The sequence below is a fragment of the Triturus cristatus genome, chromosome 12, assembly GCF_964204655.1.
Source record: "Triturus cristatus chromosome 12, aTriCri1.1, whole genome shotgun sequence".
Lineage (NCBI taxonomy): Eukaryota > Metazoa > Chordata > Amphibia > Caudata > Salamandridae > Triturus > Triturus cristatus.
This window is the reverse complement of record NC_140595.1, coordinates 255,582,591-255,862,189: the sequence shown is the minus strand read 5'-3', so window position 1 is coordinate 255,862,189 and position 279,599 is coordinate 255,582,591.

The following is a 279,599-nucleotide window of genomic DNA, read 5'->3' as shown; positions in this document are numbered from 1 at the left end:
GGCCAGAGTAAGAGTTAAGACCTTAACCAATAGGCCAGAATAAGAGTTAAGACCTTAACCTGTAGGCCATAGTACGAGTCTAAGACCTTAGCTGTTAGGCCAGAGTAAGAGTTAAGACCTTAGCTATTATGCCAGAGAAAGAGTTAAGACCTTAACCAGTAGGCCAGAGTAAGAGTTAAGACCTTAACCATTAGGCCAGATTACGAGTCTAAGACCTTAGCTATTAGGCCAGAGTAAGAGTTAAGACCTTAGCTATTATGCCAGAGAAAGAGTTAAAACCTTAACCAGTAGGCCAGAGTAAGAGTTAAGACCTTAACCATTAGGCCAGAGTACGAGTCTAAGACCTTAGCTATTAGGCCAGAGTAAGAGTTAGGACCTTAACCATTAGGCCATAGTTCGAGTCTAAGACCTTAGCTATTATGCCAGAGTAAGAGTTAAGACCTTAGCTATTAGGCCAGAGTAAGAGTTAAGACCTTAACCAGTAGGCCAGAATAAGAGTTAAGACCTTAACCTGTAGGCCTTAGTTCGAGTCTAAGACCTTAGCTATTATGCCAGAGTAAGAGTTAAGACCTTAGCTATTAGGCCAGAGTAAGAGTTAAGTTCTCAGTTATTAGGCCAGAGTAAGAGTTAAGACCTTAACCAGTAGGCCAGAGTAAGAGTAAAGACCTTAACAAGTAGCCCAGAGTACGAGTCTAAGACCTTAGCTATTAGGCCAGAGTAAGAGTTAAGACCTTAGCTATTAGGCCAGAGTAAGTGTTAAGACCTTAACCATTAGGCCAGAGTACGAGTCTAAGACCTTAGCTATTAGGCCAGAGTAAGAGTTAAGTTCTCAGTTATTAGGCCAGAGTAAGAGTTAAGACCTTAACCAATAGGCCAGAATAAGAGTTAAGACCTTAACCTGTAGGCCATAGTACGAGTCTAAGACCTTAGCTGTTAGGCCAGAGTAAGAGTTAAGACCTTAGCTATTATGCCAGAGAAAGAGTTAAGACCTTAACCAGTAGGCCAGAGTAAGAGTTAAGACCTTAACCATTAGGCCAGATTACGAGTCTAAGACCTTAGCTATTAGGCCAGAGTAAGAGTTAAGACCTTAGCTATTATGCCAGAGAAAGAGTTAAAACCTTAACCAGTAGGCCAGAGAAAGAGTTAAGACCTTAACCATTAGGCCAGAGTACGAGTCTAAGACCTTAGCTATTAGGCCAGAGTAAGAGTTAGGACCTTAACCATTAGGCCATAGTTCGAGTCTAAGACCTTAGCTATTATGCCAGAGTAAGAGTTAAGACCTTAGCTATTAGGCCAGAGTAAGAGTTAAGACCTTAACCAGTAGGCCAGAATAAGAGTTAAGACCTTAACCTGTAGGCCTTAGTTCGAGTCTAAGACCTTAGCTATTATGCCAGAGTAAGAGTTAAGACCTTAGCTATTAGGCCAGAGTAAGAGTTAAGACCTTAGCTATTAGGCGAGAGTAAGAGTTAAGACCTCAACCATTAGGCCAGAGTACGAGTCTAAGACCTTAGCTATTAGGCCAGAGTAAGAGTTAAGACCTTAGCTATTAGGCCAGAGTAAGAGTTAAGACCTTAGCTATTAGGCCAGAGTAAGCGTTAAGACCTTAACCAGTAGGCCAGAGTAAGAGTTCAGACCTTAACCTTTAGGCCAGAGTAAGAGTTAAGTCCTTAGTTATTAGGCCAGAGTACGAGTCTAAGACCTTAACCATTAGGCCAAAGTAAGTGTTACGACCTTAACCAGTAGGCCAGAGTAAGAGTAAAGACCTTAACAAGTAGCCCAGAGTACGAGTCTAAGACCTTAGCTATTAGGCCAGAGTAAGAGTTAAGACCTTAGCTATTAGGCGAGAGTAAGAGTTAAGACCTCAACCATTAGGCCAGAGTACGAGTCTAAGACCTTAGCTATTAGGCCAGAGACCTTAACCATTAGGCCAGAGTATGAGTCTAAGACCTTAGCTATTAGGCCAGGGTAAGAGTTAAGACCTTAACCTGTAGGCCATAGTTCGGGTGTAAGACCTTAGCTATTATGCCAGAGTAAGAGTTAAGACCTTAGCTATTAGGCCAGAGTAAGAGTTAAGACCTTAACCATTAGGCCAGAGTACGAGTCTAAGACCTTAGCTATTAGGCAAGAGTAAGAGTTAAGTCCTTAGCTATTAGGCCAGAGTAAGAGTTAAGGCCTTAACCATTAGGCCAGAGTACGAGTCTAAGACCTTAGCTATTAGGCCAGAGTAAGAGTTAAGACCTTAGCTATTAGGCCAGAGTAAGAGTTAAGACCTTAACCAGTAGGCCAGAGTAAGAGTTAAGACCTTAACCTTTACGCGAGAGTACGAGTCTAAGACCTTAGCTATTAGGCCAGAGTAAGAGTTAAGACCTTAAACAGTAGGCCAGAGTACGAGTCTAAGACCTTAGCTATTAGGCCAGAGTAAGAGTTAAGACCTTAGCTATTAGGCCAGAGTAAGTGTTAAGACCTTAACCATTAGGCCAGAGTACGAGTCTAAGACCTTAGCTATTAGGCCAGAGTAAGAGTTAAGTTCTCAGTTATTAGGCCAGAGTAAGAGTTAAGACCTTAACCAATAGGCCAGAATAAGAGTTAAGACCTTAACCTGTAGGCCATAGTACGAGTCTAAGACCTTAGCTGTTAGGCCAGAGTAAGAGTTAAGACCTTAGCTATTATGCCAGAGAAAGAGTTAAGACCTTAACCAGTAGGCCAGAGTAAGAGTTAAGACCTTAACCATTAGGCCAGATTACGAGTCTAAGACCTTAGCTATTAGGCCAGAGTAAGAGTTAAGACCTTAGCTATTATGCCAGAGAAAGAGTTAAAACCTTAACCAGTAGGCCAGAGTAAGAGTTAAGACCTTAACCATTAGGCCAGAGTACGAGTCTAAGACCTTAGCTATTAGGCCAGAGTAAGAGTTAGGACCTTAACCATTAGGCCATAGTTCGAGTCTAAGACCTTAGCTATTATGCCAGAGTAAGAGTTAAGACCTTAGCTATTAGGCCAGAGTAAGAGTTAAGACCTTAACCAGTAGGCCAGAATAAGAGTTAAGACCTTAACCTGTAGGCCTTAGTTCGAGTCTAAGACCTTAGCTATTATGCCAGAGTAAGAGTTAAGACCTTAGCTATTAGGCCAGAGTAAGAGTTAAGTTCTCAGTTATTAGGCCAGAGTAAGAGTTAAGACCTTAACCAGTAGGCCAGAGTAAGAGTAAAGACCTTAACAAGTAGCCCAGAGTACGAGTCTAAGACCTTAGCTATTAGGCCAGAGTAAGAGTTAAGACCTTAGCTATTAGGCCAGAGTAAGTGTTAAGACCTTAACCATTAGGCCAGAGTACGAGTCTAAGACCTTAGCTATTAGGCCAGAGTAAGAGTTAAGTTCTCAGTTATTAGGCCAGAGTAAGAGTTAAGACCTTAACCAATAGGCCAGAATAAGAGTTAAGACCTTAACCTGTAGGCCATAGTACGAGTCTAAGACCTTAGCTGTTAGGCCAGAGTAAGAGTTAAGACCTTAGCTATTATGCCAGAGAAAGAGTTAAGACCTTAACCAGTAGGCCAGAGTAAGAGTTAAGACCTTAACCATTAGGCCAGATTACGAGTCTAAGACCTTAGCTATTAGGCCAGAGTAAGAGTTAAGACCTTAGCTATTATGCCAGAGAAAGAGTTAAAACCTTAACCAGTAGGCCAGAGAAAGAGTTAAGACCTTAACCATTAGGCCAGAGTACGAGTCTAAGACCTTAGCTATTAGGCCAGAGTAAGAGTTAGGACCTTAACCATTAGGCCATAGTTCGAGTCTAAGACCTTAGCTATTATGCCAGAGTAAGAGTTAAGACCTTAGCTATTAGGCCAGAGTAAGAGTTAAGACCTTAACCAGTAGGCCAGAATAAGAGTTAAGACCTTAACCTGTAGGCCTTAGTTCGAGTCTAAGACCTTAGCTATTATGCCAGAGTAAGAGTTAAGACCTTAGCTATTAGGCCAGAGTAAGAGTTAAGACCTTAGCTATTAGGCGAGAGTAAGAGTTAAGACCTCAACCATTAGGCCAGAGTACGAGTCTAAGACCTTAGCTATTAGGCCAGAGTAAGAGTTAAGACCTTAGCTATTAGGCCAGAGTAAGAGTTAAGACCTTAGCTATTAGGCCAGAGTAAGCGTTAAGACCTTAACCAGTAGGCCAGAGTAAGAGTTCAGACCTTAACCTTTAGGCCAGAGTAAGAGTTAAGTCCTTAGTTATTAGGCCAGAGTACGAGTCTAAGACCTTAACCATTAGGCCAAAGTAAGTGTTACGACCTTAACCAGTAGGCCAGAGTAAGAGTAAAGACCTTAACAAGTAGCCCAGAGTACGAGTCTAAGACCTTAGCTATTAGGCCAGAGTAAGAGTTAAGACCTTAGCTATTAGGCGAGAGTAAGAGTTAAGACCTCAACCATTAGGCCAGAGTACGAGTCTAAGACCTTAGCTATTAGGCCAGAGACCTTAACCATTAGGCCAGAGTATGAGTCTAAGACCTTAGCTATTAGGCCAGGGTAAGAGTTAAGACCTTAACCTGTAGGCCATAGTTCGGGTGTAAGACCTTAGCTATTATGCCAGAGTAAGAGTTAAGACCTTAGCTATTAGGCCAGAGTAAGAGTTAAGACCTTAACCATTAGGCCAGAGTACGAGTCTAAGACCTTAGCTATTAGGCAAGAGTAAGAGTTAAGTCCTTAGTTATTAGGCCAGAGTAAGAGTTAAGACCTTAACCAGTAGGCCAGAATAAGAGTTAAGACCTTAACCTGTAGGCCAGAGTACGAGTCTAATACCTTAGCTATTAGGCCAGAGTAAGAGTTAAGACCTTAGCTATTAGGCAGAGTAAGAGTTAAGACCTTAACCAGTAGGCCAGAGTAAGAGTTAAGACCTTAGCTATTAGGCCAGAGTAAGACTTAAGACCTTAACCAGTAGGCCAGAATATGAGTCTCAGACCTTAGCTATTAGGCCAGAGTAAGAGTTAAGACCTTAGCTATTAGGCCAGAGTAAGAGTTAAGACCTTAACCAGTAGGCCAGAGTAAGAGTTAAGACCTTAACCATTAGGCCAGAGTACGAGTTAAGACCTTAACCATTAGGCCAGAGTAAGAGTTAAGACCTTAACCTGTAGGCCATAGTATGAGTCTAAGACCTTAGCTATTAGGCCAGAGTAAGAGTTAAGACCTTAACCAGTAGGCCAGAGTAAGAGCTAAGACCTTAACCTGTAAGCCAGAGTACGGGTCTAAGACCTTAGCTATTAGGCCAGAGTAAGAGTTAAGACCTTAGATATTCGACCAGAGTAAGAGTTAAGACCTTAACCAGTAGGCCAGAGTACGAGTCTAAGACCTTAGCTATTAGGCCAGAGTAAGAGTTAAGACCTTAACCGGTAGGCCAGAGTAAGAGTTAAGACCTTAACCAGTAGGCCAGAGTAAGAGTTAAGACCTTAGCTCTTAGGCCAGAGTACGAGTCTAAGACCTTAGCTATTAGGCCAGAGTAAGAGTTAAGACCTTAACCATTAGGCCAGAGTACGAGTCTAAGACCTTAGCTATTAGGCCAGAGAAAGAGTTAAGACCTTAACCAGTAGGCCAGAGTGAGAGTTAAGACCTTAACCATTAGGCCAGAGTACGAGTCTAAGACCTTAGCTATTAGGCCAGAGTAAGAGTTAAGACCTTAGCTATTAGGCCAGAGTAAGAGTTAAGACCTTAACCATTAGGCCAGAGTACGAGTCTAAGACCTTAGCTATTAGGCCAGAGTAAGAGTTAAGTCCTTAGTTATTAGGCCAGAGTAAGACTTAAGACCTTAACCAGTAGGCCAGAATAAGAGTTAAGACCTTAACCTGTAGGCCATAGTACGAGTCTAAGACCTTAGCTATTAGGCCAGAGTAAGAGTTAAGACCTTAGCTATTATGCCAGAGAAAGAGTTAAGACCTTAACCAGTAGGCCAGAGTAAGAGTTAAGACCTTAACCATTAGGCCAGAGTACGAGTCTAAGACCTTAGCTATTAGGCCAGGGTAAGAGTTAAGACCTTAACCTGTAGGCCATAGTTCGGGTGTAAGACCTTAGCTATTATGCCAGAGTAAGAGTTAAGACCTTAGCTATTAGGCCAGAGTAAGAGTTAAGACCTTAACCATTAGGCCAGAGTACGAGTCTAAGACCTTAGCCATTAGGCCAGAGTAAGAGTTAAGTCCTTAGTTATTAGGCCAGAGTAAGAGTTAAGACCTTAACCAGTAGGCCAGAATAAGAGTTAAGACCTTAACCTGTAGGCCAGAGTACGAGTCTAATACCTTAGCTATTAGGCCAGAGTAAGAGTTAAGACCTTAGCTATTAGGCAGAGTAAGAATTAAGACCTTAACCAGTAGGCCAGAGTAAGAGTTAAGACCTTAGCTATTAGGCCAGAGTAAGACTTAAGACCTTAACCAGTAGGCCAGAGTACGAGTCTCAGACCTTAGCTATTAGGCCAGAGTAAGAGTTAAGACCTTAGCTATTAGGCCAGAGTAAGAGTTAAGGCCTTAACCAGTAGGCCAGAGTAAGAGTTAAGACCTTAACCATTAGGCCAGAGTACGAGTTAAGACCTTAACCATTAGGCCAGAGTAAGAGTTAAGACCTTAACCTGTAGGCCATAGTATGAGTCTAAGACCTTAGCTATTGGGCCAGAGTAAGAGTTAAGACCTTAACCAGTAGGCCAGAGTAAGAGCTAAGACCTTAACCTGTAAGCCAGAGTACGGGTCTAAGACCTTAGCTATTAGGCCAGAGTAAGAGTTAAGACCTTAGATATTCGACCAGAGTAAGAGTTAAGACCTTAACCAGTAGGCCAGAGTACAAGTCTAAGACCTTAGCTATTAGGCCAGAGTAAGAGTTAAGACCTTAACCAGTAGGCCAGAGTACGAGTCTAAGACCTTAGCTATTAGGCCAGAGTAAGAGTTAAGACCTTAACCGGTAGGCCAGAGTAAGAGTTAAGACCTCAACCAGTAGGCCAGAGTAAGAGTTAAGACCTTAGCTCTTAGGCCAGAGTACGAGTCTAAGACCTTAGCTATTAGGCCAGAGTAAGAGTTAAGACCTTAACCATTAGGCCAGAGTACGAGTCTAAGACCTTAGCTATTAGGCCAGAGAAAGAGTTAAGACCTTAACCAGTAGGCCAGAGTAAGAGTTAAGACCTTAAACATTAGGCCAGAGTACGAGTCTAAGACCTTAGCTATTCGGCCAGAGTAAGAGTTAAGACCTTAGCTATTATGCCAGAGAAAGAGTTAAGACCTTAACCAGTAGGCCAGAGTAAGAGTTAAGACCTTAACCATTAGGCCAGAGTAGGAGTCTAAGACCTTAGCTATTATGCCAGAGTAAGAGTTAAGACCTTAGCTATTAGGCCAGAGTTAGAGTTAAGACCTTAACCAGTAGGCCAGAATAAGAGTTAAGACCTTAACCTGTAGGCCATAGTTCGAGTCTAAGACCTTAGCTATTATGCCAGAGTAAGAGTTAAGACCTTAGCTATTAGGCCAGAGTAAGAGTTAAGACCTTAACCAGTAGGCCAGAGTAAGATTTAAGACCTTAACCAGTAGGCCATAGTACGAGTCTAAGACCTTAGCTATGAGGCCAGAGTAAGAGTTAAGACCTTATCCAGTAGGCCAGAGTAAGAGTTAAGACCTTAACCAGTAGGCCAGAGTAAGAGTTAAGACCTTATCAATTAGGCCAGAGTACGAGTCTAAGACCTTAGCTATTAGGCCAGAGTAAGAGTTAAGACCTTAACCATTAGGCCAAAGTAAGTGTTACGACCTTAACCAGTAGGCCAGAGTAAGAGTAAAGACCTTAACAAGTAGCCCAGAGTACGAGTCTAAGACCTTAGCTATTAGGCCAGAGTAAGAGTTAAGACCTTAGCTATTAGGCGAGAGTAAGAGTTAAGACCGCAACCATTAGGCCAGAGTACGAGTCTAAGACCTTAGCTATTAGGCCAGAGTAAGAGTTAAGACCTTAGATATTAGGCCAGAGTAAGAGTTAAGACCTCAACCAGTAGGCCAGAATAAGAGTTAAGACCTTAACCTGTAGGCCATAGTACGAGTCTAAGACCTTAGCTATTAGGCCAGAGTAAGAGTTAAGACCTTAACCAGTAGGCCAGAGTAAGAGTTCAGACCTTAACCTTTAGGCCAGAGTACGAGTCTAAGACCTTAGCTATTAGGCCAGAGTAAGAGTTAAGACCTTAGCTATTAGGCCAGAGTAAGAGTTAAGACCTTAACCATTAGGCCAGAGTACGAGTCTAAGACCTTAGCTATTAGGCCAGAGTAAGAGTTAAGTCCTTAGTTATTAGGCCAGAGTAAGAGTTAAGACCTCAACCAGTAGGCCAGAATAAGAGTTAAGACCTTAACCTGTAGGCCATAGTACGAGTCTAAGACCTTAGCTATTAGGCCAGAGTAAGAGTTAAGACCTTAACTATTATGCCAGAGAAAGAGTTAAGACCTTAACCAGTAGGCCAGAGTAAGAGTTAAGACCTTAGCTATTAGGCCAGAGTACGAGTTAAGACCTTAACCATTAGGCCAAACTAAGTGTTACGACCTTAACCAGTAGGCCAGAGTAAGAGTAAAGACCTTAACAAGTAGCCCAGAGTACGAGTCTAAGACCTTAGCTATTAGGCCAGAGTAAGAGTTAAGACCTTAGCTATTAGGCGAGAGTAAGAGTTAAGACCTCAACCATTAGGCCAGAGTACGAGTCTAAGACCTTAGCTATTAGGCCAGAGTAAGAGTTAAGACCTTAGCTATTAGGCCAGAGTAAGAGTTAAGACCTTAGCTTTTAGGCCAGAGTAAGCGTTAAGACCTTAACCAGTAGGCCAGAGTAAGAGTTCAGACCTTAACCTTTAGGCCAGAGTACGAGTCTAAGACCTTAGCTATTAGGCCAGAGTAAGAGTTAAGACCTTAACCATTAGGCCAGAGTACAAGTCTAATACCTTAGCTATTAGGCCAGAGTAAGAGTTAAGTCCTTAGTTATTAGGCCAGAGTAAGAGTTAAGACCTTAACCAGTAGGCCAGAATAAGAGTTAAGACCTTAACCTGTAGGCCATATTACGAGTCTAAGACCTTAGCTATTAGGCCAGAGTAAGAGTTAAGACCTTAGCTATTATGCCAGAGAAAGAGTTAAGACCTTAACCAGTAGGCCAGAGTAAGAGTTAAGACCTTAACCATTAGGCCAGAGTACGAGTCTAAGACCTTAGCTATTAGGCCAGGGTAAGAGTTAAGACCTTAACCTGTAGGCCATAGTTCGTGTGTAAGACCTTAGCTATTATGCCAGAGTAAGAGTTAAGACCTTAGCTATTAGGCCAGAGTAAGAGTTAAGACCTTAACCATTAGGCCAGAGTACGAGTCTAAGACCTTAGCTATTAGGCCAGAGTAAGATTTAAGTCCTTAGTTATTAGGCCAGAGTAAGAGTTAAGACCTTAACCAGTAGGCCAGAATAAGAGTTAAGAACTTAACCTGTAGGCCATAGTATGAGTCTAAGACCTTTGCTATTAGGCAAGAATAAGAGTTAAGATCTTAACCAGTAGGCCAGAGTAAGAGCTAGGACCTTAACCTGTAAGCCAGAGTACGGGTCTAAGACCTTAGCTATTAGGCCAGAGTAAGAGTTAAGACCTTAGATATTAGACCAGAGTAAGAGTTAAGACCTTAACCAGTAGGCCAGAGTACAAGTCTAAGACCAAAGCTATTAGGCCAGAGTAAGAGTTAAGACCTTAACCAGTAGGCCAGAGTACGAGTCTAAGACCTTAGCTATTAGGCCAGAGTAAGAGTTAAGACCTTAGCTATTAGGCCAGAGTAAGAGTTAAGACCTTAACCATTAGGCCAGAGTACGAGTCTAAGACCTTAGCTATTAGGCCAGAGTAAGAGTTAAGACCTTAGCTATTAGGCCTGAGTAAGAGTTAAGACCTTAACCAGTAGGCCAGAGTAAGAGTTAAGACCTTAACCTTTACGCGAGAGTACGAGTCTAAGACCTTAGCTATTAGGCCAGAGTAAGAGTTAAGACCTTAAACAGTAGGCCAGAGTACGAGTCTAAGACCTTAGCTATTAGGCCAGAGTAAGAGTTAAGACCTTAGCTATTAGGCCAGAGTAAGTGTTAAGACCTTAACCATTAGGCCAGAGTACGAGTCTAAGACCTTAGCTATTAGGCCAGAGTAAGAGTTAAGTTCTCAGTTATTAGGCCAGAGTAAGAGTTAAGACCTTAACCAATAGGCCAGAATAAGAGTTAAGACCTTAACCTGTAGGCCATAGTACGAGTCTAAGACCTTAGCTGTTAGGCCAGAGTAAGAGTTAAGACCTTAGCTATTATGCCAGAGAAAGAGTTAAGACCTTAACCAGTAGGCCAGAGTAAGAGTTAAGACCTTAACCATTAGGCCAGATTACGAGTCTAAGACCTTAGCTATTAGGCCAGAGTAAGAGTTAAGACCTTAGCTATTATGCCAGAGAAAGAGTTAAAACCTTAACCAGTAGGCCAGAGTAAGAGTTAAGACCTTAACCATTAGGCCAGAGTACGAGTCTAAGACCTTAGCTATTAGGCCAGAGTAAGAGTTAGGACCTTAACCATTAGGCCATAGTTCGAGTCTAAGACCTTAGCTATTATGCCAGAGTAAGAGTTAAGACCTTAGCTATTAGGCCAGAGTAAGAGTTAAGACCTTAACCAGTAGGCCAGAATAAGAGTTAAGACCTTAACCTGTAGGCCTTAGTTCGAGTCTAAGACCTTAGCTATTATGCCAGAGTAAGAGTTAAGACCTTAGCTATTAGGCCAGAGTAAGAGTTAAGTTCTCAGTTATTAGGCCAGAGTAAGAGTTAAGACCTTAACCAGTAGGCCAGAGTAAGAGTAAAGACCTTAACAAGTAGCCCAGAGTACGAGTCTAAGACCTTAGCTATTAGGCCAGAGTAAGAGTTAAGACCTTAGCTATTAGGCCAGAGTAAGTGTTAAGACCTTAACCATTAGGCCAGAGTACGAGTCTAAGACCTTAGCTATTAGGCCAGAGTAAGAGTTAAGTTCTCAGTTATTAGGCCAGAGTAAGAGTTAAGACCTTAACCAATAGGCCAGAATAAGAGTTAAGACCTTAACCTGTAGGCCATAGTACGAGTCTAAGACCTTAGCTGTTAGGCCAGAGTAAGAGTTAAGACCTTAGCTATTATGCCAGAGAAAGAGTTAAGACCTTAACCAGTAGGCCAGAGTAAGAGTTAAGACCTTAACCATTAGGCCAGATTACGAGTCTAAGACCTTAGCTATTAGGCCAGAGTAAGAGTTAAGACCTTAGCTATTATGCCAGAGAAAGAGTTAAAACCTTAACCAGTAGGCCAGAGAAAGAGTTAAGACCTTAACCATTAGGCCAGAGTACGAGTCTAAGACCTTAGCTATTAGGCCAGAGTAAGAGTTAGGACCTTAACCATTAGGCCATAGTTCGAGTCTAAGACCTTAGCTATTATGCCAGAGTAAGAGTTAAGACCTTAGCTATTAGGCCAGAGTAAGAGTTAAGACCTTAACCAGTAGGCCAGAATAAGAGTTAAGACCTTAACCTGTAGGCCTTAGTTCGAGTCTAAGACCTTAGCTATTATGCCAGAGTAAGAGTTAAGACCTTAGCTATTAGGCCAGAGTAAGAGTTAAGTTCTCAGTTATTAGGCCAGAGTAAGAGTTAAGACCTTAACCAGTAGGCCAGAGTAAGAGTAAAGACCTTAACAAGTAGCCCAGAGTACGAGTCTAAGACCTTAGCTATTAGGCCAGAGTAAGAGTTAAGACCTTAGCTATTAGGCGAGAGTAAGAGTTAAGACCTCAACCATTAGGCCAGAGTACGAGTCTAAGACCTTAGCTATTAGGCCAGAGTAAGAGTTAAGACCTTAGCTATTAGGCCAGAGTAAGAGTTAAGACCTTAGCTATTAGGCCAGAGTAAGCGTTAAGACCTTAACCAGTAGGCCAGAGTAAGAGTTCAGACCTTAACCTTTAGGCCAGAGTAAGAGTTAAGTCCTTAGTTATTAGGCCAGAGTAAGAGTTAAGACCTTAACCAGTAGGCCAGAATAAGAGTTAAGACCTTAACCTGTAGGCCATAGTACGAGTCTAAGACCTTAGCTATTAGGCCAGAGTAAGAGTTAAGACCTTAGCTATTATGCCAGAGAAAGAGTTATGACCTTAACCAGTAGGCCAGAGTAAGAGTTAAGACCTTAACCATTAGGCCAGAGTACGAGTCTAAGACCTTAGCTATTAGGCCAGGGTAAGAGTTAAGACCTTAACCTGTAGGCCATAGTTCGGGTGTAAGACCTTAGCTATTATGCCAGAGTAAGAGTTAAGACCTTAGCTATTAGGCCAGATTAAGAGTTACGACCTTAACCATTAGGCCAGAGTACAAGTCTAAGACCTTAGCTATTAGGCCAGAGTAAGAGTTAAGTAAGAGTTAAGTCCTTAGTTATTAGGCCAGAGTAAGAGTTAAGACCTTAACCAGTAGGCCAGAATAAGAGTTAAGACCTTAACCTGTAGGCCATAGTACGAGTCTAAGACCTTAGCTATTAGGCCAGAGTAAGAGTTAAGACCTTAGCTATTAGGGCAGAGTAAGAGTTAAGACCTTAACCTGTATGCCAGAGTATGAGTTAAGACCTTAACCATTAGGCCAGAGTACGAGTCTAATACCTTAGCTATTAGGCCAGAGTAAGACTTAAGACCTTAGCTATTAGGCAGAGTAAGAGTTAAGACCTTAACCAGTAGGCCAGAGTAAGAGTTAAGACCTTAGCTATTAGGCCAGAGTAAGACTTAAGACCTTAACCAGTAGGCCAGAGTACGAGTCTCAGACCTTAGCTATTAGGCCAGAGTAAGAGTTAAGACCTTAGCTATTAGGCCAGAGTAAGAGTTAAGACCTTAACCAGTAGGCCAGAGTAAGAGTTAAGACCTTAACCATTAGGCCAGAGTACGAGTTAAGACCTTAACCATTAGGCCAGAGTAAGAGTTAAGACCTTAACCTGTAGGCCATAGTATGAGTCTAAGACCTTAGCTATTAGGCCAGAGTAAGAGTTAAGACCTTAACCAGTAGGCCAGAGTAAGAGCTAAGACCTTAACCTGTAAGCCAGAGTACGGGTCTAAGACCTTAGCTATTAGGCCAGAGTAAGAGTTAAGACCTTAGATATTCGACCAGAGTAAGAGTTAAGACCGTAACCAGTAGGCCAGAGTACAAGTCTAAGACCTTAGCTATTAGGCCAGAGTAAGAGTTAAGACCTTAACCAGTAGGCCAGAGTACGAGTCTAAGACCTTAGCTATTAGGCCAGAGTAAGAGTTAAGACCTTAACCGGCAGGCCAGAGTAAGAGTTAAGACCTTAGCTCTTAGGCCAGAGTACGAGTCTAAGACCCTAGCTATTAGGCCAGAGTAAGAGTTAAGACCTTAACCATTAGGCCAGAGTATGAGTCTAAGACCTTAGCTATTAGGCCAGAGTAAGAGCTAAGACCTTAACCTGTAAGCCAGAGTACGGGTCTAAGACCTTAGCTATTAGGCCAGAGTAAGAGTTAAGACCTTAGCTATTAGGCCAGAGTAAGAGTTAAGACCTTAACCATTAGGCCAGAGTACGAGTCTAAGACCTTAGCTATTAGGCCAGAGTAAGAGTTAAGACCTTAGCTATTATGCCAGAGAAAGAGTTAAGACCTTAACCAGTAGGCCAGAGTAAGAGTTAAGACCTTAACCATTAGGCCAGTGTAGGAGTCTAAGACCTTAGCTATTAGGCCAGAGTAAGAGTTAAGACCTTAACCATTAGGCCATAGTTTGAGTCTAAGACCTTAGCTATTATGCCAGAGTAAGAGTTAAGACCTTAGCTAATAGGCCAGAGTAAGAGTTAAGACCTTAACCAGTAGGCCATAGTTCGAGTCTAAGACCTTAGCTATTATGCCAGAATAAGAGTTAAGACCTTAGTTATTAGGCCAGAGTAAGAGTTAAGACCTTAACCAGTAGGCCAGAGTACGAGTCTAAGACCTTAGCTATTAGGCCAGAGTAAGAATTAAGACCTTAACCAGTAGGCCAGAGTAAGATTTAAGACCTTAACCAGTAGGCCATAGTACGAGTCTAAGACCTTAGCTATTAGGCCAGAGTAAGAGTTAAGACCTTATCCAGTAGGCCAGAGTAAGAGTTAAGACCTTAACCAGTAGGCCAGAGTAAGAGTTAAGACCTTAGCTATTAGGCCAGAGTACGAGTCTAAGACCTTAGCTATTAGGCCAGAGTAAGAGTTAAGACCTTAACCATTAGGCCAAAGTAAGTGTTACGACCTTAACCAGTAGGCCAGAGTAAGAGTAAAGACCTTAACAAGTAGCCCAGAGTACGAGTCTAAGACCTTAGCTATTAGGCCAGAGTAAGAGTTAAGACCTTAGCTATTAGGCGAGAGTAAGAGTTAAGACCTCAACCATTAGGCCAGAGTACGAGTCTAAGACCTTAGTTATTAGGCCAGAGTAAGAGTTTAGACCTTATCTATTAGGCCAGAGTAAGAGTTAAGACCTTAGCTATTAGGCCAGAGTAAGAGTTAAGACCTTAACCAGTAGGCCAGAGTAAGAGTTCAGACCTTAACCTTTAGGCCAGAGTACGAGTCTAAGACCTTAGCTATTAGGCCAGAGTAAGAGTTAAGACCTTAGCTATTAGGCCAGAGTAAGAGTTAAGACCTTAACCATTAGGCCAGAGTACGAGTCTAAGACCTTAGCTATTAGGCCAGAGTAAGAGCTAAGTCCTTAGTTATTAGGCCAGAGTAAGAGTTAAGACCTTAACCAGTAGGCCAGAATAAGAGTTAAGACCTTAACCTGTAGGCCATAGTACTAGTCTAAGACCTTAGCTATTAGGCCAGAGTAAGAGTTAAGACCTTAGCTATTATGCCAGAGAAAGAGTTAAGACCTTAACCAGTAGGCCAGAGTAAGAGTTAAGACCTTAACCATTAGGCCAGAGTACGAGTCTAAGACCTTAGCTATTAGGCCAGGGTAAGAGTTAAGACCTTAACCTGTAGGCCATAGTTCGGGTGTAAGACCTTACCTATTATGCCAGAGTAAGAGTTAAGACCTTAGCTATTAGGCCAGAGTAAGAGTTAAGACCTTAACCATTAGGCCAGAGTACGAGTCTAAGACCTTAGCTATTAGGCCAGAGTAAGAGTTAAGTCCTTAGTTATTAGGCCAGAGTAAGAGTTAAGACCTTAACCAGTAGGCCAGAATAAGAGTTAAGACCTTAACCTGTAGGCCATAGTACGAGTCTAAGACCTTAGCTATTAGGCCAGAGTAAGACCTTAGCTATTAGGGCAGAGTAAGAGTTAAGACCTTAACCTGTATGCCAGAGTATGAGTTAAGAACTTAACCATTAGGCCAGAGTACGAGTCTAATACCTTAGCTATTAAGCCAGAGTAAGAGTTAAGACCTTAGCTATTAGGCAGAGTAAGAGTTAAGACCTTAACCAGTAGGCCAGAGTAAGAGTTAAGAACTTAGCTATTAGGCCAGAATAAGACTTAAGACCTTAACCAGTAGGCCAGAGTACGGGTCTCAGACCTTAGCTATTAGGCCAGAGTAAGAGTTAAGACCTTAGCTATTAGGCCAGAGTAAGAGTTAAGACCTTAACCAGTAGGCCAGAGTAAGAGTTAAGACCTTAACCATTAGGCCAGAGTACGAGTTAAGACCTTAACCATTAGGCCAGAGTAAGAGTTAAGATCTTAACCTGTAGGCCATAGTATGAGTCTAAGACCTTAGCTATTAGGCCAGAGTAAGAGTTAAGACCTTAACCAGTAGGCCAGAGTAAGAGCTAAGACCTTAACCTGTAAGCCAGAGTACGGGTCTAAGACCTTAGCTATTAGGCCAGAGTAAGAGTTAAGACCTTAGATATTAGACCAGAGTAAGAGTTAAGACCTTAACCAGTAGGCCATAGCACGAGTCTAAGACCTTAGCTATTAGGCCAGAGCAAGAGTTAAGACCTTATCCAGTAGGCCAGAGTAAGAGTTAATACCTTAGCTATTAGGCCAGAGTACGAGTCTAAGACCTTAGCTATTAGGCCAGAGTAAGAGTTAAGACCTTAACCATTAGGCCAGAGTACGAGTATAAGACCTTAGCTATTAGCCAGAGTAAGAGTTAAGACCTTAGCTATTAGCCCAGAGTAAGTGTTACGACCTTAACCAGTAGTCCAGAGTAAGAGTAAAGACCTTAACCAGTAGCCCAGAGTACGAGTCTAAGACCTTAGCTATTAGGCCAGAGTAAGAGTTAAGACCTTAGCTATTAGGCCAGAGTAAGAGTTAAGACCTCAACCATTAGGCCAGAGTACGAGTCTAAGACCTTAGCTATTAGGCCAGAGTCAGAGTTAAGACCTTAGATATTAGACCAGAGTAAGAGTTAAGACCTTAGCTATTAGGCCAGAGTAAGAGTTAAGACCTTAACCAGTAGGCCAGAGTACGAGACTAAGACCTTAGCTATTAGGCCAGAGTAAGAGTTAAGACCTTAGCTATTAGGCCAGAGTAAGAGTTAAGACCTTAACCATTAGGCCAGAGTACGAGTCTAAGACCTTAGCTATTAGACCAGAATAAGAGTTAAGACCTTAACCGGTAGGCCAGAGTAAGAGTTAAGACCTTAACCAGTAGGCCAGAGTAAGAGTTAAGACCTTAGCTCTTAGGCCAGAGTACGAGTCTAAGACCTTAGCTATTAGGCCAGAGTAAGAGTTAAGACCTTAACCATTAGGCCAGAGTACGAGTCTAAGACCTTAGCTATTAGGCCAGAGAAAGAGTTAAGACCTTAACCAGTAGGCCAGAGTAAGAGTTAAGACCTTAACCATTAGGCCAGAGTACGAGTCTAAGACCTTAGCTATTAGGCCAGAGCAAGAGTTAAGACCTTATCCAGTAGGCCAGAGTAAGAGTTAAGACCTTAGCTATTATGCCAGAGAAAGAGTTAAGACCTTAACCAGTAGGCCAGAGTAAGAGTTAAGACCTTAACCATTAGGCCAGAGTAGGAGTCTAAGACCTTAGCTATTAGGCCAGAGTAAGAGTTAAGACCTTAACCATTAGGCCATAATTTGAGTCTAAGACCTTAGCTATTATGCCAGAGTAAGAGTTAAGACCTTAGCTATTAGGCCAGAGTAAGAGTTAAGACCTTAACCAGTAGGCCAGAATAAGAGTTAAGACCTTAACCAGTAGGCCATAGTTCGAGTCTAAGACCTTAGCTATTATGCCAGAGTAAGAGTTAAGACCTTAGCTATTAGGCCAGAGTAAGAGTTAAGACCTTAACCAGTAGGCCAGAGTACGAGTCTAAGACCTTAGCTATTAGGCCAGAGTAAGAGTTAAGACCTTAACCAGTAGGCCAGAGTAAGATTTAAGACCTTAACCAGTAGGCCATAGTACGAGTCTAAGACCTTAGCTATTAGGCCAGAGTAAGAGTTAAGACCTTATCCAGTAGGCCAGAGTAAGAGTTAAGACCTTAACCAGTAGGCCAGAGTAAGAGTTAAGACCTTAGCTATTAGGCCAGAGTACGAGTCTAAGACCTTAGCTATTAGGCCAGAGTAAGAGTTAAGACCTTAACCATTAGGCCAAAGTAAGTGTTACGACCTTAACCAGTAGGCCAGAGTAAGAGTAAAGACCTTAACAAGTAGCCCAGAGTACGAGTCTAAGACCTTAGCTATTAGGCCAGAGTAAGAGTTAAGACCTTAACTATTAGGCGAGAGAAAGAGTTAAGACCTCAACCATTAGGCCAGAGTACGAGTCTAAGACCTTAGCTATTAGGCCAGAGTAAGAGTTAAGACCTTAGCTATTAGGCCAGAGTAAGAGTTAAGACCTTAACCAGTAGGCCAGAGTAAGAGTTCAGACCTTAACCTTTAGGCCAGAGTACGAGTCTAAGACCTTAGCTATTAGGCCAGAGTAAGAGTTAAGACCTTAGCTATTAGGCCAGAGTAAGAGTTAAGACCTTAACCATTAGGCCAGAGTACGAGTCTAAGACCTTAGCTATTAGGCCAGAGTAAGAGTTAAGTCCTTAGTTATTAGGCCAGAGTAAGAGTTAAGACCTTAACCAGTAGGCCAGAATAAGAGTTAAGACCTTAACCTGTAGGCCATAGTACGAGTCTAAGACCTTAGCTATTAGGCCAGAGTAAGAGTTAAGACCTTAGCTATTATGCCAGAGAAAGAGTTAAGACCTTAACCAGTAGGCCAGAGTAAGAGTTAAGACCTTAACCATTAGGCCAGAGTACGAGTCTAAGACCTTAGCTATTAGGCCAGGGTAAGAGTTAAGACCTTAACCTGTAGGCCATAGTTTGGGTGTAAGACCTTACCTATTATGCCAGAGTAAGAGTTAAGACCTTAGCTATTAGGCTAGAGTAAGAGTTAAGACCTTAACCATTAGGCCAGAGTACGAGTCTAAGACCTTAGCTATTAGGCCAGAGTAAGAGTTAAGTCCTTAGTTATTAGGCCAGAGTAAGAGTTAAGACCTTAACCAGTAGGCCAGAATAAGATTTAAGACCTTAACCTGTAGGCCATAGTACGAGTCTAAGACCTTAGCTATTAGGCCAGAGTAAGAGTTAAGACCTTAGCTATTAGGGCAGAGTAAGAGTTAAGACCTTAACCTGTATGCCAGAGTATGAGTTAAGACCTTAACCATTAGGCCAGAGTACGAGTCTAATACCTTAGCTATTAGGCCAGAGTAAGAGTTAAGACCTTAGCTATTAGGCAGAGTAAGAGTTAAGACCTTAACCAGTAGGCCAGAGTAAGAGTTAAGACCTTAGCTATTAGGCCAGAGTAAGACCTAAGACCTTAACCAGTAGGCCAGAGTACGAGTCTCAGACCTTAGCTATTAGGCCAGAGTAAGAGTTAAGACCTTAGCTATTAGGCCAGAGTAAGAGTTAAGACCTTAACCAGTAGGCCAGAGTAAGAGTTAAGACCTTAACCATTAGGCCAGAGTACGAGTTAAGACCTTAACCATTAGGCCAGAGTGAGAGTTAAGATCTTAACCTGTAGGCCATAGTATGAGTCTAAGACCTTAGCTATTAGGCCAGAGTAAGAGTTAAGACCTTAACCAGTAGGCCAGAGTAAGAGCTAAGACCTTAACCTGTAAGCCAGAGTACGGGTCTAAGACCTTAGCTATTAGGCCAGAGTAAGAGTTAAGACCTTAGATATTAGACCAGAGTAAGAGTTAAGACCTTAACCAGTAGGCCATAGCACGAGTCTAAGACCTTAGCTATTAGGCCAGAGCAAGAGTTAAGACCTTATCCAGTAGGCCAGAGTAAGAGTTAAGACCTTAGCTATTAGGCCAGAGTACGAGTCTAAGACCTTAGCTATTAGGCCAGAGTAAGAGTTAAGACCTTAACCATTAGGCCAGAGTACGAGTATAAGACCTTAGCTATTAGCCAGAGTAAGAGTTAAGACCTTAGCTATTAGCCCAGAGTAAGTGTTATGACCTTAACCAGTAGGCCAGAGTAAGAGTAAAGACCTTAACCAGTAGCCCAGAGTACGAGTCTAAGACCTTAGCTATTAGGCCAGAGTAAGAGTTAAGACCTTAGCTATTAGGCCAGAGTAAGAGTTAAGACCTCAACCATTTGGCCAGAGTACGAGTCTAAGACCTTAGCTATTAGGCCAGAGTCAGAGTTAAGACCTTAGATATTAGACCAGAGTAAGAGTTAAGACCTTAGGTATTAGGCCAGAGTAAGAGTTAAGACCTTAACCAGTAGGCCAGAGTACGAGACTAAGACCTTAGCTATTAGGCCAGAGTAAGAGTTAAGACCTTAGCTATTAGGCCAGAGTAAGAGTTAAGACCTTAACCATTAGGCCAGAGTACGAGTCTAAGACCTTAGCTATTAGGCCAGAATAAGAGTTAAGACCTTAACCGGTAGGCCAGAGTAAGAGTTAAGACCTTAACCAGTAGGCCAGAGTAAGAGTTAAGACCTTAGCTCTTAGGCCAGAGTACGAGTCTAAGACCTTAGCTATTAGGCCAGAGTAAGAGTTAAGACCTTAACCATTAGGCCAGAGTACGAGTCTAAGACCTTAGCTATTAGGCCAGAGAAAGAGTTAAGACCTTAACCAGTAGGCCAGAGTAAGAGTTAAGACCTTAACCATTAGGCCAGAGTACGAGTCTAAGACCTTAGCTATTAGGCCAGAGCAACAGTTAAGACCTTATCCAGTAGGCCAGAGTAAGAGTTAAGACCTTAGCTATTATGCCAGAGAAAGAGTTAAGACCTTAACCAGTAGGCCAGAGTAAGAGTTAAGACCTTAACCATTAGGCCAGAGTAGGAGTCTAAGACCTTAGCTATTAGGCCAGAGTAAGAGTTAAGACCTTAACCATTAGGCCATAGTTTGAGTCTAAGACCTTAGCTATTATGCCAGAGTAAGAGTTAAGACCTTAGCTATTAGGCCAGAGTAAGAGTTAAGACCTTAACCAGTAGGCCAGAATAAGAGTTAAGACCTTAACCAGTAGGCCATAGTTCGAGTCTAAGACCTTAGCTATTATGCCAGAGTAAGAGTTAAGACCTTAGCTATTAGGCCAGAGTAAGAGTTAAGACCTTAACCAGTAGGCCAGAGTACGAGTCTAAGACCTTAGCTATTAGGCCAGAGTAAGAGTTAAGACCTTAACCAGTAGGCCAGAGTAAGATTTAAGACCTTAACCAGTAGGCCATAGTACGAGTCTAAGACCTTAGCTATTAGGCCAGAGTAAGAGTTAAGACCTTATCCAGTAGGCCAGAGTAAGAGTTAAGACCTTAACCAGTAGGCCAGAGTAAGAGTAAAGACCTTAACAAGTAGCCCAGAGTACGAGTCTAAGACCTTAGCTATTAGGCCAGAGTAAGAGTTAAGACCTTAACCATTAGGCCAAAGTAAGTGTTACGACCTTAACCAGTAGGCCAGAGTAAGAGTAAAGACCTTAACAAGTAGCCCAGAGTACGAGTCTAAGACCTTAGCTATTAGGGCAGAGTAAGAGTTAAGACCTTAGCTATTAGGGCAGAGTAAGAGTTAAGACCTTAACCTGTATGCCAGAGTATGAGTTAAGACCTTAACCATTAGGCCAGAGTACGAGTCTAATACCTTAGCTATTAGGCCAGAGTAAGAGTTAAGACCTTAGCTATTAGGCAGAGTAAGAGTTAAGACCTTAACCAGTAGGCCAGAGTAAGAGTTAAGACCTTAGCTATTAGGCCAGAGTAAGACTTAAGACCTTAACCAGTAGGCCAGAGTACGAGTCTCAGACCTTAGCTATTAGGCCAGAGTAAGAGTTAAGACCTTAGCTATTAGGCCAGAGTAAGAGTTAAGACCTTAACCAGTAGGCCAGAGTAAGAGTTAAGACCTTAACCATTAGGCCAGAGTACGAGTTAAGACCTTAACCATTAGGCCAGAGTAAGAGTTAAGATCTTAACCTGTAGGCCATAGTATGAGTCTAAGACCTTAGCTATTAGGCCAGAGTAAGAGTTAAGACCTTAACCAGTAGGCCAGAGTAAGAGCTAAGACCTTAACCTGTAAGCCAGAGTACGGGTCTAAGACCTTAGCTATTAGGCCAGAGTAAGAGTTAAGACCTTAGATATTAGACCAGAGTAAGAGTTAAGACCTTAACCAGTAGGCCATAGCACGAGTCTAAGACCTTAGCTATTAGGCCAGAGCAAGAGTTAAGACCTTATCCAGTAGGCCAGAGTAAGAGTTAAGACCTTAGCTATTAGGCCAGAGTACGAGTCTAAGACCTTAGCTATTAGGCCAGAGTAAGAGTTAAGACCTTAACCATTAGGCCAGAGTACGAGTATAAGACCTTAGCTATTAGCCAGAGTAAGAGTTAAGACCTTAGCTATTAGCCCAGAGTAAGTGTTACGACCTTAACCAGTAGGCCAGAGTAAGAGTAAAGACCTTAACCAGTAGCCCAGAGTACGAGTCTAAGACCTTAGCTATTAGGCCAGAGTAAGAGTTAAGACCTTAGCTATTAGGCCAGAGTAAGAGTTAAGACCTCAACCATTAGGCCAGAGTACGAGTCTAAGACCTTAGCTATTAGGCCAGAGTCAGAGTTAAGACCTTAGATATTAGACCAGAGTAAGAGTTAAGACCTTAGGTATTAGGCCAGAGTAAGAGTTAAGACCTTAACCAGTAGGCCAGAGTACGAGACTAAGACCTTAGCTATTAGGCCAGAGTAAGAGTTAAGACCTTAGCTATTAGGCCAGAGTAAGAGTTAAGACCTTAACCATTAGGCCAGAGTACGAGTCTAAGACCTTAGCTATTAGGCCAGAATAAGAGTTAAGACCTTAACCGGTAGGCCAGAGTAAGAGTTAAGACCTTAACCAGTAGGCCAGAGTAAGAGTTAAGACCTTAGCTCTTAGGCCAGAGTACGAGTCTAAGACCTTAGCTATTAGGCCAGAGTAAGAGTTAAGACCTTAACCATTAGGCCAGAGTACGAGTCTAAGACCTTAGCTATTAGGCCAGAGAAAGATTTAAGACCTTAACCAGTAGGCCAGAGTAAGAGTTAAGACCTTAACCATTAGGCCAGAGTACGAGTCTAAGACCTTAGCTATTAGGCCAGAGCAAGAGTTAAGACCTTATCCAGTAGGCCAGAGTAAGAGTTAAGACCTTAGCTATTATGCCAGAGAAAGAGTTAAGAACTTAACCAGTAGGCCAGAGTAAGAGTTAAGACCTTAACCATTAGGCCAGAGTAGGAGTCTAAAACCTTAGCTATTAGTCCAGAGTAAGAGTTAAGACCTTAACCATTAGGCCATAGTTTGAGTCTAAGACCTTAGCTATTATGCCAGAGTAAGAGTTAAGACCTTAGCTATTAGGCCAGAGTAAGAGTTAAGACCTTAACCAGTAGGCCAGAATAAGAGTTAAGACCTTAACCAGTAGGCCATAGTTCGGGTCTAAGACCTTAGCTATGATGCCAGAGTAAGAGTTAAGACCTTAGCTATTAGGCCAGAGTAAGAGTTAAGACCTTAACCAGTAGGCCAGAGTACGAGTCTAAGACCTTAGCTATTAGGCCAGAGTAAGAGTTAAGACCTTAACCAGTAGGCCAGAGTAAGATTTAAGACCTTAACCAGTAGGCCATAGTACGAGTCTAAGACCTTAGCTATTAGGCCAGAGTAAGAGTTAAGACCTTATCCAGTAGGCCAGAGTAAGAGTTAAGACCTTAACCAGTAGGCCAGAGTAAGTGTTAAGACCTTAGCTATTAGGCCAGAGTACGAGTCTAAGACCTTAGCTATTAGGCCAGAGTAAGAGTTAAGACCTTAACCATTAGGCCAAAGTAAGTGTTACGACCTTAACCAGTAGGCCAGAGTAAGAGTAAAGACCTTAACAAGTAGCCCAGAGTACGAGTCTAAGACCTTAGCTATTAGGCCAGAGTAAGAGTTAAGACCTTAGCTATTAGGCGAGAGAAAGAGTTAAGACCTCAACCATTAGGCCAGAGTACGAGTCTAAGACCTTAGCTATTAGGCCAGAGTAAGAGTTAAGACCTTAGCTATTAGGCCAGAGTAAGAGTTAAGACCTTAGCTATTAGGCCAGAGTAAGAGTTAAGACCTTAACCAGTAGGCCAGAGTAAGAGTTCAGACCTTAACCTTTAGGCCAGAGTACGAGTCTAAGACCTTAGCTATTAGGCCAGAGTAAGAGTTAAGACCTTAGCTATTAGGCCAGAGTAAGAGTTAAGACCTTAACCATTAGGCCAGAGTACGAGTCTAAGACCTTAGCTATTAGGCCAGAGTAAGAGTTAAGTCCTTAGTTATTAGGCCAGAGTAAGAGTTAAGACCTTAACCAGTAGGCCAGAATAAGAGTTAAGACCTTAACCTGTAGGCCATAGTACGAGTCTAAGACCTTAGCTATTAGGCCAGAGTAAGAGTTAAGACCTTAGCTATTATGCCAGAGAAAGAGTTAAGACCTTAACCAGTAGGCCAGAGTAAGAGTTAAGACCTTAACCATTAGGCCAGAGTACGAGTCTAAGACCTTAGCTATTAGGCCAGGGTAAGAGTTAAGACCTTAACCTGTAGGCCATAGTTCGGGTGTAAGACCTTAGCTATTATGCCAGAGTAAGAGTTAAGACCTTAGCTATTAGGCCAGAGTAAGAGTTAAGACCCTAACCATTAGGCCAGAGTACGAGTCTAAGACCTTAGCTATTAGGCCAGAGTAAGAGTTAAGTCCTTAGTTATTAGGCCAGAGTAAGAGTTAAGACCTTAACCAGTAAGCCAGAATAAGAGTTAAGACCTTAACCTGTAGGCCAGAGTACGAGTCTAATACCTTAGCTATTAGGCCAGAGTAAGAGTTAAGACCTTAGCTATTAGGCAGAGTAAGAGTTAAGACCTTAACCAGTAGGCCAGAGTAAGAGTTAAGACCTTAGCTATAAGGCCAGAGTAAGACTTAAGACCTTAACCAGTAGGCCAGAGTACGAGTCTCAGACCTTAGCTATTAGGCCAGAGTAAGAGTTAAGACCTTAGCTATTAGGCCAGAGTAAGAGTTAAGACCTTAACCAGTAGGCCAGAGTAAGAGTTAAGACCTTAACCATTAGGCCAGAGTACGAGTTAAGACCTTAACCAGTAGGCCAGAGTAAGAGCTAAGACCTTAACCTGTAAGCCAGAGTACGGGTCTAAGACCTTAGCTATTAGGCCAGAGTAAGAGTTAAGACCTTAGATATTCGACCAGAGTAAGAGTTAAGACCTTAACCAGTAGGCCAGAGTACAAGTCGAAGACCTTAGCTATTAGGCCAGAGTAAGAGTTAAGACCTTAACCAGTAGGCCAGAGTACGAGTCTAAGACCTTAGCTATTAGGCCAGAGTAAGACTTAAGACCTTAACCGGTAGGCCAGAGTAAGAGTTAAGACCTTAACCAGTAGGCCAGAGTAAGAGTTAAGACCTTAGCTCTTAGGCCAGAGTACGAGTCTAAGACCTTAGCTATTAGGCCAGAGTAAGAGTTAAGACCTTAACCATTAGGCCAGAGTACGAGTCTAAGACCTTAGCTATTAGGCCAGAGAAAGAGTTAGGACCTTAACCAGTGGGCCAGAGTAAGAGTTAAGACCTTAACCATTAGGCCAGAGTACGAGTCTAAGACCTTAGCTATTAGGCCAGAGTAAGAGTTAAGACCTTAGCTATTAGGCCAGAGTAAGAGTTAAGACCTTAACCATTAGGCCAGAGTACCAGTCTAAGACCTTAGCTATTAGGCCAGAGTAAGAGTTAAGTCCTTAGTTATTAGGCCAGAGTAAGAGTTAAGACCTTAACCAGTAGGCCAGAATAAGAGTTAAGACCTTAACCTGTAGGCCATAGTATGAGTCTAAGACCTTAGCTATTAGGCCAGAGTAAGAGTTAAGACCGTAGCTATTATGCCAGAGAAAGAGTTAAGACCTTAACCAGTAGGCCAGAGTAAGAGTTAAGACCTTAACCATTAAGCCAGAGTACGAGTCTAAGACCTTAGCTATTAGGCCAGGGTAAGAGTTAAGACCTTAACCTGTAGGCCATAGTTCGGGTGTAAGACCTTAGCTATTATGCCAGAGTAAGAGTTAAGACCTTAGCTATTAGGCCAGAGTAAGAGTTAAGGCCTTAACCATTAGGCCAGAGTATGAGTCTAAGACCTTAGCTATTAGGCCAGAGTGAGAGTTAAGTCCTTAGTTATTAGGCCAGAGTAAGAGTTAAGACCTTAACCAGTAGGCCAGAATAAGAGTTAAGACCTTAACCTGTAGGCCAGAGTACGAGTCTAATACCTTAGCTATTAGGCCAGAGTAAGAGTTAAGACCTTAGCTATTAGGCAGAGTAAGAGTTAAGACCTTAACCAGTAGGCCAGAGTAAGAGTTAAGACCTTAGGTATTAGGCCAGAGTAAGACTTAAGACCTTAACCAGTAGGCCAGAGTACGAGTCTCAGACCTTAGCTATTAGGCCAGAGTAAGAGTTAAGACCTTAGCTATTAGGCCAGAGTAAGAGTTAAGACCTTAACCAGTAGGCCAGAGTAAGAGTTAAGACCTTAACCATTAGGCCAGAGTACGAGTTAAGACCTTAACCATTAGGCCAGAGTAAGAGTTAAGACCTTAACCTGTAGGCCATAGTATGAGTCTAAGACCTTAGCTATTAGGCCATAGTAAGAGTTAAGACCTTAGATATTCGACGAGAGTAAGAGTTAAGACCTTAACCAGTAGGCCAGAGTACAAGTCTAAGACCTTAGCTATTAGGCCAGAGTAAGAGTTAAGACCTTAACCAGTAGGCCAGAGTACGAGTCTAAGACCTTAGCTATTAGGCCAGAGTAAGAGTTAAGACCTTAACCGGTAGGCCAGAGTAAGTGTTAAGACCTTAACCAGTAGGCCAGAGTAAGAGTTAAGACCTTAGCTCTTAGGCCAGAGTACGAGTCTAAGACCTTAGCTATTAGGCCAGAGTAAGAGTTAAGACCTTAGATATTCGACGAGAGTAAGAGTTAAGACCTTAACCAGTAGGCCAGAGTACAAGTCTAAGACCTTAGCTATTAGGCCAGAGTAAGAGTTAAGACCTTAACCAGTAGGCCAGAGTACGAGTCTAAGACCTTAGCTATTAGGCCAGAGTAAGAGTTAAGACCTTAACCGGTAGGCCAGAGTAAGTGTTAAGACCTTAACCAGTAGGCCAGAGTAAGAGTTAAGACCTTAGCTCTTAGGCCAGAGTACGAGTCTAAGACCTTAGCTATTAGGCCAGAGTAAGAGTTAAGACCTTAACCATTAGGCCAGAGTACGAGTCTAAGACCTTAGCTATTAGGCCAGAGAAAGAGATAAGACCTTAACCAGTAGGCCAGAGTAAGAGTTAAGACCTTAACCATTAGGCCAGAGTACGAGTCTAAGACCTTAGCAATTAGGCCAGAGTAAGAGTTAAGACCTTAGCTATTATGCCAGAGAAAGAGTTAAGACCTTAACCAGTAGGCCAGAGTAAGAGTTAAGACCTTAACCATTAGGCCAGAGTAGGAGTCTAAGACCTTAGCTATTAGGCCAGAGTAAGAGTTAAGACCTTAGCTATTAGGCCAGAGTAAGAGTTAAGACCTTAACCAGTAGGCCAGAGTAAGAGTTAAGACCTTAACCATTAGGCCAGAGTACGAGTTAAGACCTTAACCAGTAGGCAAGAATAAGAGTTAAGACCTTAACCTGTAGGCCATAGTTCGAGTCTAAGACCTTAGCTATTATGCCAGAGTAAGAGTTAAGACCTTAGTTATTAGGCCAGAGTAAGAGTTAAGACCTTAACCGAGTCTAAGACCTTAGCTATTAGGCCAGAGTAAGAGTTAAGACCTTAACCAGTAGGCCAGAGTAAGATTTAAGACCTTAACCAGTAGGCCATAGTACGAGTCTAAGACCTTAGCTATTAGGCCAGAGTAAGAGTTAAGACCTTATCCAGTAGGCCAGAACAAAGAGTTAAGACCTTAACCAGTAGGCCAGAGTAAGAGTTAAGACCTTAGCTATTAGGCCAGAGTACGAGTCTAAGACCTTAGCTATTAGGCCAGAGTAAGAGTTAAGACCTTAACCATTAGGCCAAAGTAAGTGTTACGACCTTAACCAGTAGGCCAGAGTAAGAGTAAAGACCTTAACAAGTAGCCCAGAGTACGAGTCTAAGACCTTAGCTATTAGGCCAGAGTAAGAGTTAAGACCTTAGCTATTAGGCGAGAGTAAGAGTTAAGACCTCAACCATTAGGCCAGAGTACGAGTCTAAGACCTTAGCTATTAGGCCAGAGACCTTAACCATTAGGCCAGAGTATGAGTCTAAGACCTTAGCTATTAGGCCAGGGTAAGAGTTAAGACCTTAACCTGTAGGCCATAGTTCGGGTGTAAGACCTTAGCTATTATGCCAGAGTGAGAGTTAAGACCTTAGCTATTAGGCCAGAGTAAGAGTTAAGACCTTAACCATTAGGCCAGAGTACGAGTCTAAGACCTTAGCTATTAGGCAAGAGTAAGAGTTAAGTCCTTAGTTATTAGGCCAGAGTAAGAGTTAAGACCTTAACCAGTAGGCCAGAATAAGAGTTAAGACCTTAACCTGTAGGCCAGAGTACGAGTCTAATACCTTAGCTATTAGGCCAGAGTAAGAGTTAAGACCTTAGCTATTAAGGAGTAAGAGTTAAGACCTTAACCAGTAGGCCAGAGTAAGAGTTAAGACCTTAGCTATTAGGCCAGAGTAAGACTTAAGACCTTAACCAGTAGGCCAGAGTATGAGTCTCAGACCTTAGCTATTAGGCCAGAGTAAGAGTTAAGACCTTAGCTATTAGGCCAGAGTAAGAGTTAAGACCTTAACCAGTAGGCCAGAGTAAGAGTTAAGACCTTAACCATTAGGCCAGAGTACGAGTTAAGACCTTAACCATTAGGCCAGAGTAAGAGTTAAGACCTTAACCTGTAGGCCATAGTATGAGTCTAAGACCTTAGCTATTAGGCCAGAGTAAGAGTTAAGACCTTAACCAGTAGGCCAGAGTAAGAGCTAAGACCTTAACCTGTAAGCCAGAGTACGGGTCTAAGACCTTAGCTATTAGGCCAGAGTAAGAGTTAAGACCTTAGATATTCGACCAGAGTAAGAGTTAAGACCTTAACCAGTAGGCCAGAGTACGAGTCTAAGACCTTAGCTATTAGGCCAGAGTAAGAGTTAAGACCTTAACCGGTAGGCCAGAGTAAGAGTTAAGACCTTAACCAGTAGGCCAGAGTAAGAGTTAAGACCTTAGCTCTTAGGCCAGAGTACGAGTCTAAGACCTTAGCTATTAGGCCAGAGTAAGAGTTAAGACCTTAACCATTAGGCCAGAGTACGAGTCTAAGACCTTAGCTATTAGGCCAGAGAAAGAGTTAAGACCTTAACCAGTAGGCCAGAGTGAGAGTTAAGACCTTCACCATTAGGCCAGAGAACGAGTCTAAGACCTTAGCTATTAGGCCAGAGTAAGAGTTAAGACCTTAGCTATTAGGCCAGAGTAAGAGTTAAGACCTTAACCATTAGGCCAGAGTACGAGTCTAAGACCTTAGCTATTAGGCCAGAGTAAGAGTTAAGTCCTTAGTTATTAGGCCAGAGTAAGACTTAAGACCTTAACCAGTAGGCCAGAATAAGAGTTAAGACCTTAACCTGTAGGCCATAGTACGAGTCTAAGACCTTAGCTATTAGGCCAGAGTAAGAGTTAAGACCTTAGCTATTATGCCAGAGAAAGAGTTAAGACCTTAACCAGTAGGCCAGAGTAAGAGTTAAGACCTTAACCATTAGGCCAGAGTACGAGTCTAAGACCGTAGCTATTAGGCCAGGGTAAGAGTTAAGACCTTAACCTGTAGGCCATAGTTCGGGTGTAAGACCTTAGCTATTATGCCAGAGTAAGAGTTAAGACCTTAGCTATTAGGCCAGAGTAAGAGTTAAGACCTTAACCATTAGGCCAGAGTACGAGTCTAAGACCTTAGCCATTAGGCCAGAGTAAGAGTTAAGTCCTTAGTTATTAGGCCAGAGTAAGAGTTAAGACCTTAACCAGTAGGCCAGAATAAGAGTTAAGACCTTAACCTGTAGGCCAGAGTACGAGTCTAATGCCTTAGCTATTAGGCCAGAGTAAGAGTTAAGACCTTAGCTATTAGGCAGAGTAAGAATTAAGACCTTAACCAGTAGGCCAGAGTAAGAGTTAAGACCTTAGCTATTAGGCCAGAGTAAGACTTAAGACCTTAACCAGTAGGCCAGAGTACGAGTCTCAGACCTTAGCTATTAGGCCAGAGTAAGAGTTAAGACCTTAGCTATTAGGCCAGAGTAAGAGTTAAGGCCTTAACCAGTAGGCCAGAGTAAGAGTTAAGACCTTAACCATTAGGCCAGAGTACGAGTTAAGACCTTAACCATTAGGCCAGAGTAAGAGTTAAGACCTTAACCTGTAGGCCATAGTATGAGTCTAAGACCTTAGCTATTGGGCCAGAGTAAGAGTTAAGACCTTAACCAGTAGGCCAGAGTAAGAGCTAAGACCTTAACCTGTAAGCCAGAGTACGGGTCTAAGACCTTAGCTATTAGGCCAGAGTAAGAGTTAAGACCTTAGATATTCGACCAGAGTAAGAGTTAAGACCTTAACCAGTAGGCCAGAGTACAAGTCTAAGACCTTAGCTATTAGGCCAGAGTAAGAGTTAAGACCTTAACCAGTAGGCCAGAGTACGAGTCTAAGACCTTAGCTATTAGGCCAGAGTAAGAGTTAAGACCTTAACCGGTAGGCCAGAGTAAGAGTTAAGACCTCAACCAGTAGGCCAGAGTAAGAGTTAAGACCTTAGCTCTTAGGCCAGAGTACGAGTCTAAGACCTTAGCTATTAGGCCAGAGTAAGAGTTAAGACCTTAACCATTAGGCCAGAGTACGAGTCTAAGACCTTAGCTATTAGGCCAGAGAAAGAGTTAAGACCTTAACCAGTAGGCCAGAGTAAGAGTTAAGACCTTAAACATTAGGCCAGAGTACGAGTCTAAGACCTTAGCTATTAGGCCAGAGTAAGAGTTAAGACCTTAACTATTATGCCAGAGAAAGAGTTAAGACCTTAACCAGTAGGCCAGAGTAAGAGTTAAGACCTTAACCATTAGGCCAGAGTAGGAGTCTAAGACCTTAGCTATTATGCCAGAGTAAGAGTTAAGACCTTAGCTATTAGGCCAGAGTTAGAGTTAAGACCTTAACCAGTAGGCCAGAATAAGAGTTAAGACCTTAACCTGTAGGCCATAGTTCGAGTCTAAGACCTTAGCTATTATGCCAGAGTAAGAGTTAAGACCTTAGCTATTAGGCCAGAGTAAGAGTTAAGACCTTAACCAGTAGGCCAGAGTAAGATTTAAGACCTTAACCAGTAGGCCATAGTACGAGTCTAAGACCTTAGCTATGAGGCCAGAGTAAGAGTTAAGACCTTATCCAGTAGGCCAGAGTAAGAGTTAAGACCTTAACCAGTAGGCCAGAGTAAGAGTTAAGACCTTATCAATTAGGCCAGAGTACGAGTCTAAGACCTTAGCTATTAGGCCAGAGTAAGAGTTAAGACCTTAACCATTAGGCCAAAGTAAGTGTTACGACCTTAACCAGTAGGCCAGAGTAAGAGTAAAGACCTTAACAAGTAGCCCAGAGTACGAGTCTAAGACCTTAGCTATTAGGCCAGAGTAAGAGTTAAGACCTTAGCTATTAGGCGAGAGTAAGAGTTAAGACCTCAACCATTAGGCCAGAGTACGAGTCTAAGACCTTAGCTATTAGGCCAGAGTAAGAGTTAAGACCTTAGCTATTAGGCCAGAGTAAGAGTTAAGACCTTAGCTATTAGGCCAGAGTAAGAGTTAAGACCTTAACCAGTAGGCCAGAGTAAGAGTTCAGACCTTAACCTTTAGGCCAGAGTACGAGTCTAAGACCTTAGCTATTAGGCCAGAGTAAGAGTTAAGACCTTAGCTATTAGGCCAGAGTAAGAGTTAAGACCTTAACCATTAGGCCAGAGTACGAGTCTAAGACCTTAGCTATTAGGCCAGAGTAAGAGTTAAGTCCTTAGTTATTAGGCCAGAGTAAGAGTTAAGACCTCAACCAGTAGGCCAGAATAAGAGTTAAGACCTTAACCTGTAGGCCATAGTACGAGTCTAAGACCTTAGCTATTAGGCCAGAGTAAGAGTTAAGACCTTAACTATTATGCCAGAGAAAGAGTTAAGACCTTAACCAGTAGGCCAGAGTAAGAGTTAAGACCTTAGCTATTAGGCCAGAGTACGAGTTAAGACCTTAACCATTAGGCCAAACTAAGTGTTACGACCTTAACCAGTAGGCCAGAGTAAGAGTAAAGACCTTAACAAGTAGCCCAGAGTACGAGTCTAAGACCTTAGCTATTAGGCCAGAGTAAGAGTTAAGACCTTAGCTATTAGGCGAGAGTAAGAGTTAAGACCTCAACCATTAGGCCAGAGTACGAGTCTAAGACCTTAGCTATTAGGCCAGAGTAAGAGTTAAGACCTTAGCTATTAGGCCAGAGTAAGAGTTAAGACCTTAGCTTTTAGGCCAGAGTAAGCGTTAAGACCTTAACCAGTAGGCCAGAGTAAGAGTTCAGACCTTAACCTTTAGGCCAGAGTACGAGTCTAAGACCTTAGCTATTAGGCCAGAGTAAGAGTTAAGACCTTAACCATTAGGCCAGAGTACAAGTCTAATACCTTAGCTATTAGGCCAGAGTAAGAGTTAAGTCCTTAGTTATTAGGCCAGAGTAAGAGTTAAGACCTTAACCAGTAGGCCAGAATAAGAGTTAAGACCTTAACCTGTAGGCCATATTACGAGTCTAAGACCTTAGCTATTAGGCCAGAGTAAGAGTTAAGACCTTAGCTATTATGCCAGAGAAAGAGTTAAGACCTTAACCAGTAGGCCAGAGTAAGAGTTAAGACCTTAACCATTAGGCCAGAGTAGGAGTCTAAGACCTTAGCTATTATGCCAGAGTAAGAGTTAAGACCTTAGCTATTAGGCCAGAGTTAGAGTTAAGACCTTAACCAGTAGGCCAGAATAAGAGTTAAGACCTTAGCTATTAGGCCAGAGTAAGAGTTAAGACCTTAACCATTAGGCCAGAGTACGAGTCTAAGACCTTAGCTATTAGGCCAGAGTAAGATTTAAGTCCTTAGTTATTAGGCCAGAGTAAGAGTTAAGACCTTAACCAGTAGGCCAGAATAAGAGTTAAGAACTTAACCTGTAGGCCATAGTATGAGTCTAAGACCTTAGCTATTAGGCAAGAATAAGAGTTAAGATCTTAACCAGTAGGCCAGAGTAAGAGCTAAGACCTTAACCTGTAAGCCAGAGTACGGGTCTAAGACCTTAGCTATTAGGCCAGAGTAAGAGTTAAGACCTTAGATATTAGACCAGAGTAAGAGTTAAGACCTTAACCAGTAGGCCAGAGTACAAGTCTAAGACCATAGCTATTAGGCCAGAGTAAGAGTTAAGACCTTAACCAGTAGGCCAGAGTACGAGTCTAAGACCTTAGCTATTAGGCCAGAGTAAGAGTTAAGACCTTAGCTATTAGGCCAGAGTAAGAGTTAAGACCTTAACCATTAGGCCAGAGTAAGAGTTAAGACCTTAGCTATTAGGCCAGAGTAAGTGTTAAGACCTTAACCATTAGGCCAGAGTACGAGTCTAAGACCTTAGCTATTAGGCCAGAGTAAGAGTTAAGTTCTCAGTTATTAGGCCAGAGTAAGAGTTAAGACCTTAACCAATAGGCCAGAATAAGAGTTAAGACCTTAACCTGTAGGCCATAGTACGAGTCTAAGACCTTAGCTGTTAGGCCAGAGTGAGAGTTAAGACCTTAGCTATTATGCCAGAGAAAGAGTTAAGACCTTAACCAGTAGGCCAGAGTAAGAGTTAAGACCTTAACCATTAGGCCAGATTACGAGTCTAAGACCTTAGCTATTAGGCCAGAGTAAGAGTTAAGACCTTAGCTATTATGCCAGAGAAAGAGTTAAAACCTTAACCAGTAGGCCAGAGTAAGAGTTAAGACCTTAACCATTAGGCCAGAGTACGAGTCTAAGACCTTAGCTATTAGGCCAGAGTAAGAGTTAGGACCTTAACCATTAGGCCATAGTTCGAGTCTAAGACCTTAGCTATTATGCCAGAGTAAGAGTTAAGACCTTAGCTATTAGGCCAGAGTAAGAGTTAAGACCTTAACCAGTAGGCCAGAATAAGAGTTAAGACCTTAACCTGTAGGCCTTAGTTCGAGTCTAAGACCTTAGCTATTATGCCAGAGTAAGAGTTAAGACCTTAGCTATTAGGCCAGAGTAAGAGTTAAGTTCTCAGTTATTAGGCCAGAGTAAGAGTTAAGACCTTAACCAGTAGGCCAGAGTAAGAGTAAAGACCTTAACAAGTAGCCCAGAGTACGAGTCTAAGACCTTAGCTATTAGGCCAGAGTAAGAGTTAAGACCTTAGCTATTAGGCCAGAGTAAGTGTTAAGACCTTAACCATTAGGCCAGAGTACGAGTCTAAGACCTTAGCTATTAGGCCAGAGTAAGAGTTAAGTTCTCAGTTATTAGGCCAGAGTAAGAGTTAAGACCTTAACCAATAGGCCAGAATAAGAGTTAAGACCTTAACCTGTAGGCCATAGTACGAGTCTAAGACCTTAGCTGTTAGGCCAGAGTAAGAGTTAAGACCTTAGCTATTATGCCAGAGAAAGAGTTAAGACCTTAACCAGTAGGCCAGAGTAAGAGTTAAGACCTTAACCATTAGGCCAGATTACGAGTCTAAGACCTTAGCTATTAGGCCAGAGTAAGAGTTAAGACCTTAGCTATTATGCCAGAGAAAGAGTTAAAACCTTAACCAGTAGGCCAGAGTAAGAGTTAAGACCTTAACCATTAGGCCAGAGTACGAGTCTAAGACCTTAGCTATTAGGCCAGAGTAAGAGTTAGGACCTTAACCATTAGGCCATAGTTCGAGTCTAAGACCTTAGCTATTATGCCAGAGTAAGAGTTAAGACCTTAGCTATTAGGCCAGAGTAAGAGTTAAGACCTTAACCAGTAGGCCAGAATAAGAGTTAAGACCTTAACCTGTAGGCCTTAGTTCGAGTCTAAGACCTTAGCTATTATGCCAGAGTAAGAGTTAAGACCTTAGCTATTAGGCCAGAGTAAGAGTTAAGTTCTCAGTTATTAGGCCAGAGTAAGCGTTAAGACCTTAACCAGTAGGCCAGAGTAAGAGTTCAGACCTTAACCTTTAGGCCAGAGTAAGAGTTAAGTCCTTAGTTATTAGGCCAGAGTACGAGTCTAAGACCTTAACCATTAGGCCAAAGTAAGTGTTACGACCTTAACCAGTAGGCCAGAGTAAGAGTAAAGACCTTAACAAGTAGCCCAGAGTACGAGTCTAAGACCTTAGCTATTAGGCCAGAGTAAGAGTTAAGACCTTAGCTATTAGGCGAGAGTAAGAGTTAAGACCTCAACCATTAGGCCAGAGTACGAGTCTAAGACCTTAGCTATTAGGCCAGAGACCTTAACCATTAGGCCAGAGTATGAGTCTAAGACCTTAGCTATTAGGCCAGGGTAAGAGTTAAGACCTTAACCTGTAGGCCATAGTTCGGGTGTAAGACCTTAGCTATTATGCCAGAGTAAGAGTTAAGACCTTAGCTATTAGGCCAGAGTAAGAGTTAAGACCTTAACCATTAGGCCAGAGTACGAGTCTAAGACCTTAGCTATTAGGCAAGAGTAAGAGTTAAGTCCTTAGTTATTAGGCCAGAGTAAGAGTTAAGACCTTAACCAGTAGGCCAGAATAAGAGTTAAGACCTTAACCTGTAGGCCAGAGTACGAGTCTAATACCTTAGCTATTAGGCCAGAGTAAGAGTTAAGACCTTAGCTATTAGGCAGAGTAAGAGTTAAGACCTTAACCAGTAGGCCAGAGTAAGAGTTAAGACCTTAGCTATTAGGCCAGAGTAAGACTTAAGACCTTAACCAGTAGGCCAGAGTATGAGTCTCAGACCTTAGCTATTAGGCCAGAGTAAGAGTTAAGACCTTAGCTATTAGGCCAGAGTAAGAGTTAAGACCTTAACCAGTAGGCCAGAGTAAGAGTTAAGACCTTAACCATTAGGCCAGAGTACGAGTTAAGACCTTAACCATTAGGCCAGAGTAAGAGTTAAGACCTTAACCTGTAGGCCATAGTATGAGTCTAAGACCTTAGCTATTAGGCCAGAGTAAGAGTTAAGACCTTAACCAGTAGGCCAGAGTAAGAGCTAAGACCTTAACCTGTAAGCCAGAGTACGGGTCTAAGACCTTAGCTATTAGGCCAGAGTAAGAGTTAAGACCTTAGATATTCGACCAGAGTAAGAGTTAAGACCTTAACCAGTAGGCCAGAGTACGAGTCTAAGACCTTAGCTATTAGGCCAGAGTAAGAGTTAAGACCTTAACCGGTAGGCCAGAGTAAGAGTTAAGACCTTAACCAGTAGGCCAGAGTAAGAGTTAAGACCTTAGCTCTTAGGCCAGAGTACGAGTCTAAGACCTTAGCTATTAGGCCAGAGTAAGAGTTAAGACCTTAACCATTAGGCCAGAGTACGAGTCTAAGACCTTAGCTATTAGGCCAGAGAAAGAGTTAAGACCTTAACCAGTAGGCCAGAGTGAGAGTTAAGACCTTAACCATTAGGCCAGAGTACGAGTCTAAGACCTTAGCTATTAGGCCAGAGTAAGAGTTAAGACCTTAGCTATTAGGCCAGAGTAAGAGTTAAGACCTTAACCATTAGGCCAGAGTACGAGTCTAAGACCTTAGCTATTAGGCCAGAGTAAGAGTTAAGTCCTTAGTTATTAGGCCAGAGTAAGACTTAAGACCTTAACCAGTAGGCCAGAATAAGAGTTAAGACCTTAACCTGTAGGCCATAGTACGAGTCTAAGACCTTAGCTATTAGGCCAGAGTAAGAGTTAAGACCTTAGCTATTATGCCAGAGAAAGAGTTAAGACCTTAACCAGTAGGCCAGAGTAAGAGTTAAGACCTTAACCATTAGGCCAGAGTACGAGTCTAAGACCTTAGCTATTAGGCCAGGGTAAGAGTTAAGACCTTAACCTGTAGGCCATAGTTCGGGTGTAAGACCTTAGCTATTATGCCAGAGTAAGAGTTAAGACCTTAGCTATTAGGCCAGAGTAAGAGTTAAGACCTTAACCATTAGGCCAGAGTACGAGTCTAAGACCTTAGCCATTAGGCCAGAGTAAGAGTTAAGTCCTTAGTTATTAGGCCAGAGTAAGAGTTAAGACCTTAACCAGTAGGCCAGAATAAGAGTTAAGACCTTAACCTGTAGGCCAGAGTACGAGTCTAATACCTTAGCTATTAGGCCAGAGTAAGAGTTAAGACCTTAGCTATTAGGCAGAGTAAGAATTAAGACCTTAACCAGTAGGCCAGAGTAAGAGTTAAGACCTTAGCTATTAGGCCAGAGTAAGACTTAAGACCTTAACCAGTAGGCCAGAGTACGAGTCTCAGACCTTAGCTATTAGGCCAGAGTAAGAGTTAAGACCTTAGCTATTAGGCCAGAGTAAGAGTTAAGGCCTTAACCAGTAGGCCAGAGTAAGAGTTAAGACCTTAACCATTAGGCCAGAGTACGAGTTAAGACCTTAACCATTAGGCCAGAGTAAGAGTTAAGACCTTAACCTGTAGGCCATAGTATGAGTCTAAGACCTTAGCTATTGGGCCAGAGTAAGTGTTAAGACCTTAACCAGTAGGCCAGAGTAAGAGCTAAGACCTTAACCTGTAAGCCAGAGTACGGGTCTAAGACCTTAGCTATTAGGCCAGAGTAAGAGTTAAGACCTTAGATATTCGACCAGAGTAGGAGTTAAGACCTTAACCAGTAGGCCAGAGTACAAGTCTAAGACCTTAGCTATTAGGCCAGAGTAAGAGTTAAGACCTTAACCAGTAGGCCAGAGTACGAGTCTAAGACCTTAGCTATTAGGCCAGAGTAAGAGTTAAGACCTTAACCGGTAGGCCAGAGTAAGAGTTAAGACCTCAACCAGTAGGCCAGAGTAAGAGTTAAGACCTTAGCTCTTAGGCCAGAGTACGAGTCTAAGACCTTAGCTATTAGGCCAGAGTAAGAGTTAAGACCTTAACCATTAGGCCAGAGTACGAGTCTAAGACCTTAGCTATTAGGCCAGAGAAAGAGTTAAGACCTTAACCAGTAGGCCAGAGTAAGAGTTAAGACCTTAAACATTAGGCCAGAGTACGAGTCTAAGACCTTAGCTATTAGGCCAGAGTAAGAGTTAAGACCTTAGCTATTATGCCAGAGAAAGAGTTAAGACCTTAACCAGTAGGCCAGAGTAAGAGTTAAGACCTTAACCATTAGGCCAGAGTAGGAGTCTAAGACCTTAGCTATTATGCCAGAGTAAGAGTTAAGACCTTAGCTATTAGGCCAGAGTTAGAGTTAAGACCTTAACCAGTAGGCCAGAATAAGAGTTAAGACCTTAACCTGTAGGCCATAGTTCGAGTCTAAGACCTTAGCTATTATGCCAGAGTAAGAGTTAAGACCTTAGCTATTAGGCCAGAGTAAGAGTTAAGACCTTAACCAGTAGGCCAGAGTAAGATTTAAGACCTTAACCAGTAGGCCATAGTACGAGTCTAAGACCTTAGCTATGAGGCCAGAGTAAGAGTTAAGACCTTATCCAGTAGGCCAGAGTAAGAGTTAAGACCTTAACCAGTAGGCCAGAGTAAGAGTTAAGACCTTATCAATTAGGCCAGAGTACGAGTCTAAGACCTTAGCTATTAGGCCAGAGTAAGAGTTAAGACCTTAACCATTAGGCCAAAGTAAGTGTTACGACCTTAACCAGTAGGCCAGAGTAAGAGTAAAGACCTTAACAAGTAGCCCAGAGTACGAGTCTAAGACCTTAGCTATTAGGCCAGAGTAAGAGTTAAGACCTTAGCTATTAGGCGAGAGTAAGAGTTAAGACCTCAACCATTAGGCCAGAGTACGAGTCTAAGACCTTAGCTATTAGGCCAGAGTAAGAGTTAAGACCTTAGCTATTAGGCCAGAGTAAGAGTTAAGACCTTAGCTATTAGGCCAGAGTAAGAGTTAAGACCTTAACCAGTAGGCCAGAGTAAGAGTTCAGACCTTAACCTTTAGGCCAGAGTACGAGTCTAAGACCTTAGCTATTAGGCCAGAGTAAGAGTTAAGACCTTAGCTATTAGGCCAGAGTAAGAGTTAAGACCTTAACCATTAGGCCAGAGTACGAGTCTAAGACCTTAGCTATTAGGCCAGAGTAAGAGTTAAGTCCTTAGTTATTAGGCCAGAGTAAGAGTTAAGACCTCAACCAGTAGGCCAGAATAAGAGTTAAGACCTTAACCTGTAGGCCATAGTACGAGTCTAAGACCTTAGCTATTAGGCCAGAGTAAGAGTTAAGAACTTAACTATTATGCCAGAGAAAGAGTTAAGACCTTAACCAGTAGGCCAGAGTAAGAGTTAAGACCTTAGCTATTAGGCCAGAGTACGAGTTAAGACCTTAACCATTAGGCCAAACTAAGTGTTACGACCTTAACCAGTAGGCCAGAGTAAGAGTAAAGACCTTAACAAGTAGCCCAGAGTACGAGTCTAAGACCTTAGCTATTAGGCCAGAGTAAGAGTTAAGACCTTAGCTATTAGGCGAGAGTAAGAGTTAAGACCTCAACCATTAGGCCAGAGTACGAGTCTAAGACCTTAGCTATTAGGCCAGAGTAAGAGTTAAGACCTTAGCTATTAGGCCAGAGTAAGAGTTAAGACCTTAGCTTTTAGGCCAGAGTAAGCGTTAAGACCTTAACCAGTAGGCCAGAGTAAGAGTTCAGACCTTAACCTTTAGGCCAGAGTACGAGTCTAAGACCTTAGCTATTAGGCCAGAGTAAGAGTTAAGACCTTAACCATTAGGCCAGAGTACAAGTCTAATACCTTAGCTATTAGGCCAGAGTAAGAGTTAAGTCCTTAGTTATTAGGCCAGAGTAAGAGTTAAGACCTTAACCAGTAGGCCAGAATAAGAGTTAAGACCTTAACCTGTAGGCCATATTACGAGTCTAAGACCTTAGCTATTAGGCCAGAGTAAGAGTTAAGACCTTAGCTATTATGCCAGAGAAAGAGTTAAGACCTTAACCAGTAGGCCAGAGTAAGAGTTAAGACCTTAACCATTAGGCCAGAGTACGAGTCTAAGACCTTAGCTATTAGGCTAGGGTAAGAGTTAAGACCTTAACCTGTAGGCCATAGTTCGTGTGTAAGACCTTAGCTATTATGCCAGAGTAAGAGTTAAGACCTTAGCTATTAGGCCAGAGTAAGAGTTAAGACCTTAACCATTAGGCCAGAGTACGAGTCTAAGACCTTAGCTATTAGGCCAGAGTAAGATTTAAGTCCTTAGTTATTAGGCCAGAGTAAGAGTTAAGACCTTAACCAGTAGGCCAGAATAAGAGTTAAGAACTTAACCTGTAGGCCATAGTATGAGTCTAAGACCTTTGCTATTAGGCAAGAATAAGAGTTAAGATCTTAACCAGTAGGCCAGAGTAAGAGCTAGGACCTTAACTTGTAAGCCAGAGTACGGGTCTAAGACCTTAGCTATTAGGCCAGAGTAAGAGTTAAGACCTTAGATATTAGACCAGAGTAAGAGTTAAGACCTTAACCAGTAGGCCAGAGTACAAGTCTAAGACCAAAGCTATTAGGCCAGAGTAAGAGTTAAGACCTTAACCAGTAGGCCAGAGTACGAGTCTAAGACCTTAGCTATTAGGCCAGAGTAAGAGTTAAGACCTTAGCTATTAGGCCAGAGTAAGAGTTAAGACCTTAACCATTAGGCCAGAGTACGAGTCTAAGACCTTAGCTATTAGGCCAGAGTAAGAGTTAAGACCTTAACCAGTAGGCCAGAGTAAGAGTTAAGACCTTAACCTTTACGCGAGAGTACGAGTCTAAGACCTTAGCTATTAGGCCAGAGTAAGAGTTAAGACCTTAAACAGTAGGCCAGAGTACGAGTCTAAGACCTTAGCTATTAGGCCAGAGTAAGAGTTAAGACCTTAGCTATTAGGCCAGAGTAAGTGTTAAGACCTTAACCATTAGGCCAGAGTACGAGTCTAAGACCTTAGCTATTAGGCCAGAGTAAGAGTTAAGTTCTCAGTTATTAGGCCAGAGTAAGAGTTAAGACCTTAACCAATAGGCCAGAATAAGAGTTAAGACCTTAACCTGTAGGCCATAGTACGAGTCTAAGACCTTAGCTGTTAGGCCAGAGTAAGAGTTAAGACCTTAGCTATTATGCCAGAGAAAGAGTTAAGACCTTAACCAGTAGGCCAGAGTAAGAGTTAAGACCTTAACCATTAGGCCAGATTACGAGTCTAAGACCTTAGCTATTAGGCCAGAGTAAGAGTTAAGACCTTAGCTATTATGCCAGAGAAAGAGTTAAAACCTTAACCAGTAGGCCAGAGTAAGAGTTAAGACCTTAACCATTAGGCCAGAGTACGAGTCTAAGACCTTAGCTATTAGGCCAGAGTAAGAGTTAGGACCTTAACCATTAGGCCATAGTTCGAGTCTAAGACCTTAGCTATTATGCCAGAGTAAGAGTTAAGACCTTAGCTATTAGGCCAGAGTAAGAGTTAAGACCTTAACCAGTAGGCCAGAATAAGAGTTAAGACCTTAACCTGTAGGCCTTAGTTCGAGTCTAAGACCTTAGCTATTATGCCAGAGTAAGAGTTAAGACCTTAGCTATTAGGCCAGAGTAAGAGTTAAGTTCTCAGTTATTAGGCCAGAGTAAGAGTTAAGACCTTAACCAGTAGGCCAGAGTAAGAGTAAAGACCTTAACAAGTAGCCCAGAGTACGAGTCTAAGACCTTAGCTATTAGGCCAGAGTAAGAGTTAAGACCTTAGCTATTAGGCCAGAGTAAGTGTTAAGACCTTAACCATTAGGCCAGAGTACGAGTCTAAGACCTTAGCTATTAGGCCAGAGTAAGAGTTAAGTTCTCAGTTATTAGGCCAGAGTAAGAGTTAAGACCTTAACCAATAGGCCAGAATAAGAGTTAAGACCTTAACCTGTAGGCCATAGTACGAGTCTAAGACCTTAGCTGTTAGGCCAGAGTAAGAGTTAAGACCTTAGCTATTATGCCAGAGAAAGAGTTAAGACCTTAACCAGTAGGCCAGAGTAAGAGTTAAGACCTTAACCATTAGGCCAGATTACGAGTCTAAGACCTTAGCTATTAGGCCAGAGTAAGAGTTAAGACCTTAGCTATTATGCCAGAGAAAGAGTTAAAACCTTAACCAGTAGGCCAGAGAAAGAGTTAAGACCTTAACCATTAGGCCAGAGTACGAGTCTAAGACCTTAGCAATTAGGCCAGAGTAAGAGTTAGGACCTTAACCATTAGGCCATAGTTCGAGTCTAAGACCTTAGCTATTATGCCAGAGTAAGAGTTAAGACCTTAGCTATTAGGCCAGAGTAAGAGTTAAGACCTTAACCAGTAGGCCAGAATAAGAGTTAAGACCTTAACCTGTAGGCCTTAGTTCGAGTCTAAGACCTTAGCTATTATGCCAGAGTAAGAGTTAAGACCTTAGCTATTAGGCCAGAGTAAGAGTTAAGACCTTAGCTATTAGGCGAGAGTAAGAGTTAAGACCTCAACCATTAGGCCAGAGTACGAGTCTAAGACCTTAGCTATTAGGCCAGAGTAAGAGTTAAGACCTTAGCTATTAGGCCAGAGTAAGAGTTAAGACCTTAGCTATTAGGCCAGAGTAAGCGTTAAGACCTTAACCAGTAGGCCAGAGTAAGAGTTCAGACCTTAACCTTTAGGCCAGAGTAAGAGTTAAGTCCTTAGTTATTAGGCCAGAGTACGAGTCTAAGACCTTAACCATTAGGCCAAAGTAAGTGTTACGACCTTAACCAGTAGGCCAGAGTAAGAGTAAAGACCTTAACAAGTAGCCCAGAGTACGAGTCTAAGACCTTAGCTATTAGGCCAGAGTAAGAGTTAAGACCTTAGCTATTAGGCGAGAGTACAAGTCTAAGACCTTAGCTATTAGGCCAGAGTAAGAGTTAAGACCTTAACCAGTAGGCCAGAGTAAGAGTTAAGACCTTAACCATTAGGCCAGAGTACGAGTTAAGACCTTAACCATTAGGCCAGAGTAAGAGTTAAGACCTTAACCTGTAGGCCATAGTATGAGTCTAAGACCTTAGCTATTAGGCCAGAGTAAGAGTTAAGACCTTAACCAGTAGGCCAGAGTAAGAGCTAAGACCTTAACCTGTAAGCCAGAGTACGGGTCTAAGACCTTAGCTATTAGGCCAGAGTAAGAGTTAAGACCTTAGATATTCGACCAGAGTAAGAGTTAAGACCTTAACCAGTAGGCCAGAGTACGAGTCTAAGACCTTAGCTATTAGGCCAGAGTAAGAGTTAAGACCTTAACCGGTAGGCCAGAGTAAGAGTTAAGACCTTAACCAGTAGGCCAGAGTAAGAGTTAAGACCTTAGCTCTTAGGCCAGAGTACGAGTCTAAGACCTTAGCTATTAGGCCAGAGTAAGAGTTAAGACCTTAACCATTAGGCCAGAGTACGAGTCTAAGACCTTAGCTATTAGGCCAGAGAAAGAGTTAAGACCTTAACCAGTAGGCCAGAGTGAGAGTTAAGACCTTCACCATTAGGCCAGAGTACGAGTCTAAGACCTTAGCTATTAGGCCAGAGTAAGAGTTAAGACCTTAGCTATTAGGCCAGAGTAAGAGTTAAGACCTTAACCATTAGGCCAGAGTACGAGTCTAAGACCTTAGCTATTAGGCCAGAGTAAGAGTTAAGTCCTTAGTTATTAGGCCAGAGTAAGACTTAAGACCTTAACCAGTAGGCCAGAATAAGAGTTAAGACCTTAACCTGTAGGCCATAGTACGAGTCTAAGACCTTAGCTATTAGGCCAGAGTAAGAGTTAAGACCTTAGCTATTATGCCAGAGAAAGAGTTAAGACCTTAACCAGTAGGCCAGAGTAAGAGTTAAGACCTTAACCATTAGGCCAGAGTACGAGTCTAAGACCTTAGCTATTAGGCCAGGGTAAGAGTTAAGACCTTAACCTGTAGGCCATAGTTCGGGTGTAAGACCTTAGCTATTATGCCAGAGTAAGAGTTAAGACCTTAGCTATTAGGCCAGAGTAAGAGTTAAGACCTTAACCATTAGGCCAGAGTACGAGTCTAAGACCTTAGCCATTAGGCCAGAGTAAGAGTTAAGTCCTTAGTTATTAGGCCAGAGTAAGAGTTAAGACCTTAACCAGTAGGCCAGAATAAGAGTTAAGACCTTAACCTGTAGGCCAGAGTACGAGTCTAATGCCTTAGCTATTAGGCCAGAGTAAGAGTTAAGACCTTAGCTATTAGGCAGAGTAAGAATTAAGACCTTAACCAGTAGGCCAGAGTAAGAGTTAAGACCTTAGCTATTAGGCCAGAGTAAGACTTAAGACCTTAACCAGTAGGCCAGAGTACGAGTCTCAGACCTTAGCTATTAGGCCAGAGTAAGAGTTAAGACCTTAGCTATTAGGCCAGAGTAAGAGTTAAGGCCTTAACCAGTAGGCCAGAGTAAGAGTTAAGACCTTAACCATTAGGCCAGAGTACGAGTTAAGACCTTAACCATTAGGCCAGAGTAAGAGTTAAGACCTTAACCTGTAGGCCATAGTATGAGTCTAAGACCTTAGCTATTGGGCCAGAGTAAGAGTTAAGACCTTAACCAGTAGGCCAGAGTAAGAGCTAAGACCTTAACCTGTAAGCCAGAGTACGGGTCTAAGACCTTAGCTATTAGGCCAGAGTAAGAGTTAAGACCTTAGATATTCGACCAGAGTAAGAGTTAAGACCTTAACCAGTAGGCCAGAGTACAAGTCTAAGACCTTAGCTATTAGGCCAGAGTAAGAGTTAAGACCTTAACCAGTAGGCCAGAGTACGAGTCTAAGACCTTAGCTATTAGGCCAGAGTAAGAGTTAAGACCTTAACCGGTAGGCCAGAGTAAGAGTTAAGACCTCAACCAGTAGGCCAGAGTAAGAGTTAAGACCTTAGCTCTTAGGCCAGAGTACGAGTCTAAGACCTTAGCTATTAGGCCAGAGTAAGAGTTAAGACCTTAACCATTAGGCCAGAGTACGAGTCTAAGACCTTAGCTATTAGGCCAGAGAAAGAGTTAAGACCTTAACCAGTAGGCCAGAGTAAGAGTTAAGACCTTAAACATTAGGCCAGAGTACGAGTCTAAGACCTTAGCTATTAGGCCAGAGTAAGAGTTAAGACCTTAGCTATTATGCCAGAGAAAGAGTTAAGACCTTAACCAGTAGGCCAGAGTAAGAGTTAAGACCTTAACCATTAGGCCAGAGTAGGAGTCTAAGACCTTAGCTATTATGCCAGAGTAAGAGTTAAGACCTTAGCTATTAGGCCAGAGTTAGAGTTAAGACCTTAACCAGTAGGCCAGAATAAGAGTTAAGACCTTAACCTGTAGGCCATAGTTCGAGTCTAAGACCTTAGCTATTATGCCAGAGTAAGAGTTAAGACCTTAGCTATTAGGCCAGAGTAAGAGTTAAGACCTTAACCAGTAGGCCAGAGTAAGATTTAAGACCTTAACCAGTAGGCCATAGTACGAGTCTAAGACCTTAGCTATGAGGCCAGAGTAAGAGTTAAGACCTTATCCAGTAGGCCAGAGTAAGAGTTAAGACCTTAACCAGTAGGCCAGAGTAAGAGTTAAGACCTTATCAATTAGGCCAGAGTACGAGTCTAAGACCTTAGCTATTAGGCCAGAGTAAGAGTTAAGACCTTAACCATTAGGCCAAAGTAAGTGTTACGACCTTAACCAGTAGGCCAGAGTAAGAGTAAAGACCTTAACAAGTAGCCCAGAGTACGAGTCTAAGACCTTAGCTATTAGGCCAGAGTAAGAGTTAAGACCTTAGCTATTAGGCGAGAGTAAGAGTTAAGACCTCAACCATTAGGCCAGAGTACGAGTCTAAGACCTTAGCTATTAGGCCAGAGTAAGAGTTAAGACCTTAGCTATTAGGCCAGAGTAAGAGTTAAGACCTTAGCTATTAGGCCAGAGTAAGAGTTAAGACCTTAACCAGTAGGCCAGAGTAAGAGTTCAGACCTTAACCTTTAGGCCAGAGTACGAGTCTAAGACCTTAGCTATTAGGCCAGAGTAAGAGTTAAGACCTTAGCTATTAGGCCAGAGTAAGAGTTAAGACCTTAACCATTAGGCCAGAGTACGAGTCTAAGACCTTAGCTATTAGGCCAGAGTAAGAGTTAAGTCCTTAGTTATTAGGCCAGAGTAAGAGTTAAGACCTCAACCAGTAGGCCAGAATAAGAGTTAAGACCTTAACCTGTAGGCCATAGTACGAGTCTAAGACCTTAGCTATTAGGCCAGAGTAAGAGTTAAGACCTTAACTATTATGCCAGAGAAAGAGTTAAGACCTTAACCAGTAGGCCAGAGTAAGAGTTAAGACCTTAGCTATTAGGCCAGAGTACGAGTTAAGACCTTAACCATTAGGCCAAACTAAGTGTTACGACCTTAACCAGTAGGCCAGAGTAAGAGTAAAGACCTTAACAAGTAGCCCAGAGTACGAGTCTAAGACCTTAGCTATTAGGCCAGAGTAAGAGTTAAGACCTTAGCTATTAGGCGAGAGTAAGAGTTAAGACCTCAACCATTAGGCCAGAGTACGAGTCTAAGACCTTAGCTATTAGGCCAGAGTAAGAGTTAAGACCTTAGCTATTAGGCCAGAGTAAGAGTTAAGACCTTAGCTTTTAGGCCAGAGTAAGCGTTAAGACCTTAACCAGTAGGCCAGAGTAAGAGTTCAGACCTTAACCTTTAGGCCAGAGTACGAGTCTAAGACCTTAGCTATTAGGCCAGAGTAAGAGTTAAGACCTTAACCATTAGGCCAGAGTACAAGTCTAATACCTTAGCTATTAGGCCAGAGTAAGAGTTAAGTCCTTAGTTATTAGGCCAGAGTAAGAGTTAAGACCTTAACCAGTAGGCCAGAATAAGAGTTAAGACCTTAACCTGTAGGCCATATTACGAGTCTAAGACCTTAGCTATTAGGCCAGAGTAAGAGTTAAGACCTTAGCTATTATGCCAGAGAAAGAGTTAAGACCTTAACCAGTAGGCCAGAGTAAGAGTTAAGACCTTAACCATTAGGCCAGAGTACGAGTCTAAGACCTTAGCTATTAGGCCAGGGTAAGAGTTAAGACCTTAACCTGTAGGCCATAGTTCGTGTGTAAGACCTTAGCTATTATGCCAGAGTAAGAGTTAAGACCTTAGCTATTAGGCCAGAGTAAGAGTTAAGACCTTAACCATTAGGCCAGAGTACGAGTCTAAGACCTTAGCTATTAGGCCAGAGTAAGATTTAAGTCCTTAGTTATTAGGCCAGAGTAAGAGTTAAGACCTTAACCAGTAGGCCAGAATAAGAGTTAAGAACTTAACCTGTAGGCCATAGTATGAGTCTAAGACCTTAGCTATTAGGCAAGAATAAGAGTTAAGATCTTAACCAGTAGGCCAGAGTAAGAGCTAAGACCTTAACCTGTAAGCCAGAGTACGGGTCTAAGACCTTAGCTATTAGGCCAGAGTAAGAGTTAAGACCTTAGATATTAGACCAGAGTAAGAGTTAAGACCTTAACCAGTAGGCCAGAGTACAAGTCTAAGACCATAGCTATTAGGCCAGAGTAAGAGTTAAGACCTTAACCAGTAGGCCAGAGTACGAGTCTAAGACCTTAGCTATTAGGCCAGAGTAAGAGTTAAGACCTTAGCTATTAGGCCAGAGTAAGAGTTAAGACCTTAACCATTAGGCCAGAGTACGAGTCTAAGACCTTAGCTATTAGGCCAGAGTAAGAGTTAAGACCTTAGCTATTAGGCCAGAGTAAGAGTTAAGACCTTAACCAGTAGGCCAGAGTAAGAGTTAAGACCTTAACCTTTACGCGAGAGTACGAGTCTAAGACCTTAGCTATTAGGCCAGAGTAAGAGTTAAGACCTTAAACAGTAGGCCAGAGTACGAGTCTAAGACCTTAGCTATTAGGCCAGAGTAAGAGTTAAGACCTTAGCTATTAGGCCAGAGTAAGTGTTAAGACCTTAACCATTAGGCCAGAGTACGAGTCTAAGACCTTAGCTATTAGGCCAGAGTAAGAGTTAAGTTCTCAGTTATTAGGCCAGAGTAAGAGTTAAGACCTTAACCAATAGGCCAGAATAAGAGTTAAGACCTTAACCTGTAGGCCATAGTACGAGTCTAAGACCTTAGCTGTTAGGCCAGAGTAAGAGTTAAGACCTTAGCTATTATGCCAGAGAAAGAGTTAAGACCTTAACCAGTAGGCCAGAGTAAGAGTTAAGACCTTAACCATTAGGCCAGATTACGAGTCTAAGACCTTAGCTATTAGGCCAGAGTAAGAGTTAAGACCTTAGCTATTATGCCAGAGAAAGAGTTAAAACCTTAACCAGTAGGCCAGAGTAAGAGTTAAGACCTTAACCATTAGGCCAGAGTACGAGTCTAAGACCTTAGCTATTAGGCCAGAGTAAGAGTTAGGACCTTAACCATTAGGCCATAGTTCGAGTCTAAGACCTTAGCTATTATGCCAGAGTAAGAGTTAAGACCTTAGCTATTAGGCCAGAGTAAGAGTTAAGACCTTAACCAGTAGGCCAGAATAAGAGTTAAGACCTTAACCTGTAGGCCTTAGTTCGAGTCTAAGACCTTAGCTATTATGCCAGAGTAAGAGTTAAGACCTTAGCTATTAGGCCAGAGTAAGAGTTAAGTTCTCAGTTATTAGGCCAGAGTAAGAGTTAAGACCTTAACCAGTAGGCCAGAGTAAGAGTAAAGACCTTAACAAGTAGCCCAGAGTACGAGTCTAAGACCTTAGCTATTAGGCCAGAGTAAGAGTTAAGACCTTAGCTATTAGGCCAGAGTAAGTGTTAAGACCTTAACCATTAGGCCAGAGTACGAGTCTAAGACCTTAGCTATTAGGCCAGAGTGAGAGTTAAGTTCTCAGTTATTAGGCCAGAGTAAGAGTTAAGACCTTAACCAATAGGCCAGAATAAGAGTTAAGACCTTAACCTGTAGGCCATAGTACGAGTCTAAGACCTTAGCTGTTAGGCCAGAGTAAGAGTTAAGACCTTAGCTATTATGCCAGAGAAAGAGTTAAGACCTTAACCAGTAGGCCAGAGTAAGAGTTAAGACCTTAACCATTAGGCCAGATTACGAGTCTAAGACCTTAGCTATTAGGCCAGAGTAAGAGTTAAGACCTTAGCTATTATGCCAGAGAAAGAGTTAAAACCTTAACCAGTAGGCCAGAGAAAGAGTTAAGACCTTAACCATTAGGCCAGAGTACGAGTCTAAGACCTTAGCAATTAGGCCAGAGTAAGAGTTAGGACCTTAACCATTAGGCCATAGTTCGAGTCTAAGACCTTAGCTATTATGCCAGAGTAAGAGTTAAGACCTTAGCTATTAGGCCAGAGTAAGAGTTAAGACCTTAACCAGTAGGCCAGAATAAGAGTTAAGACCTTAACCTGTAGGCCTTAGTTCGAGTCTAAGACCTTAGCTATTATGCCAGAGTAAGAGTTAAGACCTTAGCTATTAGGCCAGAGTAAGAGTTAAGACCTTAGCTATTAGGCGAGAGTAAGAGTTAAGACCTCAACCATTAGGCCAGAGTACGAGTCTAAGACCTTAGCTATTAGGCCAGAGTAAGAGTTAAGACCTTAGCTATTAGGCCAGAGTAAGAGTTAAGACCTTAGCTATTAGGCCAGAGTAAGCGTTAAGACCTTAACCAGTAGGCCAGAGTAAGAGTTCAGACCTTAACCTTTAGGCCAGAGTAAGAGTTAAGTCCTTAGTTATTAGGCCAGAGTACGAGTCTAAGACCTTAACCATTAGGCCAAAGTAAGTGTTACGACCTTAACCAGTAGGCCAGAGTAAGAGTAAAGACCTTAACAAGTAGCCCAGAGTACGAGTCTAAGACCTTAGCTATTAGGCCAGAGTAAGAGTTAAGACCTTAGCTATTAGGCGAGAGTAAGAGTTAAGACCTCAACCATTAGGCCAGAGTACGAGTCTAAGACCTTAGCTATTAGGCCAGAGACCTTAACCATTAGGCCAGAGTATGAGTCTAAGACCTTAGCTATTAGGCCAGGGTAAGAGTTAAGACCTTAACCTGTAGGCCATAGTTCGGGTGTAAGACCTTAGCTATTATGCCAGAGTAAGAGTTAAGACCTTAGCTATTAGGCCAGAGTAAGAGTTAAGACCTTAACCATTAGGCCAGAGTACGAGTCTAAGACCTTAGCTATTAGGCAAGAGTAAGAGTTAAGTCCTTAGTTATTAGGCCAGAGTAAGAGTTAAGACCTTAACCAGTAGGCCAGAATAAGAGTTAAGACCTTAACCTGTAGGCCAGAGTACGAGTCTAATACCTTAGCTATTAGGCCAGAGTAAGAGTTAAGACCTTAGCTATTAGGCAGAGTAAGAGTTAAGACCTTAACCAGTAGGCCAGAATAAGAGTTAAGACCTTAACCTGTAGGCCAGAGTACGAGTCTAATACCTTAGCTATTAGGCCAGAGTAAGAGTTAAGACCTTAGCTATTAGGCAGAGTAAGAGTTAAGACCTTAACCAGTAGGCCAGAGTAAGAGTTAAGACCTTAGCTATTAGGCCAGAGTAAGACTTAAGACCTTAACCAGTAGGCCAGAATATGAGTCTCAGACCTTAGCTATTAGGCCAGAGTAAGAGTTAAGACCTTAGCTATTAGGCCAGAGTAAGAGTTAAGACCTTAACCAGTAGGCCAGAGTAAGAGTTAAGACCTTAACCATTAGGCCAGAGTACGAGTTAAGACCTTAACCATTAGGCCAGAGTAAGAGTTAAGACCTTAACCTGTAGGCCATAGTATGAGTCTAAGACCTTAGCTATTAGGCCAGAGTAAGAGTTAAGACCTTAACCAGTAGGCCAGAGTAAGAGCTAAGACCTTAACCTGTAAGCCAGAGTACGGGTCTAAGACCTTAGCTATTAGGCCAGAGTAAGAGTTAAGACCTTAGATATTCGACCAGAGTAAGAGTTAAGACCTTAACCAGTAGGCCAGAGTACGAGTCTAAGACCTTAGCTATTAGGCCAGAGTAAGAGTTAAGACCTTAACCGGTAGGCCAGAGTAAGAGTTAAGACCTTAACCAGTAGGCCAGAGTAAGAGTTAAGACCTTAGCTCTTAGGCCAGAGTACGAGTCTAAGACCTTAGCTATTAGGCCAGAGTAAGAGTTAAGACCTTAACCATTAGGCCAGAGTACGAGTCTAAGACCTTAGCTATTAGGCCAGAGAAAGAGTTAAGACCTTAACCAGTAGGCCAGAGTGAGAGTTAAGACCTTAACCATTAGGCCAGAGTACGAGTCTAAGACCTTAGCTATTAGGCCAGAGTAAGAGTTAAGACCTTAGCTATTAGGCCAGAGTAAGAGTTAAGACCTTAACCATTAGGCCAGAGTACGAGTCTAAGACCTTAGCTATTAGGCCAGAGTAAGAGTTAAGTCCTTAGTTATTAGGCCAGAGTAAGACTTAAGACCTTAACCAGTAGGCCAGAATAAGAGTTAAGACCTTAACCTGTAGGCCATAGTACGAGTCTAAGACCTTAGCTATTAGGCCAGAGTAAGAGTTAAGACCTTAGCTATTATGCCAGAGAAAGAGTTAAGACCTTAACCAGTAGGCCAGAGTAAGAGTTAAGACCTTAACCATTAGGCCAGAGTACGAGTCTAAGACCTTAGCTATTAGGCCAGGGTAAGAGTTAAGACCTTAACCTGTAGGCCATAGTTCGGGTGTAAGACCTTAGCTATTATGCCAGAGTAAGAGTTAAGACCTTAGCTATTAGGCCAGAGTAAGAGTTAAGACCTTAACCATTAGGCCAGAGTACGAGTCTAAGACCTTAGCCATTAGGCCAGAGTAAGAGTTAAGTCCTTAGTTATTAGGCCAGAGTAAGAGTTAAGACCTTAACCAGTAGGCCAGAATAAGAGTTAAGACCTTAACCTGTAGGCCAGAGTACGAGTCTAATACCTTAGCTATTAGGCCAGAGTAAGAGTTAAGACCTTAGCTATTAGGCAGAGTAAGAATTAAGACCTTAACCAGTAGGCCAGAGTAAGAGTTAAGACCTTAGCTATTAGGCCAGAGTAAGACTTAAGACCTTAACCAGTAGGCCAGAGTACGAGTCTCAGACCTTAGCTATTAGGCCAGAGTAAGAGTTAAGACCTTAGCTATTAGGCCAGAGTAAGAGTTAAGGCCTTAACCAGTAGGCCAGAGTAAGAGTTAAGACCTTAACCATTAGGCCAGAGTACGAGTTAAGACCTTAACCATTAGGCCAGAGTAAGAGTTAAGACCTTAACCTGTAGGCCATAGTATGAGTCTAAGACCTTAGCTATTGGGCCAGAGTAAGAGTTAAGACCTTAACCAGTAGGCCAGAGTAAGAGCTAAGACCTTAACCTGTAAGCCAGAGTACGGGTCTAAGACCTTAGCTATTAGGCCAGAGTAAGAGTTAAGACCTTAGATATTCGACCAGAGTAAGAGTTAAGACCTTAACCAGTAGGCCAGAGTACAAGTCTAAGACCTTAGCTATTAGGCCAGAGTAAGAGTTAAGACCTTAACCAGTAGGCCAGAGTACGAGTCTAAGACCTTAGCTATTAGGCCAGAGTAAGAGTTAAGACCTTAACCGGTAGGCCAGAGTAAGAGTTAAGACCTCAACCAGTAGGCCAGAGTAAGAGTTAAGACCTTAGCTCTTAGGCCAGAGTACGAGTCTAAGACCTTAGCTATTAGGCCAGAGTAAGAGTTAAGACCTTAACCATTAGGCCAGAGTACGAGTCTAAGACCTTAGCTATTAGGCCAGAGAAAGAGTTAAGACCTTAACCAGTAGGCCAGAGTAAGAGTTAAGACCTTAAACATTAGGCCAGAGTACGAGTCTAAGACCTTAGCTATTATGCCAGAGTAAGAGTTAAGACCTTAGCTATTAGGCCAGAGTAAGAGTTAAGACCTTAACCAGTAGGCCAGAGTAAGATTTAAGACCTTAACCAGTAGGCCATAGTACGAGTCTAAGACCTTAGCTATGAGGCCAGAGTAAGAGTTAAGACCTTATCCAGTAGGCCAGAGTAAGAGTTAAGACCTTAACCAGTAGGCCAGAGTAAGAGTTAAGACCTTATCAATTAGGCCAGAGTACGAGTCTAAGACCTTAGCTATTAGGCCAGAGTAAGAGTTAAGACCTTAACCATTAGGCCAAAGTAAGTGTTACGACCTTAACCAGTAGGCCAGAGTAAGAGTAAAGACCTTAACAAGTAGCCCAGAGTACGAGTCTAAGACCTTAGCTATTAGGCCAGAGTAAGAGTTAAGACCTTAGCTATTAGGCGAGAGTAAGAGTTAAGACCTCAACCATTAGGCCAGAGTACGAGTCTAAGACCTTAGCTATTAGGCCAGAGTAAGAGTTAAGACCTTAGCTATTAGGCCAGAGTAAGAGTTAAGACCTTAGCTATTAGGCCAGAGTAAGAGTTAAGACCTTAACCAGTAGGCCAGAGTAAGAGTTCAGACCTTAACCTTTAGGCCAGAGTACGAGTCTAAGACCTTAGCTATTAGGCCAGAGTAAGAGTTAAGACCTTAGCTATTAGGCCAGAGTAAGAGTTAAGACCTTAACCATTAGGCCAGAGTACGAGTCTAAGACCTTAGCTATTAGGCCAGAGTAAGAGTTAAGTCCTTAGTTATTAGGCCAGAGTAAGAGTTAAGACCTCAACCAGTAGGCCAGAATAAGAGTTAAGACCTTAACCTGTAGGCCATAGTACGAGTCTAAGACCTTAGCTATTAGGCCAGAGTAAGAGTTAAGACCTTAACTATTATGCCAGAGAAAGAGTTAAGACCTTAACCAGTAGGCCAGAGTAAGAGTTAAGACCTTAGCTATTAGGCCAGAGTACGAGTTAAGACCTTAACCATTAGGCCAAACTAAGTGTTACGACCTTAACCAGTAGGCCAGAGTAAGAGTAAAGACCTTAACAAGTAGCCCAGAGTACGAGTCTAAGACCTTAGCTATTAGGCCAGAGTAAGAGTTAAGACCTTAGCTATTAGGCGAGAGTAAGAGTTAAGACCTCAACCATTAGGCCAGAATACGAGTCTAAGACCTTAGCTATTAGGCCAGAGTAAGAGTTAAGACCTTAGCTATTAGGCCAGAGTAAGAGTTAAGACCTTAGCTTTTAGGCCAGAGTAAGCGTTAAGACCTTAACCAGTAGGCCAGAGTAAGAGTTCAGACCTTAACCTTTAGGCCAGAGTACGAGTCTAAGACCTTAGCTATTAGGCCAGAGTAAGAGTTAAGACCTTAACCATTAGGCCAGAGTACAAGTCTAATACCTTAGCTATTAGGCCAGAGTAAGAGTTAAGTCCTTAGTTATTAGGCCAGAGTAAGAGTTAAGACCTTAACCAGTAGGCCAGAATAAGAGTTAAGACCTTAACCTGTAGGCCATATTACGAGTCTAAGACCTTAGCTATTAGGCCAGAGTAAGAGTTAAGACCTTAGCTATTATGCCAGAGAAAGAGTTAAGACCTTAACCAGTAGGCCAGAGTAAGAGTTAAGACCTTAACCATTAGGCCAGAGTACGAGTCTAAGACCTTAGCTATTAGGCCAGGGTAAGAGTTAAGACCTTAACCTGTAGGCCATAGTTCGTGTGTAAGACCTTAGCTATTATGCCAGAGTAAGAGTTAAGACCTTAGCTATTAGGCCAGAGTAAGAGTTAAGACCTTAACCATTAGGCCAGAGTACGAGTCTAAGACCTTAGCTATTAGGCCAGAGTAAGATTTAAGTCCTTAGTTATTAGGCCAGAGTAAGAGTTAAGACCTTAACCAGTAGGCCAGAATAAGAGTTAAGAACTTAACCTGTAGGCCATAGTATGAGTCTAAGACCTTTGCTATTAGGCAAGAATAAGAGTTAAGATCTTAACCAGTAGGCCAGAGTAAGAGCTAGGACCTTAACCTGTAAGCCAGAGTACGGGTCTAAGACCTTAGCTATTAGGCCAGAGTAAGAGTTAAGACCTTAGATATTAGACCAGAGTAAGAGTTAAGACCTTAACCAGTAGGCCAGAGTACAAGTCTAAGACCAAAGCTATTAGGCCAGAGTAAGAGTTAAGACCTTAACCAGTAGGCCAGAGTACGAGTCTAAGACCTTAGCTATTAGGCCAGAGTAAGAGTTAAGACCTTAGCTATTAGGCCAGAGTAAGAGTTAAGACCTTAACCATTAGGCCAGAGTACGAGTCTAAGACCTTAGCTATTAGGCCAGAGTAAGAGTTAAGACCTTAGCTATTAGGCCTGAGTAAGAGTTAAGACCTTAACCAGTAGGCCAGAGTAAGAGTTAAGACCTTAACCTTTACGCGAGAGTACGAGTCTAAGACCTTAGCTATTAGGCCAGAGTAAGAGTTAAGACCTTAAACAGTAGGCCAGAGTACGAGTCTAAGACCTTAGCTATTAGGCCAGAGTAAGAGTTAAGACCTTAGCTATTAGGCCAGAGTAAGTGTTAAGACCTTAACCATTAGGCCAGAGTACGAGTCTAAGACCTTAGCTATTAGGCCAGAGTAAGAGTTAAGTTCTCAGTTATTAGGCCAGAGTAAGAGTTAAGACCTTAACCAATAGGCCAGAATAAGAGTTAAGACCTTAACCTGTAGGCCATAGTACGAGTCTAAGACCTTAGCTGTTAGGCCAGAGTAAGAGTTAAGACCTTAGCTATTATGCCAGAGAAAGAGTTAAGACCTTAACCAGTAGGCCAGAGTAAGAGTTAAGACCTTAACCATTAGGCCAGATTACGAGTCTAAGACCTTAGCTATTAGGCCAGAGTAAGAGTTAAGACCTTAGCTATTATGCCAGAGAAAGAGTTAAAACCTTAACCAGTAGGCCAGAGTAAGAGTTAAGACCTTAACCATTAGGCCAGAGTACGAGTCTAAGACCTTAGCTATTAGGCCAGAGTAAGAGTTAGGACCTTAACCATTAGGCCATAGTTCGAGTCTAAGACCTTAGCTATTATGCCAGAGTAAGAGTTAAGACCTTAGCTATTAGGCCAGAGTAAGAGTTAAGACCTTAACCAGTAGGCCAGAATAAGAGTTAAGACCTTAACCTGTAGGCCTTAGTTCGAGTCTAAGACCTTAGCTATTATGCCAGAGTAAGAGTTAAGACCTTAGCTATTAGGCCAGAGTAAGAGTTAAGTTCTCAGTTATTAGGCCAGAGTAAGAGTTAAGACCTTAACCAGTAGGCCAGAGTAAGAGTAAAGACCTTAACAAGTAGCCCAGAGTACGAGTCTAAGACCTTAGCTATTAGGCCAGAGTAAGAGTTAAGACCTTAGCTATTAGGCCAGAGTAAGTGTTAAGACCTTAACCATTAGGCCAGAGTACGAGTCTAAGACCTTAGCTATTAGGCCAGAGTAAGAGTTAAGTTCTCAGTTATTAGGCCAGAGTAAGAGTTAAGACCTTAACCAATAGGCCAGAATAAGAGTTAAGACCTTAACCTGTAGGCCATAGTACGAGTCTAAGACCTTAGCTGTTAGGCCAGAGTAAGAGTTAAGACCTTAGCTATTATGCCAGAGAAAGAGTTAAGACCTTAACCAGTAGGCCAGAGTAAGAGTTAAGACCTTAACCATTAGGCCAGATTACGAGTCTAAGACCTTAGCTATTAGGCCAGAGTAAGAGTTAAGACCTTAGCTATTATGCCAGAGAAAGAGTTAAAACCTTAACCAGTAGGCCAGAGAAAGAGTTAAGACCTTAACCATTAGGCCAGAGTACGAGTCTAAGACCTTAGCTATTAGGCCAGAGTAAGAGTTAGGACCTTAACCATTAGGCCATAGTTCGAGTCTAAGACCTTAGCTATTATGCCAGAGTAAGAGTTAAGACCTTAGCTATTAGGCCAGAGTAAGAGTTAAGACCTTAACCAGTAGGCCAGAATAAGAGTTAAGACCTTAACCTGTAGGCCTTAGTTCGAGTCTAAGACCTTAGCTATTATGCCAGAGTAAGAGTTAAGACCTTAGCTATTAGGCCAGAGTAAGAGTTAAGTTCTCAGTTATTAGGCCAGAGTAAGAGTTAAGACCTTAACCAGTAGGCCAGAGTAAGAGTAAAGACCTTAACAAGTAGCCCAGAGTACGAGTCTAAGACCTTAGCTATTAGGCCAGAGTAAGAGTTAAGACCTTAGCTATTAGGCGAGAGTAAGAGTTAAGACCTCAACCATTAGGCCAGAGTACGAGTCTAAGACCTTAGCTATTAGGCCAGAGTAAGAGTTAAGACCTTAGCTATTAGGCCAGAGTAAGAGTTAAGACCTTAGCTATTAGGCCAGAGTAAGCGTTAAGACCTTAACCAGTAGGCCAGAGTAAGAGTTCAGACCTTAACCTTTAGGCCAGAGTAAGAGTTAAGTCCTTAGTTATTAGGCCAGAGTAAGAGTTAAGACCTTAACCAGTAGGCCAGAATAAGAGTTAAGACCTTAACCTGTAGGCCATAGTACGAGTCTAAGACCTTAGCTATTAGGCCAGAGTAAGAGTTAAGACCTTAGCTATTATGCCAGAGAAAGAGTTATGACCTTAACCAGTAGGCCAGAGTAAGAGTTAAGACCTTAACCATTAGGCCAGAGTACGAGTCTAAGACCTTAGCTATTAGGCCAGGGTAAGAGTTAAGACCTTAACCTGTAGGCCATAGTTCGGGTGTAAGACCTTAGCTATTATGCCAGAGTAAGAGTTAAGACCTTAGCTATTAGGCCAGATTAAGAGTTACGACCTTAACCATTAGGCCAGAGTACAAGTCTAAGACCTTAGCTATTAGGCCAGAGTAAGAGTTAAGTAAGAGTTAAGTCCTTAGTTATTAGGCCAGAGTAAGAGTTAAGACCTTAACCAGTAGGCCAGAATAAGAGTTAAGACCTTAACCTGTAGGCCATAGTACGAGTCTAAGACCTTAGCTATTAGGCCAGAGTAAGAGTTAAGACCTTAGCTATTAGGGCAGAGTAAGAGTTAAGACCTTAACCTGTATGCCAGAGTATGAGTTAAGACCTTAACCATTAGGCCAGAGTACGAGTCTAATACCTTAGCTATTAGGCCAGAGTAAGACTTAAGACCTTAGCTATTAGGCAGAGTAAGAGTTAAGACCTTAACCAGTAGGCCAGAGTAAGAGTTAAGACCTTAGCTATTAGGCCAGAGTAAGACTTAAGACCTTAACCAGTAGGCCAGAGTACGAGTCAAAGACCTTAGCTATTAGGCCAGAGTAAGAGTTAAGACCTTAGCTATTAGGCCAGAGTAAGAGTTAAGACCTTAACCAGTAGGCCAGAGTAAGAGTTAAGACCTTAACCATTAGGCCAGAGTACGAGTTAAGACCTTAACCATTAGGCCAGAGTAAGAGTTAAGACCTTAACCTGTAGGCCATAGTATGAGTCTAAGACCTTAGCTATTAGGCCAGAGTAAGAGTTAAGACCTTAACCAGTAGGCCAGAGTAAGAGCTAAGACCTTAACCTGTAAGCCAGAGTACGGGTCTAAGACCTTAGCTATTAGGCCAGAGTAAGAGTTAAGACCTTAGATATTCGACCAGAGTAAGAGTTAAGACCGTAACCAGTAGGCCAGAGTACAAGTCTAAGACCTTAGCTATTAGGCCAGAGTAAGAGTTAAGACCTTAACCAGTAGGCCAGAGTACGAGTCTAAGACCTTAGCTATTAGGCCAGAGTAAGAGTTAAGACCTTAACCGGCAGGCCAGAGTAAGAGTTAAGACCTTAGCTCTTAGGCCAGAGTACGAGTCTAAGACCTTAGCTATTAGGCCAGAGTAAGAGTTAAGACCTTAACCATTAGGCCAGAGTATGAGTCTAAGACCTTAGCTATTAGGCCAGAGTAAGAGCTAAGACCTTAACCTGTAAGCCAGAGTACGGGTCTAAGACCTTAGCTATTAGGCCAGAGTAAGAGTTAAGACCTTAGCTATTAGGCCAGAGTAAGAGTTAAGACCTTAACCATTAGGCCAGAGTACGAGTCTAAGACCTTAGCTATTAGGCCAGAGTAAGAGTTAAGACCTTAGCTATTATGCCAGAGAAAGAGTTAAGACCTTAACCAGTAGGCCAGAGTAAGAGTTAAGACCTTAACCATTAGGCCAGTGTAGGAGTCTAAGACCTTAGCTATTAGGCCAGAGTAAGAGTTAAGACCTTAACCATTAGGCCATAGTTTGAGTCTAAGACCTTAGCTATTATGCCAGAGTAAGAGTTAAGACCTTAGCTAATAGGCCAGAGTAAGAGTTAAGACCTTAACCAGTAGGCCATAGTTCGAGTCTAAGACCTTAGCTATTATGCCAGAATAAGAGTTAAGACCTTAGTTATTAGGCCAGAGTAAGAGTTAAGACCTTAACCAGTAGGCCAGAGTACGAGTCTAAGACCTTAGCTATTAGGCCAGAGTAAGAATTAAGACCTTAACCAGTAGGCCAGAGTAAGATTTAAGACCTTAACCAGTAGGCCATAGTACGAGTCTAAGACCTTAGCTATTAGGCCAGAGTAAGAGTTAAGACCTTATCCAGTAGGCCAGAGTAAGAGTTAAGACCTTAACCAGTAGGCCAGAGTAAGAGTTAAGACCTTAGCTATTAGGCCAGAGTACGAGTCTAAGACCTTAGCTATTAGGCCAGAGTAAGAGTTAAGACCTTAACCATTAGGCCAAAGTAAGTGTTACGACCTTAACCAGTAGGCCAGAGTAAGAGTAAAGACCTTAACAAGTAGCCCAGAGTACGAGTCTAAGACCTTAGCTATTAGGCCAGAGTAAGAGTTAAGACCTTAGCTATTAGGCGAGAGTAAGAGTTAAGACCTCAACCATTAGGCCAGAGTACGAGTCTAAGACCTTAGTTATTAGGCCAGAGTAAGAGTTTAGACCTTAGCTATTAGGCCAGAGTAAGAGTTAAGACCTTAGCTATTAGGCCAGAGTAAGAGTTAAGACCTTAACCAGTAGGCCAGAGTAAGAGTTCAGACCTTAACCTTTAGGCCAGAGTACGAGTCTAAGACCTTAGCTATTAGGCCAGAGTAAGAGTTAAGACCTTAGCTATTAGGCCAGAGTAAGAGTTAAGACCTTAACCATTAGGCCAGAGTACGAGTCTAAGACCTTAGCTATTAGGCCAGAGTAAGAGCTAAGTCCTTAGTTATTAGGCCAGAGTAAGAGTTAAGACCTTAACCAGTAGGCCAGAATAAGAGTTAAGACCTTAACCTGTAGGCCATAGTACTAGTCTAAGACCTTAGCTATTAGGCCAGAGTAAGAGTTAAGACCTTAGCTATTATGCCAGAGAAAGAGTTAAGACCTTAACCAGTAGGCCAGAGTAAGAGTTAAGACCTTAACCATTAGGCCAGAGTACGAGTCTAAGACCTTAGCTATTAGGCCAGGGTAAGAGTTAAGACCTTAACCTGTAGGCCATAGTTCGGGTGTAAGACCTTACCTATTATGCCAGAGTAAGAGTTAAGACCTTAGCTATTAGGCCAGAGTAAGAGTTAAGACCTTAACCATTAGGCCAGAGTACGAGTCTAAGACCTTAGCTATTAGGCCAGAGTAAGAGTTAAGTCCTTAGTTATTAGGCCAGAGTAAGAGTTAAGACCTTAACCAGTAGGCCAGAATAAGAGTTAAGACCTTAACCTGTAGGCCATAGTACGAGTCTAAGACCTTAGCTATTAGGCCAGAGTAAGACCTTAGCTATTAGGGCAGAGTAAGAGTTAAGACCTTAACCTGTATGCCAGAGTATGAGTTAAGAACTTAACCATTAGGCCAGAGTACGAGTCTAATACCTTAGCTATTAAGCCAGAGTAAGAGTTAAGACCTTAGCTATTAGGCAGATTAAGAGTTAAGACCTTAACCAGTAGGCCAGAGTAAGAGTTAAGAACTTAGCTATTAGGCCAGAATAAGACTTAAGACCTTAACCAGTAGGCCAGAGTACGGGTCTCAGACCTTAGCTATTAGGCCAGAGTAAGAGTTAAGACCTTAGCTATTAGGCCAGAGTAAGAGTTAAGACCTTAACCAGTAGGCCAGAGTAAGAGTTAAGACCTTAACCATTAGGCCAGAGTACGAGTTAAGACCTTAACCATTAGGCCAGAGTAAGAGTTAAGATCTTAACCTGTAGGCCATAGTATGAGTCTAAGACCTTAGCTATTAGGCCAGAGTAAGAGTTAAGACCTTAACCAGTAGGCCAGAGTAAGAGCTAAGACCTTAACCTGTAAGCCAGAGTACGGGTCTAAGACCTTAGCTATTAGGCCAGAGTAAGAGTTAAGACCTTAGATATTAGACCAGAGTAAGAGTTAAGACCTTAACCAGTAGGCCATAGCACGAGTCTAAGACCTTAGCTATTAGGCCAGAGCAAGAGTTAAGACCTTATCCAGTAGGCCAGAGTAAGAGTTAATACCTTAGCTATTAGGCCAGAGTACGAGTCTAAGACCTTAGCTATTAGGCCAGAGTAAGAGTTAAGACCTTAACCATTAGGCCAGAGTACGAGTATAAGACCTTAGCTATTAGCCAGAGTAAGAGTTAAGACCTTAGCTATTAGCCCAGAGTAAGTGTTACGACCTTAACCAGTAGTCCAGAGTAAGAGTAAAGACCTTAACCAGTAGCCCAGAGTACGAGTCTAAGACCTTAGCTATTAGGCCAGAGTAAGAGTTAAGACCTTAGCTATTAGGCCAGAGTAAGAGTTAAGACCTCAACCATTAGGCCAGAGTACGAGTCTAAGACCTTAGCTATTAGGCCAGAGTCAGAGTTAAGACCTTAGATATTAGACCAGAGTAAGAGTTAAGACCTTAGCTATTAGGCCAGAGTAAGAGTTAAGACCTTAACCAGTAGGCCAGAGTACGAGACTAAGACCTTAGCTATTAGGCCAGAGTAAGAGTTAAGACCTTAGCTATTAGGCCAGAGTAAGAGTTAAGACCTTAACCATTAGGCCAGAGTACGAGTCTAAGACCTTAGCTATTAGACCAGAATAAGAGTTAAGACCTTAACCGGTAGGCCAGAGTAAGAGTTAAGACCTTAACCAGTAGGCCAGAGTAAGAGTTAAGACCTTAGCTCTTAGGCCAGAGTACGAGTCTAAGACCTTAGCTATTAGGCCAGAGTAAGAGTTAAGACCTTAACCATTAGGCCAGAGTACGAGTCTAAGACCTTAGCTATTAGGCCAGAGAAAGAGTTAAGACCTTAACCAGTAGGCCAGAGTAAGAGTTAAGACCTTAACCATTAGGCCAGAGTACGAGTCTAAGACCTTAGCTATTAGGCCAGAGCAAGAGTTAAGACCTTATCCAGTAGGCCAGAGTAAGAGTTAAGACCTTAGCTATTATGCCAGAGAAAGAGTTAAGACCTTAACCAGTAGGCCAGAGTAAGAGTTAAGACCTTAACCATTAGGCCAGAGTAGGAGTCTAAGACCTTAGCTATTAGGCCAGAGTAAGAGTTAAGACCTTAACCATTAGGCCATAGTTTGAGTCTAAGACCTTAGCTATTATGCCAGAGTAAGAGTTAAGACCTTAGCTATTAGGCCAGAGTAAGAGTTAAGACCTTAACCAGTAGGCCAGAATAAGAGTTAAGACCTTAACCAGTAGGCCATAGTTCGAGTCTAAGACCTTAGCTATTATGCCAGAGTAAGAGTTAAGACCTTAGCTATTAGGCCAGAGTAAGAGTTAAGACCTTAACCAGTAGGCCAGAGTACGAGTCTAAGACCTTAGCTATTAGGCCAGAGTAAGAGTTAAGACCTTAACCAGTAGGCCAGAGTAAGATTTAAGACCTTAACCAGTAGGCCATAGTACGAGTCTAAGACCTTAGCTATTAGGCCAGAGTAAGAGTTAAGACCTTATCCAGTAGGCCAGAGTAAGAGTTAAGACCTTAACCAGTAGGCCAGAGTAAGAGTTAAGACCTTAGCTATTAGGCCAGAGTACGAGTCTAAGACCGTAGCTATTAGGCCAGAGTAAGAGTTAAGACCTTAACCATTAGGCCAAAGTAAGTGTTACGACCTTAACCAGTAGGCCAGAGTAAGAGTAAAGACCTTAACAAGTAGCCCAGAGTACGAGTCTAAGACCTTAGCTATTAGGCCAGAGTAAGAGTTAAGACCTTAACTATTAGGCGAGAGAAAGAGTTAAGACCTCAACCATTAGGCCAGAGTACGAGTCTAAGACCTTAGCTATTAGGCCAGAGTAAGAGTTAAGACCTTAGCTATTAGGCCAGAGTAAGAGTTAAGACCTTAACCAGTAGGCCAGAGTAAGAGTTCAGACCTTAACCTTTAGGCCAGAGTACGAGTCTAAGACCTTAGCTATTAGGCCAGAGTAAGAGTTAAGACCTTAGCTATTAGGCCAGAGTAAGAGTTAAGACCTTAACCATTAGGCCAGAGTACGAGTCTAAGACCTTAGCTATTAGGCCAGAGTAAGAGTTAAGTCCTTAGTTATTAGGCCAGAGTAAGAGTTAAGACCTTAACCAGTAGGCCAGAATAAGAGTTAAGACCTTAACCTGTAGGCCATAGTACGAGTCTAAGACCTTAGCTATTAGGCCAGAGTAAGAGTTAAGACCTTAGCTATTATGCCAGAGAAAGAGTTAAGACCTTAACCAGTAGGCCAGAGTAAGAGTTAAGACCTTAACCATTAGGCCAGAGTACGAGTCTAAGACCTTAGCTATTAGGCCAGGGTAAGAGTTAAGACCTTAACCTGTAGGCCATAGTTTGGGTGTAAGACCTTACCTATTATGCCAGAGTAAGAGTTAAGACCTTAGCTATTAGGCCAGAGTAAGAGTTAAGACCTTAACCATTAGGCCAGAGTACGAGTCTAAGACCTTAGCTATTAGGCCAGAGTAAGAGTTAAGTCCTTAGTTATTAGGCCAGAGTAAGAGTTAAGACCTTAACCAGTAGGCCAGAATAAGATTTAAGACCTTAACCTGTAGGCCATAGTACGAGTCTAAGACCTTAGCTATTAGGCCAGAGTAAGAGTTAAGACCTTAGCTATTAGGGCAGAGTAAGAGTTAAGACCTTAACCTGTATGCCAGAGTATGAGTTAAGACCTTAACCATTAGGCCAGAGTACGAGTCTAATACCTTAGCTATTAGGCCAGAGTAAGAGTTAAGACCTTAGCTATTAGGCAGAGTAAGAGTTAAGACCTTAACCAGTAGGCCAGAGTAAGAGTTAAGACCTTAGCTATTAGGCCAGAGTAAGACCTAAGACCTTAACCAGTAGGCCAGAGTACGAGTCTCAGACCTTAGCTATTAGGCCAGAGTAAGAGTTAAGACCTTAGCTATTAGGCCAGAGTAAGAGTTAAGACCTTAACCAGTAGGCCAGAGTAAGAGTTAAGACCTTAACCATTAGGCCAGAGTACGAGTTAAGACCTTAACCATTAGGCCAGAGTAAGAGTTAAGATCTTAACCTGTAGGCCATAGTATGAGTCTAAGACCTTAGCTATTAGGCCAGAGTAAGAGTTAAGACCTTAACCAGTAGGCCAGAGTAAGAGCTAAGACCTTAACCTGTAAGCCAGAGTACGGGTCTAAGACCTTAGCTATTAGGCCAGAGTAAGAGTTAAGACCTTAGATATTAGACCAGAGTAAGAGTTAAGACCTTAACCAGTAGGCCATAGCACGAGTCTAAGACCTTAGCTATTAGGCCAGAGCAAGAGTTAAGACCTTATCCAGTAGGCCAGAGTAAGAGTTAAGACCTTAGCTATTAGGCCAGAGTACGAGTCTAAGACCTTAGCTATTAGGCCAGAGTAAGAGTTAAGACCTTAACCATTAGGCCAGAGTACGAGTATAAGCCCTTAGCTATTAGCCAGAGTAAGAGTTAAGACCTTAGCTATTAGCCCAGAGTAAGTGTTATGACCTTAACCAGTAGGCCAGAGTAAGAGTAAAGACCTTAACCAGTAGCCCAGAGTACGAGTCTAAGACCTTAGCTATTAGGCCAGAGTAAGAGTTAAGACCTTAGCTATTAGGCCAGAGTAAGAGTTAAGACCTCAACCATTTGGCCAGAGTACGAGTCTAAGACCTTAGCTATTAGGCCAGAGTCAGAGTTAAGACCTTAGATATTAGACCAGAGTAAGAGTTAAGACCTTAGGTATTAGGCCAGAGTAAGAGTTAAGACCTTAACCAGTAGGCCAGAGTACGAGACTAAGACCTTAGCTATTAGGCCAGAGTAAGAGTTAAGACCTTAGCTATTAGGCCAGAGTAAGAGTTAAGACCTTAACCATTAGGCCAGAGTACGAGTCTAAGACCTTAGCTATTAGGCCAGAATAAGAGTTAAGACCTTAACCGGTAGGCCAGAGTAAGAGTTAAGACCTTAACCAGTAGGCCAGAGTAAGAGTTAAGACCTTAGCTCTTAGGCCAGAGTACGAGTCTAAGACCTTAGCTATTAGGCCAGAGTAAGAGTTAAGACCTTAACCATTAGGCCAGAGTACGAGTCTAAGACCTTAGCTATTAGGCCAGAGAAAGAGTTAAGACCTTAACCAGTAGGCCAGAGTAAGAGTTAAGACCTTAATCATTAGGCCAGAGTACGAGTCTAAGACCTTAGCTATTAGGCCAGAGCAACAGTTAAGACCTTATCCAGTAGGCCAGAGTAAGAGTTAAGACCTTAGCTATTATGCCAGAGAAAGAGTTAAGACCTTAACCAGTAGGCCAGAGTAAGAGTTAAGACCTTAACCATTAGGCCAGAGTAGGAGTCTAAGACCTTAGCTATTAGGCCAGAGTAAGAGTTAAGACCTTAACCATTAGGCCATAGTTTGAGTCTAAGACCTTAGCTATTATGCCAGAGTAAGAGTTAAGACCTTAGCTATTAGGCCAGAGTAAGAGTTAAGACCTTAACCAGTAGGCCAGAATAAGAGTTAAGACCTTAACCAGTAGGCCATAGTTCGAGTCTAAGACCTTAGCTATTATGCCAGAGTAAGAGTTAAGACCTTAGCTATTAGGCCAGAGTAAGAGTTAAGACCTTAACCAGTAGGCCAGAGTACGAGTCTAAGACCTTAGCTATTAGGCCAGAGTAAGAGTTAAGACCTTAACCAGTAGGCCAGAGTAAGATTTAAGACCTTAACCAGTAGGCCATAGTACGAGTCTAAGACCTTAGCTATTAGGCCAGAGTAAGAGTTAAGACCTTATCCAGTAGGCCAGAGTAAGAGTTAAGACCTTAACCAGTAGGCCAGAGTAAGTGTTAAGACCTTAGCTATTAGGCCAGAGTACGAGTCTAAGACCTTAGCTATTAGGCCAGAGTAAGAGTTAAGACCTTAACCATTAGGCCAAAGTAAGTGTTACGACCTTAACCAGTAGGCCAGAGTAAGAGTAAAGACCTTAACAAGTAGCCCAGAGTACGAGTCTAAGACCTTAGCTATTAGGGCAGAGTAAGAGTTAAGACCTTAGCTATTAGGGCAGAGTAAGAGTTAAGACCTTAACCTGTATGCCAGAGTATGAGTTAAGACCTTAACCATTAGGCCAGAGTACGAGTCTAATACCTTAGCTATTAGGCCAGAGTAAGAGTTAAGACCTTAGCTATTAGGCAGAGTAAGAGTTAAGACCTTAACCAGTAGGCCAGAGTAAGAGTTAAGACCTTAGCTATTAGGCCAGAGTAAGACTTAAGACCTTAACCAGTAGGCCAGAGTACGAGTCTCAGACCTTAGCTATTAGGCCAGAGTAAGAGTTAAGACCTTAGCTATTAGGCCAGAGTAAGAGTTAAGACCTTAACCAGTAGGCCAGAGTAAGAGTTAAGACCTTAACCATTAGGCCAGAGTACGAGTTAAGACCTTAACCATTAGGCCAGAGTAAGAGTTAAGATCTTAACCTGTAGGCCATAGTATGAGTCTAAGACCTTAGCTATTAGGCCAGAGTAAGAGTTAAGACCTTAACCAGTAGGCCAGAGTAAGAGCTAAGACCTTAACCTGTAAGCCAGAGTACGGGTCTAAGACCTTAGCTATTAGGCCAGAGTAAGAGTTAAGACCTTAGATATTAGACCAGAGTAAGAGTTAAGACCTTAACCAGTAGGCCATAGCACGAGTCTAAGACCTTAGCTATTAGGCCAGAGCAAGAGTTAAGACCTTATCCAGTAGGCCAGAGTAAGAGTTAAGACCTTAGCTATTAGGCCAGAGTACGAGTCTAAGACCTTAGCTATTAGGCCAGAGTAAGAGTTAAGACCTTAACCATTAGGCCAGAGTACGAGTATAAGACCTTAGCTATTAGCCAGAGTAAGAGTTAAGACCTTAGCTATTAGCCCAGAGTAAGTGTTACGACCTTAACCAGTAGGCCAGAGTAAGAGTAAAGACCTTAACCAGTAGCCCAGAGTACGAGTCTAAGACCTTAGCTATTAGGCCAGAGTAAGAGTTAAGACCTTAGCTATTAGGCCAGAGTAAGAGTTAAGACCTCAACCATTAGGCCAGAGTACGAGTCTAAGACCTTAGCTATTAGGCCAGAGTCAGAGTTAAGACCTTAGATATTAGACCAGAGTAAGAGTTAAGACCTTAGGTATTAGGCCAGAGTAAGAGTTAAGACCTTAACCAGTAGGCCAGAGTACGAGACTAAGACCTTAGCTATTAGGCCAGAGTAAGAGTTAAGACCTTAGCTATTAGGCCAGAGTAAGAGTTAAGACCTTAACCATTAGGCCAGAGTACGAGTCTAAGACCTTAGCTATTAGGCCAGAATAAGAGTTAAGACCTTAACCGGTAGGCCAGAGTAAGAGTTAAGACCTTAACCAGTAGGCCAGAGTAAGAGTTAAGACCTTAGCTCTTAGGCCAGAGTACGAGTCTAAGACCTTAGCTATTAGGCCAGAGTAAGAGTTAAGACCTTAACCATTAGGCCAGAGTACGAGTCTAAGACCTTAGCTATTAGGCCAGAGAAAGATTTAAGACCTTAACCAGTAGGCCAGAGTAAGAGTTAAGACCTTAACCATTAGGCCAGAGTACGAGTCTAAGACCTTAGCTATTAGGCCAGAGCAAGAGTTAAGACCTTATCCAGTAGGCCAGAGTAAGAGTTAAGACCTTAGCTATTATGCCAGAGAAAGAGTTAAGAACTTAACCAGTAGGCCAGAGTAAGAGTTAAGACCTTAACCATTAGGCCAGAGTAGGAGTCTAAGACCTTAGCTATTAGTCCAGAGTAAGAGTTAAGACCTTAACCATTAGGCCATAGTTTGAGTCTAAGACCTTAGCTATTATGCCAGAGTAAGAGTTAAGACCTTAGCTATTAGGCCAGAGTAAAAGTTAAGACCTTAACCAGTAGGCCAGAATAAGAGTTAAGACCTTAACCAGTAGGCCATAGTTCGGGTCTAAGACCTTAGCTATGATGCCAGAGTAAGAGTTAAGACCTTAGCTATTAGGCCAGAGTAAGAGTTAAGACCTTAACCAGTAGGCCAGAGTACGAGTCTAAGACCTTAGCTATTAGGCCAGAGTAAGAGTTAAGACCTTAACCAGTAGGCCAGAGTAAGATTTAAGACCTTAACCAGTAGGCCATAGTACGAGTCTAAGACCTTAGCTATTAGGCCAGAGTAAGAGTTAAGACCTTATCCAGTAGGCCAGAGTAAGAGTTAAGACCTTAACCAGTAGGCCAGAGTAAGTGTTAAGACCTTAGCTATTAGGCCAGAGTACGAGTCTAAGACCTTAGCTATTAGGCCAGAGTAAGAGTTAAGACCTTAACCATTAGGCCAAAGTAAGTGTTACGACCTTAACCAGTAGGCCAGAGTAAGAGTAAAGACCTTAACAAGTAGCCCAGAGTACGAGTCTAAGACCTTAGCTATTAGGCCAGAGTAAGAGTTAAGACCTTAGCTATTAGGCGAGAGAAAGAGTTAAGACCTCAACCATTAGGCCAGAGTACGAGTCTAAGACCTTAGCTATTAGGCCAGAGTAAGAGTTAAGACCTTAGCTATTAGGCCAGAGTAAGAGTTAAGACCTTAGCTATTAGGCCAGAGTAAGAGTTAAGACCTTAACCAGTAGGCCAGAGTAAGAGTTCAGACCTTAACCTTTAGGCCAGAGTACGAGTCTAAGACCTTAGCTATTAGGCCAGAGTAAGAGTTAAGACCTTAGCTATTAGGCCAGAGTAAGAGTTAAGACCTTAACCATTAGGCCAGAGTACGAGTCTAAGACCTTAGCTATTAGGCCAGAGTAAGAGTTAAGTCCTTAGTTATTAGGCCAGAGTAAGAGTTAAGACCTTAACCAGTAGGCCAGAATAAGAGTTAAGACCTTAACCTGTAGGCCATAGTACGAGTCTAAGACCTTAGCTATTAGGCCAGAGTAAGAGTTAAGACCTTAGCTATTATGCCAGAGAAAGAGTTAAGACCTTAACCAGTAGGCCAGAGTAAGAGTTAAGACCTTAACCATTAGGCCAGAGTACGAGTCTAAGACCTTAGCTATTAGGCCAGGGTAAGAGTTAAGACCTTAACCTGTAGGCCATAGTTTGGGTGGAAGACCTTACCTATTATGCCAGAGTAAGAGTTAAGACCTTAGCTATTAGGCCAGAGTAAGAGTTAAGACCTTAACCATTAGGCCAGAGTACGAGTCTAAGACCTTAGCTATTAGGCCAGAGTAAGAGTTAAGTCCTTAGTTATTAGGCCAGAGTAAGAGTTAAGACCTTAACCAGTGGGCCAGAATAAGAGTTAAGACCTTAACCTGTAGGCCATAGTACGAGTCTAAGACCTTAGCTATTAGGCCAGAGTAAGAGTTAAGACCTTATCTATTAGGGCAGAGTAAGAGTTAAGACCTTAACCTGTATGCCAGAGTATGAGTTAAGACCTTAACCATTAGGCCAGAGTACGAGTCTAATACCTTAGCTATTAGGCCAGAGTAAGAGTTAAGACCTTAGCTATTAGGCAGAGTAAGAGTTAAGACCTTAACCAGTAGGCCAGAGTAAGAGTTAAGACCTTAACCATTAGGCCAGAGTACGAGTTAAGACCTTAACCATTAGGCCAGAGTAAGAGTTAAGATCTTAACCTGTAGGCCATAGTATGAGTCTAAGACCTTAGCTATTAGGCCAGAGTAAGAGTTAAGACCTTAACCAGTAGGCCAGAGTAAGAGCTAAGACCTTAACCTGTAAGCCAGAGTACGGGTCTAAGACCTTAGCTATTAGGCCAGAGTACGGGTCTAAGACCCTAGCTATTAGGCCAGAGTAAGAGTTAAGACCTTAGATATTAGACCAGAGTAAGAGTTAAGACCTTAACCAGTAGGCCATAGCACGAGTCTAAGACCTTAGCTATTAGGCCAGAGCAAGAGTTAAGACCTTATCCAGTAGGCCAGAGTAATAGTTAAGACCTTAGCTATTAGGCCAGAGTACGAGTCTAAGACCTTAGCTATTAGGCCAGAGTAAGAGTTAAGACCTTAACCATTAGGCCAGAGTACGAGTATAAGACCTTAGCTATTAGCCAGAGTAAGAGTTAAGACCTTAGCTATTAGCCCAGAGTAAGTGTTACGACCTAAACCAGTAGGCCAGAGTAAGAGTAAAGACCTTAACCAGTAGCCCAGAGTACGAGTCTAAGACCTTAGCTATTAGGCCAGAGTAAGAGTTAAGACCTTAGCTATTAGGCCAGAGTAAGAGTTAAGACCTCAACCATTAGGCCAGAGTACGAGTCTAAGACCTTAGCTATTAGGCCAGAGTCAGAGTTAAGACCTTAGATATTAGACCAGAGTAAGAGTTAAGACCTTAGGTATTAGGCCAGAGTAAGAGTTAAGACCTTAACCAGTAGGCCAGAGTACGAGACTAAGACCTTAGCTATTAGGCCAGAGTAAGAGTTAAGACCTTAGCTATTAGGCCAGAGTAAGAGTTAAGACCTTAACCATTAGGCCAGAGTACGAGTCTAAGACCTTAGCTATTAGGCCAGAATAAGAGTTAAGACCTCAACCATTAGGCCAGAGTACGAGTCTAAGACCTTAACCAGTAGCCCAGAGTACGAGTCTAAGACCTTAGCTATTAGGCCAGAGTAAGAGTTAAGACCTTAGCTATTAGGCCAGAGTAAGAGTTAAGACCTCAACCATTAGGCCAGAGTACGAGTCTAAGACCTTAGCTATTAGGCCAGAGTCAGAGTTAAGACCTTAGATATTAGACCAGAGTAAGAGTTAAGACCTTAGGTATTAGGCCAGAGTAAGAGTTAAGACCTTAACCTGTAGGCCATAGTTCGGGTCTAAGACCTCAGCTATTATGCCAGAGTAAGAGTTAAGACCTTATCCAGTAGGCCAGAGTAAGAGTTAAGACCTTAGCTATTAGGCCAGAGTACGAGTCTAAGACCTTAGCTATTAGGCCAGAGTAAGAGTTAAGATCTTAGCTGTTATGCCAGAGTAAGAGTTAAGACCTTAGTTATTAGGCCAGAGTAAGAGTTAAGACCTTAACCAGTAGGCCAGAGTACGAGTCTAAGACCTTAGCTATTAGGCCAGAGTAAGAGTTAAGACCTTAACCAGTAGGCCAGAGTAAGATTTAAGACCTTAACCAGTAGGCCAGAGTACGAGTCTAAGATCTTAGCTATTAGGCCTGAGAAAGAGTTAAGACCTTAGCTATTAGGCCAGAGTAAGCGTTAAGACCTTAACCAGTAGGCCAGAGTAAGAGTTCAGACCTTAACCTTTAGGCCAGAGTACGAGTCTAAGACCTTAGCTATTAGGCCAGAGTAAGAGTTAAGACCTTAACCATTAGGCCGAACTAAGTGTTACGACCTTAACCAGTAGGCCAGAGTAAGAGTAAAGACCTTAACAAGTAGCCCAGAGTACGAGTCTAAGACCTTAGCTATTAGGCCAGAGTAAGAGTTAAGACCTTAGCTATTAGGCGAGAGTAAGAGTTAAGACCTCAACCATTAGGCCAGAGTACGAGTCTAAGACCTTAGCTATTAGGCCAGAGTAAGAGTTAAGACCTTAGCTATTAGGCCAGAGTAAGCGTTAAGACCTTAACCAGTAGGCCAGAGTAAGAGTTCAGACCTTAACCTTTAGGCCAGAGTAAGAGTTAAGACCTTAGCTATTAGGCCAGAGTAAGAGTTAAGACCTTAACCATTAGGCCAGAGTACGAGTCTAAGACCTTAGCTATTAGGCCAGAGTAAGAGTTAAGTCCTTAGTTATTAGGCCAGAGTAAGAGTTAAGACCTTAACCAGTAGGCCAGAATAAGAGTTAAGTCCTTAACCTGTAGGCCATAGTACGAGTCTAAGACCTTAGCAATTAGGCCAGAGTAAGAGTTAAGACCTTAGCTATTAGACCAGAGCAAGAGTTAAGACCTTAACCAGTAGGCCAGAGTACGAGTCTAAGACCTTAGCTATTAGGCCAGAGTAAGAGTAAAGACCTTAACAAGTAGCCCAGAGTACGAGTCTAAGACCTTAGCTATTAGGCCAGAGTAAGAGTTAAGACCTTAGCTATTAGGCGAGAGTAAGAGTTAAGACCTCAACCATTAGGCCAGAGTACGAGTCTAAGACCTTAGCTATTAGGCCAGAGTAAGAGTTAAGACCTTAGCTATTAGGCCAGAGTAAGAGTTAAGACCTTAGCTATTAGGCCAGAGTAAGCGTTAAGACCTTAACCAGTAGGCCAGAGTAAGAGTTCAGACCTTAACCTTTAGGCCAGAGTACGAGTCTAAGACCTTAGCTATTAGGCCAGAGTAAGAGTTAAGACCTTAGCTATTAGGCCAGAGTAAGAGTTAAGACCTTAACCATTAGGCCAGAGTACGAGTTCAGACCTTAACCTTTAGGCCAGAGTACGAGTCTAAGACCTTAGCTATTAGGCCAGAGTAAGAGTTAAGACCTTAGCTATTATGCCAGAGAAAGAGTTAAGACCTTAACCAGTAGGCCAGAGTAAGAGTTAAGACCTTAACCATTAGGCCAGAGTACAAGTCTAAGACCTTAGCTATTAGGCCAGAGTAAGAGTTAAGACCTTAACCATTAGGCCAGAGTAAGAGTTAAGACCTTAGCTATTAGGGCAGAGTAAGAGTTAAGACCTTAACCTGTATGCCAGAGTATGAGTTAAGACCTTAACCATTAGGCCAGAGTACGAGTCTAATACCTTAGCTATTAGGCCAGAGTAAGAGTTAAGACCTTAGCTATTAGGCAGAGTAAGAGTTAAGACCTTAACCAGTAGGCCAGAGTAAGAGTTAAGACCTTAGCTATTAGGCCAGAGTAAGACTTAAGACCTTAACCAGTAGGCCAGAGTACGAGTCTCAGACCTTAGCTATTAGGCCAGAGTAAGAGTTAAGACCTTAGCTATTAGGCCAGAGTAAGAGTTAAGACCCTAACAAGTAGGCCAGAGTAAGAGTTAAGACCTTAACCATTAGGCCAGAGTACGAGTTAAGACCTTAACCATTAGGCCAGAGTAAGAGTTAAGACCTTAACCTGTAGGCCATAGTATGAGTCTAAGACCTTAGCTATTAGGCCAGAGTAAGAGTTAAGACCTTAACCAGTAGGCCAGAGTAAGAGCTAAGACCTTAACCTGTAAGCCAGAGTACGGGTCTAAGACCTTAGCTATTAGGCCAGAGTAAGAGTTAAGACCTTAGATATTAGACCAGAGTAAGAGTTAAGACCTTAACCAGTAGGCCAGAGTACAAGTCTAAGACCTTAGCTATTAGGCCAGAGTAAGAGTTAAGACCTTAACCAGTAGGCCAGAGTACGAGTCTAAGACCTTAGCTATTAGGCCAGAGTAAGAGTTAAGACCTTAGCTATTAGGCCAGAGTAAGAGTTAAGACCTTAACCATTAGGCCAGAGTACGAGTCTAAGATCTTAGCTATTAGGCCAGAGTAAGAGTTAAGACCTTAGCTATTAGGCCAGAGTAAGAGTTAAGACCTTAACCAGTAGGCCAGAGTCAGAGTTAAGACCTTAACCTTTACGCCAGAGTACGAGTCTAAGACCTTAGCTATTAGGCCAGAGTAAGAGTTAAGACCTTAAACAGTAGGCCAGAGTACGAGTCTAAGACCTTAGCTATTAGGCCAGAGTAAGAGTTAAGACCTTAGCTATTAGGCCAGAGTAAGTGTTAAGACCTTAACCATTAGGCCAGAGTACGAGTCTAAGACCTTAGCTATTAGGCCAGAGTAAGAGTTAAGTTCTCAGTTATTAGGCCAGAGTAAGAGTTAAGACCTTAACCAGTAGGCCAGAATAAGAGTTAAGACCTTAACCTGTAGGCCATAGTACGAGTCTAAGACCTTAGCTGTTAGGCCAGAGTAAGAGTTAAGACCTTAGCTATTATGCCAGAGAAAGAGTTAAGACCTTAACCAGTAGGCCAGAGTAAGAGTTAAGACCTTAACCATTAGGCCAGATTACGAGTCTAAGACCTTAGCTATTAGGCCAGAGTAAGAGTTAAGACCTTAACCAGTAGGCCAGAGTACGAGTCTAAGACCTTAGCTATTAGGCCAGAGTAAGAGTTAAGACCTTAACCAGTAGGCCAGAGTAAGATTTAAGACCTTAACCAGTAGGCCATAGTACGAGTCTAAGACCTTAGCTATTAGGCCAGAGTACGAGTCTAAGACCTTAGCTATTAGGCCAGAGTAAGAGTTAAGACCTTAGCTATTATGCCAGAGAAAGAGTTAAGACCTTAACCAGTAGGCCAGAGGAAGAGTTAAGACCTTAACCATTAGGCCAGAGTACGAGTCTAAGACCTTAGCTATTAGGCCAGGGTAAGAGTTAAGACCTTAACCTGTAGGCCATAGTTCGGGTGTAAGACCTTAGCTATTATGCCAGAGTAAGAGTTAAGACCTTAGCTATTAGGCCAGAGTAAGAGTTAAGACCTTAACCATTAGACCAGAGTACGAGTCTAAGACCTTAGCTATTAGGCCAGAGTAAGAGTTAAGTCCTTAGTTATTAGGCCAGAGTAAGAGTTAAGACCTTAACCAGTAGGCCAGAATAAGAGTTAAGACCTTAACCTGTAGGCCATAGTACGAGTCTAAGACCTTAGCTATTAGGCCAGAGTAAGAGTTAAGACCTTAGCTATTAGGGCAGAGTAAGAGTTAAGACCTTAACCTGTATGCCAGAGTATGAGTTAAGACCTTAACCATTAGGCCAGAGTACGAGTCTAATACCTTAGCTAATAGGCCAGAGTAAGAGTTAAGACCTTAGCTATTAGGCAGAGTAAGACTTAAGACCTTAACCAGTAGGCCAGAGTAAGAGTTAAGACCTTAGCTATTAGGCCAGAGTAAGACTTAAGACCTTAACCAGTAGGCCAGAGTACGAGTCTCAGACCTTAGCTATTAGGCCAGAGTAAGAGTTAAGACCTTAGCTATTAGGCCAGAGTAAGAGTTAAGACCCTAACCAGTAGGCCAGAGTAAGAGTTAAGACCTTAACCATTAGGCCAGAGTACGAGTTAAGACCTTAACCATTAGGCCAGAGTAAGAGTTAAGACCTTAACCTGTAGGCCATAGTATGAGTCTAAGACCTTAGCTATTAGGCCAGAGTAAGAGTTAAGACCTTAGATATTAGACCAGAGTAAGAGTTAAGACCTTAACCAGTAGGCCAGAGTAAAAGTCTAAGACCTTAGCTATTAGGCCAGAGTAAGAGTTAAGACCTTAACCAGTAGGCCAGAGTACGAGTCTAAGACCTTAGCTATTAGGCCAGAGTAAGAGTTAGGACCTTAGCTATTAGGCCAGAGTAAGAGTTAAGACCTTAACCATTAGGCCAGAGTACGAGTCTAAGACCTTAGCTATTAGGCCAGAGTAAGAGTTAAGACCTTAGCTATTAGGCCACATTAAGAGTTAAGACCTTAACCAGTAGGCCAGAGTAAGAGTTAAGACCTTAACCTTTACGCCAGAGTACGAGTCTAAGACCTTAGCTATTAGGCCAAAGTAAGAGTTAAGACCTTAAACAGTAGGCCAGAGTACGAGTCTAAGACCTTAGCTATTAGGCCAGAGTAAGAGTTAAGACCTTAGCTATTAGGCCAGAGTAAGTGTTAAGACCTTAACCATTAGGTCAGAGTACGAGTCTAAGACCTTAGCTATTAGGCCAGAGTAAGAGTTAAGTTCTCAGTTATTAGGCCAGAGTAAGAGTTAAGACCTTAACCAGTAGGCCAGAATAAGAGTTAAGACCTTAACCTGTAGGCCATAGTACGAGTCTAAGACCTTAGCTGTAAGGCCAGAGTAAGAGTTAAGACCTTAGCTATTATGCCAGAGAAAGAGTTAAGACCTTAACCAGTAGGCCAGAGTAAGAGTTAAGACCTTAACCATTAGGCCAGATTACGAGTCTAAGACCTTAGCTATTAGGCCAGAGTAAGAGTTAAGACCTTAGCTATTATGCCAGAGAAAGAGTTAAAACCTTAACCAGTAGGCCAGAGTAAGAGTTAAGACCTTAACCATTAGGCCAGAGTACGAGTCTAAGACCTTAGCTATTAGGCCAGAGTAAGAGTTAGGACCTTAACCATTAGGCCATAGTTCGAGTCTAAGACCTTAGCTATTATGCCAGAGTAAGAGTTAAGACCTTAGCTATAAGGCCAGAGTAAGAGTTAAGACCTTAACCAGTAGGCCAGAATAAGAGTTAAGACCTTAACCTGTAGGCCTTAGTTCGAGTCTAAGACCTTAGCTATTATGCCAGAGTAAGAGTTAAGACCTTAGCTATTAGGCCAGAGTAAGAGTTAATTTCTCAGGTATTAGGCCAGAGTAAGAGTTAAGACCTTAACCAGTAGGCCAGAGTAAGAGTAAAGACCTTAACAAGTAGCCCAGAGTACGAGTCTAAGACCTTAGCTATTAGGCCAGAGTAAGAGTTAAGACCTTAGCTATTAAGCGAGAGTAAGAGTTAAGACCTCAACCATTAGGCCAGAGTACGAGTCTAAGACCTTAGCTATTAGGCCAGAGTAAGAGTTAAGACCTTAGCTATTAGGCCAGAGTAAGAGTTAAGACCTTAGCTATTAGGCCAGAGTAAGCGTTAAGACCTTAACCAGTAGGCCAGAGTAAGAGTTCAGACCTTAACCTTTAGGCCAGAGTACGAGTCTAAGACCTTAGCTATTAGGCCAGAGTAAGAGTTAAGACCTTAGCTATTAGGCCAGAGTAAGAGTTAAGACCTTAACCATTAGGCCAGAGTACGAGTTCAGACCTTAACCTTTAGGCCAGAGTACGAGTCTAAGACCTTAGCTATTAGGCCAGAGTAAGAGTTAAGACCTTAGCTATTATGCCAGAGAAAGAGTTAAGACCTTAACCAGTAGGCCAGAGTAAGAGTTAAGACCTTAACCATTAGGCCAGAGTACAAGTCTAAGACCTTAGCTATTAGGCCAGGGTAAGAGTTAAGACCTTAACCAGTAGGCCATAGTTTGGGTGTAAGACCTTAGCTATTATGCCAGAGTAAGAGTTAAGACCTTAGCTATTAGGCCAGAGTAAGAGTTAATACCTTAACCATTAGGCCAGAGTACAAGTCTAAGACCTTAGCTATTAGGCCAGAGTAAGAGTTAAGTCCTTAGTTATTAGGCCAGTGTAAGAGTTAAGACCTTAACCAGTAGGCCAGAATAAGAGTTAAGACCTTAACCTGTAGGCCATAGTACGAGTCTAAGACCTTAGCTATTAGGCCAGAGTAAGAGTTAAGACCTTAGCTATTAGGGAAGAGTAAGAGTTAAGACCTTAACCTGTATGCCAGAGTATGAGTTAAGACCTTAACCATTAGGCCAGAGTACGAGTCTAATACCTTAGCTATTAGGCCAGAGAAAGAGTTAAGACCTTAGCTATTAGGCAGAGTAAGAGTTAAGACCTTAACCAGTAGGCCAGAGTAAGAGTTAAGACCTTAGCTATTAGGCCAGAGTAAGACTTAAGACCTTAACCAGTAGGCCAGAGTACGAGTCTCAGACCTTAGCTATTAGGCCAGAGTAAGAGTTAAGACCTTAGCTATTAGGCCAGAGTAAGAGTTAAGACACTAACCAGTAGGCCAGAGTAAGAGTTAAGACCTTAACCATTAGGCCAGAGTACGAGTTAAGACCTTAACCATTAGGCCAGAGTAAGAGTTAAGACCTTAACCTGTAGGCCATAGTATGAGTCTAAGACCTTAGCTATTAGGCCAGAGTAAGAGTTAAGACCTTAACCAGTAGGCCAGAGTAAGAGCTAAGACCTTAACCTGTAAGCCAGAGTACGGGTCTAAGACCTTAGCTATTAGGCCAGAGTAAGAGTTAAGACCTTAGATATTAGACCAGAGTAAGAGTTAAGACCTTAACCAGTAGGCCAGAGTACAAGTCTAAGACCTTAGCTATTAGGCCAGAGTAAGAGTTAAGACCTTAACCAGTAGGCCAGAGTACGAGTCTAAGACCTTAGCTATTAGGCCAGAGTAAGAGTTAAGACCTTAACCATTAGGCCAGAGTACGAGTCTAAGACCTTAGCTATTAGGACAGAGTAAGAGTTAAGACCTTAGCTATTAGGCCAGAGTAAGAGTTAAGACCTTAACCAGTAGGCCAGAGTCAGAGTTAAGACCTTAACCTTTACGCCAGAGTACGAGTCTAAGACCTTAGCTATTAGGCCAGAGTAAGAGTTAAGACCTTAAACAGTAGGCCAGATTACGAGTCTAAGACCTTAGCTATTAGGCCAGAGTAAGTGTTAAGACCTTAACCATTAGGCCAGAGTACGAGTCTAAGACCTTAGCTATTAGGCCAGAGTAAGAGTTAAGTTCTCAGTTATTAGGCCAGAGTAAGAGTTAAGACCTTAACCAGTAGGCCAGAATAAGAGTTAAGACCTTAACCTGTAGGCCATAGTACGAGTCTAAGACCTTAGCTGTTAGGCCAGAGTAAGAGTTAAGACCTTAGCTATTATGCCAGAGAAAGAGTTAAGACCTTAACCAGTAGGCCAGAGTAAGAGTTAAGACCTTAACCATTAGGCCAGATTACGAGTCTAAGACCTTAGCTATTAGGCCAGAGTAAGAGTTAAGACCTTAACCAGTAGGCCAGAGTACGAGTCTAAGACCTTAGCTATTAGGCCAGAGTAAGAGTTAAGACCTTAGCTATTAGGCCAGAGTAAGAGTTAAGACCTTAGCTATTAGGCCAGAGTAAGAGTTAAGACCTTAACCAGTAGGCCAGAGTAAGAGTTCAGACCTTAACCTTTAGGCCAGAGTACGAGTCTAAGACCTTAGCTATTAGGCCAGAGTAAGAGTTAAGACCTTAGCTATTAGGCCAGAGTAAGAGTTAAGACCTTAACCATTAGGCCAGAGTACGAGTCTAAGACCTTAGCTATTAGGCCAGAGTAAGAGTTAAGTCCTTAGTTATTAGGCCAGAGTAAGAGTTAAGACCTTAACCAGTAGGCCAGAATAAGAGTTAAGACCTTAACCTGTAGGCCATAGTACGAGTCTAAGACCTTAGCTATTAGGCCAGAGTAAGAGTTAAGACCTTAGCTATTATGCCAGAGAAAGAGTTAAGACCTTAACCAGTAGGCCAGAGTAAGAGTTAAGACCTTAACCATTAGGCCAGAGTACGAGTCTAAGACCTTAGCTATTAGGCCATGGTAAGAGTTAAGACCTTAACCTGTAGGCCATAGTTTGGGTGGAAGACCTTACCTATTATGCCAGAGTAAGAGTTAAGACCTTAGCTATTAGGCCAGAGTAAGAGTTAAGACCTTAACCATTAGGCCAGAGTACGAGTCTAAGACCTTAGCTATTAGGCCAGAGTAAGAGTTAAGTCCTTAGTTATTAGGCCAGAGTAAGAGTTAAGACCTTAACCAGTAGGCCAGAATAAGAGTTAAGACCTTAACCTGTAGGCCATAGTACGAGTCTAAGACCTTAGCTATTAGGCCAGAGTAAGAGTTAAGACCTTATCTATTAGGGCAGAGTAAGAGTTAAGACCTTAACCTGTATGCCAGAGTATGAGTTAAGACCTTAACCATTAGGCCAGAGTACGAGTCTAATACCTTAGCTATTAGGCCAGAGTAAGAGTTAAGACCTTAGCTATTAGGCAGAGTAAGAGTTAAGACCTTAACCAGTAGGCCAGAGTAAGAGTTAAGACCTTAACCATTAGGCCCGAGTACGAGTTAAGACCTTAACCATTAGGCCAGAGTAAGAGTTAAGATCTTAACCTGTAGGCCATAGTATGAGTCTAAGACCTTAGCTATTAGGCCAGAGTAAGAGTTAAGACCTTAACCAGTAGGCCAGAGTAAGAGCTAAGACCTTAACCTGTAAGCCAGAGTACGGGTCTAAGACCTTAGCTATTAGGCCAGAGTACGGGTCTAAGACCTTAGCTATTAGGCCAGAGTAAGAGTTAAGACCTTAGATATTAGACCAGAGTAAGAGTTAAGACCTTAACCAGTAGGCCATAGCACGAGTCTAAGACCTTAGCTATTAGGCCAGAGCAAGAGTTAAGACCTTATCCAGTAGGCCAGAGTAAGAGTTAAGACCTTAGCTATTAGGCCAGAGTACGAGTCTAAGACCTTAGCTATTAGGCCAGAGTAAGAGTTAAGACCTTAACCATTAGGCCAGAGTACGAGTATAAGACCTTAGCTATTAGCCAGAGTAAGAGTTAAGACCTTAGCTATTAGCCCAGAGTAAGTGTTACGACCTTAACCAGTAGGCCAGAGTAAGAGTAAAGACCTTAACCAGTAGCCCAGAGTACGAGTCTAAGACCTTAGCTATTAGGCCGGAGTAAGAGTTAAGACCTTAGCTATTAGGCCAGAGTAAGAGTTAAGACCTCAACCATTAGGCCAGAGTACGAGTCTAAGACCTTAGCTATTAGGCCAGAGTCAGAGTTAAGACCTTAGATATTAGACCAGAGTAAGAGTTAAGACCTTAGGTATTAGCCCAGAGTAAGAGTTAAGACCTTAACCAGTAGGCCAGAGTACGAGACTAAGACCTTAGCTATTAGGCCAGAGTAAGAGTTAAGACCTTAGCTATTAGGCCAGAGTAAGAGTTAAGACCTTAACCATTAGGCCAGAGTACGAGTCTAAGACCTTAGCTATTAGGCCAGAATAAGAGTTAAGACCTCAACCATTAGGCCAGAGTACGAGTCTAAGACCTTAACCAGTAGCCCAGAGTACGAGTCTAAGACCTTAGCTATTAGGCCAGAGTAAGAGTTAAGACCTTAGCTATTAGGCCAGAGTAAGAGTTAAGACCTCAACCATTAGGCCAGAGTACGAGTCTAAGACCTTAGCTATTAGGCCAGAGTCAGAGTTAAGACCTTAGATATTAGACCAGAGTAAGAGTTAAGACCTTAAGTATTAGGCCAGAGTAAGAGTTAAGACCTTAACCTGTAGGCCATAGTTCGGGTCTAAGACCTCAGCTATTATGCCAGAGTAAGAGTTAAGACCTTATCCAGTAGGCCAGAGTAAGAGTTAAGACCTTAGCTATTAGGCCAGAGTACGAGTCTAAGACCTTAGCTATTAGGCAAGAGTAAGAGTTAAGACCTTAACCATTAGGCCAGAGTACGAGTATAAGACCTTAGCTATTAGCCAGAGTAAGAGTTAAGACCTTAGCTATTAGCCCAGAGTAAGTGTTATGACCTTAACCAGTAGGCCAGAGTAAGAGTAAAGACCTTAACCAGTAGCCCAGAGTACGAGTCTAAGACCTTAGCTATTAGGCCAGAGTAAGAGTTAAGACCTTAGCTATTAGGCCAGAGTAAGAGTTAAGACCTCAACCATTAGGCTAGAGTACGAGTCTAAGACCTTAGCTATTAGGCCAGAGTCAGAGTTAAGACCTTAGATATTAGACCAGAGTAAGAGTTAAGACCTTAGGTATTAGGCCAGAGTAAGAGTTAAGACCTTAACCAGTAGGCCAGAGTACGAGACTAAGACCTTAGCTATTAGGCCAGAGTAAGAGTTAAGACCTTAGCTATTAGGCCAGAGTAAGAGTTAAGACCTTAACCATTAGGCCAGAGTACGAGTCTAAGACCTTAGCTATTAGGCCAGAATAAGAGTTAAGACCTTAACCGGTAGGCCAGAGTAAGAGTTAAGACCTTAACCAGTAGGCCAGAGTAAGAGTTAAGACCTTAGCTCTTAGGCCAGAGTACGAGTCTAAGACCTTAGCTATTAGGCCAGAGTAAGAGTTAAGACCTTAACCATTAGGCCAGAGTACGAGTCTAAGACCTTAGCTATTAGGCCAGAGAAAGAGTTAAGACCTTAACCAGTAGGCCAGAGTAAGAGTTAAGACCTTAACCATTAGGCCAGAGTACGAGTCTAAGACCTTAGCTATTAGGCCAGAGCAAGAGTTAAGACCTTATCCAGTAGGCCAGAGTAAGAGTTAGGACCTTAGCTATTATGCCAGAGAAAGAGTTAAGACCTTAACCAGTAGGCCAGAGTAAGAGTTAAGACCTTAACCATTAGGCCAGAGTAGGATTCTAAGACCTTAGCTATTAGGCCAGAGTAAGAGTTAAGACCTTAACCATTAGGCCATAGTTTGAGTCTAAGACCTTAGCTATTATGCCAGAGTAAGAGTTAAGACCTTAGCTATTAGGCCAGAGTAAGAGTTAAGACCTTAACCAGTAGGCCAGAATAAGAGTTAAGACCTTAACCAGTAGGCCATAGTTCGAGTCTAAGACCTTAGCTATTATGCCAGAGTAAGAGTTAAGACCTTAGCTGTTATGCCAGAGTAAGAGTTAAGACCTTAGTTATTAGGCCAGAGTAAGAGTTAAGACCTTAACCAGTAGGCCAGAGTACGAGTCTAAGACCTTAGCTATTAGGCCAGAGTAAGAGTTAAGACCTTAACCAGTAGGCCAGAGTAAGATTTAAGACCTTAACCAGTAGGCCATAGTACGAGTCTAAGACCTTAGCTATTAGGCCAGAGTAAGAGTTAAGACCTTATCCAGTAGGCCAGAGTAAGAGTTAAGACCTTAACCAGTAGGCCAGAGTAAGAGTTAAGTCCTTAGCTATTAGGCCAGAGTAAGAGTTAAGACCTTAACCAGTAGGCCAGAATAAGAGTTAAGACCTTAACCAGTAGGCCATAGTTCGAGTCTAAGACCTTAGCTATTATGCCAGAGTAAGAGTTAAGACCTTAGCTATTATGCCAGAGTAAGAGTTAAGAGCTTAGTTATTAGGCCAGAGTAAGAGTTAAGACCTTAACCAGTAGGCCAGAGTACGAGTCTAAGACCTTAGCTATTAGGCCAGAGTAAGAGTTAAGACCTTAACCAGTAGGCCAGAGTAAGATTTAAGACCTTAACCAGTAGGCCATAGTACGAGTCTAATACCTTAGCTATTAGGCCAGAGTAAGAGTTAAGACCTTATCCAGTAGGCCAGAGTAAAAGTTAAGACCTTAACCAGTAGGCCAGAGTAAGAGTTAAGACCTTAGCTATTAGGCCAGAGTACGAGTCTAAGACCTTAGCTATTAGGCCAGAGTAAGAGTTAAGACCTTAGCTATTATGCCAGAGAAAGAGTTAAGACCTTAACCAGTAGGCCAGAGGAAGAGTTAAGACCTTAACCATTAGGCCAGAGTACGAGTCTAAGACCTTAGCTATTAGGCCAGGGTAAGAGTTAAGACCTTAACCTGTAGGCCATAGTTCGGGTGTAAGACCTTAGCTATTATGCCAGAGTAAGAGTTAAGACCTTAGCTATTAGGCCAGAGTAAGAGTTAAGACCTTAACCATTAGGCCAGAGTACGAGTCTAAGACCTTAGCTATTAGGCCAGAGTAAGAGTTAAGTCCTTAGTTATTAGGCCAGAGTAAGAGTTAAGACCTTAACCAGTAGGCCAGAATAAGAGTTAAGACCTTAACCTGTAGGCCATAGTACGAGTCTAAGACCTTAGCTATTAGGCCAGAGTAAGAGTTAAGACCTTAGCTATTAGGGCAGAGTAAGAGTTAAGACCTTAGCTATTAGGCCAGAGTATGAGTTAAGACCTTAACCATTAGGCCAGAGTACGAGTCTAATACCTTAGCTAATAGGCCAGAGTAAGAGTTAAGACCTTAGCTATTAGGCAGAGTAAGACTTAAGACCTTAACCAGTAGGCCAGAGTAAGAGTTAAGACCTTAGCTATTAGGCCAGAGTAAGACTTAAGACCTTAACCAGTAGGCCAGAGTACGAGTCTCAGACCTTAGCTATTAGGCCAGAGTAAGAGTTAAGACCTTAGCTATTAGGCCAGAGTAAGAGTTAAGACCCTAACCAGTAGGCCAGAGTAAGAGTTAAGACCTTAACCATTAGGCCAGAGTACGAGTTAAGACCTTAACCATTAGGCCAGAGTAAGAGTTAAGACCTTAACCTGTAGGCCATAGTATGAGTCTAAGACCTTAGCTATTAGGCCAGAGTAAGAGTTAAGACCTTAGATATTAGACCAGAGTAAGAGTTAAGACCTTAACCAGTAGGCCAGAGTAAAAGTCTAAGACCTTAGCTATTAGGCCAGAGTAAGAGTTAAGACCTTAACCAGTAGGCCAGAGTACGAGTCTAAGACCTTAGCTATTAGGCCAGAGTAAGAGTTAGGACCTTAGCTATTAGGCCAGAGTAAGTGTTAAGACAGTAGCTATGAGGCCAGAGTAAGAGTCCGAGACCTTAACCATTAGGCCAGAGTAAGAGTTAAGACAGTAGCTATGAGGCCAGAGTCAGAGTTAAGACAGTAGCTATGAGGCCAGAGTAAGAGTTAAGACAGTAGCTTTGAGGCCAGAGTAAGAGTTAAGACAGTAGCTATGAGGCCAGATTAAGAGTTAATACAGTAGCTATGATGCCAGAGTAAGAGTCCAAGACCTTAACCATTAGGCCAGAGTAAGAGTTAAGACAGTAGCTATGAGGCCAGAGTAAGAGTTAAGACAGTAGCTTTGAGGCCAGAGTAAGAGTTAAGACAGTAGCTGTGAGGCCAGATTAAGAGTTAAGACAGTAGCTATGATGCCAGAGTAAGAGTCCAAGACCTTAACCATTAGGCCAGAGTAAGAGTTAAGACAGTAGCTATGAGGCCAGAGTAAGAGTTAAGACAGTAGCTTTGAGGCCAGAGTAAGAGTTAAGAGAGTAGCTATGAGGCCAGAGTAAGAGTTAAGACAGTAGCTATTAGGCCAGAGTAAGAGTTAAGACAGGAGCTATGAGGCCAGAGAAAGAGTCCAAGACCTTAACTATTAGGCCAGAGTAAGAGTTAAGACAGTAGCTATGAGGCCAGAGTAAGAGTCCAAGACCTTAACCATTAGGCCAGAGTAAGAGTTAAGACAGTAGCTATGAGGCCAGAGTAAGAGTTCAGACAGTAGCTATGAGGGCAGAGTAAGAGTTAAGACAGTAGCTATGAGGCCAGAGTAAGAGTTAAGACAGTAGCTATGAGGCCAGAGTAAGAGTCCAAGATCTTAACCATTAGGCCAGAGTAAGTGTTAAGACAGTAGCTATGAGGCCAGAGTGAGAGTTAAGACAGTAGCTATGAGGCCAGGGTAAGATTTAAGACAGTAGCTATTAGGCCAGAGTAAGAGTTAAGACAGTAGCTATGAGGTCAGAGTAAGAGTCCAAGACCTTAACCATTAGGCCAGAGTAAGAGTTAAGACAGTAGCTATGAGGCCAGAGTATGAGTTAAGACAGTAGCTATGAGGCCAGAGTAAGAGTTAAGACAGTAGCTATGAGGCCAGAGTAAGAGTTAAGACAGTAGCTATGAGGCCAGAGTAAGAGTCCAAGACCTTAACCATTAGGCCAGAGTAAGAGTTAAGACAGTAGCTATGAGGCTAGAGTAAGAGTTAAGATAGTAGCTATTAGGCCAGAGTAAGAGTTAAGATAGTAGCTATGAGGCTAGAGTAAGAGTTAAGACAGTAGATATTAGACCAGAGTAAGAGTTAAGACAGTAGCTATGAGGCCAGAGTAAGAGTCCAAGACCTTAACCATTAGGCCAGAGTAAGAGTTAAGACAGTAGGTATGATGTCAGAGTAAGAGTTAAGACAGTAGCTATTAGGCCAAAGTAAGAGTGAGGACAGTAGCTATGAGGCCAGAGTAAGAGTTAAGACAGTAGCTATGAGGTCAGAGTAAGAGTCCAAGACCGTAACCATTAGGCCAGAGTAAGAGTTAAGACAGTAGCTATGAGGCCAGAGTGAGAGTCCAAGACCTTAACCATTAGGCCAGAGTAAGAGTTAAGACAGTAGCTATGAGGCCAGAGTAAGAGTTAAGACAGTACCTATGAGGCCAGAGTAAGAGTTAAGACAGTAGCTATGAGGCCAGAGTAAGAGTTAAGACAGTAGCTATGAGGTCAGAGTAAGAGTGCAAGACCTTAACCATTAGGCCAGAGTAAGAGTTAAGACAGTAGCTATGAGGCCAGAGTAAGAGTCCAAGACCTTAACCATTAGGCCAGAGTAAGAGTTAAGACAGTAGCTATGAGGCCAGAGTAAGAGTTAAGACAGTAGCTATGAGGCCAGAGTAAGAGTCCAAGACCTTAACCATTAGGCCAGAGTAAGAGTTAAGACAGCAGCTATGAGGCCAGAGTAAGAGTTAAGACAGTAGCTATGAGGCCAGAGTAAGAGTTAAGACAGTAGCTATGAGGCCAGAGTAAGAGTTAAGACAGTAGCTTTGAGGCCAGAGTAAGAGTTAAGACAGTAGCTATGAGGCCAGAGTAAGAGTTAAGACAGTAGCTATTAGGCCAGAGTAAGAGTCCAAGACCTTAACCATTAGGCCAGAGTAAGAGTTAAGACAGTAGCTATGAGGCCAGAGTAAGAGTTAAGACAGTAGTTATTAGGCCAGAGTAAGAGTTAAGACAGTAGCTATGAGGCCAGAGTAAGAGTCCAAGACCTTAACCATTAGGCCAGAGTAAGAATTAAGACAGTAGCTATGAGGCCAGAGTAAGAGTCCAAGACCTTAACCATTAGGCCAGAGTAAGAGTTAAGACAGTAGCTATGAGGCCAGAGTAAGAGTTAAGACAGTAGCTATGAGGCCAGAGAAAGAGTTAAGACAGTAGCTATGAGGTCAGAGTAAGAGTCCAAGACCTTAACCATTAGGCCAGAGTAAGAGTTAAGACAGTAGCTATGAGGCCAGAGTATGAGTTAAGACAGTAGCTATGAGGCCAGAGTAAGAGTTAAGACAGTAGCTATGATGCCAGAGTAAGAGTCCAAGACCTTAACCATTAGGCCAGAGTAAGAGTTAAGACAGTAGCTATGAGGCCAGAGTAAGAGTTAAGATAGTAGCTATTAGGCCAGAGTAAGAGTTAAGATAGTAGCTATGAGGCTAGAGTAAGAGTTAAGACAGTAGATATTAGACCAGAGTAAGAGTTAAGACAGTAGCTATGAGGCCAGAGTAAGAGTCCAAGACCTTAACCATTAGGCCAGAGTAAGAGTTAAGACAGTAGGTATGATGTCAGAGTAAGAGTTAAGACAGTAGCTATTAGGCCAAAGTAAGAGTGAGGACAGTAGCTATGAGGCCAGAGAAGAGTTAAGACAGTAGCTATGAGGTCAGAGTAAGAGTCCAAGACCTTAACCATTAGGCCAGAGTAAGAGTTAAGACAGTAGCTATGAGGCCAGAGTAAGAGTCCAAGACCTTAACCATTAGGCCAGAGTAAGAGGTAAGACAGTAGCTATGAGGCCAGAGTAAGAGTTAAGACAGTACCTATGAGGCCAGAGTAAGAGTTAAGACAGTAGCTATGAGGCCAGAGTAAGAGTCCAAGACCTTAACCATTAGGCCAGAGTAAGAGTTAAGACAGTAGCTATGAGGCGAGAGTAAGAGTTAAGACAGTAGCTATGAGGCCAGAGTAAGAGTTAAGACAGTAGCTATGAGGCCAGAGTAAGAGTTAAGACAGTAGCTATGAGGTCAGAGTAAGAGTGCAAGACCTTAACCATTAGGCCAGAGTAAGAGTTAAGACAGTAGCTATGAGGCCAGAGTAAGAGTCCAAGACCTTAACCATTAGGCCAGAGTAAGAGTTAAGACAGTAGCTATGAGGCCAGAGTAAGAGTTAAGACAGTAGCTATGAGGCCAGAGTAAGAATCCAAGACCTTAACCATTAGGCCAGAGTAAGAGTTAAGACAGCAGCTATGAGGCCAGAGTAAGAGTTAAGACAGTAGCTATGAGGCCAGAGTAAGAGTTAAGACAGTAGCTATGAGGCCAGAGTAAGAGTTAAGACAGTAGCTATGAGGCCAGAGTAAGAGTTAAGACAGTAGTTATTAGGCCAGAGTAAGAGTTAAGACAGTAGCTATGAGGCCAGAGTAAGAGTCCAAGACCATAACCATTAGGCCAGAGTAAGAATTAAGACAGTAGCTATGAGGCCAGAGTAAGAGTCCAAGACCTTAACCATTAGGCCAGAGTAAGAGTTAAGACAGTAGCTATGAGGCCAGAGTAAGAGTTAAGACAGTAGCTATGAGGCCAGAGAAAGAGTTAAGACAGTAGCTATGAGGCCAGAGTAAGAGTCCAAGACCTTAACCATTAGGCCAGAGTAAGAGTTAAGACAGTAGCTATGAGGCCAGAATAAGAGTTAAGACAGTAGCTATGAGGCCAGAGTAAGAGTCCAAGATCTTAACCATTAGACCAGAGTAAGAGTTAAGACAGTAGCTATGAGGCCAGAGTAAGAGTCCAAGACCTTAACCATTAGGCCAGAGTAAGAGTTAAGACAGTAGCTATGAGGCCAGAGTAAGAGTTAAGACAGTAGCTATGAGGCCAGAGTAAGAGTCCAAGACCTTAACCATTAGGCCAGAGTAAGAGTTAAGACAGTAGCTATGAGGCCAGAGTAAGAGTTAAGACAGTAGCTATGAGGCCAGAGTAAGAGTTAAGACAGTAGCTATGAGGCCAGAGTAAGAGTCCAAGACCTTAACCATTAGGCCAGAGTAAGAGTTAAGACAGTAGCTATTAGGCCAGAGTTAGAGTTAAGACAGTAGCTATTAGGCCAGAGTAAGAGTTAAGACAGTAGCTATGAGGCCAGAGTAAGAGTCCGAGACCTTAACCATTAGGCCAGAGTAAGAGTTAAGACAGTAGCTATGAGGCCAGAGTAAGAGTTAAGACAGTAGCTATGAGGGCAGAGTAAGAGTTAAGACAGTAGCTATGAGGCCAGAGTAAGAGTTAAGACAGTAGCTATGAGGCCAGAGTAAGAGTCCAAGACCTTAACCATTAGGCCAGAGTAAGTGTTAAGACAGTAGCTATGAGGCCAGAGTAAGAGTTAAGACAGTAGCTATTAGGCCAGAGTAACAATTAAGACAGTAGCTATGAGGCCAGAGTAAGAGTCCGAGACTTTAACCATTAGGCCAGAGTAAGAGTTAAGACAGTAGCTATGAGGCCAGAGTAAGAGTTAAGAAAGTAGCTTTGAGGCCAGAGTAAGAGTTAAGACAGTAGCTATGAGGCCAGAGTAAGAGTTAAGACAGTAGCGATGAGGCCAGAGTAAGAGTCCAAGACCTTAACCATTAGGCCAGAGTAAGAGTTAAGACAGTAGCTATGAGGCCAGAGTAAGAGTTAGGACAGTAGCTATTAGGCCAGAGTAAGAGTTAAGATAGTAGCTATGAGGCCAGAGTAAGAGTTAAGACAGTAGCTAGTAGGCCAGAGTAAGAGTTAAGACAGTAGCTATGAGGCCAGAGTAAGAGTCCAAGACCTTAACCATTAGGCCAGAGTAAGAGTTAAGACAGTAACTATGAGGCCAGAGTAAGAGTTAAGACAGTAGCTATGAGGCCAGAGTAAGAGTTAAGACAGTAGCTATGAGGCCAGAGTAAGAGTTAAGACAGTAGCTATTAGGCCAGAGTAGGAGTTAGGATAGTAACTATGAGGCCAGAGTAAGAGTTAAGACAGTAGCTAGTAGGCCAGAGTAAGAGTTAAGACAGTAGCTATGAGGCCAGAGTAAGAGTTAAGACAGTAGCTATTGGACCAGAGTAAGAGTTAAGACAGTAGCTATGAGGCCAGAGTAAGAGTCCAAGACCTTAACCATTAGGCCAGAGTAAGAGTTAAGACAGTAGCTATGAGGTCAGAGTAAGAGTTAAGACAGTAGCTATGAGGCCAGAGTAAGAGTTAAGACAGTAGCTATTAGGCCAGAGTAAGAGTTAAGACAGTAGCTATGAGGCCAGAGTAAGAGTCCAAGACCTTAACCATTAGGCCAGAGTAAGAGTTAAGACAGTAGCAATGAGGCCAGAGTAAGAGTTGAGGCCAGAGCAAGAGTTAAGGCAGTAGCTATTAGGCCAGAGTAAGAGTTAAGACAGTAGCTATGAGGCCAGAGTAAGAGTCCAAGACCTTAACCATTAGGCCAGAGTAAGAGTTAAGACAGTAGCTATGAGGCCAGAGTAAGAGTTAAGACAGTAGCTATGAGGCCAGAGTAAGAGTTAAGACAGTAGCTATGAGGCCAGAGTAAGAGTTAAGACAGTAGCTATGAGGCCAGAATAAGAGTCCAAGACCTTAACCATTAGGCCAGAGTAAGAGTTAAGACATTAGCTATGAGGCCAGAGTAAGAGTTAAGACAGTAGCTATTAGGCCAGCGTAAGAGTTAAGATAGTAGCTATGAGGCCAGAGTAAGAGTTAAGAGAGTAGCTATTAGACCAGAGTAAGAGTTAAGACAGTAGCTATGAGGCCAGAGTAAGAGTCCAAGACCTTAACCATTTGGCCAGAGTAAGAGTTAAGACAGTAGCTATGAGGTCAGAGTAAGAGTTAAGACAGTAGCTATTAGGCCAGAGTAAGAGTTAAGACAGTAGCTATGAGGCCAGAGTAAGAGTTAAGACAGTAGCTATTAGGCCAGAGTAAGAGTTAAGACAGTAGCTATGAGGCCAGAGAAAGAGTCCAAGACCTTAACTATTAGGCCAGAGTAAGAGTTAAGACAGTAGCTATGAGGCCAGAGTAAGAGTCCAAGACCTTAACCATTAGGCCAGAGTAAGAGTTAAGACAGTAGCTATGAGGCCAGAGTAAGAGTTAAGACAGTAGCTATGAGGCCAGAGTAAGAGTTAAGACAGTAGCTATGAGGCCAGAGTAAGAGTCCAAGACCTTAACCATTAGGCCAGAGTAAGAGTTAAGACAGTAGCTATGAGGCCAGAGTAAGAGTTAAGATAGTAGATATTAGGCCAGAGTAAGAGTTAAGACAGTAGCTATGAGGCCAGAGTAAGAGTCCAAGACCTTAACCATTAGGCCAGATTAAGAGTTAAGACAGTAGCTATGAGGCCAGAGTAAGAGTTAAGACAGTAGCTATTAGGCCAGAGTAAGAGTTAAGACAGTAGCTATGAGGCCAGAGTAAGAGTTAAGACAGTAGCTATTAGGCCAGAGTAAGAGTTAAGACAGTAGCTATGAGGCCAGAGTAAGAGTCCAAGACCTTAACCATTAGGCCAGAGTAAGAGTTAAGACAGTAGCTGTGAGGTCAGAGTAAGAGTTAAGACAGTAGCTATTAGGCCAGAGTAAGAGTTAAGATAGTAGCTATGAGGCCAGAGTAAGAGTTAAGACAGTAGCTATTAGGCCAGAGTAAGAGTTAAGACAGTAGCTATGAGGCCAGAGAAAGAGTCCAAGACCTTAACCATTAGGCCAGAGTAAGAGTTAAGACAGCAGCTATGAGGCCAGAGTAAGAGTCCAAGACCTTAACCATTAGGCCAGAGTAAGAGTTAAGACAGTAGCTATGAGGCCAGAGTAAGAGTTAAGACAGTAGCTATGAGGCCAGAGTAAGAGTTAAGACAGTAGCTATGAGGCCAGAGTAAGAGTCCAACCCCTTAACCATTAGGCCAGAGTAAGAGTTAAGACAGTAGCTATGAGGCCAGAGTAAGCGTTAAGACAGTAGCTATTAGGCCAGAGTAAGAGTTAAGATAGTAGCTATGAGGCCAGAGTAAGAGTTAAGACAGTAGCTATTAGACCAGAGTAAGAGTTAAGACAGTAGCTATGAGGCCAGAGTAAGAGTCCAAGACCTTAACCATTAGGCCAGAGTAAGAGTTAAGACAGTAGATATGAGGTCAGAGTAAGAGTTAAGACAGTAGCTATTAGGCCAGAGTAAGAGTTAAGACAGTAGCTATGAGGCCAGAGTAAGAGTTAAGATAGTAGCTATTAGGCCAGAGTAAGAGTTAAGACAGTAGCTATGAGGCCAGAGAAAGAGTCCAAGACCTTAACTATTAGGCCAGAGTAAGAGTTAAGACAGTAGCTATGAGGCCAGAGTAAGAGTCCAAGACCTTAACCATTAGGCCAGAGTAAGAGTTAAGACAGTAGCTATGAGGCCAGAGTAAGGGTTAAGACAGTATCTATGAGGGCAGAGTACGAGTTAAGACAGTAGCTATGAGGCCAGAGTAAGAGTTAAGACAGTAGCTATGAGGCCAGAGTAAGAGTCCAAGACCTTAACCATTAGGCCAGAGTAAGTGTTAAGACAGTAGCTATGAGGCCAGAGTAAGAGTCCAAGACCTTAACCATTAGGCCAGAGTAAGAGTTAAGACAGTAGATATGAGGTCAAAGTAAGAGTTAAGACAGTAGCTATTAGGCCAGAGTAAGAGTTAAGACAGTAGCTATGAGGCCAGAGTAAGAGTTAAGACAGCAGCTATTAGGCCAGAGTAAGAGTTAAGACAGTAGCTATGAGGCCAGAGAAAGAGTCCAAGACCTTAACTATTAGGCCAGAGTAATAGTTAAGACAGTAGCTATGAGGCCAGAGTAAGAGTCCAAGACCTTAACCATTAGGCCAGAGTAAGAGTTAAGACAGTAGCTATGAGGCCAGAGTAAGAGTTAAGATAGTAGCTATTAGGCCAGAGTAAGAGTTAAGACAGTAGGTATGAGGCCAGAGAAAGAGTCCAAGACCTTAACTATTAGGCCAGAGTAAGAGTTAAGACAGTAGCTATGAGGCCAGAGTAAGGGTTAAGACAGTATCTATGAGGGCAGAGTACGAGTTAAGACAGTAGCTATGAGGCCAGAGTAAGAGTTAAGACAGTAGCTATGAGGCCAGAGTAAGAGTCCAAGACCTTAACCATTAGGCCAGAGTAAGTGTTAAGACAGTAGCTATGAGGCCAGAGTAAGAGTTAAGACAGTAGCTATGAGGCCAGAGTAAGAGTTAAAACAGTAGCTATTAGGCCAGAGTAAGAGTTAAGACAGTAGCTATGAGGCCAGAGTAAGAGTCCGAGACCTTAACCATTAGGCCAGAGTAAGAGTTAAGACAGTAGCTATGAGGCCAGAGTAAGAGTTAAGACAGTAGCTATGAGGCCAGAGTAAGAGTTAAGAGAGTAGCTTTGAGGCCAGAGTAAGAGTTAAGACAGTAGCTATGAGGCCAGAGTAAGAGTTAAGACAGTAGCTATGAGGCCAGAGTAAGAGTTAAGACAGTAGCTATGAGTCCAGAGTAAGAGTCCAAGACCTTAACCATTAGGCCAGAGTAAGTGTTAAGACAATAGCAATGAGGCCAGAGTAAGAGTTAAGACAGTAGCTATGAGGCCAGAGTAAGAGTCCAAGACCTTAACCATTAGGCCAGAGTAAGAGTTAAGACAGTAGCTATGAGGCCATAGTAAGAGTTAAGACAGTAGCTATGAGGGCAGAGTAAGAGTTAAGACAGTAGCTATGAGGCCAGAGTAAGAGTTAAGACAGTAGCTATGAGGCCAGAGTAAGAGTTCAAGACCTTAACCATTAGGCCAGAGTAAGTGTTAAGACAGTAGCTATGAGGCCAGAGTAAGAGTTAAGACAGTAGCTATGAGGCCAGAGTAAGAGTTAAGACAGTAGCTATTAGGCCAGAGTAAGAGTTAAGACAGTAGCTATGAGGCCAGAGTAAGAGTCCAAGACCTTAACCGTTAGGCCAGAGTAAGAGTTAAGACAGTAACTATGAGGCCAGAGTAAGAGTTAAGCCAGTAGCTATGAGACCAGAGTAAGAGTTAAGACAGTAGCTATGAGGCCAGAGTAAGAGTTAAGACAGTAGCTATGAGGCCAGAGTAAGAGTCCAAGACCTTAACCATTAGGCCAGAGTAAGAGTTAAGACAGTAGCTATGAGGTCAGAGTAAGAGTTAAGACAGTAGCTATGAGGTCAGAGTAAGAGTTAAGACACTAGCTATTAGGCCAGAGTAAGAGTTAAGACAGTAGCTATGAGGCCAGAGTAAGAGTTAAGACAGTAGCTATTAGGCCAGAGTAAGAGTTAAGACAGTAGCTATGAGGCCAGAGAAAGAGTCCAAGACCTTAACTATTAGACCAGAGTAAGAGTTAAGACAGTAGCTATGAGGCCAGAGTAAGAGTTAAGACAGTAGCTATGAGGCCAGAGTAAGAGTTAAGACAGTAGCTATTAGGCCAGAGTAAGAGTTAAGACAGTAGCTATGAGGCCAGAGTAAGAGTCCGAGACCTTAACCATTAGGCCAGAGTAAGAGTTAAGACAGTAGCTATGAGGCCAGAGTAAGAGTTAAGACAGTAGCTATGAGGCCAGAGTAAGAGTTAAGACAGTAGCTTTGAGGCCAGAGTAAGAGTTAAGACAGTAGCTATGAGGCCAGAGTAAGAGTTAAGACAGTAGCTACGAGGCCAGAGTAAGAGTTAAGACAGTAGCTATTAGACCAGAGTAAGAGTTAAGACAGTAGCTATGAGGCCAGAGTAAGAGTCCAAGACCTTAACCATTAGCCCAGAGTAAGAGTTAAGACAGTAGCTATGAGGTCAGAGTAAGAGTTAAGACAGTAGCTATTAGGCCAGAGTAAGAGTTAAGACAGTAGCTATTAGGCCAGAGTAAGAGTTAAGACAGTAGCTATTAGGCCAGAGTAAGAGTTAAGACAGTAGCTATGAGGCCATAGAAAGAGTCCAAGACATTAACTATTAGGCCAGAGTAAGAGTTAAGACAGTAGCTATGAGGCCAGAGTAAGAGTCCAAGACAGTAGCTATGAGGCCAGAGTAAGAGTTAAGACAGTAGCTATGAGGCCAGAGTAAGAGTTAAGACAGTAGCTATGAGGGCAGAGTAAGAGTTAAGACAGTAGCTATGAGGCCAGAGTAAGAGTTAAGACAGTAGCTATGAGGCCAGAATAAGAGTCCAAGACCTTAACCATTAGGTCAGAGTAAGTGTTAAGACAGTAGCTATGGGGCCAGAGTAAGAGTTAAGACAGTAGCTATGAGGCCAGAGTAAGAGTTAAGACAGTAGCTATTAGGCCAGAGTAAGAGTTAAGACAGTAGCTATGAGGCCAGAGTAAGAGTTAAGACAGTAGCTATGAGTCCAGAGTAAGAGTCCAAGACCTTAACCATTAGGCCAGAGTAAGTGTTAAGACAATAGCAATGAGGCCAGAGTAAGAGTTAAGACAGTAGCTATGAGGCCAGAGTAAGAGTTAAGCCAGTAGCTATGAGACCAGAGTAAGAGTTAAGACAGTAGCTATGAGGCCAGAGTAAGAGTCCAAGACCTTAACCATTAGGCCAGAGTAAGAGTTAAGACAGTAGCTATGAGGTCAGAGTAAGAGTTAAGACAGTAGCTATGAGGTCAGAGTAAGAGTTAAGACAGTAGCTATTAGGCCAGAGTAAGAGTTAAGACAGTAGCTATGAGGCCAGAGTAAGAGTTAAGACAGTAGCTATTAGGCCAGAGTAAGAGTTAAGACAGTAGCTATGAGGCCAGAGAAAGAGTCCAAGACCTTAACTATTAGGCCAGAGTAAGAGTTAAGACAATAGCTATGAGGCCAGAGTAAGAGTCCAAGACCTTAACCATTAGGCCAGAGTAAGAGTTAAAACAGTAGCTATGAGGCCAGAGTAAGAGTTAAGACAGTAGCTATGAGGCCAGAGTAAGAGTTAAGACAGTAGCTATGAGGCCAGAGTAAGAGTCCAATACCTTAACCATTAGGCCAGAGTAAGAGTTAAGACAGTAGCTATGAGGCCAGAGTAAGAGTTAAGATAGTAGCTATTAGGCCAGAGTAAGAGTTAAGACAGTAGCTATGAGGCCAGAGTAAGAGTCCAAGACCTTAACCATTAGGCCAGATTAAGAGTTAAGACAGTAGCTATGAGGCCAGAGTAAGAGTTAAGACAGTAGCTATTAGGCCAGAGTAAGAGTTAAGACAGTAGCTATGAGGCCAGAGTAAGAGTTAAGACAGTAGCTATTAGGCCAGAGTAAGAGTTAAGACAGTAGCTATGAGGCCAGAGTAAGAGTCCAAGACCTTAACCATTAGGCCAGAGTAAGAGTTAAGACAGTAGCTGTGAGGTCAGAGTAAGAGTTAAGACAGTAGCTATTAGGCCAGAGTAAGAGTTAAGATAGTAGCTATGAGGCCAGAGTAAGAGTTAAGACAGTAGTTATTAGGCCAGAGTAAGAGTTAAGACAGTAGCTATGAGGCCAGAGAAAGAGTCCAAGACCTTAACCATTAGGCCAGAGTAAGAGTTAAGACAGCAGCTATGAGGCCAGAGTAAGAGTCCAAGACCTTAACCATTAGGCCAGAGTAAGAGTTAAGACAGTAGCTATGAGGCCAGAGTAAGAGTTAAGACAGTAGCTATGAGGCCAGAGTAAGAGTTAAGACAGTTGCTATGAGGCCAGAGTAAGAGTCCAAGACCTTAACCATTAGGCCAGAGTAAGAGTTAAGACAGTAGCTATGATGCCAGAGTAAGAGTTAAGACAGTAGCTATTAGGCCAGAGTAAGAGTTAAGACAGTAGCTATGAGGCCAGAGTAAAAGTTAAGATAGTAGCTATTAGGCCAGAGTAAGAGTTAAGACAGTAGCTATGAGGCTAGAGAAAGAGTCCAAGACCTTAACTATTAGGCCAGAGTAATAGTTAAGACAGTAGCTATTAGGTCAGAGTAAGAGTTAAGACAGTAGCTATGAGGCCAGAGAAAGAGTCCAAGACCTTAACTATTAGGCCAGAGTAAGAGTTAAGACAGTAGCTATGAGGCCAGAGTAAGAGTCCAAGACCTTAACCATTAGGCCAGAGTAAGAGTTAAGACAGTAGCTATGAGGCCAGAGTAAGGGTTAAGACAGTATCTATGAGGGCAGAGTATGAGTTAAGACAGTAGCTATGAGGCCAGAGTAAGAGTTAAGACAGTAGCTATGAGGCCAGAGTAAGAGTCCAAGACCTTAACCATTAGGCCAGAGTAAGTGTTAAGACAGTAGCTATTAGGCCAGAGTAAGAGTTAAGACAGTAGCTATGAGGCCAGAGAAAGAGTCCAAGACCTTAACCATTAGGCCAGAGTAAGAGTTAAGACAGTAGCTATGAGGCCAGAGTAAGAGTCCAAGACCTTAACCATTAGGCCAGAGTAAGAGTTAAGACAGTAGCTATGAGGCCAGAGTAAGAGTTAAGACAGTAGCTATGAGGCCAGAGTAAGAGTTAAGACAGTAGCTATGAGGCCTGAGTAAGAGTGCAAGACCTTAACCATTAGGCCAGAGTAAGAGTTAAGACAGTAGCTATGAGGCCAGAGTAAGAGTTAAGACAGTAGCTATTAGGCCAGAGTAAGAGTTAAGATAGTAGCTATGAGGCCAGAGTAAGAGTTAAGACAGTAGCTATTAGACCAGAGTAAGAGTTAAGACAGTAGCTATGAGGCCAGAGTAAGAGTCCAAGACCTTAGCCATTAGGCCAGAGTAAGAGTTAAGACAGTAGATATGAGGTCAAAGTAAGAGTTAAGACAGTAGCTATTAGGCCAGAGTAAGAGTTAAGACAGTAGCTATGAGGCCAGAGTGAGAGTTAAGACAGCAGCTATTAAGCCAGAGTAAGAGTTAAGACAGTAGCTATGAGGCCAGAGAAAGAGTCCAAGACCTTAACTGTTAGGCCAGAGTAATAGTTAAGACAGTAGCTATGAGGCCATAGTAAGAGTCCAAGACCTTAACCATTAGGCCAGAGTAAGAGTTAAGACAGTAGCTATGAGGCCAGAGTAAGAGTTAAGATAGTAGCTATTAGGCCAGAGTAAGAGTTAAGACAGTAGGTATGAGGCCAGAGAAAGAGTCCAAGACCTTAACTATTAGGCCAGAGTAAGAGTTAAGACAGTAGCTATGAGGCCAGAGTAAGGGTTAAGACAGTATCTATGAGGGCAGAGTACGAGTTAAGACAGTAGCTATGAGGCCAGAGTAAGAGTTAAGACAGTAGCTATGAGGCCAGAGTAAGAGTCCAAGACCTTAACCATTAGGCCAGAGTAAGTGTTAAGACAGTAGCTATGAGGCCAGAGTAAGAGTTAAGACAGTAGCTATGAGGCCAGAGTAAGAGTTAAGACAGTAGCTATTAGGCCAGAGTAAGAGTTAAGACAGTAGCTATGAGGCCAGAGTAAGAGTCCGAGACCTTAACCATTAGGCCAGAGTAAGAGTTAAGACAGTAGCTATGAGGCCAGAGTAAGAGTTAAGACAGTAGCTATGAGGCCAGAGTAAGAGTTAAGACAGTAGCTTTGAGGCCAGAGTAAGAGTTAAGACAGTAGCTATGAGGCCAGAGTAAGAGTTAAGAAAGTAGCTACGAGGCCAGAGTAAGAGTTAAGACAGTGGCTATTAGACCAGAGTAAGAGTTAAGACAGTAGCTATGAGGCCAGAGTAAGAGTTCAAGACCTTAACCATTAGCCCAGAGTAAGAGTTAAGACAGTAGCTATGAGGTCAGAGTAAAAGTTAAGACAGTAGCTATTAGGCCAGAGTAAGAGTTAAGACAGTAGCTATTAGGCCAGAGTAAGAGTTAAGACAGTAGCTATGAGGCCATAGAAAGAGTCCAAGACCTTAACTATTAGGCCAGAGTAAGAGTTAAGACAGTAGCTATGAGGCCAGAGTAAGAGTCCAAGACAGTAGCTATGAGGCCAGAGTAAGAGTTAAGACAGTAGCTATGAGGCCAGAGTAAGAGTTAAGACAGTAGCTATGAGGGCAGAGTAAGAGTTAAGACAGTAGCTATGAGGCCAGAGTAAGAGTTAAGACAGTAGCTATGAGGCCAGAGTAAGAGTTAAGACAGTAGCTATGAGGCCAGAATAAGAGTCCAAGACCTTAACCATTAGGTCAGAGTAAGTGTTAAGACAGTAGCTATGAGGCCAGAGTAAGAGTTAAGACAGTAGCTATGAGGCCAGAGTAAGAGTTAAGACAGTAGCTATGAGGCCAGAGTAAGAGTTAAGACAGTAGCTATGTGTCCAGAGTAAGAGTCCAAGACCTTAACCATTAGGCCAGAGTAAGTGTTAAGACAATAGCAATGAGGCCAGAGTAAGAGTTAAGACAGTAGCTATGAGGCCAGAGTAAGAGTCCAAGACCTTAACCATTAGGCCAGAGTAAGAGTTAAGACAGTAGCTATGAGGCCAGAGTAAGAGTTAAGACAGTAGCTATGAGGGCAGAGTAAGAGTTAAGACAGTAGCTATGAGGCCAGAGTAAGAGTTAAGACAGTAGCTATGAGGCCAGAGTAAGAGTTCAAGACCTTAACCATTAGGCCAGAGTAAGTGTTAAGACAGTAGCTATGAGGCCAGAGTAAGAGTTAAGACAGTAGCTATGAGGCCAGAGTAAGAGTTAAGACAGTAGCTATTAGGCCAGAGTAAGAGTTAAGACAGTAGCTATGAGGCCAGAGTAAGAGTCCAAGACCTTAACCATTAGGCCAGAGTAAGAGTTAAGACAGTAACTATGAGGCCAGAGTAAGAGTTAAGACAGTAGCTATGAGGCCAGAGTAAGAGTTAAGCCAGTAGCTATGAGACCAGAGTAAGAGTTAAGACAGTAGCTATGAGGCCAGAGTAAGAGTTAAGACAGTAGCTATGAGGCCAGAGTAAGAGTTAAGACAGTAGCTATTAGGCCAGAGTAAGAGTTAAGACAGTAGCTATGAGGCCAGAGAAAGAGTCCAAGACCTTAACTATTAGACCAGAGTAAGAGTTAAGACAGTAGCTATGAGGCCAGAGTAAGAGTTAAGACAGTAGCTATGAGGCCAGAGTAAGAGTTAAGACAGTAGCTATTAGGCCAGAGTAAGAGTTAAGACAGTAGCTATGAGGCCAGAGTAAGAGTCCGAGACCTTAACCATTAGGCCAGAGTAAGAGTTAAGACAGTAGCTATGAGGCCAGAGTAAGAGTTAAGACAGTAGCTATGAGGCCAGAGTAAGAGTTAAGACAGTAGCTTTGAGGCCAGAGTAAGAGTTAAGACAGTAGCTATGAGGCCAGAGTAAGAGTTAAGACAGTAGCTACGAGGCCAGAGTAAGAGTTAAGACAGTAGCTATTAGACCAGAGTAAGAGTTAAGACAGTAGCTATGAGGCCAGAGTAAGAGTCCAAGACCTTAACCATTAGCCCAGAGTAAGAGTTAAGACAGTAGCTATGAGGTCAGAGTAAGAGTTAAGACAGTAGCTATTAGGCCAGAGTAAGAGTTAAGACAGTAGCTATGAGGCCATAGAAAGAGTCCAAGACCTTAACTATTAGGCCAGAGTAAGAGTTAAGACAGTAGCTATGAGGCCAGAGTAAGAGTCCAAGACAGTAGCTATGAGGCCAGAGTAAGAGTTAAGACAGTAGCTATGAGGCCAGAGTAAGAGTTAAGACAGTAGCTATGAGGGCAGAGTAAGAGTTAAGACAGTAGCTATGAGGCCAGAGTAAGAGTTAAGACAGTAGCTATGAGGCCAGAATAAGAGTCCAAGACCTTAACCATTAGGTCAGAGTAAGTGTTAAGACAGTAGCTATGGGGCCAGAGTAAGAGTTAAGACAGTAGCTATGAGGCCAGAGTAAGAGTTAAGACAGTAGCTATGAGGCCAGAGTAAGAGTTAAGACAGTAGCTATGAGGCCAGAGTACGAGTTAAGACAGTAGCTATGAGTCCAGAGTAAGAGTCCAAGACCTTAACCATTAGGCCAGAGTAAGTGTTAAGACAATAGCAATGAGGCCAGAGTAAGAGTTAAGACAGTAGCTATGAGGCCAGAGTAAGAGTTAAGCCAGTAGCTATGAGACCAGAGTAAGAGTTAAGACAGTAGCTATGAGGTCAGAGTAAGAGTTAAGACAGTAGCTATGAGGTCAGAGTAAGAGTTAAGACAGTAGCTATTAGGCCAGAGTAAGAGTTAAGACAGTAGCTATGAGGCCAGAGTAAGAGTTAAGACAGTAGCTATTAGGCCAGAGTAAGAGTTAAGTCAGTAGCTATGAGGCCAGAGAAAGAGTCCAAGACCTTAACTATTAGACCAGAGTAAGAGTTAAGACAGTAGCTATGAGGCCAGAGTAAGAGTCCAAGACCTTAACCATTAGGCCAGAGTAAGAGTTAAGACAGTAGCTATGAGGCCAGAGTAAGAGTTAAGACAGTAGCTATGAGGCCAGAGTAAGAGTTAAGACAGTAGCTATGAGGCCAGAGTAAGAGTTAAGACAGTAGCTATGAGGCCAGAGTAAGAGTTAAGACAGTAGCTATGAGGCCAGAGTAAGAGTTAAGATAGTAGCTATTAGGCCAGAGTAAGAGTTAAGACAGTAGCTATGAGGCCAGAGTAAGAGTCCAAGACCTTAACCATTAGGCCAGAGTAAGAGTTAAGACAGTAGCTATGAGGCCAGAGTAAGAGTTAAGACAGTAGCTATTAGGCCAGAGTAAGAGTTAAGACAGTAGCTATGAGGCCAGAGTAAGAGTTAAGACAGTAGCTATTAGGCCAGACTAAGAGTTAAGACAGTAGCTATGAGGCCAGAGTAAGAGTCCAAGACCTTAACCATTAGGCCAGAGTAAGAGTTAAGACAGTAGCTGTGAGGTCAGAGTAAGAGTTAAGACAGTAGCTATTAGGCCAGAGTAAGAGTTAAGACAGTAGCTATGAGGTCAGAGTAAGAGTTAAGACAGTAGCTATTAGGCCAGAGTAAGAGTTAAGACAGTAGCTATGAGGCCAGAGAAAGAGTCCAAGACCTTAACCATTAGGCCAGAGTAAGAGTTAAGACAGCAGCTATGAGGCCAGAGTAAGAGTCCAAGACCATAACCATTAGGCCAGAGTAAGAGTTAAGACAGTAGCTATGAGGCCAGAGTAAGAGTTAAGACAGTAGCTATGAGGCCAGAGTAAGAGTTAAGACAGTAGCTATGAGGCCAGAGTAAGAGTCCGAGACCTTAACCATTAGGCCAGAGTAAGAGTTAAGACAGTAGCTATGAGGCCAGAGTAAGAGTTAAGACAGTAGCTATGAGGCCAGAGTAAGAGTTAAGACAGTAGCTTTGAGGCCAGAGTAAGAGTTAAGACAGTAGCTATGAGGCCAGAGTAAGAGTTAAGACAGTAGCTACGAGGCCAGAGTAAGAGTTAAGACAGTAGCTATTAGACCAGAGTAAGAGTTAAGACAGTAGCTATGAGGCCAGAGTAAGAGTCCAAGACCTTAACCATTAGCCCAGAGTAAGAGTTAAGACAGTAGCTATGAGGTCAGAGTAAGAGTTAAGACAGTAGCTATTAGGCCAGAGTAAGAGTTAAGACAGTAGCTATTAGGCCAGAGTAAGAGTTAAGACAGTAGCTATTAGGCCAGAGTAAGAGTTAAGACAGTAGCTATGAGGCCATAGAAAGAGTCCAAGACATTAACTATTAGGCCAGAGTAAGAGTTAAGACAGTAGCTATGAGGCCAGAGTAAGAGTCCAAGACAGTAGCTATGAGGCCAGAGTAAGAGTTAAGACAGTAGCTATGAGGCCAGAGTAAGAGTTAAGACAGTAGCTATGAGGGCAGAGTAAGAGTTAAGACAGTAGCTATGAGGCCAGAGTAAGAGTTAAGACAGTAGCTATGAGGCCAGAATAAGAGTCCAAGACCTTAACCATTAGGTCAGAGTAAGTGTTAAGACAGTAGCTATGGGGCCAGAGTAAGAGTTAAGACAGTAGCTATGAGGCCAGAGTAAGAGTTAAGACAGTAGCTATTAGGCCAGAGTAAGAGTTAAGACAGTAGCTATGAGGCCAGAGTAAGAGTTAAGACAGTAGCTATGAGTCCAGAGTAAGAGTCCAAGACCTTAACCATTAGGCCAGAGTAAGTGTTAAGACAATAGCAATGAGGCCAGAGTAAGAGTTAAGACAGTAGCTATGAGGCCAGAGTAAGAGTTAAGCCAGTAGCTATGAGACCAGAGTAAGAGTTAAGACAGTAGCTATGAGGCCAGAGTAAGAGTCCAAGACCTTAACCATTAGGCCAGAGTAAGAGTTAAGACAGTAGCTATGAGGTCAGAGTAAGAGTTAAGACAGTAGCTATGAGGTCAGAGTAAGAGTTAAGACAGTAGCTATTAGGCCAGAGTAAGAGTTAAGACAGTAGCTATGAGGCCAGAGTAAGAGTTAAGACAGTAGCTATTAGGCCAGAGTAAGAGTTAAGACAGTAGCTATGAGGCCAGAGAAAGAGTCCAAGACCTTAACTATTAGGCCAGAGTAAGAGTTAAGACAATAGCTATGAGGCCAGAGTAAGAGTCCAAGACCTTAACCATTAGGCCAGAGTAAGAGTTAAAACAGTAGCTATGAGGCCAGAGTAAGAGTTAAGACAGTAGCTATGAGGCCAGAGTAAGAGTTAAGACAGTAGCTATGAGGCCAGAGTAAGAGTCCAATACCTTAACCATTAGGCCAGAGTAAGAGTTAAGACAGTAGCTATGAGGCCAGAGTAAGAGTTAAGATAGTAGCTATTAGGCCAGAGTAAGAGTTAAGACAGTAGCTATGAGGCCAGAGTAAGAGTCCAAGACCTTAACCATTAGGCCAGATTAAGAGTTAAGACAGTAGCTATGAGGCCAGAGTAAGAGTTAAGACAGTAGCTATTAGGCCAGAGTAAGAGTTAAGACAGTAGCTATGAGGCCAGAGTAAGAGTTAAGACAGTAGCTATTAGGCCAGAGTAAGAGTTAAGACAGTAGCTATGAGGCCAGAGTAAGAGTCCAAGACCTTAACCATTAGGCCAGAGTAAGAGTTAAGACAGTAGCTGTGAGGTCAGAGTAAGAGTTAAGACAGTAGCTATTAGGCCAGAGTAAGAGTTAAGATAGTAGCTATGAGGCCAGAGTAAGAGTTAAGACAGTAGTTATTAGGCCAGAGTAAGAGTTAAGACAGTAGCTATGAGGCCAGAGAAAGAGTCCAAGACCTTAACCATTAGGCCAGAGTAAGAGTTAAGACAGCAGCTATGAGGCCAGAGTAAGAGTCCAAGACCTTAACCATTAGGCCAGAGTAAGAGTTAAGACAGTAGCTATGAGGCCAGAGTAAGAGTTAAGACAGTAGCTATGAGGCCAGAGTAAGAGTTAAGACAGTTGCTATGAGGCCAGAGTAAGAGTCCAAGACCTTAACCATTAGGCCAGAGTAAGAGTTAAGACAGTAGCTATGATGCCAGAGTAAGAGTTAAGACAGTAGCTATTAGGCCAGAGTAAGAGTTAAGACAGTAGCTATGAGGCCAGAGTAAAAGTTAAGATAGTAGCTATTAGGCCAGAGTAAGAGTTAAGACAGTAGCTATGAGGCTAGAGAAAGAGTCCAAGACCTTAACTATTAGGCCAGAGTAATAGTTAAGACAGTAGCTATTAGGTCAGAGTAAGAGTTAAGACAGTAGCTATGAGGCCAGAGAAAGAGTCCAAGACCTTAACTATTAGGCCAGAGTAAGAGTTAAGACAGTAGCTATGAGGCCAGAGTAAGAGTCCAAGACCTTAACCATTAGGCCAGAGTAAGAGTTAAGACAGTAGCTATGAGGCCAGAGTAAGGGTTAAGACAGTATCTATGAGGGCAGAGTATGAGTTAAGACAGTAGCTATGAGGCCAGAGTAAGAGTTAAGACAGTAGCTATGAGGCCAGAGTAAGAGTCCAAGACCTTAACCATTAGGCCAGAGTAAGTGTTAAGACAGTAGCTATTAGGCCAGAGTAAGAGTTAAGACAGTAGCTATGAGGCCAGAGAAAGAGTCCAAGACCTTAACCATTAGGCCAGAGTAAGAGTTAAGACAGTAGCTATGAGGCCAGAGTAAGAGTCCAAGACCTTAACCATTAGGCCAGAGTAAGAGTTAAGACAGTAGCTATGAGGCCAGAGTAAGAGTTAAGACAGTAGCTATGAGGCCAGAGTAAGAGTTAAGACAGTAGCTATGAGGCCTGAGTAAGAGTGCAAGACCTTAACCATTAGGCCAGAGTAAGAGTTAAGACAGTAGCTATGAGGCCAGAGTAAGAGTTAAGACAGTAGCTATTAGGCCAGAGTAAGAGTTAAGATAGTAGCTATGAGGCCAGAGTAAGAGTTAAGACAGTAGCTATTAGACCAGAGTAAGAGTTAAGACAGTAGCTATGAGGCCAGAGTAAGAGTCCAAGACCTTAGCCATTAGGCCAGAGTAAGAGTTAAGACAGTAGATATGAGGTCAAAGTAAGAGTTAAGACAGTAGCTATTAGGCCAGAGTAAGAGTTAAGACAGTAGCTATGAGGCCAGAGTGAGAGTTAAGACAGCAGCTATTAAGCCAGAGTAAGAGTTAAGACAGTAGCTATGAGGCCAGAGAAAGAGTCCAAGACCTTAACTGTTAGGCCAGAGTAATAGTTAAGACAGTAGCTATGAGGCCATAGTAAGAGTCCAAGACCTTAACCATTAGGCCAGAGTAAGAGTTAAGACAGTAGCTATGAGGCCAGAGTAAGAGTTAAGATAGTAGCTATTAGGCCAGAGTAAGAGTTAAGACAGTAGGTATGAGGCCAGAGAAAGAGTCCAAGACCTTAACTATTAGGCCAGAGTAAGAGTTAAGACAGTAGCTATGAGGCCAGAGTAAGGGTTAAGACAGTATCTATGAGGGCAGAGTACGAGTTAAGACAGTAGCTATGAGGCCAGAGTAAGAGTTAAGACAGTAGCTATGAGGCCAGAGTAAGAGTCCAAGACCTTAACCATTAGGCCAGAGTAAGTGTTAAGACAGTAGCTATGAGGCCAGAGTAAGAGTTAAGACAGTAGCTATGAGGCCAGAGTAAGAGTTAAGACAGTAGCTATTAGGCCAGAGTAAGAGTTAAGACAGTAGCTATGAGGCCAGAGTAAGAGTCCGAGACCTTAACCATTAGGCCAGAGTAAGAGTTAAGACAGTAGCTATGAGGCCAGAGTAAGAGTTAAGACAGTAGCTATGAGGCCAGAGTAAGAGTTAAGACAGTAGCTTTGAGGCCAGAGTAAGAGTTAAGACAGTAGCTATGAGGCCAGAGTAAGAGTTAAGAAAGTAGCTACGAGGCCAGAGTAAGAGTTAAGACAGTGGCTATTAGACCAGAGTAAGAGTTAAGACAGTAGCTATGAGGCCAGAGTAAGAGTTCAAGACCTTAACCATTAGCCCAGAGTAAGAGTTAAGACAGTAGCTATGAGGTCAGAGTAAAAGTTAAGACAGTAGCTATTAGGCCAGAGTAAGAGTTAAGACAGTAGCTATTAGGCCAGAGTAAGAGTTAAGACAGTAGCTATGAGGCCATAGAAAGAGTCCAAGACCTTAACTATTAGGCCAGAGTAAGAGTTAAGACAGTAGCTATGAGGCCAGAGTAAGAGTCCAAGACAGTAGCTATGAGGCCAGAGTAAGAGTTAAGACAGTAGCTATGAGGCCAGAGTAAGAGTTAAGACAGTAGCTATGAGGGCAGAGTAAGAGTTAAGACAGTAGCTATGAGGCCAGAGTAAGAGTTAAGACAGTAGCTATGAGGCCAGAGTAAGAGTTAAGACAGTAGCTATGAGGCCAGAATAAGAGTCCAAGACCTTAACCATTAGGTCAGAGTAAGTGTTAAGACAGTAGCTATGAGGCCAGAGTAAGAGTTAAGACAGTAGCTATGAGGCCAGAGTAAGAGTTAAGACAGTAGCTATGAGGCCAGAGTAAGAGTTAAGACAGTAGCTATGTGTCCAGAGTAAGAGTCCAAGACCTTAACCATTAGGCCAGAGTAAGTGTTAAGACAATAGCAATGAGGCCAGAGTAAGAGTTAAGACAGTAGCTATGAGGCCAGAGTAAGAGTCCAAGACCTTAACCATTAGGCCAGAGTAAGAGTTAAGACAGTAGCTATGAGGCCAGAGTAAGAGTTAAGACAGTAGCTATGAGGGCAGAGTAAGAGTTAAGACAGTAGCTATGAGGCCAGAGTAAGAGTTAAGACAGTAGCTATGAGGCCAGAGTAAGAGTTCAAGACCTTAACCATTAGGCCAGAGTAAGTGTTAAGACAGTAGCTATGAGGCCAGAGTAAGAGTTAAGACAGTAGCTATGAGGCCAGAGTAAGAGTTAAGACAGTAGCTATTAGGCCAGAGTAAGAGTTAAGACAGTAGCTATGAGGCCAGAGTAAGAGTCCAAGACCTTAACCATTAGGCCAGAGTAAGAGTTAAGACAGTAACTATGAGGCCAGAGTAAGAGTTAAGACAGTAGCTATGAGGCCAGAGTAAGAGTTAAGCCAGTAGCTATGAGACCAGAGTAAGAGTTAAGACAGTAGCTATGAGGCCAGAGTAAGAGTTAAGACAGTAGCTATGAGGCCAGAGTAAGAGTCCAAGACCTTAACCATTAGGCAAGAGTAAGAGTTAAGACAGTAGCTATGAGGTCAGAGTAAGAGTTAAGACAGTAGCTATGAGGTCAGAGTAAGAGTTAAGACAGTAGCTATTAGGCCAGAGTAAGAGTTAAGACAGTAGCTATGAGGCCAGAGTAAGAGTTAAGACAGTAGCTATTAGGCCAGAGTAAGAGTTAAGACAGTAGCTATGAGGCCAGAGAAAGAGTCCAAGACCTTAACTATTAGACCAGAGTAAGAGTTAAGACAGTAGCTATGAGGCCAGAGTAAGAGTTAAGACAGTAGCTATGAGGCCAGAGTAAGAGTTAAGACAGTAGCTATTAGGCCAGAGTAAGAGTTAAGACAGTAGCTATGAGGCCAGAGTAAGAGTCCGAGACCTTAACCATTAGGCCAGAGTAAGAGTTAAGACAGTAGCTATGAGGCCAGAGTAAGAGTTAAGACAGTAGCTATGAGGCCAGAGTAAGAGTTAAGACAGTAGCTTTGAGGCCAGAGTAAGAGTTAAGACAGTAGCTATGAGGCCAGAGTAAGAGTTAAGACAGTAGCTACGAGGCCAGAGTAAGAGTTAAGACAGTAGCTATTAGACCAGAGTAAGAGTTAAGACAGTAGCTATGAGGCCAGAGTAAGAGTCCAAGACCTTAACCATTAGCCCAGAGTAAGAGTTAAGACAGTAGCTATGAGGTCAGAGTAAGAGTTAAGACAGTAGCTATTAGGCCAGAGTAAGAGTTAAGACAGTAGCTATGAGGCCATAGAAAGAGTCCAAGACCTTAACTATTAGGCCAGAGTAAGAGTTAAGACAGTAGCTATGAGGCCAGAGTAAGAGTCCAAGACAGTAGCTATGAGGCCAGAGTAAGAGTTAAGACAGTAGCTATGAGGCCAGAGTAAGAGTTAAGACAGTAGCTATGAGGGCAGAGTAAGAGTTAAGACAGTAGCTATGAGGCCAGAGTAAGAGTTAAGACAGTAGCTATGAGGCCAGAATAAGAGTCCAAGACCTTAACCATTAGGTCAGAGTAAGTGTTAAGACAGTAGCTATGGGGCCAGAGTAAGAGTTAAGACAGTAGCTATGAGGCCAGAGTAAGAGTTAAGACAGTAGCTATGAGGCCAGAGTAAGAGTTAAGACAGTAGCTATGAGGCCAGAGTACGAGTTAAGACAGTAGCTATGAGTCCAGAGTAAGAGTCCAAGACCTTAACCATTAGGCCAGAGTAAGTGTTAAGACAATAGCAATGAGGCCAGAGTAAGAGTTAAGACAGTAGCTATGAGGCCAGAGTAAGAGTTAAGCCAGTAGCTATGAGACCAGAGTAAGAGTTAAGACAGTAGCTATGAGGTCAGAGTAAGAGTTAAGACAGTAGCTATGAGGTCAGAGTAAGAGTTAAGACAGTAGCTATTAGGCCAGAGTAAGAGTTAAGACAGTAGCTATGAGGCCAGAGTAAGAGTTAAGACAGTAGCTATTAGGCCAGAGTAAGAGTTAAGTCAGTAGCTATGAGGCCAGAGAAAGAGTCCAAGACCTTAACTATTAGACCAGAGTAAGAGTTAAGACAGTAGCTATGAGGCCAGAGTAAGAGTCCAAGACCTTAACCATTAGGCCAGAGTAAGAGTTAAGACAGTAGCTATGAGGCCAGAGTAAGAGTTAAGACAGTAGCTATGAGGCCAGAGTAAGAGTTAAGACAGTAGCTATGAGGCCAGAGTAAGAGTTAAGACAGTAGCTATGAGGCCAGAGTAAGAGTTAAGACAGTAGCTATGAGGCCAGAGTAAGAGTTAAGATAGTAGCTATTAGGCCAGAGTAAGAGTTAAGACAGTAGCTATGAGGCCAGAGTAAGAGTCCAAGACCTTAACCATTAGGCCAGAGTAAGAGTTAAGACAGTAGCTATGAGGCCAGAGTAAGAGTTAAGACAGTAGCTATTAGGCCAGAGTAAGAGTTAAGACAGTAGCTATGAGGCCAGAGTAAGAGTTAAGACAGTAGCTATTAGGCCAGACTAAGAGTTAAGACAGTAGCTATGAGGCCAGAGTAAGAGTCCAAGACCTTAACCATTAGGCCAGAGTAAGAGTTAAGACAGTAGCTGTGAGGTCAGAGTAAGAGTTAAGACAGTAGCTATTAGGCCAGAGTAAGAGTTAAGACAGTAGCTATGAGGTCAGAGTAAGAGTTAAGACAGTAGCTATTAGGCCAGAGTAAGAGTTAAGACAGTAGCTATGAGGCCAGAGAAAGAGTCCAAGACCTTAACCATTAGGCCAGAGTAAGAGTTAAGACAGCAGCTATGAGGCCAGAGTAAGAGTCCAAGACCATAACCATTAGGCCAGAGTAAGAGTTAAGACAGTAGCTATGAGGCCAGAGTAAGAGTTAAGACAGTAGCTATGAGGCCAGAGTAAGAGTTAAGACAGTAGCTATGAGGCCAGAGTAAGAGTCCAAGACCTTAACCATTAGGCCAGAGTAAGAGTTAAGACAGTAGCTATGAGGCCAGAGTAAGAGTTAAGACAGTAGCTATTAGGCCAGAGTAAGAGTTAAGATAGTAGCTATGAGGCCAGAGTAAGAGTTAAGACAGTAGCTATTTGACCAGAGTAAGAGTTAAGACAGTAGCTATGAGGCCAGAGTAAGAGTCCAAGACCTTAACCATTAGGCCAGAGTAAGAGTTAAGACAGTAGCTATGAGGCCAGAGTAAGAGTTAAGACAGCAGCTATTAGGCCAGAGTAAGAGTTAAGACAGTAGCTATGAGGCCAGAGAAAGAGTCCAAGACCTTAACTATTAGGCCAGAGTAATAGTTAAGACCTTAACTATTAGGCCAGAGTAAGAGTTAAGACAGTAGCTATGACGCCAGAGTAAGAGTCCAAGACCTTAACCATCAGGCCAGAGTAAGTGTTAAGACAGTAGCTATGAGGCCAGAGTAAGAGTTAAGACAGTAGCTATGAGGCCAGAGTAAGAGTTAAGACAGTAGCTATTAGGCCAGAGTAAGAGTTAAGACTGTAGCTATGAGGCCAGAGTAAGAGTCCGAGACCTTAACCATTAGGCCAGAGTAAGAGTTAAGACAGTAGCTATGAGGCCAGAGTAAGAGTTAAGACAGTAGCTATGAGGCCAGAGTAAGAGTTAAGACAGTAGCTATTAGACCAGAGTAAGAGTTAAGACAGTAGCTATGAGGCCAGAGTAAGAGTCCAAGACCTTAACCATTAGCCCAGAGTAAGAGTTAAGACAGTAGCTATGAGGTCAGAGTAAGAGTTAAGACAGTAGCTATTAGGCCAGAGTAAGAGTTAAGACAGTAGCTATTAGGCCAGAGTAAGAGTTAAGACAGTAGCTATGAGGCCATAGAAAGAGTCCAAGACCTTAACTATTAGGCCAGAGTAAGAGTTAAGACAGTAGCTAGGAGGCCAGAGTAAGAGTCCAAGACAGTAGCTATGAGGCCAGAGTAAGAGTTAAGACAGTAGCTATGAGGCCAGAGTAAGAGTTAAGACAGTAGCTATGAGGGCAGAGTAAGAGTTAAGACAGTAGCTATGAGGCCAGAGTAAGAGTTAAGACAGTAGCTATGAGGCCAGAGTAAGAGTCCAAGACCTTAACCATTAGGTCAGAGTAAGTGTTAAGACAGTAGCTATGAGGCCAGAGTAAGAGTTAAGACAGTAGCTATGAGGCCAGAGTAAGAGTTAAGACAGTAGCTATGAGGCTAGAGTAAGAGTTAAGACAGTAGCTATGAGGCCAGAGTAAGAGTTAAGACAGTAGCTATGAGTCCAGAGTAAGAGTCCAAGACCTTAACCATTAGGCCAGAGTAAGTGTTAAGACTGTAGCTATGAGGCCAGAGTAAGAGTCCGAGACCTTAACCATTAGGCCAGAGTAAGAGTTAAGACAGTAGCTATGAGGCCAGAGTAAGAGTTAAGACAGTAGCTATGAGGCCAGAGTAAGAGTTAAGACAGTAGCTATGAGGCCAGAATAAGAGTCCAAGACCTTAACCATTAGGTCAGAGTAAGTGTTAAGACAGTAGCTATGAGGCCAGAGTAAGAGTTAAGACAGTAGCTATGAGGCCAGAGTAAGAGTTAAGACAGTAGCTATGAGGCCAGAGTAAGAGTTAAGACAGTAGCTATGTGTCCAGAGTAAGAGTCCAAGACCTTAACCATTAGGCCAGAGTAAGTGTTAAGACAATAGCAATGAGGCCAGAGTAAGAGTTAAGACAGTAGCTATGAGGCCAGAGTAAGAGTCCAAGACCTTAACCATTAGGCCAGAGTAAGAGTTAAGACAGTAGCTATGAGGCCAGAGTAAGAGTTAAGACAGTAGCTATGAGGGCAGAGTAAGAGTTAAGACAGTAGCTATGAGGCCAGAGTAAGAGTTAAGACAGTAGCTATGAGGCCAGAGTAAGAGTTCAAGACCTTAACCATTAGGCCAGAGTAAGTGTTAAGACAGTAGCTATGAGGCCAGAGTAAGAGTTAAGACAGTAGCTATGAGGCCAGAGTAAGAGTTAAGACAGTAGCTATTAGGCCAGAGTAAGAGTTAAGACAGTAGCTATGAGGCCAGAGTAAGAGTCCAAGACCTTAACCATTAGGCCAGAGTAAGAGTTAAGACAGTAACTATGAGGCCAGAGTAAGAGTTAAGACAGTAGCTATGAGGCCAGAGTAAGAGTTAAGCCAGTAGCTATGAGACCAGAGTAAGAGTTAAGACAGTAGCTATGAGGCCAGAGTAAGAGTTAAGACAGTAGCTATGAGGCCAGAGTAAGAGTCCAAGACCTTAACCATTAGGCAAGAGTAAGAGTTAAGACAGTAGCTATGAGGTCAGAGTAAGAGTTAAGACAGTAGCTATGAGGTCAGAGTAAGAGTTAAGACAGTAGCTATTAGGCCAGAGTAAGAGTTAAGACAGTAGCTATGAGGCCAGAGTAAGAGTTAAGACAGTAGCTATTAGGCCAGAGTAAGAGTTAAGACAGTAGCTATGAGGCCAGAGAAAGAGTCCAAGACCTTAACTATTAGACCAGAGTAAGAGTTAAGACAGTAGCTATGAGGCCAGAGTAAGAGTTAAGACAGTAGCTATGAGGCCAGAGTAAGAGTTAAGACAGTAGCTATTAGGCCAGAGTAAGAGTTAAGACAGTAGCTATGAGGCCAGAGTAAGAGTCCGAGACCTTAACCATTAGGCCAGAGTAAGAGTTAAGACAGTAGCTATGAGGCCAGAGTAAGAGTTAAGACAGTAGCTATGAGGCCAGAGTAAGAGTTAAGACAGTAGCTTTGAGGCCAGAGTAAGAGTTAAGACAGTAGCTATGAGGCCAGAGTAAGAGTTAAGACAGTAGCTACGAGGCCAGAGTAAGAGTTAAGACAGTAGCTATTAGACCAGAGTAAGAGTTAAGACAGTAGCTATGAGGCCAGAGTAAGAGTCCAAGACCTTAACCATTAGCCCAGAGTAAGAGTTAAGACAGTAGCTATGAGGTCAGAGTAAGAGTTAAGACAGTAGCTATTAGGCCAGAGTAAGAGTTAAGACAGTAGCTATTAGGCCAGAGTAAGAGTTAAGACAGTAGCTATGAGGCCATAGAAAGAGTCCAAGACCTTAACTATTAGGCCAGAGTAAGAGTTAAGACAGTAGCTATGAGGCCAGAGTAAGAGTCCAAGACAGTAGCTATGAGGCCAGAGTAAGAGTTAAGACAGTAGCTATGAGGCCAGAGTAAGAGTTAAGACAGTAGCTATGAGGGCAGAGTAAGAGTTAAGACAGTAGCTATGAGGCCAGAGTAAGAGTTAAGACAGTAGCTATGAGGCCAGAATAAGAGTCCAAGACCTTAACCATTAGGTCAGAGTAAGTGTTAAGACAGTAGCTATGGGGCCAGAGTAAGAGTTAAGACAGTAGCTATGAGGCCAGAGTAAGAGTTAAGACAGTAGCTATGAGGCCAGAGTAAGAGTTAAGACAGTAGCTATGAGGCCAGAGTACGAGTTAAGACAGTAGCTATGAGTCCAGAGTAAGAGTCCAAGACCTTAACCATTAGGCCAGAGTAAGTGTTAAGACAATAGCAATGAGGCCAGAGTAAGAGTTAAGACAGTAGCTATGAGGCCAGAGTAAGAGTTAAGCCAGTAGCTATGAGACCAGAGTAAGAGTTAAGACAGTAGCTATGAGGTCAGAGTAAGAGTTAAGACAGTAGCTATGAGGTCAGAGTAAGAGTTAAGACAGTAGCTATTAGGCCAGAGTAAGAGTTAAGACAGTAGCTATGAGGCCAGAGTAAGAGTTAAGACAGTAGCTATTAGGCCAGAGTAAGAGTTAAGTCAGTAGCTATGAGGCCAGAGAAAGAGTCCAAGACCTTAACTATTAGACCAGAGTAAGAGTTAAGACAGTAGCTATGAGGCCAGAGTAAGAGTCCAAGACCTTAACCATTAGGCCAGAGTAAGAGTTAAGACAGTAGCTATGAGGCCAGAGTAAGAGTTAAGACAGTAGCTATGAGGCCAGAGTAAGAGTTAAGACAGTAGCTATGAGGCCAGAGTAAGAGTTAAGACAGTAGCTATGAGGCCAGAGTAAGAGTTAAGACAGTAGCTATGAGGCCAGAGTAAGAGTTAAGATAGTAGCTATTAGGCCAGAGTAAGAGTTAAGACAGTAGCTATGAGGCCAGAGTAAGAGTCCAAGACCTTAACCATTAGGCCAGAGTAAGAGTTAAGACAGTAGCTATGAGGCCAGAGTAAGAGTTAAGACAGTAGCTATTAGGCCAGAGTAAGAGTTAAGACAGTAGCTATGAGGCCAGAGTAAGAGTTAAGACAGTAGCTATTAGGCCAGACTAAGAGTTAAGACAGTAGCTATGAGGCCAGAGTAAGAGTCCAAGACCTTAACCATTAGGCCAGAGTAAGAGTTAAGACAGTAGCTGTGAGGTCAGAGTAAGAGTTAAGACAGTAGCTATTAGGCCAGAGTAAGAGTTAAGACAGTAGCTATGAGGCCAGAGTAAGAGTTAAGACAGTAGCTATTAGGCCAGAGTAAGAGTTAAGACAGTAGCTATGAGGCCAGAGAAAGAGTCCAAGACCTTAACCATTAGGCCAGAGTAAGAGTTAAGACAGCAGCTATGAGGCCAGAGTAAGAGTCCAAGACCATAACCATTAGGCCAGAGTAAGAGTTAAGACAGTAGCTATGAGGCCAGAGTAAGAGTTAAGACAGTAGCTATGAGGCCAGAGTAAGAGTTAAGACAGTAGCTATGAGGCCAGAGTAAGAGTCCAAGACCTTAACCATTAGGCCAGAGTAAGAGTTAAGACAGTAGCTATGAGGCCAGAGTAAGAGTTAAGACAGTAGCTATTAGGCCAGAGTAAGAGTTAAGATAGTAGCTATGAGGCCAGAGTAAGAGTTAAGACAGTAGCTATTTGACCAGAGTAAGAGTTAAGACAGTAGCTATGAGGCCAGAGTAAGAGTCCAAGACCTTAACCATTAGGCCAGAGTAAGAGTTAAGACAGTAGCTATGAGGCCAGAGTAAGAGTTAAGACAGCAGCTATTAGGCCAGAGTAAGAGTTAAGACAGTAGCTATGAGGCCAGAGAAAGAGTCCAAGACCTTAACTATTAGGCCAGAGTAATAGTTAAGACCTTAACTATTAGGCCAGAGTAAGAGTTAAGACAGTAGCTATGAGGCCAGAGTAAGAGTCCAAGACCTTAACCATCAGGCCAGAGTAAGTGTTAAGACAGTAGCTATGAGGCCAGAGTAAGAGTTAAGACAGTAGCTATGAGGCCAGAGTAAGAGTTAAGACAGTAGCTATTAGGCCAGAGTAAGAGTTAAGACTGTAGCTATGAGGCCAGAGTAAGAGTCCGAGACCTTAACCATTAGGCCAGAGTAAGAGTTAAGACAGTAGCTATGAGGCCAGAGTAAGAGTTAAGACAGTAGCTATGAGGCCAGAGTAAGAGTTAAGACAGTAGCTATTAGACCAGAGTAAGAGTTAAGACAGTAGCTATGAGGCCAGAGTAAGAGTCCAAGACCTTAACCATTAGCCCAGAGTAAGAGTTAAGACAGTAGCTATGAGGTCAGAGTAAGAGTTAAGACAGTAGCTATTAGGCCAGAGTAAGAGTTAAGACAGTAGCTATTAGGCCAGAGTAAGAGTTAAGACAGTAGCTATGAGGCCATAGAAAGAGTCCAAGACCTTAACTATTAGGCCAGAGTAAGAGTTAAGACAGTAGCTAGGAGGCCAGAGTAAGAGTCCAAGACAGTAGCTATGAGGCCAGAGTAAGAGTTAAGACAGTAGCTATGAGGCCAGAGTAAGAGTTAAGACAGTAGCTATGAGGGCAGAGTAAGAGTTAAGACAGTAGCTATGAGGCCAGAGTAAGAGTTAAGACAGTAGCTATGAGGCCAGAGTAAGAGTCCAAGACCTTAACCATTAGGTCAGAGTAAGTGTTAAGACAGTAGCTATGAGGCCAGAGTAAGAGTTAAGACAGTAGCTATGAGGCCAGAGTAAGAGTTAAGACAGTAGCTATGAGGCTAGAGTAAGAGTTAAGACAGTAGCTATGAGGCCAGAGTAAGAGTTAAGACAGTAGCTATGAGTCCAGAGTAAGAGTCCAAGACCTTAACCATTAGGCCAGAGTAAGTGTTAAGACAGTAGCAATGAGGCCAGAGTAAGAGTTAAGACAGTAGCTATGAGGCCAGAGTAAGAGTCCAAGACCTTAACCATTAGGCCAGAGTAAGAGTTAAGACAGTAGATATGAGGTCAAAGTAAGAGTTAAGACAGTAGCTATTAGGCCAGAGTAAGAGTTAAGACAGTAGCTATGAGGCCAGAGTAAGAGTTAAGACAGCAGCTATTAGGCCAGAGTAAGAGTTAAGACAGTAGCTATGAGGCCAGAGAAAGAGTCCAAGACCTTAACTGTTAGGCCAGAGTAATAGTTAAGACAGTAGCTATGAGGCCAGAGTAAGAGTCCAAGACCTTAACCATTAGGCCAGAGTAAGAGTTAAGACAGTAGCTATGAGGCCAGAGTAAGAGTTAAGATAGTAGCTATTAGGCCAGAGTAAGAGTTAAGACAGTAGGTATGAGGCCAGAGAAAGAGTCCAAGACCTTAACTATTAGGCCAGAGTAAGAGTTAAGACAGTAGCTATGAGGCCAGAGTAAGGGTTAAGACAGTATCTATGAGGGCAGAGTACGAGTTAAGACAGTAGCTATGAGGCCAGAGTAAGAGTTAAGACAGTAGCTATGAGGCCAGAGTAAGAGTCCAAGACCTTAACCATTAGGCCAGAGTAAGTGTTAAGACAGTAGCTATGAGGCCAGAGTAAGAGTTAAGACAGTAGCTATGAGGCCAGAGTAAGAGTTAAGACAGTAGCTATTAGGCCAGAGTAAGAGTTAAGACAGTAGCTATGAGGCCAGAGTAAGAGTCCGAGACCTTAACCATTAGGCCAGAGTAAGAGTTAAGACAGTAGCTATGAGGCCAGAGTAAGAGTTAAGACAGTAGCTATGAGGCCAGAGTAAGAGTTAAGACAGTAGCTTTGAGGCCAGAGTAAGAGTTAAGACAGTAGCTATGAGGCCAGAGTAAGAGTTAAGAAAGTAGCTACGAGGCCAGAGTAAGAGTTAAGACAGTAGCTATTAGACCAGAGTAAGAGTTAAGACAGTAGCTATGAGGCCAGAGTAAGAGTCCAAGACCTTAACCATTAGCCCAGAGTAAGAGTTAAGACAGTAGCTATGAGGTCAGAGTAAGAGTTAAGACAGTAGCTATTAGGCCAGAGTAAGAGTTAAGACAGTAGCTATGAGGCCATAGAAAGAGTCCAAGACCTTAACTATTAGGCCAGAGTAAGAGTTAAGACAGTAGCTATGAGGCCAGAGTAAGAGTCCAAGACAGTAGCTATGAGGCCAGAGTAAGAGTTAAGACAGCAGCTATGAGGCCAGAGTAAGAGTTAAGACAGTAGCTATGAGGCCAGAGTAAGAGTTAAGACAGTAGCTACGAGGGCAGAGTAAGAGTTAAGACAGTAGCTATGAGGCCAGAGTAAGAGTTAAGACAGTAGCTATGAGGCCAGAATAAGAGTCCAAGACCTTAACCATTAGGTCAGAGTAAGTGTTAAGACAGTAGCTATGAGGCCAGAGTAAGAGTTAAGACAGTAGCTATGAGGCCAGAGTAAGAGTTAAGACAGTAGCTATGAGGCCAGAGTAAGAGTTAAGACAGTAGCTATGAGGCCAGAGTAAGAGTTAAGACAGTAGCTATGAGTCCAGAGTAAGAGTCCAAGACCTTAACCATTAGGCCAGAGTAAGTGTTAAGACAATAGCAATGAGGCCAGAGTAAGAGTTAAGACAGTAGCTATGAGGCCAGAGTAAGAGTCCAAGACCTTAACCATTAGGCCAGAGTAAGAGTTAAGACAGTAGCTATGAGGCCAGAGTAAGAGTTAAGACAGTAGCTATGAGGGCAGAGTAAGAGTTAAGACAGTAGCTATGAGGCCAGAGTAAGAGTTAAGACAGTAGCTATGAGGCCAGAGTAAGAGTTCAAGACCTTAACCATTAGGCCAGAGTAAGTGTTAAGACAGTAGCTATGAGGCCAGAGTAAGAGTTAAGACAGTAGCTATGAGGCCAGAGTAAGAGTTAAGACAGTAGCTATTAGGCCAGAGTAAGAGTTAAGACAGTAGCTATGAGGCCAGAGTAAGAGTCCAAGACCTTAACCATTAGGCCAGAGTAAGAGTTAAGACAGTAACTATGAGGCCAGAGTAAGAGTTAAGACAGTAGCTATGAGGCCAGAGTAAGAGTTAAGCCAGTAGCTATGAGACCAGAGTAAGAGTTAAGACAGTAGCTATGAGGCCAGAGTAAGAGTTAAGACAGTAGCTATGAGGCCAGAGTAAGAGTCCAAGACCTTAACCATTAGGCCAGAGTAAGAGTTAAGACAGTAGCTATGAGGTCAGAGTAAGAGTTAAGACAGTAGCTATGAGGTCAGAGTAAGAGTTAAGACAGTAGCTATTAGGCCAGAGTAAGAGTTAAGACAGTAGCTATGAGGCCAGAGTAAGAGTTAAGACAGTAGCTATTAGGCCAGAGTAAGAGTTAAGACAGTAGCTATGACGCCAGAGAAAGAGTCCAAGACCTTAACTATTAGACCAGAGTAAGAGTTAAGACAGTAGCTATGAGGCCAGAGTAAGAGTTAAGACAGTAGCTATGAGGCCAGAGTAAGAGTTAAGACAGTAGCTATTAGGCCAGAGTAAGAGTTAAGACAGTAGCTATGAGGCCAGAGTAAGAGTCCGAGACCTTAACCATTAGGCCAGAGTAAGAGTTAAGACAGTAGCTATGAGGCCAGAGTAAGAGTTAAGACAGTAGCTATGAGGCCAGAGTAAGAGTTAAGACAGTAGCTTTGAGGCCAGAGTAAGAGTTAAGACAGTAGCTATGAGGCCAGAGTAAGAGTTAAGACAGTAGCTACGAGGCCAGAGTAAGAGTTAAGACAGTAGCTATTAGACCAGAGTAAGAGTTAAGACAGTAGCTATGAGGCCAGAGTAAGAGTCCAAGACCTTAACCATTAGCCCAGAGTAAGAGTTAAGACAGTAGCTATGAGGTCAGAGTAAGAGTTAAGACAGTAGCTATTAGGCCAGAGTAAGAGTTAAGACAGTAGCTATTAGGCCAGAGTAAGAGTTAAGACAGTAGCTATGAGGCCATAGAAAGAGTCCAACACCTTAACTATTAGGCCAGAGTAAGAGTTAAGACAGTAGCTATGAGGCCAGAGTAAGAGTCCAAGACAGTAGCTATGAGGCCAGAGTAAGAGTTAAGACAGTAGCTATGAGGGCAAAGTAAGAGTTAAGACAGTAGCTATGAGGCCAGAGTAAGAGTTAAGACAGTAGCTATGAGGCCAGAATAAGAGTCCAAGACCTTAACCATTAGGTCAGAGTAAGTGTTAAGACAGTAGCTATGGGGCCAGAGTAAGAGTTAAGACAGTAGCTATGAGGCCAGAGTAAGAGTTAAGACAGTAGCTATGAGGCCAGAGTAAGAGTTAAGACAGTAGCTATGAGTCCAGAGTAAGAGTCCAAGACCTTAACCATTAGGCCAGAGTAAGTGTTAAGACAATAGCAATGAGGCCAGAGTAAGAGTTAAGACAGTAGCTATGAGGCCAGAGTAAGAGTTAAGCCAGTAGCTATGAGACCAGAGTAAGAGTTAAGACAGTAGCTATGAGGTCAGAGTAAGAGTTAAGACAGTAGCTATGAGGTCAGAGTAAGAGTTAAGACAGTAGCTATTAGGCCAGAGTAAGAGTTAAGACAGTAGCTATGAGGCCAGAGTAAGAGTTAAGACAGTAGCTATTAGGCCAGAGTAAGAGTTAAGTCAGTAGCTATGAGGCCAGAGAAAGAGTCCAAGACCTTAACTATTAGACCAGAGTAAGAGTTAAGACAGTAGCTATGAGGCCAGAGTAAGAGTCCAAGACCTTAACCATTAGGCCAGAGTAAGAGTTAAGACAGTAGCTATGAGGCCAGAGTAAGAGTTAAGACAGTAGCTATGAGGCCAGAGTAAGAGTTAAGACAGTAGCTATGAGGCCAGAGTAAGAGTTAAGACAGTAGCTATGAGGCCAGAGTAAGAGTTAAGACAGTAGCTATGAGGCCAGAGTAAGAGTTAAGATAGTAGCTATTAGGCCAGAGTAAGAGTCCAAGACCTTAACCATTAGGCCAGAGTAAGAGTTAAGACAGTAGCTATGAGGCCAGAGTAAGAGTTAAGACAGTAGCTATTAGGCCAGAGTAAGAGTTAAGACAGTAGCTATGAGGCCAGAGTAAGAGTTAAGACAGTAGCTATTAGGCCAGAGTAAGAGTTAAGACAGTAGCTATGAGGCCAGAGTAAGAGTCCAAGACCTTAACCATTAGGCCAGAGTAAGAGTTAAGACAGTAGCTGTGAGGTCAGAGTAAGAGTTAAGACAGTAGCTATTAGGCCAGAGTAAGAGTTAAGACAGTAGCTATGAGGCCAGAGTAAGAGTTAAGACAGTAGCTATTAGGCCAGATTAAGAGTTAAGACAGTAGCTATGAGGCCAGAGTAAGAGTCCAAGACCTTAACCATTAGGCCAGAGTAAGAGTTAAGACAGTAGCTATGAGGCCAGAGTAAGAGTTAAGACAGTAGCTATGAGACCAGAGTAAGAGTTAAGACAGTAGCTATGAGGCCAGAGTAAGAGTTAAGACAGTAGCTATGAGGCCAGAGTAAGAGTCCAAGACCTTAACCATTAGGCCAGAGTAAGAGTTAAGACAGTAGCTATGAGGTCAGAGTAAGAGTTAAGATAGTAGCTATGAGGCCAGAGTAAGAGTTAAGACAGTAGCTATTTGACCAGAGTAAGAGTTAAGACAGTAGCTATGAGGCCAGAGTAAGAGTCCAAGACCTTAACCATTAGGCCAGAGTAAGAGTTAAGACAGTAGCTATGAGGCCAGAGTAAGAGTTAAGACAGCAGCTATTAGGCCAGAGTAAGAGTTAAGACAGTAGCTATGAGGCCAGAGAAAGAGTCCAAGACCTTAACTATTAGGCCAGAGTAATAGTTAAGACCTTAACTATTAGGCCAGAGTAAGAGTTAAGACAGTAGCTATGAGGCCAGAGTGAGAGTCCAAGACCTTAACCATTAGGCCAGAGTAAGAGTTAAGACAGTAGCTATGAGGCCAGAGTAAGGGTTAAGACAGTATCTATGAGGGCAGAGTACGAGTTAAGACAGTAGCTATAAGGCCAGAGTAAGAGTTAAGACAGTAGCTATGAGGCCAGAGTAAGAGTCCAAGACCTTAACCATCAGGCCAGAGTAAGTGTTAAGACAGTAGCTATGAGGCCAGAGTAAGAGTTAAGACAGTAGCTATGAGGCCAGAGTAAGAGTTAAGACAGTAGCTATTAGGCCAGAGTAAGAGTTAAGACTGTAGCTATGAGGCCAGAGTAAGAGTCCGAGACCTTAACCATTAGGCCAGAGTAAGAGTTAGGACAGTAGCTATGAGGCCAGAGTAAGAGTTAAGACAGTAGCTATGAGGCCAGAGTAAGAGTTAAGACAGTAGCTATTAGACCAGAGTAAGAGTTAAGACAGTAGCTATGAGGCCAGAGTAAGAGTCCAAGACCTTAACCATTAGCCCAGAGTAAGAGTTAAGACAGTAGCTATGAGGTCAGAGTAAGAGTTAAGACAGTAGCTATTAGGCCAGAGTAAGAGTTAAGACAGTAGCTATTAGGCCAGAGTAAGAGTTAAGACAGTAGCTATGAGGCCATAGAAAGAGTCCAAGACCTTAACTATTAGGCCAGAGTAAGAGTTAAGACAGTAGCTAGGAGGCCAGAGTAAGAGTCCAAGACAGTAGCTATGAGGCCAGAGTAAGAGTTAAGACAGTAGCTATGAGGCCAGAGTAAGAGTTAAGACAGTAGCTATGAGGGCAGAGTAAGAGTTAAGACAGTAGCTATGAGGCCAGAGTAAGAGTTAAGACAGTAGCTATGAGGCCAGAGTAAGAGTCCAAGACCTTAACCATTAGGTCAGAGTAAGTGTTAAGACAGTAGCTATGAGGCCAGAGTAAGAGTTAAGACAGTAGCTATGAGGCCAGAGTAAGAGTTAAGACAGTAGCTATGAGGCCAGAGTAAGAGTTAAGACAGTAGCTATGAGGCCAGAGTAAGAGTTAAGACAGTAGCTATGAGTCCAGAGTAAGAGTCCAAGACCTTAACCATTAGGCCAGAGTAAGTGTTAAGACAGTAGCAATGAGGCCAGAGTAAGAGTTAAGACAGTAGCTATGAGGCCAGAGTAAGAGTCCAAGACCTTAACCATTAGGCCAGAGTAAGAGTTAAGACAGTAGCTATGAGGCCAGAGTAAGAGTTAAGACAGTAGCTATGAGGGCAGAGTAAGAGTTAAGGCAGTAGCTATGAGGCCAGAGTAAGAGTTAAGACAGTAGCTATGAGGCCAGAGTAAGAGTTCAAGACCTTAACCATTAGGCCAGAGTAAGTGTAAGACAGTAGCAATGAGGCCAGAGTAAGAGTTAAGACAGTAGCTATGAGGCCAGAGTAAGAGTCCAAGACCTTAACCATTAGGCCAGAGTAAGAGTTAAGACAGTAGCTATGAGGCCAGAGTAAGAGTTAAGACAGTAGGTGTGAGGCCAGAGTAAGAGTTAAGACAGTAGCTATGAGTCCAGAGTAAGAGTTAAGACAGTAGCTATTAGGCCAGAGTAAGAGTTAAGACAGTAGCTATGAAGCCAGAGTAAGAGTCCAAGACCTTAACCATTAGGCCAGAGTAAGAGTTAAGACAGTAACTATGAGGCCAGAGTAAGAGTTAAGACAGTAGCTATGAGGCCAGAGTAAGAGTTAAGATAGTAGCTATGAGGCCAGAGTAAGAGTTAAGACAGTAGCTATGAGGCCAGAGTAAGAGTCCAAGACCTTAACCATTAGGCCAGAGTAAGAGTTAAGACAGTAGCTATGAGGCCAGAGTAGGAGTTAAGACAGTAGCTGTTAGGCCAGAGTAAGAGTTAAGATAGTAGCTACGAGGCCAGAGTAAGAGTTAAGACAGTAGCTATTAGACCAGAGTAAGAGTTAAGACATTAGCTATGAGGCCAGAGTAAGAGTCCAAGACCTTAACCATTAGGCCAGAGTAAGAGTTAAGACAGTAGCTATGAGGTCAGAGTAAGAGTTAAGACAGTAGCTATGAGGTCAGAGTAAGAGTTAAGACAGTAGCTATTAGGCCAGAGTAAGAGTTAAGACAGTTGCTATGAGGCCAGAGTAAGAGTTAAGACAGTAGCTATTAGGCCAGAGTAAGAGTTAAGACAGTAGCTATGAGGCCAGAGAAAGAGTCCAAGACCTTAACTATTAGGCCAGAGTAAGAGTTAAGACAGTAGCTATGAGGCCAGAGTAAGAGTCCAAGACCTTAACCATTAGGCCAGAGTAAGAGTTAATACAGTAGCTCTGAGGCCAGAGTAAGAGTTAAGACAGTAGCTATGAGGGCAGAGTAAGAGTTAAGACATTAGCTATGAGGCCAGAGTAAGAGTTAAGACAGTAGCTATGAGGCCAGAGTAAGAGTCCAAGACCTTAACCATTAGGCCAGAGTAAGTGTTAAGACAGTCGCAATGAGGCCAGAGTAAGAGTTGAGGGCAGAGTAAGAGTTAAGACAGTAGCTATTAGGCCAGAGTAAGAGTTAAGACAGTAGCTATGAGGCCAGAGTAAGAGTCCAAGACCTTAACCATTAGGCCAGAGTAAGAGTTAAGACAGTAGCTATGAGGCCAGAGTAAGAGTTAAGACAGTAGCTATGAGGCCAGAGTAAGAGTTAAGACAGTAGCTATGAGGCCTGAGTAAGAGTCCAAGACCTTAACCATTAGGCCAGAGTAAGAGATAAGACAGTAGCTATGAGGCCAGAGTAAGAGTTAAGACAGTAGCTATTAGGCCAGAGTAAGAGTTAAGATAGTAGCTATGAGGCCAGAGTAAGAGTTAAGAGAGTAGCCATTAGTCCAGAGTAAGAGTTAAGACAGTAGCTATGAGGCCAGAGTAAGAGTCCAATACCTTAACCATTAGGCCAGAGTAAGAGTTAAGAAAGTAGCTATGAGGTCAGAGTAAGAGTTAATACAGTAGCTATTAGGCCAGAGTAAGAGTTAAGACAGTAGCTATGAGGCCAGAATAAGAGTTAAGACAGTAGCTATTAGGCCAGAGTAAGAGTTAAGATAGTAGCTATGAGGCCAGAGTAAGAGTTACGACAGTAGCTATTAGACCAGAGTAAGAGTTAAGACAGTAGCTATGAGGCCAGAGTAAGAGTCCAAGACCTTAACCATTAGGCCAGAGTAAGAGTTAAGACAGTAGCTATGAGGTCAGAGTAAGAGTTAAGACAGTAGCTATTAGGCCAGAGTAAGAGTTAAGACAGTAGCTATGAGGCCAGAGTAAGAGTTAAGACAGTAGCTATTAGGCCAGAGTAAGAGTTAAGACAGTAGCTATGAGGCCAGAGAAAGAGTCCAAGACCTTAACTATTAGGCCAGAGTAAGAGTTAAGACAGTAGCTATGAGGCCAGAGTAAGAGTCCAAGACCTTAACCATTAGGCCAGAGTAAGAGTTAAGACAGTAGCTATGAGGCCAGAGTAAGAGTTAAGACAGTAGCTATGAGGGCAGAGTAAGAGTCCAAGACCTTAACCATTAGGCCAGAGTAAGAGTTAAGACAGTAGCTATGAGGCCAGAGTAAGAGTTAAGACAGTAGCTATGAGGCCAGAGTAAGAGTTAAGACAGTAGCTATTAGGCCAGAGTAAGAGTTAAGACAGTAGCTATGAGGCCAGAGTAAGAGTCCAAGACCTTAACCATTAGGCCAGAGTAAGAGTTAAGACAGTAGCTGTGAGGTCAGAGTAAGAGTTAAGACAGTAGCTATTAGGCCAGAGTAAGAGTTAAGATAGTAGCTATGAGGCCAGAGTAAGAGTTAAGAGAGTAGCTATTAGGCCAGAGTAAGAGTTAAGACAGTAGCTATGAGGCCAGAGAAAGAGTCCAAGACCTTAACCATTAGGCCAGAGTAAGAGTTAAGACAGCAGCTATGAGGCCAGAGTAAGAGTCCAAGACCTTAACCATTAGGCCAGAGTAAGAGTTAAGACAGTAGCTATGAGGCCAGAGTAAGAGTTAAGACAGTAGCTATGAGGCCAGAGTAAGAGTTAAGACAGTAGCTATGAGGCCAGAGTAAGAGTCCAAGACCTTAACCATTAGGCCAGAGTAAGAGTTAAGACAGTAGGTATGAGGCCAGAGTAAGAGTTAAGACAGTAGCTATTAGGCCAGAGTAAGAGTTAAGATAGTAGCTATGAGGCCAGAGTAAGAGTTAAGACAGTAGCTATTAGACCAGAGTAAGAGTTAAGACAGTAGCTATGAGGCCAGAGTAAGAGTCCAAGACCTTAACCATTAGGCCAGAGTAAGAGTTAAGACAGTAGATATGAGGTCAGAGTAAGAGTTAAGACAGTAGCTATTAGGCCAGAGTAAGAGTTAAGACAGTAGCTATGAGGCCAGAGTAAGAGTTAAGATAGTAGCTATTAGGCCAGAGTAAGAGTTAAGACAGTAGCTATGAGGCCAGAGAAAGAGTCCAAGACCTTAACTATTAGGCCAGAGTAATAGTTAAGACAGTAGCTATTAGGTCAGAGTAAGAGTTAAGACAGTAGCTATGAGGCCAGAGAAAGAGTCCAAGACCTTAACTATTAGGCCAGAGTAAGAGTTAAGACAGTAGCTATGAGGCCAGAGTAAGAGTCCAAGACCTTAACCATTAGGCCAGAGTTAGAGTTAAGACAGTAGCTATGAGGCCAGAGTAAGGGTTAAGACAGTATCTATGAGGGCAGAGTACGAGTTAAGACAGTAGCTATGAGGCCAGAGTAAGAGTTAAGACAGTAGCTATGAGGCCAGAGTAAGAGTCCAAGACCTTAACCATTAGGCCAGAGTAAGTGTTAAGACAGTAGCTATTAGGCCAGAGTAAGAGTTAAGACAGTAGCTATGAGGCCAGAGAAAGAGTCCAAGACCTTAACCATTAGGCCAGAGTAAGAATTAAGACAGTAGCTATGAGGCCAGAGTAAGAGTCCAAGACCTTAACCATTAGGCCAGAGTAAGAGTTAAGACAGTAGCTATGAGGCCAGAGTAAGAGTTAAGACAGTAGCTTTGAGGCCAGAGTAAGAGTGCAAGACCTTAACCATTAGGCCAGAGTAAGAGTTAAGACAGTAGCTATGAGGCCAGAGTAAGAGTTAAGACAGTAGCTGTTAGGCCAGAGTAAGAGTTAAGATAGTAGCTATGAGGCCAGAGTAAGAGTTAAGACAGTAGCTATGAGGCCAGAGTAAGAGTCCAAGACCTTAACCATTAGGCCAGAGTAAGAGTTAAGACAGTAGATATGAGGTCAGAGTAAGAGTTAAGACAGTAGCTATGAGGCCAGAGTAAGAGTCCAAGACCTTAACCATTAGGCCAGAGTAAGAGTTAAGACAGTAGCTATGAGGCCAGAGTAAGAGTTAAGATAGTAGCTATTAGGCCAGAGTAAGAGTTAAGACAGTAGCTATGAGGCCAGAGTAAGAGTCCAAGACCTTAACCATTAGGCCAGAGTAAGAGTTAAGACAGTAGCTATGAGGCCAGAGTAAGAGTTAAGACAGTAGCTATTAGGCCAGAGTAAGAGTTAAGACAGTAGCTATGAGGCCAGAGTAAGAGTCCGAGACCTTAACCATTAGGCCAGAGTAAGAGTTAAGACAGTAGCTATGAGGCCAGAGTAAGAGTTAAGACAGTAGCTATGAGGCCAGAGTAAGAGTTAAGACAGCAGCTATTAGGCCAGAGTAAGAGTTAAGACAGTAGCTATGAGGCCAGAGAAAGAGTCCAAGACCTTAACCATTAGGCCAGAGTAAGTGTTAAGACAGTAGCTATTAGGCCAGAGTAAGAGTTAAGACAGTAGCTATGAGGCCAGAGAAAGAGTCCAAGACCTTAACCATTAGGCCAGAGTAAGAGTTAAGACAGTAGCTATGAGGCCAGAGTAAGAGTCCAAGACCTTAACCATTAGGCCAGAGTAAGAGTTAAGACAGTAGCTATGAGGCCAGAGTAAGAGTTAAGACAGTAGCTATGAGGCCAGAGTAAGAGTTAAGACAGTAGCTTTGAGGCCAGAGTAAGAGTGCAAGACCTTAACCATTAGGCCAGAGTAAGAGTTAAGACAGTAGCTATGAGGCCAGAGTAAGAGTTAAGACAGTAGCTATTAGGCCAGAGTAAGAGTTAAGATAGTAGCTATGAGGCCAGAGTAAGAGTTAAGACAGTAGCTATGAGGCCAGAGTAAGAGTCCAAGACCTTAACCATTAGGCCAGAGTAAGAGTTAAGACAGTAGCTATGAGGCCAGAGTAAGAGTCCAAGACCTTAACCATTAGGCCAGAGTAAGAGTTAAGACAGTAGCTATGAGGCCAGAGTAAGAGTTAAGATAGTAGCTATTAGGCCAGAGTAAGAGTTAAGACAGTAGCTATGAGGCCAGAGTAAGAGTCCAAGACCTTAACCATTAGGCCAGAGTAAGAGTTAAGACAGTAGCTATGAGGCCAGAGTAAGAGTTAAGACAGTAGCTATTAGGCCAGAGTAAGAGTTAAGACAGTAGCTATGAGGCCAGAGTAAGAGTCCGAGACCTTAACCATTAGGCCAGAGTAAGAGTTAAGACAGTAGCTATGAGGCCAGAGTAAGAGTTAAGACAGTAGCTATGAGGCCAGAGTAAGAGTTAAGACAGCAGCTATTAGGCCAGAGTAAGAGTTAAGACAGTAGCTATGAGGCCAGAGAAAGAGTCAAATACCTTAACTATTAGGCCAGAGTAATAGTTAAGACAGTAGCTATTAGGCCAGAGTAAGAGTTAAGACAGTAGCTATGAGGCCAGAGAAAGAGTCCAAGACCTTAACTATTAGGCCAGAGTAAGAGTTAAGACAGTAGCTATGAGGCCAGAGTAAGGGATAAGACAGTATCTATGAGGGCAGAGTACGAGTTAAGACAGTAGCTATGAGGCCAGAGTAAGAGTCCGAGACCTTAACCATTAGGCCAGAGTAAGAGTTAAGACAGTAGCTATGAGGCCAGAGTAAGAGTTAAGACAGTAGCTTTGAGGCCAGAGTAAGAGTTACGACAGTAGCTATGAGGCCAGAGTAAGAGTTAAGACAGTAGCTACGAGGCCAGAGTAAGAGTTAAGACAGTAGCTATTAGACCAGAGTAAGAGTTAAGACAGTAGCTATGAGGTCAGAGTAAGAGTTAAGACAGTAGCTATGAGGTCAGAGTAAGAGTTAAGACAGTAGCTATTAGGCCAGAGTAAGAGTTAAGACAGTAGCTATGAGGCCAGAGTAAGAGTTAAGACAGTAGCTATTAGGCCAGAGTAAGAGTTAAGTCAGTAGCTATGAGGCCAGAGAAAGAGTCCAAGACCTTAACTATTAGACCAGAGTAAGAGTTAAGACAGTAGCTATGAGGCCAGAGTAAGAGTCCAAGACCTTAACCATTAGGCCAGAGTAAGAGTTAAGACAGTAGCTATGAGGCCAGAGTAAGAGTTAAGACAGTAGCTATGAGGCCAGAGTAAGAGTTAAGACAGTAGCTATGAGGCCAGAGTAAGAGTTAAGACAGTAGCTATGAGGCCAGAGTAAGAGTTAAGACAGTAGCTATGAGGCCAGAGTAAGAGTTAAGATAGTAGCTATTAGGCCAGAGTAAGAGTTAAGACAGTAGCTATGAGGCCAGAGTAAGAGTCCAAGACCTTAACCATTAGGCCAGAGTAAGAGTTAAGACAGTAGCTATGAGGCCAGAGTAAGAGTTAAGACAGTAGCTATTAGGCCAGAGTAAGAGTTAAGACAGTAGCTATGAGGCCAGAGTAAGAGTTAAGACAGTAGCTATTAGGCCAGAGTAAGAGTAAAGACAGTAGCTATGAGGCCAGAGTAAGAGTCCAAGACCTTAACCATTAGGCCAGAGTAAGAGTTAAGACAGTAGCTGTGAGGTCAGAGTAAGAGTTAAGATAGAAGCTATTAGGCCAGAGTAAGAGTTAAGACAGTAGCTATGAGGCCAGAGTAAGAGTTAAGACAGTAGCTATTAGGCCAGAGTAAGAGTTAAGACAGTAGCTATGAGGCCAGAGAAAGAGTCCAAGACCTTAACCATTAGGCCAGAGTAAGAGTTAAGACAGCAGCTATGAGGCCAGAGTAAGAGTCCAAGACCTTAACCATTAGGCCAGAGTAAGAGTTAAGACAGTAGCTATGAGGCCAGAGTAAGAGTTAAGACAGTAGCTATGAGGCCAGAGTAAGAGTTAAGACAGTAGCTATGAGGCCAGAGTAAGAGTCCAAGACCTTAACCATTAGGCCAGAGTAAGAGTTCAGACAGTAGCTATGAGGCCAGAGTAAGAGTTAAGACAGTAGCTATTAGGCCAGAGTAAGAGTTAAGATAGTAGCTATGAGGCCAGAGTAAGAGTTAAGACAGTAGCTATTTGACCAGAGTAAGAGTTAAGACAGTAGCTATGAGGCCAGAGTAAGAGTCCAAGACCTTAACCATTAGGCCAGAGTAAGAGTTAAGACAGTAGCTATGAGGCCAGAGTAAGAGTTAAGACAGCAGCTATTAGGCCAGAGTAAGAGTTAAGACAGTAGCTATGAGGCCAGAGAAAGAGTCCAAGACCTTAACTATTAGGCCAGAGTAATAGTTAAGACCTTAACTATTAGGCCAGAGTAAGAGTTAAGACAGTAGCTATGAGGCCAGAGTGAGAGTCCAAGACCTTAACCATTAGGCCAGAGTAAGAGTTAAGACAGTAGCTATGAGGCCAGAGTAAGGGTTAAGACAGTATCTATGAGGGCAGAGTACGAGTTAAGACAGTAGCTATGAGGCCAGAGTAAGAGTCCAAGACCTTAACCATTAGGCCAGAGTAAGAGTTAAGACAGTAGCTATGAGGCCAGAGTAAGAGTTAAGATAGTAGCTATTAGGCCAGAGTAAGAGTTAAGACAGTAGCTATGAGGCCAGAGTAAGAGTCCAAGACCTTAACCATTAGGCCAGAGTAAGAGTTAAGACAGTAGCTATGAGGCCAGAGTAAGAGTTAAGACAGTAGCTATTAGGCCAGAGTAAGAGTTAAGACAGTAGCTATGAGGCCAGAGTAAGAGTCCGAGACCTTAACCATTAGGCCAGAGTAAGAGTTAAGACAGTAGCTATGAGGCCAGAGTAAGAGTTAAGACAGTAGCTATGAGGCCAGAGTAAGAGTTAAGACAGCAGCTATTAGGCCAGAGTAAGAGTTAAGACAGTAGCTATGAGGCCAGAGAAAGAGTCCAAGACCTTAACCATTAGGCCAGAGTAAGTGTTAAGACAGTAGCTATTAGGCCAGAGTAAGAGTTAAGACAGTAGCTATGAGGCCAGAGAAAGAGTCCAAGACCTTAACCATTAGGCCAGAGTAAGAGTTAAGACAGTAGCTATGAGGCCAGAGTAAGAGTCCAAGACCTTAACCATTAGGCCAGAGTAAGAGTTAAGACAGTAGCTATGAGGCCAGAGTAAGAGTTAAGACAGTAGCTATGAGGCCAGAGTAAGAGTTAAGACAGTAGCTTTGAGGCCAGAGTAAGAGTGCAAGACCTTAACCATTAGGCCAGAGTAAGAGTTAAGACAGTAGCTATGAGGCCAGAGTAAGAGTTAAGACAGTAGCTATTAGGCCAGAGTAAGAGTTAAGATAGTAGCTATGAGGCCAGAGTAAGAGTTAAGACAGTAGCTATGAGGCCAGAGTAAGAGTCCAAGACCTTAACCATTAGGCCAGAGTAAGAGTTAAGACAGTAGCTATGAGGCCAGAGTAAGAGTCCAAGACCTTAACCATTAGGCCAGAGTAAGAGTTAAGACAGTAGCTATGAGGCCAGAGTAAGAGTTAAGATAGTAGCTATTAGGCCAGAGTAAGAGTTAAGACAGTAGCTATGAGGCCAGAGTAAGAGTCCAAGACCTTAACCATTAGGCCAGAGTAAGAGTTAAGACAGTAGCTATGAGGCCAGAGTAAGAGTTAAGACAGTAGCTATTAGGCCAGAGTAAGAGTTAAGACAGTAGCTATGAGGCCAGAGTAAGAGTCCGAGACCTTAACCATTAGGCCAGAGTAAGAGTTAAGACAGTAGCTATGAGGCCAGAGTAAGAGTTAAGACAGTAGCTATGAGGCCAGAGTAAGAGTTAAGACAGCAGCTATTAGGCCAGAGTAAGAGTTAAGACAGTAGCTATGAGGCCAGAGAAAGAGTCAAATACCTTAACTATTAGGCCAGAGTAATAGTTAAGACAGTAGCTATTAGGCCAGAGTAAGAGTTAAGACAGTAGCTATGAGGCCAGAGAAAGAGTCCAAGACCTTAACTATTAGGCCAGAGTAAGAGTTAAGACAGTAGCTATGAGGCCAGAGTAAGGGATAAGACAGTATCTATGAGGGCAGAGTACGAGTTAAGACAGTAGCTATGAGGCCAGAGTAAGAGTCCGAGACCTTAACCATTAGGCCAGAGTAAGAGTTAAGACAGTAGCTATGAGGCCAGAGTAAGAGTTAAGACAGTAGCTTTGAGGCCAGAGTAAGAGTTACGACAGTAGCTATGAGGCCAGAGTAAGAGTTAAGACAGTAGCTACGAGGCCAGAGTAAGAGTTAAGACAGTAGCTATTAGACCAGAGTAAGAGTTAAGACAGTAGCTATGAGGTCAGAGTAAGAGTTAAGACAGTAGCTATGAGGTCAGAGTAAGAGTTAAGACAGTAGCTATTAGGCCAGAGTAAGAGTTAAGACAGTAGCTATGAGGCCAGAGTAAGAGTTAAGACAGTAGCTATTAGGCCAGAGTAAGAGTTAAGTCAGTAGCTATGAGGCCAGAGAAAGAGTCCAAGACCTTAACTATTAGACCAGAGTAAGAGTTAAGACAGTAGCTATGAGGCCAGAGTAAGAGTCCAAGACCTTAACCATTAGGCCAGAGTAAGAGTTAAGACAGTAGCTATGAGGCCAGAGTAAGAGTTAAGACAGTAGCTATGAGGCCAGAGTAAGAGTTAAGACAGTAGCTATGAGGCCAGAGTAAGAGTTAAGACAGTAGCTATGAGGCCAGAGTAAGAGTTAAGACAGTAGCTATGAGGCCAGAGTAAGAGTTAAGATAGTAGCTATTAGGCCAGAGTAAGAGTTAAGACAGTAGCTATGAGGCCAGAGTAAGAGTCCAAGACCTTAACCATTAGGCCAGAGTAAGAGTTAAGACAGTAGCTATGAGGCCAGAGTAAGAGTTAAGACAGTAGCTATTAGGCCAGAGTAAGAGTTAAGACAGTAGCTATGAGGCCAGAGTAAGAGTTAAGACAGTAGCTATTAGGCCAGAGTAAGAGTAAAGACAGTAGCTATGAGGCCAGAGTAAGAGTCCAAGACCTTAACCATTAGGCCAGAGTAAGAGTTAAGACAGTAGCTGTGAGGTCAGAGTAAGAGTTAAGATAGAAGCTATTAGGCCAGAGTAAGAGTTAAGACAGTAGCTATGAGGCCAGAGTAAGAGTTAAGACAGTAGCTATTAGGCCAGAGTAAGAGTTAAGACAGTAGCTATGAGGCCAGAGAAAGAGTCCAAGACCTTAACCATTAGGCCAGAGTAAGAGTTAAGACAGCAGCTATGAGGCCAGAGTAAGAGTCCAAGACCTTAACCATTAGGCCAGAGTAAGAGTTAAGACAGTAGCTATGAGGCCAGAGTAAGAGTTAAGACAGTAGCTATGAGGCCAGAGTAAGAGTTAAGACAGTAGCTATGAGGCCAGAGTAAGAGTCCAAGACCTTAACCATTAGGCCAGAGTAAGAGTTCAGACAGTAGCTATGAGGCCAGAGTAAGAGTTAAGACAGTAGCTATTAGGCCAGAGTAAGAGTTAAGATAGTAGCTATGAGGCCAGAGTAAGAGTTAAGACAGTAGCTATTTGACCAGAGTAAGAGTTAAGACAGTAGCTATGAGGCCAGAGTAAGAGTCCAAGACCTTAACCATTAGGCCAGAGTAAGAGTTAAGACAGTAGCTATGAGGCCAGAGTAAGAGTTAAGACAGCAGCTATTAGGCCAGAGTAAGAGTTAAGACAGTAGCTATGAGGCCAGAGAAAGAGTCCAAGACCTTAACTATTAGGCCAGAGTAATAGTTAAGACCTTAACTATTAGGCCAGAGTAAGAGTTAAGACAGTAGCTATGAGGCCAGAGTGAGAGTCCAAGACCTTAACCATTAGGCCAGAGTAAGAGTTAAGACAGTAGCTATGAGGCCAGAGTAAGGGTTAAGACAGTATCTATGAGGGCAGAGTACGAGTTAAGACAGTAGCTATGAGGCCAGAGTAAGAGTTAAGACAGTAGCTATGAGGCCAGAGTAAGAGTCCAAGACCTTAACCATCAGGCCAGAGTAAGTGTTAAGACAGTAGCTATGAGGCCAGAGTAAGAGTTAAGACAGTAGCTATGAGGCCAGAGTAAGAGTTAAGACAGTAGCTATTAGGCCAGAGTAAGAGTTAAGACTGTAGCTATGAGGCCAGAGTAAGAGTCCGAGACCTTAACCATTAGCCTAGAGTAAGAGTTAAGACAGTAGCTATGAGGTCAGAGTAAGAGTTAAGACAGTAGCTATTAGGCCAGAGTAAGAGTTAAGACAGTAGCTATTAGGCCAGAGTAAGAGTTAAGACAGTAGCTATGAGGCCATAGAAAGAGTCCAAGACCTTAACTATTAGGCCAGAGTAAGAGTTAAGAGAGTAGCTAGGAGGCCAGAGTAAGAGTCCAAGACAGTAGCTATGAGGCCAGAGTAAGAGTTAAGACAGTAGCTATGAGGGCAGAGTAAGCGTTAAGACAGTAGCTATGAGGCCAGAGTAAGAGTTAAGACAGTAGCTATGAGGCCAGAGTAAGAGTCCAAGACCTTAACCATTAGGTCAGAGTAAGTGTTAAGACAGTAGCTATGAGGCCAGAGTAAGAGTTAAGACAGTAGCTATGAGGCCAGAGTAAGAGTTAAGACAGTAGCTATGAGGCCAGAGTAAGAGTTAAGACAGTAGCCATGAGGCCAGAGTAAGAGTTAAGACAGTAGCTATGAGTCCAGAGTAAGAGTCCAAGACCTTAACCATTAGGCCAGAGTAAGTGTTAAGACAGTAGCAATGAGGCCAGAGTAAGAGTTAAGACAGTAGCTATGAGGCCAGAGTAAGAGTCCAAGACCTTAACCATTAGGCCAGAGTAAGAGTTAAGACAGTAGCTATGAGGCCAGAGTAAGAGTTAACACAGTAGCTATGAGGGCAGAGTAAGAGTTAAGGCAGTAGCTATGAGGCCAGAGTAAGAGTTAAGACAGTAGCTATGAGGCCAGAGTAAGAGTTCAAGACCTTAACCATTAGGCCAGAGTAAGTGTTAAGACAGTAGCAATGAGGCCAGAGTAAGAGTTAAGACAGTAGCTATGAGGCCAGAGTAAGAGTCCAAGACCTTAACCATTAGGCCAGAGTAAGAGTTAAGACAGTAGCTATGAGGCCAGAGTAAGAGTTAAGACAGTAGCTGTGAGGCCAGAGTAAGAGTTAAGACAGTAGCTATGAGTCCAGAGTAAGAGTTAAGACAGTAGCTATTAGGCCAGAGTAAGAGTTAAGACAGTAGCTATGAGGCCAGAGTAAGAGTCCAAGACCTTAACCATTAGGCCAGAGTAAGAGTTAAGACAGTAACTATGAGGCCAGAGTAAGAGTTAAGACAGTAGCTATGAGGCCAGAGTAAGAGTTAAGACAGTAGCTATGAGGCCAGAGTAAGAGTCCAAGACCTTAACCATTAGGCCAGAGTAAGAGTTAAGACAGTAGCTGTTAGGCCAGAGTAAGAGTTAAGATAGTAGCTACGAGGCCAGAGTAAGAGTTAAGACAGTAGCTATTAGACCAGAGTAAGAGTTAAGACATTAGCTATGAGGCCAGAGTAAGAGTCCAAGACCTTAACCATTAGGCCAGAGTAAGAGTTAAGACAGTAGCTATGAGGTCAGAGTAAGAGTTAAGACAGTAGCTATGAGGTCAGAGTAAGAGTTAAGACAGTAGCTATTAGGCCAGAGTAAGAGTTAAGACAGTAGCTATGAGGCCAGAGTAAGAGTTAAGACAGTAGCTATGAGGCCAGAGAAAGAGTCCAAGACCTTAACTATTAGGCCAGAGTAAGAGTTAAGACAGTAGCTATGAGGCCAGAGTAAGAGTCCAAGACCTTAACCATTAGGCCAGAGTAAGAGTTAATACAGTAGCTCTGAGGCCAGAGTAAGAGTTAAGACAGTAGCTATGTGGGCAGAGTAAGAGTTAAGACATTAGCTATGAGGCCAGAGTAAGAGTTAAGACAGTAGCTATGAGGCCAGAGTAAGAGTCCAAGACCTTAACCATTAGGCCAGAGTAAGTGTTAAGACAGTCGCAATGAGGCCAGAGTAAGAGTTGAGGCCAGAGTAAGAGTTAAGACAGTAGCTATTAGGCCAGAGTAAGAGTTAAGACAGTAGCTATGAGGCCAGAGTAAGAGTCCAAGACCTTAACCATTAGGCCAGAGTAAGAGTTAAGACAGTAGCTATGAGGCCAGAGTAAGAGTTAAGACAGTAGCTATGAGGCCAGAGTAAGAGTTAAGACAGTAGCTATGAGGCCTGAGTAAGAGTCCAAGACCTTAACCATTAGGCCAGAGTAAGAGATAAGACAGTAGCTATGAGGCCAGAGTAAGAGTTAAGACAGTAGCTATTAGGCCAGAGTAAGAGTTAAGATAGTAGCTATGAGGCCAGAGTAAGAGTTAAGAGAGTAGCCATTAGTCCAGAGAAAGAGTTAAGACAGTAGCTATGAGGCCAGAGTAAGAGTCCAATACCTTAACCATTAGGCCAGAGTAAGAGTTAAGAAAGTAGCTATGAGGTCAGAGTAAGAGTTAATACAGTAGCTATTAGGCCAGAGTAAGAGTTAAGACAGTAGCTATGAGGCCAGAGTAAGAGTTAAGACAGTAGCTATTAGGCCAGAGTAAGAGTTAAGATAGTAGCTATGAGGCCAGAGTAAGAGTTACGACAGTAGCTATTAGACCAGAGTAAGAGTTAAGACAGTAGCTATGAGGCCAGAGTAAGAGTCCAAGACCTTAACCATTAGGCCAGAGTAAGAGTTAAGACAGTAGCTATGAGGTCAGAGTAAGAGTTAAGACAGTAGCTATTAGGCCAGAGTAAGAGTTAAGACAGTAGCTATGAGGCCAGAGTAAGAGTTAAGACAGTAGCTATTAGGCCAGAGTAAGAGTTAAGACAGTAGCTATGAGGCCAGAGAAAGAGTCCAAGACCTTAACTATTAGGCCAGAGTAAGAGTTAAGACAGTAGCTATGAGGCCAGAGTAAGAGTCCAAGACCTTAACCATTAGGCCAGAGTAAGAGTTAAGACAGTAGCTATGAGGCCAGAGTAAGAGTTAAGACAGTAGCTATGAGGGCAGAGTAAGAGTCCAAGACCTTAACCATTAGGCCAGAGTAAGAGTTAAGACAGTAGCTATGAGGCCAGAGTAAGAGTTAAGACAGTAGCTATGAGGCCAGAGTAAGAGTTAAGACAGTAGCTATTAGGCCAGAGTAAGAGTTAAGACAGTAGCTATGAGGCCAGAGTAAGAGTCCAAGACCTTAACCATTAGGCCAGAGTAAGAGTTAAGACAGTAGCTATGAGGCCAGAGTAAGAGTTAAGACAGTAGCTATGAGGCCAGAGTAAGAGTTAAGACAGTAGCTATGAGGCCTGAGTAAGAGTCCAAGACCTTAACCATTAGGCCAGAGTAAGAGATAAGACAGTAGCTATGAGGCCAGAGTAAGAGTTAAGACAGTAGCTATTAGGCCAGAGTAAGAGTTAAGATAGTAGCTATGAGGCCAGAGTAAGAGTTAAGAGAGTAGCCATTAGTCCAGAGTAAGAGTTAAGACAGTAGCTATGAGGCCAGAGTAAGAGTCCAATACCTTAACCATTAGGCCAGAGTAAGAGTTAAGAAAGTAGCTATGAGGTCAGAGTAAGAGTTAATACAGTAGCTATTAGGCCAGAGTAAGAGTTAAGACAGTAGCTATGAGGCCAGAGTAAGAGTTAAGACAGTAGCTATTAGGCCAGAGTAAGAGTTAAGATAGTAGCTATGAGGCCAGAGTAAGAGTTACGACAGTCGCTATTAGACCAGAGTAAGAGTTAAGACAGTAGCTATGAGGCCAGAGTAAGAGTCCAAGACCTTAACCATTAGGCCAGAGTAAGAGTTAAGACAGTAGCTATGAGGTCAGAGTAAGAGTTAAGACAGTAGCTATGAGGCCAGAGTAAGAGTTAAGACAGTAGCTATGAGGCCAGAGTAAGAGTTAAGACAGTAGCTATTAGGCCAGAGTAAGAGTTAAGACAGTAGCTATGAGGCCAGAGAAAGAGTCCAAGACCTTAACTATTAGGCCAGAGTAAGAGTTAAGACAGTAGATATGAGGCCAGAGTAAGAGTCCAAGACCTTAACCATTAGGCCAGAGTAAGAGTTAAGACAGTAGCTATGAGGCCAGATTAAGAGTTAAGACAGTAGCTATGAGGGCAGAGTAAGAGTCCAAGACCTTAACCATTAGGCCAGAGTAAGAGTTAAGACAGTAGCTATGAGGCCAGAGTAAGAGTTAAGACAGTAGCTATGAGGCCAGAGTAAGAGTTAAGATAGTAGCTATGAGGTCAGAGTAAGAGTTAAGACAGTAGCTATTAGGCCAGAGTAAGAGTTAAGATAGTAGCTATGAGGCCAGAGTAAGAGTTAAGACAGTAGCTATTAGACCAGAGTAAGAGTTAAGACAGTAGCTATGAGGCCAGAGTAAGAGTCCAAGATCTTAACCATTAGGCCAGAGTAAGAGTTAAGACAGTAGATATGAGGTCAGAGTAAGAGTTAAGACAGTAGCTATTAGGCCAGAGTAAGAGTTAAGACAGTAGCTATGAGGCCAGAGTAAGAGTTAAGATAGTAGCTATTAGGCCAGAGTAAGAGTTAAGACAGTAGCTATGAGGCCAGAGAAAGAGTCCAAGACCTTAACTATTAGGCCAGAGTAATAGTTAAGACAGTAGCTATTAGGTCAGAGTAAGAGTTAAGACAGTAGCTATGAGGCCAGAGAAAGAGTCCGAGACCTTAACTATTAGGCCAGAGTAAGAGTTAAGACAGTAGCTATGAGGCCAGAGTAAAAGTCCAAGACCTTAACCATTAGGCCAGAGTAAGAGTTAAGACAGTAGCTATGAGGCCAGAGTAAGGGTTAAGACAGTATCTATGAGGGCAGAGTACGAGTTAAGACAGTAGCTATGAGGCCAGAGTAAGAGTTAAGACAGTAGCTATTAGGCCAGAGTAAGAGTTAAGACAGTAGCTATGAGGCCAGAGAAAGAGTCCAAGACCTTAACCATTAGGCCAGAGTAAGAGTTAAGACAGTAGCTATGAGGCCAGAGTAAGAGTCCAAGACCTTAACCATTAGGCCAGAGTAAGAGTTAAGACAGTAGCTATGAGGCCAGAGTAAGAGTTAAGACAGTAGCTATGAGGCCAGAGTAAGAGTTAAGACAGTAGCTTTGAGGCCAGAGTAAGAGTGCAAGACCTTAACCATTAGGCCAGAGTAAGAGTTAAGACAGTAGCTATGAGGCCAGAGTAAGAGTTAAGACAGTAGCTATTAGGCCAGAGTAAGAGTTAAGATAGTAGCTATGAGGCCAGAGTAAGAGTTAAGACAGTAGCTATGAGGCCAGAGTAAGAGTCCAAGACCTTAACCATTAGGCCAGAGTAAGAGTTAAGACAGTAGATATGAGGTCAGAGTAAGAGTTAAGACAGTAGCTATTAGGCCAGAGTAAGAGTTAAGACAGTAGCTATGAGGCCAGAGTAAGAGTTAAGACAGCAGCTATTAGGCCAGAGTAAGAGTTAAGACAGTAGCTATGAGGCCAGAGAAAGAGTCCAAGACCTTAACTATTAGGCCAGAGTAATAGTTAAGACAGTAGCTATGAGGCCAGAGTAAGGGTTAAGACAGTATCTATGAGGGCAGAGTACGAGTTAAGACAGTAGCTATGAGGCCAGAGTAAGAGTTAAGACAGTAGCTATGAGGCCAGAGTAAGAGTCCAAGACCTTAACCATTAGGCCAGAGTAAGTGTTAAGACAGTAGCTATGAGGCCAGAGTAAGAGTTAAGACAGTAGCTATGAGGCCAGAGTAAGAGTTAAGACAGTAGCTATTAGGCCAGAGTAAGAGTTAAGACAGTAGCTATGAGGCCAGAGTAAGAGTCCGAGACCTTAACCATTAGGCCAGAGTAAGAGTTAAGACAGTAGCTATGAGGCCAGAGTAAGAGTTAAGACAGTAGCTATGAGGCCAGAGTAAGAGTTAAGACAGTAGCTTTGAGGCCAGAGTAAGAGTTAAGACAGTAGCTATGAGGCCAGAGTAAGAGTTAAGACAGTAGCTACGAGGCCAGAGTAAGAGTTAAGACAGTAGCTATTAGACCAGAGTAAGAGTTAAGACAGTAGCTATGAGGCCAGAGTAAGAGTCCAAGACCTTAACCATTAGCCCAGAGTAAGAGTTAAGACAGTAGCTATGAGGTCAGAGTAAGAGTTAAGACAGTAGCTATTAGGCCAGAGTAAGAGTTAAGACAGTAGCTATTAGGCCAGAGTAAGAGTTAAGACAGTAGCTATGAGGCCATAGAAAGAGTCCAAGACCTTAACTATTAGGTCAGAGTAAGAGTTAAGACAGTAGCTATGAGGCCAGAGTAAGAGTCCAAGACAGTAGCTATGAGGCCAGAGTAAGAGTTAAGACAGTAGCTATGAGGGCAGAGTAAGAGTTAAGACAGTAGCTATGAGGCCAGAGTAAGAGTTAAGACAGTAGCTATGAGGGCAGAGTAAGAGTTAAGACAGTAGCTATGAGGCCAGAGTAAGTGTTAAGACAGTAGCTATGAGGCCAGAGTAAGAGTTAAGACAGTAGCTATGAGGCCAGAGTAAGAGTTAAGACAGTAGCTATGAGGCCAGAGTAAGAGTTAAGACAGTAGCTATGAGGCCAGAGTAAGAGTTAAGTCAGTAGCTATGAGTCCAGAGTAAGAGTCCAAGACCTTAACCATTAGGCCAGAGTAAGTGTTAAGACAATAGCAATGAGGCCAGAGTAAGAGTTAAGACAGTAGCTATGAGGCCAGAGTAAGAGCCCAAGACCTTAACCATTAGGCCAGAGTGAGAGTTAAGACAGTAGCTATGAGGCCAGAGTAAGAGTTAAGACAGTAGCTATGAGGGCAGAGTAAGAGTTAAGACAGTAGCTATGAGGCCAGAGTAAGAGTTAAGACAGTAGCTATGAGGCCAGAGTAAGAGTTCAAGACCTTAACCATTAGGCCAGAGTAAGTGTTAAGACAGTAGCTATGAGGCCAGAGTAAGAGTTAAGACAGTAGCTATGAGGCCAGAGTAAGAGTTAAGACAGTAGCTATTAGGCCAGAGTAAGAGTTAAGACAGTAGCTATGAGGCCAGAGTAAGAGTCCAAGACCTTAACCATTAGGCCAGAGTAAGAGTTAAGACAGTAACTATGAGGCCAGAGTAAGAGTTAAGGCAGTAGCTATGAGGCCAGAGTAAGAGTTAAGCCAGTAGCTATGAGACCAGAGTAAGAGTTAAGACAGTAGCTATGAGGCCAGAGTAAGAGTTAAGACAGTAGCTATGAGGCCAGAGTAAGAGTCCAAGACCTTAACCATTAGGCCAGAGTAAGAGTTAAGACAGTAGCTATGAGGTCAGAGTAAGAGTTAAGACAGTAGCTATGAGGTCAGAGTAAGAGTTAAGACAGTAGCTATTAGGCCAGAGTAAGAGTTAAGACAGTAGCTATGATGCCAGAGTAAGAGTTAAGACAGTAGCTATTAGGCCAGAGTAAGAGTTAAGACAGTAGCTATGAGGCCAGAGAAAGAGTCCAAGACCTTAACTATTAGACCAGAGTAAGAGTTAAGACAGTAGCTATGAGGCCAGAGTAAGAGTCCAAGACCTTAACCATTAGGCCAGAGTAAGAGTTAAGACAGTAGCTATGAGGCCAGAGTAAGAGTTAAGACAGTAGCTATGAGGCCAGAGTAAGAGTTAAGACAGTAGCTATGAGGCCAGAGTAAGAGTCCAAGACCTTAACCATTAGGCCAGAGTAAGAGTTAAGACAGTAGCTATGAGGCCAGAGTAAGAGTTAAGATAGTAGCTATTAGGCCAGAGTAAGAGTTAAGACAGTAGCTATGAGGCCAGAGTAAGAGTCCAAGACCTTAACCATTAGGCCAGAGTAAGAGTTAAGACAGTAGCTATGAGGCCAGAGTAAGAGTTAAGACAGTAGCTATTAGGCCAGAGTAAGAGTTAAGACAGTAGCTATGAGGCCAGAGTAAGAGTCCGAGACCTTAACCATTAGGCCAGAGTAAGAGTTAAGACAGTAGCTATGAGGCCAGAGTAAGAGTTAAGACAGTAGCTATGAGGCCAGAGTAAGAGTTAAGACAGCAGCTATTAGGCCAGAGTAAGAGTTAAGACAGTAGCTATGAGGCCAGAGAAAGAGTCCAATACCTTAACTATTAGGCCAGAGTAATAGTTAAGACAGTAGCTATTAGGCCAGAGTAAGAGTTAAGACAGTAGCTATGAGGCCAGAGAAAGAGTCCAAGACCTTAACTATTAGGCCAGAGTAAGAGTTAAGACAGTAGCTATGAGGCCAGAGTAAGAGTCCAAGACCTTAAACATTAGGCCAGAGTAAGAGTTAAGACAGTAGCTATGAGGCCAGAGTAAGGGATAAGACAGTATCTATGAGGGCAGAGTACGAGTTAAGACAGTAGCTATGAGGCCAGAGTAAGAGTCTGAGACCTTAACCATTAGGCCAGAGTAAGAGTTAAGACAGTAGCTATGAGGCCAGAGTAAGAGTTAAGACAGTAGCTTTGAGGCCAGAGTAAGAGTTACGACAGTAGCTATGAGGCCAGAGTAAGAGTTAAGACAGTAGCTACGAGGCCAGAGTAAGAGTTAAGACAGTAGCTATTAGACCAGAGTAAGAGTTAAGACAGTAGCTATGAGGCCAGAGTAAGAGTCCAAGACCTTAACCATTAGGCCAGAGTAAGAGTTAAGACAGTAGCTATGAGGTCAGAGTAAGAGTTAAGACAGTAGCTATTAGGCCAGAGTAAGAGTTAAGACAGTAGCTATGAGGCCAGAGTAAGAGTCCAAGACCTTAACCATTAGGCCAGAGTAAGAGTTAAGACAGTAGCTATGAGGCCAGAGTAAGAGTTAAGACAGTAGCTATGAGGGCAGAGTAAGAGTTAAGACAGTAGCTATGAGGCCAGAGTAAGAGTTAAGACAGTAGCTATGAGGCCAGAGTAAGAGTCCAAGACCTTAACCATTAGGCCAGAGTAAGTGTTAAGACTGTAGCTATGAGGCTAGAGTAAGAGTTAAGACAGTAGCTATTAGGTCAGAGTAAGAGTTAAGACAGTAGCTATGAGGCCAGAGTAAGAGTCCGAGACCTTAACCATTAGGCCAGAGTAAGAGTTAAGACAGTAGCTATGAGGCCAGAGTAAGAGTTAAGACAGTAGCTCTGGGGCCAGAGTAAGAGTTAAGAAAGTAGCTTTGAGGCCAGAGTAAGAGTTAAGACAGTAGCTATGAGGCCAGAGTAAGAGTTAAGACAGTAGCTATGAGGCCAGAGTAAGAGTCCAAGACCTTAACCATTAGGCCAGAGTAAGAGTTAAGACAGTAGCTATGAGGCCAGAGTAGGAGTTAAGACAGTAGCTATTAGGCCAGAGTAAGAGTTAAGATAGTAGCTACGAGGCCAGAGTAAGAGTTAAGACAGTAGCTATGAGGCCAGAGTAAGAGTCCAAGACCTTAACCATTAGGCCAGAGTAAGAGTTAAGACAGTAGCTATGAGGCCAGAGTAAGAGTTAAGACAGTAGCTATGAGACCAGAGTAAGAGTTAAGACAGTAGCTATGAGGCCAGAGTAAGAGTTAAGACAGTAGCTATGAGGCCAGAGTAAGAGTCCAAGACCTTAACCATTAGGCCAGAGTAAGAGTTAAGACAGTAGCTATGAGGCCAGAGTAAGAGTTAAGACAGTAGCTATGAGACCAGAGTAAGAGTTAAGACAGTAGCTATGAGGCCAGAGTAAGAGTTAAGACAGTAGCTATGAGGCCAGAGTAAGAGTCCAAGACCTTAACCATTAGGCCAGAGTAAGAGTTAAGACAGTAGCTATGAGGTCAGAGTAAGAGTTAAGACAGTAGCTATGAGGTCAGAGTAAGAGTTAAGACAGTAGCTATTAGGCCAGAGTAAGAGTTAAGACAGTAGCTATGAGGCCAGAGTAAGAGTTAAGACAGTAGCTATTAGGCCAGAGTAAGAGTTAAGACAGTAGCTATGAGGCCAGAGAAAGAGTCCAAGACCTTAACTATTAGGCCAGAGTAAGAGTTAAGACAGTAGCTATGAGGCCAGAGTAAGAGTCCAAGACCTTAACCATTAGGCCAGAGTAAGAGTTAAGATAGTAGCTATGAGGCCAGAGTAAGAGTTAAGACAGTAGCTATGAGGCCAGAGTAAGAGTTAAGACAGTAGCTATGAGGCCAGAGTAAGAGTCCAAGACCTTAACAATTAGGCCAGAGTAAGAGTTAAGACAGTAGCTATGAGGCCAGAGTAAGAGTTAAGATAGTAGCTATTAGGCCAGAGTAAGAGTCCAAGACCTTAACCATTAGGCCAGAGTAAGAGTTAAGACAGTAGCTATGAGGCCAGAGTAAGAGTTAAGACAGTAGCTATTGGGCCAGAGTAAGAGTTAAGACAGTAGCTATGAGGCCAGAGTAAGAGTTAATACAGTAGCTATGAGGCCAGAGTAAGAGTCCAAGACCTTAACCATTAGGCCAGAGTAAGAGTTAAGACAGTAGCTGTGAGGTCAGAGTAAGAGATAAGACAGTAGCTATTAGGCCAGAGTAAGAGTTAAGACAGTAGCTATGAGGCCAGAGTAAGAGTTAAGACAGTAGCTATTAGGCCAGAGTAAGAGTTAAGACAGTAGCTATGAGGCCAGAGAAAGAGTCCAAGACCTTAACCATTAGGCCAGAGTAAGAGTTAAGACAGCAGCTATGAGGCCAGAGTAAGAGTCCAAGACCTTAACCATTAGGCCAGAGTAAGAGTTAAGACAGTAGCTATGAGGCCAGAGTAAGAGTTAAGACAGTAGCTATGAGGCCAGAGTAAGAGTTAAGACAGTAGCTATGAGGCCAGAGTAAGAGTCCAAGACCTTAACCATTAGGCCAGAGTAAGAGTTAAGACAGTAGCTATGAGGCCAGAGTAAGAGTTAAGACAGTAGCTATTAGGCCAGAGTAAGAGTTAAGATAGTAGCTATGAGGCCAGAGTAAGAGTTAAGACAGTAGATATTAGACCAGAGTAAGAGTTAAGACAGTAGCTATGAGGCCAGAGTAAGAGTCCAAGACCTTAACCATTAGGCCAGAGTAAGAGTTAAGACAGTAGATATGAGGTCAGAGTAAGAGTTAAGACAGTAGCTATTAGGCCAGAGTAAGAGTTAAGACAGTAGCTATGAGGCCAGAGTAAGAGTTAAGACAGCAGCTATTAGGCCAGAGTAAGAGTTAAGACAGTAGCTATGAGGCCAGAGAAAGAGTCCAAGACCTTAACTATTAGGCCAGGGTAATAGTTAAGACAGTAGCTATTAGGCCAGAGTAAGAGTTAAGACAGTAGCTATGAGGCCAGAGAAAGAGTCCAAGAACTTAACTATTAGGCCAGAGTAAGAGTTAAGACAGTAGCTATGAGGCCAGAGTAAGGGTTAAGACAGTATCTATAAGGGCAGAGTACGAGTTAAGACAGTAGCTATGAGGCCAGAGTAAGAGTTAAGACAGTAGCTATGAGGCCAGAGTAAGAGTCCAAGACCTTAACCATTAGGCCAGCGTAAGTGTTAAGACAGTAGCTATGAGGCCAGAGTAAGAGTTAAGACAGTAGCTATTAGGCCAGAGTAAGAGTTAAGACTGTAGCTATGAGGCCAGAGTAAGAGTCCAAGACCTTAACCATTAGGCCAGAGTAAGAGTTAAGGCAGTAGCTATGAGGCCAGAGTAAGAGTTAAGACATTAGCTATGAGGCCAGAGTAAGAGTTAAGACAGTAGCTATGAGGCCAGAGTAAGAGTTAAGACAGTAGCTACGAGGCCAGAGTAAGAGTTAAGACAATAGCTATTAGACCAGAGTAAGAGTTAAGACAGTAGCTATGAGGCCAGAGTAAGAGTTAGGACAGTAGCTATTAGGCCAGAGTAAGAGTTAAGATAGTAGCTATGAGGCCAGAGTAAGAGTTAAGAGAGTAGCTATTAGACCAGAGTAAGAGTTAAGACAGTAGCTATGAGGCCAGAGTAAGAGTCCAAGACCGTAACCATTAGGCCAGAGTAAGAGTCAAGACAGTAGCTATGAGGTCAGAGTAAGAGTTAATACAGTAGCTATTAGGCCAGAGTAAGAGTTAAGACAGTAGCTATGAGGCCAGAGTAAGAGTTAAGACTGTAGCTACGAGGCCAGAGTAAGAGTTAAGACAGTAGCTATTAGGCCAGAGTAAGAGTTAAGATAGTAGCTATGAGGCCAGAGTAAGAGTTAAGACAGTAGCTATTAGGCCAGAGTAAGAGTTAAGACAGTAGCTATGAGGCCAGAGTAAGAGTCCAAGACCTTAACCATTAGGCCAGAGTAAGAGTTAAGACAGTAACTATGAGGCCAGAGTAAGAGTTAAGACAGTAGCTATGAGGCCAGGGTAAGAGTCCAAGATCTTAACCATTAGCCCAGAGTAAGAGTTAAGACAGTAGCTATGAGGTCAGAGTAAGAGTTAAGACAGTAGCTATTAGGCCAGAGTAAGAGTTAAGACAGTAGCTATTAGGCCAGAGTAAGAGTTAAGACAGTAGCTATGAGGCCATAGAAAGAGTCCAAGACCTTAACTATTAGGCCAGAGTAAGAGTTAAGACAGTAGCTATGAGGCCAGAGTAAGAGTCCAAGACAGTAGCTATGAGGCCAGAGTAAGAGTTAAGACAGTAGCTATGAGGCCAGAGTAAGAGTTAAGACAGTAGCTATGAGGCCAGAGTAAGAGTTAAGACAGTAGCTATGAGACCAGAGTAAGAGTTAAGACAGTAGCTATGAGGCCAGAGTAAGAGTTAAGACAGTAGCTATGAGGCCAGAGTAAGAGTCCAAGACCTTAACCATTAGGCCAGAGTAAGAGTTAAGACAGTAGCTATGAGGTCAGAGTAAGAGTTAAGACAGTAGCTATGAGGTCAGAGTAAGAGTTAAGACAGTAGCTATTAGGCCAGAGTAAGAGTTAAGACAGTAGCTATGAGGCCAGAGTAAGAGTTAAGACAATAGCTATTAGGCCAGAGTAAGAGTTAAGACAGTAGCTATGAGGCCAGAGAAAGAGTCCAAGACCTTAACTATTAGGCCAGAGTAAGAGTTAAGACAGTAGCTATGAGGTCAGAGTAAGAGTCCAAGACCTTAACTATTAGGCCAGAGTAAGAGTTAAGACAGTAGCTATGAGGCCAGAGTAAGAGTTAAGACAGTAGCTATGAGGCCAGAGTAAGAGTTAAGACAGTAGCTATGAGGCCAGAGTAAGAGTCCAAGACCTTAACCATTAGGCCAGAGTAAAAGTTAAGACAGTAGCTATGAGGCCAGAGAAAGAGTTAAGATAGTAGCTATTAGGCCAGAGTAAGAGTCCAAGACCTTAACCATTAGGCCAGAGTAAGAGTTAAGACAGTAGCTATGAGGCCAGAGTAAGAGTTAAGACAGTAGCTATTAGGCCAGAGTAAGAGTTAAGACAGTAGCTATGAGGCCAGAGTAAGAGTTAAGACAGTAGCTATTAGGCCAGAGTAAGAGTTAAGACAGTAGCTATGAGGCCAGAGTAAGAGTCCAAGACCTTAACCATTAGGCCAGAGTAAGAGTTAAGACAGTAGCTGTGAGGTCAGAGTAAGAGTTAAGACAGTAGCTATTAGGCCAGAGTAAGAGTTAAGACAGTAGCTATGAGGCCAGAGTAAGAGTTAAGACAGTAGCTATTAGGCCAGAGTAAGAGTTAAGACAGTAGCTATGAGGCCAGAGAAAGAGTCCAAGACCTTAACCATTAGGCCAGAGTAAGAGTTAAGACAGCAGCTATGACGCCAGAGTAAGAGTCCAAGACCTTAACCATTAGGCCAGAGTAAGAGTTAAGACAGTAGCTATGAGGCCAGAGTAAGAGTTAAGACAGTAGCTATGAGGCCAGAGTAAGAGTTAAGACAGTAGCTATGAGGCCAGAGTAAGAGTCCAAGACCTTAACCATTAGGCCAGAGTAAGAGTTAAGACAGTAGCTATGAGGCCAGAGTAAGAGTTAAGACAGTAGCTATTAGGCCAGAGTAAGAGTTAAGATAGTAGCTATGAGGCCAGAGTAAGAGTTAAGACAGATATTAGACCAGAGTAAGAGTTAAGACAGTAGCTATGAGGCCAGAGTAAGAGTCCAAGACCTTAACCATTAGGCCAGAGTAAGAGTTAAGACAGTAGATATGAGGTCAGAGTAAGAGTTAAGACAGTAGCTATTAGGCCAGAGTAAGAGTTAAGACAGTAGCTATGAGGCCAGAGTAAGAGTTAAGACAGCAGCTATTAGGCCAGAGTAAGAGTTAAGACAGTAGCTATGAGGCCAGAGAAAGAGTCCAAGACCTTAACTATTAGGCCAGAGTAAGAGTTAAGACAGTAGCTATGAGGCCAGAGTAAGGGTTAAGACAGTATCTATAAGGGCAGAGTACGAGTTAAGACAGTAGCTATGAGGCCAGAGTAAGAGTTAAGACAATAGCTATGAGGCCAGAGTAAGAGTCCAAGACCTTAACCATTAGGCCAGAGTAAGTGTTAAGACAGTAGCTATGAGGCCAGAGTAAGAGTTAAGACAGTAGCTATGAGGCCAGAGTAAGAGTTAAGACAGTAGCTATTAGGCCAGAGTAAGAGTTAAGACTGTAGCTATGAGGCCAGAGTAAGAGTCCAAGACCTTAACCATTAGGCCAGAGTAAGAGTTAAGACAGTAGCTATGAGGCCAGAGTAAGAGTTAAGACAGTAGCTATGAGGCCAGAGTAAGAGTTAAGACAGTAGCTATGAGGCCAGAGTAAGAGTTAAGACAGTAGCTACGAGGCCAGAGTAAGAGTTAAGACAATAGCTATTAGACCAGAGTAATAGTTAAGACAGTAGCTATGAGGCCAGAGTAAGAGTCCAAGACCTTAACCATTAGCCCAGAGTAAGAGTTAAGACAGTAGCTATGAGGTCAGAGTAAGAGTTAAGACAGTAGCTATTAGGCCAGAGTAAGAGTTAAGACAGTAGCTATGAGGCCATAGAAAGAGTCCAAGACCTTAACTATTAGGCCAGAGTAAGAGTTAATACAGTAGCTATGAGGCCAGAGTAAGAGTCCAAGACAGTAGCTATGAGGCCAGAGTAAGAGTTAAGACAGTAGCTATGAGGCCAGAGTAAGAGTTAAGACAGTAGTTATGAGGGCAGAGTAAGAGTTAAGACAGTAGCTATGAGGCCAGAGTAAGAGTCCAAGACCTTAACCATTAGGCCAGAGTAAGAGTTAAGACAGTAGCTACTAGGCCAGAGTAAGAGTTAAGACAGTAGCTATGAGGCCAGAGTAAGAGTTAAGATAGTAGCTATTAGGCCAGAGTAAGAGTTAAGACAGTAGCTATGAGGCCAGAGTAAGAGTCCAAGACCTTAACCATTAGGCCAGAGTAAGAGTTAAGACAGTAGCTATGAGGCCAGAGTAAGAGTTAAGACAGTAGCTATGAGACCAGAGTAAGAGTTAAGACAGTAGCTATGAGGCCAGAGTAAGAGTTAAGACAGTAGCTATGAGGCCAGAGTAAGAGTCCAAGACCTTAACCATTAGGCCAGAGTAAGAGTTAAGACAGTAGCTATGAGGCCAGAGTAGGAGTTAAGACAGTAGCTATTAGGCCAGAGTAAGAGTTAAGATAGTAGCTACGAGGCCAGAGTAAGAGTTAAGACAGTAGCTATTAGACCAGAGTAAGAGTTAAGACAGTAGCTATGAGGCCAGAGTAAGAGTCCAAGACCTTAACCATTAGGCCAGAGTAAGTGTTAAGACAGTAGCTATGAGGCCAGAGTAAGAGTTAAGACAGTAGCTATGAGGCCAGAGTAAGAGTTAAGACAGTAGCTATTAGGCCAGAGTAAGAGTTAAGACTGTAGCTATGAGGCCAGAGTAAGAGTCCAAGACCTTAACCATTAGGCCAGAGTAAGAGTTAAGACAGTAGCTATGAGGCCAGAGTAAGAGTTAAGACAGTAGCTTTGAGGCCAGAGTAAGAGTTAAGACAGTAGCTATGAGGCCAGAGTAAGAGTTAAGACAGTAGCTATGAGACCAGAGTAAGAGTTAAGACAGTAGCTATGAGGCCAGAGTAATAGTTAAGACAGTAGCTATGAGGCCAGAGTAAGAGTCCAAGACCTTAACCATTAGCCCAGAGTAAGAGTTAAGACAGTAGCTATGAGGTCAGAGTAAGAGTTAAGACAGTAGCTATTAGGCCAGAGTAAGAGTTAAGGCAGTAGCTATTAGGCCAGAGTAAGAGTTAAGACAGTAGCTATGAGGCCATAGAAAGAGTCCAAGACCTTAACTATTAGGCCAGAGTAAGACTTAAGACAGTAGCTATGAGGCCAGAGTAAGAGTCCAAGACAGTAGCTATGAGGCCAGAGTAAGAGTTAAGACAGTAGCTATGAGGCCAGAGTAAGAGTTAAGACAGTAGCTATGAGGCCAGAGTAAGAGTTAAGACAGTAGCTATGAGACCAGAGTAAGAGTTAAGACAGTAGCTATGAGGCCAGAGTAAGAGTTAAGACAGTAGCTATGAGGCCAGAGTAAGAGTCCAAGACCTTAACCATTAGGCCAGAGTAAGAGTTAAGACAGTAGCTATGAGGTCAGAGTAAGAGTTAAGACAGTAGCTATGAGGTCAGAGTAAGAGTTAAGACAGTAGCTATTAGGCCAGAGTAAGAGTTAAGACAGTAGCTATGAGGCCAGAGTAAGAGTTAAGACAATAGCTATTAGGCCAGAGTAAGAGTTAAGACAGTAGCTATGAGGCCAGAGAAAGAGTCCAAGACCTTAACTATTAGGCCAGAGTAAGAGTTAAGACAGTAGCTATGAGGTCAGAGTAAGAGTCCAAGACCTTAACTATTAGGCCAGAGTAAGAGTTAAGACAGTAGCTATGAGGCCAGAGTAAGAGTTAAGACAGTAGCTATGAGGCCAGAGTAAGAGTTAAGACAGTAGCTATGAGGCCAGAGTAAGAGTCCAAGACCTTAACCATTAGGCCAGAGTAAAAGTTAAGACAGTAGCTATGAGGCCAGAGTAAGAGTTAAGATAGTAGCTATTAGGCCAGAGTAAGAGTCCAAGACCTTAACCATTAGGCCAGAGTAAGAGTTAAGACAGAAGCTATGAGGCCAGAGTAAGAGTTAAGACAGTAGCTATTAGGCCAGAGTAAGAGTTAAGACAGTAGCTATGAGGCCAGAGTAAGAGTTAAGACAGTAGCTATTAGGCCAGAGTAAGAGTTAAGACAGTAGCTATGAGGCCAGAGTAAGAGTCCAAGACCTTAACCATTAGGCCAGAGTAAGAGTTAAGACAGTAGCTGTGAGGTCAGAGTAAGAGTTAAGACAGTAGCTATTAGGCCAGAGTAAGAGTTAAGACAGTAGCTATGAGGCCAGAGTAAGAGTTAAGACAGTAGCTATTAGGCCAGAGTAAGAGTTAAGACAGTAGCTATGAGGCCAGAGAAAGAGTCCAAGACCTTAACCATTAGGCCAGAGTAAGAGTTAAGACAGCAGCTATGACGCCAGAGTAAGAGTCCAAGACCTTAACCATTAGGCCAGAGTAAGAGTTAAGACAGTAGCTATGAGGCCAGAGTAAGAGTTAAGACAGTAGCTATGAGGCCAGAGTAAGAGTTAAGACAGTAGCTATGAGGCCAGAGTAAGAGTCCAAGACCTTAACCATTAGGCCAGAGTAAGAGTTAAGACAGTAGCTATGAGGCCAGAGTAAGAGTTAAGACAGTAGCTATTAGGCCAGAGTAAGAGTTAAGATAGTAGCTATGAGGCCAGAGTAAGAGTTAAGACAGTAGATATTAGACCAGAGTAAGAGTTAAGACAGTAGCTATGAGGCCAGAGTAAGAGTCCAAGACCTTAACCATTAGGCCAGAGTAAGAGTTAAGACAGTAGATATGAGGTCAGAGTAAGAGTTAAGACAGTAGCTATTAGGCCAGAGTAAGAGTTAAGACAGTAGCTATGAGGCCAGAGTAAGAGTTAAGACAGCAGCTATTAGGCCAGAGTAAGAGATAAGACAGTAGCTATGAGGCCAGAGAAAGAGTCCAAGACCTTAACTATTAGGCCAGAGTAAGAGTTAAGACAGTAGCTATGAGGCCAGAGTAAGGGTTAAGACAGTATCTATAAGGGCAGAGTACGAGTTAAGACAGTAGCTATGAGGCCAGAGTAAGAGTTAAGACAGTAGCTATGAGGCCAGAGTAAGAGTCCAAGACCTTAACAATTAGGCCAGAGTAAGTGTTAAGACAGTAGCTATGAGGCCAGAGTAAGAGTTAAGACAGTAGCTATGAGGCCAGAGTAAGAGTTAAGACAGTAGCTATTAGGCCAGAGTAAGAGTTAAGACTGTAGCTATGAGGCCAGAGTAAGAGTCCAAGACCTTAACCATTAGGCCAGAGTAAGAGTTAAGACAGTAGCTATGAGGCCAGAGTAAGAGTTAAGACAGTAGCTTTGAGGCCAGAGTAAGAGTTAAGACAGTAGCTATGAGGCCAGAGTAAGAGTTAAGACAGTAGCTACGAGGCCAGAGTAAGAGTTAAGACAATAGCTATTAGACCAGAGTAATAGTTAAGACAGTAGCTATGAGGCCAGAGTAAGAGTCCAAGACCTTAACCATTAGCCCAGAGTAAGAGTTAAGACAGTAGCTATGAGGTCAGAGTAAGAGTTAAGACAGTAGCTATTAGGCCAGAGTAAGAGTTAAGACAGTAGCTATTAGGCCAGAGTAAGAGTTAAGACAGTAGCTATGAGGCCATAGAAAGAGTCAAAGACCTTAACCATTAGGTCAGAGTAAGAGTTAAGACAGTAGCTATGAGGCCAGAGTAAGAGTTAAGACAGTAGCTATGAGGCCAGAGTAAGAGTCCAAGACAGTAGCTATGAGGCCAGAGTAAGAGTTAAGACAGTAGCTATGAGGGCAGAGTAAGAGTTAAGACAGTAGCTATGAGGCCAGAGTAAGAGTTAAGACAGTAGCTATGAGGCCAGAGTAAGAGTACAAGACCTTAACCATTAGGTCAGAGTAAGTGTTAAGACAGTAGCTATGAGGCCAGAGTAAGAGTTAAGACAGTAGCTATGAGGCCAGAGTAAGAGTTAAGACAGTAGCTATGAGGCCAGAGTAAGAGTTAAGACAGTAGCTATGAGGCCAGACTAAGAGTTAAGACAGTAGCTATGAGTCCAGAGTAAGAGTCCAAGACCTTAACCATTAGGCCAGAGTAAGTGTTAAGACAGTAGCAATGAGGCCAGAGTAAGAGTTAAGACAGTAGCTATAAGGCCAGAGTAAGAGTTCAATACCTTAACCATTAGGCCAGAGTAAGTGTTAAGACAGTAGCTATGAGGCCAGAGTAAGAGTTAAGACAGTAGCTATGAGGCCAGAGTAAGAGTTAAGACAGTAGCTATTAGGCCAGAGTAAGAGTTAAGACAGTAGCTATGAGGCCAGAGTAAGAGTCCAAGACCTTAACCATTAGGCCAGAGTAAGAGTTAAGACAGTAACTATGAGGCCAGAGTAAGAGTTAAGACAGTAGCTATGAGGCCAGAGTAAGAGTTAAGACAGTAGCTATGAGACCAGAGTAAGAGTTAAGAAAGTAGCTATGAGGCCAGAGTAAGAGTTAAGACAGTAGCTATGAGGCCAGAGTAAGAGTCCAAGACCTTAACCATTAGGCCAGAGTAAGAGTTAAGACAGTAGCTATGAGGCCAGAGTAGGAGTTAAGACAGTAGCTATTAGGCCAGAGTAAGAGTTAAGATAGTAGCTACGAGGCCAGAGTAAGAGTTAAGACAGTAGCTATTAGACCAGAGTAAGAGTTAAAACAGTAGCTATGAGGCCAGAGTAAGAGTCCAAGACCTTAACCATTAGGCCAGAGTAAGAGTTAAGACAGTAGCTATGAGGTCAGAGTAAGAGTTAAAACAGTAGCTATGAGGTCAGAGTAAGAGTTAAGACAGTAGCTATTAGGCCAGAGTAAGAGTTAAGACAGTAGCTATGAGGCCAGAGTAAGAGTTAAGACAGTAGCTATGAGGCCAGAGAAAGAGTCCAAGACCTTAACTATTAAGCCAGAGTAAGAGTTAAGACAGTAGCTATGAGGCCAGAGTAAGAGTCCAAGACTTTAACCATTAGGCCAGAGTAAGAGTTAAGACAGTAGCTATGAGGCCAGAGTAAGAGTACAAGACCTTAACCATTAGGTCAGAGTAAGTGTTAAGACAGTAGCTATGAGGCCAGAGTAAGAGTTAAGACAGTAGCTATTAGGCCAGAGTAAGAGTTAAGACATTAGCTATGAGGCCAGAGAAAGAGTCCAAGACCTTAACTATTAGGCCAGAGTAAGAGTTAAGACAGTAGCTATGAGGCCAGAGTAAGAGTCCAAGACCTTAACCATTAGGCCAGAGTAAGTGTTAAGACAGTAGCAATGAGGCCAGAGTAAGAGTTGAGGCCAGAGTAAGAGTTAAGACAGTAGCTATTAGGCCAGAGTAAGAGTTAAGACAGTAGCTATGAGGCCAGAGTAAGAGTCCAAGACCTTAACCATTAGGCCAGAGTAAGAGTTAAGACAGTAGCTATGAGGCCAGAGTAAGAGTTAAGACAGTAGCTATGAGGCCAGAGTAAGAGTTAAGACAGTAGCTATGAGGCCAGAGTAAGAGTTAAGACAGTAGCTATGAGGCCAGAGTAAGAGTTAAGACAGTAGCTATGAGGCCAGAGTAAGAGTCCAAGACCTTAACCATTAGGCCAGAGTAAGAGTTAAGACAGTAGCTATGAGGCCAGATTAAGAGTTAAGACAGTAGCTATGAGGCCAGAGTAAGAGTTAAGACAGTAGCTATGAGGCCAGAGTAAGAGTTAAGATAGTAGCTATGAGGCCAGAGTAAGAGTCCAAGACCTTAACCATTAGGCCAGAGTAAGAGATAAGACAGTAGCTATGAGGCCAGAGTAAGAGTTAGGACAGTAGCTATTAGGCCAGAGTAAGAGTTAAGATAGTAGCTATGAGGCCAGAGTAAGAGTTAAGAGAGTAGCTATTAGACCAGAGTAAGAGTTAAGACAGTAGCTATGAGGCCAGAGTAAGAGTCCAAGACCGTAACCATTAGGCCAGAGTAAGAGTCAAGACAGTAGCTATAAGGTCAGAGTAAGAGTTAATACAGTAGCTATTAGGCCAGAGTAAGAGTTAAGACAGTAGCTATGAGGCCAGAGTAAGAGTTAAGACTGTAGCTACGAGGCCAGAGTAAGAGTTAAGACAGTAGCTATTAGGCCAGAGTAAGAGTTAAGATAGTAGCTATGAGGCCAGAGTAAGAGTTAAGACAGTAGCTATTAGGCCAGAGTAAGAGTTAAGACAGTAGCTATGAGGCCAGAGTAAGAGTCCAAGACCTTAACCATTAGGCCAGAGTAAGAGTTAAGACAGTAACTATGAGGCCAGAGTAAGAGTTAAGACAGTAGCTATGAGGCCAGGGTAAGAGTCCAAGATCTTAACCATTAGCCCAGAGTAAGAGTTAAGACAGTAGCTATGAGGTCAGAGTAAGAGTTAAGACAGTAGCTATTAGGCCAGAGTAAGAGTTAAGACAGTAGCTATTAGGCCAGAGTAAGAGTTAAGACAGTAGCTATGAGGCCATAGAAAGAGTCCAAGACCTTAACTATTAGGCCAGAGTAAGAGTTAAGACAGTAGCTATGAGGCCAGAGTAAGAGTCCAAGACAGTAGCTATGAGGCCAGAGTAAGAGTTAAGACAGTAGCTATGAGGCCAGAGTAAGAGTTAAGACAGTAGCTATGAGACCAGAGTAAGAGTTAAGACAGTAGCTATGAGGCCAGAGTAAGAGTTAAGACAGTAGCTATGAGGCCAGAGTAAGAGTCCAAGACCTTAACCATTAGGCCAGAGTAAGAGTTAAGACAGTAGCTATGAGGTCAGAGTAAGAGTTAAGACAGTAGCTATGAGGTCAGAGTAAGAGTTAAGACAGTAGCTATTAGGCCAGAGTAAGAGTTAAGACAGTAGCTATGAGGCCAGAGTAAGAGTTAAGACAATAGCTATTAGGCCAGAGTAAGAGTTAAGACAGTAGCTATGAGGCCAGAGAAAGAGTCCAAGACCTTAACTATTAGGCCAGAGTAAGAGTTAAGACAGTAGCTATGAGGTCAGAGTAAGAGTCCAAGACCTTAACTATTAGGCCAGAGTAAGAGTTAAGACAGTAGCTATGAGGCCAGAGTAAGAGTTAAGACAGTAGCTATGAGGCCAGAGTAAGAGTTAAGACAGTAGCTATGAGGCCAGAGTAAGAGTCCAAGACCTTAACCATTAGGCCAGAGTAAAAGTTAAGACAGTAGCTATGAGGCCAGAATAAGAGTTAAGATAGTAGCTATTAGGCCAGAGTAAGAGTCCAAGACCTTAACCATTAGGCCAGAGTAAGAGTTAAGCCAGTAGCTATGAGGCCAGAGTAAGAGTTAAGACAGTAGCTATTAGGCCAGAGTAAGAGTTAAGACAGTAGCTATGAGGCCAGAGTAAGAGTTAAGACAGTAGCTATTAGGCCAGAGTAAGAGTTAAGACAGTAGCTATGAGGCCAGAGTAAGAGTCCAAGACCTTAACCATTAGGCCAGAGTAAGAGTTAAGACAGTAGCTGTGAGGTCAGAGTAAGAGTTAAGACAGTAGCTATTAGGCCAGAGTAAGAGTTAAGACAGTAGCTATGAGGCCAGAGTTAGAGTTAAGACAGTAGCTATTAGGCCAGAGTAAGAGTTAAGACAGTAGCTATGAGGCCAGAGAAAGAGTCCAAGACCTTAACCATTAGGCCAGAGTAAGAGTTAAGACAGCAGCTATGACGCCAGAGTAAGAGTCCAAGACCTTAACCATTAGGCCAGAGTAAGAATTAAGACAGTAGCTATGAGGCCAGAGTAAGAGTTAAGACAGTAGCTATGAGGCCAGAGTAAGAGTTAAGACAGTAGCTATGAGGCCAGAGTAAGAGTCCAAGACCTTAACCATTAGGCCAGAGTAAGAGTTAAGACAGTAGCTATGAGGCCAGAGTAAGAGTTAAGACAGTAGCTATTAGGCCAGAGTAAGAGTTAAGATAGTAGCTATGAGGCCAGAGTAAGAGTTAAGACAGATATTAGACCAGAGTAAGAGTTAAGACAGTAGCTATGAGGCCAGAGTAAGAGTCCAAGACCTTAACCATTAGGCCGGAGTAAGAGTTAAGACAGTAGATATGAGGTCAGAGTAAGAGTTAAGACAGTAGCTATTAGGCCAGAGTAAGAGTTAAGACAGTAGCTATGAGGCCAGAGTAAGAGTTAAGACAGCAGCTATTAGGCCAGAGTAAGAGTTAAGACAGTAGCTATGAGGCCAGAGAAAGAGTCCAAGACCTTAACTATTAGGCCAGAGTAAGAGTTAAGACAGTAGCTATGAGGCCAGAGTAAGGGTTAAGACAGTATCTATAAGGGCAGAGTACGAGTTAAGACAGTAGCTATGAGGCCAGAGTAAGAGTTAAGACAGTAGCTATGAGGCCAGAGTAAGAGTCCAAGACCTTAACCATTAGGCCAGAGTAAGTGTTAAGACAGTAGCTATGAGGCCAGAGTAAGAGTTAAGACCGTAGCTATGAGGCCAGAGTAAGAGTTAAGACAGTAGCTATTAGGCCAGAGTAAGAGTTAAGACTGTAGCTATGAGGCCAGAGTAAGAGTCCAAGACCTTAACCATTAGGCCAGAGTAAGAGTTAAGACAGTAGCTATGAGGCCAGAGTAAGAGTTAAGACAGTAGCTATGAGGCCAGAGTAAGAGTTAAGACAGTAGCTACGAGGCCAGAGTAAGAGTTAAGACAATAGATATTAGACCAGAGTAATAGTTAAGACAGTAGCTATGAGGCCAGAGTAAGAGTCCAAGACCTTAACCATTAGCCCAGAGTAAGAGTTAAGACAGTAGCTATGAGGTCAGAGTAAGAGTTAAGACAGTAGCTATTAGGCCAGAGTAAGAGTTAAGACAGTAGCTATGAGGCCATAGAAAGAGTCCAAGACCTTAACTATTAGGCCAGAGTAAGAGTTAAGACAGTAGCTATGAGGCCAGAGTAAGAGTCCAAGACAGTAGCTATGAGGCCAGAGTAAGAGTTAAGACAGTAGCTATGAGGCCAGAGTAAGAGTTAAGACAGTAGTTATGAGGGCAGAGTAAGAGTTAAGACAGTAGCTATGAGGCCAGAGTAAGAGTCCAAGACATTAACCATTAGGCCAGAGTAAGAGTTAAGACAGTAGCTACTAGGCCAGAGTAAGAGTTAAGACAGTAGCTATTAGGCCAGAGTAAGAGTTAAGATAGTAGCTATGAGGCCAGAGTAAGAGTTAAGACAGTAGCTATTAGACCAGAGTAAGAGTTAAGACAGTGGCTATGAGGCCAGAGTAAGAGTCCAAGACCTTAACCATTAGGCCAGAGTAAGAGTTAAGACAGTAACTATGAGGCCAGAGTAAGAGTTAAGACAGTAGCTATGAGGCCAGAGTAAGAGTTAAGACAGTAGCTATGAGACCAGAGTAAGAGTTAAGACAGTAGCTGTGAGGCCAGAGTAAGAGTCCAAGACCTTAACCATTAGGCCAGAGTAAGAGTTAAGACAGTAGATATGAGGCCAGAGTAGGAGTTAAGACAGTAGCTATTAGGCCAGAGTAAGAGTTAAGACAGTAGCTATGAGGCCAGAGTAAGAGTCCAAGACCTTAACCATTAGGCCAGAGTAAGAGTTAAGACAGTAGCTATGAGGTCAGAGTAAGAGTTAAGACAGTAGCTATTAGGCCAGAGTAAGAGTTAAGACAGTAGCTATGAGGCCAGAGTAAGAGTTAAGACAGTAGCTATTAGGCCAGAGTAAGAGTTAAGACAGTAGCTATGAGGCCAGAGAAAGAGTCCAAGACCTTAACTATTAGGCTAGAGTAAGAGTTAAGACAGTAGCTATGAGGCCAGAGTAAGAGTCCAAGACCTTAACCATGAGGCCAGAGTAAGAGTTAAGACAGTAGCTATGAGGGCAGAGTAAGAGTTAAGACAGTAGCTATGAGGCCAGAGTAAGAGTTAAGACAGTAGCTATGAGGGACAGTAGCTATGAGGACAGAGTAAGAGTTAAGACAGTAGCTATGAGGCCAGAGTAAGAGTTAAGACATTAGCTATGAGGCCAGAGTAAGAGTTCAAGACCTTAACCATTAGGCCAGAGTAAGTGTTAAGACAGTAGCTATGGGGCCAGAGTAAGAGTTAAGACAGTAGCTATGAGGCCAGAGTAAGAGTTAAGACAGTAGCTATTAGGCCAGAGTAAGAGTTAAGACAGTAGCTATGAGGCCAGAGTAAGAGTCTGAGACCTTAACCATTAGGCCAGAGTAAGAGTTAAGACAGTAGCTATGAGGCCAGAGTAAGAGTTAAGACAGTAGCTTTGAGGCCAGAGTAAGAGTTACGACAGTAGCTATGAGGCCAGAGTAAGAGTTAAGACAGTAGCTACGAGGCCAGAGTAAGAGTTAAGACAGTAGCTATTAGACCAGAGTAAGAGTTAAGACAGTAGCTATGAGGCCAGAGTAAGAGTCCAAGACCTTAACCATTAGGCCAGAGTAAGAGTTAAGACAGTAGCTATGAGGTCAGAGTAAGAGTTAAGACAGTAGCTATTAGGCCAGAGTAAGAGTTAAGACAGTAGCTATGAGGCCAGAGTAAGAGTTAAGACAGTAGCTATTAGGCCAGAGTAAGAGTTAAGACAGTACCTATGAGGCCAGAGAAAGAGTCCAAGACCTTAACTATTAGGCCAGAGTAAGAGTTAAGACAGTAGCTATGAGGCCAGAGTAAGAGTCCAAGACCTTAACCATTAGGCCAGAGTAAGAGTTAAGACAGTAGCTATGAAGCCAGAGTAAGAGTTAACCCCTTCCATGCTCATGACGGAACGGTTCCGTCATGAGCCACGGTTGAGCTGTGCTCATGACGGAACCGTTCCGTCATCGGCCCGCCCGCGCACGAACCCTTCAGCACCGCGGCGGAATTCGCCCAGCGCTGAAGGGGTTAAGACAGTAGCTATGAGGGCAGAGTAAGAGTTAAGACAGTAGCTATGAGGCCAGAGTAAGAGTTAATACAGTAGCTATGAGGCCAGAGTAAGAGTTCAAGACCTTACCCATTAGGCCAGAGTAAGTGTTAAGACAGTAGCTATGAGGCCAGAGTAAGAGTTAAGACAGTAGCTATGAGGCCAGAGTAAGAGTTAAGACAGTAGCTATTAGGCCAGAGTAAGAGTTAAGACAGTAGCTATGAGGCCAGAGTAAGAGTCCAAGACCTTAACCATTAGGCCAGAGTAAGAGTTAAGACAGTAACTATGAGGCCAGAGTAAGAGTTAAGACAGTAGCTATGAGGCCAGAGTAAGAGTTAAGCCAGTAGCTATGAGACCAGAGTAAGAGTTAAGACAGTAGCTATGAGGCCAGAGTAAGAGTTAAGACAGTAGCTATGAGGCCAGAGTAAGAGTCCAAGACCTTAACCATTAGGCCAGAGTAAGAGTTAAGACAGTAGCTATGAGGTCAGAGTAAGAGTTAAGCCAGTAGCTATGAGGTCAGAGTAAGAGTTAAGACAGTAGCTATTAGGCCAGAGTAAGAGTTAAGACAGTAGCTATGATGCCAGAGTAAGAGTTAAGACAGTAGCTATTAGGCCAGAGTAAGAGTTAAGACAGTAGCTATGAGGCCAGAGAAAGAGTCCAAGACCTTAACTATTAGACCAGAGTAAGAGTTAAGACAGTAGCTATGAGGCCAGAGTAAGAGTCCAAGACCTTAACCATTAGGCCAGAGTAAGAGTTAAGACAGTAGCTATGAGGCCAGAGTAAGAGTTAAGACAGTAGCTATGAGGCCAGAGTAAGAGTTAAGACAGTAGCTATGAGGCCAGAGTAAGAGTCCAAGACCTTAACCATTAGGCCAGAGTAAGAGTTAAGACAGTAGCTATGAGGCCAGAGTAAGAGTTAAGATAGTAGCTATTAGGCCAGAGTAAGAGTTAAGACAGTAGCTATGAGGCCAGAGTAAGAGTCCAAGACCTTAACCATTAGGCCAGAGTAAGAGTTAAGACAGTAGCTATGAGGCCAGAGTAAGAGTTAAGACAGTAGCTATTAGGCCAGAGTAAGAGTTAAGACAGTAGCTATGAGGCCAGAGTAAGAGTCCAAGACCTTAACCATTAGGCCAGAGTAAGAGTTAAGACAGTAGCTATGAGGCCAGAGTAAGAGTTAAGACAGTAGCTATTAGGCCAGAGTAAGAGTTAAGACAGTAGCTATGAGGCCAGAGTAAGAGTCCGAGACCTTAACCATTAGGCCAGAGTAAGAGTTAAGACAGTAGCTATGAGGCCAGAGTAAGAGTTAAGACAGTAGCTATGAGGCCAGAGTAAGAGTTAAGACAGCAGCTATTAGGCCAGAGTAAGAGTTAAGACAGTAGCTATGAGGCCAGAGAAAGAGTCCAAGACCTTAACTATTAGGCCAGAGTAATAGTTAAGACAGTAGCTATTAGGCCAGAGTAAGAGTTAAGACAGTAGCTATGAGGCCAGAGAAAGAGTCCAAGACCTTAACTATTAGGCCAGAGTGAGAGTTAAGACAGTAGCTATGAGGCCAGAGTAAGAGTCCAAGACCTTAACCATTAGGCCAGAGTAAGAGTTAAGACAGTAGCTATGAGGCCAGAGTAAGGGATAAGACAGTATCTATGAGGGCAGAGTACGAGTTAAGACAGTAGCTATGAGGCCAGAGTAAGAGTCCGAGACCTTAACCATTAGGCCAGAGTAAGAGTTAAGACAGTAGCTATGAGGCCAGAGTAAGAGTTAAGACAGTAGCTTTGAGGCCAGAGTAAGAGTTACGACAGTAGCTACGAGGCCAGAGTAAGAGTTAAGACAGTAGCTATTAGACCAGAGTAAGAGTTAAGACAGTAGCTATGAGGCCAGAGTAAGAGTCCAAGACCTTAACCATTAGGCCAGAGTAAGAGTTAAGACAGTAGCTATGAGGTCAGAGTAAGAGTTAAGACAGTAGCCATTAGGCCAGAGTAAGAGTTAAGACAGTAGCTATGAGGCCAGAGTAAGAGTCCAAGACCTTAACCATTAGGCCAGAGTAAGAGTTAATACAGTAGCTATGATGCCAGAGTAAGAGTTAAGACAGTAGCTATGAGGGCAGAGTAAGAGTTAAGACAGTAGCTATGAGGCCAGAGTAAGAGTTAAGACAGTAGCTATGAGGCCAGAGTAAGAGTCCAAGACCTTAACCATTAGGCCAGAGTAAGTGTTAAGACTGTAGCTATGAGGCCAGAGTAAGAGTTAAGACAGTAGCTATGAGGCCAGAGTAAGAGTCCGAGACCTTAACCATTAGGCCAGAGTAAGAGTTAAGACAGTAGCTATGAGGCCAGAGTAAGAGTTAAGACAGTAGCTATGGGGCCAGAGTAAGAGTTAAGAAAGTAGCTTTGAGGCCAGAGTAAGAGTTAAGACAGTAGCTATGAGGCCAGAGTAAGAGTTAAGACAGTAGCTATGAGGCCAGAGTAAGAGTCCAAGACCTTAACCATTAGGCCAGAGTAAGAGTTAAGACAGTAGCTATGAGGCCAGAGTAGGAGTTAAGACAGTAGCTATTAGGCCAGAGTAAGAGTTAAGATAGTAGCTACGAGGCCAGAGTAAGAGTTAAGACAGTAGCTATGAGGCCAGAGTAAGAGTCCAAGACCTTAACCATTAGGCCAGAGTAAGAGTTAAGACAGTAACTATGAGGCCAGAGTAAGAGTTAAGACAGTAGCTATGAGGCCAGAGTAAGAGTTAAGACAGTAGCTATGAGACCAGAGTAAGAGTTAAGACAGTAGCTATGAGGCCAGAGTAAGAGTTAAGACAGTAGCTATGAGGCCAGAGTAAGAGTCCAAGACCTTAACCATTAGGCCAGAGTAAGAGTTAAGACAGTAGCTATGAGGCCAGAGTAAGAGTTAAGACAGTAGCTATGAGACCAGAGTAAGAGTTAAGACAGTAGCTATGAGGCCAGAGTAAGAGTTAAGACAGTAGCTATGAGGCCAGAGTAAGAGTCCAAGACCTTAACCATTAGGCCAGAGTAAGAGTTAAGACAGTAGCTATGAGGTCAGAGTAAGAGTTAAGACAGTAGCTATGAGGTCAGAGTAAGAGTTAAGACAGTAGCTATTAGGCCAGAGTAAGAGTTAAGACAGTAGCTATGAGGCCAGAGTAAGAGTTAAGACAGTAGCTATTAGGCCAGAGTAAGAGTTAAGACAGTAGCTATGAGGCCAGAGAAAGAGTCCAAGACCTTAACTATTAGGCCAGAGTAAGAGTTAAGACAGTAGCTATGAGGCCAGAGTAAGAGTCCAAGACCTTAACCATTAGGCCAGAGTAAGAGTTAAGACAGTAGCTATGAGGCCAGAGTAAGAGTTAAGACAGTAGCTATGAGGCCAGAGTAAGAGTCCAAGACCTTAACCATTAGGCCAGAGTAAGAGTTAAGACAGTAGCTATGAGGCCAGAGTAAGAGTTAAGATAGTAGCTATTAGGCCAGAGTAAGAGTCCAAGACCTTAACCATTAGGCCAGAGTAAGAGTTAAGACAGTAGCTATGAGGCCAGAGTAAGAGTCCAAGACCTTAACCATTAGGCCAGAGTAAGAGTTAAGACAGTAGCTGTGAGGTCAGAGTAAGAGTTAAGACAGTAGCTATTAGGCCAGAGTAAGAGTTAAGACAGTAGCTATGAGGCCAGAGTAAGAGTTAAGACAGTAGCTATTAGGCCAGAGTAATAGTTAAGACAGTAGCTATGAGGCCAGAGAAAGAGTCCAAGACCTTAACCATTAGGCCAGAGTAAGAGTTAAGACAGTAGCTATGAGGCCAGAGTAAGAGTTAAGACAGTAGCTATGAGACCAGAGTAAGAGTTAAGACAGTAGCTATGAGGCCAGAGTAAGAGTTAAGACAGTAGCTATGAGGCCAGAGTAAGAGTCCAAGACCTTAACCATTAGGCCAGAGTAAGAGTTAAGACAGTAGCTATGAGGTCAGAGTAAGAGTTAAGACAGTAGCTATGAGGTCAGAGTAAGAGTTAAGACAGTAGCTATTAGGCCAGAGTAAGAGTTAAGACAGTAGCTATGAGGCCAGAGTAAGAGTTAAGACAGTAGCTATTAGGCCAGAGTAAGAGTTAAGACAGTAGCTATGAGGCCAGAGAAAGAGTCCAAGACCTTAACTATTAGGCCAGAGTAAGAGTTAAGACAGTAGCTATGAGGCCAGAGTAAGAGTCCAAGACCTTAACCATTAGGCCAGAGTAAGAGTTAAGACAGTAGCTATGAGGCCAGAGTAAGAGTTAAGACAGTAGCTATGAGGCCAGAGTAAGAGTCCAAGACCTTAACCATTAGGCCAGAGTAAGAGTTAAGACAGTAGCTATGAGGCCAGAGTAAGAGTTAAGATAGTAGCTATTAGGCCAGAGTAAGAGTCCAAGACCTTAACCATTAGGCCAGAGTAAGAGTTAAGACAGTAGCTATGAGGCCAGGGTAAGAGTTAAGACAGTAGCTATTAGGCCAGAGTAAGAGTTAAGACAGTAGCTATGAGGCCAGAGTAAGAGTTAAGACAGTAGCTATTAGGCCAGAGTAAGAGTTAAGACAGTAGCTATGAGGCCAGAGTAAGAGTCCAAGACCTTAACCATTAGGCCAGAGTAAGAGTTAAGACAGTAGCTGTGAGGTCAGAGTAAGAGTTAAGACAGTAGCTTTTAGGCCAGAGTAAGAGTTAAGACAGTAGCTATGAGGCCAGAGTAAGAGTTAAGACAGTAGCTATTAGGCCAGAGTAAGAGTTAAGACAGTAGCTATGAGGCCAGAGAAAGAGTCCAAGACCTTAAACATTAGGCCAGAGTAAGAGTTAAGACAGCAGCTATGAGGCCAGAGTAAGAGTCCAAGACCTTAACCATTAGGCCAGAGTAAGAGTTAAGACAGTAGATATGAGGTCAGAGTAAGAGTTAAGACAGTAGCTATGAGGCCAGAGTAAGAGTCCAAGACCTTAACCATTAGGCCAGAGTAAGAGTTAAGACAGTAGATATGAGGTCAGAGTAAGAGTTAAGACAGTAGCTATTAGGCCAGAGTAAGAGTTAAGACAGTAGCTATGAGGCCAGAGTAAGAGTTAAGACAGCAGCTATTAGGCCAGAGTAAGAGTTAAGACAGTAGCTATGAGGCCAGAGAAAGAGTCCAAGACCTTAACTATTAGGCCAGAGTAAGAGTTAAGACAGTAGCTATGAGGCCAGAGTAAGGGTTAAGACAGTATCTATAAGGGCAGAGTACGAGTTAAGACAGTAGCTATGAGGCCAGAGTAAGAGTTAAGACAGTAGCTATGAGGCCAGAGTAAGAGTCCAAGACCTTAACCATTAGGCCAGAGTAAGTGTTAAGACAGTAGCTATGAGGCCAGAGTAAGAGTTAAGACAGTAGCTATGAGGCCAGAGTAAGAGTTAAGACAGTAGCTATTAGGCCAGAGTAAGAGTTAAGACTGTAGCTATGAGGCCAGAGTAAGAGTCCAAGACCTTAACCATTAGGCCAGAGTAAGAGTTAAGACAGTAGCTATGAGGCCAGAGTAAGAGTTAAGACAGTAGCTATGAGGCCAGAGTAAGAGTTAAGACAGTAGCTATGAGGCCAGAGTAAGAGTTAAGACAGTAGCTACGAGGCCAGAGTAAGAGTTAAGACAATAGATATTAGACCAGAGTAATAGTTAAGACAGTAGCTATGAGGCCAGAGTAAGAGTCCAAGACCTTAACCATTAGCCCAGAGTAAGAGTTAAGACAGTAGCTATGAGGTCAGAGTAAGAGTTAAGACAGTAGCTATTAGGCCAGAGTAAGAGTTAAGACAGTAGCTATGAGGCCATAGAAAGAGTCCAAGACCTTAACTATTAGGCCAGAGTAAGAGTTAAGACAGTAGCTATGAGGCCAGAGTAAGAGTCCAAGACAGTAGCTATGAGGCCAGAGTAAGAGTTAAGACAGTAGCTATGAGGCCAGAGTAAGAGTTAAGACAGTAGTTATGAGGGCAGAGTAAGAGTTAAGACAGTAGCTATGAGGCCAGAGTAAGAGTCCAAGACATTAACCATTAGGCCAGAGTAAGAGTTAAGACAGTAGCTACTAGGCCAGAGTAAGAGTTAAGACAGTAGCTATTAGGCCAGAGTAAGAGTTAAGATAGTAGCTATGAGGCCAGAGTAAGAGTTAAGACAGTAGCTATTAGACCAGAGTAAGAGTTAAGACAGTGGCTATGAGGCCAGAGTAAGAGTCCAAGACCTTAACCATTAGGCCAGAGTAAGAGTTAAGACAGTAACTATGAGGCCAGAGTAAGAGTTAAGACAGTAGCTATGAGGCCAGAGTAAGAGTTAAGACAGTAGCTATGAGACCAGAGTAAGAGTTAAGACAGTAGCTGTGAGGCCAGAGTAAGAGTCCAAGACCTTAACCATTAGGCCAGAGTAAGAGTTAAGACAGTAGATATGAGGCCAGAGTAGGAGTTAAGACAGTAGCTATTAGGCCAGAGTAAGAGTTAAGACAGTAGCTATGAGGCCAGAGTAAGAGTCCAAGACCTTAACCATTAGGCCAGAGTAAGAGTTAAGACAGTAGCTATGAGGTCAGAGTAAGAGTTAAGACAGTAGCTATTAGGCCAGAGTAAGAGTTAAGACAGTAGCTATGAGGCCAGAGTAAGAGTTAAGACAGTAGCTATTAGGCCAGAGTAAGAGTTAAGACAGTAGCTATGAGGCCAGAGAAAGAGTCCAAGACCTTAACTATTAGGCTAGAGTAAGAGTTAAGACAGTAGCTATGAGGCCAGAGTAAGAGTCCAAGACCTTAACCATGAGGCCAGAGTAAGAGTTAAGACAGTAGCTATGAGGCCAGAGTAAGAGTTAAGACAGTAGCTATGAGGGCAGAGTAAGAGTTAAGACAGTAGCTATGAGGCCAGAGTAAGAGTTAAGACAGTAGCTATGAGGCCAGAGTAAGAGTTAAGACAGTAGCTATGAGGACAGAGTAAGAGTTAAGACAGTAGCTATGAGGCCAGAGTAAGAGTTAAGACATTAGCTATGAGGCCAGAGTAAGAGTTCAAGACCTTAACCATTAGGCCAGAGTAAGTGTTAAGACAGTAGCTATGGGGCCAGAGTAAGAGTTAAGACAGTAGCTATGAGGCCAGAGTAAGAGTTAAGACAGTAGCTATTAGGCCAGAGTAAGAGTTAAGACAGTAGCTATGAGGCCAGAGTAAGAGTCCGAGACCTTAACCATTAGGCCAGAGTAAGAGTTAAGACAGTAGCTATGAGGCCAGAGTAAGAGTTAAGACAGTAGCTTTGAGGCCAGAGTAAGAGTTACGACAGTAGCTATGAGGCCAGAGTAAGAGTTAAGACAGTAGCTACGAGGCCAGAGTAAGAGTTAAGACAGTAGCTATTAGACCAGAGTAAGAGTTAAGACAGTAGCTATGAGGCCAGAGTAAGAGTCCAAGACCTTAACCATTAGGCCAGAGTAAGAGTTAAGACAGTAGCTATGAGGTCAGAGTAAGAGTTAAGACAGTAGCTATTAGGCCAGAGTAAGAGTTAAGACAGTAGCTATGAGGCCAGAGTAAGAGTTAAGACAGTAGCTATTAGGCCAGAGTAAGAGTTAAGACAGTACCTATGAGGCCAGAGAAAGAGTCCAAGACCTTAACTATTAGGCCAGAGTAAGAGTTAAGACAGTAGCTATGAGGCCAGAGTAAGAGTCCAAGACCTTAACCATTAGGCCAGAGTAAGAGTTAAGACAGTAGCTATGAAGCCAGAGTAAGAGTTAAGACAGTAGCTATGAGGGCAGAGTAAGAGTTAAGACAGTAGCTATGAGGCCAGAGTAAGAGTTAATACAGTAGCTATGAGGCCAGAGTAAGAGTTCAAGACCTTACCCATTAGGCCAGAGTAAGTGTTAAGACAGTAGCTATGAGGCCAGAGTAAGAGTTAAGACAGTAGCTATGAGGCCAGAGTAAGAGTTAAGACAGTAGCTATTAGGCCAGAGTAAGAGTTAAGACAGTAGCTATGAGGCCAGAGTAAGAGTCCAAGACCTTAACCATTAGGCCAGAGTAAGAGTTAAGACAGTAACTATGAGGCCAGAGTAAGAGTTAAGACAGTAGCTATGAGGCCAGAGTAAGAGTTAAGCCAGTAGCTATGAGACCAGAGTAAGAGTTAAGACAGTAGCTATGAGGCCAGAGTAAGAGTTAAGACAGTAGCTATGAGGCCAGAGTAAGAGTCCAAGACCTTAACCATTAGGCCAGAGTAAGAGTTAAGACAGTAGCTATGAGGTCAGAGTAAGAGTTAAGCCAGTAGCTATGAGGTCAGAGTAAGAGTTAAGACAGTAGCTATTAGGCCAGAGTAAGAGTTAAGACAGTAGCTATGATGCCAGAGTAAGAGTTAAGACAGTAGCTATTAGGCCAGAGTAAGAGTTAAGACAGTAGCTATGAGGCCACAGAAAGAGTCCAAGACCTTAACTATTAGACCAGAGTAAGAGTTAAGACAGTAGCTATGAGGCCAGAGTAAGAGTCCAAGACCTTAACCATTAGGCCAGAGTAAGAGTTAAGACAGTAGCTATGAGGCCAGAGTAAGAGTTAAGACAGTAGCTATGAGGCCAGAGTAAGAGTTAAGACAGTAGCTATGAGGCCAGAGTAAGAGTCCAAGACCTTAACCATTAGGCCAGAGTAAGAGTTAAGACAGTAGCTATGAGGCCAGAGTAAGAGTTAAGATAGTAGCTATTAGGCCAGAGTAAGAGTTAAGACAGTAGCTATGAGGCCAGAGTAAGAGTCCAAGACCTTAACCATTAGGCCAGAGTAAGAGTTAAGACAGTAGCTATGAGGCCAGAGTAAGAGTTAAGACAGTAGCTATTAGGCCAGAGTAAGAGTTAAGACAGTAGCTATGAGGCCAGAGTAAGAGTCCAAGACCTTAACCATTAGGCCAGAGTAAGAGTTAAGACAGTAGCTATGAGGCCAGAGTAAGAGTTAAGACAGTAGCTATTAGGCCAGAGTAAGAGTTAAGACAGTAGCTATGAGGCCAGAGTAAGAGTCCGAGACCTTAACCATTAGGCCAGAGTAAGAGTTAAGACAGTAGCTATGAGGCCAGAGTAAGAGTTAAGACAGTAGCTATGAGGCCAGAGTAAGAGTTAAGACAGCAGCTATTAGGCCAGAGTAAGAGTTAAGACAGTAGCTATGAGGCCAGAGAAAGAGTCCAAGACCTTAACTATTAGGCCAGAGTAATAGTTAAGACAGTAGCTATTAGGCCAGAGTAAGAGTTAAGACAGTAGCTATGAGGCCAGAGAAAGAGTCCAAGACCTTAACTATTAGGCCAGAGTAAGAGTTAAGACAGTAGCTATGAGGCCAGAGTAAGAGTCCAAGACCTTAACCATTAGGCCAGAGTAAGAGTTAAGACAGTAGCTATGAGGCCAGAGTAAGGGATAAGACAGTATCTATGAGGGCAGAGTACGAGTTAAGACAGTAGCTATGAGGCCAGAGTAAGAGTCCGAGACCTTAACCATTAGGCCAGAGTAAGAGTTAAGACAGTAGCTATGAGGCCAGAGTAAGAGTTAAGACAGTAGCTTTGAGGCCAGAGTAAGAGTTACGACAGTAGCTACGAGGCCAGAGTAAGAGTTAAGACAGTAGCTATTAGACCAGAGTAAGAGTTAAGACAGTAGCTATGAGGCCAGAGTAAGAGTCCAAGACCTTAACCATTAGGCCAGAGTAAGAGTTAAGACAGTAGCTATGAGGTCAGAGTAAGAGTTAAGACAGTAGCCATTAGGCCAGAGTAAGAGTTAAGACAGTAGCTATGAGGCCAGAGTAAGAGTCCAAGACCTTAACCATTAGGCCAGAGTAAGAGTTAATACAGTAGCTATGATGCCAGAGTAAGAGTTAAGACAGTAGCTATGAGGGCAGAGTAAGAGTTAAGACAGTAGCTATGAGGCCAGAGTAAGAGTTAAGACAGTAGCTATGAGGCCAGAGTAAGAGTTAAGACAGTAGCTACGAGGCCAGAGTAAGAGTTAAGACAATAGATATTAGACCAGAGTAATAGTTAAGACAGTAGCTATGAGGCCAGAGTAAGAGTCCAAGACCTTAACCATTAGCCCAGAGTAAGAGTTAAGACAGTAGCTATGAGGTCAGAGTAAGAGTTAAGACAGTAGCTATTAGGCCAGAGTAAGAGTTAAGACAGTAGCTATGAGGCCATAGAAAGAGTCCAAGACCTTAACTATTAGGCCAGAGTAAGAGTTAAGACAGTAGCTATGAGGCCAGAGTAAGAGTCCAAGACAGTAGCTATGAGGCCAGAGTAAGAGTTAAGACAGTAGCTATGAGGCCAGAGTAAGAGTTAAGACAGTAGTTATGAGGGCAGAGTAAGAGTTAAGACAGTAGCTATGAGGCCAGAGTAAGAGTCCAAGACATTAACCATTAGGCCAGAGTAAGAGTTAAGACAGTAGCTACTAGGCCAGAGTAAGAGTTAAGACAGTAGCTATTAGGCCAGAGTAAGAGTTAAGATAGTAGCTATGAGGCCAGAGTAAGAGTTAAGACAGTAGCTATTAGACCAGAGTAAGAGTTAAGACAGTGGCTATGAGGCCAGAGTAAGAGTCCAAGACCTTAACCATTAGGCCAGAGTAAGAGTTAAGACAGTAACTATGAGGCCAGAGTAAGAGTTAAGACAGTAGCTATGAGGCCAGAGTAAGAGTTAAGACAGTAGCTATGAGACCAGAGTAAGAGTTAAGACAGTAGCTGTGAGGCCAGAGTAAGAGTCCAAGACCTTAACCATTAGGCCAGAGTAAGAGTTAAGACAGTAGATATGAGGCCAGAGTAGGAGTTAAGACAGTAGCTATTAGGCCAGAGTAAGAGTTAAGACAGTAGCTATGAGGCCAGAGTAAGATTCCAAGACCTTAACCATTAGGCCAGAGTAAGAGTTAAGACAGTAGCTATGAGGTCAGAGTAAGAGTTAAGACAGTAGCTATTAGGCCAGAGTAAGAGTTAAGACAGTAGCTATGAGGCCAGAGTAAGAGTTAAGACAGTAGCTATTAGGCCAGAGTAAGAGTTAAGACAGTAGCTATGAGGCCAGAGAAAGAGTCCAAGACCTTAACTATTAGGCTAGAGTAAGAGTTAAGACAGTAGCTATGAGGCCAGAGTAAGAGTCCAAGACCTTAACCATGAGGCCAGAGTAAGAGTTAAGACAGTAGCTATGAGGCCAGAGTAAGAGTTAAGACAGTAGCTATGAGGGCAGAGTAAGAGTTAAGACAGTAGCTATGAGGCCAGAGTAAGAGTTAAGACAGTAGCTATGAGGCCAGAGTAAGAGTTAAGACAGTAGCTATGAGGACAGAGTAAGAGTTAAGACAGTAGCTATGAGGCCAGAGTAAGAGTTAAGACATTAGCTATGAGGCCAGAGTAAGAGTTCAAGACCTTAACCATTAGGCCAGAGTAAGTGTTAAGACAGTAGCTATGGGGCCAGAGTAAGAGTTAAGACAGTAGCTATGAGGCCAGAGTAAGAGTTAAGACAGTAGCTATTAGGCCAGAGTAAGAGTTAAGACAGTAGCTATGAGGCCAGAGTAAGAGTCCGAGACCTTAACCATTAGGCCAGAGTAAGAGTTAAGACAGTAGCTATGAGGCCAGAGTAAGAGTTAAGACAGTAGCTTTGAGGCCAGAGTAAGAGTTACGACAGTAGCTATGAGGCCAGAGTAAGAGTTAAGACAGTAGCTACGAGGCCAGAGTAAGAGTTAAGACAGTAGCTATTAGACCAGAGTAAGAGTTAAGACAGTAGCTATGAGGCCAGAGTAAGAGTCCAAGACCTTAACCATTAGGCCAGAGTAAGAGTTAAGACAGTAGCTATGAGGTCAGAGTAAGAGTTAAGACAGTAGCTATTAGGCCAGAGTAAGAGTTAAGACAGTAGCTATGAGGCCAGAGTAAGAGTTAAGACAGTAGCTATTAGGCCAGAGTAAGAGTTAAGACAGTACCTATGAGGCCAGAGAAAGAGTCCAAGACCTTAACTATTAGGCCAGAGTAAGAGTTAAGACAGTAGCTATGAGGCCAGAGTAAGAGTCCAAGACCTTAACCATTAGGCCAGAGTAAGAGTTAAGACAGTAGCTATGAAGCCAGAGTAAGAGTTAAGACAGTAGCTATGAGGGCAGAGTAAGAGTTAAGACAGTAGCTATGAGGCCAGAGTAAGAGTTAATACAGTAGCTATGAGGCCAGAGTAAGAGTTCAAGACCTTACCCATTAGGCCAGAGTAAGTGTTAAGACAGTAGCTATGAGGCCAGAGTAAGAGTTAAGACAGTAGCTATGAGGCCAGAGTAAGAGTTAAGACAGTAGCTATTAGGCCAGAGTAAGAGTTAAGACAGTAGCTATGAGGCCAGAGTAAGAGTTAAGCCAGTAGCTATGAGACCAGAGTAAGAGTTAAGACAGTAGCTATGAGGCCAGAGTAAGAGTTAAGACAGTAGCTATGAGGCCAGAGTAAGAGTCCAAGACCTTAACCATTAGGCCAGAGTAAGAGTTAAGACAGTAACTATGAGGCCAGAGTAAGAGTTAAGACAGTAGCTATGAGGCCAGAGTAAGAGTTAAGCCAGTAGCTATGAGACCAGAGTAAGAGTTAAGACAGTAGCTATGAGGCCAGAGTAAGAGTTAAGACAGTAGCTATGAGGCCAGAGTAAGAGTCCAAGACCTTAACCATTAGGCCAGAGTAAGAGTTAAGACAGTAGCTATGAGGTCAGAGTAAGAGTTAAGCCAGTAGCTATGAGGTCAGAGTAAGAGTTAAGACAGTAGCTATTAGGCCAGAGTAAGAGTTAAGACAGTAGCTATGATGCCAGAGTAAGAGTTAAGACAGTAGCTATTAGGCCAGAGTAAGAGTTAAGACAGTAGCTATGAGGCCAGAGAAAGAGTCCAAGACCTTAACTATTAGACCAGAGTAAGAGTTAAGACAGTAGCTATGAGGCCAGAGTAAGAGTCCAAGACCTTAACCATTAGGCCAGAGTAAGAGTTAAGACAGTAGCTATGAGGCCAGAGTAAGAGTTAAGACAGTAGCTATGAGGCCAGAGTAAGAGTTAAGACAGTAGCTATGAGGCCAGAGTAAGAGTCCAAGACCTTAACCATTAGGCCAGAGTAAGAGTTAAGACAGTAGCTATGAGGCCAGAGTAAGAGTTAAGATAGTAGCTATTAGGCCAGAGTAAGAGTTAAGACAGTAGCTATGAGGCCAGAGTAAGAGTCCAAGACCTTAACCATTAGGCCAGAGTAAGAGTTAAGACAGTAGCTATGAGGCCAGAGTAAGAGTTAAGACAGTAGCTATTAGGCCAGAGTAAGAGTTAAGACAGTAGCTATGAGGCCAGAGTAAGAGTCCAAGACCTTAACCATTAGGCCAGAGTAAGAGTTAAGACAGTAGCTATGAGGCCAGAGTAAGAGTTAAGACAGTAGCTATTAGGCCAGAGTAAGAGTTAAGACAGTAGCTATGAGGCCAGAGTAAGAGTCCGAGACCTTAACCATTAGGCCAGAGTAAGAGTTAAGACAGTAGCTATGAGGCCAGAGTAAGAGTTAAGACAGTAGCTATGAGGCCAGAGTAAGAGTTAAGACAGCAGCTATTAGGCCAGAGTAAGAGTTAAGACAGTAGCTATGAGGCCAGAGAAAGAGTCCAAGACCTTAACTATTAGGCCAGAGTAATAGTTAAGACAGTAGCTATTAGGCCAGAGTAAGAGTTAAGACAGTAGCTATGAGGCCAGAGAAAGAGTCCAAGACCTTAACTATTAGGCCAGAGTAAGAGTTAAGACAGTAGCTATGAGGCCAGAGTAAGAGTCCAAGACCTTAACCATTAGGCCAGAGTAAGAGTTAAGACAGTAGCTATGAGGCCAGAGTAAGGGATAAGACAGTATCTATGAGGGCAGAGTACGAGTTAAGACAGTAGCTATGAGGCCAGAGTAAGAGTCCGAGACCTTAACCATTAGGCCAGAGTAAGAGTTAAGACAGTAGCTATGAGGCCAGAGTAAGAGTTAAGACAGTAGCTTTGAGGCCAGAGTAAGAGTTACGACAGTAGCTACGAGGCCAGAGTAAGAGTTAAGACAGTAGCTATTAGACCAGAGTAAGAGTTAAGACAGTAGCTATGAGGCCAGAGTAAGAGTCCAAGACCTTAACCATTAGGCCAGAGTAAGAGTTAAGACAGTAGCTATGAGGTCAGAGTAAGAGTTAAGACAGTAGCCATTAGGCCAGAGTAAGAGTTAAGACAGTAGCTATGAGGCCAGAGTAAGAGTCCAAGACCTTAACCATTAGGCCAGAGTAAGAGTTAATACAGTAGCTATGATGCCAGAGTAAGAGTTAAGACAGTAGCTATGAGGGCAGAGTAAGAGTTAAGACAGTAGCTATGAGGCCAGAGTAAGAGTTAAGACAGTAGCTATGAGGCCAGAGTAAGAGTCCAAGACCTTAACCATTAGGCCAGAGTAAGTGTTAAGACTGTAGCTATGAGGCCAGAGTAAGAGTTAAGACAGTAGCTATGAGGCCAGAGTAAGAGTCCGAGACCTTAACCATTAGGCCAGAGTAAGAGTTAAGACAGTAGCTATGAGGCCAGAGTAAGAGTTAAGACAGTAGCTATGGGGCCAGAGTAAGAGTTAAGAAAGTAGCTTTGAGGCCAGAGTAAAAGTTAAGACAGTAGCTATGAGGCCAGAGTAAGAGTTAAGACAGTAGCTATGAGGCCAGAGTAAGAGTCCAAGACCTTAACCATTAGGCCAGAGTAAGAGTTAAGACAGTAGCTATGAGGCCAGAGTAGGAGTTAAGACAGTAGCTATTAGGCCAGAGTAAGAGTTAAGATAGTAGCTACGAGGCCAGAGTAAGAGTTAAGACAGTAGCTATGAGGCCAGAGTAAGAGTCCAAGACCTTAACCATTAGGCCAGAGTAAGAGTTAAGACAGTAACTATGAGGCCAGAGTAAGAGTTAAGACAGTAGCTATGAGGCCAGAGTAAGAGTTAAGACAGTAGCTATGAGACCAGAGTAAGAGTTAAGACAGTAGCTATGAGGCCAGAGTAAGAGTTAAGACAGTAGCTATGAGGCCAGAGTAAGAGTCCAAGACCTTAACCATTAGGCCAGAGTAAGAGTTAAGACAGTAGCTATGAGGCCAGAGTAAGAGTTAAGACAGTAGCTATGAGACCAGAGTAAGAGTTAAGACAGTAGCTATGAGGCCAGAGTAAGAGTTAAGACAGTAGCTATGAGGCCAGAGTAAGAGTCCAAGACCTTAACCATTAGGCCAGAGTAAGAGTTAAGACAGTAGCTATGAGGTCAGAGTAAGAGTTAAGACAGTAGCTATGAGGTCAGAGTAAGAGTTAAGACAGTAGCTATTAGGCCAGAGTAAGAGTTAAGACAGTAGCTATGAGGCCAGAGTAAGAGTTAAGACAGTAGCTATTAGGCCAGAGTAAGAGTTAAGACAGTAGCTATGAGGCCAGAGAAAGAGTCCAAGACCTTAACTATTAGGCCAGAGTAAGAGTTAAGACAGTAGCTATGAGGCCAGAGTAAGAGTCCAAGACCTTAACCATTAGGCCAGAGTAAGAGTTAAGACAGTAGCTATGAGGCCAGAGTAAGAGTTAAGACAGTAGCTATGAGGCCAGAGTAAGAGTCCAAGACCTTAACCATTAGGCCAGAGTAAGAGTTAAGACAGTAGCTATGAGGCCAGAGTAAGAGTTAAGATAGTAGCTATTAGGCCAGAGTAAGAGTCCAAGACCTTAACCATTAGGCCAGAGTAAGAGTTAAGACAGTAGCTATGAGGCCAGGGTAAGAGTTAAGACAGTAGCTATTAGGCCAGAGTAAGAGTTAAGACAGTAGCTATGAGGCCAGAGTAAGAGTTAAGACAGTAGCTATTAGGCCAGAGTAAGAGTTAAGACAGTAGCTATGAGGCCAGAGTAAGAGTCCAAGACCTTAACCATTAGGCCAGAGTAAGAGTTAAGACAGTAGCTGTGAGGTCAGAGTAAGAGTTAAGACAGTAGCTATTAGGCCAGAGTAAGAGTTAAGACAGTAGCTATGAGGCCAGAGTAAGAGTTAAGACAGTAGCTATGAGGCCAGAGTAAGAGTTAAGACAGTAGCTATTAGGCCAGAGTAAGAGTTAAGACAGTAGCTATGAGGCCAGAGAAAGAGTCCAAGACCTTAACTATTAGGCCAGAGTAAGAGTTAAGACAGTAGCTATGAGGCCAGAGTAAGAGTCCAAGACCTTAACCATTAGGCCAGAGTAAGAGTTAAGACAGTAGCTATTAGGCCAGAGTAAGAGTTAAGACAGTAGCTATGAGGCCAGAGAAAGAGTCCAAGACCTTAACCATTAGGCCAGAGTAAGAGTTAAGACAGTAGCTATGAGGCCAGAGTAAGAGTTAAGACAGTAGCTATGAGACCAGAGTAAGAGTTAAGACAGTAGCTATGAGGCCAGAGTAAGAGTTAAGACAGTAGCTATGAGGCCAGAGTAAGAGTCCAAGACCTTAACCATTAGGCCAGAGTAAGAGTTAAGACAGTAGCTATGAGGTCAGAGTAAGAGTTAAGACAGTAGCTATGAGGTCAGAGTAAGAGTTAAGACAGTAGCTATTAGGCCAGAGTAAGAGTTAAGACAGTAGCTATGAGGCCAGAGTAAGAGTTAAGACAGTAGCTATTAGGCCAGAGTAAGAGTTAAGACAGTAGCTATGAGGCCAGAGAAAGAGTCCAAGACCTTAACTATTAGGCCAGAGTAAGAGTTAAGACAGTAGCTATGAGGCCAGAGTAAGAGTCCAAGACCTTAACCATTAGGCCAGAGTAAGAGTTAAGACAGTAGCTATGAGGCCAGAGTAAGAGTTAAGACAGTAGCTATGAGGCCAGAGTAAGAGTCCAAGACCTTAACCATTAGGCCAGAGTAAGAGTTAAGACAGTAGCTATGAGGCCAGAGTAAGAGTTAAGATAGTAGCTATTAGGCCAGAGTAAGAGTCCAAGACCTTAACCATTAGGCCAGAGTAAGAGTTAAGACAGTAGCTATGAGGCCAGGGTAAGAGTTAAGACAGTAGCTATTAGGCCAGAGTAAGAGTTAAGACAGTAGCTATGAGGCCAGAGTAAGAGTTAAGACAGTAGCTATTAGGCCAGAGTAAGAGTTAAGACAGTAGCTATGAGGCCAGAGTAAGAGTCCAAGACCTTAACCATTAGGCCAGAGTAAGAGTTAAGACAGTAGCTGTGAGGTCAGAGTAAGAGTTAAGACAGTAGCTATTAGGCCAGAGTAAGAGTTAAGACAGTAGCTATGAGGCCAGAGTAAGAGTTAAGACAGTAGCTATTAGGCCAGAGTAAGAGTTAAGACAGTAGCTATGAGGCCTGAGAAAGAGTCCAAGACCTTAAACATTAGGCCAGAGTAAGAGTTAAGACAGCAGCTATGAGGCCAGAGTAAGAGTCCAAGACCTTAACCATTAGGCCAGAGTAAGAGTTAAGACAGTAGCTATGAGGCCAGAGTAAGAGTTAAGACAGTAGCTATGAGGCCAGAGTAAGAGTTAAGACAGTAGCTATGAGGCCAGAGTAAGAGTCCAAGACCTTAACCATTAGGCCAGAGTAAGAGTTAAGACAGTAGCTATGAGGCCAGAGTAAGAGTTAAGACAGTAGCTATTAGGCCAGAGTAAGAGTTAAGATAGTAGGAGCCAGAGTAAGAGTTAAGACAGTAGATATTAGACCAGAGTAAGAGTTAAGACAGTAGCTATGAGGCCAGAGTAAGAGTCCAAGACCTTAACCATTAGGCCAGAGTAAGAGTTAAGACAGTAGATATGAGGTCAGAGTAAGAGTTAAGACAGTAGCTATTAGGCCAGAGTAAGAGTTAAGACAGTAGCTATGAGGCCAGAGTAAGAGTTAAGACAGCAGCTATTAGGCCAGAGTAAGAGTCAAGACAGTAGCTATGAGGCCAGAGAAAGAGTCCAAGACCTTAACTATTAGGCCAGAGTAATAGTTAAGACAGTAGCTATTAGGCCAGAGTAAGAGTTAAGACAGTAGCTATGAGGCCAGAGAAAGAGTCCAAGACCTTAACTTTTAGGCCAGAGTAAGAGTTAAGACAGTAGCTATGAGGCCAGAGTAAGGGTTAAGACAGTATCTATAAGGGCAGAGTACGAGTTAAGACAGTAGCTATGAGGCCAGAGTAAGAGTTAAGACAGTAGCTATGAGGCCAGAGTAAGAGTCCAAGACCTTAACCATTAGGCCAGAGTAAGAGTTAAGACAGTAGCTATGAGGCCAGAGTAAGAGTTAAGACAGTAGCTATGAGGCCAGAGTAAGAGTCCAAGACCTTAACCATTAGGCCAGAGTAAGAGTTAAGACAGTAGCTATGAGGCCAGAGTAAGAGTTAAGATAGTAGCTATTAGGCCAGAGTAAGAGTTAAGACAGTAGCTATGAGGCCAGAGTAAGAGTCCAAGACCTTAACCATTAGGCCAGAGTAAGAGTTAAGACAGTAGCTATGAGGCCAGAGTAAGAGTTAAGACAGTAGCTATTAGGCCAGAGTAAGAGTTAAGACAGTAGCTATGAGGCCAGAGTAAGAGTCCAAGACCTTAACCATTAGGCCAGAGTAAGAGTTAAGACAGTAGCTATGAGGCCAGAGTAAGAGTTAAGACAGTAGCTATTAGGCCAGAGTAAGAGTTAAGACAGTAGCTATGAGGCCAGAGTAAGAGTCCGAGACCTTAACCATTAGGCCAGAGTAAGAGTTAAGACAGTAGCTATGAGGCCAGAGTAAGAGTTAAGACAGTAGCTATGAGGCCAGAGTAAGAGTTAAGACAGCAGCTATTAGGCCAGAGTAAGAGTTAAGACAGTAGCTATGAGGCCAGAGAAAGAGTCCAAGACCTTAACTATTAGGCCAGAGTAATAGTTAAGACAGTAGCTATTAGGCCAGAGTAAGAGTTAAGACAGTAGCTATGAGGCCAGAGAAAGAGTCCAAGACCTTAACTATTAGGCCAGAGTAAGAGTTAAGACAGTAGCTATGAGGCCAGAGTAAGAGTCCAAGACCTTAACCATTAGGCCAGAGTAAGAGTTAAGACAGTAGCTATGAGGCCAGAGTAAGGGATAAGACAGTATCTATGAGGGCAGAGTACGAGTTAAGACAGTAGCTATGAGGCCAGAGTAAGAGTCCGAGACCTTAACCATTAGGCCAGAGTAAGAGTTAAGACAGTAGCTATGAGGCCAGAGTAAGAGTTAAGACAGTAGCTTTGAGGCCAGAGTAAGAGTTACGACAGTAGCTATGAGGCCAGAGTAAGAGTTAAGACAGTAGCTACGAGGCCAGAGTAAGAGTTAAGACAGTAGCTATTAGACCAGAGTAAGAGTTAAGACAGTAGCTATGAGGCCAGAGTAAGAGTCCAAGACCTTAACCATTAGGCCAGAGTAAGAGTTAAGACAGTAGCTATGAGGTCAGAGTAAGAGTTCAGACAGTAGCTATTAGGCCAGAGTAAGAGTTAAGAAAGTAGCTATGAGGCCAGAGTAAGAGTTAAGAGAGTAGCTATTAGACCAGAGTAAGAGTTAAGACAGTAGCTATGAGGCCAGAGTAAGAGTCCAAGACCTCAACCATTAGGCCAGAGTAAGAGTTAAGACAGTAACTATGAGGCCAGAGTAAGAGTTAAGACAGTAGCTATGAGGCCAGAGTAAGAGTTAAGCCAGTAGCTATGAGACCAGAGTAAGAGTTAAGACAGTAGCTATGAGGCCAGAGTAAGAGTTAAGACAGTAGCTATGAGGCCAGAGTAAGAGTCCAAGACCTTAACCATTAGGCCAGAGTAAGAGTTAAGACAGTAGCTATGAGGTCAGAGTAAGAGTTAAGCCAGTAGCTATGAGGTCAGAGTAAGAGTTAAGACAGTAGCTATTAGGCCAGAGTAAGAGTTAAGACAGTAGCTATGATGCCAGAGTAAGAGTTAAGACAGTAGCTATTAGGCCAGAGTAAGAGTTAAGACAGTAGCTATGAGGCCACAGAAAGAGTCCAAGACCTTAACTATTAGACCAGAGTAAGAGTTAAGACAGTAGCTATGAGGCCAGAGTAAGAGTCCAAGACCTTAACCATTAGGCCAGAGTAAGAGTTAAGACAGTAGCTATGAGGCCAGAGTAAGAGTTAAGACAGTAGCTATGAGGCCAGAGTAAGAGTTAAGACAGTAGCTATGAGGCCAGAGTAAGAGTCCAAGACCTTAACCATTAGGCCAGAGTAAGAGTTAAGACAGTAGCTATGAGGCCAGAGTAAGAGTTAAGATAGTAGCTATTAGGCCAGAGTAAGAGTTAAGACAGTAGCTATGAGGCCAGAGTAAGAGTCCAAGACCTTAACCATTAGGCCAGAGTAAGAGTTAAGACAGTAGCTATGAGGCCAGAGTAAGAGTTAAGACAGTAGCTATTAGGCCAGAGTAAGAGTTAAGACAGTAGCTATGAGGCCAGAGTAAGAGTCCAAGACCTTAACCATTAGGCCAGAGTAAGAGTTAAGACAGTAGCTATGAGGCCAGAGTAAGAGTTAAGACAGTAGCTATTAGGCCAGAGTAAGAGTTAAGACAGTAGCTATGAGGCCAGAGTAAGAGTCCGAGACCTTAACCATTAGGCCAGAGTAAGAGTTAAGACAGTAGCTATGAGGCCAGAGTAAGAGTTAAGACAGTAGCTATGAGGGCAGAGTAAGAGTTAAGACAGTAGCTATGAGGCCAGAGTAAGAGTCCAAGACCTTAACCATTAGGCCAGAATAAGTGTTAAGACTGTAGCTATGAGGCCAGAGTAAGAGTTAAGACAGTAGCTATTAGGCCAGAGTAAGAGTCCGAGACCTTAACCATTAGGCCAGAGTAAGAGTTAAGACAGTAGCTATGAGGCCAGAGTAAGAGTTAAGACAGTAGCTATGGGGCCAGAGTAAGAGTTAAGAAAGTAGCTTTGAGGCCAGAGTAAGAGTTAAGACAGTAGCTATGAGGCCAGAGTAAGAGTTAAGACAGTAGCTATGAGGCCAGAGTAAGAGTCCAAGACCTTAACCATTAGGCCAGAGTAAGAGTTAAGACAGTAGCTATGAGGCCAGAGTAGGAGTTAAGACAGTAGCTATTAGGCCAGAGTAAGAGTTAAGATAGTAGCTACGAGGCCAGAGTAAGAGTTAAGACAGTAGCTATGAGGGCAGAGTAAGAGTTAAGACAGTAGCTATGAGGCCAGAGTAAGAGTCCAAGACCTTAACCATTAGGCCAGAATAAGTGTTAAGACTGTAGCTATGAGGCCAGAGTAAGAGTTAAGACAGTAGCTATGAGGCCAGAGTAAGAGTCCGAGACCTTAACCATTAGGCCAGAGTAAGAGTTAAGACAGTAGCTATGAGGCCAGAGTAAGAGTTAAGACAGTAGCTATGGGGCCAGAGTAAGAGTTAAGAAAGTAGCTTTGAGGCCAGAGTAAGAGTTAAGACAGTAGCTATGAGGCCAGAGTAAGAGTTAAGACAGTAGCTATGAGGCCAGAGTAAGAGTCCAAGACCTTAACCATTAGGCCAGAGTAAGAGTTAAGACAGTAGCTATGAGGCCAGAGTAGGAGTTAAGACAGTAGCTATTAGGCCAGAGTAAGAGTTAAGATAGTAGCTACGAGGCCAGAGTAAGAGTTAAGACAGTAGCTATGAGGCCAGAGTAAGAGTCCAAGACCTTAACCATTAGGCCAGAGTAAGAGTTAAGACAGTAACTATGAGGCCAGAGTAAGAGTTAAGACAGTAGCTATGAGGCCAGAGTAAGAGTTAAGACAGTAGCTATGAGACCAGTGTAAGAGTTAAGACAGTAGCTATGAGGCCAGAGTAAGAGTTAAGACAGTAGCTATGAGGCCAGAGTAAGAGTCCAAGACCTTAACCATTAGGCCAGAGTAAGAGTTAAGACAGTAGCTATGAGGCCAGAGTAAGAGTTAAGACAGTAGCCATGAGACCAGAGTAAGAGTTAAGACAGTAGCTATGAGGCCAGAGTAAGAGTCCAAGACCTTAACCATTAGGCCAGAGTAAGAGTTAAGACAGTAGCTATGAGGTCAGAGTAAGAGTTAAGTCAGTAGCTATGAGGTCAGAGTAAGAGTTAAGACAGTAGCTATTAGGCCAGAGTAAGTGTTAAGACAGTAGCTATGAGGCCAGAGTAAGAGTTAAGACAGTAGCTATTAGGCCAGAGTAAGAGTTAAGACAGTAGCTATGAGGCCAGAGAAAGAGTCCAAGACCTTAACTATTAGGCCAGAGTAAGAGTTAAGACAGTAGCTATGAGGCCAGAGTAAGAGTCCAAGACCTTAACCATTAGGCCAGAGTAAGAGTTAAGACAGTAGCTATGAGGCCAGAGTAAGAGTTAAGACAGTAGCTATGAGGCCAGAGTAAGAGTTAAGACAGTAGCTATGAGGCCAGAGTAAGAGTCCAAGACCTTAACCATTAGGCCAGAGTAAGAGTTAAGACAGTAGCTATGAGGCCAGAGTAAGAGTTAAGATAGTAGCTATTAGGCCAGAGTAAGAGTCCAAGACCTTAACCATTAGGCCAGAGTAAGAGTTAAGACAGTAGCTATGAGGCCAGAGTAAGAGTTAAGACAGTAGCTATTAGGCCAGAGTAAGAGTTAAGACAGTAGCTATGAGGCCAGAGTAAGAGTTAAGACAGTAGCTATTAGGCCAGAGTAAGAGTTAAGACAGTAGCTATGAGGCCAGAGTAAGAGTCCAAGACCTTAACCATTAGGCCAGAGTAAGAGTTAAGACAGTAGCTATGAGGCCAGAGTAAGAGTTAAGACAGTAGCTATGAGGCCAGAGTAAGATTTAAGACAGTAGCTATGAGGCCAGAGTAAGAGTCCAAGACCTTAACCATTAGGCCAGAGTAAGAGTTAAGACAGTAGCTATGAGGCCAGAGTAAGAGTTAAGACAGTAGCTATTAGGCCAGAGTAAGAGTTAAGATAGTAGGAGCCAGAGTAAGAGTTAAGACAGTAGATATTAGACCAGAGTACGAGTTAAGACAGTAGCTATGAGGCCAGAGTAAGAGTCCAAGACCTTAACCATTAGGCCAGAGTAAGAGTTAAGACAGTAGATATGAGGTCAGAGTAAGAGTTAAGACAGTAGCTATTAGGCCAGAGTAAGAGTTAAGACAGTAGCTATGAGGCCAGAGTAAGAGTTAAGACAGCAGCTATTAGGCCAGAGTAAGAGTTAAGACAGTAGCTATGAGGCCAGAGAAAGAGTCCAAGACCTTAACTATTAGGCCAGAGTAATAGTTAAGACAGTAGCTATTAGGCCAGAGTAAGAGTTAAGACAGTAGCTATGAGGCCAGAGAAAGAGTCCAAGACCTTAACTATTAGGCCAGAGTAAGAGTTAAGACAGTAGCTATGAGGCCAGAGTAAGGGTTAAGACAGTATCTATAAGGGCAGAGTACGAGTTAAGACAGTAGCTATGAGGCCAGAGTAAGAGTTAAGACAGTAGCTATGAGGCCAGAGTAAGAGTCCAAGACCTTAACCATTAGGCCAGAGTAAGAGTTAAGACAGTAGCTATGAGGCCAGAGTAAGAGTTAAGACAGTAGCTATGAGGCCAGAGTAAGAGTTAAGACAGTAGCTATGAGGCCAGAGTAAGAGTCCAAGACCTTAACCATTAGGCCAGAGTAAGAGTTAAGACAGTAGCTATGAGGCCAGAGTAAGAGTTAAGATAGTAGCTATTAGGCCAGAGTAAGAGTTAAGACAGTAGCTATGAGGCCAGAGTAAGAGTCCAAGACCTTAACCATTAGGCCAGAGTTATAGTTAAGACAGTAGCTATGAGGCCAGAGTAAGAGTTAAGACAGTAGCTATTAGGCCAGAGTAAGAGTTAAGACAGTAGCTATGAGGCCAGAGTAAGAGTCCAAGACCTTAACCATTAGGCCAGAGTAAGAGTTAAGACAGTAGCTATGAGGCCAGAGTAAGAGTTAAGACAGTAGCTATTAGGCCAGAGTAAGAGTTAAGACAGTAGCTATGAGGCCAGAGTAAGAGTCCGAGACCTTAACCATTAGGCCAGAGTAAGAGTTAAGACAGTAGCTATGAGGCCAGAGTAAGAGTTAAGACAGTAGCTATGAGGCCAGAGTAAGAGTTAAGACAGCAGCTATTAGGCCAGAGTAAGAGTTAAGACAGTAGCTATGAGGCCAGAGAAAGAGTCCAAGACCTTAACTATTAGGCCAGAGTAATAGTTAAGACAGTAGCTATTAGGCCAGAGTAAGAGTTAAGACAGTAGCTATGAGGCCAGGGAAAGAGTCCAAGACCTTAACTATTAGGCCAGAGTAAGAGTTAAGACAGTAGCTATGAGGCCAGAGTAAGAGTCCAAGACCTTAACCATTAGGCCAGAGTAAGAGTTAAGACAGTAGCTATGAGGCCAGAGTAAGGGATAAGACAGTATCTATGAGGGCAGAGTACGAGTTAAGACAGTAGCTATGAGGCCAGAGTAAGAGTCCGAGACCTTAACCATTAGGCCAGAGTAAGAGTTAAGACAGTAGCTATGAGGCCAGAGTAAGAGTTAAGACAGTAGCTTTGAGGCCAGAGTAAGAGTTACGACAGTAGCTATGAGGCCAGAGTAAGAGTTAAGACAGTAGCTACGAGGCCAGAGTAAGAGTTAAGACAGTAGCTATTAGACCAGAGTAAGAGTTAAGACAGTAGCTATGAGGCCAGAGTAAGAGTCCAAGACCTTAACCATTAGGCCAGAGTAAGAGTTAAGACAGTAGCTATGAGGTCAGAGTAAGAGTTAAGACAGTAGCTATTAGGCCAGAGTAAGAGTTAAGACAGTAGCTATGAGGCCAGAGTAAGAGTCCAAGACCTTAACCATTAGGCCAGAGTAAGAGTTAAGACAGTAGCTATGAGGCCAGAGTAAGAGTTAAGACAGTAGCTATGAGGGCAGAGTAAGAGTTAAGACAGTAGCTATGAGGCCAGAGTAAGAGTTAAGACAGTAGCTATGAGGCCAGAGTAAGAGTCCAAGACCTTAACCATTAGGCCAGAGTAAGTGTTAAGACTGTAGCTATGAGGCCAGAGTAAGAGTTAAGACAGTAGCTATTAGGCCAGAGTAAGAGTTAAGACAGTAGCTATGAGGCCAGAGTAAGAGTCCGAGACCTTAACCATTAGGCCAGAGTAAGAGTTAAGACAGTAGCTATGAGGCCAGAGTAAGAGTTAAGACAGTAGCTATGGGGCCAGAGTAAGAGTTAAGAAAGTAGCTTTGAGGCCAGAGTAAGAGTTAAGACAGTAGCTATGAGGCCAGAGTAAGAGTTAAGACAGTAGCTATGAGGCCATAGAAAGAGTCCAAGACCTTAACTATTAGGCCAGAGTAAGAGTTAAGACAGTAGCTATGAGGCCAGAGTAAGAGTTAAGACAGTAGCTATGAGGCCAGAGTAAGAGTTAAGACAGTAGCTATGAGGCCAGAGAAAGAGTCCAAGACCTTAACTATTAGGCCAGAGTAATAGTTAAGACAGTAGCTATTAGGCCAGAGTAAGAGTTAAGACAGTAGCTATGAGGCCAGAGAAAGAGTCCAAGACCTTAACTATTAGGCCAGAGTAAGAGTTAAGACAGTAGCTATGAGGCCAGAGTAAGGGTTAAGACAGTATCTATAAGGGCAGAGTACGAGTTAAGACAGTAGCTATGAGGCCAGAGTAAGAGTTAAGACAGTAGCTATGAGGCCAGAGTAAGAGTCCAAGACCTTAACCATTAGGCCAGAGTAAGAGTTAAGACAGTAGCTATGAGGTCAGAGTAAGAGTTAAGACAGTAGCTATGAGGTCAGAGTAAGAGTTAAGATAGTAGCTATTAGGCCAGAGTAAGTGTTAAGACAGTAGCTATGAGGCCAGAGTAAGAGTTAAGACAGTAGCTATTAGGCCAGAGTAAGAGTTAAGACAGTAGCTATGAGGCCAGAGAAAGAGTCCAAGAACTTAACTATTAGGCCAGAGTAAGAGTTAAGACAGTAGCTATGAGGCCAGAGTAAGAGTCCAAGACCTTAACCATTAGGCCAGAGTAAGAGTTAAGACAGTAGCTATGAGGCCAGAGTAAGAGTTAAGATAGTAGCTATTAGGCCAGAGTAAGAGTCCAAGACCTTAACCATTAGGCCAGAGTAAGAGTTAAGACAGTAGCTATGAGGCCAGAGTAAGAGTTAAGACAGTAGCTATTAGGCCAGAGTAAGAGTTAAGACAGTAGCTATGAGGCCAGAGTAAGAGTTAAGACAGTAGCTATTAGGCCAGAGTAAGAGTTAAGAGAGTAGCTATGAGGCCAGAGTAAGAGTCCAAGACCTTAACCATTAGGCCAGAGTAAGAGTTAAGACAGTAGCTTTGAGGTCAGAGTAAGAGTTAAGACAGTAGCTATTAGGCCAGAGTAAGAGTTAAGACAGTAGCTATGAGGCCAGAGTAAGAGTTAAGACAGTAGCTATGAGGCCAGAGTAAGAGTTAAGACAGTAGCTATGAGGCCAGAGAAAGAGTCCAAGACCTTAACCATTAGGCCAGAGTAAGAGTTAAGACAGCAGCTATGAGGCCAGAGTAAGACTCCAAGACCTTAACCATTAGGCCAGAGTAAGAGTTAAGACAGTAGCTATGAGGCCAGAGTAAGAGGTAAGACAGTGGATATTAGACCAGAGTAAGAGTTAAGACAGTATCTATGAGGCCAGAGTAAGAGTCCAAGACCTTAACCATTAGGCCAGAGTAAGAGTTAAGACAGTAGATATGAGGTCAGAGTAAGAGTTAAGACAGTAGCTATTAGGCCAGAGTAAGAGTTAAGACAGTAGCTATGAGGCCAGAGTAAGAGTTAAGACAGCAGCTATTAGGCCAGAGTAAGAGTTAAGACAGTAGCTATGAGGCCAGAGAAAGAGTCCAAGACCTTAACAATAGGCCAGAGTAATAGTTAAGACAGTAGCTATTAGGCCAGAGTAAGAGTTAAGACAGTAGCTATGAGGCCAGAGAAAGAGTCCAAGACCTTAACTATTAGGCCAGAGTAAGAGTTAAGACAGTAGCTATGAGGCCGGAGTAAGGGTTAAGACAGTATCTATAAGGGCAGAGTACGAGTTAAGACAGTAGCTATGAGGCCAGAGTAAGAGTTAAGACAGTAGCTATGAGGCCAGAGTAAGAGTCCAAGACCTTAACCATTAGGCCAGAGTAAGTGTTAAGACAGTAGCTATGAGGCCAGAGTAAGAGTTAAGACAGTAGCTATGAGGCCAGAGTAAGAGTTAAGACAGTAGCTATTAGGCCAGAGTAAGAGTTAAGACTGTAGCTATGAGGCCAGAGTAAGAGTCCAAGACCTTAACCATTAGGCCAGAGTAAGAGTTAAGACAGTAGCTATGAGGCCAGAGTAAGAGTTAAGACAGTAGCTATGAGGCCAGAGTAAGAGTTAAGACAGTAGCTACGAGGCCAGAGTAAGAGTTAAGACAATAGCTATTAGACCAGAGTAAGAGTTAAGACAGTAGCTATGAGGCCAGAGTAAGAGTCCAAGACCTTAACCATTAGCCCAGAGTAAGAGTTAAGACAGTAGCTATGAGGTCAGAGTAAGAGTTAAGACAGTAGCTATTAGGCCAGAGTAAGAGTTAAGACAGTAGCTATTAGGCTAGAGTAAGAGTTAAGACAGTAGCTATGAGGCCATAGAAAGAGTCCAAGACCTTAACTATTAGGCCAGAGTAAGAGTTAAGACAGTAGCTATGAGGCCAGAGTAAGAGTCCAAGACAATAGCTATGAGGCCAGAGTAAGAGTTAAGACAGTAGCTATGAGGCCATAGAAAGAGTCCAAGACCTTAACTATTAGGCCAGAGTAAGAGTTAAGACAGTAGCTATGAGGCCAGAGTAAGAGTCCAAGACAGTAGCTATGAGGCCAGAGTAAGAGTTAAGACAGTAGCTATGAGGCCAGAGTAAGAGTTAAGACAGTAGCTATGAGGCCAGAGTAAGAGTTAAGACAGTAGCTATGAGACCAGAGTAAGAGTTAAGACAGTAGCTATGAGGCCAGAGTAAGAGTTAAGACAGTAGCTATGAGGCCAGAGTAAGAGTCCAAGACCTTAACCATTAGGCCAGAGTAAGAGTTAAGACAGTAGCTATGAGGTCAGAGTAAGAGTTAAGACAGTAGCTATGAGGTCAGAGTAAGAGTTAAGACAGTAGCTATTAGGCCAGAGTAAGAGTTAAGACAGTAGATATTAGACCAGAGTAAGAGTTAAGACAGTAGCTATGAGGCCAGAGTAAGAGTTAAGATAGTAGCTATTAGGCCAGAGTAAGAGTTAAGACAGTAGCTATGAGGCCAGAGTAAGAGTTAAGACAGTAGCTATTAGGCCAGAGTAAGAGTTAAGACAGTAGCTATGAGGCCAGAGAAAGAGTCCAAGACCTTAACTATTAGGCCAGAGTAAGAGTTAAGACAGTAGCTATGAGGCCAGAGTAAGAGTCCAAGACCTTAACCATTAGGCCAGAGTAAGAGTTAAGACAGTAGCTATGAGGCCAGAGTAATAGTTAAGACAGTAGCTATGAGGCCAGAGTAAGAGTTAAGACAGTAGCTATGAGGCCAGAGTAAGAGTCCAAGACCTTAACCATTAGGCCAGAGTAAGAGTTAAGACAGTAGCTATGAGGCCAGAGTAAGAGTTAAGATAGTAGCTATTAGGCCAGAGTAAGAGTCCAAGACCTTAACCATTAGGCCAGAGTAAGAGTTAAGACAGTAGCTATGAGGCCAGAGTAAGAGTTAAGACAGTAGCTATTAGGCCAGAGTAAGAGTTAAGACAGTAGCTATGAGGCCAGAGTAAGAGTTAAGACAGTAGCTATTAGGCCAGAGTATGAGTTAAGACAGTAGCTATGAGGCCAGAGTAAGAGTCCAAGACCTTAACCATTAGGCCAGAGTAAGAGTTAAGACAGTAGCTGTGAGGTCAGAGTAAGAGTTAAGACAGTAGCTATTAGGCCAGAGTAAGAGTTAAGACAGTAGCTATGAGGCCAGAGTAAGAGTTAAGACAGTAGCTATTAGGCCAGAGTAAGAGTTAAGACAGTAGCTATGAGGCCAGAGAAAGAGTCCAAGACCTTAACCATTAGGCCAGAGTAAGAGTTAAGACAGCAGCTATGAGGCCAGAGTAAGAGTCCAAGACCTTAACCATTAGGCCAGAGTAAGAGTTAAGACAGTAGCTATGAGGCCAGAGTAAGAGTTAAGACAGTAGTTATGAGGCCAGAGTAAGAGTTAAGACAGTAGCTATGAGGCCAGAGTAAGAGTCCAAGACCTTAACCATTAGGCCAGAGTAAGAGGTAAGACAGTAGCTATGAGGCCAGAGTAAGAGTTAAGACAGTAGCTATTAGGCCAGAGTAAGAGTTAAGATAGTAGCTATGAGGCCAGAGTAAGAGTTAAGACAGTAGATATTAGACCAGAGTAAGAGTTAAGACAGTAGCTATGAGGCCAGAGTAAGAGTCCAAGACCTTAACCATTAGGCCAGAGTAAGAGTTAAGACAGTAGATATGAGGTCAGAGTAAGAGTTAAGACAGTAGCTATTAGGCCAGAGTAAGAGTTAAGACAGTAGCTATGAGACCAGAGTAAGAGTTAAGACAGTAGCTATGAGGCCAGAGTAAGAGTTAAGACAGCAGCTATTAGGCCAGAGTAAGAGTTAAGACAGTAGCTATGAGGCCAGAGAAAGAGTCCAAGACCTTAACTATTAGGCCAGAGTAATAGTTAAGACAGTAGCTATTAGGCCAGAGTAAGAGTTAAGACAGTAGCTATGAGGCCAGAGAAAGAGTCCAAGACCTTAACTATTAGGCCAGAGTAAGAGTTAAGACAGTAGCTATGAGGCCAGAGTAAGGGTTAAGACAGTATCTATAAGGGCAGAGTACGAGTTAAGACAGTAGCTATGAGGCCAGAGTAAGAGTTAAGACAGTAGCTATGAGGCCAGAGTAAGAGTCCAAGACCTTAACCATTAGGCCAGAGTAAGTGTTAAGACAGTAGCTATGAGGCCAGAGTAAGAGTTAAGACAGTAGCTATGAGGCCAGAGTAAGAGTTAAGACAGTAGCTATTAGGCCAGAGTAAGAGTTAAGACTGTAGCTATGAGGCCAGAGTAAGAGTCCAAGACCTTAACCATTAGGCCAGAGTAAGAGTTAAGACAGTAGCTATGAGGCCAGAGTAAGAGTTAAGACAGTAGCTATGAGGCCATAGTAAGAGTTAAGACAGTAGCTACGAGGCCAGAGTAAGAGTTAAGACAATAGCTATTAGACCAGAGTAAGAGTTAAGACAGTAGCTATGAGGCCAGAGTAAGAGTCCAAGACCTTAACCATTAGCCCAGAGTAAGAGTTAAGACAGTAGCTATGAGGTCAGAGTAAGAGTTAAGACAGTAGCTATGAGGCCAGAGTAAGAGTTAAGACAGTAGCTATTAGGCCAGAGTAAGAGTTAAGACAGTAGCTATGAGGCCATAGAAAGAGTCCAAGACCTTAACTATTAGGCCAGAGTAAGAGTTAAGACAGTAGCTATGAGGTCAGAGTAAGAGTTAAGACAGTAGCTATTAGGCCAGAGTAAGAGTTAAGACAGTAGCTATGAGGCCAGAGTAAGAGTTAAGACAGTAGCTATTAGGCCAGAGTAAGAGTTAAGACAGTAGCTATGAGGCCATAGAAAGAGTCCAAGACCTTAACTATTAGGCCAGAGTAAGAGTTAAGACAGTAGCTATGAGGCCAGAGTAAGAGTCCAAGACAGTAGCTATGAGGCCAGATTAAGAGTTAAGACAGTAGCTATGAGGCCAGAGTAAGAGTTAAGACAGTAGCTATGAGGGCAGAGTAAGAGTTAAGACAGTAGCTATGAGGCCAGAGTAAGAGTTAAGACAGTAGCTATGAGGCCAGAGTAAGAGTCCAAGACCTTAACCATTAGGTCAGAGTAAGTGTTAAGACAGTAGCTATGAGGCCAGAGTAAGAGTTAAGACAGTAGCTATGAGGCCAGAGTAAGAGTTAAGACAGTAGCTATGAGGCCAGAGTAAGAGTTAAGCCAGTAGCTATGAGGCCAGAGTAAGAGTTAAGACAGTAGCTATGAGTCCGGAGTAAGAGTCCAAGACCTTAACCATTAGGCCAGAGTAAGTGTTAAGACAGTAGCAATGAGGCCAGAGTAAGAGTTAAGACAGTAGCTATGAGGCCAGAGTAAGAGTCCAAGACCTTAACCATTAGGCCAGAGTAAGAGTTAAGACAGTAGCTATGAGGCCAGAGTAAGAGTTAAGACAGTAGCTATTAGGCCAGAGTAAGAGTTAAGACAGTAGCTATGAGGCCAGAGTAAGAGTTAAGACAGTAGCTATTAGGCCAGACTAAGAGTTAAGACAGTAGCTATGAGGCCAGAGTAAGAGTCCAAGACCTTAACCATTAGGCCAGAGTAAGAGTTAAGACAGTAGCTGTGAGGTCAGAGTAAGAGTTAAGACAGTAGCTATTAGGCCAGAGTAAGAGTTAAGACAGTAGCTATGAGGCCAGAGTAAGAGTTAAGACAGTAGCTATTAGGCCAGAGTAAGAGTTAAGACAGTAGCTATGAGGCCAGAGAAAGAGTCCAAGACCTTAACCATTAGGCCAGAGTAAGAGTTAAGACAGTAGCTATGAGGCCAGAGTAAGAGTTAAGACAGTAGCTATTAGGCCAGAGTAAGAGTTAAGACAGTAGCTATGAGGCCAGAGTAAGAGTTAAGACAGTAGCTATTAGGCCAGAGTAAGAGTTAAGACAGCAGCTATGAGGCCAGAGTAAGAGTCCAAGACCTTAACCATTACGCCAGAGTAAGAGTTAAGACAGTAGCTATGAGGCCAGAGTAAGAGTTAAGACAGTAGCTATGAGGCCAGAGTAAGAGTTAAGACAGTAGCTATGAGGCCAGAGTAAGAGTCCAAGACCTTAACCATTAGGCCAGAGTAAGAGTTAAGACAGTAGCTATGAGGCCAGAGTAAGAGTCCAAGACCTTAACCATTAGGCCAGAGTAAGAGTTAAGACAGTAGATATGAGGTCAGAGTAAGAGTTAAGACAGTAGCTATTAGGCCAGAGTAAGAGTTAAGACAGTAGCTATGAGACCAGAGTAAGAGTTAAGACAGTAGCTATGAGGCCAGAGTAAGAGTTAAGACAGCAGCTATTAGGCCAGAGTAAGAGTTAAGACAGTAGCTATGAGGCCAGAGAAAGAGTCCAAGACCTTAACTATTAGGCCAGAGTAATAGTTAAGACAGTAGCTATTAGGCCAGAGTAAGAGTTAAGACAGTAGCTATGAGGCCAGAGAAAGAGTCCAAGACCTTAACTATTAGGCCAGAGTAAGAGTTAAGACAGTAGCTATGAGGCCAGAGTAAGGGTTAAGACAGTATCTATAAGGGCAGAGTACGAGTTAAGACAGTAGCTATGAGGCCAGAGTAAGAGTTAAGACAGTAGCTATGAGGCCAGAGTAAGAGTCCAAGACCTTAACCATTAGGCCAGAGTAAGTGTTAAGACAGTAGCTATGAGGCCAGAGTAAGAGTTAAGACAGTAGCTATGAGGCCAGAGTAAGAGTTAAGACAGTAGCTATTAGGCCAGAGTAAGAGTTAAGACTGTAGCTATGAGGCCAGAGTTAGAGTTAAGACAGTAGCTATGAGGCCAGAGTAAGAGTTAAGACAGTAGCTATGAGGCCAGAGTAAGAGTTAAGACAGTAGCTACGAGGCCAGAGTAAGAGTTAAGACAATAGCTATTAGACCAGAGTAAGAGTTAAGACAGTAGCTATGAGGCCAGAGTAAGAGTCCAAGACCTTAACCATTAGCCCAGAGTAAGAGTTAAGACAGTAGCTATGAGGTCAGAGTAAGAGTTAAGACAGTAGCTATTAGGCCAGAGTAAGAGTTAAGACAGTAGCTATTAGGCCAGAGTAAGAGTTAAGACAGTAGCTATGAGGCCATAGAAAGAGTCCAAGACCTTAACTATTAGGCCAGAGTAAGAGTTAAGACAGTAGCTATGAGGCCAGAGTAAGAGTCCAAGACAGTAGCTATGAGGCCAGAGTAAGAGTTAAGACAGTAGCTATGAGGCCAGAGTAAGAGTTAAGACAGTAGCTATGAGGGCAGAGTAAGAGTTAAGACAGTAGCTATGAGGCCAGAGTAAGAGTTAAGACAGTAGCTATGAGGCCAGAGTAAGAGTACAAGACCTTAACCATTAGGCCAGAGTAAGAGTTAAGACAGTAGCTATGAGGCCAGAGTAAGAGTTAAGACAGTAGCTATGAGGCCAGAGTAAGAGTCCAAGACCTTAACCATTAGGCCAGAGTAAGAGTTAAGACAGTAGCTATGAGGTCAGAGTAAGAGTTAAGACAGTAGCTATTAGGCCAGAGTAAGAGTTAAGACAGTAGCTATGAGGCCAGAGTAAGAGTTAAGACAGTAGCTATTAGGCCAGAGTAAGAGTTAAGACAGTAGCTATGAGGCCATAGAAAGAGTCCAAGACCTTAACTATTAGGCCAGAGTAAGAGTTAAGACAGTAGCTATGAGGCCAGAGTAAGAGTCCAAGACAGTAGCTATGAGGCCAGATTAAGAGTTAAGACAGTAGCTATGAGGCCAGAGTAAGAGTTAAGACAGTAGCTATGAGGGCAGAATAAGAGTTAAGACAGTAGCTATGAGGCCAGAGTAAGAGTTAAGACAGTAGCTATGAGGCCAGAGTAAGAGTCCAAGACCTTAACCATTAGGTCAGAGTAAGTGTTAAGACAGTAGCTATGAGGCCAGAGTAAGAGTTAAGACAGTAGCTATGAGGCCAGAGTAAGAGTTAAGCCAGTAGCTATGAGGCCAGAGTAATAGTTAAGACAGTAGCTATGAGTCCAGAGTAAGAGTCCAAGACCTTAACCATTAGGCCAGAGTAAGTGTTAAGACAGTAGCAATGAGGCCAGAGTAAGAGTTAAGACAGTAGCTATGAGGCCAGAGTAAGAGTCCAAGACCTTAACCATTAGGCCAGAGTAAGAGTTAAGACAGTAGCTATGAGGCCAGAGTAAGAGTTAAGACAGTAGCTATGAGGGCAGAGTAAGAGTTAAGACAGTAGCTATGAGGCCAGAGTAAGAGTTAAGACAGTAGCTATGAGGCCAGAGTAAGAGTTCAAGACCTTAACCATTAGGCCAGAGTAAGTGTTAAGACAGTAGCTATGGGGCCAGAGTAAGAGTTAAGACAGTAGCTATGAGGCCAGAGTAAGAGTTAAGACAGTAGCTATTAGGCCAGAGTAAGAGTTAAGACAGTAGCTATGAGGCCAGAGTAAGAGTCCGAGACCTTAACCATTAGGCCAGAGTAAGAGTTAAGACAGTAGCTATGAGGCCAGAGTAAGAGTTAAGACAGTAGCTTTGAGGCCAGAGTAAGAGTTACAACAGTAGCTATGAGGCCAGAGTAAGAGTTAAGACAGTAGCTACGAGGCCAGAGTAAGAGTTAAGACAGTAGCTATTAGACCAGAGTAATAGTTAAGACAGTAGCTATGAGGCCAGAGTAAGAGTCCAAGACCTTAACCATTAGGCCAGAGTAAGAGTTAAGACAGTAGCTATGAGGCCAGAGTAAGAGTCCAAGACCTTAACCATTAGGCCAGAGTAAGAGTTAAGACAGTAGCTATGAGGCCAGAGTAAGAGTTAAGACAGTAGCTATGAGGGCAGAGTAAGAGTTAAGACAGTAGCTATGAGGCCAGAGTAAGAGTTAAGACAGTAGCTATGAGGCCAGAGTAAGAGTCCAAGACCTTAACCATTAGGCCAGAGTAAGTGTTAAGACTGTAGCTATGAGGCCAGAGTAAGAGTTAAGACAGTAGCTATTAGGCCAGAGTAAGAGTTAAGACAGTAGCTATGAGGCCAGAGTAAGAGTCCGAGACCTTAACCATTAGGCCAGAGTAAGAGTTAAGACAGTAGCTATGAGGCCAGAGTAAGAGTTAAGACAGTAGCTATGGGGCCAGAGTAAGAGTTAAGAAAGTAGCTTTGAGGCCAGAGTAAGAGTTAAGACAGTAGCTATGAGGCCAGAGTAAGAGTTAAGACAGTAGATATGAGGCCAGAGTAAGAGTCCAAGACCTTAACCATTAGGCCAGAGTAAGAGTTAAGACAGTAGCTATGAGGCCAGAGTAAGAGTTAAGACAGTAGCTATTAGGCCAGAGTAAGAGTTAAGATAGTAGCTATGAGGCCAGAGTAAGAGTTAAGACAGTAGCTATTAGGCCAGAGTAAGAGTTAAGACAGTAGCTATGAGGCCATAGAAAGAGTCCAAGACCTTAACTATTAGGCCAGAGTAAGAGTTAAGACAGTAGCTATGAGGCCAGAGTAAGAGTCCAAGACAGTAGCTATGAGGCCAGATTAAGAGTTAAGACAGTAGCTATGAGGTCAGAGTAAGAGTTAAGACAGTAGCTATGAGGGCAGAGTAAGAGTTAAGACAGTAGCTATGAGGCCAGAGTAAGAGTTAAGACAGTAGCTATGAGGCCAGAGTAAGAGTCCAAGACCTTAACCATTAGGTCAGAGTAAGTGTTAAGACAGTAGCTATGAGGCCAGAGTAAGAGTTAAGACAGTAGCTATGAGGCCAGAGTAAGAGTTAAGACAGTAGCTATGAGGCCAGAGTAAGAGTTAAGACAGTAGCTATGAGTCCAGAGTAAGAGTCCAAGACCTTAACCATTAGGCCAGAGTAAGTGTTAAGACAGTAGCAATGAGGCCAGAGTAAGAGTTAAGACAGTAGCTATGAGGCCAGAGTAAGAGTCCAAGACCTTAACCATTAGGCCAGAGTAAGAGTTAAGACAGTAGCTATGAGGCCAGAGTAAGAGTTAAGACAGTAGCTATGAGGGCAGAGTAAGAGTTAAGACAGTAGCTATGAGGCCAGAGTAAGAGTTAAGACAGTAGCTATGAGGCCAGAGTAAGAGTTCAAGACCTTAACCATTAGGCCAGAGTAAGTGTTAAGACAGTAGCTATGGGGCCAGAGTAAGAGTTAAGACAGTAGCTATGAGGCCAGAGTAAGAGTTAAGACAGTAGCTATTAGGCCAGAGTAAGAGTTAAGACAGTAGCTATGAGGCCAGAGTAAGAGTCCAAGACCTTAACCATTAGGCCAGAGTAAGAGTTAAGACAGTAGCTATGAGGTCAGAGTAAGAGTTAAGACAGTAGCTATTAGTCCAGAGTAAGAGTTAAGACAGTAGCTATGAGGCCAGAGTAAGAGTTAAGACAGTAGCTATGAGGGCAGAGTAAGAGTTAAGACAGTAGCTATGAGGCCAGAGTAAGAGTTAAGACAGTAGCTATGAGGCCAGAGTAAGATTTCAAGACCTTAACCATTAGGCCAGAGTAAGTGTTAAGACAGTAGCTATGGGGCCAGAGTAAGAGTTAAGACAGTAGCTATGAGGCCAGAGTAAGAGTTAAGACAGTAGCTATTAGGCCAGAGTAAGAGTTAAGACAGTAGCTATGAGGCCAGAGTAAGAGTTAAGACAGTAGCTATGAGGCCAGAGTAAGAGTCCAAGACCTTAACCATTAGGCCAGAGTAAGAGTTAAGACAGTAGCTATGAGGCCAGAGTAAGAGTTAAGGCAGTAGCTATGAGGGCAGAGTAAGAGTTAAGACAGTAGCTATGAGGCCAGAGTAAGAGTTAAGACAGTAGCTATGAGGCCAGAGTAAGAGTTCAAGACCTTAACCATTAGGCCAGAGTAAGTGTTAAGACAGTAGCTATGGGGCCAGAGTAAGAGTTAAGACAGTAGCTATGAGGCCAGAGTAAGAGTTAAGACAGTAGCTATTAGGCCAGAGTAAGAGTTAAGACAGTAGCTATGAGGCCAGAGTAAGAGTCCGAGACCTTAACCATTAGGCCAGAGTAAGAGTTAAGACAGTAGCTATGAGGCCAGAGTAAGAGTTAAGACAGTAGCTTTGAGGCCAGAGTAAGAGTTACGAGTAAGAGTTAAGACAGTAGCTATTAGACCAGAGTAAGAGTTAAGACAGTAGCTATGAGGCCAGAGTAAGAGTCCAAGACCTTAACCATTAGGCCAGAGTAAGAGTTAAGACAGTAGCTATGAGGTCAGAGTAAGAGTTAAGACAGTAGCTATTAGGCCAGAGTAAGAGTTAAGACAGTAGCTATGAGGCCAGAGTAAGAGTTAAGACAGTAGCTATTAGGCCAGAGTAAGAGTTAAGACAGTAGCTATGAGGCCAGAGAAAGAGTCCAAGACCTTAACTATTAGGCCAGAGTAAGAGTTAAGACAGTAGCTATGAGGCCAGAGTAAGAGTCCAAGACCTTAACCATTAGGCCAGAGTAAGAGTTAAGACAGTAGCTATGAGGCCAGAGTATGAGTTAAGACAGTAGCTATGAGGGCAGAGTAAGAGTTAAGACAGTAGCTATGAGGCCAGAGTAAGAGTTAAGACAGTAGCTATGAGGCTAGAGTAAGAGTTAAGACAGTAGCTATTAGGCCAGAGTAAGAGTTAAGACAGTAGCTATGAGGCCAGAGTAAGAGTCCGAGACCTTAACCATTAGGCCAGAGTAAGAGTTAAGACAGTAGCTATGAGGCCAGAGTAAGAGTTAAGACAGTAGCTATTAGGCCAGAGTAAGAGTTAAGACAGTAGCTATGAGGCCAGAGTAAGAGTCCAAGACCTTAACCATTAGGCCAGAGTAAGAGTTAAGACAGTAGCTATGAGGCCAGAGTAAGAGTTAAGACAGTAGCTATGAGGGCAGAGTAAGAGTTAAGACAGTAGCTATGAGGCCAGAGTAAGAGTTAAGACAGTAGCTATGAGGCCAGAGTAAGAGTTCAAGACCTTAACCATTAGGCCAGAGTAAGTGTTAAGACAGTAGCTATGGGGCCAGAGTAAGAGTTAAGACAGTAGCTATGAGGCCAGAGTAAGAGTTAAGACAGTAGCTATTAGGCCAGAGTGAGAGTTAAGACAGTAGCTATGAGGCCAGAGTAAGAGTTAAGACAGTAGCTATGAGGCCAGAGTAAGAGTTAAGACAGTAGCTATGAGGCCAGAGTAAGAGTCCAAGACCTTAACCATTAGGCCAGAGTAAGAGTTAAGACAGTAGCTATGAGGGCAGAGTAAGAGTTAAGACAGTAGCTATGAGGCCAGAGTAAGAGTTAAGACAGTAGCTATGAGGCCAGAGTAAGAGTTCAAGACCTTAACCATTAGGCCAGAGTAAGTGTTAAGACAGTAGCTATGGGGCCAGAGTAAGAGTTAAGACAGTAGCTATGAGGCCAGAGTAAGAGTTAAGACAGTAGCTATTAGGCCAGAGTAAGAGTTAAGACAGTAGCTATGAGGCCAGAGTAAGAGTCCGAGACCTTAACCATTAGGCCAGAGTAAGAGTTAAGACAGTAGCTATGAGGCCAGAGTAAGAGTTAAGACAGTAGCTTTGAGGCCAGAGTAAGAGTTACGAGTAAGAGTTAAGACAGTAGCTATTAGACCAGAGTAAGAGTTAAGACAGTAGCTATGAGGCCAGAGTAAGAGTCCAAGACCTTAACCATTAGGCCAGAGTAAGAGTTAAGACAGTAGCTATGAGGTCAGAGTAAGAGTTAAGACAGTAGCTATTAGGCCAGAGTAAGAGTTAAGACAGTAGCTATGAGGCCAGAGTAAGAGTTAAGACAGTAGCTATTAGGCCAGAGTAAGAGTTAAGACAGTAGCTATGAGGCCAGAGAAAGAGTCCAAGACCTTAACTATTAGGCCAGAGTAAGAGTTAAGACAGTAGCTATGAGGCCAGAGTAAGAGTCCAAGACCTTAACCATTAGGCCAGAGTAAGAGTTAAGACAGTAGCTATGAGGGCAGAGTAAGAGTTAAGACAGTAGCTATGAGGGCAGAGTAAGAGTTAAGACAGTAGCTATGAGGCCAGAGTAAGAGTTAAGACAGTAGCTATGAGGCCAGAGTAAGAGTTAAGACAGTAGCTATTAGGCCAGAGTAAGAGTTAAGACAGTAGCTATGAGGCCAGAGTAAGAGTCCGAGACCTTAACCATTAGGCCAGAGTAAGAGTTAAGACAGTAGCTATGAGGCCAGAGTAAGAGTTAAGACAGTAGCTATGGGGCCAGAGTAAGAGTTAAGAAAGTAGCTTTGAGGCCAGAGTAAGAGTTAAGACAGTAGCTATGAGGCCAGAGTAAGAGTTAAGACAGTAGATATGAGGCCAGAGTAAGAGTCCAAGACCTTAACCATTAGGCCAGAGTAAGAGTTAAGACAGTAGCTATGAGGCCAGAGTAAGAGTTAAGACAGTAGCTATTAGGCCAGAGTAAGAGTTAAGATAGTAGCTATGAGGCCAGAGTAAGAGTTAAGACAGTAGCTATTAGGCCAGAGTAAGAGTTAAGACAGTAGCTATGAGGCCAGAGTAAGAGTCCAAGACCTTAACCATTAGGCCAGAGTAAGAGTTAAGACAGTAGCTATGAGGCCAGAGTAAGAGTTAAGACAGTAGCTATGAGGCCAGAGTAAGAGTTAAGACAGTAGCTATGAGGCCAGAGTAGGAGTTAAGACAGTAGCTATGAGACCAGAGTAAGAGTTAAGACAGTAGCTATGAGGCCAGAGTAAGAGTTAAGACAGTAGCTATGAGGCCAGAGTAAGAGTCCAAGACCTTAACCATTAGGCCAGAGTAAGTGTTAAGACAGTAGCAACGAGGCCACAGTAAGAGTGGAGGCCAGAGTAAGAGTTAAGACAGTAGCTATTAGGCCAGAGTAAGAGTTAAGACAGTAGCTATGAGGCCAGAGTAAGAGTCCAAGACCTTAACCATTAGGCCAGAGTAAGAGTTAAGACAGTAGCTATGAGGCCAGAGTAAGAGTTAAGACAGTAGCTATGAGGCCAGCGTAAGAGTTAAGACAGTAGCTATGAGGCCAGAGTAAGAGTTAAGACAGTAGCTATGACGCAGGAGTAAGAGTCCAAGACCTTAACCATTAGGCCAGAGTAAGAGTTAAGACAGTAGCTATGAGGCCAGAGTAAGAGTTAAGACGGTAGCTATTAGGCCAGAGTAAGAGTTAAGATAGTAGCTATGAGGCCAGAGTAAGAGTTAAGAGAGTAGCTATTAGACCAGAGTAAGAGTTAAGACAGTAGCTATAAGGCCAGAGTAAGAGTCCAAGACCTTAACCATTAGGCCAGAGTAAGAGTTAAGACAGTAGCTATGAGGTCAGAGTAAGAGTTAAGACAGTAGCTATTAGGCCAGAGTAAGAGTTAAGACAGTAGCTATGAGGCCAGAGTAAGAGTTAAGACAGTAGCTATTAGGCCAGAGTAAGAGTTAAGACAGTAGCTATGAGGCCAGAGAAAGAGTCCAATACCTTAACCATTAGGCCAGAGTAAGAGTTAAGACAGAAGCTATGAGGCCAGTGTAAGAGTTAAGACAGTAGCTATGAGGCCAGAGTAAGAGGTAAGACAGTAGCTATTAGGCCAGAGTAAGAGTTAAGACAGTAGCTATGAGGCCAGAGAAAGAGTCCAAGACCTTAACCATTAGGCCAGAGTAAGAGTTAAGACAGTAGCTATGAGGCCAGAGTAAGAGTTAAATAGTAGCTATTAGGCCAGAGTAAGAGTTAAGACAGTAGCTATGAGGCCAGAGTAAGAGTTAAGACAGTAGCTATTAGGCCAGAGTAAGAGTTAAGACAGTAGCTATGAGGCCAAAGAAAGAGTCCAAGACCTTAACCATTAGGCCAGAGTAAGAGTTAAGACAGCAGCTATGAGGCCAGAGTAAGAGTCCAAGACCTTAACCATTAGGCCAGAGTAAGAGTTAAGACAGTAGCTATGAGGCCAGAGTAAGAGTTAAGACAGTAGCTATGAGGCCAGAGTAAGAGTTAAGACAGTAGCTATGAGGCCAGAGTAAGAGTCCAAGACCTTAACCATTAGGCCAGAGTAAGAGTTAAGATAGTAGCTATGAGGCCAGAGTAAGAGTTAAGACAGTAGCTATTAGGCCAGAGTAAGAGTTAAGATAGTAGCTATGAGGCCAGAGTAAGAGTTAAGACAGTAGCTATTAGACCAGAGTAAGAGTTAAGACAGTAGCTATGAGGCCAGAGTAAGAGTCCAAGACCTTAACCATTAGGCCAGAGTAAGAGTTAAGACAGTAGCTATGAGGTCAGAGTAAGAGTGAAGACAGAAGCTATTAGGCCAGAGTAAGAGTTAAGACAGTAGCTATGAGGCCAGAGTAAGAGTTAAGAAAGCAGCTATTAGGCCAGAGTAAGAGTTAACACAGTAGCTATGAGGCCAGAGAAAGAGTCCAAGACCTTAACTATTAGGCCAGAGTAATAGTTAAGACAGTAGCTATTAGGCCAGAGTAAGAGTTAAGACAGTAGCTATGAGGCCAGAGAAAGAGTCCAAGACCTTAACTATTAGGCCAGAGTAAGAGTTAAGACAGTAGCTATGAGGCCAGAGTAAGAGTCCAAAACCTTAACCATTAGGCCAGAGTAAGAGTTAAGACAGTAGCTATGAGGCCAGAGTAAGAGTTAAGATAGTATCTATGAGGCCAGAGTAAGAGTTAAGACAGTAGCTATGAGGCCAGAGTAAGAGTCCAAGACCTTAACCATTAGGCCAGAGTAAGTGTTAAGACAGTAGCTATGAGGCCAGAGTAAGAGTTAAGACAGTAGCTATGAGGCCAGAGTAAGAGCCCAAGACCTTAACCATTAGGCCAGAGTAAGAGTTAAGACAGTAGCTATGAGGCCAGAGTAAGAGTTAAGACAGTATCTATGAGGCCAGAGTAAGAGTTAAGACAGTAGCTATGAGGCCAGAGTAAGAGTCCAAGACCTTAACCATTAGGCCAGAGTAATTGTTAAGACAGTAGCTATGAGGCCAGAGTAAGAGTTAAGACAGTAGCTATGAGGCCAGAGTAAGAGTTAAGACAGTAGCTATTAGGCCAGAGTAAGAGTTAAGACAGTAGCTATGAGGCCAGAGTAAGAGTCCGAGACCTTAACCACTTTCCAGAGTAAGAGTTAAGACAGTAAATATGAGGCCAGAGTAAGAGTTAATTCAGTAGCTATGAGGCCAGAGTAAGAGTTAAGACAGTAGCTACGAGGCCAGAGTAAGAGTTAAGACAGTAGCTAATAGACCAGAGTAAGAGTTAAGACAGTAGCTATGAGGCCAGAGTAAGAGTCCAAGACCTTAACCATTAGGCCAGAGTAAGAGTTAAGACAGTAGCTAATAGACCAGAGTAAGAGTTAAGACAGTAGCTATGAGGCCATAGAAAGAGTCCAAGACCTTAACTATTAGGCCAGAGTAAGAGTTAAGACAGTAGCTATGAGGCCAGAGTAAGAGTCCAAGACAGTAGCTATGAGGCCAGAGTAAGAGTTAAGACAGTAGCTATGAGGCCAGAGTAAAAGTTAAGACAGTAGCTATGAGGGCAGAGTAAGAGTTAAGACAGTAGCTATGAGGCCAGAGTAAGAGTTAAGACAGTAGCTATGAGGCCAGAGTAAGAGTCCAAGACCTTAACCATTAGGCCAGAGTAAGAGTTAAGACAGTAGCTATGAGGCCAGAGTAAGAGTCCGAGACCTTAACCATTAGGCCAGAGTAAGAGTCCAAGACCTTAACCATTAGGCCAGAGTAAGAGTTAAGACAGTAGCTATTAGGCCAGAGTAAGAGTTAAGATAGTAGCTATGAGGCCAGAGTAAGAGTTAAGACAGTAGCTATTAGACCAGAGTAAGAGTTATGACAGTAGCTATGAGGCCAGAGTAAGAGTCCAAGACCTTAACCATTAGGCCAGAGTAAGAGTTAAGACAGTAGCTATGATGTCAGAGTAAGAGTTAAGACATTAGCTATTAGGCCAGAGTAAGAGTTAAGACAGTAGCTATGAGGCCAGAGTAAGAGTTAAGACAGTAGCTATTAGGCCAGAGTAAGAGTTAAGACAGTAGCTATGAGGCCAGAGAAAATGTCCAATACCTTAACCATTAGGCCAGAGTAAGAGTTAAGACAGTAGCTATGAGGCCAGAGTAAGAGTCCAAGACCTTAACCATTAGGCCAGAGTAAGAGTTAAGACAGCAGCTATGAGGCCAGAGTAAGAGTTAAGACAGTAGCTATGAGGCCAGAGTAAGAGTTAAGACAGTAGCTATTAGGCCAGAGTAAGAGTTAAGACAGTAGCTATGAGGCCAGAGTAAGAGTCCAAGACCTTAACCATTAGGCCAGAGTAAGAGTTAAGACAGTAGCTATGAGGCCAGAGTAAGAGTTAAGACAGTAGCTATGAGGCCAGAGTAAGAGTCCGAGACCTTAACCATTAGGCCAGAGTAAGAGTTAAGACAGTAGCTATGAGGCCAGAGTAAGAGTTAAGACAGTAGCTTTGAGGCCAGAGTAAGAGTTACGACAGTAGCTATGAGGCCAGAGTAAGAGTTAAGACAGTAGCTACGAGGCCAGAGTAAGAGTTAAGACAGTAGCTATTAGACCAGAGTAAGAGTTAAGACAGTAGCTATGAGGCCAGAGTAAGAGTCCAAGACCTTAACCATTAGGCCAGAGTAAGAGTTAAGACAGTAGCTATGAGGCCAGAGTAAGAGTTAAGACAGTAGCTATTAGGCCAGAGTAAGAGTAAAGACAGTAGCTATGAGGCCAGAGTAAGAGTTAAGACAGTAGCTATTAGGCCAGAGTAAGAGTTAAGACAGTAGCTATGAGGCCAGAGTAAGAGTCCAAGACCTTAACCATTAGGCCAGAGCAAGAGTTAAGACAGTAGCTGTGAGGTCAGAGTAAGAGTTAAGACAGTAGCTATTAGGCCAGAGTAAGAGTTAAGACAGTAGCTATGAGGCCAGAGTAAGAGTTAAGATAGTAGCTACGAGGCCAGAGTAAGAGTTAAGACAGTAGCTATGAGGCCAGAGTAAGAGTCCAAGACCTTAACCATTAGGCCAGAGTAAGAGTTAAGACAGTAACTATGAGGCCAGAGTAAGAGTTAAGACAGTAGCTATGAGGCCAGAGTAAGAGTTAAGACAGTAGCTATGAGACCAGAGTAAGAGTTAAGACAGTAGCTATGAGGCCAGAGTAAGAGTTAAGACAGTAGCTATGAGGCCAGAGTAAGAGTCCAAGACCTTAACCATTAGGCCAGAGTAAGAGTTAAGACAGTAGCTATGAGGCCAGAGTAAGAGTTAAGACAGTAGCTATGAGACCAGAGTAAGAGTTAAGACAGTAGCTATGAGGCCAGAGTAAGAGTTAAGACAGTAGCTATGAGGCCAGAGTAAGAGTCCAAGACCTTAACCATTAGGCCAGAGTAAGAGTTAAGACAGTAGCTATGAGGTCAGAGTAAGAGTTAAGACAGTAGCTATGAGGTCAGAGTAAGAGTTAAGACAGTAGCTATTAGGCCAGAGTAAGAGTTAAGACAGTAGCTATGAGGCCAGAGTAAGAGTTAAGACAGTAGCTATTAGGCCAGAGTAAGAGTTAAGACAGTAGCTATGAGGCCAGAGAAAGAGTCCAAGACCTTAACTATTAGGCCAGAGTAAGAGTTAAGACAGTAGCTATGAGGCCAGAGTAAGAGTCCAAGACCTTAACCATTAGGCCAGAGTAAGAGTTAAGACAGTAGCTATGAGGCCAGAGTAAGAGTTAAGACAGTAGCTATGAGGCCAGAGTAAGAGTCCAAGACCTTAACCATTAGGCCAGAGTAAGAGTTAAGACAGTAGCTATGAGGCCAGAGTAAGAGTTAAGATAGTAGCTATTAGGCCAGAGTAAGAGTCCAAGACCTTAACCATTAGGCCAGAGTAAGAGTTAAGACAGTAGCTATGAGGCCAGGGTAAGAGTTAAGACAGTAGCTATTAGGCCAGAGTAAGAGTTAAGACAGTAGCTATGAGGCCAGAGTAAGAGTTAAGACAGTAGCTATTAGGCCAGAGTAAGAGTTAAGACAGTAGCTATGAGGCCAGAGTAAGAGTCCAAGACCTTAACCATTAGGCCAGAGTAAGAGTTAAGACAGTAGCTGTGAGGTCAGAGTAAGAGTTAAGACAGTAGCTATTAGGCCAGAGTAAGAGTTAAGACAGTAGCTATGAGGCCAGAGTAAGAGTTAAGACAGTAGCTATGAGGCCAGAGTAAGAGTTAAGACAGTAGCTATTAGGCCAGAGTAAGAGTTAAGACAGTAGCTATGAGGCCAGAGAAAGAGTCCAAGACCTTAACTATTAGGCCAGAGTAAGAGTTAAGACAGTAGCTATGAGGCCAGAGTAAGAGTCCAAGACCTTAACCATTAGGCCAGAGTAAGAGTTAAGACAGTAGCTATTAGGCCAGAGTAAGAGTTAAGACAGTAGCTATGAGGCCAGAGAAAGAGTCCAAGACCTTAACCATTAGGCCAGAGTAAGAGTTAAGACAGTAGCTATGAGGCCAGAGTAAGAGTTAAGACAGTAGCTATGAGACCAGAGTAAGAGTTAAGACAGTAGCTATGAGGCCAGAGTAAGAGTTAAGACAGTAGCTATGAGGCCAGAGTAAGAGTCCAAGACCTTAACCATTAGGCCAGAGTAAGAGTTAAGACAGTAGCTATGAGGTCAGAGTAAGAGTTAAGACAGTAGCTATGAGGTCAGAGTAAGAGTTAAGACAGTAGCTATTAGGCCAGAGTAAGAGTTAAGACAGTAGCTATGAGGCCAGAGTAAGAGTTAAGACAGTAGCTATTAGGCCAGAGTAAGAGTTAAGACAGTAGCTATGAGGCCAGAGAAAGAGTCCAAGACCTTAACTATTAGGCCAGAGTAAGAGTTAAGACAGTAGCTATGAGGCCAGAGTAAGAGTCCAAGACCTTAACCATTAGGCCAGAGTAAGAGTTAAGACAGTAGCTATGAGGCCAGAGTAAGAGTTAAGACAGTAGCTATGAGGCCAGAGTAAGAGTCCAAGACCTTAACCATTAGGCCAGAGTAAGAGTTAAGACAGTAGCTATGAGGCCAGAGTAAGAGTTAAGATAGTAGCTATTAGGCCAGAGTAAGAGTCCAAGACCTTAACCATTAGGCCAGAGTAAGAGTTAAGACAGTAGCTATGAGGCCAGGGTAAGAGTTAAGACAGTAGCTATTAGGCCAGAGTAAGAGTTAAGACAGTAGCTATGAGGCCAGAGTAAGAGTTAAGACAGTAGCTATTAGGCCAGAGTAAGAGTTAAGACAGTAGCTATGAGGCCAGAGTAAGAGTCCAAGACCTTAACCATTAGGCCAGAGTAAGAGTTAAGACAGTAGCTGTGAGGTCAGAGTAAGAGTTAAGACAGTAGCTATTAGGCCAGAGTAAGAGTTAAGACAGTAGCTATGAGGCCAGAGTAAGAGTTAAGACAGTAGCTATTAGGCCAGAGTAAGAGTTAAGACAGTAGCTATGAGGCCTGAGAAAGAGTCCAAGACCTTAAACATTAGGCCAGAGTAAGAGTTAAGACAGCAGCTATGAGGCCAGAGTAAGAGTCCAAGACCTTAACCATTAGGCCAGAGTAAGAGTTAAGACAGTAGCTATGAGGCCAGAGTAAGAGTTAAGACAGTAGCTATGAGGCCAGAGTAAGAGTTAAGACAGTAGCTATGAGGCCAGAGTAAGAGTCCAAGACCTTAACCATTAGGCCAGAGTAAGAGTTAAGACAGTAGCTATGAGGCCAGAGTAAGAGTTAAGACAGTAGCTATTAGGCCAGAGTAAGAGTTAAGATAGTAGGAGCCAGAGTAAGAGTTAAGACAGTAGATATTAGACCAGAGTAAGAGTTAAGACAGTAGCTATGAGGCCAGAGTAAGAGTCCAAGACCTTAACCATTAGGCCAGAGTAAGAGTTAAGACAGTAGATATGAGGTCAGAGTAAGAGTTAAGACAGTAGCTATTAGGCCAGAGTAAGAGTTAAGACAGTAGCTATGAGGCCAGAGTAAGAGTTAAGACAGCAGCTATTAGGCCAGAGTAAGAGTCAAGACAGTAGCTATGAGGCCAGAGAAAGAGTCCAAGACCTTAACTATTAGGCCAGAGTAATAGTTAAGACAGTAGCTATTAGGCCAGAGTAAGAGTTAAGACAGTAGCTATGAGGCCAGAGAAAGAGTCCAAGACCTTAACTTTTAGGCCAGAGTAAGAGTTAAGACAGTAGCTATGAGGCCAGAGTAAGGGTTAAGACAGTATCTATAAGGGCAGAGTACGAGTTAAGACAGTAGCTATGAGGCCAGAGTAAGAGTTAAGACAGTAGCTATGAGGCCAGAGTAAGAGTCCAAGACCTTAACCATTAGGCCAGAGTAAGAGTTAAGACAGTAGCTATGAGGCCAGAGTAAGAGTTAAGACAGTAGCTATGAGGCCAGAGTAAGAGTCCAAGACCTTAACCATTAGGCCAGAGTAAGAGTTAAGACAGTAGCTATGAGGCCAGAGTAAGAGTTAAGATAGTAGCTATTAGGCCAGAGTAAGAGTTAAGACAGTAGCTATGAGGCCAGAGTAAGAGTCCAAGACCTTAACCATTAGGCCAGAGTAAGAGTTAAGACAGTAGCTATGAGGCCAGAGTAAGAGTTAAGACAGTAGCTATTAGGCCAGAGTAAGAGTTAAGACAGTAGCTATGAGGCCAGAGTAAGAGTCCAAGACCTTAACCATTAGGCCAGAGTAAGAGTTAAGACAGTAGCTATGAGGCCAGAGTAAGAGTTAAGACAGTAGCTATTAGGCCAGAGTAAGAGTTAAGACAGTAGCTATGAGGCCAGAGTAAGAGTCCGAGACCTTAACCATTAGGCCAGAGTAAGAGTTAAGACAGTAGCTATGAGGCCAGAGTAAGAGTTAAGACAGTAGCTATGAGGCCAGAGTAAGAGTTAAGACAGCAGCTATTAGGCCAGAGTAAGAGTTAAGACAGTAGCTATGAGGCCAGAGAAAGAGTCCAAGACCTTAACTATTAGGCCAGAGTAATAGTTAAGACAGTAGCTATTAGGCCAGAGTAAGAGTTAAGACAGTAGCTATGAGGCCAGAGAAAGAGTCCAAGACCTTAACTATTAGGCCAGAGTAAGAGTTAAGACAGTAGCTATGAGGCCAGAGTAAGAGTCCAAGACCTTAACCATTAGGCCAGAGTAAGAGTTAAGACAGTAGCTATGAGGCCAGAGTAAGGGATAAGACAGTATCTATGAGGGCAGAGTACGAGTTAAGACAGTAGCTATGAGGCCAGAGTAAGAGTCCGAGACCTTAACCATTAGGCCAGAGTAAGAGTTAAGACAGTAGCTATGAGGCCAGAGTAAGAGTTAAGACAGTAGCTTTGAGGCCAGAGTAAGAGTTACGACAGTAGCTATGAGGCCAGAGTAAGAGTTAAGACAGTAGCTACGAGGCCAGAGTAAGAGTTAAGACAGTAGCTATTAGACCAGAGTAAGAGTTAAGACAGTAGCTATGAGGCCAGAGTAAGAGTCCAAGACCTTAACCATTAGGCCAGAGTAAGAGTTAAGACAGTAGCTATGAGGTCAGAGTAAGAGTTCAGACAGTAGCTATTAGGCCAGAGTAAGAGTTAAGAAAGTAGCTATGAGGCCAGAGTAAGAGTCCAAGACCTTAACCATTAGGCCAGAGTAAGAGTTAAGACAGTAGCTATGAGGCCAGCGTAAGAGTTAAGACAGTAGCTATGAGGGCAGAGTAAGAGTTAAGACAGTAGCTATGAGGCCAGAGTAAGAGTCCAAGACCTTAACCATTAGGCCAGAATAAGTGTTAAGACTGTAGCTATGAGGCCAGAGTAAGAGTTAAGACAGTAGCTATTAGGCCAGAGTAAGAGTTAAGACAGTAGCTATGAGGCCAGAGTAAGAGTCCGAGACCTTAACCATTAGGCCAGAGTAAGAGTTAAGACAGTAGCTATGAGGCCAGAGTAAGAGTTAAGACAGTAGCTATGGGGCCAGAGTAAGAGTTAAGAAAGTAGCTTTGAGGCCAGAGTAAGAGTTAAGACAGTAGCTATGAGGCCAGAGTAAGAGTTAAGACAGTAGCTATGAGGCCAGAGTAAGAGTCCAAGACCTTAACCATTAGGCCAGAGTAAGAGTTAAGACAGTAGCTATGAGGCCAGAGTAGGAGTTAAGACAGTAGCTATTAGGCCAGAGTAAGAGTTAAGATAGTAGCTACGAGGCCAGAGTAAGAGTTAAGACAGTAGCTATGAGGCCAGAGTAAGAGTCCAAGACCTTAACCATTAGGCCAGAGTAAGAGTTAAGACAGTAACTATGAGGCCAGAGTAAGAGTTAAGACAGTAGCTATGAGGCCAGAGTAAGAGTTAAGACAGTAGCTATGAGACCAGTGTAAGAGTTAAGACAGTAGCTATGAGGCCAGAGTAAGAGTTAAGACAGTAGCTATGAGGCCAGAGTAAGAGTCCAAGACCTTAACCATTAGGCCAGAGTAAGAGTTAAGACAGTAGCTATGAGGCCAGAGTAAGAGTTAAGACAGTAGCCATGAGACCAGAGTAAGAGTTAAGACAGTAGCTATGAGGCCAGAGTAAGAGTCCAAGACCTTAACCATTAGGCCAGAGTAAGAGTTAAGACAGTAGCTATGAGGTCAGAGTAAGAGTTAAGTCAGTAGCTATGAGGTCAGAGTAAGAGTTAAGACAGTAGCTATTAGGCCAGAGTAAGTGTTAAGACAGTAGCTATGAGGCCAGAGTAAGAGTTAAGACAGTAGCTATTAGGCCAGAGTAAGAGTTAAGACAGTAGCTATGAGGCCAGAGAAAGAGTCCAAGACCTTAACTATTAGGCCAGAGTAAGAGTTAAGACAGTAGCTATGAGGCCAGAGTAAGAGTCCAAGACCTTAACCATTAGGCCAGAGTAAGAGTTAAGACAGTAGCTATGAGGCCAGAGTAAGAGTTAAGACAGTAGCTATGAGGCCAGAGTAAGAGTTAAGACAGTAGCTATGAGGCCAGAGTAAGAGTCCAAGACCTTAACCATTAGGCCAGAGTAAGAGTTAAGACAGTAGCTATGAGGCCAGAGTAAGAGTTAAGATAGTAGCTATTAGGCCAGAGTAAGAGTCCAAGACCTTAACCATTAGGCCAGAGTAAGAGTTAAGACAGTAGCTATGAGGCCAGAGTAAGAGTTAAGACAGTAGCTATTAGGCCAGAGTAAGAGTTAAGACAGTAGCTATGAGGCCAGAGTAAGAGTTAAGACAGTAGCTATTAGGCCAGAGTAAGAGTTAAGACAGTAGCTATGAGGCCAGAGTAAGAGTCCAAGACCTTAACCATTAGGCCAGAGTAAGAGTTAAGACAGTAGCTATGAGGCCAGAGTAAGAGTTAAGACAGTAGCTATGAGGCCAGAGTAAGATTTAAGACAGTAGCTATGAGGTCAGAGTAAGAGTCCAAGACCTTAACCATTAGGCCAGAGTAAGTGTTAAGACAGTAGCAATGAGGCCAGAGTAAGAGTTAAGACAGTAGCTATGAGGCCAGAGTAAGAGTCCAAGACCTTAACCATTAGGCCAGAGTAAGAGTTAAGACAGTAGCTATGAGGCCAGAGTAAGAGTTAAGACAGTAGCTATGAGGGCAGAGTAAGAGTTAAGACAGTAGCTATGAGGCCAGAGTAAGAGTTAAGACAGTAGCTATGAGGCCAGAGTAAGAGTTCAAGACCTTAACCATTAGGCCAGAGTAAGTGTTAAGACAGTAGCTATGGGGCCAGAGTAAGAGTTAAGACAGTAGCTATGAGGCCAGAGTAAGAGTTAAGACAGTAGCTATTAGGCCAGAGTAAGAGTTAAGACAGTAGCTATGAGGCCAGAGTAAGAGTCCGAGACCTTAACCATTAGGCCAGAGTAAGAGTTAAGACAGTAGCTATGAGGCCAGAGTAAGAGTTAAGACAGTAGCTTTGAGGCCAGAGTAAGAGTTACAACAGTAGCTATGAGGCCAGAGTAAGAGTTAAGACAGTAGCTACGAGGCCAGAGTAAGAGTTAAGACAGTAGCTATTAGACCAGAGTAATAGTTAAGACAGTAGCTATGAGGCCAGAGTAAGAGTCCAAGACCTTAACCATTAGGCCAGAGTAAGAGTTAAGACAGTAGCTATGAGGCCAGAGTAAGAGTCCAAGACCTTAACCATTAGGCCAGAGTAAGAGTTAAGACAGTAGCTATGAGGCCAGAGTAAGAGTTAAGACAGTAGCTATGAGGGCAGAGTAAGAGTTAAGACAGTAGCTATGAGGCCAGAGTAAGAGTTAAGACAGTAGCTATGAGGCCAGAGTAAGAGTCCAAGACCTTAACCATTAGGCCAGAGTAAGTGTTAAGACTGTAGCTATGAGGCCAGAGTAAGAGTTAAGACAGTAGCTATTAGGCCAGAGTAAGAGTTAAGACAGTAGCTATGAGGCCAGAGTAAGAGTCCGAGACCTTAACCATTAGGCCAGAGTAAGAGTTAAGACAGTAGCTATGAGGCCAGAGTAAGAGTTAAGACAGTAGCTATGGGGCCAGAGTAAGAGTTAAGAAAGTAGCTTTGAGGCCAGAGTAAGAGTTAAGACAGTAGCTATGAGGCCAGAGTAAGAGTTAAGACAGTAGATATGAGGCCAGAGTAAGAGTCCAAGACCTTAACCATTAGGCCAGAGTAAGAGTTAAGACAGTAGCTATGAGGCCAGAGTAAGAGTTAAGACAGTAGCTATTAGGCCAGAGTAAGAGTTAAGATAGTAGCTATGAGGCCAGAGTAAGAGTTAAGACAGTAGCTATTAGGCCAGAGTAAGAGTTAAGACAGTAGCTATGAGGCCATAGAAAGAGTCCAAGACCTTAACTATTAGGCCAGAGTAAGAGTTAAGACAGTAGCTATGAGGCCAGAGTAAGAGTCCAAGACAGTAGCTATGAGGCCAGATTAAGAGTTAAGACAGTAGCTATGAGGTCAGAGTAAGAGTTAAGACAGTAGCTATGAGGGCAGAGTAAGAGTTAAGACAGTAGCTATGAGGCCAGAGTAAGAGTTAAGACAGTAGCTATGAGGCCAGAGTAAGAGTCCAAGACCTTAACCATTAGGTCAGAGTAAGTGTTAAGACAGTAGCTATGAGGCCAGAGTAAGAGTTAAGACAGTAGCTATGAGGCCAGAGTAAGAGTTAAGACAGTAGCTATGAGGCCAGAGTAAGAGTTAAGACAGTAGCTATGAGTCCAGAGTAAGAGTCCAAGACCTTAACCATTAGGCCAGAGTAAGTGTTAAGACAGTAGCAATGAGGCCAGAGTAAGAGTTAAGACAGTAGCTATGAGGCCAGAGTAAGAGTCCAAGACCTTAACCATTAGGCCAGAGTAAGAGTTAAGACAGTAGCTATGAGGCCAGAGTAAGAGTTAAGACAGTAGCTATGAGGGCAGAGTAAGAGTTAAGACAGTAGCTATGAGGCCAGAGTAAGAGTTAAGACAGTAGCTATGAGGCCAGAGTAAGAGTTCAAGACCTTAACCATTAGGCCAGAGTAAGTGTTAAGACAGTAGCTATGGGGCCAGAGTAAGAGTTAAGACAGTAGCTATGAGGCCAGAGTAAGAGTTAAGACAGTAGCTATTAGGCCAGAGTAAGAGTTAAGACAGTAGCTATGAGGCCAGAGTAAGAGTCCAAGACCTTAACCATTAGGCCAGAGTAAGAGTTAAGACAGTAGCTATGAGGTCAGAGTAAGAGTTAAGACAGTAGCTATTAGTCCAGAGTAAGAGTTAAGACAGTAGCTATGAGGCCAGAGTAAGAGTTAAGACAGTAGCTATGAGGGCAGAGTAAGAGTTAAGACAGTAGCTATGAGGCCAGAGTAAGAGTTAAGACAGTAGCTATGAGGCCAGAGTAAGATTTCAAGACCTTAACCATTAGGCCAGAGTAAGTGTTAAGACAGTAGCTATGGGGCCAGAGTAAGAGTTAAGACAGTAGCTATGAGGCCAGAGTAAGAGTTAAGACAGTAGCTATTAGGCCAGAGTAAGAGTTAAGACAGTAGCTATGAGGCCAGAGTAAGAGTTAAGACAGTAGCTATGAGGCCAGAGTAAGAGTCCAAGACCTTAACCATTAGGCCAGAGTAAGAGTTAAGACAGTAGCTATGAGGCCAGAGTAAGAGTTAAGGCAGTAGCTATGAGGGCAGAGTAAGAGTTAAGACAGTAGCTATGAGGCCAGAGTAAGAGTTAAGACAGTAGCTATGAGGCCAGAGTAAGAGTTCAAGACCTTAACCATTAGGCCAGAGTAAGTGTTAAGACAGTAGCTATGGGGCCAGAGTAAGAGTTAAGACAGTAGCTATGAGGCCAGAGTAAGAGTTAAGACAGTAGCTATTAGGCCAGAGTAAGAGTTAAGACAGTAGCTATGAGGCCAGAGTAAGAGTCCGAGACCTTAACCATTAGGCCAGAGTAAGAGTTAAGACAGTAGCTATGAGGCCAGAGTAAGAGTTAAGACAGTAGCTTTGAGGCCAGAGTAAGAGTTACGAGTAAGAGTTAAGACAGTAGCTATTAGACCAGAGTAAGAGTTAAGACAGTAGCTATGAGGCCAGAGTAAGAGTCCAAGACCTTAACCATTAGGCCAGAGTAAGAGTTAAGACAGTAGCTATGAGGTCAGAGTAAGAGTTAAGACAGTAGCTATTAGGCCAGAGTAAGAGTTAAGACAGTAGCTATGAGGCCAGAGTAAGAGTTAAGACAGTAGCTATTAGGCCAGAGTAAGAGTTAAGACAGTAGCTATGAGGCCAGAGAAAGAGTCCAAGACCTTAACTATTAGGCCAGAGTAAGAGTTAAGACAGTAGCTATGAGGCCAGAGTAAGAGTCCAAGACCTTAACCATTAGGCCAGAGTAAGAGTTAAGACAGTAGCTATGAGGCCAGAGTATGAGTTAAGACAGTAGCTATGAGGGCAGAGTAAGAGTTAAGACAGTAGCTATGAGGCCAGAGTAAGAGTTAAGACAGTAGCTATGAGGCCAGAGTAAGAGTTAAGACAGTAGCTATTAGGCCAGAGTAAGAGTTAAGACAGTAGCTATGAGGCCAGAGTAAGAGTCCGAGACCTTAACCATTAGGCCAGAGTAAGAGTTAAGACAGTAGCTATGAGGCCAGAGTAAGAGTTAAGACAGTAGCTATTAGGCCAGAGTAAGAGTTAAGACAGTAGCTATGAGGCCAGAGTAAGAGTCCAAGACCTTAACCATTAGGCCAGAGTAAGAGTTAAGACAGTAGCTATGAGGCCAGAGTAAGAGTTAAGACAGTAGCTATGAGGGCAGAGTAAGAGTTAAGACAGTAGCTATGAGGCCAGAGTAAGAGTTAAGACAGTAGCTATGAGGCCAGAGTAAGAGTTCAAGACCTTAACCATTAGGCCAGAGTAAGTGTTAAGACAGTAGCTATGGGGCCAGAGTAAGAGTTAAGACAGTAGCTATGAGGCCAGAGTAAGAGTTAAGACAGTAGCTATTAGGCCAGAGTGAGAGTTAAGACAGTAGCTATGAGGCCAGAGTAAGAGTTAAGACAGTAGCTATGAGGCCAGAGTAAGAGTTAAGACAGTAGCTATGAGGCCAGAGTAAGAGTCCAAGACCTTAACCATTAGGCCAGAGTAAGAGTTAAGACAGTAGCTATGAGGGCAGAGTAAGAGTTAAGACAGTAGCTATGAGGCCAGAGTAAGAGTTAAGACAGTAGCTATGAGGCCAGAGTAAGAGTTCAAGACCTTAACCATTAGGCCAGAGTAAGTGTTAAGACAGTAGCTATGGGGCCAGAGTAAGAGTTAAGACAGTAGCTATGAGGCCAGAGTAAGAGTTAAGACAGTAGCTATTAGGCCAGAGTAAGAGTTAAGACAGTAGCTATGAGGCCAGAGTAAGAGTCCGAGACCTTAACCATTAGGCCAGAGTAAGAGTTAAGACAGTAGCTATGAGGCCAGAGTAAGAGTTAAGACAGTAGCTTTGAGGCCAGAGTAAGAGTTACGAGTAAGAGTTAAGACAGTAGCTATTAGACCAGAGTAAGAGTTAAGACAGTAGCTATGAGGCCAGAGTAAGAGTCCAAGACCTTAACCATTAGGCCGGAGTAAGAGTTAAGACAGTAGCTATGAGGTCAGAGTAAGAGTTAAGACAGTAGCTATTAGGCCAGAGTAAGAGTTAAGACAGTAGCTATGAGGCCAGAGTAAGAGTTAAGACAGTAGCTATTAGGCCAGAGTAAGAGTTAAGACAGTAGCTATGAGGCCAGAGAAAGAGTCCAAGACCTTAACTATTAGGCCAGAGTAAGAGTTAAGACAGTAGCTATGAGGCCAGAGTAAGAGTCCAAGACCTTAACCATTAGGCCAGAGTAAGAGTTAAGACAGTAGCTATGAGGGCAGAGTAAGAGTTAAGACAGTAGCTATGAGGGCAGAGTAAGAGTTAAGACAGTAGCTATGAGGCCAGAGTAAGAGTTAAGACAGTAGCTATGAGGCCAGAGTAAGAGTTAAGACAGTAGCTATTAGGCCAGAGTAAGAGTTAAGACAGTAGCTATGAGGCCAGAGTAAGAGTCCGAGACCTTAACCATTAGGCCAGAGTAAGAGTTAAGACAGTAGCTATGAGGCCAGAGTAAGAGTTAAGACAGTAGCTATGGGGCCAGAGTAAGAGTTAAGAAAGTAGCTTTGAGGCCAGAGTAAGAGTTAAGACAGTAGCTATGAGGCCAGAGTAAGAGTTAAGACAGTAGATATGAGGCCAGAGTAAGAGTCCAAGACCTTAACCATTAGGCCAGAGTAAGAGTTAAGACAGTAGCTATGAGGCCAGAGTAAGAGTTAAGACAGTAGCTATTAGGCCAGAGTAAGAGTTAAGATAGTAGCTATGAGGCCAGAGTAAGAGTTAAGACAGTAGCTATTAGGCCAGAGTAAGAGTTAAGACAGTAGCTATGAGGCCAGAGTAAGAGTCCAAGACCTTAACCATTAGGCCAGAGTAAGAGTTAAGACAGTAGCTATGAGGCCAGAGTAAGAGTTAAGACAGTAGCTATGAGGCCAGAGTAAGAGTTAAGACAGTAGCTATGAGGCCAGAGTAGGAGTTAAGACAGTAGCTATGAGACCAGAGTAAGAGTTAAGACAGTAGCTATGAGGCCAGAGTAAGAGTTAAGACAGTAGCTATGAGGCCAGAGTAAGAGTCCAAGACCTTAACCATTAGGCCAGAGTAAGTGTTAAGACAGTAGCAACGAGGCCACAGTAAGAGTGGAGGCCAGAGTAAGAGTTAAGACAGTAGCTATTAGGCCAGAGTAAGAGTTAAGACAGTAGCTATGAGGCCAGAGTAAGAGTCCAAGACCTTAACCATTAGGCCAGAGTAAGAGTTAAGACAGTAGCTATGAGGCCAGAGTAAGAGTTAAGACAGTAGCTATGAGGCCAGCGTAAGAGTTAAGACAGTAGCTATGAGGCCAGAGTAAGAGTTAAGACAGTAGCTATGACGCAGGAGTAAGAGTCCAAGACCTTAACCATTAGGCCAGAGTAAGAGTTAAGACAGTAGCTATGAGGCCAGAGTAAGAGTTAAGACGGTAGCTATTAGGCCAGAGTAAGAGTTAAGATAGTAGCTATGAGGCCAGAGTAAGAGTTAAGAGAGTAGCTATTAGACCAGAGTAAGAGTTAAGACAGTAGCTATAAGGCCAGAGTAAGAGTCCAAGACCTTAACCATTAGGCCAGAGTAAGAGTTAAGACAGTAGCTATGAGGTCAGAGTAAGAGTTAAGACAGTAGCTATTAGGCCAGAGTAAGAGTTAAGACAGTAGCTATGAGGCCAGAGTAAGAGTTAAGACAGTAGCTATTAGGCCAGAGTAAGAGTTAAGACAGTAGCTATGAGGCCAGAGAAAGAGTCCAATACCTTAACCATTAGGCCAGAGTAAGAGTTAAGACAGAAGCTATGAGGCCAGTGTAAGAGTTAAGACAGTAGCTATGAGGCCAGAGTAAGAGGTAAGACAGTAGCTATTAGGCCAGAGTAAGAGTTAAGACAGTAGCTATGAGGCCAGAGAAAGAGTCCAAGACCTTAACCATTAGGCCAGAGTAAGAGTTAAGACAGTAGCTATGAGGCCAGAGTAAGAGTTAAATAGTAGCTATTAGGCCAGAGTAAGAGTTAAGACAGTAGCTATGAGGCCAGAGTAAGAGTTAAGACAGTAGCTATTAGGCCAGAGTAAGAGTTAAGACAGTAGCTATGAGGCCAAAGAAAGAGTCCAAGACCTTAACCATTAGGCCAGAGTAAGAGTTAAGACAGCAGCTATGAGGCCAGAGTAAGAGTCCAAGACCTTAACCATTAGGCCAGAGTAAGAGTTAAGACAGTAGCTATGAGGCCAGAGTAAGAGTTAAGACAGTAGCTATGAGGCCAGAGTAAGAGTTAAGACAGTAGCTATGAGGCCAGAGTAAGAGTCCAAGACCTTAACCATTAGGCCAGAGTAAGAGTTAAGATAGTAGCTATGAGGCCAGAGTAAGAGTTAAGACAGTAGCTATTAGGCCAGAGTAAGAGTTAAGATAGTAGCTATGAGGCCAGAGTAAGAGTTAAGACAGTAGCTATTAGACCAGAGTAAGAGTTAAGACAGTAGCTATGAGGCCAGAGTAAGAGTCCAAGACCTTAACCATTAGGCCAGAGTAAGAGTTAAGACAGTAGCTATGAGGTCAGAGTAAGAGTGAAGACAGAAGCTATTAGGCCAGAGTAAGAGTTAAGACAGTAGCTATGAGGCCAGAGTAAGAGTTAAGAAAGCAGCTATTAGGCCAGAGTAAGAGTTAACACAGTAGCTATGAGGCCAGAGAAAGAGTCCAAGACCTTAACTATTAGGCCAGAGTAATAGTTAAGACAGTAGCTATTAGGCCAGAGTAAGAGTTAAGACAGTAGCTATGAGGCCAGAGAAAGAGTCCAAGACCTTAACTATTAGGCCAGAGTAAGAGTTAAGACAGTAGCTATGAGGCCAGAGTAAGAGTCCAAAACCTTAACCATTAGGCCAGAGTAAGAGTTAAGACAGTAGCTATGAGGCCAGAGTAAGAGTTAAGATAGTATCTATGAGGCCAGAGTAAGAGTTAAGACAGTAGCTATGAGGCCAGAGTAAGAGTCCAAGACCTTAACCATTAGGCCAGAGTAAGTGTTAAGACAGTAGCTATGAGGCCAGAGTAAGAGTTAAGACAGTAGCTATGAGGCCAGAGTAAGAGCCCACGACCTTAACCATTAGGCCAGAGTAAGAGTTAAGACAGTAGCTATGAGGCCAGAGTAAGAGTTAAGACAGTATCTATGAGGCCAGAGTAAGAGTTAAGACAGTAGCTATGAGGCCAGAGTAAGAGTCCAAGACCTTAACCATTAGGCCAGAGTAATTGTTAAGACAGTAGCTATGAGGCCAGAGTAAGAGTTAAGACAGTAGCTATGAGGCCAGAGTAAGAGTTAAGACAGTAGCTATTAGGCCAGAGTAAGAGTTAAGACAGTAGCTATGAGGCCAGAGTAAGAGTCCGAGACCTTAACCACTTTCCAGAGTAAGAGTTAAGACAGTAAATATGAGGCCAGAGTAAGAGTTAATTCAGTAGCTATGAGGCCAGAGTAAGAGTTAAGACAGTAGCTACGAGGCCAGAGTAAGAGTTAAGACAGTAGCTAATAGACCAGAGTAAGAGTTAAGACAGTAGCTATGAGGCCAGAGTAAGAGTCCAAGACCTTAACCATTAGGCCAGAGTAAGAGTTAAGACAGTAGCTAATAGACCAGAGTAAGAGTTAAGACAGTAGCTATGAGGCCATAGAAAGAGTCCAAGACCTTAACTATTAGGCCAGAGTAAGAGTTAAGACAGTAGCTATGAGGCCAGAGTAAGAGTCCAAGACAGTAGCTATGAGGCCAGAGTAAGAGTTAAGACAGTAGCTATGAGGCCAGAGTAAAAGTTAAGACAGTAGCTATGAGGGCAGAGTAAGAGTTAAGACAGTAGCTATGAGGCCAGAGTAAGAGTTAAGACAGTAGCTATGAGGCCAGAGTAAGAGTCCAAGACCTTAACCATTAGGCCAGAGTAAGAGTTAAGACAGTAGCTATGAGGCCAGAGTAAGAGTCCGAGACCTTAACCATTAGGCCAGAGTAAGAGTCCAAGACCTTAACCATTAGGCCAGAGTAAGAGTTAAGACAGTAGCTATTAGGCCAGAGTAAGAGTTAAGATAGTAGCTATGAGGCCAGAGTAAGAGTTAAGACAGTAGCTATTAGACCAGAGTAAGAGTTATGACAGTAGCTATGAGGCCAGAGTAAGAGTCCAAGACCTTAACCATTAGGCCAGAGTAAGAGTTAAGACAGTAGCTATGATGTCAGAGTAAGAGTTAAGACATTAGCTATTAGGCCAGAGTAAGAGTTAAGACAGTAGCTATGAGGCCAGAGTAAGAGTTAAGACAGTAGCTATTAGGCCAGAGTAAGAGTTAAGACAGTAGCTATGAGGCCAGAGAAAATGTCCAATACCTTAACCATTAGGCCAGAGTAAGAGTTAAGACAGTAGCTATGAGGCCAGAGTAAGAGTCCAAGACCTTAACCATTAGGCCAGAGTAAGAGTTAAGACAGCAGCTATGAGGCCAGAGTAAGAGTTAAGACAGTAGCTATGAGGCCAGAGTAAGAGTTAAGACAGTAGCTATTAGGCCAGAGTAAGAGTTAAGACAGTAGCTATGAGGCCAGAGTAAGAGTCCAAGACCTTAACCATTAGGCCAGAGTAAGAGTTAAGACAGTAGCTATGAGGCCAGAGTAAGAGTTAAGACAGTAGCTATGAGGCCAGAGTAAGAGTCCGAGACCTTAACCATTAGGCCAGAGTAAGAGTTAAGACAGTAGCTATGAGGCCAGAGTAAGAGTTAAGACAGTAGCTTTGAGGCCAGAGTAAGAGTTACGACAGTAGCTATGAGGCCAGAGTAAGAGTTAAGACAGTAGCTACGAGGCCAGAGTAAGAGTTAAGACAGTAGCTATTAGACCAGAGTAAGAGTTAAGACAGTAGCTATGAGGCCAGAGTAAGAGTCCAAGACCTTAACCATTAGGCCAGAGTAAGAGTTAAGACAGTAGCTATGAGGCCAGAGTAAGAGTTAAGACAGTAGCTATTAGGCCAGAGTAAGAGTAAAGACAGTAGCTATGAGGCCAGAGTAAGAGTTAAGACAGTAGCTATTAGGCCAGAGTAAGAGTTAAGACAGTAGCTATGAGGCCAGAGTAAGAGTCCAAGACCTTAACCATTAGGCCAGAGCAAGAGTTAAGACAGTAGCTGTGAGGTCAGAGTAAGAGTTAAGACAGTAGCTATTAGGCCAGAGCAAGAGTTAAGACAGTAGCTGTGAGGTCAGAGTAAGAGTTAAGACAGTAGCTATTAGGCCAGAGTAAGAGTTAAGACAGTAGCTATGAGGCCAGAGTAAGAGTCCAAGACCTTAACCATTAGGCCAGAGTAAGAGTTAAGACAGTAGCTATGAGGCCAGAGTAAGAGTTAAGACAGTAGCTATGAGGGCAGAGTAAGAGTTAAGACAGTAGCTATGAGGCCAGAGTAAGAGTTAAGACAGTAGCTATGAGGCCAGAGTAAGAGTTCAAGACCTTAACCATTAGGCCAGAGTAAGTGTTAAGACAGTAGCTATGGGGCCAGAGTAAGAGTTAAGACAGTAGCTATGAGGCCAGAGTAAGAGTTAAGACAGTAGCTATTAGGCCAGAGTAAGAGTTAAGACAGTAGCTATGAGGCCAGAGTAAGAGTTAAGACAGTAGCTATGAGGCCAGAGTAAGAGTCCAAGACCTTAACCATTAGGCCAGAGTAAGAGTTAAGACAGTAGCTATGAGGCCAGAGTAAGAGTTAAGGCAGTAGCTATGAGGGCAGAGTAAGAGTTAAGACAGTAGCTATGAGGCCAGAGTAAGAGTTAAGACAGTAGCTATGAGGCCAGAGTAAGAGTTCAAGACCTTAACCATTAGGCCAGAGTAAGTGTTAAGACAGTAGCTATGGGGCCAGAGTAAGAGTTAAGACAGTAGCTATGAGGCCAGAGTAAGAGTTAAGACAGTAGCTATTAGGCCAGAGTAAGAGTTAAGACAGTAGCTATGAGGCCAGAGTAAGAGTCCGAGACCTTAACCATTAGGCCAGAGTAAGAGTTAAGACAGTAGCTATGAGGCCAGAGTAAGAGTTAAGACAGTAGCTTTGAGGCCAGAGTAAGAGTTACGAGTAAGAGTTAAGACAGTAGCTATTAGACCAGAGTAAGAGTTAAGACAGTAGCTATGAGGCCAGAGTAAGAGTCCAAGACCTTAACCATTAGGCCAGAGTAAGAGTTAAGACAGTAGCTATGAGGTCAGAGTAAGAGTTAAGACAGTAGCTATTAGGCCAGAGTAAGAGTTAAGACAGTAGCTATGAGGCCAGAGTAAGAGTTAAGACAGTAGCTATTAGGCCAGAGTAAGAGTTAAGACAGTAGCTATGAGGCCAGAGAAAGAGTCCAAGACCTTAACTATTAGGCCAGAGTAAGAGTTAAGACAGTAGCTATGAGGCCAGAGTAAGAGTCCAAGACCTTAACCATTAGGCCAGAGTAAGAGTTAAGACAGTAGCTATGAGGCCAGAGTAAGAGTTAAGACAGTAGCTATGAGGGCAGAGTAAGAGTTAAGACAGTAGCTATGAGGCCAGAGTAAGAGTTAAGACAGTAGCTATGAGGCCAGAGTAAGAGTTAAGACAGTAGCTATTAGGCCAGAGTAAGAGTTAAGACAGTAGCTATGAGGCCAGAGTAAGAGTCCGAGACCTTAACCATTAGGCCAGAGTAAGAGTTAAGACAGTAGCTATGAGGCCTGAGTAAGAGTTAAGACAGTAGCTATTAGGCCAGAGTAAGAGTTAAGACAGTAGCTATGAGGCCAGAGTAAGAGTCCAAGACCTTAACCATTAGGCCAGAGTAAGAGTTAAGACAGTAGCTATGAGGCCAGAGTAAGAGTTAAGACAGTAGCTATGAGGGCAGAGTAAGAGTTAAGACAGTAGCTATGAGGACAGAGTAAGAGTTAAGACAGTAGCTATGAGGCCAGAGTAAGAGTTCAAGACCTTAACCATTAGGCCAGAGTAAGTGTTAAGACAGTAGCTATGGGGCCAAAGTAAGAGTTAAGACAGTAGCTATGAGGCCAGAGTAAGAGTTAAGACAGTAGCTATTAGGCCAGAGTGAGAGTTAAGACAGTAGCTATGAGGCCAGAGTAAGAGTTAAGACAGTAGCTATGAGGCCAGAGTAAGAGTTAAGACAGTAGCTATGAGGCCAGAGTAAGAGTCCAAGACCTTAACCATTAGGCCAGAGTAAGAGTTAAGACAGTAGCTATGAGGGCAGAGTAAGAGTTAAGACAGTAGCTATGAGGCCAGAGTAAGAGTTAAGACAGTAGCTATGAGGCCAGAGTAAGAGTTCAAGACCTTAACCATTAGGCCAGAGTAAGTGTTAAGACAGTAGCTATGGGGCCAGAGTAAGAGTTAAGACAGTAGCTATGAGGCCAGAGTAAGAGTTAAGACAGTAGCTATTAGGCCAGAGTAAGAGTTAAGACAGTAGCTATGAGGCCAGAGTAAGAGTCCGAGACCTTAACCATTAGGCCAGAGTAAGAGTTAAGACAGTAGCTATGAGGCCAGAGTAAGAGTTAAGACAGTAGCTTTGAGGCCAGAGTAAGAGTTACGAGTAAGAGTTAAGACAGTAGCTATTAGACCAGAGTAAGAGTTAAGACAGTAGCTATGAGGCCAGAGTAAGAGTCCAAGACCTTAACCATTAGGCCAGAGTAAGAGTTAAGACAGTAGCTATGAGGTCAGAGTAAGAGTTAAGACAGTAGCTATTAGGCCAGAGTAAGAGTTAAGACAGTAGCTATGAGGCCAGAGTAAGAGTTAAGACAGTAGCTATTAGGCCAGAGTAAGAGTTAAGACAGTAGCTATGAGGCCAGAGAAAGAGTCCAAGACCTTAACTATTAGGCCAGAGTAAGAGTTAAGACAGTAGCTATGAGGCCAGAGTAAGAGTCCAAGACCTTAACCATTAGGCCAGAGTAAGAGTTAGGACAGTAGCTATGAGGGCAGAGTAAGAGTTAAGACAGTAGCTATGAGGGCAGAGTAAGAGTTAAGACAGTAGCTATGAGGCCAGAGTAAGAGTTAAGACAGTAGCTATGAGGCCAGAGTAAGAGTTAAGACAGTAGCTATTAGGCCAGAGTAAGAGTTAAGACAGTAGCTATGAGGCCAGAGTAAGAGTCCGAGACCTTAACCATTAGGCCAGAGTAAGAGTTAAGACAGTAGCTATGAGGCCAGAGTAAGAGTTAAGACAGTAGCTATGGGGCCAGAGTAAGAGTTAAGAAAGTAGCTTTGAGGCCAGAGTAAGAGTTAAGACAGTAGCTATGAGGCCAGAGTAAGAGTTAAGACAGTAGATATGAGGCCAGAGTAAGAGTCCAAGACCTTAACCATTAGGCCAGAGTAAGAGTTAAGACAGTAGCTATGAGGCCAGAGTAAGAGTTAAGACAGTAGCTATTAGGCCAGAGTAAGAGTTAAGATAGTAGCTATGAGGCCAGAGTAAGAGTTAAGACAGTAGCTATTAGGCCAGAGTAAGAGTTAAGACAGTAGCTATGAGGCCAGAGTAAGAGTCCAAGACCTTAACCATTAGGCCAGAGTAAGAGTTAAGACAGTAGCTATGAGGCCAGAGTAAGAGTTAAGACAGTAGCTATGAGGCCAGAGTAAGAGTTAAGACAGTAGCTATGAGGCCAGAGTAGGAGTTAAGACAGTAGCTATGAGACCAGAGTAAGAGTTAAGACAGTAGCTATGAGGCCAGAGTAAGAGTTAAGACAGTAGCTATGAGGCCAGAGTAAGAGTCCAAGACCTTAACCATTAGGCCAGAGTAAGAGTTAAGACAGTAGCTATTAGGCCAGAGTAAGAGTTAAGATAGTAGCTACGAGGCCAGAGTAAGAGTTAAGACAGTAGCTATGAGGCCAGAGTAAGAGTCCAAGACCTTAACCATTAGGCCAGAGTAAGAGTTAAGACAGTAACTATGAGGCCAGAGTAAGAGTTAAGACAGTAGCTATGAGGCCAGAGTAAGAGTTAAGACAGTAGCTATGAGACCAGAGTAAGAGTTAAGACAGTAGCTATGAGGCCAGAGTAAGAGTTAAGACAGTAGCTATGAGGCCAGAGTAAGAGTCCAAGACCTTAACCATTAGGCCAGAGTAAGAGTTAAGACAGTAGCTATGAGGCCAGAGTAGGAGTTAAGACTGTAGCTATTAGGCCAGAGTAAGAGTTAAGATAGTAGCTACGAGGCCAGAGTAAGAGTTAAGACAGTAGCTATTAGACCAGAGTAAGAGTTAAGACAGTAGCTATGAGGCCAGAGTAAGAGTCCAAGACCTTAACCATTAGGCCAGAGTAAGAGTTAAGACAGTAGCTATGAGGTCAGAGTAAGAGTTAAGACAGTAGCTATGAGGTCAGAGTAAGAGTTAAGACAGTAGCTATGAGGCCAGAGTAAGAGTTAAGACAGTAGCTATGAGGCCAGAGAAAGAGTTAAGACAGTAGCTATTAGGCCAGAGTAAGAGTTAAGATAGTAGCTATGAGGCCAGAGTAAGAGTTAAGACAGTAGCTATTAGGCCAGAGTAAGAGTTAAGACAGTAGCTATGAGGCCAGAGTAAGAGTCCAAGACCTTAACCATTAGGCCAGAGTAAGAGTTAAGACAGTAGCTATGAGGCCAGAGTAAGAGTTAAGACAGTAGCTATTAGGCCAGAGTAAGAGTTAAGACAGTAGCTATGAGGCCAGAGAAAGAGTCCAAGACCTTAACTATTAGGCCAGAGTAAGAGTTAAGACAGTAGCTATGAGGCCAGAGTAAGAGTCCAAGACCTTAACCATTAGGCCAGAGTAAGAGTTAAGACAGTAGCTGTGAGGCCAGAGTAAGAGTTAAGACAGTAGCTATGAGGCCAGAGTAAGAGTTAAGACAGTAGCTATGAGGCCAGAGTAAGAGTCCAAGACCTTAACCATTAGGCCAGAGTAAGAGTTAAGACAGTAGCTATGAGGCCAGAGTAAGAGTTAAGACAGTAGCTATTAGGCCAGAGTAAGAGTTAAGACAGTAGCTATGAGGCCAGAGTAAGAGTCCAAGACCTTAACCATTAGGCCAGAGTAAGAGTTAAGACAGTAGCTATGAGGCCAGAGTAAGAGTTAAGATAGTAGCTATTAGGCCAGAGTAAGAGTTAAGACAGTAGCTATGAGGCCAGAGTAAGAGTCCAAGACCTTAACCATTAGGCCAGAGTAAGAGTTAAGACAGTAGCTATGAGGCCAGAGTAAGAGTTAAGACAGTAGCTATTAGGCCAGAGTAAGAGTTAAGACAGTAGCTATGAGGCCAGAGTAAGAGTTAAGACAGTAGCTATTAGGCCAGAGTAAGAGTTAAGACAGTAGCTATGAGGCCAGAGTAAGAGTTAAGATAGTAGCTATTAGGCCAGAGTAAGAGTTAAGACAGTAGCTATGAGGCCAGAGTAAGAGTCCAAGACCTTAACTATTAGGCCAGAGTAAGAGTTAAGACAGTAGCTATGAGGCCAGAGTAAGAGTCCAAGACCTTAACCATTAGGCCAGAGTAAGAGTTAAGACAGTAGCTATGAGGCCAGAGTAAGAGTTAAGACAGTAGCTATGAGGCCAGAGTAAGAGTCCAAGACCTTAACCATTAGGCCAGAGTAAGAGTTAAGACAGTAGCTATGAGGCCAGAGTAAGAGTTAAGACAGTAGCTATTAGGCCAGAGTAAGAGTTAAGACAGTAGCTATGAGGCCAGAGTAAGAGTCCAAGACCTTAACCATTAGGCCAGAGTAAGAGTTAAGACAGTAGCTATGAGGCCAGAGTAAGAGTTAAGATAGTAGCTATTAGGCCAGAGTAAGAGTTAAGACAGTAGCTATGAGGCCAGAGTAAGAGTCCAAGACCTTAACCATTAGGCCAGAGTAAGAGTTAAGACAGTAGCTATGAGGCCAGAGTAAGAGTTAAGACAGTAGCTATTAGGCCAGAGTAAGAGTTAAGACAGTAGCTATGAGGCCAGAGTAAGAGTTAAGACAGTAGCTATTAGGCCAGAGTAAGAGTTAAGACAGTAGCTATGAGGCCAGAGTAAGAGTTAAGACAGTAGCTATTAGGCCAGAGTAAGAGTTAAGACGGTAGCTATGAAACCAGAGTAAGAGTCCAAGACCTTAACCATTAGGCCAGAGTAAGAGTTAAGACAGTAGCTGTGAGGTCAGAGTAAGAGTTAAGACAGTAGCTATTAGGCCAGAGTAAGAGTTAAGACAGTAGCTATGAGGCCAGAGAAAGAGTCCAAGACCTTAACCATTAGGCCAGAGTAAGAGTTAAGACAGCAGCTATGAGGCCAGAGTAAGAGTCCAAGACCTTAACCATTAGGCCAGAGTAAGAGTTAAGACAGTAGCTATGAGGCCAGAGTAAGAGTTAAGACAGTAGCTATGAGGCCAGAGTAAGAGTCCAATACCTTAACCATTAGGCCAGAGTAAGAGTTAAGACAGTAGCTATGAGGCCAGAGTAAGAATTAAGACAGTAGCTATTAGGCCAGAGTAAGAGTTAAGATAGTAGCTATGAGGCCAGAGTAAGAGTTAAGACAGTAGCTATTAGACCAGAGTAAGAGTTAAGACAGTAGCTATGAGGCCAGAGTAAGAGTCCAAGACCTTAACCATTAGGCCAGAGTAAGAGTTAAGACAGTAGATATGAGGTCAGAGTAAGAGTTAAGACAGTAGCTATTAGGCCAGAGTAAGAGTTAAGACAGTAGCTATGAGGCCAGGGTAAGAGTTAAGACAGCAGCTATTAGGCCAGAGTAAGAGTTAAGACAGTAGCTATGAGGCCAGAGAAAGAGTCCAAGACCTTAACTATTAGGCCAGAGTAATAGTTAAGACAGTAGCTATTAGGCCAGAGTAAGAGTTAAGACAGTAGCTATGAGGCCAGAGAAAGAGTCCAAGACCTTAACTATTAGGCCAGAGTAAGAGTTAAGACAGTAGCTATGAGGCCAGAGTAAGAGTCCAAGACCTTAACCATTAGGCCAGAGTAAGAGTTAAGACAGTAGCTATGAGGCCAGAGTAAGGGTTAAGACAGTATCTATGAGGGCAGAGTACGAGTTAAGACAGTAGCTATGAGGCCAGAGTAAGAGTTAAGACAGTAGCTATGAGGCCAGAGTAAGAGTCCAAGACCTTAACCATTAGGCCAGAGTAAGTGTTAAGACAGTAGCTATGAGGCCAGAGTAAGAGTTAAGACAGTAGCTATGAGGCCAGAGTAAGAGTTAAGACAGTAGCTATTAGGCCAGAGTAAGAGTTAAGACTGTAGCTATGAGGCCAGAGTAAGAGTCTGAGACCTTAACCATTAGGCCAGAGTAAGAGTTAAGACAGTAGCTATGAGGCCAGAGTAAGAGTTAAGACAGTAGCTATGAGGCCAGAGTAAGAGTTAAGACAGTAGCTATGAGGCCAGAGTAAGAGTTAAGACAGTAGCTACGAGGCCAGAGTAAGAGTTAAGACAGTAGCTATTAGACCAGAGTAAGAGTTAAGACAGTAGCTATGAGGCCAGAGTAAGAGTTAAGACAGTAGCTATGAGGTCAGAGTAAGAGTTAAGACAGTAGCTATTAGGCCAGAGTAAGAGTTAAGACAGTAGCTATGAGGCCAGAGAAAGAGTCCAAGACCTTAACTATTAAGCCAGAGTAAGAGTTAAGACAGTAGCTATGAGGCCAGAGTAAGAGTCCAAGACCTTAACCATTAGCCCAGAGTAAGAGTTAAGACAGTAGCTATGAGGTCAGAGTAAGAGTTAAGACAGTAGCTATTAGGCCAGAGTAAGAGTTAAGACAGTAGCTATTAGGCCAGAGTAAGAGTTAAGACAGTAGCTATGAGGCCATAGAAAGAGTCCAAGACCTTAACTATTAGGCCAGAGTAAGAGTTAAGACAGTAGCTATGAGGCCAGAGTAAGAGTCCAAGACAGTAGCTATGAGGCCAGAGTAAGAGTTAAGACAATAGCTATGAGGCCAGAGTAAGAGTTAAGACAGTAGCTATGAGGGCAGAGTAAGAGTTAAGACAGTAGCTATGAGGCCAGAGTAAGAGTCCAAGACCTTAACCATTAGGTCAGAGTAAGTGTTAAGACAGTAGCTATGAGGCCAGAGTAAGAGTTAAGACAGTAGCTATGAGGCCAGAGTAAGAGTTAAGACAGTAGCTATGAGGCCAGAGTAAGAGTTAAGACAGTAGCTATGAGGCCAGAGTAAGTGTTAAGACAGTAGCTATGAGTCCAGAGTAAGAGTCCAAGACCTTAACCATTAGGCCAGAGTAAGTGTTAAGACAGTAGCAATGAGGCCAGAGTAAGAGTTAAGACAGTAGCTATGAGGCCAGAGTAAGAGTTCAAGACCTTAACCATTAGGCCAGAGTAAGTGTTAAGACAGTAGCTATGAGGCCAGAGTAAGAGTTAAGACAGTAGCTATGAGGCCAGAGTAAGAGTTAAGACAGTAGCTATGAGGCCAGAGTAAGTGTTAAGACAGTAGCTATGAGTCCAGAGTAAGAGTCCAAGACCTTAACCATTAGGCCAGAGTAAGAGTTAAGACAGTAACTATGAGGCCAGAGTAAGAGTTAAGACAGTAGCTATGAGGCCAGAGTAAGAGTTAAGACAGTAGCTATGAGACCAGAGTAAGAGTTAAGACAGTAGCTATGAGGCCAGAGTAAGAGTTAAGACAGTAGCTATGAGGCCAGAGTAAGAGTCCAAGACCTTAACCATTAGGCCAGAGTAAGAGTTAAGACAGTAGCTATGAGGCCAGAGTAGGAGTTAAGACAGTAGCTATTAGGCCAGAGTAAGAGTTAAGATAGTAGCTACGAGGCCAGAGTAAGAGTTAAGACAGTAGCTATTAGACCAGAGTAAGAGTTAAGACAGTAGCTATGAGGCCAGAGTAAGAGTCCAAGACCTTAACCATTAGGCCAGAGTAAGAGTTAAGACAGTAGCTATGAGGTCAGAGTAAGAGTTAAGACAGTAGCTATGAGGTCAGAGTAAGAGTTAAGACAGTAGCTATTAGGCCAGAGTAAGAGTTAAGACAGTAGCTATGAGGCCAGAGTAAGAGTCCAAGACCTTAACCATTAGGCCAGAGTAAGTGTTAAGACAGTAGCAATGAGGCCAGAGTAAGAGTTAAGACAGTAGCTATTAGGCCAGAGTAAGAGTTAAGACAGTAGCTATGAGGCCAGAGTAAGAGTCCAAGACCTTAACCATTAGGCCAGAGTAAGAGTTAAGACAGTAGCTATGAGGCCAGAGTAAGAGTTAAGACAGTAGCTATGAGGCCAGAGTAAGAGTTAAGACAGTAGCTATGAGGCCAGAGTAAGAGTTAAGACAGTAGCTATGAGGCCAGAGTAAGAGTCCAAGACCTTAACCATTAGGCCAGAGTAAGAGTCCAAGACCTTAACCATTAGGCCAGAGTAAGAGTTAAGACAGTAGCTATGAGGCCAGAGTAAGAGTTAAGACAGTAGCTATTAGGCCAGAGTAAGAGTTAAGACAGTAGCTGTGAGGCCAGAGAAATGGTCCAAGACCTTAACTATTAGGCCAGAGTAAGAGTTAAGACAGTAGCTATGAGGCCAGAGTAAGAGTTAAGACAGTTGCTATGAGGGCAGAGTAAGAGTTAAGACAGTAGCTATGAGGCCAGAGTAAGAGTTAAGACAGTAGCTATGAGGCCAGAGTAAGAGTCCAAGACCTTAACCATTAGGCCAGAGTAAGTGTTAAGACAGTAGCTATGAGGCCAGAGTAAGAGTCCAAGGCCTTAACCATTAGGCCAGAGTAAGAGTTAAGACAGTAGCTATGAGGCCAGAGTAAGAGTTAAGACAGTAGCTATTAGGCCAGAGTAAGAGTTAAGACAGTAGCTATGAGGCCAGAGTAAGAGTTAAGACAGTAGCTATGAGGCCAGAGTAAGAGTTAAGACAGTAGCTATGAGGCCAGAGTAAGAGTTAAGACAGTAGCTACGAGGCCAGAGTAAGAGTTAAGACAGTAGCTATTAGACCAGAGTAAGAGTTAAGACAGTAGCTATGAGGCCAGAGTAAGAGTCCAAGACCTTAACCATTAGCCCAGAGTAAGAGTTAAGACAGTAGCTATGAGGTCAGAGTAAGAGTTAAGACAGTAGCTATTAGGCCAGAGTAAGAGTTAAGACAGTAGCTATTAGGCCAGAGTAAGAGTTTAGACAGTAGCTATGAGGCCATAGAAAGAGTCCAAGACCTTAACTATTAGGCCAGAGTAAGAGTTAAGACAGTAGCTATGAGGCCAGAGTAAGAGTCCAAGACAGTAGCTATGAGGCCAGAGTAAGAGTTAAGACAGTAGCTATGAGGCCAGAGTAAGAGTTAAGACAGTAGCTATGAGGGCAGAGTAAGAGTTAAGACAGTAGCTATGAGGCCAGAGTAAGAGTCCAAGACCTTAACTATTAGGTCAGAGTAAGTGTTAAGACAGTAGCTATGAGGCCAGAGTAAGAGTTAAGACAGTAGCTATGAGGCCAGAGTAAGAGTTAAGACAGTAGCTATGAGGCCAGAGTAAGAGTTAAGACAGTAGCTATGAGGCCAGAGTAAGTGTTAAGACAGTAGCTATGAGTCCAGAGTAAGAGTCCAAGACCTTAACCATTAGGCCAGAGTAAGTGTTAAGACAGTAGCTATGAGGCCAGAGTAAGAGTTAAGACAGTAGCTATGAGGCCAGAGTAAGAGTTAAGACAGTAGCTATTAGGCCAGAGTAAGAGTTAAGACAGTAGCTATGAGGCCAGAGTAAGAGTCCAAGACCTTAACCATTAGGCCAGAGTAAGAGTTAAGACAGTAACTATGAGGCCAGAGTAAGAGTTAAGACAGTAGCTATGAGGCCAGAGTAAGAGTTAAGACAGTAGCTATGAGACCAGAGTAAGAGTTAAGACAGTAGCTATGAGGCCAGAGTAAGAGTTAAGACAGTAGCTATGAGGCCAGAGTAAGAGTCCAAAACCTTAACCATTAGGCCAGAGTAAGAGTTAAGACAGTAGCTATGAGGCCAGAGTAGGAGTTAAGACAGTAGCTATTATGCCAGAGTAAGAGTTAAGATAGTAGCTACGAGGCCAGAGTAAGAGTTAAGACAGTAGCTATTAGACCAGAGTAAGAGTTAAGACAGTAGCTATGAGGCCAGAGTAAGAGTCCAAGACCTTAACCATTAGGCCAGAGTAAGAGTTAAGACAGTAGCTATGAGGTCAGAGTAAGAGTTAAGACAGTAGCTATGAGGTCAGAGTAAGAGTTAAGACAGTAGCTATTAGGCCAGAGTAAGAGTTAAGACAGTAGCTATGAGGCCAGAGAAAGAGTCCAAGACCTTAACTATTAAGCCAGAGTAAGAGTTAAGACAGTAGCTATGAGGCCAGAGTAAGAGTCCAAGACCTTAACCATTAGGCCAGAGTAAGAGTTAAGACAGTAGCTATGAGGCCAGAGTAAGAGTTAAGACAGTAGCTATGAGGGCAGAGTAAGAGTTAAGACATTAGCTATGAGGCCAGAGTAAGAGTTAAGACAGTAGCTATGAGGCCAGAGTAAGAGTCCAAGACCTTAACCATTAGGCCAGAGTAAGTGTTAAGACAGTAGCAATGAGGCCAGAGTAAGAGTTGAGGCCAGAGTAAGAGTTAAGACAGTAGCTATTAGGCCAGAGTAAGAGTTAAGACAGTAGCTATGAGGCCAGAGTAAGAGTCCAAGACCTTAACCATTAGGCCAGAGTAAGAGTTAAGACAGTAGCTATGAGGCCAGAGTAAGAGTTAAGACAGTAGCTATGAGGCCAGAGTAAGAGTTAAGACAGTAGCTATGAGGCCAGAGTAAGAGTTAAGACAGTAGCTATGAGGCCAGAGTAAGAGTCCAAGACCTTAACCATTAGGCCAGAGTAAGAGATAAGACAGTAGCTATGAGGCCAGAGTAAGAGTTAAGACAGTAGCTATTAGGCCAGAGTAAGAGTTAAGATAGTAGCTATGAGGCCAGAGTAAGAGTTAAGAGAGTAGCTATTAGACCAGAGTAAGAGTTAAGACAGTAGCTATGAGGCCAGAGTAAGAGTCCAAGACCTTAACCATTAGGCCAGAGTAAGAGTTAAGACAGTAGCTATGAGGTCAGAGTAAGAGTTAATACAGTAGCTATTAGGCCAGAGTAAGAGTTAAGACAGTAGCTATTAGGCCAGAGTAAGAGTTAAGACAGTAGCTATTAGGCCAGAGTAAGAGTTAAGATAGTAGCTATGAGGCCAGAGTAAGAGTTAAGACAGTAGCTATTAGGCCAGAGTAAGAGTTAAGACAGTAGCTATGAGGCCAGAGTAAGAGTCCAAGACCTTTACCATTAGGCCAGAGTAAGAGTTAAGACAGTAACTATGAGGCCAGAGTAAGAGTTAAGACAGTAGCTGTGAGGCCAGAGTAAGAGTTAAGACAGTAGCTATGAGACCAGAGTAAGAGTTAAGACAGTAGCTATTAGGCCAGAGTAAGAGTTAAGATAGAAGCTACACGGCCAGAGTAAGAGTTAAGACAGTAGCTATGAGGCCAGAGTAAGAGTCCAAGACCTTAACCATTAGGCCAGAGTAAGAGTTAAGACAGTAACTATGAGGCCAGAGTAAGAGTTAAGACAGTAGCTATGAGGCCAGAGTAAGAGTTAAGACAGTAGCTATGAGACCAGAGTAAGAGTTAAGACAGTAGCTATGAGGCCAGAGTAAGAGTTAAGACAGTAGCTATTAGGCCAGAGTAAGAGTTAAGACAGTAGCTATGAGGCCAGAGTAAGAGTCCAAGACCTTAACCATTAGGCCAGAGTAAGAGTTAAGACAGTAACTATGAGGCCAGAGTAAGAGTTAAGACAGTAGCTATAAGGCCAGAGTAAGAGTTAAGACAGTAGCTATAAGACCAGAGTAAGAGTTAAGACAGTAGCTATGAGGCCAGAGTAAGAGTTAAGACAGTAGCTATGAGGCCAGAGTAAGAGTCCAAGACCTTAACCATTAGGCCAGAGTAAGAGTTAAGACAGTAGCTATGAGGCCAGAGTAGGAGTTAAGACAGGAGCTATTACGCCAGAGTAAGAGTTAAGATAGTAGCTACGAGGCCAGAGTAAGAGTTAAGATAGTAGCTATTAGACCAGAGTAAGAGTTAAGACAGTAGCTATGAGGCCAGAGTAAGAGTCCAAGACCTTAACCATTAGGCCAGAGTAAGAGTTAAGACATTAGCTATGAGGTCAGAGTAAGAGTTAAGACAGTAGCTATGAGGTCAGAGTAAGAGTTAAGACAGTAGCTATTAGGCCAGAGTAAGAGTTAAGACAGTAGCTATGAGGCCAGAGAAAGAGTCCAAGACCTTAACTATTAAGCCAGAGTAAGAGTTAAGACAGTAGCTATGAGGCCAGAGTAAGAGTCCAAGACCTTAACCATTAGGCCAGAGTAAGAGTTAAGACAGTAGCTATGAGGCCAGAGTAAGAGTTAAGACAGTAGCTATTAGGCCAGAGTAAGAGTTAAGACAGTAGCTATGAGGGCAGAGTAAGAGTTAAGACATTAGCTATGAGGCCAGAGTAAGAGTTAAGACAGTAGCTATGAGGCCAGAGTAAGAGTCCAAGACCTTAACCATTAGGCCAGAGTAAGTGTTAAGACAGTAGCAATGAGGCCAGAGTAAGAGTTGAGGCCAGAGTAAGAGTTAAGACAGTAGCTATTAGGCCAGAGTAAGAGTTAAGACAGTAGCTATGAGGCCAGAGTAAGAGTCCAAGACCTTAACCATTAGGCCAGAGTAAGAGTTAATACAGTAGCTATGAGGCCAGAGTAAGAGTTAAGACAGTAGCTATGAGGCCAGAGTAAGAGTTAAGACAGTAGCTATGAGGCCAGAGTAAGAGTTAAGACAGTAGCTATGAGGCCAGAGTAAGAGTCCAAGACCTTAACCATTAGGCCAGAGTAAGAGTTAAGACAGTAGCTGTGAGGCCAGAGTAGGAGTTAAGACAGTAGCTATTAGGCCAGAGTAAGAGATAAGATAGAAGCTACAAGGCCAGAGTAAGAGTTAAGACAGTAGCTATTAGACCAGAGTAAGAGTTAAGACAGTAGCTATGAGGCCAGAGTAAGAGTCCAAGACCTTAACCATTAGGCCAGAGTAAGAGTTAAGACAGTAGCTATGAGGTCCGAGTAAGAGTTAAGACAGTAGCTATTAGGCCAGAGTAAGAGTTAAGACAGTAGCTATTAGGCCAGAGTAAGAGTTAAGACAGTAGCTATTAGGCCAGAGTAAGAGTTAAGATAGTAGCTATGAGGCCAGAGTAAGAGTTAAGACAGTAGCTATTAGGCCAGAGTAAGAGTTAAGACAGTAGCTATGAGGTCAGTGTAAGAGTTAAGACAGTAGCTATTAGGCCAGAGTAAGAGTTAAGACAGTAGCTATGAGGCCAGAGTAAGAGTTAAGACAGTAGCTATTAGGCCAGAGTAAGAGTTAAGACAGTAGCTATGAGGCCAGAGAAAGAGTCCAAGACCTTAACTATTAGGCCAGAGTAAGAGTTAAGACAGTAGCTATGAGGCCAGAGTAAGAGTCCAAGACCTTAACCATTAGGCCAGAGTAAGAGTTAAGACAGGAGCTATGAGGCCAGAGTAAGAGTTAAGACAGTTGCTATGAGGGCAGAGTAAGAGTTAAGACAGTAGCTATGAGGCCAGAGTAAGAGTTAAGACAGTAGCTATGAGGCCAGAGTAAGAGTCCAATACCTTAACCATTAGGCCAGAGTAAGTGTTAAGACAGTAGCAATGAGGCCAGAGTAAGAGTTGAGGCCAGAGTAAGAGTTAAGACAGTAGCTATTAGGCCAGAGTAAGAGTTAAGACAGTAGCTATGAGGCCAGAGTAAGAGTCCAAGACCTTAACCATTAGGCCAGAGTAAGAGTTAAGACAGTAGCTATGAGGCCAGAGTAAGAGTTAAGACAGTAGCTATGAGGCCAGAGTAAGAGTTAAGACAGTAGCTATGAGGCCAGAGTAAGAGTCCAAGACAGTAGCTATGAGGCCAGAGTAAGAGTTAAGACAGTAGCTATGAGGCCAGAGTAAGAGTCCAAGACCTTAACCATTAGGCCAGAGTAAGAGTTAAGACAGTAGCTATGAGGCCAGAGTAAGAGTTAAGACAGTAGCTATTAGGCCAGAGTAAGAGTTAAGATAGTAGCTATGAGGCCAGAGTAAGAGTTAAGAGAGTAGCTATTAGACCAGAGTAAGAGTTAAGACAGTAGCTATGAGTCCAGAGTAAGAGTCCAAGACCTTAACCATTAGGCCAGAGTAAGAGTTAAGACAGTAGCTATGAGGCCAGAGTAAGAGTTAAGATAGTAGCTATTAGGCCAGAGTAAGAGTTAAGACAGTAGCTATGAGGCCAGAGTAAGAGTCCAAGACCTTAACCATTAGGGCAGAGTAAGAGTTAAGACAGTAGCTATGAGGCCAGAGTAAGAGTTAAGACAGTAGCTATGAGGCCAGAGTAAGAGTTAAGACAGTAGCTATGAGGCCAGAGTAAGAGTTAAGACAGTAGCTATGAGGCCAGAGTAAGAGTCCAAGACCTTAACCATTAGGCCAGTATAAGAGTTAAGACAGTAGCTATGAGGCCAGAGTAAGAGTTAAGATAGTAGCTATTAGGCCAGAGTAAGAGTTAAGACAGTAGCTATAAGACCAGAGTAAGAGTCCAAGACCTTAACCATTAGGCCAGAGTAAGAGTTAAGACAGTAGCTATGAGGCCAGAGTAAGAGTTAAGACAGTAGCTATTAGGCCAGAGTAAGAGTTAAGACAGTAGCTATGAGGCCAGAGTAAGAGTTAAGTCAGTAGCTATTAGGCCAGAGTAAGAGTTAAGACAGTAGCTATGAGGCCAGAGTAAGAGTCCAAGACCTTAACCATTAGGCCATAGTAAGAGTTAAGACAGTAGCTATGGGGTCAGAGTAAGAGTTAAGACAGTAGCTATTAGGCCAGAGTAAGAGTTAAGACAGTAGCTATGAGGCCAGAGTAAGAGTTAAGACAGTAGCTATTAGGCCATAGTAAGAGTTAAGACAGTAGCTATGAGGCCAGAGAAAGAGTCCAAGACCTTAACCATTAGGCCAGAGTAAGAGTTAAGACAGTAGCTATTAGGCCAGAGTAAGAGTTAAGACAGTAGCTATGAGGCCAGAGAAAGAGTCCAAGACCTTAACTATTAGGCCAGCTTAAGAGTTAAGACAATAGCTATGAGGCCAGAGTAAGAGTCCAAGACCTTAACCATTAGGCCAGAGTAAGAGTTAAGACAGTATCTATGAGGCCAGAGTAAGAGTTAAGACAGTATCTATGAGGGCAGAGTAAGAGTTAAGACAGTAGCTATGAGGCCAGAGTAAGAGTTAAGACAGTAGCTATGAGGCCAGAGTAAGAGTCCAAGACCTTAACCATTAGGCCAGGGTAAGTGTTAAGACAGTAGCTATGAGGCCAGAGTAAGAGTTAAGACAGTAGCTATGAGGCCAGAGTAAGAGTTAAGACAGTAGCTATTAGGCCAGAGTAAGAGTTAAGACAGTAGCTATGAGGCCAGAGTAAGAGTCCGAGACCTTAACCATTAGGCCAGAGTAAGATTTAAGACAGTAGCTATGAGGCCATAGTAAGAGTTAAGACAGTAGCTATGAGGCCAGAGTAAGAGTTAAGACAGTAGCTTTGAGGCCAGAGTAAGAGTTAAGACAGTAGCTATGAGGCCAGAGTAAGAGTTAAGACAGTAGCTACGAGGCCAGAGTAAGAGTTAAGACAGTAGCTATTAGACCAGAGTAAGAGTTAAGACAGTAGCTATGAGGCCAGAGTAAGAGTCCAAGACCTTAACCATTAGGCCAGAGTAAGAGTTAAGACAGTAGCTATGAGGTCAGAGTAAGAGTTAAGACAGTAGCTATTAGGCCAGAGTAAGAGTTAAGACAGTAGCTATGAGGCCAGAGTAAGAGTTAAGACAGTAGCTATTAGGCCAGAGTAAGAGTTAGGACAGTAGCTATGAGGCCATAGAAAGAGTCCAAGACCTTAACTATTAGGCCAGAGTAAGAGTTAAGACAGTAGCTATGAGGCCAGAGTAAGAGTCCAAGACAGTAGCTATGAGGCCAGATTAAGAGTTAAGACAGTAGCTATGAGGTCAGAGTAAGAGTTAAGACAGTAGCTATGAGGGCAGAGTAAGAGTTAAGACAGTAGCTATGAGGCCAGAGTAAGAGTTAAGACAGTAGCTATGAGGCCAGAGTAAGAGTCCAAGACCTTAACCATTAGGTCAGAGTAAGTGTTAAGACAGTAGCTATGAGGCCAGAGTAAGAGTTAAGACAGTAGCTATGAGGCCAGAGTAAGAGTTAAGACAGTAGCTATGAGGCCAGAGTAAGAGTTAAGACAGTAGCTAGGAGTCCAGAGTAAGAGTCCAAGACCTTAACCATTAGGCCAGAGTAAGTGTTAAGACAGTAGCAATGAGGCCAGAGTAAGAGTTAAGACAGTAGCTATGAGGCCAGAGTAAGAGTCCAAGACCTTAACCATTAGGCCAGAGTAAGAGTTAAGACAGTAGCTATGAGGCCAGAGTAAGAGTTAAGACAGTAGCTATGAGGGCAGAGTAAGAGTTAAGACAGTAGCTATGAGGCCAGAGTAAGAGTTAAGACAGTAGCTATGAGGCCAGAGTAAGAGTTCAAGACCTTAACCATTAGGCCAGAGTAAGTGTTAAGACAGTAGCTATGGGGCCAGAGTAAGAGTTAAGACAGTAGCTATGAGGCCAGAGTAAGAGTTAAGACAGTAGCTATTAGGCCAGAGTAAGAGTTAAGACAGTAGCTATGAGGCCAGAGTAAGAGTCCGAGACCTTAACCATTAGGCCAGAGTAAGAGTTAAGACAGTAGCTATGAGGCCAGAGTAAGAGTTAAGGCAGTAGCTTTGAGGCCAGAGTAAGAGTTAAGACAGTAGCTATGAGGCCAGAGTAAGAGTTAAGACAGTAGCTACGAGGCCAGAGTAAGAGTTAAGACAGTAGCTATTAGACCAGAGTAATAGTTAAGACAGTAGCTATGAGGCCAGAGTAAGAGTCCAAGACCTTAACCATTAGGCCAGAGTAAGAGTTAAGACAGTAGCTATGAGGTCAGAGTAAGAGTTAAGACAGTAGCTATTAGTCCAGAGTAAGAGTTAAGACAGTAGCTATGAGGCCAGAGTAAGAGTTAAGACAGTAGCTATTAGGCCAGAGTAAGAGTTAAGACAGTAGCTATGAGGCCAGAGAAAGAGTCCAAGACCTTAACTATTAGGCCAGAGTAAGAGTTAAGACAGTAGCTATGAGGCCAGAGTAAGAGTCCAAGACCTTAACCATTAGGCCAGAGTAAGAGTTAAGACAGTAGCTATGAGGCCAGAGTAAGAGTTAAGACAGTAGCTATGATGGCAGAGTAAGAGTTAAGACAGTAGCTATGAGGCCAGAGTAAGAGTTAAGACAGTAGCTATGAGGCCAGAGTAAGAGTCCAAGACCTTAACCATTAGGCCAGAGTAAGTGTTAAGACTGTAGCTATGAGGCCAGAGTAAGAGTTAAGACAGTAGCTATTAGGCCAGAGTAAGAGTTAAGACAGTAGCTATGAGGCCAGAGTAAGAGTCCGAGACCTTAACCATTAGGCCAGAGTAAGAGTTAAGACAGTAGCTATGAGGCCAGAGTAAGAGTTAAGACAGTAGCTATGGGGCCAGAGTAAGAGTTAAGAAAGTAGCTTTGAGGCCAGAGTAAGAGTTAAGACAGTAGCTATGAGGCCAGAGTAAGAGTTAAGACAGTAGATATGAGGCCAGAGTAAGAGTCCAAGACCTTAACCATTAGGCCAGAGTAAGAGTTAAGACAGTAGCTATGAGGCCAGAGTAAGAATTAAGACAGTAGCTATTAGGCCAGAGTAAGTGTTAAGATAGTAGCTATGAGGCCAGAGTAAGAGTCCGAGACCTTAACCATTAGGCCAGAGTAAGAGTTAAGACAGTAGCTATGAGGCCAGAGTAAGAGTTAAGACAGTAGCTATGGGGCCAGAGTAAGAGTTAAGAAAGTAGCTTTGAGGCTAGAGTAAGAGTTAAGACAGTAGCTATGAGGCCAGAGTAGGAGTTAAGACAGTAGATATGAGGCCAGAGTAAGAGTCCAAGACCTTAACCATTAGGCCAGAGTAAGAGTTAAGACAGTAGCTATGAGGCCAGAGTAGGAGTTAAGACAGTAGCTATTAGGTCAGAGTAAGAGTTAAGATAGTAGCTACGAGGCCAGAGTAAGAGTTAAAACAGTAGATATTAGGCCAGAGTAAGAGTTAAGACAGTAGCTATGAGGCCAGAGTAAGAGTCCAAGACCTTAACCATTAGGCCAGAGTAAGAGTTAAGACAGTAGCTATGAGGTCAGAGTAAGAGTTAAGACAGTAGCTATTAGGCCAGAGTAAGAGTTAAGACAGTAGCTATGAGGCCAGAGTAAGAGTCCAAGACCTTAACCATTAGGCCAGAGTAAGAGTTAAGACAGTAGCTATGAGGCCAGAGTAAGAGTTAAGACAGTAGCTATGGGGCCAGAGTAAGAGTTAAGAAAGTAGCTTTGAGGCCAGAGTAAGAGTTAAGACAGTAGCTATGAGGCCAGAGTAAGAGTTAAGACAGTAGATATGAGGCCAGAGTAAGAGTCCAAGACCTTAACCATTAGGCCAAAGTAAGAGTTAAGACAGTAGCTATGAGGCCAGAGTAAGAGTTAAGACAGTAGCTATTAGGCCAGAGTAAGAGTTAAGACAGTAGCTTTGAGGCCAGAGTAAGAGTTAAGACAGTAGCTATTAGGCCAGAGTAAGAGTTAAGACAGTAGCTATGAGGCCAGAGAAAGAGTCCAAGACCTTAACTATTAGGCCAGAGTAAGAGTTAAGACAGTAGCTATGAGGCCAGAGTAAGAGTTAATACAGTAGCTATGAGGGCAGAGTAAGAGTTAAGACAGTAGCTATGAGGTCAGAGTAAGAGTTAAGACAGTAGCTATTAGACCAGAGTAAGAGTTAAGACTGTAGCTATGAGGCCAGAGTAAGAGTCCAAGACCTTAACCATTAGGCCAGAGTAAGAGTTAAGACAGTAGCTATGAGGTCAGAGTAAGAGTTAAGACAGTAGCTATTAGGCCAGAGTAAGAGTTAAGACAGTAGCTATGAGGCCAGAGTAAGAGTTAAAACAGTAGCTATTAGGCCAGAGTAAGAGTTAAGACAGTAGCTATGAGGCCAGAGAAAGAGTCCAAGACCTTAACCATTAGGCCAGAGTAAGAGTTAAGACAGTAGCTATGAGGCCAGAGTAAGAGTTAAGACAGTAGCTATGAGGCCAGAGTAAGAGTCCAAGACCTTAACCATTAGGCCAGAGTAAGTGTTAAGACAGTAGCAACGAGGCCACAGTAAGAGTTGAGGCCAGAGTAAGAGTTAAGACAGTAGCTATTAGGCCAGAGTAAGAGTTAAGACAGTAGCTATGAGGCCAGAGTAAGAGTCCAAGACCTTAACCATTAGGCCAGAGTAAGAGTTAAGACAGTAGCTTCGAGGCCAGAGTAAGAGTTAAGACAGTAGCTATGAGGCCAGCGTAAGAGTTAAGACAGTAGCTATGAGGCCAGAGAAAGAGTCCAAGACCTTAACTATTAAGCCAGAGTAAGAGTTAAGACAGTAGCTATGAGGCCAGAGTAAGAGTCCAAGACCTTAACCATTAGGCCAGAGTAAGAGTTAAGACAGTAGCTATGAGGCCAGAGTAAGAGTTAAGACAGTAGCTATGAGGTCAGAGTAAGAGTTAATACAGTAGCTATTAGGCCAGAGTAAGAGTTAAGACAGTAGCTATTAGGCCAGAGTAAGAGTTAAGACAGTAGCTATTAGGCCAGAGTAAGAGTTAAGATAGTAGCTATGAGGCCAGAGTAAGAGTTAAGACAGTAGCTATTAGGCCAGAGTAAGAGTTAAGACAGTAGCTATGAGGCCAGAGTAAGAGTCCAAGACCTTTACCATTAGGCCAGAGTAAGAGTTAAGACAGTAACTATGAGGCCAGAGTAAGAGTTAAGAGAGTAGCTATGAGGCCAGAGTAAGAGTTAAGACAGTAGCTATGAGACCAGAGTAAGAGTTAAGACAGTAGCTATTAGGCCAGAGTAAGAGTTAAGATAGAAGCTACAAGGCCAGAGTAAGAGTTAAGACAGTAGCTATGAGGCCAGAGTAAGAGTCCAAGACCTTAACCATTAGGCCAGAGTAAGAGTTAAGACAGTAACTATGAGGCCAGAGTAAGAGTTAAGACAGTAGCTATGAGGCCAGAGTAAGAGTTAAGACAGTAGCTATGAGACCAGAGTAAGAGTTAAGACAGTAGCTATGAGGCCAGAGTAAGAGTTAAGACAGTAGCTATTAGGCCAGAGTAAGAGTTAAGACAGTAGCTATGAGGCCAGAGTAAGAGTCCAAGACCTTAACCATTAGGCCAGAGTAAGAGTTAAGACAGTAACTATGAGGCCAGAGTAAGAGTTAAGACAGTAGCTATGAGGCCAGAGTAAGAGTTAAGACAATAGCTATGAGACCAGAGTAAGAGTTAAGACAGTAGCTATGAGGCCAGAGTAAGAGTTAAGACAGTAGCTATGAGGCCAGAGTAAGAGTTAAGACAGTAGCTTCAAGGCCAGAGTAAGAGTTAAGACAGTAGCTATGAGGCCAGCGTAAGAGTTAAGACAGTAGCTATGAGGCCAGAGAAAGAGTCCAAGACCTTAACTATTAAGCCAGAGTAAGAGTTAAGACAGTAGCTATGAGGCCAGAGTAAGAGTCCAAGACCTTAACCATTAGGCCAGAGTAAGAGTTAAGACAGTAGCTATGAGGCCAGAGTAAGAGTTAAGACAGTAGCTATGAGGTCAGAGTAAGAGTTAATACAGTAGCTATTAGGCCAGAGTAAGAGTTAAGACAGTAGCTATTAGGCCAGAGTAAGAGTTAAGACAGTAGCTATTAGGCCAGAGTAAGAGTTAAGATAGTAGCTATGAGGCCAGAGTAAGAGTTAAGACAGTAGCTATTAGGCCAGAGTAAGAGTTAAGACAGTAGCTATGAGGCCAGAGTAAGAGTCCAAGACCTTTACCATTAGGCCAGAGTAAGAGTTAAGACAGTAACTATGAGGCCAGAGTAAGAGTTAAGAGAGTAGCTATGAGGCCAGAGTAAGAGTTAAGACAGTAGCTATGAGACCAGAGTAAGAGTTAAGACAGTAGCTATTAGGCCAGAGTAAGAGTTAAGATAGAAGCTACAAGGCCAGAGTAAGAGTTAAGACAGTAGCTATGAGGCCAGAGTAAGAGTCCAAGACCTTAACCATTAGGCCAGAGTAAGAGTTAAGACAGTAACTATGAGGCCAGAGTAAGAGTTAAGACAGTAGCTATGAGGCCAGAGTAAGAGTTAAGACAGTAGCTATGAGACCAGAGTAAGAGTTAAGACAGTAGCTATGAGGCCAGAGTAAGAGTTAAGACAGTAGCTATTAGGCCAGAGTAAGAGTTAAGACAGTAGCTATGAGGCCAGAGTAAGAGTCCAAGACCTTAACCATTAGGCCAGAGTAAGAGTTAAGACAGTAACTATGAGGCCAGAGTAAGAGTTAAGACAGTAGCTATGAGGCCAGAGTAAGAGTTAAGACAATAGCTATGAGACCAGAGTAAGAGTTAAGACAGTAGCTATGAGGCCAGAGTAAGAGTTAAGACAGTAGCTATGAGGCCAGAGTAAGAGTCCAAGACCTTAACCATTAGGCCAGAGTAAGAGTTAAGACAGTAGCTATGAGGCCAGAGTAGGAGTTAAGACAGTAGCTATTACGCCAGAGTAAGAGTTAAGATAGTAGCTACGAGGCCAGAGTAAGAGTTAAGATAGTAGCTATTAGACCAGAGTAAGAGTTAAGACAGTAGCTATGAGGCCAGAGTAAGAGTCCAAGACCTTAACCATTAGGCCAGAGTAAGAGTTAAGACATTAGCTATGAGGTCAGAGTAAGAGTTAAGACAGTAGCTATGAGGTCAGAGTAAGAGTTAAGACAGTAGCTATTAGGCCAGAGTAAGAGTTAAGACAGTAGCTATGAGGCCAGAGAAAGAGTCCAAGACCTTAACTATTAAGCCAGAGTAAGAGTTAAGACAGTAGCTATGAGGCCAGAGTAAGAGTCCAAGACCTTAACCATTAGGCCAGAGTAAGAGTTAAGACAGTAGCTATGAGGCCAGAGTAAGAGTTAAGACAGTAGCTATTAGGCCAGAGTAAGAGTTAAGACAGTAGCTATGAGGGCAGAGTAAGAGTTAAGACATTAGCTATGCGGCCAGAGTAAGAGTTAAGACAGTAGCTATGAGGCCAGAGTAAGAGTCCAAGACCTTAACCATTAGGCCAGAGTAAGTGTTAAGACAGTAGCAATGAGGCCAGAGTAAGAGTTGAGGCCAGAGTAAGAGTTAAGACAGTAGCTATTAGGCCAGAGTAAGAGTTAAGACAGTAGCTATGAGGCCAGAGTAAGAGTCCAAGACCTTAACCATTAGGCCAGAGTAAGAGTTAATACAGTAGCTATGAGGCCAGAGTAAGAGTTAAGACAGTAGCTATGAGGCCAGAGTAAGAGTTAAGACAGTAGCTATGAGGCCAGAGTAAGAGTTAAGACAGTAGCTATGAGGCCAGAGTAAGAGTCCAAGACCTTAACCATTAGGCCAGAGTAAGAGTTAAGACAGTAGCTGTGAGGCCAGAGTAGGAGTTAAGACAGTAGCTATTAGGCCAGAGTAAGAGTTAAGATAGAAGCTACAAGGCCAGAGTAAGAGTTAAGACAGTAGCTATTAGACCAGAGTAAGAGTTAAGACAGTAGCTATGAGGCCAGAGTAAGAGTCCAAGACCTTAACTATTAGGCCAGAGTAAGAGTTAAGACAGTAGCTATGAGGTCAGAGTAAGAGTTAAGACAGTAGCTATTAGGCCAGAGTAAGAGTTAAGACAGTAGCTATTAGGCCAGAGTAAGAGTTAAGACAGTAGCTATTAGGCCAGAGTAAGAGTTAAGATAGTAGCTATGAGGCCAGAGTAAGAGTTAAGACAGTAGCTATTAGGCCAGAGTAAGAGTTAAGACAGTAGCTATGAGGTCAGAGTAAGAGTTAAGACAGTAGCTATTAGGCCTGAGTAAGAGTTAAGACAGTAGCTATGAGGCCAGAGTAAGAGTTAAGACAGTAGCTATTAGGCCAGAGTAAGAGTTAAGACAGTAGCTATGAGGCCAGAGAAAGAGTCCAAGACCTTAACTATTAGGCCAGAGTAAGAGTTAAGACAGTAGCTGTGAGGCCAGAGTAAGAGTCCAAGACCTTAACCATTAGGCCAGAGTAAGAGTTAAGACAGTAGCTATGAGGCCAGAGTAAGAGTTAAGACAGTTGCTATGAGGGCAGAGTAAGAGTTAAGACAGTAGCTATGAGGCCAGAGTAAGAGTTAAGACAGTAGCTATGAGGCCAGAGTAAGAGTCCAATACCTTAACCATTAGGCCAGAGTAAGTGTTAAGACAGTAGCAATGAGGCCAGAGTAAGAGTTGAGGCCAGAGTAAGAGTTAAGACAGTAGCTATTAGGCCAGAGTAAGAGTTAAGACAGTAGCTATGAGGCCAGAGTAAGAGTCCAAGACCTTAACCATTAGGCCAGAGTAAGAGTTAAGACAGTAGCTATGAGGCCAGAGTAAGAGTTAAGACAGTAGCTATGAGGCCAGAGTAAGAGTCCAAGACAGTAGCTATGAGGCCAGAGTAAGAGTTAAGACAGTAGCTATGAGGCCAGAGTAAGAGTCCAAGACCTTAACCATTAGGCCAGAGTAAGAGTTAAGACAGTAGCTATGAGGCCAGAGTAAGAGTTAAGACAGTAGCTATTAGGCCAGAGTAAGAGTTAAGATAGTAGCTATGAGGCCAGAGTAAGAGTTAAGAGAGTAGCTATTAGACCAGAGTAAGAGTTAAGACAGTAGCTATGAGGCCAGAGTAAGAGTCCAAGACCTTAACCATTAGGCCAGAGTAAGAGTTAAGACAGTAGCTATGAGGCCAGAGTAAGAGTTAAGATAGTAGCTATTAGGCCAGAGTAAGAGTTAAGACAGTAGCTATGAGGCCAGAGTAAGAGTCCAAGACCTTAACCATTAGGGCAGAGTAAGAGTTAAGACAGTAGCTATGAGGCCAGAGTAAGAGTTAAGACAGTAGCTATGAGGCCAGAGTAAGAGTTAAGACAGTAGCTATGAGGCCAGAGTAAGAGTTAAGACAGTAGCTATGAGGCCAGAGTAAGAGTCCAAGACCTTAACCATTAGGCCAGTATAAGAGTTAAGACAGTAGCTATGAGGCCAGAGTAAGAGTTAAGATAGTAGCTATTAGGCCAGAGTAAGAGTTAAGACAGTAGCTATAAGACCAGAGTAAGAGTCCAAGACCTTAACCATTAGGCCAGAGTAAGAGTTAAGACAGTAGCTATGAGGCCAGAGTAAGAGTTAAGACAGTAGCTATTAGGCCAGAGTAAGAGTTAAGACAGTAGCTATGAGGCCAGAGTAAGAGTTAAGACAGTAGCTATTAGGCCAGAGTAAGAGTTAAGACAGTAGCTATGAGGCCAGAGTAAGAGTCCAAGACCTTAACCATTAGGCCATAGTAAGAGTTAAGACAGTAGCTATGGGGTCAGAGTAAGAGTTAAGACAGTAGCTATTAGGCCAGAGTAAGAGTTAAGACAGTAGCTATGAGGCCAGAGTAAGAGTTAAGACAGTAGCTATTAGGCCATAGTAAGAGTTAAGACAGTAGCTATGAGGCCAGAGAAAGAGTCCAAGACCTTAACCATTAGGCCAGAGTAAGAGTTAAGACAGTAGCTATTAGGCCAGAGTAAGAGTTAAGACAGTAGCTATGAGGCCAGAGAAAGAGTCCAAGACCTTAACTATTAGGCCAGCTTAAGAGTTAAGACAATAGCTATGAGGCCAGAGTAAGAGTCCAAGACCTTAACCATTAGGCCAGAGTAAGAGTTAAGACAGTATCTATGAGGCCAGAGTAAGAGTTAAGACAGTATCTATGAGGGCAGAGTAAGAGTTAAGACAGTAGCTATGAGGCCAGAGTAAGAGTTAAGACAGTAGCTATGAGGCCAGAGTAAGAGTCCAAGACCTTAACCATTAGGCCAGAGTAAGTGTTAAGACAGTAGCTATGAGGCCAGAGTAAGAGTTAAGACAGTAGCTATGAGGCCAGAGTAAGAGTTAAGACAGTAGCTATTAGGCCAGAGTAAGAGTTAAGACAGTAGCTATGAGGCCAGAGTAAGAGTCCGAGACCTTAACCATTAGGCCAGAGTAAGATTTAAGACAGTAGCTATGAGGCCATAGTAAGAGTTAAGACAGTAGCTATGAGGCCAGAGTAAGAGTTAAGACAGTAGCTTTGAGGCCAGAGTAAGAGTTAAGACAGTAGCTATGAGGCCAGAGTAAGAGTTAAGACAGTAGCTACGAGGCCAGAGTAAGAGTTAAGACAGTAGCTATTAGACCAGAGTAAGAGTTAAGACAGTAGCTATGAGGCCAAAGTAAGAGTCCAAGACCTTAACCATTAGGCCAGAGTAAGAGTTAAGACAGTAGCTATGAGGTCAGAGTAAGAGTTAAGACAGTAGCTATTAGGCCAGAGTAAGAGTTAAGACAGTAGCTATGAGGCCAGAGTAAGAGTTAAGACAGTAGCTATTAGGCCAGAGTAAGAGTTAGGACAGTAGCTATGAGGCCATAGAAAGAGTCCAAGACCTTAACTATTAGGCCAGAGTAAGAGTTAAGACAGTAGCTATGAGGCCAGAGTAAGAGTCCAAGACAGTAGCTATGAGGCCAGATTAAGAGTTAAGACAGTAGCTATGAGGTCAGAGTAAGAGTTAAGACAGTAGCTATGAGGGCAGAGTAAGAGTTAAGACAGTAGCTATGAGGCCAGAGTAAGAGTTAAGACAGTAGCTATGAGGCCAGAGTAAGAGTCCAAGACCTTAACCATTAGGTCAGAGTAAGTGTTAAGACAGTAGCTATGAGGCCAGAGTAAGAGTTAAGACAGTAGCTATGAGGCCAGAGTAAGAGTTAAGACAGTAGCTATGAGGCCAGAGTAAGAGTTAAGACAGTAGCTATGAGTCCAGAGTAAGAGTCCAAGACCTTAACCATTAGGCCAGAGTAAGTGTTAAGACAGTAGCAATGAGGCCAGAGTAAGAGTTAAGACAGTAGCTATGAGGCCAGAGTAAGAGTCCAAGACCTTAACCATTAGGCCAGAGTAAGAGTTAAGACAGTAGCTATGAGGCCAGAGTAAGAGTTAAGACAGTAGCTATGAGGGCAGAGTAAGAGTTAAGACAGTAGCTATGAGGCCAGAGTAAGAGTTAAGACAGTAGCTATGAGGCCAGAGTAAGAGTTCAAGACCTTAACCATTAGGCCAGAGTAAGTGTTAAGACAGTAGCTATGGGGCCAGAGTAAGAGTTAAGACAGTAGCTATGAGGCCAGAGTAAGAGTTAAGACAGTAGCTATTAGGCCAGAGTAAGAGTTAAGACAGTAGCTATGAGGCCAGAGTAAGAGTCCGAGACCTTAACCATTAGGCCAGAGTAAGAGTTAAGACAGTAGCTATGAGGCCAGAGTAAGAGTTAAGGCAGTAGCTTTGAGGCCAGAGTAAGAGTTAAGACAGTAGCTATGAGGCCAGAGTAAGAGTTAAGACAGTAGCTACGAGGCCAGAGTAAGAGTTAAGACAGTAGCTATTAGACCAGAGTAATAGTTAAGACAGTAGCTATGAGGCCAGAGTAAGAGTCCAAGACCTTAACCATTAGGCCAGAGTAAGAGTTAAGACAGTAGCTATGAGGTCAGAGTAAGAGTTAAGACAGTAGCTATTAGTCCAGAGTAAGAGTTAAGACAGTAGCTATGAGGCCAGAGTAAGAGTTAAGACAGTAGCTATTAGGCCAGAGTAAGAGTTAAGACAGTAGCTATGAGGCCAGAGAAAGAGTCCAAGACCTTAACTATTAGGCCAGAGTAAGAGTTAAGACAGTAGCTATGAGGCCAGAGTAAGAGTCCAAGACCTTAACCATTAGGCCAGAGTAAAAGTTAAGACAGTAGCTATGAGGCCAGAGTAAGAGTTAAGACAGTAGCTATGATGGCAGAGTAAGAGTTAAGACAGTAGCTATGAGGCCAGAGTAAGAGTTAAGACAGTAGCTATGAGGCCAGAGTAAGAGTCCAAGACCTTAACCATTAGGCCAGAGTAAGTGTTAAGACTGTAGCTATGAGGCCAGAGTAAGAGTTAAGACAGTAGCTATTAGGCCAGAGTAAGAGTTAAGACAGTAGCTATGAGGCCAGAGTAAGAGTCCGAGACCTTAACCATTAGGCCAGAGTAAGAGTTAAGACAGTAGCTATGAGGCCAGAGTAAGAGTTAAGACAGTAGCTATGGGGCCAGAGTAAGAGTTAAGAAAGTAGCTTTGAGGCCAGAGTAAGAGTTAAGACAGTAGCTATGAGGCCAGAGTAAGAGTTAAGACAGTAGATATGAGGCCAGAGTAAGAGTCCAAGACCTTAACCATTAGGCCAGAGTAAGAGTTAAGACAGTAGCTATGAGGCCAGAGTAAGAGTTAAGACAGTAGCTATTAGGCCAGAGTAAGAGTTAAGATAGTAGCTATGAGGCCAGAGTAAGAGTCCGAGACCTTAACCATTATGCCAGAGTAAGAGTTAAGACAGTAGCTATGAGGCCAGAGTAAGAGTTAAGACAGTAGCTATGAGGCCAGAGTAGGAGTTAAGACAGTAGCTATTAGGCCAGAGTAAGAGTTAAGATAGTAGCTACGAGGCCAGAGTAAGAGTTAAAACAGTAGATATTAGGCCAGAGTAAGAGTTAAGACAGTAGCTATGAGGGCAGAGTAAGAGTTAAGACAGTAGCTATGAGGCCAGAGTAAGAGTTAAGACAGTAGCTATGAGGCCAGAGTAAGAGTTCAAGACCTTAACCATTAGGCCAGAGTAAGTGTTAAGACAGTAGCTATGGGGCCAGAGTAAGAGTTAAGACAGTAGCTATGAGGCCAGAGTAAGAGTTAAGACAGTAGCTATTAGGCCAGAGTAAGAGTTAAGACAGTAGCTATGAGGCCAGAGTAAGAGTCCGAGACCTTAACCATTAGGCCAGAGTAAGAGTTAAGACAGTAGCTATGAGGCCAGAGTAAGAGTTAAGGCAGTAGCTTTGAGGCCAGAGTAAGAGTTAAGACAGTAGCTATGAGGCCAGAGTAAGAGTTAAGACAGTAGCTACGAGGCCAGAGTAAGAGTTAAGACAGTAGCTATTAGACCAGAGTAATAGTTAAGACAGTAGCTATGAGGCCAGAGTAAGAGTCCAAGACCTTAACCATTAGGCCAGAGTAAGAGTTAAGACAGTAGCTATGAGGTCAGAGTAAGAGTTAAGACAGTAGCTATTAGTCCAGAGTAAGAGTTAAGACAGTAGCTATGAGGCCAGAGTAAGAGTTAAGACAGTAGCTATTAGGCCAGAGTAAGAGTTAAGACAGTAGCTATGAGGCCAGAGAAAGAGTCCAAGACCTTAACTATTAGGCCAGAGTAAGAGTTAAGACAGTAGCTATGAGGCCAGAGTAAGAGTCCAAGACCTTAACCATTAGGCCAGAGTAAGAGTTAAGACAGTAGCTATGAGGCCAGAGTAAGAGTTAAGACAGTAGCTATGATGGCAGAGTAAGAGTTAAGACAGTAGCTATGAGGCCAGAGTAAGAGTTAAGACAGTAGCTATGAGGCCAGAGTAAGAGTCCAAGACCTTAACCATTAGGCCAGAGTAAGTGTTAAGACTGTAGCTATGAGGCCAGAGTAAGAGTTAAGACAGTAGCTATTAGGCCAGAGTAAGAGTTAAGACAGTAGCTATGAGGCCAGAGTAAGAGTCCGAGACCTTAACCATTAGGCCAGAGTAAGAGTTAAGACAGTAGCTATGAGGCCAGAGTAAGAGTTAAGACAGTAGCTATGGGGCCAGAGTAAGAGTTAAGAAAGTAGCTTTGAGGCCAGAGTAAGAGTTAAGACAGTAGCTATGAGGCCAGAGTAAGAGTTAAGACAGTAGATATGAGGCCAGAGTAAGAGTCCAAGACCTTAACCATTAGGCCAGAGTAAGAGTTAAGACAGTAGCTATGAGGCCAGAGTAAGAGTTAAGACAGTAGCTATTAGGCCAGAGTAAGAGTTAAGATAGTAGCTATGAGGCCAGAGTAAGAGTCCGAGACCTTAACCATTAGGCCAGAGTAAGAGTTAAGACAGTAGCTATGAGGCCAGAGTAAGAGTTAAGACAGTAGCTATGGGGCCAGAGTAAGAGTTAAGAAAGTAGCTTTGAGGCTAGAGTAAGAGTTAAGACAGTAGCTATGAGGCCAGAGTAGGAGTTAAGACAGTAGATATAAGGCCAGAGTAAGAGTCCAAGACCTTAACCATTAGGCCAGAGTAAGAGTTAAGACAGTAGCTATGAGGCCAGAGTAGGAGTTAAGACAGTAGCTATTAGGTCAGAGTAAGAGTTAAGATAGTAGCTACGAGGCCAGAGTAAGAGTTAAAACAGTAGATATTAGGCCAGAGTAAGAGTTAAGACAGTAGCTATGAGGCCAGAGTAAGAGTCCAAGACCTTAACCATTAGGCCAGAGTAAGAGTTAAGACAGTAGCTATGAGGTCAGAGTAAGAGTTAAGACAGTAGCTATTAGGCCAGAGTAAGAGTTAAGACAGTAGCTATGAGGCCAGAGTAAGAGTCCAAGACCTTAACCATTAGGCCAGAGTAAGAGTTAAGACAGTAGCTATGAGGCCAGAGTAAGAGTTAAGACAGTAGCTATGGGGCCAGAGTAAGAGTTAAGAAAGTAGCTTTGAGGCAAGAGTAAGAGTTAAGACAGTAGCTATGAGGCCAGAGTAAGAGTTAAGACAGTAGATATGAGGCCAGAGTAAGAGTCCAAGACCTTAACCATTAGGCCAAAGTAAGAGTTAAGACAGTAGCTATGAGGCCAGAGTAAGAGTTAAGACAGTAGCTATTAGGCCAGAGTAAGAGTTAAGACAGTAGCTTTGAGGCCAGAGTAAGAGTTAAGACAGTAGCTATTAGGCCAGAGTAATAGTTAAGACAGTAGCTATGAGGCCAGAGAAAGAGTCCAAGACCTTAACTATTAGGCCAGAGTAAGAGTTAAGACAGTAGCTATGAGGCCAGGGTAAGAGTTAAGACAGTAGCTATGAGGGCAGAGTAAGAGTTAAGACAGTAGCTATGAGGTCAGAGTAAGAGTTAAGACAGTAGCTATTAGACCAGAGTAAGAGTTAAGACTGTAGCTATGAGGCCAGAGTAAGAGTCCAAGACCTTAACCATTAGGCCAGAGTAAGAGTTAAGACAGTAGCTATGAGGTCAGAGTAAGAGTTAAGACAGTAGCTATTAGGCCAGAGTAAGAGTTAAGACAGTAGCTATGAGGCCAGAGTAAGAGTTAAAACAGTAGCTATTAGGCCAGAGTAAGAGTTAAGACAGTAGCTATGAGGCCAGAGAAAGAGTCCAAGACCTTAACCATTAGGCCAGAGTAAGAGTTAAGACAGTAGCTATGAGGCCAGAGTAAGAGTTAAGACAGTAGCTATGAGGCCAGAGTAAGAGTCCAAGACCTTAACCATTAGGCCAGAGTAAGTGTTAAGACAGTAGCAACGAGGCCACAGTAAGAGTTGAGGCCAGAGTAAGAGTTAAGACAGTAGCTATTAGGCCAGAGTAAGAGTTAAGACAGTAGCTATGAGGCCAGAGTAAGAGTCCAAGACCTTAACCATTAGGCCAGAGTAAGAGTTAAGACAGTAGCTATGAGGCCAGAGTAAGAGTTAAGACAGTAGCTTCGAGGCCAGAGTAAGAGTTAAGACAGTAGCTATGAGGCCAGCGTAAGAGTTAAGACAGTAGCTATGAGGCCAGAGTAAGAGTTAAGACAGTAGCTATGAGGCCAGAGTAAGAGTCCAAGACCTTAACCATTAGGCCAGAGTAAGAGTTAAGACAGTAGCTATGAGGCCAGAGTAAGAGTTAAGACAGTAGCTATTAGGCCAGAGTAAGAGTTAAGATAGTAGCTATGAGGCCAGAGTAAGAGTTAGGAGAGTAGCTATTAGACCAGAGTAAGAGTTAAGACTGTAGCTATGAGGCCAGAGTAAGAGTCCAAGACCTTAACCATTAGGCCAGAGTAAGAGTTAAGACAGTAGCTATGAGGTCAGAGTAAGAGTTAAGACAGTAGCTATTAGGCCAGAGTAAGAGTTAAGACAGTAGCTATGAGGCCAGAGTAAGAGTTAAAACAGTAGCTATTAGGCCAGAGTAAGAGTTAAGACAGTAGCTATGAGGCCAGAGAAAGAGTCCAAGACCTTAACCATTAGGCCAGAGTAAGAGTTAAGACAGTAGCTATGAGGCCAGAGTAAGAGTTAAGACAGTAGCTATGAGGCCAGAGTAAGAGGTAAGACAGTAGCTATGAGGCCAGAGTAAGAGTTAAGACAGTAGCTATGAGGCCAGAGTAAGAGTCCAAGACCTTAACCATTAGGCCAGAGTAAGAGTTAAGACAGTAGCTATGAGGCCAGAGTAAGAGTTAAATAGTAGCTATTAGGCCAGAGTAAGAGTTAAGACAGTAGCTATGAGGCCAGAGTAAGAGTTAAGACAGTAGCTATGCGGCCAGAGTAAGAGTTAAGACAGTAGCTATTAGGCCAGAGTAAGAGTTAAGACAGTAGCTATGAGGCCAGAGTAAGAGTCCAAGACCTTAACCATTAGGCCAGAGTAAGAGCTAAGACAGTAGCTATGAGGCCAGAGTAAGAGTTAAGACAGTAGCTATGAGGCCAGAGTAAGAGTTAAGACAGTAGCTATGAGGCCAGAGTAAGAGTCCAAGACCTTAACCATTAGGCCAGAGTAAGAGTTAAGACAGTAGCTATGAGGCCAGAGTAAGAGTTAAGACAGTAGCTATTAGGCCAGAGTAAGAGTTAAGATAGTAGCTATGAGGCCAGAGTAAGAGTTAAGACAGTAGCTATTAGACCAGAGTAAGAGTTAAGACAGTAGCTATGAGGCCAGAGTAAGAGTCCAAGACCTTAACCATTAGGCCAGAGTAAGAGTTAAGACAGTAGCTATGAGGTCAGAGTAAGAGTTAAGACAGAAGCTATTAGGCCAGAGTAAGAGTTAAGACAGTAGCTATGAGGCCAGAGTAAGAGTTAAGAAAGCAGCTATTAGGCCAGAGTAAGAGTTAAGACAGTAGCTATGAGGCCAGAGAAAGAGTCCAAGACCTTAACTATTAGGCCAGAGTAAGAGTTAAGACAGTAGCTATTAGACCAGAGTAAGAGTTAAGACAGTAGCTATGAGGCCAGAGAAAGAGTCCAAGACCTTAACTATTAGGCCAGAGTAAGAGTTAAGACAGTAGCTATGAGGCCAGAGTAAGAGTCCAAGACCTTAACCATTAGGCCAGAGTAAGAGTTAAGACAGTAGCTATGAGGCCAGAGTAAGAGTTAAGACAGTATCTATGAGGCCAGAGTAAGAGTTAAGACAGTAGCTATGAGGCCAGAGTAAGAGTCCAAGACCTTAACCATTAGGCCAGAGTAAGTGTTAAGACAGTAGCTATGAGGCCAGAGTAAGAGTTAAGACAGTAGCTATGAGGCCAGAGTAAGAGCCCAAGACCTTAACCATTAGGCCAGAGTAAGAGTTAAGACAGTAGCTATGAGGCCAGAGTAAGAGTTAAGACAGTATCTATGAGGCCAGAGTAAGAGTTAAGACAGTAGCTATGAGGCCAGAGTAAGAGTTAAGACAGTAGCTATTAGGCCAGAGTAAGAGTTAAGACAGTAGCTATGAGGCCAGAGTAAGAGTCCGAGACCTTAACCACTTTCCAGAGTAAGAGTTAAGACAGTAGCTATGAGGCCAGAGTAAGAGTTAAGACAGTAGCTATGAGGCCAGAGTAAGAGTTAAGACAGTAGCTACGAGGCCAGAGTAAGAGTTAAGACAGTAGCTATTAGACCAGAGTAAGAGTTAAGACAGCAGCTATGAGGCCAGAGTAAGAGTCCAAGACCTTAACCATTAGGCCAGAGTAAGAGTTAAGACAGTAGCTATGAGGTCAGAGTAAGAGTTAAGACAGTAGCTATTAGGCCAGAGTTAGAGTTAAGACAGTAGCTATTAGGCCAGAGTAAGAGTTAAGACAGTAGCTATGAGGCCAGAGTAAGAGTCCGAGACCTTAACCATTAGGCCAGAGTAAGAGTTAAGACAGTAGCTATGAGGCCAAAGTAAGAGTTAAGACAGTAGCTATGGGGCCAGAGTAAGAGTTAAGAAAGTAGCTTTGAGGCCAGAGTAAGAGTTAAGACAGTAGCTATGAGGCCAGAGTAAGAGTTAAGACAGTAGATATGAGGCCAGAGTAAGAGTCCAAGACCTTAACCATTAGGCCAGAGTAAGAGTTAAGACAGTAGCTATGAGGCCAGAGTAAGAGTTAAGACAGTAGCTATGAGACCAGAGTAAGAGTTAAGACAGTAGCTACAAGGCCAGAGTAAGAGTTAAGACAGTAGCTATGAGACCAGAGTAAGAGTTAAGACAGTAGCTATGAGGCCAGAGTAAGAGTTAAGACAGTAGCTATGAGACCAGAGTAAGAGTTAGGATAGTAGCTATGAGGCCAGAGTAAGAGTTAAGACAGTAGCTATGAGGCCAGAGTAAGAGTCCAAGACCTTAACCATTAGGCCAGAGTAAGAGTTAAGACAGTAGCTATGAGGCCAGAGTAGGAGTTAAGACAGTAGCTATTAGGCCAGAGTAAGAGTTAAGATAGTAGCTACAAGGCCAGAGTAAGAGTTAAGACAGTAGCTATGAGACCAGAGTAAGAGTTAAGACAGTAGCTATGAGGCCAGAGTAAGAGTCCAAGACCTTAACCATTAGGCCAGAGTAAGAGTTAAGACAGTAGCTATGAGGTCAGAGTAAGAGTTAAGACAGAAGCTATTAGGCCAGAGTAAGAGTTAAGACAGTAGCTTTGAGGCCAGAGTAAGAGTTAAGACAGTAGCTATTAGGCCAGAGTAAGAGTTAAGACAGTAGCTATGAGGCCAGAGAAAGAGTCCAAGACCTTAACTATTAGGCCAGAGTAAGAGTTAAGACAGTAGCTATGAGGCCAGAGTAAGAGTTAAGACAGTAGCTATGAGGGCAGAGTAAGAGTTAAGACAGTTGCTATGAGGCCAGAGTAAGAGTTAAGACAGTAGCTATGAGGCCAGAGTAAGAGTCCAAGACCTTAACCATTAGGCCAGAGTAAGTGTTAAGACAGTAGCAACAAGGCCACAGTAAGAGTTGAGGCCAGAGTAAGAGTTAAGACAGTAGCTATGAGGCCAGAGTAAGAGTCCAAGACCTTAACCATTAGGCTAGAGTAAGAGTTAAGACAGTAGCTATGAGGTCAGAGTAAGAGTTAAGACAGTAGCTATTAGGCCAGAGTAAGAGTTAAGACAGTAGCTATGAGGCCAGAGTAAGAATTAAGACAGTAGCTATTAGGCCAGAGTAAGAGTTAAGACAGTAGCTATGAGGCCAGAGAAAGAGTCCAAGACCTTAACTATTAGGCCAGAGTAAGAGTTAAGACAGTAGCTATGAGGCCAGAGTAAGAGTCCAAGACCTTAACCATTAGGCCAGAGTAAGAGTTAAGACAGTAGCTATGAGGCCAGAGTAAGAGTTAAGACAGTAGCTACGAGGCCAGAGTAAGAGTTAAGACAGTAGCTATTAGGGCAGAGTAAGAGTTAAGACAGTAGCTATGTGGCCAGAGTAAGAGTCCAAGACCTTAACCATTAGGCCAGAGTAAGAGTTAAGACAGTAGCTATGAGGTCAGAGTAAGAGTTTAGACAGTAGCTATTAGGCCAGAGTAAGAGTTAAGACAGTAGCTATGAGGCCAGAGTAAGAGTTAAGACAGTAGCTATTAGGCCAGAGTAAGAGTTAAGACAGTAGCTATGAGGCCAGAGAAAGAGTCCAAGACCTTAACTATTAGGCCAGAGTAAGAGTTAAGACAGTAGCTATGAGGCCAGAGTAAGAGTCCAAGACCTTAACCATTAGGCCAGAGTAAGAGTTAAGACAGTAGCTATGAGGCCAGAGTAAGAGTTAAGACAGTAGCTATGAGGGCAGAGTAAGAGTTAAGACAGTAGCTATGAGGCCAGAGTAAGAGTTAAGACAGTAGCTATGAGGCCAGAGTAAGAGTCCAAGACCTTAACCATTAGGCCAGAGTAAGTGTTAAGACTGTAGCTATGAGGCCAGAGTAAGAGTTAAGACAGTAGCTATTAGGCCAGAGTAAGAGTTAAGACAGTAGCTATGAGGCCAGAGTAAGAGTCCGAGACCTTAACCATTAGGCCAGAGTAAGAGTTAAGACAGTAGCTATGAGGCCAGAGTAAGAGTTAAGACAGTAGCTATGGGGCCAGAGTAAGAGTTAAGAAAGTAGCTTTGAGGCTAGAGTAAGATTTAAAACAGTAGCTATGAGGCCAGAGTAGGAGTTAAGACAGTAGATATGAGGCCAGAGTAAGAGTCCAAGACCTTAACCATTAGGCCAGAGTAAGAGTTAAGACAGTAGCTATGAGGCCAGAGTAAGAGTTAAGACAGTAGCTATTAGGCCAGAGTAAGAGTTAAGATAGTAGCTATGAGGCCAGAGTAAGAGTTAAGACAGTAGCTATTAGGCCAGAGTAAGAGTTAAGACAGTAGCTATGAGGCCAGAGTAAGAGTCCAAGACCTTAACCATTAGGCCAGAGTAAGAGTTAAGACAGTAGCTATGAGGCCAGAGTAGGAGTTAAGACAGTAGCTATTAGGCCAGAGTAAGAGTTAAGATAGTAGCTACGAGGCCAGAGTAAGAGTTAAAACAGTAGATATTAGGCCAGAGTAAGAGTTAAGACAGTAGCTATTAGGCCAGAGTAAGAGTTAAGACAGTAGCTATGAGGCCAGAGTAAGAGTCCAAGACCTTAACCATTAGGCCAGAGTAAGAGTTAAGACAGTAGCTATGAGGCCAGAGTAAGAGTTAAGACAGTAGCTATGGGGCCAGAGTAAGAGTTAAGACAGTAGCTATGAGGCCAGAGTAAGAGTCCAAGACCTTAACCATTAGGCCAGAGTAAGAGTTAAGGCAGTAGCTATGAGGCCAGAGTAAGAGTTAAGACAGTAGCTATTAGGCCAGAGTAAGAGTTAAGACAGTAGCTTTGAGGCCAGAGTAAGAGTTAAGACAGTAACTATTAGGCCAGAGTAAGAGTTAAGACAGTAGCTATGAGGCCAGAGAAAGAGTCCAAGACCTTAACTATTAGGCCAGAGTAAGAGTTAAGACAGTAGCTATGAGGCCAGAGTAAGAGTTAAGACAGTAGCTATGAGGGCAGAGTAAGAGTTAAGACAGTAGCTATGAGGCCAGAGTACGAGTTAAGACAGTAGCTATTAGACCAGAGTAAGAGTTAAGACTGTAGCTATGAGGCCAGAGTAAGAGTCCAAGACCTTAACCATTAGGCCAGAGTAAGAGTTAAGACAGTAGCTATGAGGCCAGAGTAAGAGTTAAGACAGTAGCTATTAGGCCAGAGTAAGAGTTAAGATAGTAGCTATGAGGCCAGAGTAAGAGTTAGGAGAGTAGCTATTAGACCAGCGTAAGAGTTAAGACTGTAGCTATGAGGCCAGAGTAAGAGTCCAAGACCTTAACCATTAGGCCAGAGTAAGAGTTAAGACAGTAGCTATGAGGTCAGAGTAAGAGTTAAGACAGTAGCTATTAGGCCAGAGTAAGAGTTAAGACAGTAGCTATGAGGCCAGAGTAAGAGTTAAAACAGTAGCTATTAGGCCAGAGTAAGAGTTAAGACAGTAGCTATGAGGCCAGAGAAAGAGTCCAAGACCTTAACCATTAGGCCAGAGTAAGAGTTAAGACAGTAGCTATGAGGCCAGAGTAAGAGTTAAGACAGTAGCTATGAGGCCAGAGTAAGAGGTAAGACAGTAGCTATGAGGCCAGAGTAAGAGTTAAGACAGTAGCTATGAGGCCAGAGTAAGAGTCCAAGACCTTAACCATTAGGCCAGAGTAAGAGTTAAGACAGTAGCTATTAGGCCAGAGTAAGAGTTAAGACAGTAGCTATGAGGCCAGAGAAAGAGTCCAAGACCTTAACCATTAGGCCAGAGTAAGAGTTAAGACAGTAGCTATGAGGCCAGAGTAAGAGTTAAGACAGTAGCTATGAGGCCAGAGTAAGAGGTAAGACAGTAGCTATGAGGCCAGAGTAAGAGTTAAGACAGTAGCTATGAGGCCAGAGTAAGAGTCCAAGACCTTAACCATTAGGCCAGAGTAAGAGTTAAGACAGTAGCTATGAGGCCAGAGTAAGAGTTAAATAGTAGCTATTAGGCCAGAGTAAGAGTTAAGACAGTAGCTATGAGGCCAGAGTAAGAGTTAAGACAGTAGCTATGCGGCCAGAGTAAGAGTTAAGACAGTAGCTATTAGGCCAGAGTAAGAGTTAAGACAGTAGCTATGAGGCCAGAGTAAGACTCCAAGACCTTAACCATTAGGCCAGAGTAAGAGTTAAGACAGTAGCTATGAGGTCAGAGTAAGAGTTAAGACAGTAGCTATTAGGCCAGAGTAAGAGTTAAGACAGTAGCTATGAGGCCAGAGTAAGAGTTAAGACAGTAGCTATTAGGCCAGAGTAAGAGTTAAGATAGTAGCTATGAGGCCAGAGTAAGAGTTAAGACAGTAGCTATTAGGCCAGAGTAAGAGTTAAGACAGTAGCTATGAGGCCAGAGTAAGAGTCCAAGACCTTAACCATTAGGCCAGAGTAAGAGTTAAGACAGTAGCTATGAGGCCAGAGTAGGAGTTAAGACAGTAGCTATTAGGCCAGAGTAAGAGTTAAGATAGTAGCTACGAGGCCAGAGTAAGAGTTAAAACAGTAGATATTAGGCCAGAGTAAGAGTTAAGACAGTAGCTATTAGGCCAGAGTAAGAGTTAAGACAGTAGCTATGAGGCCAGAGTAAGAGTCCAAGACCTTAACCATTAGGCCAGAGTAAGAGTTAAGACAGTAGCTATGAGGCCAGAGTAAGAGTTAAGACAGTAGCTATGGGGCCAGAGTAAGAGTTAAGAAAGTAGCTTTGAGGCCAGAGTAAGAGTTAAGACAGTAGCTATGAGGCCAGAGTAAGAGTTAAGACAGTAGATATGAGGCCAGAGTAAGAGTCCAAGACCTTAACCATTAGGCCAGAGTAAGAGTTAAGGCAGTAGCTATGAGGCCAGAGTAAGAGTTAAGACAGTAGCTATTAGGCCAGAGTAAGAGTTAAGACAGTAGCTTTGAGGCCAGAGTAAGAGTTAAGACAGTAACTATTAGGCCAGAGTAAGAGTTAAGACAGTAGCTATGAGGCCAGAGAAAGAGTCCAAGACCTTAACTATTAGGCCAGAGTAAGAGTTAAGACAGTAGCTATGAGGCCAGAGTAAGAGTTAAGACAGTAGCTATGAGGGCAGAGTAAGAGTTAAGACAGTAGCTATGAGGCCAGAGTAAGAGTTAAGACAGTAGCTATTAGACCAGAGTAAGAGTTAAGACTGTAGCTATGAGGCCAGAGTAAGAGTCCAAGACCTTAACCATTAGGCCAGAGTAAGAGTTAAGACAGTAGCTATGAGGCCAGAGTAAGAGTTAAGACAGTAGCTATTAGGCCAGAGTAAGAGTTAAGATAGTAGCTATGAGGCCAGAGTAAGAGTTAGGAGAGTAGCTATTAGACCAGCGTAAGAGTTAAGACTGTAGCTATGAGGCCAGAGTAAGAGTCCAAGACCTTAACCATTAGGCCAGAGTAAGAGTTAAGACAGTAGCTATGAGGTCAGAGTAAGAGTTAAGACAGTAGCTATTAGGCCAGAGTAAGAGTTAAGACAGTAGCTATGAGGCCAGAGTAAGAGTTAAAACAGTAGCTATTAGGCCAGAGTAAGAGTTAAGACAGTAGCTATGAGGCCAGAGAAAGAGTCCAAGACCTTAACCATTAGGCCAGAGTAAGAGTTAAGACAGTAGCTATGAGGCCAGAGTAAGAGTTAAGACAGTAGCTATGAGGCCAGAGTAAGAGGTAAGACAGTAGCTATGAGGCCAGAGTAAGAGTTAAGACAGTAGCTATGAGGCCAGAGTAAGAGTCCAAGACCTTAACCATTAGGCCAGAGTAAGAGTTAAGACAGTAGCTATGAGGCCAGAGTAAGAGTTAAATAGTAGCTATTAGGCCAGAGTAAGAGTTAAGACAGTAGCTATGAGGCCAGAGTAAGAGTTAAGACAGTAGCTATGCGGCCAGAGTAAGAGTTAAGACAGTAGCTATTAGGCCAGAGTAAGAGTTAAGACAGTAGCTATGAGGCCAGAGTAAGACTCCAAGACCTTAACCATTAGGCCAGAGTAAGAGTTAAGACAGTAGCTATGAGGTCAGAGTAAGAGTTAAGACAGTAGCTATTAGGCCAGAGTAAGAGTTAAGACAGTAGCTATGAGGCCAGAGTAAGAGTTAAGACAGTAGCTATTAGGCCAGAGTAAGAGTGAAGACAGTAGCTATGAGGCCAGAGAAAGAGTCCAAGACCTTAACCATTAGGCCAGAGTAAGAGTTAAGACAGCAGCTATGAGGCCAGAGTAAGAGTCCAAGACCTTAACCATTAGGCCAGAGTAAGAGTTAAGACAGTAGCTATGAGGCCAGAGTAAGAGTTAAGACAGTAGCTATGAGGCCAGAGTAAGAGTTAAGACAGTAGCTATGAGGCCAGAGTAAGAGTCCAAGACCTTAACCATTAGGCCAGAGTAAGAGTTAAGACAGTAGCTATGAGGCCAGAGTAAGAGTTAAGACAGTAGCTATTAGGCCAGAGTAAGAGTTAAGATAGTAGCTATGAGGCCAGAGTAAGAGTTAAGACAGTAGCTATTAGACCAGAGTAAGAGTTAAGACAGTAGCTATGAGGCCAGAGTAAGAGTCCAAGACCTTAACCATTAGGCCAGAGTAAGAGTTAAGACAGTAGCTATGAGGTCAGAGTAAGAGTTAAGACAGAAGCTATTAGGCCAGAGTAAGAGTTAAGACAGTAGCTATGAGGCCAGAGTAAGAGTTAAGAAAGCAGCTATTAGGCCAGAGTAAGAGTTAAGACAGTAGCTATGAGGCCAGAGAAAGAGTCCAAGACCTTAACTATTAGGCCAGAGTAATAGTTAAGACAGTAGCTATTAGGCCAGAGTAAGAGTTAAGACAGTAGCTATGAGGCCAGAGAAAGAGTCCAAGACCTGAACTATTAGGCCAGAGTAAGAGTTAAGACAGTAGCTATGAGGCCAGAGTAAGAGTCCAAGACCTTAACCATTAGGCCAGAGTAAGAGTTAAGACAGTAGCTATGAGGCCAGAGTAAGAGTTAAGACAGTATCTATGAGGCCAGAGTAAGAGTTAAGACAGTAGCTATGAGGCCAGAGTAAGAGTCCAAGACCTTAACCATTAGGCCAGAGTAAGTGTTAAGACAGTAGCTATGAGGCCAGAGTAAGAGTTAAGACAGTAGCTATGAGGCCAGAGTAAGAGCCCAAGACCTTAACCATTAGGCCAGAGTAAGAGTTAAGACAGTAGCTATGAGGCCAGAGTAAGAGTTAAGACAGTATCTATGAGGCCAGAGTAAGAGTTAAGACAGTAGCTATGAGGCCAGAGTAAGAGTCCAAGACCTTAACCATTAGGCCAGAGTAAGAGTTAAGACAGTAGCTATGAGGCCAGAGTAAGAGTTAAGACAGTAGCTATTAGACCAGAGTAAGAGTTAAGACAGTAGCTATGAGGCCAGAGTAAGAGTCCGAGACCTTAACCACTTTCCAGAGTAAGAGTTAAGACAGTAGCTATGAGGCCAGAGTAAGAGTTAAGACAGTAGCTATGAGGCCAGAGTAAGAGTTAAGACAGTAGCTATGAGGCCAGAGTAAGAGTTAAGACAGTAGCTATGAGGCCAGAGTAAGAGTTAAGACAGTAGCTATGAGGCCAGAGTAAGAGTCCAAGACCTTAACCATTAGGCCAGAGTAAGAGTTAAGACAGTAGCTATGAGGCCAGAGTAAGAGTTAAGACAGTAGCTATTAGGCCAGAGTAAGAGTTAAGATAGTAGCTATGAGGCCAGAGTAAGAGTTAAGAGAGTAGCTTTTAGACCAGCGTAAGAGTTAAGACTGTAGCTATGAGGCCAGAGTAAGAGTTAAGACAGTAGCTATGAGGCCAGAGTAAGAGTCCAAGACCTTAACCATTAGGCCAGAGTAAGTGTTAAGACAGTAGCAACGAGGCCACAGTAAGAGTTGAGGCCAGAGTAAGAGTTAAGACAGTAGCTATTAGACCAGAGTAAGAGTTAAGACAGTAGCTATGAGGACAGAGCAAGAGTCCAAGACCTTAACCATTAGGCCAGAGTAAGAGTTAAGACAGTAGCTATGAGGTCAGAGTAAGAGTTAAGACAGTAGCTATTAGGCCAGAGTTAGAGTTAAGACAGTAGCTATGAGGCCAGAGTAAGAGTTAAGACAGTAGCTATGAGGCCAGAGTAATAGTTAAGACAGTAGCTATGAGGCCAGAGTAAGAGTCCAAGACCTTAACCATTAGGCCAGAGTAAGTGTTAAGACAGTAGCAACGAGGCCACAGTAAGAGTTGAGGCCAGAGTAAGAGTTAAGACAGTAGCTATTAGGCCAGAGTAAGAGTTAAGACAGTAGCTATGAGGCCAGAGTAAGAGTCCAAGACCTTAACCATTAGGCCAGAGTAAGAGTTAAGACAGTAGCTATGAGGCCAGAGTAAGAGTTAAGACAGTAGCTATGAGGCCAGAGTAAGAGTTAAGACAGTAGCTATGAGGCCAGCATAAGAGTTAAGACAGTAGCTGTGAGGCCAGAGTAAGAGTTAAGACAGTAGCTATGAGGCCAGAGTAAGAGTCCAAGACCTTAACCATTAGGCCAGAGTAAGAGTTAAGACAGTAGCTATGAGGCCAGAGTAAGAGTTAAGACAGTAGCTATTAGGCCAGAGTAAGAGTTAAGATAGTAGCTATGAGGCCAGAGTAAGAGTTAAGAGAGTAGCTATTAGACCAGAGTAAGAGTTAAGACTGTAGCTATGAGGCCAGAGTAAGAGTCCAAGACCTTAACCATTAGGCCAGAGTAAGAGTTAAGACAGTAGCTATGAGGTCAGAGTAAGAGTTAAGACAGTAGCTATTAGGCCAGAGTAAGAGTTAAGACAGTAGCTATGAGGCCAGAGTAAGAGTTAAAACAGTAGCTATTAGGCCAGAGTAAGAGTTAAGACAGTAGCTATGAGGCCAGAGAAAGAGTCCAAGACCTTAACCATTAGGCCAGAGTAAGAGTTAAGACAGTAGCTATGAGGCCAGAGTAAGAGTTAAGACAGTAGCTATGAGGCCAGAGTAAGAGGTAAGACAGTAGCTATGAGGCCAGAGTAAGAGTCCAAGACCTTAACCATTAGGCCAGAGTAAGAGTTAAGACAGTAGCTATGAGGCCAGAGTAAGAGTTAAATAGTAGCTATTAGGCCAGAGTAAGAGTTAAGACAGTAGCTATGAGGCCAGAGTAAGAGTTAAGACAGTAGCTATGCGGCCAGAGTAAGAGTTAAGACAGTAGCTATTAGGCCAGAGTAAGAGTTAAGACAGTAGCTATGAGGCCAGAGTAAGACTCCAAGACCTTAACCATTAGGCCAGAGTAAGAGTTAAGACAGTAGCTATGAGGTCAGAGTAAGAGTTAAGACAGTAGCTATGAGGCCAGAGAAAGAGTCCAAGACCTTAACCATTAGGCCAGAGTAAGAGTTAAGACAGCAGCTATGAGGCCAGAGTAAGAGTCCAAGACCTTAACCATTAGGCCAGAGTAAGAGTTAAGACAGTAGCTATGAGGCCAGAGTAAGAGTTAAGACAGTAGCTATTAGGCCAGAGTAAGAGTTAAGATAGTAGCTATGAGGCCAGAGTAAGAGTTAAGACAGTAGCTATTAGACCAGAGTAAGAGTTAAGACAGTAGCTATGAGGCCAGAGTAAGAGTCCAAGACCTTAACCATTAGGCCAGAGTAAGAGTTAAGACAGTAGCTATGAGGTCAGAGTAAGAGTTAAGACAGAAGCTATTAGGCCAGAGTAAGAGTTAAGACAGTAGCTATGAGGCCAGAGTAAGAGTTAAGAAAGCAGCTATTAGGCCAGAGTAAGAGTTAAGACAGTAGCTATGAGGCCAGAGAAAGAGTCCAAGACCTTAACTATTAGGCCAGAGTAATAGTTAAGACAGTAGCTATTAGGCCAGAGTAAGAGTTAAGACAGTAGCTACGAGGCCAGAGAAAGAGTCCAAGACCTTAACTATTAGGCCAGAGTAAGAGTTAAGACAGTAGCTATGAGGCCAGAGTAAGAGTCCAAGACCTTAACCATTAGGCCAGAGTAAGAGTTAAGACAGTAGCTATGAGGCCAGAGTAAGAGTTAAGACAGTATCTATGAGGCCAGAGTAAGAGTTAAGACAGTAGCTATGAGGCCAGAGTAAGAGTCCAAGACCTTAACCATTAGGCCAGAGTAAGTGTTAAGACAGTAGCTATGAGGCCAGAGTAAGAGTTAAGACAGTAGCTATGAGGCCAGAGTAAGAGCCCAAGACCTTAACCATTAGGCCAGAGTAAGAGTTAAGACAGTAGCTATGAGGCCAGAGTAAGAGTTAAGACAGTATCTATGAGGCCAGAGTAAGAGTTAAGACAGTAGCTATGAGGCCAGAGTAAGAGTCCAAGACCTTAACCATTAGGCCAGAGTAAGAGTTAAGACAGTAGCTATGAGGCCAGAGTAAGAGTTAAGACAGTAGCTATTAGGCCAGAGTAAGAGTTAAGACAGTAGCTATGAGGCCAGAGTAAGAGTCCGAGACCTTAACCACTTTCCAGAGTAAGAGTTAAGACAGTAGCTATGAGGCCAGAGTAAGAGTTAAGACAGTAGCTATGAGGCCAGAGTAAGAGTTAAGACAGTAGCTATGAGGCCAGAGTAAGAGTTAAGACAGTAGCTACAAGGCCAGAGTAAGAGTTAAGACAGTAGCTATTAGACCAGAGTAAGAGTTAAGACAGTAGCTATGAGGCCAGAGAAAGAGTCCAAGACCTTAACCATTAGGCCAGAGTAAGAGTTAAGACAGTAGCTATGAGGCCAGAGTAAGAGTTAAGACAGTAGCTATGAGGCCAGAGTAAGAGGTAAGACAGTAGCTATGAGGCCAGAGTAAGAGTTAAGACAGTAGCTATGAGGCCAGAGTAAGAGTCCAAGACCTTAACCATTAGGCCAGAGTAAGAGTTAAGACAGTAGCTATGAGGCCAGAGTAAGAGTTAAATAGTAGCTATTAGGCCAGAGTAAGAGTTAAGACAGTAGCTATGAGGCCAGAGTAAGAGTTAAGACAGTAGCTATGCGGCCAGAGTAAGAGTTAAGACAGTAGCTATTAGGCCAGAGTAAGAGTTAAGACAGTAGCTATGAGGCCAGAGTAAGACTCCAAGACCTTAACCATTAGGCCAGAGTAAGAGTTAAGACAGTAGCTATGAGGTCAGAGTAAGAGTTAAGACAGTAGCTATTAGGCCAGAGTAAGAGTTAAGACAGTAGCTATGAGGCCAGAGTAAGAGTTAAGACAGTAGCTATTAGGCCAGAGTAAGAGTGAAGACAGTAGCTATGAGGCCAGAGAAAGAGTCCAAGACCTTAACCATTAGGCCAGAGTAAGAGTTAAGACAGCAGCTATGAGGCCAGAGTAAGAGTCCAAGACCTTAACCATTAGGCCAGAGTAAGAGTTAAGACAGTAGCTATGAGGCCAGAGTAAGAGTTAAGACAGTAGCTATGAGGCCAGAGTAAGAGTTAAGACAGTAGCTATGAGGCCAGAGTAAGAGTCCAAGACCTTAACCATTAGGCCAGAGTAAGAGTTAAGACAGTAGCTATGAGGCCAGAGTAAGAGTTAAGACAGTAGCTATTAGGCCAGAGTAAGAGTTAAGATAGTAGCTATGAGGCCAGAGTAAGAGTTAAGACAGTAGCTATTAGACCAGAGTAAGAGTTAAGACAGTAGCTATGAGGCCAGAGTAAGAGTCCAAGACCTTAACCATTAGGCCAGAGTAAGAGTTAAGACAGTAGCTATGAGGTCAGAGTAAGAGTTAAGACAGAAGCTATTAGGCCAGAGTAAGAGTTAAGACAGTAGCTATGAGGCCAGAGTAAGAGTTAAGAAAGCAGCTATTAGGCCAGAGTAAGAGTTAAGACAGTAGCTATGAGGCCAGAGAAAGAGTCCAAGACCTTAACTATTAGGCCAGAGTAATAGTTAAGACAGTAGCTATTAGGCCAGAGTAAGAGTTAAGACAGTAGCTATGAGGCCAGAGAAAGAGTCCAAGACCTGAACTATTAGGCCAGAGTAAGAGTTAAGACAGTAGCTATGAGGCCAGAGTAAGAGTCCAAGACCTTAACCATTAGGCCAGAGTAAGAGTTAAGACAGTAGCTATGAGGCCAGAGTAAGTGTTAAGACAGTATCTATGAGGCCAGAGTAAGAGTTAAGACAGTAGCTATGAGGCCAGAGTAAGAGTCCAAGACCTTAACCATTAGGCCAGAGTAAGTGTTAAGACAGTAGCTATGAGGCCAGAGTAAGAGTTAAGACAGTAGCTATGAGGCCAGAGTAAGAGCCCAAGACCTTAACCATTAGGCCAGAGTAAGAGTTAAGACAGTAGCTATGAGGCCAGAGTAAGAGTTAAGACAGTATCTATGAGGCCAGAGTAAGAGTTAAGACAGTAGCTATGAGGCCAGAGTAAGAGTCCAAGACCTTAACCATTAGGCCAGAGTAAGAGTTAAGACAGTAGCTATGAGGCCAGAGTAAGAGTTAAGACAGTAGCTATTAGACCAGAGTAAGAGTTAAGACAGTAGCTATGAGGCCAGAGTAAGAGTCCGAGACCTTAACCACTTTCCAGAGTAAGAGTTAAGACAGTAGCTATGAGGCCAGAGTAAGAGTTAAGACAGTAGCTATGAGGCCAGAGTAAGAGTTAAGACAGTAGCTATGAGGCCAGAGTAAGAGTTAAGACAGTAGCTATGAGGCCAGAGTAAGAGTTAAGACAGTAGCTATGAGGCCAGAGTAAGAGTCCAAGACCTTAACCATTAGGCCAGAGTAAGAGTTAAGACAGTAGCTATGAGGCCAGAGTAAGAGTTAAGACAGTAGCTATTAGGCCAGAGTAAGAGTTAAGATAGTAGCTATGAGGCCAGAGTAAGAGTTAAGAGAGTAGCTTTTAGACCAGCGTAAGAGTTAAGACTGTAGCTATGAGGCCAGAGTAAGAGTTAAGACAGTAGCTATGAGGCCAGAGTAAGAGTCCAAGACCTTAACCATTAGGCCAGAGTAAGTGTTAAGACAGTAGCAACGAGGCCACAGTAAGAGTTGAGGCCAGAGTAAGAGTTAAGACAGTAGCTATTAGACCAGAGTAAGAGTTAAGACAGTAGCTATGAGGACAGAGCAAGAGTCCAAGACCTTAACCATTAGGCCAGAGTAAGAGTTAAGACAGTAGCTATGAGGTCAGAGTAAGAGTTAAGACAGTAGCTATTAGGCCAGAGTTAGAGTTAAGACAGTAGCTATGAGGCCAGAGTAAGAGTTAAGACAGTAGCTATGAGGCCAGAGTAATAGTTAAGACAGTAGCTATGAGGCCAGAGTAAGAGTCCAAGACCTTAACCATTAGGCCAGAGTAAGTGTTAAGACAGTAGCAACGAGGCCACAGTAAGAGTTGAGGCCAGAGTAAGAGTTAAGACAGTAGCTATTAGGCCAGAGTAAGAGTTAAGACAGTAGCTATGAGGCCAGAGTAAGAGTCCAAGACCTTAACCATTAGGCCAGAGTAAGAGTTAAGACAGTAGCTATGAGGCCAGAGTAAGAGTTAAGACAGTAGCTATGAGGCCAGAGTAAGAGTTAAGACAGTAGCTATGAGGCCAGCGTAAGAGTTAAGACAGTAGCTGTGAGGCCAGAGTAAGAGTTAAGACAGTAGCTATGAGGCCAGAGTAAGAGTCCAAGACCTTAACCATTAGGCCAGAGTAAGAGTTAAGACAGTAGCTATGAGGCCAGAGTAAGAGTTAAGACAGTAGCTATTAGGCCAGAGTAAGAGTTAAGATAGTAGCTATGAGGCCAGAGTAAGAGTTAAGAGAGTAGCTATTAGACCAGAGTAAGAGTTAAGACTGTAGCTATGAGGCCAGAGTAAGAGTCCAAGACCTTAACCATTAGGCCAGAGTAAGAGTTAAGACAGTAGCTATGAGGCCAGAGTAAGAGTCCAAGACCTTAACCATTAGGCCAGAGTAAGAGTTAAGACAGTAGCTATGAGGCCAGAGTAAGAGTTAAGACAGTATCTATGAGGCCAGAGTAAGAGTTAAGACAGTAGCTATGAGGCCAGAGTAAGAGTCCAAGACCTTAACCATTAGGCCAGAGTAAGTGTTAAGACAGTAGCTATGAGGCCAGAGTAAGAGTTAAGACAGTAGCTATGAGGCCAGAGTAAGAGCCCAAGACCTTAACCATTAGGCCAGAGTAAGAGTTAAGACAGTAGCTATGAGGCCAGAGTAAGAGTTAAGACAGTATCTATGAGGCCAGAGTAAGAGTTAAGACAGTAGCTATGAGGCCAGAGTAAGAGTCCAAGACCTTAACCATTAGGCCAGAGTAAGAGTTAAGACAGTAGCTATGAGGCCAGAGTAAGAGTTAAGACAGTAGCTATTAGGCCAGAGTAAGAGTTAAGACAGTAGCTATGAGGCCAGAGTAAGAGTCCGAGACCTTAACCACTTTCCAGAGTAAGAGTTAAGACAGTAGCTATGAGGCCAGAGTAAGAGTTAAGACAGTAGCTATGAGGCCAGAGTAAGAGTTAAGACAGTAGCTATGAGGCCAGAGTAAGAGTTAAGACAGTAGCTGCAAGGCCAGAGTAAGAGTTAAGACAGTAGCTATTAGACCAGAGTAAGAGTTAAGACAGTAGCTATGAGGCCAGAGTAAGAGTCCAAGACCTTAACCATTAGGCCAGAGTAAGAGTTAAGACAGTAGCTATGAGGTCAGAGTAAGAGTTAAGACAGTAGCTATTAGGCCAGAGTTAGAGTTAAGACAGTAGCTATTAGGCCAGAGTAAGAGTTAAGACAGTAGCTATGAGGCCAGAGTAAGAGTCCGAGACCTTAACCATTAGGCCAGAGTAAGAGTTAAGACAGTAGCTATGAGGCCAGAGTAAGAGTTAAGACAGTAGCTATGGGGCCAGAGTAAGAGTTAAGAAAGTAGCGTTGAGGCCAGACTAAGAGTTAAGACAGTAGCTATGAGGCCAGAGTAAGAGTTAAGACAGTAGATATGAGGCCAGAGTAAGAGTCCAAGACCTTAACCATTAGGCCAGAGTAAGAGTTAAGACAGTAGCTATGAGGCCAGATTAAGAGTTAAGACAGTAGCTATTAGGCCAGAGTAAGAGTTAAGATAGTAGCTATGAGGCCAGAGTAAGAGTTAAGACAGTAGCTATTAGGCCAGAGTAAGAGTTAAGACAGTAGCTATGAGGCCAGAGTAAGAGTCCAAGACCTTAACCATTAGGCCAGAGTAAGAGTTAAGACAGTAGCTATGAGGCCAGAGTAAGAGGTAAGACAGTAGCTATGAGGCCAGAGTAAGAGTTAAGACAGTAGCTATGAGACCAGAGTAAGAGTTAAGACAGTAGCTATGAGGCCAGAGTAAGAGTTAAGACAGTAGCTATGAGGCCAGAGTAAGAGTCCAAGACCTTAACCATTAGGCCAGAGTAAGAGTTAAGACAGTAGCTATGAGGCCAGAGTAGGAGTTAAGACAGTAGCTATTAGGCCAGAGTAAGAGTTAAGATAGTAGCTACGAGGCCAGAGTAAGAGTTAAGACAGTAGCTATGAGACCAGAGTAAGAGTTAAAACAGTAGCTATGAGGCCAGAGTAAGAGTCCAAGACCTTAACCATTAGGCCAGAGTAAGAGTTAAGACAGTAGCTATGAGGTCAGAGTAAGAGTTAAGACAGTAGCTATTAGGCCAGAGTAAGAGTTAAGACAGTAGCTTTGAGGCCAGAGTAAGAGTTAAGACAGTAGCTATTAGGCCAGAGTAAGAGTTAAGACAGTAGCTATGAGGCCAGAGAAAGAGTCCAAGACCTTAACTATTAGGCCAGAGTAAGAGTTAAGACAGTAGCTATGAGGCCAGAGTAAGAGTTAAGAAAGTAGCTATGAGGGCAGAGTAAGAGTTAAGACAGTAGCTATGAGGCCAGAGTAAGAGTTAAGACAGTAGCTATTAGGCCAGAGTAAGAGTTAAGACAGTAGCTATGAGGCCAGAGTAAGAGTCCAAGACCTTAACCATTAGGCCAGAGTAAGAGTTAATACAGTAGCTATGAGGTCAGAGTAAGAGTTAAGACAGTAGCTATTAGGCCAGAGTAAGAGTTAAGACAGTAGCTATGAGGCCAGAGTAAGAGTTAAGACAGTAGCTATTAGGCCAGAGTAAGAGTTAAGACAGTAGCTATGAGGCCAGAGAAAGAGTCCAAGACCTTAACTATTAGGCCAGAGTAAGAGTTAAGACAGTAGCTATGAGGCCAGAGTAAGAGTCCAAGACCTTAACCATTAGGCCAGAGTAAGAGTTAAGACAGTAGCTATGAGGCCAGAGTAAGAGTTAAGACAGTAGCTATTAGGCCAGAGTAAGAGTTAAGATAGTAGCTATGAGGCCAGAGTAAGAGTTAGGAGAGTAGCTATTAGACCAGCGTAAGAGTTAAGACTGTAGCTATGAGGCCAGAGTAAGAGTCCAAGACCTTAACCATTAGGCCAGAGTAAGAGTTAAGACAGTAGCTATGAGGCCAGAGTAAGAGTCCAAGACCTTAACCATTAGGCCAGAGTAAGAGTTAAGACAGTAGCTATGAGGTCAGAGTAAGAGTTTAGACAGTTGCTATTAGGCCAGAGTAAGAGTTAAGACAGTAGCTATGAGGCCAGAGTAAGAGTTAAGACAGTAGCTATTAGGCCAGAGTAAGAGTTAAGACAGTAGCTATGAGGCCAGAGAAAGAGTCCAAGACCTTAACTATTAGGCCAGAGTAAGAGTTAAGACAGTAGCTATGAGGCCAGAGTAAGAGTTAAGACAGTAGCTATTAGGCCAGGGTAAGAGTCCAAGACCTTAACCATTAGGCCAGAGTAAGAGTTAAGACAGTAGCTATGAGGCCAAAGTAAGAGTTAAGACAGTAGCTATTAGGCCAGAGTAAGAGTTAAGACAGTAGCTATTAGGCCAGAGAAAGAGTTAAGACAGTAGCTATGAGGCCAGAGTAAGAGTTAAGACAGTAGCTATGAGGCCAGAGTAAGAGTTAAGACAGTAGCTATGAGGCCAGAGTAAGAGTTAAGACAGTAGCTATGAGGCCAGAGTAAGAGTCCAAGACCTTAACCATTAGGCCAGAGTAAGAGTTAAGACAGTAGCTATGAGGCCAGAGTAAGAGTTAAGACAGTAGCTATGAGGCCAGAGTAAGAGTTAAGACAGTAGCTATGAGGCCAGAGTAAGAGTTAAAACAGTAGCTATTAGGCCAGAGTAAGAGTTAAGACAGTAGCTATGAGGCCAGAGAAAGAGTCCAAGACCTTAACCATTAGGCCAGAGTAAGAGTTAAGACAGTAGCTATGAGGCCAGAGTAAGAGTTAAGACAGTAGCTATGAGGCCAGAGTAAGAGGTAAGACAGTAGCTATGAGGCCAGAGTAAGAGTTAAGACAGTAGCTATGAGGCCAGAGTAAGAGTCCAAGACCTTAACCATTAGGCCAGAGTAAGAGTTAAGACAGTAGCTATGAGGCCAGAGTAAGAGTTAAATAGTAGCTATTAGGCCAGAGTAAGAGTTAAGACAGTAGCTATGAGGCCAGAGTAAGAGTTAAGACAGTAGCTATGCAGCCAGAGTAAGAGTTAAGACAGTAGCTATTAGGCCAGAGTAAGAGTTAAGACAGTAGCTATGAGGCCAGAGTAAGACTCCAAGACCTTAACCATTAGGCCAGAGTAAGAGTTAAGACAGTAGCTATGAGGTCAGAGTAAGAGTTAAGACAGTAGCTATTAGGCCAGAGTAAGAGTTAAGACAGTAGCTATGAGGCCAGAGTAAGAGTTAAGACAGTAGCTATTAGGCCAGAGTAAGAGTGAAGACAGTAGCTATGAGGCCAGAGAAAGAGTCCAAGACCTTAACCATTAGGCCAGAGTAAGAGTTAAGACAGCAGCTATGAGGCCAGAGTAAGAGTCCAAGACCTTAACCATTAGGCCAGAGTAAGAGTTAAGACAGTAGCTATGAGGCCAGAGTAAGAGTTAAGACAGTAGCTATGAGGCCAGAGTAAGAGTTAAGACAGTAGCTATGAGGCCAGAGTAAGAGTCCAAGACCTTAACCATTAGGCCAGAGTAAGAGTTAAGACAGTAGCTATGAGGCCAGAGTAAGAGTTAAGACAGTAGCTATTAGGCCAGAGTAAGAGTTAAGATAGTAGCTATGAGGCCAGAGTAAGAGTTAAGACAGTAGCTATTAGACCAGAGTAAGAGTTAAGACAGTAGCTATGAGGCCAGAGTAAGAGTCCAAGACCTTAACCATTAGGCCAGAGTAAGAGTTAAGACAGTAGCTATGAGGTCAGAGTAAGAGTTAAGACAGAAGCTATTAGGCCAGAGTAAGAGTTAAGACAGTAGCTATGAGGCCAGAGTAAGAGTTAAGAAAGCAGCTATTAGGCCAGAGTAAGAGTTAAGACAGTAGCTATGAGGCCAGAGAAAGAGTCCAAGACCTTAACTATTAGGCCAGAGTAATAGTTAAGACAGTAGCTATTAGGCCAGAGTAAGAGTTAAGACAGTAGCTATGAGGCCAGAGAAAGAGTCCAAGACCTGAACTATTAGGCCAGAGTAAGAGTTAAGACAGTAGCTATGAGGCCAGAGTAAGAGTCCAAGACCTTAACCATTAGGCCAGAGTAAGAGTTAAGACAGTAGCTATGAGGCCAGAGTAAGAGTTAAGACAGTATCTATGAGGCCAGAGTAAGAGTTAAGACAGTAGCTATGAGGCCAGAGTAAGAGTCCAAGACCTTAACCATTAGGCCAGAGTAAGTGTTAAGACAGTAGCTATGAGGCCAGAGTAAGAGTTAAGACAGTAGCTATGAGGCCAGAGTAAGAGCCCAAGACCTTAACCATTAGGCCAGAGTAAGAGTTAAGACAGTAGCTATGAGGCCAGAGTAAGAGTTAAGACAGTATCTATGAGGCCAGAGTAAGAGTTAAGACAGTAGCTATGAGGCCAGAGTAAGAGTCCAAGACCTTAACCATTAGGCCAGAGTAAGAGTTAAGACAGTAGCTATGAGGCCAGAGTAAGAGTTAAGACAGTAGCTATTAGACCAGAGTAAGAGTTAAGACAGTAGCTATGAGGCCAGAGTAAGAGTCCGAGACCTTAACCACTTTCCAGAGTAAGAGTTAAGACAGTAGCTATGAGGCCAGAGTAAGAGTTAAGACAGTAGCTATGAGGCCAGAGTAAGAGTTAAGACAGTAGCTATGAGGCCAGAGTAAGAGTTAAGACAGTAGCTATGAGGCCAGAGTAAGAGTCCAAGACCTTAACCATTAGGCCAGAGTAAGAGTTAAGACAGTAGCTATGAGGCCAGAGTAAGAGTTAAGACAGTAGCTATTAGGCCAGAGTAAGAGTTAAGATAGTAGCTATGAGGCCAGAGTAAGAGTTAAGAGAGTAGCTATTAGACCAGCGTAAGAGTTAAGACTGTAGCTATGAGGCCAGAGTAAGAGTTAAGACAGTAGCTATGAGGCCAGAGTAAGAGTCCAAGACCTTAACCATTAGGCCAGAGTAAGTGTTAAGACAGTAGCAACGAGGCCACAGTAAGAGTTGAGGCCAGAGTAAGAGTTAAGACAGTAGCTATTAGACCAGAGTAAGAGTTAAGACAGTAGCTATGAGGACAGAGCAAGAGTCCAAGACCTTAACCATTAGGCCAGAGTAAGAGTTAAGACAGTAGCTATGAGGTCAGAGTAAGAGTTAAGACAGTAGCTATTAGGCCAGAGTTAGAGTTAAGACAGTAGCTATGAGGCCAGAGTAAGAGTTAAGACAGTAGCTATGAGGCCAGAGTAATAGTTAAGACAGTAGCTATGAGGCCAGAGTAAGAGTCCAAGACCTTAACCATTAGGCCAGAGTAAGTGTTAAGACAGTAGCAACGAGGCCACAGTAAGAGTTGAGGCCAGAGTAAGAGTTAAGACAGTAGCTATTAGGCCAGAGTAAGAGTTAAGACAGTAGCTATGAGGCCAGAGTAAGAGTCCAAGACCTTAACCATTAGGCCAGAGTAAGAGTTAAGACAGTAGCTATGAGGCCAGAGTAAGAGTTAAGACAGTAGCTATGAGGCCAGAGTAAGAGTTAAGACAGTAGCTATGAGGCCAGCGTAAGAGTTAAGACAGTAGCTATGAGGCCAGAGTAAGAGTTAAGACAGTAGCTATGAGGCCAGAGTAAGAGTCCAAGACCTTAACCATTAGGCCAGAGTAAGAGTTAAGACAGTAGCTATGAGGCCAGAGTAAGAGTTAAGACAGTAGCTATTAGGCCAGAGTAAGAGTTAAGATAGTAGCTATGAGGCCAGAGTAAGAGTTAAGAGAGTAGCTATTAGACCAGAGTAAGAGTTAAGACTGTAGCTATGAGGCCAGAGTAAGAGTCCAAGACCTTAACCATTAGGCCAGAGTAAGAGTTAAGACAGTAGCTATGAGGTCAGAGTAAGAGTTAAGACAGTAGCTATTAGGCCAGAGTAAGAGTTAAGACAGTAGCTATGAGGCCAGAGTAAGAGTTAAAACAGTAGCTATTAGGCCAGAGTAAGAGTTAAGACAGTAGCTATGAGGCCAGAGAAAGAGTCCAAGACCTTAACCATTAGGCCAGAGTAAGAGTTAAGACAGTAGCTATGAGGCCAGAGTAAGAGTTAAGACAGTAGCTATGAGGCCAGAGTAAGAGGTAAGACAGTAGCTATGAGGCCAGAGTAAGAGTCCAAGACCTTAACCATTAGGCCAGAGTAAGAGTTAAGACAGTAGCTATGAGGCCAGAGTAAGAGTTATATAGTAGCTATTAGGCCAGAGTAAGAGTTAAGACAGTAGCTATGAGGCCAGAGTAAGAGTTAAGACAGTAGCTATGCGGCCAGAGTAAGAGTTAAGACAGTAGCTATTAGGCCAGAGTAAGAGTTAAGACAGTAGCTATGAGGCCAGAGTAAGACTCCAAGACCTTAACCATTAGGCCAGAGTAAGAGTTAAGACAGTAGCTATGAGGTCAGAGTAAGAGTTAAGACAGTAGCTATGAGGCCAGAGAAAGAGTCCAAGACCTTAACCATTAGGCCAGAGTAAGAGTTAAGACAGCAGCTATGAGGCCAGAGTAAGAGTCCAAGACCTTAACCATTAGGCCAGAGTAAGAGTTAAGACAGTAGCTATGAGGCCAGAGTAAGAGTTAAGACAGTAGCTATTAGGCCAGAGTAAGAGTTAAGATAGTAGCTATGAGGCCAGAGTAAGAGTTAAGACAGTAGCTATTAGACCAGAGTAAGAGTTAAGACAGTAGCTATGAGGCCAGAGTAAGAGTCCAAGACCTTAACCATTAGGCCAGAGTAAGAGTTAAGACAGTAGCTATGAGGTCAGAGTAAGAGTTAAGACAGAAGCTATTAGGCCAGAGTAAGAGTTAAGACAGTAGCTATGAGGCCAGAGTAAGAGTTAAGAAAGCAGCTATTAGGCCAGAGTAAGAGTTAAGACAGTAGCTATGAGGCCAGAGAAAGAGTCCAAGACCTTAACTATTAGGCCAGAGTAATAGTTAAGACAGTAGCTATTAGGCCAGAGTAAGAGTTAAGACAGTAGCTACGAGGCCAGAGAAAGAGTCCAAGACCTTAACTATTAGGCCAGAGTAAGAGTTAAGACAGTAGCTATGAGGCCAGAGTAAGAGTCCAAGACCTTAACCATTAGGCCAGAGTAAGAGTTAAGACAGTAGCTATGAGGCCAGAGTAAGAGTTAAGACAGTATCTATGAGGCCAGAGTAAGAGTTAAGACAGTAGCTATGAGGCCAGAGTAAGAGTCCAAGACCTTAACCATTAGGCCAGAGTAAGTGTTAAGACAGTAGCTATGAGGCCAGAGTAAGAGTTAAGACAGTAGCTATGAGGCCAGAGTAAGAGCCCAAGACCTTAACCATTAGGCCAGAGTAAGAGTTAAGACAGTAGCTATGAGGCCAGAGTAAGAGTTAAGACAGTATCTATGAGGCCAGAGTAAGAGTTAAGACAGTAGCTATGAGGCCAGAGTAAGAGTCCAAGACCTTAACCATTAGGCCAGAGTAAGAGTTAAGACAGTAGCTATGAGGCCAGAGTAAGAGTTAAGACAGTAGCTATTAGGCCAGAGTAAGAGTTAAGACAGTAGCTATGAGGCCAGAGTAAGAGTCCGAGACCTTAACCACTTTCCAGAGTAAGAGTTAAGACAGTAGCTATGAGGCCAGAGTAAGAGTTAAGACAGTAGCTATGAGGCCAGAGTAAGAGTTAAGACAGTAGCTATGAGGCCAGAGTAAGAGTTAAGACAGTAGCTACAAGGCCAGAGTAAGAGTTAAGACAGTAGCTATTAGACCAGAGTAAGAGTTAAGACAGTAGCTATGAGGCCAGAGTAAGAGTCCAAGACCTTAACCATTAGGCCAGAGTAAGAGTTAAGACAGTAGCTATGAGGTCAGAGTAAGAGTTAAGACAGTAGCTATTAGGCCAGAGTTAGAGTTAAGACAGTAGCTATTAGGCCAGAGTAAGAGTTAAGACAGTAGCTATGAGGCCAGAGTAAGAGTCCGAGACCTTAACCATTAGGCCAGAGTAAGAGTTAAGACAGTAGCTATGAGGCCAGAGTAAGAGTTAAGACAGTAGCTATGGGGCCAGAGTAAGAGTTAAGAAAGTAGCGTTGAGGCCAGAGTAAGAGTTAAGACAGTAGCTATGAGGCCAGAGTAAGAGTTAAGACAGTAGATATGAGGCCAGAGTAAGAGTCCAAGACCTTAACCATTAGGCCAGAGTAAGAGTTAAGACAGTAGCTATGAGGCCAGATTAAGAGTTAAGACAGTAGCTATTAGGCCAGAGTAAGAGTTAAGATAGTAGCTATGAGGCCAGAGTAAGAGTTAAGACAGTAGCTATTAGGCCAGAGTAAGAGTTAAGACAGTAGCTATGAGGCCAGAGTAAGAGTCCAAGACCTTAACCATTAGGCCAGAGTAAGAGTTAAGACAGTAGCTATGAGGCCAGAGTAAGAGTTAAGACAGTAGCTATGAGGCCAGAGTAAGAGTTAAGACAGTAGCTATGAGACCAGAGTAAGAGTTAAGACAGTAGCTATGAGGCCAGAGTAAGAGTTAAGACAGTAGCTATGAGGCCAGAGTAAGAGTCCAAGACCTTAACCATTAGGCCAGAGTAAGAGTTAAGACAGTAGCTATGAGGCCAGAGTAGGAGTTAAGACAGTAGCTATTAGGCCAGAGTAAGAGTTAAGATAGTAGCTACGAGGCCAGAGTAAGAGTTAAGACAGTAGCTATGAGACCAGAGTAAGAGTTAAAACAGTAGCTATGAGGCCAGAGTAAGAGTCCAAGACCTTAACCATTAGGCCAGAGTAAGAGTTAAGACAGTAGCTATGAGGCCAGAGTAGGAGTTAAGACAGTAGCTATTAGGCCAGAGTAAGAGTTAAGATAGTAGCTACGAGGCCAGAGTAAGAGTTAAAACAGTAGATATTTGGCCAGAGTAAGAGTTAAGACAGTAGCTATGAGGCCAGAGTAAGAGTCCAAGACCTTAACCATTAGGCCAGAGTAAGAGTTAAGACAGTAGCTATGAGGTCAGAGTAAGAGTTAAGACAGTAGCTATTAGGCCAGAGTAAGAGTTAAGACAGTAGCTATGAGGCCAGAGTAAGAGTCCAAGACCTTAACCATTAGGCCAGAGTAAGAGTTAAGACAGTAGCTATGAGGCCAGAGTAAGAGTTAAGACAGTAGCTATGGGGCCAGAGTAAGAGTTAAGAAAGTAGCTTTGAGGCCAGAGTAAGAGTTAAGACAGTAGCTATGAGGCCAGAGTAAGAGTTAAGACAGTAGATATGAGGCCAGAGTAAGAGTCCAAGACCTTAACCATTAGGCCAGAGTAAGAGTTAAGGCAGTAGCTATGAGGCCAGAGTAAGAGTTAAGACAGTAGCTATTAGGCCAGAGTAAGAGTTAAGACAGTAGCTTTGAGGCCAGAGTAAGAGTTAAGACAGTAGCTATTAGGCCAGTGTAAGAGTTAAGACAGTAGCTATGAGGCCAGAGAAAGAGTCCAAGACCTCAACTATTAGGCCAGAGTAAGAGTTAAGACAGTAGCTATGAGGCCAGAGTAAGAGTTAAGACAGTAGCTATGAGGGCAGGGTAAGAGTTAAGACAGTAGCTATGAGGCCAGAGTAAGAGTTAAGACAGTAGCTATTAGACCAGAGTAAGAGTTAAGACTGTAGCTATGAGGCCAGAGTAAGAGTCCAAGACCTTAACCATTAGGCCAGAGTAAGAGTTAAGACAGTAGCTATGAGGTCAGAGTAAGAGTTAAGACAGTAGCTATTAGGCCAGAGTAAGAGTTAAGACAGTAGCTATGAGGCCAGAGTAAGAGTTAAAACAGTAGTTATTAGGCCAGAGTAAGAGTTAAGACAGTAGCTATGAGGCCAGAGAAAGAGTCCAAGACCTTAACCATTAGGCCAGAGTAAGAGTTAAGACAGTAGCTATGAGGCCAGAGTAAGAGTTAAGACAGTAGCTATGAGGCCAGAGTAAGAGTCCAAGACCTTAACCATTAGGCCAGAGTAAGTGTTAAGACAGTAGCAACGAGGCCACAGTAAGAGTTGAGGCCAGAGTAAGAGTTAAGACAGTAGCTATTAGGCCAGAGTAAGAGTTAAGACAGTAGCTATGAGGCCAGAGTAAGAGTCCAAGACCTTAACCATTAGGCCAGAGTAAGAGTTAAGACAGTAGCAATGAGGCCAGAGTAAGAGTTAAGACAGTAGCTATGAGGCCAGAGTAAGAGTTAAGACAGTAGCTATGAGGCCAGCGTAAGAGTTAAGACAGTAGCTATGAGGCCAGAGTAAGAGTTAAGACAGTAGCTATGAGGCCAGAGTAAGAGTCCAAGACCTTAACCATTAGGCCAGAGTAAGAGTTAAGACAGTAGCTATGAGGCCAGAGTAAGAGTTAAGACAGTAGCTATTAGGCCAGAGTAAGAGTTAAGATAGTAGCTATGAGCCCAGAGTAAGAGTTAAGAGAGTAGCTATTAGACCAGAGTAAGAGTTAAGACTGTAGCTATGAGGCCAGAGTAAGAGTCCAAGACCTTAACCATTAGGCCAGAGTAAGAGTTAAGACAGTAGCTATGAGGTCAGAGTAAGAGTTAAGACAGTAGCTATGAGGCCAGAGTAAGAGTTAAAACAGTAGCTATTAGGCCAGAGTAAGAGTTAAGACAGTAGCTATGAGGCCAGAGAAAGAGTCCAAGACCTTAACCATTAGGCCAGAGTAAGAGTTAAGACAGTAGCTATGAGGCCAGAGTAAGAGTTAAGACAGTAGCTATGAGGCCAGAGTAAGAGGTAAGACAGTAGCTATGAGGCCAGAGTAAGAGTTAAGACAGTAGCTATGAGGCCAGAGTAAGAGTCCAAGACCTTAACCATTAGGCCAGAGTAAGAGTTAAGACAGTAGCTATGAGGCCAGAGTAAGAGTTAAATAGTAGCTATTAGGCCAGAGTAAGAGTTAAGACAGTAGCTATGAGGCCAGAGTAAGAGTTAAGACAGTAGCTATGCGGCCAGAGTAAGAGTTAAGACAGTAGCTATTAGGCCAGAGTAAGAGTTAAGACAGTAGCTATGAGGCCAGAGTAAGACTCCAAGACCTTAACCATTAGGCCAGAGTAAGAGTTAAGACAGTAGCTATGAGGTCAGAGTAAGAGTTAAGACAGTAGCTATTAGGCCAGAGTAAGAGTTAAGACAGTAGCTATGAGGCCAGAGTAAGAGTTAAGACAGTAGCTATTAGGCCAGAGTAAGAGTTAAGACAGTAGCTATGAGGCCAGAGAAAGAGTCCAAGACCTTAACCATTAGGCCAGAGTAAGAGTTAAGACAGCAGCTATGAGGCCAGAGTAAGAGTCCAAGACCTTAACCATTAGGCCAGAGTAAGAGTTAAGACAGTAGCTATGAGGCCAGAGTAAGAGTTAAGACAGTAGCTATGAGGCCAGAGTAAGAGTTAAGATAGTAGCTATGAGGCCAGAGTAAGAGTTAAGACAGTAGCTATTAGACCAGAGTAAGAGTTAAGACAGTAGCTATGAGGCCAGAGTAAGAGTCCAAGACCTTAACCATTAGGCCAGAGTAAGAGTTAAGACAGTAGCTATGAGGCCAGAGTAAGAGTTAAGACAGTAGCTATTAGGCCAGAGTAAGAGTTAAGATAGTAGCTATGAGGCCAGAGTAAGAGTTAAGACAGTAGCTATTAGACCAGAGTAAGAGTTAAGACAGTAGCTATGAGGCCAGAGTAAGAGTCCAAGACCTTAACCATTAGGCCAGAGTAAGAGTTAAGACAGTAGCTATGAGGTCAGAGTAAGAGTTAAGACAGAAGCTATTAGGCCAGAGTAAGAGTTAAGACAGTAGCTATGAGGCCAGAGTAAGAGTTAAGAAAGCAGCTATTAGGCCAGAGTAAGAGTTAAGACAGTAGCTATGAGGCCAGAGAAAGAGTCCAAGACCTTAACTATTAGGCCAGAGTAATAGTTAAGACAGTAGCTATTAGGCCAGAGTAAGAGTTAAGACAGTAGCTATGAGGCCAGAGAAAGAGTCCAAGACCTTAACTATTAGGCCAGAGTAAGAGTTAAGACAGTAGCTATGAGGCCAGAGTAAGAGTCCAAGACCTTAACCATTAGGCCAGAGTAAGAGTTAAGACAGTAGCTATGAGGCCAGAGTAAGAGTTAAGACAGTAGCTATGAGGCCAGAGTAAGAGTCCAAGACCTTAACCATTAGGCCAGAGTAAGTGTTAAGACAGTAGCTATGAGGCCAGAGTAAGAGTTAAGACAGTAGCTATGAGGCCAGAGTAAGAGCCCAAGACCTTAACCATTAGGCCAGAGTAAGAGTTAAGACAGCAGCTATGAGGCCAGAGTAAGAGTTAAGACAGTATCTATGAGGCCAGAGTAAGAGTTAAGACAGTAGCTATGAGGCCAGAGTAAGAGTCCAAGACCTTAACCATTAGGCCAGAGTAAGAGTTAAGACAGTAGCTATGAGGCCAGAGTAAGAGTTAAGACAGTAGCTATTAGGCCAGAGTAAGAGTTAAGACAGTAGCTATGAGGCCAGAGTAAGAGTCCGAGACCTTAACCACTTTCCAGAGTAAGAGTTAAGACAGTAGCTATGAGGCCAGAGTAAGAGTTAAGACAGTAGCTATGAGGCCAGAGTAAGAGTTAAGACAGTAGCTATGAGGCCAGAGTAAGAGTTAAGACAGTAGCTACGAGGCCAGAGTAAGAGTTAAGACAGTAGCTATTAGACCAGAGTAAGAGTTAAGACAGTAGCTATGAGGCCAGAGTAAGAGTCCAAGACCTTAACCATTAGGCCAGAGTAAGAGTTAAGACAGTAGCTATGAGGTCAGAGTAAGAGTTAAGACAGTAGCTATGAGGCCAGAGTAAGAGTCCAAGACAGTAGCTATGAGGCCAGAGTAAGAGTTAAGACAGTAGCTATGAGGCCAGAGTAAGAGTTAAGACAGTAGCTATGAGGGCAGAGTAAGAGTTAAGACAGTAGGTATGAGGCCAGAGTAAGACTTAAGACAGTAGCTATGAGGCCAGAGTAAGAGTCCAAGACCTTAACCATTAGGCCAGAGTAAGAGTTAAGACAGTAGCTATGAGGCCAGAGTAAGAGTCCGAGACCTTAACCATTAGGCCAGAGTAAGAGTCCAAGACCTTAACCATTAGGCCAGAGTAAGAGTTAAGACAGCAGCTATGAGGCCAGAGTAAGAGTTAAGACAGTAGCTATGAGGCCAGAGTAAGAGTTAAGACAGTAGCTATTAGGCCAGAGTAAGAGTTAAGACAGTAGCTATGAGGCCAGAGTAAGAGTCCAAGACCTTAACCATTAGGCCAGAGTAAGAGTTAAGACAGTAGCTATGAGGCCAGAGTAAGAGTTAAGATAGTAGCTATTAGGCCAGAGTAAGAGTTAAGACAGTAGCTATGAGGCCAGAGTAAGAGTCCAAGACCTTAACCATTAGGCCAGAGTAGGAGTTAAGACAGTAGCTATGAGGCCAGAGTAAGAGTTAAGACAGTAGCTATTAGGCCAGAGTAAGAGTTAAGACAGTAGCTATGAGGCCAGAGTAAGAGTTAAGACAGTAGCTATGAGGCCAGAGTAAGAGTTAAGACAGTATCTATGAGGCCAGAGTTAGAGTCCAAGACCTTAACCATTAGGCCAGAGTAAGAGTTAAGACAGTAGCTATTAGGCCAGAGTAAGAGTTAAGATAGTAGCTATGAGGCCAGAGTAAGAGTTAAGACAGTAGCTATTAGACCAGAGTAAGAGTTAAGACAGTAGCTATGAGGCCAGACAAAAAGTCCAAGACCTTAACTATTAGGCCAGAGTAATAGTTAAGACAGTAGCTATTAGGCGAGAGTAAGAGTTAAGACAGTAGCTATGAGGCCAGAGAAAGAGTCCAAGACCTTAACTATTAGGTCAGAGTAAGAGTTAAGACAGTAGCTATGAGGCCAGAGTAAGAGTCCAAGACCTTAACCATTAGGCCAGAGTAAGAGTTAAGACAGTAGCTATGAGGCCAGAGTAAGAGTTAAGACAGTATCTATGAGGCCAGAGTAAGAGTTAAGACAGTAGCTATGAGGCCAGAGTAAGAGTCCAAGACCTTAACCATTAGGCCAGAGTAAGTGTTAAGACAGTAGCTATGAGGCCAGAGTAAGAGTTAAGACAGTAGCTATGAGGCCAGAGTAAGAGTTAAGACAGTAGCTATGAGGCCAGAGTAAGAGTTAAGACAGTAGCTATTAGGCCAGAGTAAGAGTTAAGACAGTAGCTATGAGGCCAGAGTAAGAGTCCGAGACCTTAACCACTTTCCAGAGTAAGAGTTAAGACAGTAGCTATGAGGCCAGAGTAAGAGTTTAGACAGTAGCTATGAGGCCAGAGTAAGAGTCCAAGACCTTAACCATTAGGCCAGAGTAAGTGTTGAGACAGTAGCTATGAGGCCAGAGTAAGAGTTAAGACAGTATCTATGAGGCCAGAGTAAGAGTTAAGACAGTAGCTATGAGGCCAGAGTAAGAGTCCAAGACCTTAACCATTAGGCCAGAGTAAGTGTTAAGACAGTAGCTATGAGGCCAGAGTAAGAGTTAAGACAGTAGCTATGAGGCCAGAGTAAGAGCCCAAGACCTTAACCATTAGGCCAGAGTAAGAGTTAAGACAGTAGCTATGAGGCCAGAGTAAGAGTTAAGACAGTATCTATGAGGCCAGAGTAAGAGTTAAGACAGTAGCTATGAGGCCAGAGTAAGAGTCCAAGACCTTAACCATTAGGCCAGAGTAAGAGTTAAGACAGTAGCTATGAGGCCAGAGTAAGAGTTAAGACAGTAGCTATTAGGCCAGAGTAAGAGTTAAGACAGTAGCTATGAGGCCAGAGAAAGAGTCCGAGACCTTAACCACTTTCCAGAGTAAGAGTTAAGACAGTAGCTATGAGGCCAGAGTAAGAGTTAAGACAGTAGCTATGAGGCCAGAGTAAGAGTTAAGACAGTAGCAACGAGGCCAGAGTAAGAGTTAAGACAGTAGCTATTAGACCAGAGTAAGAGTTAAGACAGTAGCTATGAGGCCAGAGTAAGAGTTAAGACAGTAGCTATTAGGCCTGAGTAAGAGTTAAGACAGTAGCTATGAGGCCAGAGAAAGAGTCCGAGACCTTAACCACTTTCCAGAGTAAGAGT